At 47.6% G+C, this 239,312-nt stretch overlaps 8 protein-coding genes and 1 long non-coding RNA gene across 30 annotated transcripts; 4 read left to right on the forward strand and 5 right to left on the reverse strand.

Moving 5' to 3' along the window:
- Positions 1 to 1,704: 1,704 nt before the first annotated feature.
- On the forward strand, positions 1,705 to 136,879 carry LOC105185585 (dipeptidase 1). Of its 4 annotated transcripts, XM_025307329.1 has the most exons (9): positions 1,705 to 2,552; positions 109,239 to 109,352; positions 125,535 to 125,864; positions 127,470 to 127,602; positions 127,841 to 128,029; positions 129,830 to 130,032; positions 131,048 to 131,208; positions 131,789 to 131,918; positions 135,423 to 136,879. In XM_025307329.1, exons 1-9 carry the CDS (start codon positions 2,547 to 2,549, stop codon positions 135,552 to 135,554), a joined length of 1,398 nt encoding a protein of 465 aa, XP_025163114.1. In that variant the 5' UTR covers positions 1,705 to 2,546; the 3' UTR covers positions 135,555 to 136,879. The 4 variants fall into 4 exon arrangements, with proteins under 4 accessions (XP_025163114.1, XP_025163116.1, XP_025163117.1 ...); XM_025307331.1 differs by lacking the exon at positions 109,239 to 109,352 and having other exon boundaries at positions 135,423 to 135,554; XM_025307332.1 differs by lacking the exons at positions 1,705 to 2,552; positions 109,239 to 109,352 and adding an exon at positions 45,140 to 45,158 and having other exon boundaries at positions 135,423 to 135,554.
- A 2,089-nt stretch (positions 136,880 to 138,968) lies between these two features.
- On the reverse strand, positions 138,969 to 176,931 carry CalpC (calpain C). 4 transcript variants are annotated; one of them, XM_011145181.3, is made up of 16 exons: positions 176,007 to 176,931; positions 160,968 to 161,111; positions 158,506 to 158,575; positions 153,732 to 154,014; positions 143,284 to 143,470; positions 143,081 to 143,155; positions 142,718 to 142,887; positions 142,309 to 142,481; positions 142,034 to 142,128; positions 141,701 to 141,933; positions 140,664 to 140,833; positions 140,487 to 140,545; positions 140,066 to 140,213; positions 139,869 to 139,985; positions 139,533 to 139,591; positions 138,969 to 139,389 (listed from the first exon to the last, which is right to left on the reverse strand). In XM_011145181.3, the coding sequence occupies exons 1-16, from the start codon at positions 176,013 to 176,015 to the stop codon at positions 139,363 to 139,365; spliced, it is 2,019 nt and encodes a 672-aa protein (XP_011143483.1). In that variant the 5' UTR covers positions 176,016 to 176,931; the 3' UTR covers positions 138,969 to 139,362. The 4 variants fall into 4 exon arrangements, with proteins under 4 accessions (XP_011143483.1, XP_025163121.1, XP_025163120.1 ...); XM_025307336.1 differs by lacking the exon at positions 176,007 to 176,931 and adding an exon at positions 170,120 to 171,889; XM_025307335.1 differs by lacking the exon at positions 176,007 to 176,931 and adding an exon at positions 168,726 to 169,040.
- Positions 176,932 to 178,247: 1,316 nt separating this feature from the next.
- LOC105185573 (GTP-binding protein 2) lies at positions 178,248 to 183,867 on the reverse strand. 2 transcript variants are annotated; one of them, XM_011145183.3, is made up of 7 exons: positions 183,670 to 183,867; positions 182,224 to 182,508; positions 181,818 to 182,135; positions 181,393 to 181,653; positions 180,905 to 181,295; positions 180,448 to 180,733; positions 178,248 to 179,994 (listed from the first exon to the last, which is right to left on the reverse strand). In XM_011145183.3, exons 2-7 carry the CDS (start codon positions 182,504 to 182,506, stop codon positions 179,710 to 179,712), a joined length of 1,824 nt encoding a protein of 607 aa, XP_011143485.1. In that variant the 5' UTR covers positions 182,507 to 182,508; positions 183,670 to 183,867; the 3' UTR covers positions 178,248 to 179,709. The 2 variants fall into 2 exon arrangements, with proteins under 2 accessions (XP_011143485.1, XP_011143486.1); XM_011145184.3 differs by lacking the exon at positions 183,670 to 183,867 and adding an exon at positions 183,280 to 183,655.
- A 657-nt stretch (positions 183,868 to 184,524) lies between these two features.
- Pka-R2 (cAMP-dependent protein kinase type II regulatory subunit) lies at positions 184,525 to 199,006 on the forward strand. 5 transcript variants are annotated; one of them, XM_025307337.1, is made up of 9 exons: positions 186,917 to 187,251; positions 187,954 to 188,179; positions 189,135 to 189,226; positions 193,170 to 193,253; positions 193,990 to 194,096; positions 194,874 to 195,132; positions 195,429 to 195,587; positions 195,707 to 195,809; positions 196,353 to 199,006. In XM_025307337.1, the coding sequence occupies exons 2-9, from the start codon at positions 188,140 to 188,142 to the stop codon at positions 196,481 to 196,483; spliced, it is 975 nt and encodes a 324-aa protein (XP_025163122.1). In that variant the 5' UTR covers positions 186,917 to 187,251; positions 187,954 to 188,139; the 3' UTR covers positions 196,484 to 199,006. The 5 variants fall into 5 exon arrangements, with proteins under 5 accessions (XP_011143487.1, XP_025163122.1, XP_019698097.1 ...); XM_019842538.2 differs by having other exon boundaries at positions 187,976 to 188,179; XM_025307338.1 differs by having other exon boundaries at positions 188,038 to 188,179.
- A 6,033-nt stretch (positions 199,007 to 205,039) lies between these two features.
- LOC105185579 (transcription elongation factor, mitochondrial) lies at positions 205,040 to 207,941 on the reverse strand. Of its 2 annotated transcripts, XM_011145187.3 has the most exons (8): positions 207,669 to 207,941; positions 207,468 to 207,583; positions 207,056 to 207,198; positions 206,731 to 206,947; positions 206,332 to 206,478; positions 206,028 to 206,196; positions 205,425 to 205,741; positions 205,040 to 205,285 (listed from the first exon to the last, which is right to left on the reverse strand). In XM_011145187.3, exons 2-7 carry the CDS (start codon positions 207,519 to 207,521, stop codon positions 205,425 to 205,427), a joined length of 1,047 nt encoding a protein of 348 aa, XP_011143489.1. In that variant the 5' UTR covers positions 207,522 to 207,583; positions 207,669 to 207,941; the 3' UTR covers positions 205,040 to 205,285. The 2 variants fall into 2 exon arrangements, with proteins under 2 accessions (XP_011143489.1, XP_025163131.1); XM_025307346.1 differs by lacking the exon at positions 207,669 to 207,941 and having other exon boundaries at positions 207,468 to 207,618.
- A 426-nt stretch (positions 207,942 to 208,367) lies between these two features.
- Positions 208,368 to 215,420, forward strand: LOC105185577 (uncharacterized). Of its 9 annotated transcripts, none has more exons than XM_025307342.1 (7): positions 208,369 to 209,213; positions 212,025 to 212,405; positions 212,921 to 212,974; positions 213,162 to 213,227; positions 213,296 to 213,535; positions 213,601 to 213,689; positions 214,713 to 215,417. In XM_025307342.1, the coding sequence occupies exons 4-7, from the start codon at positions 213,224 to 213,226 to the stop codon at positions 215,337 to 215,339; spliced, it is 960 nt and encodes a 319-aa protein (XP_025163127.1). In that variant the 5' UTR covers positions 208,369 to 209,213; positions 212,025 to 212,405; positions 212,921 to 212,974; positions 213,162 to 213,223; the 3' UTR covers positions 215,340 to 215,417. The 9 variants fall into 9 exon arrangements, with proteins under 9 accessions (XP_025163124.1, XP_025163125.1, XP_025163126.1 ...); XM_019842533.2 differs by having other exon boundaries at positions 212,025 to 212,290; XM_025307339.1 differs by having other exon boundaries at positions 208,368 to 209,213; positions 212,921 to 213,227; positions 214,713 to 215,420.
- Positions 210,127 to 212,034, reverse strand: LOC112590519 (uncharacterized). The gene is made up of 3 exons (XR_003114284.1): positions 211,159 to 212,034; positions 210,929 to 211,079; positions 210,127 to 210,269 (listed from the first exon to the last, which is right to left on the reverse strand). It is a non-coding gene; the product is annotated as an uncharacterized LOC112590519 (long non-coding RNA).
- LOC109504046 (protein ANTAGONIST OF LIKE HETEROCHROMATIN PROTEIN 1-like) lies at positions 213,749 to 216,166 on the reverse strand. Its single transcript, XM_019842531.2, has 2 exons — positions 215,491 to 216,166; positions 213,749 to 214,587 (listed from the first exon to the last, which is right to left on the reverse strand). Exons 1-2 carry the CDS (start codon positions 215,941 to 215,943, stop codon positions 213,769 to 213,771), a joined length of 1,272 nt encoding a protein of 423 aa, XP_019698090.1. The 5' UTR covers positions 215,944 to 216,166; the 3' UTR covers positions 213,749 to 213,768.
- Positions 216,167 to 220,597: 4,431 nt separating this feature from the next.
- On the forward strand, positions 220,598 to 229,352 carry LOC105185580 (alpha-2-antiplasmin). Of its 2 annotated transcripts, XM_011145190.3 has the most exons (7): positions 220,599 to 221,026; positions 225,719 to 226,066; positions 226,373 to 226,711; positions 226,974 to 227,230; positions 227,339 to 227,471; positions 227,600 to 228,231; positions 228,304 to 229,352. In XM_011145190.3, the coding sequence occupies exons 2-7, from the start codon at positions 225,725 to 225,727 to the stop codon at positions 228,818 to 228,820; spliced, it is 2,220 nt and encodes a 739-aa protein (XP_011143492.1). In that variant the 5' UTR covers positions 220,599 to 221,026; positions 225,719 to 225,724; the 3' UTR covers positions 228,821 to 229,352. The 2 variants fall into 2 exon arrangements, with proteins under 2 accessions (XP_011143491.1, XP_011143492.1); XM_011145189.3 differs by having other exon boundaries at positions 220,598 to 221,026; positions 227,600 to 229,352.
- The last annotated feature ends 9,960 nt before the right edge of the window (positions 229,353 to 239,312 follow it).

Raw genomic sequence — 239,312 nt, forward strand, 5'->3', positions numbered from 1 at the left:
CGACGTAAGCAACACCGCAAACCCTGGAATCTCCTCAGACATTGAGAATCCGAAGCTTCCCACACACGTGTGAGAATGTAAACGAAAGACAAACTAATAGAAGTAATTTTCGCATTAAAGTGTACCGCGAAAACGCTCTCGCGAGCCGAGATTCTCGAGCGCGAACGAAACTGTAAAGCTGCGCATTACCGTCGTTATCGCCGCGTTCTCGTCGCGTTTAATCGCTGCTTGTTTATGGTAAAATCGTTATCGCGTCTGGAAAATCCGAATTCGAGGAATTTCATGGAAACGCTCCCAATGCCTGATATTAAAATGTTGCGACACGCATCAATGGCTTCCTCTCGAGTTTCCCGCGCGAGGAGAAGAGGTCGATTCACGGCCATCTTTAAATATAAGATGAGGTGTAACAAGTTAGAACGCGCCGACCCTTCTTAATCGCTTTAAGTCCGTAATACGCGCGTGCTCGTACCTGCCATTTAAACACCCCGTTTCCCCTTTCTTTCTGTGCGTTGAAACGCGAATGTTTGTGGAAACGCGAAATTGTTATTCGAACGAGAAGTTACTCCGCTAAAATGATTTATTTTAATTTCTCGTTATTGAAAGAAATGGTGCATAAAATCAACTAATACGCTCGCAGCCGGAAATGGCGCGGTAATTCATTATCGATTAATCATTGGAGCACCGACGAATGTAGCATTATATCCGCGCTGCCATTAATATCGATATCAGCTTTTGCGATTAACGCCGATTCGCGACGGATTAAATTCGATTCATCCTCGCGGAATCGCATCTCGTACGAAAGTAATTTACTTCGCTAACGCATCGCGAACGGCAGTTTAACTCAAAAATGCTTCCTCTCCTGTTTCCCGCCGAGCTTTCTCCTCGTTTGCTCGAGGTGATACTTTACGTCGCCTCCTCAGATTGCGGCAAACATTGTAATTCGTCTTGACACGTTCGCCGCCAAGCGTATCTTGCCTGACTTTCCGTTCACGCCAATTATTTCAACAAGATTCCTCGTGATATGCGCACGCAATTAGCTTGAAGATTTTCATCAACATAAGTATCAGTCTAGTTTATCAGTACGCTTCGCCCTTGGTTCCACCCCCTCTCCCCTTATGCTCTCCCATTATTACTAAACGCAATCGTAATCTCGAAATATCGTATGTTATTAAACGTAAGAATCTGAAAAACGTAAGTCGAGAGACCGCTGCGAAGAGTATATCGAAACTTCCCCCGCGAAAGAATCGTTTCACGATCTCGAGCGACTGCCATTCGCGCAGAATTCATCACCGCGCATTTGAAAATGACAAAAAAAGGAAGAAATCAGGACATCAGACCCCGAATTATCCCCGTTGTGTCAGGAGATAATCCTCGCGTGTGTCTCCGCGGCGTCTCGGCGAGATCCGCTTTCGACGAAGTAATAGCGATCCCAACGAGTCGCCGAAAACTCCTCCTCCACGTCACGTCATATACGTCAACCCCGCCGCAAACGGCAAACGGGATCGAACGCGGCCTCCGGCAGCTTTAAAATGCCGCAGGCTGCCAAATATCTGGCAGAGTTCGCCTCGGCGACACGAGTCGCCAGAAGAAACCCTCTCGGGGAGGGTGGGCGACGCGGCGGCGGTGTGTTCGCTTGGGTGTTTCGAGGCCGCGTAGCAGGGAGCTTGCGCCTAGCCAGGCCGACTGGCTCGAGCTTGCGAGCTTTCTAGCAGCAGCCAGTCGCCGGCTGCCGGGCCACGACCTCGCATCAACCCCCGGCTCGCTCTCGCTCACCCGTTCTCGTTCACGTTCGCTCGCTCGCTCGCTCGCTCGCGTTCGTTCATTCGTCCGTTTCGTTCCGACGCGCAACGCGCGCGCGAGACAGGGACAGAGCTTTCACGGCCACGTTTTCCGCATAACCCGACGAGTCTGCGTCCGAATTTCCGAAGCGCCGCCGCCGTCGCCAGTCTTCGGCTAGCCGCGAAGGCGTCACGACGAGAGGAGCGGACCGACCCTTGCCTCTCGAGGCTGAGAGGGATAAGGGGAGACGGAAACAGCTTTACGAGACTGTGTGGAGAGATTCTTACCCCCGTCCGTCCGCAAGATTCCTCACGTTAGAGCGGCTGATTCTTTCGATCAGCCTATCGCGCGAGATCGCGTTTCTCGCGTCGCTCTCGGGTTAACGGAAGTCCACTCGCCTTGTTTGCCGGGGGTTGTGCTCCAAGGAGCGTTTTCGCGACTCGCACGCGGAAATACCGAGCGGATATCACCGCGCTGTGCACGACGAGTGCACCCTCGGAGGATCGTCAGGCGCGCGAAATTTTCATACGTGTTCCGCGGCGCATTCGTGTGTCGAGGATTGTGGCATCGAGGAGTCGCGAAGGTCTCTCGGCCTCGGTGTGAGAGAATTGTCTCGTGCGGAGCAAGTGACGCCCGTTCTCTCGCTCTCGCGTCCTTTCATTCCCGCGGCACTCCGCGGAGTATGGCGGATGGGTGACAGACGACGCGGATCCGCTGCTGGCTGAAGGTGTTTTTCAGCGTCGTTGGGACCATGTGAGGTTTCGACCATGAGGGTGAGTGTCGTGCGCACGGTTACGAGCTTCTTATGTAGCTGACGATGTTTAGCGATTCTCTCTCTCTCTCTCTCTCTCTCTCCTCTCTCTCTCTCTCTCTCTCTGTCTCTGTCTGTCTCTCTCTCTCTCTCTCTGTCTCGCTCTCGCGATTGTTGTCTCTGCTACACTCGGCCCGCGGCATTCCGGAGACACACGCGGAGATCGTGAGATCGTGAGATCCTCTCGCCCGCCCCCTGAGAACGCGCAAATCGGATTTCGAGTTTCGTCGTGCGAATCGATCGCCATTGCGATTCGTACTACGTGAAAAATGTATCACACGCAGCGTCGCGGTTAGGAGAGCTTAACCCGGAATACGAATTCCGTGTTTACAGTTTCACAGCCATCTGTATCGTAAGTTGCGAGATGATATCATCGAATTGAAAAAAGTTCACGGTATGACCGCGTTGTTTTTCTATTTTCCGGTGTTGCGTGAGATCTCTCGTGTCACGTGTGAAAATCATGTGATACGGAAGATTGCATTGACTTTTTTTTTGGCGTACAGTTCGCAAGATGTGCATTAATCACTCGAGATTGATCGATATTGCGTCAACTATTCGTTCAAGGGAAACACCACCGCTACGTATTGTGATTTTTGCCAGCGAATTTTACAACATTGTCAGCCCATCGAGCGATATTGCCGATATCGATTGCAACTCTTTTAGCAATTGCTGTGCATCGCGTCTTGCATTCAATTTCAAATGTGGCTTCGTTTTCAGCTGCTTGAGAAAGAGAGAGAGAGAGAGAGAGAGAGAGAGAGAGAGAGAGAGGGAGAGAGAGATAGTCCATTTATAAACCGTATCTTCCATATTTCCGTCTGCGCGGACAAACATCGAGAGTTGGAGTAAAATATTCAGCACTGTGCGCGAAATATATATGTAACAACAAGTTCCTCCCCCTTTTAGAAATTGTCGACAAACGTTTTGTTCGCATCTGCTCATCAAACGGATTTTCGCGATCATGAGAGCGTGACGTTTGTGATATCGCCGTCTGTCTTACTTACTTGACGTTTAAAATGGAGCGCTTATTTTGACGGGATTCGCAAAGGGAGCCGTCAAAAGTTATAATTCCGATTTCCATTGAGCAAGCACGCGACACATTATAGTCTGCGAAACGGTTGCGATTGTTTCGTGCCAGCTAATCGCTGTAATTGATTAACTGAGAGCAATTTTCAGTAGCAATTGTTTCGGTTGAAAACTCATATATTAGCTCGTGTACATCGGCCGCGCTTTGATGTGCACCTGGTGCGTGTTTCCGCTTTACACGCTGCAAACAGTCTAAAGACGTAAACGCATGGAAGCTGCAAAATTCTTATTATATTTTAATATAAATAGAAAATTTCGAATCTTTTTTCTTTTCTCTCTTTTTTAAGCACTAGTCGCTATAAAACGTCCTTTGAATAGCTTCTTCCTTATAAGAGGCTTCTCTTAAAAGAGAAAACTGGCTGCTGCCAGTTTATGCCTCTTAAAAGCATATATTAAACTTTGGAATAAAGAGATGCGTAAAAGCCACGCGCGCGTATAATCTTCATTAATTTAACACATACATTCATTATGATGGAAATAAATTACAATATAACGCGCAAAGCGAAATTTGTGCAGCTCCTGTCTGTTCTGGTTTTCCTTTCCCTCTTTCTTCTTTTTCTCGTTAGATATTTTAATACATGCTTGAAACAGAGAGGTTTTTTTGAAGATTTTCCGCCTAAAGATTTCACACAGCAATCGTTTCTTTGAAAAAGGTGAATGAAAAAAGATCAGTGTGATCAATCTTAAGAATTACCTCCGCGGGATAATTCAGCGCGAAGATAGGATCTTCCGATGCAACAAAATTTCTAATAAGAAATGATTTAAGTAGCAACGGGTTAAAGTCATCCGGGAAATATTACAGTGGGTTAGCTCTCCGTTGCTGTCGACCCTCTGACACCAACGCCGTAATACCCTTGGGCGAATTTTCATCCATGGTAGTTGGTGCGCAGCGTAGCGTAACTTGTATTAACTTGGACGACTCAAATGAGAAAGTGTTCAAGACTGCGCTCGAAAATGACGTAATCGATCATGTCGGAAATTTCGATTACTCTAACTTCACAACTTAACAGCATTTCCGCGGTATGTTTCGATGTTCGATCGCCGCGGCGATGACGAAAGTCTGCAAGACATACATCCACTTCTTGCACCATATGTCAATTAAAAGTACGACTGAGATATATATACGCTCGTGTTTAAGTTATTATTAAAGGCTCCATTACTCGTTCTAATTTGCTGTCTGTGCACTTGACTTGAGATATCGTTGCGGAGGCAGTTTGAAGGAAGCAATATTCGCCGCACTACGAAGTTTCATTCGATAATCAGCCCTGTTTATAATTGTTTGGATGCGTTGTCATGGCAAGCGATAACACACAGGTCACTTTAAAATCCCGAAGAATCCCTAACTACGTTTCCACCGTAATGCCGTGAGCCACTACTCAAGCCTATTAAAAGATGCACACGATGATAAACTTGGAAACTCGCCGCCGCACTACGTAAGTTCGGTCGCAAACTTGGGTGGTAAATTTTATTTGCACGGCTAACACGTCGGTACTTGCCGAAGATTTCCTCCTTGATAGTTTCGGGCGTAGCTTAAAAAAGAAAAGAGAGGAAGAAAAAGAAAAATGCTTGAGAGACATCCGCCGGCGTACTTCACTTCAGGCTCGAGTTGGCGCGAGAAATTTCGAAAAGTTCTGGACAGGTGTCGACGAGAAAAACCGGAACGTTTCTCAGGATAAATTGCACATTTCGTTCGACCAAAAAGTCCGGTTTTAAAACTTCAAACGATGAATCCTGACGCGAGGATTTGGTTCCTCGCGACATGTAAAAATCGTCCGCGGGGTCATTTTCAGTCGATCGATCGATCGATCCCGATCGTGTTTCAATGATACGACGCGGCTCGCGCAGGCATCTAAAATTAATCTGTGGAAAAGAATTGCGATACTCTAGATAACGCGGAGATAGAAATCATGGCGATAAGAAGCTGTCAATTACGAACGTCATCAGCGACTGCTTTCACGCTTCGGGAACTATCGGGGGTCCGCAAGCTTCTTCTCTCGCGTGTTTCGAGCTTCATATTTATATTAGCAATGCAAATTCAGGAGAGAGAGAGAAGGAGAGGAGAAGAGAGATTATATAGGGATAGCGTTGCGACACACAACAACGATCGAGCGCTGCGTTAGCGTCCTCCTAGCGTTTACATAAAAGTAAAATCAGCAGACACGCGTAGATATTACGTTTACGTAAAAATGTTTCTTTCCCATTTCGCGCGTTATAAAACTGCATCGTGTTAGAAATGATCTTCATTTGAATCTACGAAGGACAGAGGGTAAGAGTAAGAGAAAGAGAGACGAGTGTGCGAGGCTTGAACTTTAATTATTCTTCTTTCGACGAGAGAGGGAGAGAGAGAGAGAGAGAGAGACGAAACGCAAACTCTAATCCCCGACGATGCTCTTTTTCGTCTCCGGCAAGTTACATAAAACTGCGCAGTAACATAAAACGCATTCCCGAAGGAGAGGAGGCGTTTCGGGCATTTCGAACCTCTGGAAAACGAGCTACTTGCGTTTTCGGCTCCCGCGGTGTTTACATCACCGGGAAACACTACTTCCACGGTCGGAATTTCGAAAACTTTCGGCAACAATCGCCTGTCTCGTATCGCGAGTTAACGTAGGTGAAAACGTCATTAAACTTATCTCGAAATAGTCAGCGACGACGACGTCAGCGATTTCGCGGCGACAAGCGACTGCGATGACGACGTGTTGTGTTGTGCTTGTCGTCCCGCCAGCAGCAGGCGAAGGATTTTAGCATTGGCCCTTCGTGCGAGTCACTTCGGACAAATTTCTTGCGCGGACGTAAATTTCATATGGATTGTAAACGAGCTGTAAATCTTCGACACATTGCGCGGAGCACGTCAGGCGGAACGCACTTCCCGTCGAGAGAGAGAGGTAATTCGCCGTTTTACGATCGCGATGCCGGACAGCGGCTTAGCTCATACGGTTTTGATTCAGAGCCATACGTTGCGGCCGGATCGATACGACAATCCACTTGAAAGGCGCGCGCGAGTTTGCATCAACGAAGAACCCGTTATTAAAGAGCGGAGATGCGCTGGTCGAGGATTTCCCCGTGTCGAATAGAGTCGACGAAATTCCGTCCGAATCGAGTTGAATCGTCGAAACTTAACTTTTAATTAACGACACAATTGGTCGGCAGGAGTCAGCCGCCGGGTATTATCGCGAGTAATTTTAAACTACGGGAGAACAATGCGTTTCAAACGCGTGATAACACACGCGAGTGTTTTTTTTCGGACTCGCAGCGTACGCGGCGAGTCAATCTTCCACGTCAACCTACCTTGAGTTATAATTATTATCAATATTAAAACTCCACTGCGCCTCCTTCCTGATTATTAAATTTTGCGTTGATCGATTCCTTTCAAAAGCTGGGGAAAATACTGTTTCAGCCAGGAATCCGAGCATCCCTATATTTATCGAGTCTTAAATACATTTAAATATCCGCGATTCGAAAATGGTTCGCACATTAATGAGTGGTACTTTCGACGACGATCGCTATTAATGAGTGGTACATTAATTTCGCGCAATCAGGACTCTCTTTAAAGCAACATCGCGAAATGCTCGAGTCTGGAGTTTTGCGATTTTTAAACGAGTACGCGCACGCACACACACACACACACACACAGACGTATCTCCTTTCTAATTAATTTCCTGTAATTAATTCCAATCAATCGCAGCAGATATAATATCAATAGCGTGAATATATATAATCGCTCGTGCAAAACCAAATTCATCAAAATTTTCATCTCGTGTAACAAAATTACAATAATATACACAGCTCGGCATGGCGCGGTCGAGTCGAGAGATCTGCCGATCTCGCGGCTCGGCGAATTTCGAGCCAGTCCCGTTTTTCCATCGCGAACACTTGACGGCCGCGTCGTTATAATGATATCGCTGCGTGTCCAGTGCAATTTTGCCCCGCGGCGAGAAGCGCGAGCGATATTTTTTTCGACGACGATAAACTAGGGCGAATAACGCGAGCGGGGATGTTGGATGCGTTCCCGGCGTAGGTCGGTTAATTATCGCGAGAGCCGTAATCGATCGACCGGACGAAAAAACGGCGCTGTACCGCGCGCGCAGCGAGCGTGCAGACGCGCACGAATACGGTAAATACATCGCCGTGTTATCGCGCACGCACGGACGTCAGCTCGAGGATGATGATTGTGACGAATGCGCGCACGGAAAATGCGTATTCGCCGCGCGTAATCCGGATTATCAATTGCGTTACTCGCGTTACTCGCGGCCGAGTAACCACCTAGCCGCTAATGGCAATCTCGTATTCATAAGTCTCGCTGTAAAAGTGCATTCTCCGCCGACATTGGAGATTTCACATGCCCCCCGCACCGCGGGGGTAATTCCGGCAGGCCTGAAAACGGCAGGTCGTTTCCGCGCAGCTCGCGTCTCGCAAAATTCGCCCGCCACCGTCGCGGCCGCAAGCCCGAGATTCAATCGCGCGCGTATCCGCGCGATATAACCGGACGCGAGGAGGTGATCTCTGTTTGCGCGCGATATCTGCGAATTACGCTTTTACGCTGCGGGCTGCTGCCGCTGCCGCTGCTGCTACTCACTCGCGCACTCCGCGCCCCATTATTTAGCGATCCAGCTCCTCATTTAATCATCGGCAAAAATTTCAACCGTAATAACCGGCATAAAATTATTCATGCTAATCATCGCGAAGCTGCTCGCGCTCTGCGGTAATTTTGAACGCGTATGAGTGATTAATCTCGATATCTCCGCGCTTTATTTTCGCGAGTGTATTCTCACGACGCGAAGCTGCGATTGCCGCGATCGGTAACCGAGTGACGTCACCGCGTCGAGATAAATTGATAAATCACTAACACACACGTGCCGAGCCAAAAAGCAGCGCAGGTCTTAGGTCTCGTCTTACTCGATTAAGGGAACGCATATCTGCGTTCTTGCGCGAATGTGTCCCGAGCGAGCGTTCTGTCTTCCTCCCCGCCGGAAATGCGACGGTTCTGAAACCTGATTCTCCCAGTACTTCCGGGAGTCGCTGCAAAAGCTCAGAAGACGGATCGAGAGAGAGAGAGAGAGAGAGAGAGAGAGAGACTTCAGTCCGCGATTGCAACGAGAGAGCGACGACGCGACGGCACGCGCGCGTATTCGTGAGTACACACAGAGCATGAGAGCGCGTCTCGTCGGTCGACAGGGTTCCTCTCTTCGATACGAGAGCAGTCTCAAACGAGCGAGAACGAACGCGCGGACGGTAAAGCCAACGAAAAACGAGTACAAGCACAAATACAGCGCCGCGGCGAGCGCGGCCGCTGCTGGTCGACAAGAGAGAGAGAGCGGATCATCGATATCCCGGATCGCCGTGAATACAGCCGGAGCGCGGCCGATTCGTACGGTGCCGGCCGCCTAATTATGTATTCCCTCGTTGATCGAAATCCCCGTTTTCCATCCGAGCGACCATACTCGCCGCCGAGCCAGCCGCCACACCGCCCTCCACCGCGCGTCCGTTCTCGTTCGTCCATCCGCCGAGACACACTTGGATGGTAGCGCGCGCCGATGTTCAAGCGGAACATCTTGTGTCGGCCGTCCATAAATCGCCGACCCGGCCCGGCGATATCGTTAGCATATGTATCGCGTATTCTCTCTGCGCAAACCGTCGCTATTACCGTCGCGGATTGTGCAGTTTTGCGTCGGACGAGGCGATGGAGGAGGCATTACCTGCGCCGTAAAGGAGCGGCGGCGGCAGCGCGCAGGATGCGCCCCGGAAAACCGCTGCGTAAGGACCTCGCCGGAAGGGTCGCTTTAAACTTACCGAGGTCGAGGCCGTCGCGAGTACACGTAATAAGAGGAGAGGTGTAACACACGCGGGGCGACACACACGGAGAGAGCGAGCGGTGTATCCGACCGCCAGGAAGGATCGCCGGTGATTTTCGTCTGTTTGTCTAGTATCCGGCCTAGTCCGGCTTTAGCCTTGATTCCTGGCGCGTCTTTGCCGGGATCGGCGCGTCATCCTCTTAGACCACGGTTACGGTATCGTGGCCGCGCGGTTATCAAACGAAAATTGCAATTTTCCCGTAATTTCGAGCTGCTCGCCGCTGAACACCGTCGCCGGACTCAATTTCCGTCCGCAATCTGCACGGGGGAATTATGTTACGGAAATTTCTTCGTCACTACTCGCGTGAAATTTTTACACCCCGTAGCCGACGGTAGGATAGCTCCGTCGGTGTGTTGAAGCGTGTACAAAGACTGAGACCGAGAAACAAGCGAATGACGAGAAACTAATGATTGATAAATGGCTGATAAATCCCCATCCCCGGACATTTCACCCTGCGACTGATTCGCACGAGGAATAAAACGTTGCTCGAGCGAGCGCGATGAAATGACGAGAGGGCGTCATTTCGGCCGAAGGAAGCCAGAATTCCTGAAACAAATTCGCAAAGTTGTAAAGTTGCGCGTTTGGTCGTTCGTCGCGTTCATTCCTTCACGGCGGACCTTTCTTTTTCCGTTTCAGACTGAAGCCGTGCTTTCCGAGGAGCTCGAATTTGCGACGGAGCGGATCGCGCGCGGGGAGAATCGTGTGACCGCCGTGTCGCGTAATTTACATTTCTGATCAGAGCGCCGTTGTCTAAGCGGAGAGCGACGCCTCCTCGGGGTCTAAGTAACGAGGGCGAATCCACGGCGTGTAGCACGCCATAATACTGTAATAACTCACAAATCCTACTTGCGACACAATCCAAGCCAGCATCCGATCGCGGCGCGGCGCTCCGGCTAGAACCGCAAGTAATTTATTTGGGTTCGCCGGCGCGAGCGCGAATAATCATTCAGACTCTCGCGAGCGCGGCGCGTTTTCATAATCCTCTTACATTTTCGGCGAATTAGGTCGCCGGAAATTATACGTTGTTATATTCGTGGTCGGCTATCTGCCGCGCCGCCGCCGTGAGAGAGCCCAAGCCAGGGCGCGCGAACCGGGGCTTGAAAGCAATACGCGACGGAGCTTTTTGTCCGAAATTCCGCTCGGACGCGTGTGAATTGTGTGTAGCACCGGCACCGATCGTTTTCTTCTTCGTCCTCGGGCGTCAAGGGGAGAGAATCGAGCAGGAGGGAGAAGCCGCCGCGGAGAGGAGGAAAAGAAGCGCTCCAGAGCGCTCAATCCGCTCACGAGCGGAAGGGTTGCTCGTTGCGCTTCTCGAGATTTCGTTCGACGAGCTTTGCCACGCTTTGAACGCTTTTCAAGCGTTTCCTCCTCGTATCCTTACGCGAGGCAAAAGCGCGCGACTGAGAAGGAAAGCCGCCGCCGCGTCTCTTAGTCGCCGCGGGAAATACGCAAACCGCGCATCGCTCGCGATGATACGTAAATGTCGTGTAATTAACACGTTCGATGGAGTAAAATATTGGCTAAATAAATACACGAAAATATATCTCGCTATAGTTGCTGCCGGTTTAGCGTGACTCGCGGGAATGCAATCGTTTCGATTCTACGCATAAGAGTGCTGTATCTTCAATTCGCGCTTGCTGACTAACATAGTTTCTCCCCCCGCACTGCAAAACCCGAGTGTGTTATTTTCACACGTATAAGCTGAAGCTTTCTTCACGCGTCCTTTCGTCGTCTGAAATCACGTCATTTGATGCATTTCGATATCACTTAGCGCGTTTAAACGCGTCAAACGACGTGATTTAAGACGACGCGTGAAACGCGTGAGAAGAAAGTTTCAGCTTACAAGTGTCGAAATAACACACTCGGGTTCGCGGTGCGGCCACTCGATTATTTGGCGTCTGCAAGAAGCCGCGGCGACAAGTTGGAGAGAAAAGAAGTCTCGTCCTCGTCGCCGAAGTTTCGATCGTCGCGGCAGATTTGCATGTTAAATGTAATCACGCTAATCGACGAGAAAGATTCGGACGCGACGTGCGAATCTTTCTCCGGGGGGGACTTCGAAGACAAGGCCGGGGCGGCATGGCAGCTGAATGGCAGGTGGAAAAGGATTAAGGGAATCCCGACCGCTTCCTGCGAAGTATCCATAAGCATGCTGTAACGAACTCGCGGAGCCGCGCCAGAAGTTTTCGCAGCCTTACGAGAACGCGTCTCTATGTCTCGGACGAAAGCTCCATTACCATTCAGGACGATCAGAGGACTTGATTGGAGAGTGTACTGTAAGCGCCGCGACCTCCGTCTTCCACCCACCCCTCCTCCTCCTCCTCCTCCTCCTGTGGTAGGTGGAGCGGAACATCGGGGAAACGTCGAGAAACGAGAAAACTTTGGATGATATAATACGCCCCGAGATCATTTTTATCTCTTGTGTAAAACGATCAAACACTCCGTGACTCCGTAACGAACGGGGCAGTATTATAATACCCAGCTCTCTTTCTCTTCGTCTCCTTTCCTCTGTCGTCTCTCTGTCCCCCTCGTTCTTTATATAATATAACGCTGAATAAACATGCCGTTCTATCGCGAAGCATGACGAGCACGTGTGACGTATAAAACTTTGATGAGAATGCGAACGTGAATATTATATATATATATATATATATATATATATGCGTATATAGCGCGGTGCAAAATCAGAAAAGTGCCAAGCCAGATCAGCCAAGTTCTCCTGCCGGCGTACTTACGATTGCGGCATTATAAATAATTTATTATTTGAGCAGCGAGAGAGAGAGAGAGAGAGAGAGAGAGAGACGCTGGTTAGGTGTGTTCACCGCGGCGTCGTCCTCGTGAAAAAGTAACGACACCATTTGTATCCGTGTATATCATAAATAGAAGGAAGTAAGCGGATGTGTGTATAACGAGAAACAGCGCGCCGTCGTGTTAGCGCCGGCTCTAAACTTAGATAGAATGTCGGATATAACCCAGTTTCCTTCCGTCCTGTATATATATCATATCATCCAGCCGTGTGGAATTTATACCTCGCCGGCGCGTTACGCTCTCGATGCAACAAGGCCGGCCGACGCATCGTTCGCGCGAACAATTAAATAAATAATTATGAGTTCAACGCACGCGCGCGCGTCCAGTGTCGAAAGAGAGGAATCTAAGTTTGTTTTAGGGCGGAATTCTTTTTATATTTGCCTTTTATTTAATACAGCTATGAGATCGTCTCCGGAGTTCATCACCGGACGCTCCGTAAGCAACGAAACGAACCGTGTAGCATCCGCAAGTTCGCTTAAAACGATCTTAAATTAATCAAAATATCAGATTACGAAAACTTTAGACTCGGTCGAGTCTCCGACAAGATTCGCTTAAACAATTGCAAGACCGGAAAAGTTCATCCGTCGCGCCTGCGGCCCCTCGCATGTATCTTCAACGACATTATTTAAATTTCCTCCTCTCGGCGTATGCGTCTCGTTTGGGACACGTAAAACGCGGGGAAACGCGAAAACATAAAAGTAGAGCCGCGCGTGTAATTCCGACGGAGATTCAGGAAATTCCGCGCGTATTTAAAATTTCTCGAAATAAAGTTCGTTCACAGCGCGCAGCGTTTTTTCTCCACAAAGATGTATCGTCGTAAAAAATAACCTCGCGCGGCGCTACAGGCTGCCCCGTTTTATCGCTGCCGGCGATTCAGTCCTGGCCTGAGAAGAAAAGCGTGTCGCTAACAAAGCAGCAGAGTCCGCCGCGCACCGCCCTCCCCTTGTCCGGCCTGTGTCGTCCTGTCCCGTCGGTTTCGAAACGGCTCGAAATGTTGCTCGAATCTTGCTCTCGATTTAACTCTCGATTTAAGAATCAAACTTGATTATCGCCGTCGTCTCGAAACATCTCGAAAGGGCAGGATTCAATTACACAGGGCATGCCCTGCTCCCGCAATGACGCGGACGCGATAGGGAGGGACGGGAGAGGACAGAGCCGAGAGGAGATCCGTTCCCGGATGAAATATAAATTTTGGATCGCCCGGATGAATTATGGACATGCTGGGAAAAACGGCTGACCGCTACTTTTTCCATTAAAATGTTTAAATGATTTAGCGGACGCGCTTACACAGACAGACGCGGCGAGATATACCCGCCGCGGTGGAGAAGGAGAGAGAAAAGGAAAGGAGATCTCGCGCGGACGCGCGGAGACGAAATTAATAACGGAGACGCGACGCTAAATGGAAAGTATAATATCCGGACGGAGGGGCGCGCCACCATTTTTAATTTTACGCTACGAGGAATTCGATCGGAGAGTACACACGAGTTGCGGCGCGGTGCGAGCCGCCGCAAAGCTCGGACGGAAAGAAGGAAAAGCGACGAGGAACAAAAGGGTCTCGCGCGCGGGCGCGGCGGGAAACGAGATAATAAATACGCGGAGGAGGACATTGCGAAGTGAATTATACTTGAATCTGCGGCCGAGCCTGAGAGATATCAGGCAAGACTACGGTCGGGACCGCTAACAAACCCGGATAAAGATTTAAATATGCCCGGAGTCCGTTTCCCCGCTTCCCCTTCCCGCTAACCTCCCTCTACCGTTCCCTAACTCGTGGAAATTGATTTCGTCGGGAGAAGGTGAGCGTACGACGCGACCGGTAACGCGACTTTATTGCGAGTAACGAGATTCCACGAGAGCGGAACGAGAGCGGCTCTCGGCGCCGAGCGCCGGAGGACACGCTCGAAAATATCGCTTCGAACCGGGTTAATCGCGTGAACGTTGTCCGCAGGATTGCCAGAAATGATCGTCTCTCGCCCCTCCCCCCCCCCTCTCTCTCTCTCTCTCTCTCTCTCTCTCAACTATTCTCGCGATAATAAAGGGACGTATGTCGCTTGATGTGAAACAAACTGCGCGAGTCGAATTCCGATCAGCTCGTCGATATCGCATTTTCCGGAAATTCCCCAGTGGGGAAAAAGAAGGCGGTAAATCCAAAACGCGGAGGGAATTGGAATAAAAATTGGCGTACAAGTAAAAAACATGTTGTACATTGGTCTGGTGAGGAGATACTCGCGCGGAGACACACTCGCGACGCTGACGAATTAATACGTCGCATTGCGCTCGTTTCATCTGTCACATTGTGCCGCCGACCCCCCGCCCCGCCGCGCGCGGGAGTCCTCCATTTTTAGGAGACGCGCGCAATCATGGTTTCACTTCAAAGCGCGACTGCGCCGCGAATTGCCACGCGTATTACAACGAAGCGCGATTTGGATCGCGGGGAAGGCACGAAGCGCGGTGCGGAACACGGAAGGAAACAGCGAGAATATAGACGCGCCGGATAAATAGGGTCGGTGAAAAAAGAAGCCCGTGTCAAAGAGAACGATGTTTGCATAATATATGAAAATTTCGAAGCCGTCCTCTCTCTCGGGGAATCATGGGCCGGGTGAGGCTAGCCAAGAGATGAGAGGAGGAGCCGGGCGGAAAGGTCAGAGTGGGTGCACTCCGGCGAAAGGAGGTCGGAAAATAAGAAGGGATCCGCAACTTGCAGGAAGCAAGGCGGCAACTGAAGCCTTTGGATTTCCGGGATCAGTCTGCACTCACTGCGGCAAGTCTTACTGCTGGTCGTCATCGTCTCTGTACGTCTTTCAGTGTCAGCTCGACTGAAGAAAAAAAGTTGTTTCTTATTTATTCATGAATTAGGCGACGACGCGCCCTGCCGCATCAAAGGCGGACGCGCGGCGCACGAAATGCACCGGGGAAACTTTCCATCCAGCCGCCGCGGAAATCCGACGTTATCCCGAAGCAGAAGCTCGGCAAGGAGAGGGATCGATCGAGTCTCGATCGAGTCGGCACACGCCCGAGACTCTCTCGACCGATGAGGAACTTTTAAGCGCGGTTGTAATTGCGCGAGAGACAGTCTCTCGCACCTGCCGCAGTGCAGATAATCGCGGTTAGGCGGAGAGGCGTCGCGAAGGCCGCGCATTCTCAGGATGTACAGGAGAGGATCCCTCTGCGAAATCTCGGCAAGAATGACGCGGGAAATGCAAGCGCCAAAGGATCGCGCATCGCATATCTCGTCGAAATTCCCGGAGGAGACCAATCAGCCGGTCAGTTTCCCAACGAGACAAATTATTTAGTCGCGCGACGTCAAAGCAGCGCAAAGGATGATTGATAATAACACGATATAGTAGATAATATCACAATAATAAATAGATGGACAAAAGAAAAATAAATAAGTGGTGATGATAAATTGTTAGATATGCGAGTAAGGATGAATGCACGAACGAACAAACGGACGGAAAGACATGAACGTAGGGGAGAGATTTAAAATATGTAAACCAAAAACATGAGACACGATCATTATATTTCCAACACTCCGCCCTAAAGTCGAATAATTTCATGTGCGGATTATTACGTCCGCCATATTTAAATTTTGGATTTGTATGCGGTCCGGTAATATAAATGCAAATTATATAATGTACAAATTCGCGAAATCTATATATCTTACACCTTGCGTTATCTCAGCTGGGCTTTGCCTAGCTCAATCCTCTCCTCTCCTCTTGTTCTCTTTCCCATATATCGCCGCATTCTCCGTCTCGCTCAGTCTCAGACTCACAAACGGACTCGCGCTCCGTGAACACGAGGACGCGGGGGGAGGGGGGGGGGGAGGTGAGGGCCGTTCCGATCCGTACGAACGACTTCGCGGCGAGCTCTCATTGCAGCTAATCGAACGGTGGAAATAAAACCCCGACTTCCGTCTTAAAGCCCTCCTCTCGGGAGGAGCGCCGTTCTCGCCGGCGAGAATCGAATCGCGCGGGGTAGTCCGGGCGCGATGCGAGCCCCGGGCGCCCTCGCCCTCGAGATTCACGGCACGTCGAAGGACTTAATTCGCGAAACGTCCAGAAAGGTGGTAAGCATGAATAATCGTTATGCCACGTCCCTCCGGCGCGCCTTAAGCGACTTTTGCTGGCGCGGGCGCCCTCGGAGCGGAGGGGGTGGAAACCATCTATTACGGATCATTATCGAGTCTCGATTTATAATCCCCGCGAGCGTGCAAGCGCTCCCCTGGACCACCTTCCGTGCTTTATTGAGCGACCGATCGGCTCTTCTCTCAGACTGTATCGTCGTTCCAGTGAGTCACTCGAAAGCTGATATTGCTGTAATCTCCGGCAAATACATAAGCTCTTTTTAATGACTCGGTAACTCGGACAGCCGCGCGAAATTCGTTATATTCCCGGGCTCGCGAACTGCAGAAGAGTAGATCCCGTAACGACGAAAGGCAGGAAATTACGCGAATATACACGTTGAGACGCATTTCCCTTTACAGTGCAGACATCTCGCTTCGGTCTGTTTGCAGAAATTACCGTGCGCGATTTCCGGGGCTCCCCGCGATCAGCGATCAACACGATGTTAATCGCCACGACAAGGCGTAAGGCGACCCGCAAAACTGAGAGAGGAGATTCCCGGTCCGGTCTATATTCGTGGCGAACGATTTATGGAGAATACGCGTGTTCGTATCTCTTTTTTCTTCTCTCTCTTTTTTTTCTTTTCTTCAGATGAAGACTCGCGAGCGAAAGATTTAGAGTGTTACATCTCGCACCCTCGCACAGCGATTCCCCCGGAGAGCCTCGAGTCCTCGACTGACAGATAGCGGGAACAAAACCCGGTTATTTACGACTATCGATTGCCGCTGGGTGCGTTGCCGCGCGTCAAAGTTTCAGCTAACCTAATTAAACTATAAGGTTCTCGTCGTGAAATCCTTCGTACAGTGTTATCGTCTAACCGCGATAACGAGCTCTCGACGCTCCTCGTCGTCGGAGCTCACGACGGAGGGAAGCTCTGGAAAATTTAATACCACTCCCGTCGATATGACGCGACGGCACCGACGGCAGTCGGATCGTTTATCAAACCGCAAATTAACGTACTCGTCCAGATACACGAGTATACCATGACGTTCCTAATGTTACTGAAGCATCCATTGTGTGATCTATCGCCTAAACTCGAGCGGCGAGCTCGGGCCGACGGCGACGGTCTGTAATGAAATCTCTCTCTCTAATATTTATTACAACCCAATTTGCGGCCGCGCCGCCGAGAGAGAATGAAGAGCTAAACCACCCCACGACGACCGTTGTCAATTTTGACACATTTACTCGCGCGCGCAGCTGCTTACGCGTCGACGTCGGCTAATTTCGGAATTTGCGCTGGAATCTCCAACATGCGCCTGCCTTGGCCTTGGCGATGAATAATTAGCCCCCGGAGATTTATGTGGACTCAAAGGACAATCAGATATCCGCCGCGAGCCGCCGCAAAAGTCGCAAGACGAAAGAAAGATGGTCAATTTTTCTGCAAAAGCGACGCGAAATTTGAATGCTTTTGCCGCAGGTCGGAGTCGCAATCGCTATCGAGTCGAATCGCCCAGGCCTGATGTCGCAATGCATTCAGTTTTCCGATATCGTAAATATTGTTCTAACGAATATCCATGTCGGAGCGAGAGACCTTTCTCGATTACATCTCGACGTGAAATACAACCCGGCGTCTTCTCGCCGAAGAATTAACCGTTCTCTGCGCTCGGCTGTTCTCAAGTGGCGTGTACGAGATGCATCTGGCGGAATCCGGCAAAACAGATCGATACGCTCCGCGATCGCTCATGGAATAATTTATGAATTCCCGATAGCGGCTTTAAATATTAATCGATAAGTGCACGTCGCGCCGGCCGGGTCGCGGCGTCGGCGTCGTCGCCGTCGCGGGAAAACTCGCGCACGCAACGCCACATCGCTGATTTACGATCTGTCGACAGCCGGCACGCGTTACTCCGCTATAACAGACATTTCGTCAACGTCGTCTGAGCCGACGCTCATAAATCGCTCTCTCTCTCTCTCTCGCTCTCTCTCTCTCTCTCTCTCTCTCTCTCTCTCTCTCACTCTCTCACTCTCACTCTCACTCTCTCGCTCGCTCGCCGCTCGTCCCCGAGAGTGCGATCTATCGCGATTTGCGCGACGCAATGAAATTCCGACGGACGGGAATATTTACCGAGCCGCCAAGATAACGGAGCTATGCGAAAGTAATAAATTCGCTACGACGGATAGGACAATTCGTCGGCGCCTTCGGAGAGAGCGAAGGAGCGAGGAGGAGGCGGCCTCGCGCGGACGTCTCTCGTCCCTTATAAATTTCCGATGCACTCGAAGCGTTTCAAAGCGCTTTTATATCGCACACGCCGCTTTCACGGGGGCGTCTTTCTATTCTCGAAATGCGCCGCGATGTACGCGCTCGCGGGATTTCACAATCTCTCGGCCCGATGCGCGAGTAAAGCGTGTCCGATTTCTTGCCCCGATGGGTAACGAAATGCGCTCCGCGTTTGCCGAACGGCACAACTCGTCGATTCAGCTGTGATCTCGTCGCGATCGTCGTTTATGGATTCCATATCCAAAGTCTGATGGATTCATCAGTGACCGCACGATCATCGGGTGTTTGGTTAACTGAACTGACTACACACATTGCTCTTCCGAAAACTGTTTTTTCTTTTGTTTTACAAGGGAAGCAATATACATTTCCCTCGCGCGTATAAAAAATCTACAATTTTTATAATCGTTACGTTAATCACAAATGAACGTGTCGCGGACCTCTCACTTGTGACGAGTGATACTTTGTCTACTACTTTTTTCCGTTTGCTTCCTCTTTTATCTCTCTCTCTCTCTATCTCTCTCTCTCTCTCTCTCTCTCTCTCTCTGCATTATTGTTTAAAATACGGTCTTTTAGATTTTCCATACGTGAACAAAATATACAATGAATGAATATCGACAAAATTCTTCATGTCTCCCTCTATTTATCTATCTCTCTTGCAGTCAGCTTCTGAATTAACAAAATTGATAATAATAAAAATTTCACGTACTTCCGCGAGCTCTTATTCTCGCTCCAGCTTATTTTAACCTGCCCTCCCCGCAATTGCTGCATCCAGATCTCTGAACGGTAATTTTTATGCGAATTCTGCATTTCGGCCCCTCTGTGCCGATTTTTCCGTATTTTCTTTCTACATTTTAATCTGCCATATTTACACTGCGACATTTATTTGTGCTTTACGTTTCGAACGTTCAACATATTGCGCGCTATTATGGTAAAATCATCGAATATTGAATTTCCTTTCGGCAAACAAGAATTACTCGCGCGCAACGGACGTCGCGTCGCGTCGCGTCTCGCGTCGCGTATTTTCGAAGATGTATTTCCCAAGATACCGGGATGAGGAAATCCAAGCGTTATCATTAATATCGCGTAACGATGCGACGTTAATGCACATGCTGGCAATGGCCCCGACAACGTATCTTAACCGCGCAAGCTGTCCAGCTTGCGGATATCTTCAGGAAACGCCTTAGGCATGCCATTGTGTACCTAAGTGTTCCAAACGTTTACAGAATGTCCCCGAGATGTGCCATTGTTCAAATATCTAGAATGTCCACGCGATGTTCCTCGGACACTATTATGCTAGTTAGCTGGCTACATTGTGTGTCTGTTTATTACGTAATCCGCTAGGCATGCCGGCTCATTTAAATACGCACTAACGTGCAGCTGCACGCATCGTATGCATGCATATGAAATGCAAATGACGCTGTGTGATTATATGTATTCGTTTATGTGCGTTTTTAAGACCCGACCGCGCGTGTAACAGCGTCGAATGGACGATAAACGGCGGACAGAGCCGCATTAGTGAATTTATTTCGAGGGGAAAATCTTCAATCACTCAGTGGAAATGTAAAGTGTGTCTCTCGGTCGTCCACACGGCAAATCTACGGTTGAGTTTTACTAATCAATGAAACGTCGGTTAATTTGGCAATAATTTCCAAGTTGAAAAATATTTCCCTGCTGAAATTGCAATCGACAAGTTGTCGTGAAGGAAATCGAATGAATCCGCACGCAGACAGCGCCATATTTCGAGCGACTGCTTTCCACAGATCTTTTTTTCCCTTCTAGTATCCATGCACGTTGAGGGAGGGAGGGGTAAAGGAGGGTACGTCTAGCGGTACATCCTGCGGATTGATCGTAACACGGCCGGCGTACGTGCGCGAACGCAGCAGCCGAGTTAGCGAAATATCTCGCGCAAGGAGAACGGTAGTAATCGGGAAAGAAGTACAGCATTCAATAAACCCGACACGTAGTTCTGTCGGCCGGCGGCGGGCAGCCCGTTCCTTCGCTTATCGATTTAACTCCCGCATTTTCATTTCACAAAATATTCACACGATATGAGATTTCCCCCCCCCCCCGTTGCCCCTCCTTCCCATATCCATCGCGAGCCGTTCGTCTGAATTCGCAGTCGGATTTCAAGCCGAGCGTAAAGCCGGCAAGCACATTCGTCGAGCATGTGATTTTTCTCTCTTTTTCCCGCCACTCGCCCCCGCCTGCGCTGCTCCCTCTCATTTTCTATAATATAAAACCGACAAGTGAGATCGTCGAGCACGTGATTCTTCTAGCTCTCATTCTCCACCCTCCTATCACTTTTACTCTTTCTCTCTTTCTCCTTTTCTGCGTTATGCATTCCACTTCTCGTCGCACCTCTTCGTCTTTCCCATTCTCTCTCTCTCTCTCTCTCTCTCTCTCTCCCTCCCTTCCACCCTCAACCTTTGTATTACTCGCCCCCGTCTTATCTGCTATTTCTTACACCAACCGACGCTGCGCTCTCTCGTTCGCATTCTTTTCTGATTTCCTCCTACCCCGCATCGCATCTCTCTACCTCTTACCAGAAATAAAACAACAAACAACCATCCTCGTCGAGCACGTAACTCCCCTTCATCTCGCCCCTCCCTCTCCTCCTTCTTCCACCTGCTCCCTCTTTTCTCTCCCGCGCGCTTTCTCTCCCTGCAAATTTCTAATCGTGCAGTCCCCTCCCTCTTGCTCCCTGCTTCTCCTTCGCCCGGCCCTGTGCACTCCCCGATTTCATCAGTTGTTTCTTACCTACAATTTTGCTTAATTTTTCGCCTTCCCTCCCAACCCCATTTCCATTTGATTTTTATTTTTGCTATTTATACATTTTTATTTCTCCATCTGTCTATCCGCCTCTCTTTCCATTTCCACGTTTTTTTTTTCTTTCGTTTCCCACCCATGTCCTCTTCATCTTCGTTTTGTATCACTTTCCTCGGCTTCATTCATCCGCTTCTAACTATACAATTTTTCGTTTCTATCATATGTTGTTTCTTTTCTTTGCGCCAGCGTGTTTTATTTTTCACTTTCTTTTTTCTCGCTTCCGCTCGCTCGCTTACCACGAGCGCTTTATACTCTTCTCTTCCGTCCTTTTCCACGATTCTTTCACACTCCATTCCAACTACTTCCCTCTCTCTCTCTCTCTCTCTCTCTCTCTGTCTCTCTTTCTCTATCTTTCCCTCTCTGTTTCTATACGATATCGCAATTTCACCGTGGGTATCCGAGTTTACACCGGCGAAGCTTTTGTTCGCGATTCGAAATGCCCCGCAATTACGAGGCTCGTGCAAAGTATCGCCTGTCGTGTGACGCAATATCTTCGCACAGCTCATTGTTATCGTCCGCTCTCTTAACGTCCGCGAGACGGTTAACAAGAGCTGGCCCTGTATCGATTTTACGTCAGATTTTGTCGCGTGCCTTTCCTCGTGGACAGATCCGTTGGACATGGGCGATACTGGCAAAAAGAGCGAGAGCCCCTGGACGGCGACGGCGACGGCGGCGGCGCGGCTACCGAGAGAGCCGAGTAAGTCCACTTTTTCGAGCGTAACGCGAAAGCCGAAAAACAGTTTGGCCGTATTTCACGGAAACGCTGAATAATGAACGCGCTGTACTTCCGTGACTAAACGCGCAATGCATTTCAATCGTTGTTAAAACCGGGGCGTGCTCGACGATTGGTTTTTGGGGAGATTAAGCGCGGATCCCGAATCAATCTGTTTTATTTTGTTCTATACGCGTGTTACCTCTAATATATGCGCCCTCCCTCTCTCTCTCTCTCTCTCCCTCTCTCTCTCTCCCTCGGGTACTTGTATCGATTAAGCGGCTTATTGTGGCGGAACCGTAAGTTCAGCCCCGAGACCTTATAAATTGCAGCGGGGACGTGAAACTGACGCGGTGTATCGATTTTAGCGGCAGTTTTAAGTCCGCACTTGTACAACACTTTGAAAATAAATGGCTCGATTAATGGACTTGACCCGACCTGACCTGGCCTGACCTGAGAGGTAATCCGCCCCGATGCGAAAGCGTACATAAATAATATAATATCCCTTTGATATTAAGTTATAAATAATTCATCGAATGGCGAGGGTAAAAATAGACTTGGGCGATGCGCACTTGAGGTCTTTAGTTATTCTCGCGTATTCTTGGTCGGATTAACCTTTCACTGCTCGACAGAGTGTCCGACAGCTCTGCTAGACCTCCAGATTTTTGCACTGCCTCTCTCACAAGAGATGATAACGTGGGGGGTGGCTTGAGAAATTGATCGAAAATCATCCGCGGACAATGCACGCTCCGAGTTTCTTACGGATGAGAATGTGAAAGAGCTCCCCCGCCCCTCCCCCCTCCCCCCCTCTTCCTTTCGAGCAGATTGTCCCGAGGTTTGGGAATGTTCGTTATTTAGCTCCGTTATTTAGCGCGTAATTGTGGCGTTTCGACGATTATTAGTGGTAATTATTGACTTCGTTTCAGCTGTACGATAACTACGCTGTTCGCCGGCGCGGAAAATTAAAGGAAATCTCATTACGTCAGCGGCACGCGAAAAATCGCTTTACCGAAGCGCAAACAATCGGCGAAATATTATCGCGGCGTGTCTGCGCGGCGGGCAAGCGCTAAGTACGCATTTGTTAATTAATAGATTCTACCCTATCCGCTCCAAAGCCGGCTACCCTCCTCCCCCTCCCCCTGCTACTCCTACTCCTCCTGCTCCCATTTCGCATCCGTCCATAGTGCGTATCGAACGCGATTACATAGCCGATGGAACTTGTAATATGTCGTAGTTACACGCGATATTTCGAACGATAATATCAGCGCAATTTGTCTTTGATGCACACGCAAATTTCGCTGATAACGTTACGGTTATTATTTTGCAACTTTATTACCGCGCGCGCTCGCTCCACCGCGAAATAATGCCGCGCTGTGTCCACGTAACGAATAACGGCTACCAACATTTTACCGTCAATGTTTTACGCTCGCCGAGTACAGCGCGGATTCGCGTCGTGTGTATTCATCGTGTCGCATTGTCTGTTTTAATACGCTTTTCGCCCTTCGGCGAAACAATACGGATAACGTAAGGCGGATACGTCTGCGAATGTTCAACGACTTGGCCCGCCTATTTTATGTAAAAATTTATGTAATTTATGTAAAAAGAGAAGAGCGAGGGGGACGCGCGATATATTGTCGATTCTTACACATATCCGTAATATATTTACAAATTGAGGCGCAGCATTTTGCTGTGTCGATTATCGCTAGTCGAGCATACTTACGAGCGATACTTATCGAGCCTACAACGGTTGGCTTGAACAACTCGCTGTCGTCATCAATTGTGCATAGCTCATACCTGGCGAGAAGAGTTGACAGCATTTTCGCAGCTCGGCAATTCGTATTGGAGATTTCACTCGCTAGAAACATGAAACGCGTTTCGTCTATTCGGCGTTCGGCCGGGTGCTCCGAGCGTACAAGCCATCAATCCGGGAGGGAGGAGAAGTTAAAGTAGATCATAAACGGATTCGCCAACTTTAAGTATATTATTTCCTTCCGCCGACGCGATAAAAATAAACCGCCCATGGTCAAGGAGCGGCAAGGAGAGTTTCGGAGTTTCTCGAAGGCGAGCGAGTACAGATCCGAAGAACGAGCTCGCGATGTTCGCGCGCCGAGATGCGCGCCTTGCGGGGGTTAATTTACAATCGCGGGCAGAACCCGAAATTCTGACGGCCGCAGCTTGGCGGCGGGGGGGGGAGAGAAGGAGGGGTGGGCGGTCGCGTTAAAAACAGCCGCGCGATGAGCAGGCACTCTAAATTCAAAGCGGTAACCAATGAAGGAAATCAGCGCCGTGGGATTTCAACGAGATTCCCAGATGGCAAGAACGACCCACATTACATCGGCTCCCACGCACTCAAATGCCGAAGAAATCGTCCATTGCACCATTGCTAATGCTCTCCCGGCCGTATGTTTCGCGTAATTGCGAGGAATTTCAATGACGTATGAGGCGAACGTTCTCTCCCTCGCGCACGCGCGCGCGTGTGTGTGTGTGTGTGTGTGTAGGTGTAGGTCTCACCGATCGTCTCGATCGAACGCGTTTTTCGGTGCTTCGATCGCTCTTCGTTCCCGGCGCTGAATAGTGAAAGACCTCTCTCGAGTCGAGTTTTTGATTCCGCATTAAACCCGCGAATTCCGTCCAACTCGAAGGACCGATGACGACTGTGTGATTGCTTATTGAAACCGAGAACAAATATTGCACGCTAGTGGGAATGTACTCTGCGAGCAAACGGTTATTAAATAATTCCAAAGTAATTCCGCCGTCTCTCGAGGACGATTCGATACGGACAATTGACACCGAGCGGAAGCACTCGCGGAGGATAATGCGGGGCCAAAAAATGTCGAGGCTCTCCCTCGTGATTTCAGAGAATTCCTCAGTCATTGTTGTCCCCAGCGAGGAAGAAAAGTGTGGTAAGTTTGATTAATAGTTTGCTAAAACGTCCTCCCCCTTCCTTCCCTTCTCCTTCCCTGTCTCCCCTTCTCTCGTCCTTATTCGAAAAGACGAGTAAAAGATTCGAGGGAACGTGTTCCTCGTTGCTAACTAGATTCCACAGCATGAGAAATAAAGGAGCTCGAGTTTGCGAATTCGAGGAGGAGAGAACGCTCCGAGAGGCAGATTTTTGCCGATCGCTTTGGTCGGCGAAACGCAACGGGAGGAGGAAAGCGTCCGCGCCTGGAAGATACATGGAACCGTTCGGCGCCAATTTCGTAGGATAAACCGATCGTCTTACGCTCACAGCTAGCGCAGATTAGTCGAACGTGCCTCCCTGCGAGCTTTCGCAATTAACGGCGCGAACTTACGAAATCGCGTACAGAGCGGGATGTCCGTCCCCCGCGCCCCGCGCGCGAGGCGTCCGTATCCTCTCGCGGCGTCGGGTAAAAAGCGAGCGCGCGAGAGCACGAAATTTGCCGAGGAGCGGCTGGTAATTAAAGGAACGAAGGTGAAATTTATGTCCGCGGCGAGCGAGTTGATAATAATCCCCTGATGAAAAAGCGGCGCTTTCACGAGCGGGCGGGCGAGTCTCCGTCGCGCGATATAATATTCCCTCTCACCGCGCGATACACACGGCGGTTAAACACGCCGAAAAAGCACACGGAGACTGCAAACGCGGAGACGGCGGCGCGAGCTCCACTTAATTGGAGACCATCTCAATGACGCGCGAGAACAGAGAACGTGCGCGTCCTCCGAGCGTCAATTCGACCACCCTTACACAACCGCAGCCGCGTCGATCAACTGGTCGGCCCTCGGCCGAAAAGGAAAAGGCCAGCGGTGGAGGAAAAACCACGAAAAAAAGAGAGAGAGAGAGAGAGAGAGAGAGAGAAAAGGGAAACCGCAGGACGAATTAATTACATCGCCGACGAGGGGGAAGAAATTGCACGTCTTCGCCGGTCACACGGATTTGTTGAGAGACTCGTTACATCGCCCTGGATACACCGCACGCGCGTTCGCCTTTTTAATTCCCGACGGCGCGAAATTTCACCGGGAAAGAACCCGCTCGGGCTTCGTCGCAGCGCGTATTTTCACAGCCACGCTGTGTAACGCTCGGAACTTCCCCCGGGTTTCTTTGTTGCGCGAAATCCGATATTGCGCTCCTCCGCTCTCGTTCGCGTGCGGCGCGAACGGGCCGCGTCGCACTTATCGATATTGTGAACTCTCCTTGTTGCCCGCGACGTCGCGAATGTTCAGTTCCTTAGCTGTTGACGCTGCGCCTTGTAGTGAAAACTCATCGGGAGCCCGCAGCCGCGTCGAAAGTTCCCGTCGAAGAAGTAACGGAAGCTCAATGGAGAACAACGACTATCAATCGTTGTTACTCCACGACGAGGAATCGCCGCGTCCGTTTCAATATTCGATGCGCTTCCCAACTCGCCGGCTATCGTCTACCTCGTGTGACAGCCCGAAGTATAATTACTTCGCAGATACATCCCCGAAACACATAAACAGCCGGCGCAATTTGTCTCGCTTCTTACGTCTTCCCGCGTCGTGTGCTACGTACACGAGATCGAAGCCGGTGAATTAAGCGGTCGGTCGAAGCGTAACCAGGTGTTAAGACACGCAAAACCCCCGCCGCAGCCCTCGCCGTCCGACTTTGCGCGGCGCGCTGGCGCGAGTCACGTCTTGTGCAAATTCCAAGCGGTAAATGCAGGAAAGAAATGGCATGGGACCGATATTAAAAGCGGCGGCGGCGGCGGTGTGCTTCTTAGCCGGGACCGAGGAGAGAAGTTCGCACGCGCGCGCGGAAGAACGAGAGTAATCCCGTGTAATTGCGGGGAATTTCAATGGCGGGCAAATACAGACGCCTGCCCTCGCCACTGTGTGTAAACTGAACCGCTTCCATTTAACATTTTTATGTTATTCAAGTCGTCGGCGAGAGCATCGCGCGCCGGCCGGCCGGTAACCCCGCCGCCGCCGCCGCCGCTCCCCCCTCCCCCCGCCGCTGTCGCACTCCCTCGGGCAACGACGGCGCTTGTTTGAGCGGGTGTTTAAACGCGCTCTCTCTTTCCTCCCCTCCGGCGCGCGCAGGCGGAGCGTCATCGCGCTGAGAACAAAGCGCGCACCGATCCTCAAGCACGGTTCTCTCTCTCTCTCTCTCTCTCTCTCTCTCTCTCTCCCCCTCTCCCAACGCACTTTTCAATCCGTCGCGGTACACACCGCGCGGCTGTTTCGCAACGTGCGTGCATTACGCGCGCTAAAGATTCGCTAATTAAATTATAAGCGCGACGGAACACGTCCGGCTCGAATGTGACTTTAAAATGAGAGACGTCGTGTATCGCTCGTGTGTTTTGTTATAAATTTTATCTGGAAAAACGTATTCGCTCTGCCGCGAAGAATTAGCTTCCGCGCGGGATGGAATTAAATGTGGATATTTATATAATTTTACATTTACTGCGCGCACTCTCGTGCGCCGCGCGTATCTCCCCTTTTGACACATTTCTGTCCGCGGGAGCGACAAAGTGGGATTCTCGAAAAAACAAGAGAGGAAACAAAGCGGGAGAGAGGGAAACGGAGGAGGAGGAGAAAGAGAAGGGGAAAGACCGCGCGAAAAGAGGTAGCGATGTCTAGTAATTTGTTCCGCAGAGGAACGATACTCCGCGACGTTTGAAGTTAAACGGTTATAACGTTGTACGAACGGCCGCCGTATATTTAAGCAGTTTGCGGCGGCACCGATTATTCCGAGTGTAATTGCGAGAAACTTCGTCGCCATAAACGCCTAACAAAGGATCGTCTGTGCAAACGCAGATACTCCCCCGTTTAATCCGTTGGAAGTACACTTCTTGTTTTTCATCGAAATTGCAGCGGAACAAGAAGCGGCGCGGCCGAGCGGCGCGCCGCTTCTTAATATCGTCGAGCGCAAAATTTCGTTCGTTTACCCGTGCGAGCACGTGCGCGAGCGAGAATCACCGCGGGAGAACGGGGATGAAAGGGGGAGCGGGAGGGAAAGGGAGAGGGAAAGAATTCACGCGAGGGGCCCGCCGCGGCTTTAAATACACGCCGGATAGAAATCTAAAAATGTTTCCCGCGTAGCGTAGAATGCATTTAATAACGGCGACGACGGGGATGAGCCGCAAAAATTACGGCGGCTGCCTCTGTGAACGCTCGCGGATTTTAAAGTTAGCGGCGCATCAAGCTAAAGTGATGCAAATTCTAATATAATGCATTTTAACGAAAACACACGACAGTCTCGCGAGACTGCGGGCCAAAGTGGCCAAAGGGCCACTTCGCATTTTTCCTCGTTCGTGGTGGCTTCGCCGCAATTAATGCTAATCTGCTCGCGGAGAAAGGAGGAAAGAAAATTGAGGGATGGAGCGAGAGCGAGAGAGAGAGAGAGAGAGAGAGGAAGCGCGCAAGAGAGAAGGCGGGGAAGGGGGGGAGGGGCATGACGTGGGTAACCGGCGCTTCGAAGCTGCATTCTGCACGGCTCTTAAATATTCGAGTGCATTTACTCTGCCGACCGTTGTTCATGCCCCTCTGGCCATCAACTAGCGCGGAAATGCCTTTCCTTCGCTTCCGCGTAATGTACCCAAATCCACCATCGATCGCGGTTTCTCGAAGACCGTCTTGAACTGCATATCGTAACTTGAAAAGATAGGGAGACAGAGAGAGAGAGAGAGAGAAAGAGGAGGAGTTCTTCAGCGGCGCCGAGCGATTGACTTTGCGGTTTCCCCGTTTGCGCGAAAGAGAGAAACGAAAAAAGTGAAAGGTAAGAAGCATGAAGCGTTCGTTGGGATCACTTCGTTCGTTCGGCATTCGGCAGCTTGAATGCCACGACTATATAACGCGATTTGACGAGATCGAGGAAATAATTTGATGAATTTAACATCGCACAGATGTACTTTAGCTGCGCGCATTCCGCGCGCGCCGATTGGATATATTTTATATCGACGCATCTTCGTCGCGTAAACGTAAGCGAGAAGAGTTCGGCGTCAATGTGTTGAATTGTGATTAGCTGCGCAATCCTGGAGGGTTGTTTGTAATTTTTTATGTAAACTTTCGCAACGTATCTGTCTTGCCCAACGGAGAGGGCAATTCTCATTTGATTTCACGGTAAATCGAAACGTCGATCGGCTCTCTCTCAATCTGAGGGTAAACATACGATTAATTTGCAATGAGGAGCACGATTTCGATTTTAATTCGAGCGAGTTGCATGGAGAATATAATTCTTTTCTGTTGTGCCGCGGCTTAAGGATGAATTAGAATCACGACTCGATTTTCATGAGCTTGTTCTCACTTTTACGTTCCCGCTCACGATGCTTCGACCGTGTGAGTTTATAAAGCGATGCAACTTTTGTTTGTTTACTTCATTGCACGGATGGGAACGCCCTATCTGTGCCTACTTTCGCGAGCTAATTTAATTTAATTTACCGTAGCAAATTTGTGTGACCAACGCGAGTCGTAAAGGAATTCTTTATTATTTATCCCTCATTTCTATTCATAACATGTAGAAGCAAACGTCTGGGTTGAATGCGGGTTCTACCAACGTGAGTCCTCCTACTTACAACGAATTATAATTAAGCAGAATGTTCCAATGTTTCAAGCTCGGCGGAATTACGAAAATTAGGATACGATGTAACTCTGTCGGATTCCTCCCCCTTTCTCTCTATCTCTCTCTCTCTCTCTCTCTCTCTCTCTCTCTCTCTCTCTCTCTCTCTCTCTCTCTCTCTCTCTCCCTCTCTCTCTTTCACTCTATACCCGTATCTCCATCTTTCGTTCCCCCTTTCTCCTTCCGAGTATTATGAGCAACGAGGGAAAGTACGTAGCCCGAGTAATTCCTCCAACTCCATCGTCGAACGCCGTCTATAAATTTAAACGTCGCGCGACCAATCAGAGGGCGAGCGAAACGAGAAACATAAAACCGGAAGGGAATTATCGCGAGACGAGAAAGAAGCAGACAAGACGGGGCGGAGTTACTTCTCAGTTTGTAAATTTTCGCAACGAGAGAAACGCGCGCGCAGAGCAGAGGGGAGGGACGAAGGGAGAGGAGGATATCGGCTTGAATTAATGAAATTACAAGCGAACGAGCAGTCGGGCCTTTGTTGTTCCGGCACTTATTTACCTGAACGAGCGTATCCGGCGCAGCGATTTTTACACTCCCTCATCACCGGGATTTATTTACTTAAGCGTGATTACCAGTCGCTTTATTAAATTCCTCTCTCGCTCCGCAACGGCTCGAGACGTCCACCGTAAAAATTGCTTCGTCCTCAGTGCTCACCATTGTTCTAGCTCGCGCCCCGAAGAAAGAAAGAGAAAAGAAAAGTGGAAGGGGAAGAGAAATAAACGCGAGAAAGAGAGAGAGAGAGAGGGAGAGAGAACAGAAGCAGGAAACAATATCATTGTATTCCGTGTTTAACTAGCGGAATTTGGTCGCCGAGCACTCGCCGCGCGAGCGAACATAATTCCGTTCCGAGCCTTCGACGATAATCCCGTATACATTTCCGTGCGCGCACGGCTACTTGAAATTACTCAAGCTCATTTCGCGAGCACGGTCGCGCATCTTCCGGGCAGAAAAATCGCAGTGCAATTATTTATGCGGAAACGTCGGGGAAATGATTCGCCGGAGCTAACGGAGCTTGCGGCAGAATCGATGCGAAATCGATCGAAGAAATTGTCGAGCCCCACCCCGCCCCCCCCCCGCCCCCGTTACACGCTCCGTCCGGCCGCTCGCTCCTACGTGTCACGCTAAATTGACTTTTTACACCGCGACTTATCGCGGCCGAGTGCCGTACGCAGCCGCGACAGTTTTTGGTGAGATTTTATGGAACGCGCCGGTGTACACGATCAATTTCGCCGTCCGGAAAAAAGATGTATTTTCTCAAACGAGACCGTTGCACCACGGCGAGTGGAAACTCCTTGACATAATGAAAAATAACAGCTGCGCGCGCACGTACGACAGAGAGAAAAAGAGAATGGAAGAGGGAGAGAGAGAGAGAGAGAGAGAGAGAGAGAGGCAGGGAAGAAGAGAGAGTGAGTGAGCGATACGAGGTTCGCGACGGATGCAAAAAGCGGGAAATTTTTTCCGGTCCCTTTTCCCGACAAGTACGAGAGAGGGAAACGAGCTCCGGGCGCAAACCGGAAACGAAAATGTTTCGCTTTTTGCTACGTCGATGAAACGGACGCGGCTACGCCGCGGTCCGGTCGGGGGATGTTTGACGATTATTTTAATATTTCCGCGGACTACGTTTCCGCAACTGATTAAAGCTTCTTTCGCTGTCGACGCGGTAATTACGCTACGTCGGGATGCTCAAAGACGCGATAGCGGGAGGAGGGTAGGCTTGAAAATTTTATACGCAATATTCCGGCACGGGTTGCGCCCTTTTTACTCCTCTGAGCTCGCGGCTTTGGAGTTTTAATACTTAATAATATTGACTTCGTGGGATTAATAGGGCGTGTAACTGCGAAACTTTAAAACTGGCTGGCCCGCCAGAACCATTTTTTATCGTATCAACGTAATCGCTAATTAACCTGTATTATTCGCGATCAATATTTCACGGGAAATTTGTATGGCGGTGGAGAGGAGGAGGAGGAGGAGGAGGAGGAGGAGGGAATTTCATTCCTTCGTTCTGCTCCGCTGTGCAAAGCGGCAATCGTGATTTAAGAGCAACAACGTGAAGCCGGTAGCATCTTGGAACGAAAGTCGAGACTGTGGCGCGCATATTGGAACTCCTCGGATTTCACGGAATGAGCGGCCTGACGTTGTGCGCGCCGTTGTTGACACGTCGCCGCGAACAGCGATGAGCAAATGAATGCGAAGTATTCTGCAGGCTGCACGAAAAATTTAATTAGCGAGAACTTTTCATGACAATCGCGAGGGCATCCGGGAGATCTGAAGATGCGACAGCACCTGGCTCCCCGTTAAATCTCGTATAATTAGAAAGTTCCCAAATTTTATTACCACGCGAAGAGCAAGATTGAAGTGAGGGAGAGTCAAGGAGGGAGGGGGTGTGGGAAAGCGCGGCTTAATTCGTCGATGAGCAGCCGGCCGGGCGACGAACACTTGCACGACTCTGCGCGAAAAGCCTCGCGAGAGTATTTGCATATGTCAACATTGAGCCACGGTCCGTACAAAGTGCGCAAAAATGATCGGATTTTCATTCCGAGCGGGATTTTGACCTATACGAATAACAGGCAAAATATCGAAGACAACGAGGGCATCCCGCGCGCTCCCGCGCGGGCGAATTTTTCGCTCGGCGTAACGGAGTTGTAAACAAATAACCTCTGTCCCAAGAATTGCATTTTACCCGGATTAGTCGGATTATACCCGCATGGTAATTATTAAACAACTGGGCGGTTAAATATCCATTTATTGTCGTTCCGAGAAGGGGTACGCGCCACTGTTTATTTAAATAATCATCCAAATGTTCAATTATACAACTAATACCCGAATATTTGCCTTGTTCAATAAACAATTGCCATCTAAATAAATTATTCACAAAGAGAGATAGCTCTTCGGCTGTGTTTAAATTAATATCGGTGAGAGTCTGTTAAATCATTCGTGCGCCACCCGATCTTGTAAAATTTATAACGACGTGAAGGTGCGCAGGTATCTTTAAAATATTATCTCGAAAAATTGCAGAAGATCGCAGGATAGGAAAAATTCAATTTCAAATGATGAGCTTTTCGTGTAACGAGCTCGTAAATAATCTCGAACAATGCTCGGGAGGAGAAGAGGCTGGATATAAATATTTGTTGGCGAAAAACACTGCGCGACATTCGCTCAAATTGCGCGTTGTAATGAACACAGGGACTATCAAGTTCTCGTCGATCCTCGCAAAATGAACGTCATTTCACTGTGCTACACGGCTTTTTTGACGCATCCGTGATATTTCGGCAAAATGGCGAAATGCTGATCGCGCGGTATAAACGGCCGCTTCGCTTGCGGGTTTTGTGAAGGGGAACGTTGTGGAAAAACTGTAGATAGCCGAGAGCCGTGCTATTCAAAGCTCGAGGAGGCGCGTTGCATCGATCCGTTGTTTATTCGAACGTGCGACGAGCGTGCCGACGTCTGAGTAAAATTTTCTGAAAAATTCTGCCGCCGAACGATCCTGCCGTGAAAAAAAAGTCTCTTTCCGATGTCCGATCGTAGTTCCCGACAGTCTGATATGCTTTCATTTCGCCCCGGAACAATTCTGACCGCTCATCAAAACACCCTCCGCCGTCTCGTAGTCCTTCCGGCCGGGAGAAGTCGATTTCTTTCCTCGGGATTGTGCTCGGAAAATTAATTTCTACGATCTCATGAAATCGAACATGCATCTCGCGAGACGTGAAATGGATCTGACGAAGCGGCAATGTTTGCTCCGTCAAACATGGCTTCGATGCTTCTCCGCGCTTTACCAATATATTTACTTACACAATAATACGCGCGATATGTATAAACAATATTTATACATTCTACAAACATGTGTCTGTGTTGAGCTATCAAGCTATCAAACAAACGGTACTGAACGAAAGCTGATGCAACTCATCTCTTTTACACGTATATAACTGTAGCATATTAGGATTGAACACGGAAAAAAATTACTCCCCTATAAATATCCGTTAGACATTTCAAATCAGTCTCGCTCAGCCTGCAGCTTCGCCTCTAATAAACGCGTTCATCCTTTGGTAATTTACCGTGCTACTTGAATCAAGTTGCGGAACTATTCGACGGAACTATTCGCTCAACGCAATCCCCTAATTGTTTCGCTCGGCGCATAATGCATTCTCCCTCGGCTCGCGGGCCGACGAGAAAGAAGCCGGTAAGCGCGGTACAATTGCAAGTATATCCCAAGTAGCCAATTACGAGAGGGAAGGTCGCCTAATATTTCTCTATATTAAGTCCCAGATTACGTTTCGATGCCCTAGATGCAAAGTTCCGCCCGGCGCAAGCCAGCCCCCACGTCCTGCGCATTTACTCGACGGCGGCGGCGGCGGCAGTATCTATCACGGCGAAAAATAGCCCTGCAACATATTTTCCTCCTGGATTACGGCAAATTATTTTGTCGAGCGCTTTGTTAACGGTAAATGATGATCCCGATGCACCGTATTTTATCCGCGTTCGTCGCTCACGGGCGACGTCGCGCAGCGAAGCAACACGCGCGCGCTTCCTCCGCGTTTCCGCCGAGCGTGCATGGCGCGGGGAAGCATGTTCAACACGTAGCACCGTGCACCGTGCACCGGGCGAGAAAACCCCCTGATGGGTATTAAGTCGTCTTAAATGGCGAGGGCGGCGCCCCCGGGCTAGCGCGAAAAGTAAGCTCGCGAAATGGGGACGCTCTCGCGCCCTCTCGACGAGAGCTGTAATTCCCCCGATATTCGCAACGATCCGCCCCGGAAGAGTCTCGCCTTGCCCGTTTCCGAGACGCGGGTCGCTGATTGTCCGGCTCTGGGAAACGTATGCGTCGGATTATCGAAAGTATAAATAAAAAAAGCGCGAAGGGATTATCGGGTGCATCGGCATCGTCTGACCGCGCACTGACCGCGGTCAGACTTCTCTGTATTATTGAAAAGGCATTAATAATATAATTCAATCGTTTTCTCAACTCAATCGTGGGGAAAAAGACTCTTTCGCTGTATCGCCTGTCACGATATTTTCCTACGAACGAATGGAAACGCCGGATAGCATCGTTGTATCCGATCGCTCGCACGTTTTCAATCGCGCCGATACGAAGTACTCGTGATTCAAATATGCCAGCAAGGCGCGCGATTTTGAATAAAATTATCTTTGTGTGTGTGTGTGTGTATGTATAATATTGGTAAATATATAGAAAAGGGTACACCTGACCGATTTTTTTCATTTTGAAATGTGTTATAAAGGATGAAATTCTGAGTGACTTTTCCTAATACAATTATATGAGGGTCGCTTATAGTTTCTGAGATATTTGACTTAAAAATTTTTTAATTGTACGTTGAGGTATATTTGAAGTAGACAAGCAGTTTTTATGCCGCACCCCCTCCCCGAATAAATCCTAACCTAACCTAACTTATTGCATCTTTATATACCATATTTTTGGACGTTGTTGAACAAGTTCTCTTAAGATCATCACCTAGCTCAACTTAACTTATTATAATATCTGCATATAATTAGTTGTGGCTTTTAAGGAGATCTTTTCAACATCGCCCAATAATGTATAAAGATGCAATAAGTTAGGTTAGGTTAGGATTTTTTGAGGAGGGGCAGAGCCCCTCTCCCGCTTATACGTACTGTTTTCTATATTTCTATGTGTACACTATGTTTGGACTGTACTACAAATAACGTCTAATAAATAAAGTTTATGATATCTGAAGTATAATTCCAGGATAATCAAAATTCCAAAACTTTAAAATCAAATATCTCGGAAACTATAAGCGACCCCCGTATAGTTGTATCGGGAAGTCATCCTCAGAATTTCATCCTTTGTAACATATTTCAAAATGAAAATACCGATGAGCTGTGTACCCCTTTCTATATATTTACCATAATATTATATACACGTAATAACAAGTGAGCATCTATCAATTGTTTATCCTTTGCAATCTCTATGCGCTTTTCCTACATCCTTCACAAAAGCTTCGCCAAATCCTTTATACCTGATCAATCACGATGGAAGAATAAGCAGAAGAAAGAGAAGAAAGAGAGAAAGGGGAAGAGAAGGAGTGAATACAGTCCGTTGACGAAGCACGGTAAACAAGTGCGAGAAAACGCAAGTGCGTCTGATAAAGACGAGTGGCTTTTAATGCGTGACTGTAATTGCCGGGCGAATTAAACGAGGGGAAAACACACAGCTGGAGACGTCGCGGCTCTAATCTGAGCGGAATTAGAAGACGCCCATGGCCAGACACTCTTGAAATTACACCGGCTGAAACAATCCCCTCAAATCACCGGGCAAACGAGGCATATCTCGCGCGCGCGTGCGCTCACCCTCCCTTATCTTATACGCGCGACGATAAACGAGTAATAACGGCGGTACTTGGACGTACCGTTGCCGGACTGTATATCGGCTGTGAGCATCTCGTGGCGCGCGCACCTGGGCGCACGTTTCCCGTGAGAAACGGAAACGGCCCTCTGTGTCATTACGGGGTATCTTCCTGTTTCTTTTGGAAATTACCGCTCTAAAGATCACAGAGGCCGCGCCGAAAAAGCTACCCTTCAAGTTTAGCGAGAAGCGCGCAACGCGTCCGTACAAAGCGTACAAAGCGATGTTAACGTTAACAATGCCGCTTTTGAAAAACGCTCGTCGCATCGCGCAAAAAACGCGCAACACCATGTTTGCTGAACTTTTACATTCGATATAGGTTGTTTCGGAATTTGAGAAAAATGTCGTCGTCTAACAGCGAGCGATCGAACATTAGCGGTTTGTAATTTTGAATAAAAATTACTTCCAATGTCTTTTTACGTAACAACGAATTTGTTCACTTGCAATAGGCTGTGAATAAAGCAGCAATTTAATAAGTAAAATAAGAATCTGGAGACTGGTTAAACGCTTTTCGCAAGTCGTCGGCAATTGATCGCACCGTGGAAAATCGCGCGCGAGAACATCGGCCGCGATAAAACACTCGAGTAATTGAGACGTAACGAGCGCGCGCTAATGTGCAGGTTTACGCGAAATTCAGGTTAAAAATAACCAGCAGGGGTCGGCGCGCGAGCGAATGACAAGCAGGATAGCGTGCTTTAATTTGATTCTTATCGCTCGGTGATACACCGCATAATATATCAGCGACAATTGGCCGACAATTCGCGCGGGACATTAGTAATTTTCGGTGCGGCCTTCTTTGTTTTAGTGTGCACGGCTCTCGCGTATAAATATAACCGCGCACAATTGCCAGCCGCCGCCGCCGCCGCTGCATGGGTCACGCGCCGTGCATTGCTCGCGCTTGCATCACTGCAGGAGCCCGGGGTGCACGCAGCCCCATATACAGCCGCAACGTTATCGCGTCTGGACCGTGGTGCATTCTCAGCCACAAATTAAGCTAATCAAACAAAATAATAACAGCCGCGCAAAACGGGCTGGTGGAATGTCCCGTTGGCCACGTATAGAGAATGTTTCGGCCGTACAAATACCTGCGGTGATTATACAAACGTTAAACATACACGCGCACCGTCGCAGAATGCAATATGTGTTCATTTTAATCGTCGATATGGAGAAAAAAGAAGAGAGAGAGAGAGAGAGAGAGAGAGAGGGAGAATAAGCGCGCTTCGGTCTCGACGATAAATACAATTAGAGGAGATCTAGAAATAGAAATGAAAATAGAATTGTGCGGTAAGCTTCGACGGTTGCTTTGTGCGCGCGACATGTGCAGCAACAAACGTCGAATTCGCGTGACACAAAGGCAGGAGAGCCTTCAGCGCGCGCGCGCGTTCATCTCCGCAGCCGTTTGTCAATTAATTTTAAGTTACGACAGCGTATCCTCTCGTGCGGAATTTCAGCGTAACACGCTCGATATTCCGCGCAGAATCGGAGGGTGCGATTATGTGTACGGGTTCTCTCTCTCTCTCTCTCTCTCTCTCTCTCTCTCCCCCTCTCTCCCCTTCTCTCTCTCTCTCTCTCTATGTACCGTGGAACAGCAAATTCGGCGGTCATTAATTTATTCCGTAACTAGGTACCCGCGAAAACCTACATCCGGGACCTGATGGATCGTGTATACCCAGCGGCGTGCGCCCTTCCTGGCGAACCGAGGGTTATCCCCTGTATGGTTATCCCTGTAGCGCGTGTAATCTTTGTTGGTAATAATAATTAACAGCGACGGAACATGACGTCGAAATTACGCGGCTACGCGACTCGATTTCCCCCGCGATCCACATTTCTTTCGTGCTCCCTCTGCTTCTCCCATTTCTTTTCTCTCTCCTTTGGCGGAGACGCAAACGAGGCGATCTTCAGCGGAGCGAATCGTCGTTACTGCGCGCAGAAATTGACATCGTTTCGTCGTACGAGTCGCATGAATCACCCGATGTTATTACGAATCGCTCGTGTGTGTGTGTGTGTGTGTGTGTGTGTGTGTGCGACGTCGCGGAAACAGGCAGGCGACAAAATCGACGCAGCCTACGCCGATGGTGTAAATGTAATTGCACGGCTATCGCGGTCGCCGGATAGGAAACCATAAACATCGCTCGCGCTTCCGCCGAGGCGTCGAGCGTTTTGGATAGTGCGGCGGGTGCGGTATAATTTCCCAGGAAACAAAGCGGCCGATGCGCGTTACGATCGAGGGTAAATACGAGCCGCACGTGTAATTCTGGCTTTTATTTCGCGATGGGCATAATTTCATAAATAATTCTTAATTTGCGCCGGACAGCGGCCGACGCGCGTCGCTTTCGCGTATCGCCTGACGTTTTCGATAAAATATCGACGGTGTGACACGTCGCGATATAAAATCAACATGCAAGTTAAACAACAGAGCCGAACAGAGATTCTGCCGGCAACGAGCGCCGAATGATATTATTTGAAATGCCCGCCGAATAAATTGATAAGTTACGTCCTGGCAATATTTGCACGCGCGAAATCGTCTACATTTCCCCCCGATATTATCATAATGAAGAATTGTATACTCGATGCGCCGTGCGACAAGATATACAGAATGTATCTTACAGCACGGGTACCATGTTGAAAAACAAGTAAAAAAAGTCTTAATAAATATATGTTGGCAACAGTTTGAGAAAACGTATCATTCGTATCATTGACGTTATGGATGCCTACACTTGCGGGCAGTTCGCAGATGTGGCAGAAATTTTGAACAATTTTTATAACAATATATATTTTTATAACAGTATCTCCATAACAACACTTATCGATAATTATTTACTTGAAAAACACGATTTAATGAATAAGATGTGTTTTTACAACTAAAATTGCGGCAGCTATATTTCAGTAACGAAGTGTTTGAAGACATACTATTTTATTTCCCGAGCAATATTCATGATACATTACATCCGAAAGCTCTCCCTTTCTCTCTCTCTCTCTCTCTCTCTCTCTCTCTCGCTCTCTCGCTCTCTCGCTCTCTCGCTCTCTCGAAATTTAACATTAATCTAACATTGCACCGTAAACTTTTGTCGCGAGCTTAGATCGCCGTGTAATTCTCCGCGGGCTTCCACTTCGTAAACAGCGCACGAAGGCTTTACGCCGCGATCTAATTACATTTTCACGAGCTTGCCGCGCGCGCTTGAGGCACCCAGCGCCGCCGACTTAATTCAACCGGACTGGCGGACACGGCTATCGGAGATCGTTATCGGTGAGATATCGCCACTGCGAGAAAGAAACTTCAGCGGGAAATACACTCGCGAGGTATCCACGGCTCTGCCGGGTCATCAACCGGAAGCGAACGGCCCCCACGAACGAGCAGCAAATCCTCCACGCGTAGCTCCGCGAGAGTGTTCCTCAAGATATCACAAGTCGTAGAGCCCTTCGCATTTACGATCTACCCCGCGAGGATCACCTCGCGGCGAGTTATCCCACGCAGGTACGCAAGGACGCGAGTCGCGTACGTGACTGAACATTAAAGGCAACTTTCCCGCGGACGGGAACGTTCCAGCGTAATTCACGATACTTCGCCGCCGTTAGATGCGCATTACCGCGGTTCGGCCGTTTATAACTCACGCACGCGTGATTTTACACATTTTATTGCTCTCGTGTTTACGTATGAGAAGCAACATTTTCTCTCTGGATGAACTTTCGAAAACCTATCCACCACGTCCTACTAACGAATTTTCACGAAAGTACTCCATGCGATCGCAAATGAATACCCCAAAATGAATTTAATGCTGAAAATGTTTAAATAGCGTTATATATCGCTGATAACATTACTCACTTTCACTACTTTCTCAGATTAGTCGTACATTTATCTACCTACTCATCTATTTCTTTTTATTTCAGATTAAAAAGAGACAACTAGTGGCTTAAGTTGGACATTAGGACAAATATTCATTTGTCATCGTATAAATACGCGATCATAGTACACATAAAAAAAATAATACTAATTGCAACTTGTGATACTATTTGAGATACGTTATTGGCATTAAATTTATGGTAATTAAGTGAGGGTGGTTTTCGAATGTTCTCTTTTTTTTCTTCTAAGATGCTGACTCTCTTCGGAGATTTTTCTTGTCAAAGTATATAATATGTACAGTGGCAGTCGCTCAAGTTGCGATCGAATTATCACTCGCGTTTGCCGCAATTTCTCTCTGATAAGGTTACGACACGCCTCCCTTTGACAAAGTTACGGTATAACGTAGTCTCGCGATGCAGCTACCGCACGGCACACCGTATTGTTACATTGACATTAAGCCCGACACCCTGTGTCAAGTACATCACACCCTCATCCGCGCGATAGACGGCCCCGACGACGGGGTCCCATATTTTCGCCGCGCGAAATCGAATTATACGCTGGAATTTTCATCGTAAGTACTCACGCACCTTCTCCCTCTTTCTCCCTCCGTCACACGCGCGCTCGCAGCGCGATTAACTTTATCCCCCTCTCGGTCCAGCGACTTGGCTCATACGCGCGCTCTTCCGCCGTCGAAAATATAAATCGCGAAGTTATCGAAGTTCCCGAGAGCGCGATTTCTTGTTTCATTTTTCACTCGACGCCGAAAGTTGCGGCGCGGCGCGGCGCGGCGGCGCGACGTCGGCGCCGCGCCGGGCGGGATACGAGCGCCGAGCTGCTGAGGCTCATTTTTAACTTTCGCGATAGCGCACGGGAATACAGTATATTTTCGGGGCGGTGAACTTTCGAGAATTTCCACCCGAGCAAACTCGATGGGCGCGAGTCGCGGGATTGAAGTTCGCGCTGCCTCCGCTAAATGCTTTCACGATCGCTGCACTTTCGAGATACGGCGCGCGCGCAGCGGGAATAAAAGCGGCCGGGGATCTGCCGATTGAGCTAAAAATTAAGCTTCCTCGAAAATACGCGTCTACGCTCGGCGTCCCGAGTCTCCAGTCCACTTGCGCGCGCGACGTGCGTTTCTCCTCCTCGTCACTTTGGGCCGTTTGTTATATTATCATCCGCTGAAATTTGCGTCGGTCAAATATCCAAATAAAACTCTCTCCTGAGAACCGCGCGCTAAGAGCGTCGTCCTTGCCGTTGGCAAGGAAGAAAGGCCAACGACCGTCTCACGTCCACGTGTGGACAAAAAAGTGTTGCCATACCTCTCGTCTCGCGCGGAATAAATTTGCACACAGAGAAAAATATTATTGCAAGGATGGGAGGGGCAGGGGGGGACTCTGTTCCCACTGGGGAGAGCTCAGCTTGTGCTAATACGTTGAACGACACGTTTCTCTCCGCCATCCGCGCGAAATTATCCCGAAACGAGCGCGGAGTGCGTTCAAGTACTCTTCCTGTCCACCGTAATACCTTACTTACCCCTCCCCCTTTGCCGCTCTTCTTCTCGCTCCTCCGGCTGCGAAATCGAAGTTTGCAAGAGTCGCTGGCGGCTAGCGAGCTGGCTCTCCGAAAATCGAGGCAGCCGGAGTATAGCGAGAAGGAGTAGCGATTTCGCTCGCGCAGCACTGGCAAAGATTCCGTGATATACAGGACGGCCCCCTCGTTCGTATGCATCGCACGTCTGCTCGTATTACATATGTATGATGCGCATTTTATCCCGCGCTGCAGGATACTATGTACACGAGAGAGAGAGAGCGTGTACACACGTACGTAATGGCGTTGTCACGCGATCGAATTTCCCACGGTATTCCCGACGGTGAGCGGGTCAAAATGAGGAAATACACGTGAAAACGAACGTTGATATTCGGCCGGATTATTTTCGCCGGCGCGCTCCGATCGGGAGAAGGCGCCCCGCGCCTTCGTTCTATCAATTCGCAACGACGACTCTGTCGCTCGCAGCGGACGGACTCGCTGCTGCACCAATTATCACGTTTCCAGCGGCGCGCGCGCGCGCGAATGGATTCATCTGTGCGCGAGAAGAAATCCCCGAATTTCCGTGGCGAAATGACACTCCGGCCGGCGCGGCGTATCTGTGCCGAGTCGAAATGATGAAATTTTTCACATTCCCAATTCGCAAGTCAACGCGACAGGAAGTAAATCAAGGGGGGGAAGCTCCGCGCGAGAGAGCGAGATAAGTGCTCTTCCGGACGCGCTAGAAATATGGCTTTCTGGTAGCGCGACGAGAACGGACGGCCAGCGTCCCGCGGGAACACGCGGCGGAAGGGATATTCTTTGCGGACACTCTCGATAGGAAACAAGTCGCAGGAACGCGCGTGAATTCCCACGCGTGACATTGGCCGTGTTACATATGTAGCTACGACTCTCGGCGTCGCCTCCCGCGAGACTGCACCCTTGTCCGGGATATTACCCGTGGAGAGAGGAAATTCACGCGCGGCCGCAGAGCTGTGGCGTAGCGCAAGTAATTTATTACCATTAAGCATTTACCGGCCAAGCTGTCGTGAAAAGTCGCGAAGCAAAAACACCGCCGATCCGCCGACATTTGTTAGTCTTCTACGGTCTTCCCTCGGAATGTTTGCGCCTCGCACGTCGGGAGAGATCCTCTCTCATTTTCCCTTGCAAAATACGCGCGCGCGCGCGCGCGCGCGCGACTGTGTTAGTTCTCGCGAATGAATTTGAGAGAATTTTCTGCGAACAACTGCGAAAGTAGCGCACCGTTTCGCTCATTCTTCGCTCGTCGAGGAATTCGCTCTCAAAATGTCTCTCCTCCGTAGGAGGAGATCTGCGATTCGCGCGGTATATTTTTTTGACGCTGTTCGACTGTCGGTATATGTATTAGCGTGTTTCGCGACGCGATTTTTCGAGAAGAAAGGGACGGAGAAGGTAAATACGAATTGCCGTGCACGCGCAGGCGGATTTTCAATGCGGTAGAAAATGTCGCGGGCGGGCAGCAATTTGGACGAAATAACAGTCACCTCGCATACGCTTACGCACGCGGCAGAATTGCAAAATGAATTCCCGGGAATATGAAGTTCTGATTAACCGACGTTCCGGAGATTGTGTCCGCCGTGAACGTGAATGTGTAAACTATCGCGGTGGCTTAGCCGGCGTGTGAAACCGCGCGGACGAGCGTTATGCTGCCGCAGTAATACGCGAAAATATTTTTATGACGCGTCGCGTAAACCGAAGGAATTGCGAGCACTTCTGATTATTAGACATTACGCTTTAACCGTGTTTTACTCGCGCCGCTGTTTGCGAAATCTCATATTAACATTAGCGACGAATAGAAATATCCCACACAGTTATAAAACGTGGAACAGGCGCGCGCATATCGTAAGGCCGTAAACACAGGACATGTTTCTGCGAAAAGTCCTGCTAAGGATGAAAACGTGCGACAAATATGAAAATCTGCAAAAACAGCTTTGGTTGTACGGTCAGCGGGAAACAAATTTTTTAAAATGTACCTCCAAAAGCTTACGTGTCGAAATATGTTGAAAGATATGTATGTGAGCAATATTTACGTAACATACACATGTTCTCTTTATCTTTAATTTTCATAAATAGCTTCATGCTATGTGCCTGTACATGTGCGTAAACATGTGTGTGTTTGCTATAAACACACATAAACTGTGAAAATGATGGCGCAATTTAAAATATGTAAATCAAAATTCTCCCAATATCGTGTATCAGCCCAATAATTCACACAGCGTAATCTCAACAATGTAACCGGATCGAAAAAGTAATCGCAATTCATAGATAACTTCATTATTGGAATATCCAATTATGTATTTACAGTCCTAAACGACAATGTGTATCTGGCTCTATTTTTCCTCCTTACAAATTGTTACGATTTACGATTATAATGCGCACAGCGCATTGTGTGGCATTCTGCGTTCACTATTTTACGTTACGTTGTCCAACAAAATCCATCGATAAAATCCTTTTGTTGCATTGTCCGGAACGCGTCTCTCCGTTCTGTTCAATGTATATTTAATAAATATACGTCGACGACAGTAGCAAAAAATGTTAATCTATCTCGAAGCTGAATATAGAAATTCGCGCGCGCATTTAACGAGAAAATATTACATTTCGCTTATCATAATATTATAATATTAAGGCGAATTATATAATTGTAACTGGATTTTTACGTTCATACAGTCGTTCGCTAAATTAAACTCGCAGTTGCGTTATAACGCTCGAAGCATCATTAAAACAACCAAATCGCGTAACCTTATAGCGGGGTAATCCTCACAAAAATATTGCCTCCCACGCTGTTTTGATATATATATAAATATTGCGCAGCATAGTCAAATCTTTGCAAAGATATCGTCGCAGCGCATCGACAAATTCCGCGGTTTGCGCAATCGGCCTCTAATTGATGCGATTTTCTGCGTGTACCTTCGCATCGCGATGATTAAACGCTTTTGCGTTACGAGGACTTTAATTCGCGGTGTGTACAATTATATTTCTTTTTTTCTGCGCGCGCGCGCTTTGCGACGTTGGTGTGTTTAGAGCGCCGCTGTACAGCGCATCGCAAATTCACGACGAACGGGAAATCCGGTTTTCGGCAGGCAAAAAGGGGATACCCCCCGTCCTTTTTGTTCGCGATTTCGCCGAAGGCCCCGCGGTCTTTCGTACGCGATTTTTTACACGCGATTCCTGACTCGCGATTGTGTTTCCCGAAGTGTCGGAATTTATCGTACCGCGTGCGTTGTGCGTGGTATATGTGTGTGTGTGTGTGTGTGTGTGTGTGTACGCGCGCTCAGCCCCGAAGTATATACTAAAATGTATCGTACCGCGATGGATATTTCCCAAACGAATTCGCGCATACTCGATCCAGTCCTTCATTTTACGTAAACGGACTCGTGGATTTCGTCTCGAGATAAACGGAAACGCGTCGCCGATGCCATGCTGGGATATTCATTAAACGCCGTTACGCATAATACAGATTGATATTATTCGCGCTGCGAAAGTGTGAGTGAAGCAAAGTGCAATCAACGTCGCAGCACGACGAAAGCTGCTGGACGCTACGCAGTGCCGGATGCGAAGCGATGCAGTTCGGGACGCAGCGACGGGTTTCGTCGGTGAACCTGGCCGGACGTCGGTGGATTTCAATGCTAAATGGTGAGCGCGCAATTTCAACGCCCACAATGTATCGCGTGATGCATTGCACGTGTAGCCGTAAATAGCACTGATTCGCGATGAAAAAGGACAGTTATATACTGCTGTTTAAGACCGTAAATACTCGGGCATAATTTCGTGTCGGAATTACACGCGAAATAATCATCTGATTACGGATTGTTCGCGAATACGCGAGTTTACCCAACCGAGTCAAACGTGATTTTAAAGGAATATTGAATCGTCGCGCATTACGTTGATTCGCATAATTAATTGACGCGTGTCATTATTGTACATTTTGCCCGCATTTTAGAGATACACAGTGAGAGGTCTTCTCCATGGAAATATAAGATATGAATATGAATATTGTTCCTCGCGAAATATCTCGCTTCTTTATAGATATTGTTTCTCAACGAGTCGCGCTGTCCTTTTGTCAGCTGCGTTTCTGTTCAGAAACGCAACTCTCGCAGATCCGCCGAGCGCGTTATTATTGCTGTAAACGCTCGAAATTATTCCAACCGCGAGGATTTAACCGCGACAATCGATGATGAAGGAGACGGTTCAAGGACGGTCATTCCGAAGGAGATTCAGGTGTATCGATCAAAACAGCTAAAGTGCTCCGCAAGGAACTGTAAATCTAGAGCGAGAGAGCTGCACGTCGATATCCGTAAACGACTTCTCTTCGACGAGGATTCTGCAATACACGCGGTAACTTGTCTCTATTGATCGATACTCGCGGCGATTAATCTACACGGCCAACGATAATCGATCACTATTCAACGCGGCGTAACGATTTATCGCGTGCGTTTTTCACACCGGGCGTTCATTTCAATGTCCAGTGTCCGCGTGCGTCCAATTCTCCCGCTGCGGCCGTCCTCGTCGTTGATCCGCCATTCTATCAGACGGTCGAAACGCGCAATTAAATCGCGCATTGAGTCGCTGGAATTAGCATATCGGGCCGTCTCATCGGCGACGAATGACGCTGGGCTAAGAAGTGTCCCAAACGAATGTCATTTAGTTGTTGCACAATGACACCTTCGCGTTTGACAAGCAGCGACGGTGTATATACGTGTGCGCAGCTGCAGTGTTATACTATAGAGCGATGCGTCACTCGCATTGCCGCAAAATTCATCGGGACTTGACCCCGACTACAAATTTATCCCATGATCAGGTTAACCTCATTTGGACATCAGGTCCCAATAAGGTCCCAGTACTATCGGGTCCTGGCAAGTCATGCAACGCAGCGTGGATATCGGGACCTTGGTAAGGATTCATAGTCAGGTCCTTATCGAGTTGCCTTATGGAATCCATATTATGTTTCTTTTTCAAATTATGGCTTCTGATTCGGCTCGCCACGGCTATATTGGATGATGACATTAGAAATAACAAATGACACGCTGAACATTCTTTCGTGTCATTTCCAAATAAAAAGATATTTGCATGAAATAATATTTTAGATCGCTTGAGCATACTTGTAAAAAGAAACGTAAAATGAATATCACAAGATCATAAAGTATCACAAGGTGACAAGACATAAAGTAGTGTTAAAGAGAAAATAAGTTGCGAGTCACGTTAATTTTACAACTATTTATTGACTGCTAAAAAAAGGATAGTTTCTATAGCATTTTGCAGATATATTCAAGTGATCCGAAGTGTTTTTTCAATGCAAACATCTTTATATTTGGAAATGACACCCAAAAATTTTTGTTCTGTTGAAACTTGATAATGCAAATCATATTAGGTACAATGAATAAGATCCCGACGAGGGATCTGATTAACTGAACCATATTCATATCATACACTAGGTTGATACATTAGGGGACCCAATCATTATAACCTTATAAAGGTCTTCCTTACTCGTTTGTCGTTAGGACATTATAAGGACTGACTTATTTAGGATTACCTTTCACTCATCCTTATCAATGTTAGGTGAACCTAATCAAAATTTCTAGTCAGGACGTTGAGCCGGTTGCGAGTTACCGAGAAGAGATCGTCGCGACGGCGACAGCGACGGCGACGGCGACGGCGACGAGAAAGCTTCGGCTCGTAAATACGCCGGATATGCCGTCAAATTTAACGATTCAACTCCCACGAGCTCCTCTCGACGTGCGAGCACAGGTACGTCTCCTCCTATTCGTCTTTTGGGACGTCGCATCGTGTCGGGAGGAGGAGAAGTCACGCCGCAGGTCGCAGGGTTAGGTATCGCAGGTGTCGAAAGTGGCGCACAAACCCGGATCCCTGACAATTCGAAGTGGCAGCCGATAAATCCGACTCTTGCGACGTCGGCGAAACGACGGGGCCGCATTTCGAGATTAATTTCACGCGGAGATTAAAGCCGCGCACGTTCTCCAGTCGCAATTCCCGAGTCGCGAGATGTGTTATACGCGTCGTCGTCGTCGTCGTCGTCGTCGGCGGAGCAGGGGGTGGTCTTCGGGCCTGGAGGAGGCGCGATCGAAAGTCGACGGGCGAATTTATTGCTACGTCCATTTTACGTGCAGCTGCGTGTCGTCGGGCGGCACGCTGCGATAGCGCTTGGAGATGGATAAGTTATTGAATTTTACGGCTTCCCCGGCGAAAAGTTTACACGACATAATCTTGCGCTGCACTTTACTCCGCCGAGTCTCCGGCACCCCGAACGAGAGCCGTGTAACAACTTCGGCAGCTCGTGTAATCCGTCAGTGGCGAATTTCGTCCGAATATCGCCCGAGCGCGGCGCGATGCAAACGTTATTTGTAGAGATTATGCCGAGGCACTTCGGCAAGCACGCGAGAATAATGGGCTCTACTACAATGGGGAATATTACATTGTAATAAACAAAGGTAAGTCGCGAGAGAGAGAGAGAGAGAGAGAGAGAGAGAGAGAGAGAGAGAGAGAGAGATGACGATGGCAAACGGAGTTGACGACGTAATACGAAGATGGCTGACGTTGAAGACTAAAGGCAGCTTAGCCTCGGGAGAGTCGATTGAACTCGTTGCCGTTCTGATAACGGCCGCGATAGAGGAAGCAACAGTTTGGTCGAGAAATTGAATTGTTGTTAACGTTAGAGAGGAAGGCCACGCTTTCTCGTCGAAAATACGAACAACGGACTCGGCGGTTTTCTCTGTTACCGAAGGGGAGGTGATTCCCGCAAATCGGGTCCCCAGACTTCGGCTGGGAAAAGCAGAGGCAGCATGCCGTGATCGACGGTAAAACTAGCGAAAACGATTTTTTTAGCAAGCACGTTTACCCTTGCGCGACGCGTGTTCTCAGAAAGCTGCCATTTTTCGAGCGCGCTCCGGTGGAAGCGGGTCGCGTTAATCGCCAGTAGCTCCAACGTAAACATCCAGAAAGACGAGAAGAGAGAGTATCAATTATGCGCGAGAACGAAGGATCATCTCGCGATTATCGCGTCGATCCACTTTCCTCCGCGAGAGAACGGCGGCGCTCTCGTGAAAAATTGACGAGCTTCACCTCCTGCTAAAATCACACGTTGGCTCGAGAGAAACTTTCAAGGGACAGGGCGGGAGGGATTATGCGAAGGGGGGCCGATACGCAGGGTCGAAGGCAGATGTTTTCGGAAAAGTCCAGACGACCCAATAATACCATCGCGGCTGCGATGAAGCTTCTAATACAGCCGAACCCCATGGTGCCGCTCGGCCAAGATCAATAAAGCATCTTGCCCCTCGAGATCGCGCGCGGTTTCGCAGGATACTACATACGCGCTGCGATCCTGCCGGCGAGATCACGCTGAGGACACTGCGCGCGAGCGATCCCCCTCGGGATTTAATATCCTTTGCCGGAGGATCGATAATCCGCGCGCTCGGCGCGTTAATTGGAATACTACTGTGATAAAAAGATATCCGAACTTTATTTTTAAAAATCAGGATCACTATTCAATCATGAAAATTCTTGTAGTCTCCTTCAAAGTGGTCCCCATTGCTTGCAACGCACGTATGTCAGCACGTTTGATCCTGGAAACTCATACGCGGCAGACGGTACGGCCTTGAATTCACGCAGCGATTTTTTTCTTTCATGTCCTCAATCGATTCGAAACACTGTCCGCGAAGTGGTTTTTTCAGCAGGTGGAACAGGAAAAAGTCACAGGGGGCCATGTCTGGTGGATACGGGGCTTGCGGTGGAGCGACATTCGTTGAGTTTTTGGAGAAAATTTGGGAGAAAATTCAGGTTTCTCGGAATCAAGCACGATGCGGCTCATTTGATGTCCAGTAAATTGGACAAAATCCAATTTGGCACGATCCAAATGATATTCCAACTTCATCTGCTATCTCTCGCACGGTCAATCGACGATTTTGGAGCACCAATTCTTTCACTTTCTCCATGTGAGCGTCATCCGTTGACGTTGATGGTCTCCCAGAGCGTAGGTTGTCTTCAACGGATTCTCGTCCTTCGTTGAAACTTCTTAAACCACTCAAACGTATTTGTTTTCGATAAACGAGTACAACGCCATAAGCTTCTTGCAACATTTTGAATGCGTTTGTGAACGAAATTTCGTTCGCAACACAAAATTTCAAACAAATTCTTTATTCCATATTTTTCGACATCGTCAAAATCGCCGCGCGCAACAATCTTTACTGACATAAACAACTGCCGCTTTCAAACGGCTCGAAGGAACGCCATGATTTTTTCACCAAATGTGAAGGACATGTGTACCAACTTGAAAGAGCAAACGGATTCGATTTATAGTTTACCCGCGACTTTTAAAAAATTAAGTTCGGATTAAATTTTTATAACACGATATAATTTTTACTTGTAAAAACTTATGTTATGTACATAATATATATCTTAAAAAAAAGAAGAAATTTGAATTTGAGATTTCTAAAAATATTAAGTATACAATAATCATATATATATATATGTTAGGTTTCTCAGTTGGCGCTGCTGTTTTAATACATCACTTCTTTTGTACAGCAAAATAGTGTTGCAGAGTTTTATTATAGTTACAAGTTTTACTTGTGAAAACTTATGTTATGTACACGTATATACCTTAAAAAAAAATAATTTAAACTTGAAATTTCTAAAAGTAACACAATACGTGTTGCGCTTGTACTCGGCGCCTTTCTTACCCTTTTGCTCAAAATTACAGTTTACCCGCGATTTTTAAAAAATAAAGTTCGGATACTTTTTGATCACAATAGTATTTCTCGCGCGACGCACACTTCGCGTCTTTGAGCAATTTTCCCACGCTCGCAAGCTCGTCGCGCTCTCGCCGCACGTTCACTCGGACCGCGCCTCGTCGCGGACGACGAGCGCGGTCGGCCCTGATTTTTGCCCCTCATCGAACACGGACGCACTAACGTCGGAGCGCGCTAATTAACATGGCGCTCGACGCGCGATCCCGCCATCGGGAATTCTTCGCCGGCGAGTGAAATCGGCGTTGCGCGTTGCGGGGCCGCGGTGTGTTGCGTCGTGCGGCCCAATTACGTCAACGCATTAATGACCCGCGAGTGATAATGACGCAAGCGCGAGGAAGATAAAATAACGATAATTAATATCGCGCGCGTTGACGCGCGCTTTAACGATCAAATAGCTCAAGCGGCATCGGCGATGAGGCGAAACTTCCATTTAGGCGCGATCGACAAGTCGCGGATATTTACGTTTGACGTATACACGCGCGCGCGCTCGCGCACCGATAACACCGCATTATCTTTCGATCCGCCTCGATAATCCAACGCGCATAACGCGCTCAAATTATTTAGGCTAAACTAATTGAGCCGACGCCGCTGTTAATATGCCGCCGCGGCGCCCGCGCTCGATTCGTAACTCCCCTGAGCGTTTCCGCGCGGGAAATCGATTACAACGCAGGAAGGGCGGCGGAGGAAGAAGAGGAGGGAGCAGGAAGCGCAGTTTCGCGGCGAAGAATCGAATAATACGCTTTTACATGCAAGCTCGTCGCTCCGCCAACGCGATTTCTTTCTCAATTGTCCGGCGAGAGTCGGGATGGGTCAACGCGGGGTCGATCGACGAGTATTCTCAAGCTCTCTCCCCCTTTTCTCTTTCCACAATATCACTTGCGACTGATTTACGCCGCGACCTCGAATCTCGCTCGAATCGGCGATGCAACCGCGTCGTCCTCGCCGCCGCTCCTTCGTCTTCTTCTCGCGAATGGAAGTCTTGTCTCTCTTGAAAAAGTGGCTCGGGAGCCACCGTCGTTAATTCACATTCACGTGGACAATAATCCCGGCGGGCAGTGGCGTCCACGCTCCATTGCGCCACATCTCTTAATCTTGTCTCCCGAGGGCTGCGCTCTTCATAAAGGAAATCCGTAGTCGCGGCTGCGATCCTCTCGCAACCGACCCGTATCCGCGCGCGCGTCCTTTAATCTCGCCCGGCGCGGAAGATCCTGCGAGTAAAACAAGGCTCCCGACAAAGACGCGTCTTATCTCTCCGCCTCTCTGCTTTCATCTGTAATATTTATGCTGCGCGGGGACGGAAGCGAGAGACCGACGTCGTCGGGGGCCAGGAGCGCGCATTCTGTAAATTCGACCGCAAATCATTGTCGCGAGAGTCCACTCATTATCCTTGGATTTGTCTCCTATTGCTGAATTCACTTTGCCCACCCATCTCCTCTTTTTTCCAACAAGTCTCTGTTATACACCTGTCCCTTTTTTCAAGTCCCTGAAGTGCGCGCTCGGAAATCGAAACCAAAGCTCATGTTTCGGCCGTTGTGGTTGTTTCCATTCGCCATAAATCACTCGAAACGGTTGATCTCACTCTGCAATTCTTCCCGTCTATTTATATGCTCAGAGTCGATCACAAGTATCTTTCCCCTGCGGTCATGCGGCGCATCTCCAAACGACGACAGATACTTCAACAAATAGGTTAGAAAGATTCAGGTCACCCTTTGGAAGAATCTCCAGCTTCGTATTTTACGTCCTACGTGTGTGTGTGTGTGTGTATGTATGTTTTTTTCTCACCAACGCATATTACAATATAAATACAAGGATGTGTATTCGTTTGTACGTCAAGTACTCTCTCGTACATCCTGAGAATTCATCGTACACGCAAAAAGCAGGTAACATCGCTCGTCGGCAAGATAGATCATCCGACCGGGACCATAAAGGAGGATCGACCCTCCCCCCGGTCGTTCGTCGGGGTCAGCGTTATTAAAATCGGGTCGCGGCTGGATCGAATTTAGAAAGCGTCGAACTCCGGCACACAACTCCACGGGGGCCGTTGAAAACACACGCTCAACCCCTTGCCCGCAACGCTTGCGGGCTCATCTTCGCCGCGACCGCGCGGTAAAGCCGCAACAGCGCGACCCGTCCCCCCTCTGCTCATCCCTCGCCGGCTCCTCTCCCGCCGACAAAACGGATGTTTCATTTGCGGACGCTATTATTGCAAGTGAATAAATGCCGCCGCTATACCGAGTCTCGTGTGCGCCCCGTTGGGGGGGTACCGGCCATTAATAACTCCCCGCAGGACGAATAACCGGGGACGCCCAAAGTGCAACGCCGACGGAAACACGCCGGTCGTTCTGTCGCGCGCGCGCGCGTACGACTCCACCGGAGGGAGAAAAACATGTCGCATTGTCACCGCGCTCTAATTAATTCCGCGCGATTATCGAAGGCCCCCTTCGGGCCCCTCGCAATTTAATACGTCGGGCGGGATTTCCTGCGGACGGAAGCGGGAGCGCTTGAAAACGCCGCTGGAGCAGCGGTGCTTTTAATTCCCCGATCAAGACTCGCGTCCACCAGGACTTCGGAGCGTCGAAAGCAGATGATGAAAAAGTACAAATCATTAAATATCTCTTGTGAAAAATGTGGATGATTAAATTATCAAAACATGCGGATCGTAAAATGTTTCTTATCCGTCGACACGTGTCCTTCGGAAAAATATATACTTTTGCGAGCTGCTTGCGAGTTACGCTTCTTTATCTGTCTTCTTCTTTCGCCCAACTTCGAGAGTCTGTCCAGCTCTCTTACTCTTCGAGCCAGACAGCTGCGTATCGTCACCCGTTCCGGGTTCCCTTTGTTCCCTCGCGACTGAGCAGCGGGCCGCGTTGAAACACGGCAAATCGCCACGGGCACGTTATCTCCGTCGCCACGGAGGATATTACAACCGCGGAGGATTTTCCGAATCGATATCGCGAATGCATTAATGCAACTCATTCGCGCGGCCGAGACGTCTCCGACGCGCGCGCGCGCGTGAATTATGCGCGCGTTGCGCCCGATTTATGTTTAATCCGACCGAATGCAATCCTAATTCGCACCGGACTAGCACCTGCACCGCACTTAATCCGACCGTTGGCGAGGCCCGACCGGCTCGCCATGCATCACCTGCATTTCGAGCGGGCGCGCGCGCAGATCAGGCTCTGAAATTGCGACGCGCGGATTTACACCGCCACGCGGCTGACTTAACCCGCGACCGCGCCGTAACTCGAGCCCGATTCATATTTGATCCGCGCAAATCCGCCGCGGTGATGCGTGCGGCGCAACACGCACGAGAACCCGCGGCGATCCGGGTTAATAACACAAAACGCGGCTGTAATCGGGGCTTCGTCGCGGAAATAAATCTCCCGCGCGGCTCGCTTACGCGCGGCCGCTACTACGTCATTGTTTCGAATTATTTATCGCGCAACGCGTCTGGGACGACGACGTCATCCTTGGATCGCCGACCGAACGGCGAATGACGACAATTAGCTTCCGCGGCCCGAAACCACCCCCCCTCAACAATGCCTTCCGAGGAAGCAGGCAGCTGATTGAACGTTCATTCGGGGCACATCGCGCTCTTCGCGAGTACACAGATCATGTATACACGACGCGTCGATGATATTTAAACAATTGACCGAGCCTGCAATTATTCAAGCAGAAGCGGCTTCGCATACGCTAACGCGCGAAAGCGCGCGCGGCTGCGTTACCAAAAACGCGCCCATGCACACGGGGTTAATAAATAATGAACGAGTAGCGAAACAACGCGGACGAAGACCACCGCGCGATTACGCGCATCCGAATTAGAATCCGGAACTCGTTTGCGTTATTCAAGCGCCTGATCGCGAGCGCCGGCGCGGACTGAACGCGTCGCGCTTTAATATTTCATCTCGCTAAAAATTCATGCCGTCATTAATGCGGCATAAAAAACGGATACCCGGCCGCCGCCGCCGCCGCCGCCGCCGCCGACACCGACGCCGACGCCGCCGCCGTCGTCGTCGTAAATCTGCCAGGCGTGCCTGCGCACGAACGTTACATCGCAGAGCTGATGATGTTTTCGGGTATGCCAACAATGAAACTTCGTAAAACACGGCGCGCGCGCGTCACGCGTCGCGACGCACCGACGAGCGCGCGATTTATGCGAGCGGCGCGCCGCGCGTACGCGTGTACGCACGGATAATGCGATTTCCCCGGGCGGCGCGCGTACACGCTGTCTAAATGCTGAACCGCATGTCGAATTGCATCGTCGAGCTCGATCAGCCTTTCGCCGAACCCTCCGCCTCGGAGCAAATATTTTCGGTGCGCGCGGCTCGCTGGATTTGTCGGACAAATGAGCGGGAACGACCGCGCGCAAATATAAAGCCTTCCGGATCCGGGCGGAGGAAATTTTATTGCGGCCATTTTATCGGCCGCGAAGACGCCACGGGCGTCATACGGCCATTGTTGTTTGCCCATAATAGGTAGTAAGATGAATGTCCGAGCGCGTTACTCCATCGCGCTTTCTCGTAGGAATTTTGTCCGCTGATATTTGGGCTTGATATTTACGCGTTTTCTTGCGTCTCGTCGCTTCGAGCGATTCTTCGCCTTGCGTGAAGTATCACCGCACACCGATTGAGAGCAGAAAATTTAATTGTAACTTTTCCGGGTAAAACTCCTGTTTAGGGGACCCACCTCCGATGACCACCTTGTTTGTTAGATATACATATTATCAAGGAGACCCTCCTGAGTCACAGTCAAAAGGTTTCGACCGTCGCTCATTGTTTATTAAAAAATAATTGACAAAAGAAATTTCATAAATAGAATGTAATTTTCCGACCCTGTGTACATACTTAAGGAACGAGCACATGTTACACGTGTTGCATACATGAATATATGCATCGTGTATTACTGACCTACAACTTCATCCGTTCTGTTTAGTCGCAAAAGATTTTTTTTGGTAATTATGCAGAAATAAGGACCACCTTCCGATGCCAATAATTTTCACATATGTTTGTTATCAAGGGCCTGCAATATTGTTCTGTAATGAGTAATGTTCTGAAAGTTTCAACCCGCGCTCATTGTTTATAACATAAAGTTACGAAGTTTCATAAATTTTTCCATACAGTTAATCCAAACACAGTGTATATATATAGAAATGTAGGAAACAGCACATATAAGCGGGCAAGGGGCTTCGCCCCTCCCGCTCGCACCCCCTCCCCGAATAAATCCTAACCTAACCTAACTTATTGCATCTTTATATATTTTTGGACGTAGTTGAACAAGTTCTCTTAAGATCTATCACCTAACCCAATTTAACTTATTATATCTGCATACAATTTGGTGTTGTGGGTTTCAAGAAAATCTTTTCATATAAAGATGCAATAAGTTTGGTTAGGTTAGGATTTATTCGGCTAGGGGGTACGGGGGAGGAGCGAAGCCCCTCTCCCGCTTATATGTACTGTTTCCTACATTTCTATATATATATATATATATACTTTCGAAAAATTACGTTACATTCGTACAACTTCTTTTGTTAATAACTTTTTAACAAACAACGAGCGACGGCTGAATTGGCTTTTGATTGTGACTCAGGAGGGTCTCCTTGATAATAGATCTGACAGATCTATAACAGGGATTATCGGAGGTGGGTCTCCTAAACAAGGAGTTTTACCCTTTTCCCATCATATTCAGCCATCTGACGGAGCAATCTGACGACAAAAATGAGAAAAGAGAATGCGTGTCCTCTCACGCGATACTATTTCCCCGCGAATGAATTGCGGAGACAACGTGCGAGTTGCGCGATTATTTCGTTCCGGGGCGGCAAATTAAGCGTACAAGTGCGCACAGCCGCGCGCACGCACGCACGGAAGAAGAGACTGCTTCTTTTGATATCGACACTGAAATACCACTCGGCGCGGCTGTTGCAGCTGTAATAGCGTGGTAACGACGAGACGAGTGCGAAACTTGGACAAGAGGGTAGACCGGCTTTCAATGACCCGTGGAAGCGCCGCCCGCTCCTCCCGCGTTGAACTCATACTTCTTTCCCTGACGGGAAGAAAAGTTTTTCGTTCCCGTTCCTCCGACTCTACCTCGTTTCAAGCCGGAGGCATGTATAATTATGCGCGCCCGGTAACTTGAAAACCTTGAAAGAACGAACCGCCGGTAGTTATCAACAATGAAGGTAATGAGAGGCGAGGATACTTTATCTCTGAGCGATGCAACCAACAGCAACACGCTGAATTACTTGGCGAATAAAGAGAGTTAAAACGCGAGCTCGAACGCTCCCCGCGATGATAATGGCTATAGAATTTCTTCATCTCAGTCATTTGAACGACCAACGTTCGTTCGGTGCAGTATTCCTGGAATGTTGGAATGTCGGAGGTCCGCCCGCGCCGGCGGGAAAGAAATATCCTTGTTCCAGAGATCGCCGAACGATCGCCTTCGTGTCCTTCCTTTTTCGCTTGGAAAATATTCGGGAGCCATTAAAGACTCGCACGGTACAGAAGTAACATTACTTTGTTGGCCGCAACAAATTCTTCTTTTCTGTCGTCAACTCCGCTGCGACGCTTTGGCACAGTTTTTCTACCGATGTTTGCCGCGATGGTGGCGCAAACGAGTGGCGATAAGTATTCCACAAATTTTTGCAAGAATACGATCACTCGCGTACGGCGATGCGAAACGGGGACGCCCATCGTTGGCTGACCAAATGTGGTCGCGTTGTCCAAAGTTCCGAGAAGCTAACGGAGAAGGCAGCTGGAATTATTTCCCGACACGTCCCACGGAGACCGACGCGACGAGAGCAGCGCGATTGAGAAATACCGGGAGGAATTTCGCTGATTCGTTCTAGTCGAACCGCGCTCGAACCGCGGCATCCATCTTGCTCGCTAGTGTAATGGCGTAATAACGACAAACGTGACTCCAAGAGTTGGGATAAGAGCTTCCAATGGTGTATGAACCCTCGTACTTTCCGCGCGTGTCTCTTGCTTCACTCAGCCAGAGAGAGAATGGGGGAGAGAGAGAGAGAGAGAGAGAGAGAGAGAGAGAGAGAGAGAGAGAGAGAAGTTGGGAGCTTCGTTCTCACCCGGCTCCATTTTACGGCCACCACTGTATATAATTATACGCGCGAGACAAAAAAGTGCCCGAAGCACTTCATCAGACGTCTCTGATGAGATTCCCCGTGCAAAGAGTTACGCGCCGTCGTTGCAATGACGAAGTTTCGCGAGAGAACGAGAGAAAGAGCAGGCAGGGTGGATGAAAGGATGGCGAGGGGGAAGGGAGACGAATCGCGGGCGGAGAATTACGATAGATTTGAAAAAACATCGTGGTAACTTTATAAGATCGCGTGCTTAATCTCCGCCGCTTATCCTGGCCGACGATTCCTCCCCCAAGAAATCCGGCGAGTTGCGCATACCCGAGTATCATCGCGGCGGAGCGCGTTCCGAGAAATGTCTCTGTATAATTGCATTTCCCGAGATTGGAAAGAAAGCGGAATTATATCCGCGGGAAAAAGTCAACCCGGCCACTGCCACTTTCCACCTGAAAGAGACTGCGTAATATCCCGAGATTTATCTATTATATATTCTTCGCCGGGGCGAAACCCCGCCACAAAGGGAGGGTATTGCAAAAGTTCCGCCAACTTATATATTAATTGAGGCGCATTATAAAGGGAAATGTAACGATCTCTGCTTTATCACTTGATAAAATGCAACCAAAACGAATTTAACGATCGGACACTGAGCGTTTAATGATAATTTCATACGCGTCGCCGACTTCGTTGGCAACTTTCGCCAGAATCGCCACGGAGACGCGAAGAGCCGGCGGCAGATTTCGACGACGAGCGTGTACTGTATCGCACAATTTCCAAGCGAAGAAGTCCGGTTATTCCTCGCGGAAGGCGATTACAGTGCACCGCGAAATAACGTAAAAGCGCCGACGATCACTGCGAATGCTGCGCTGGTTCCGAGAAATGATCGCAGCTATATTATTTACATTTCATGAACAAGAGCCAAGAATGAAAATCGTTTGCGTGACACGCGCTAGATCGAGAGACGGCTTACGGCCCCGGTAATTGCCAGTTTTGCAGCGAGTCGGACACGGCGAGTTTTCCAAACAGGTCGCGCTCGTCTCTCCCGTTGCGTCGTTAGAAACCGACAGCAAAACACTTCCGAATCGCTTTTAACCCTTCGATGCATTCGAGTGGTAAGTATACTTGCCACCTATTTATTCTCACATTTTCATGAAATATTTCATATTTGAGGGCTTTTTGCGTTTTTAGCTTCTTACATGATGATATAGAAATGAATACATGAAAGATTGAAAAGTGTTTTGCATAAGTTATCCGTTTATTACAATATAAATAAACAAACTGTGAAAAATACACATTTTTACGGAGAAAAATCATTTTCCACGAACTATGAGTGAATTTTTTGCTCAAAATCAAGATTCGGGAGTTTTTTGGGTCGCTGATTACGAATCCGCGGTCCGAAACTCATTGTTCAAGACTCAAGTTGGCGGATCATAGAATTCTAATATATTTATCTGACATCGTCTTCCGGTTAGTTAATTTTTCATATTTGTAGCCGCCATCTTGAATTTCGAAAATCTGACAACGGAATCGTCATCAGCGACCCTATAAACCCCCCCCCCCTCCCGTCGTATATAAATTTTCATGTGATTCGGATTTTCTGAGAAATACATGCCTCAAAGGGTTGAACGAGCCATCAGCAATGCTGGCGCGCCGTTATTTGACACTCCAGCCAGCGGCCGCGCGAACTCCATAATCCAAAGTTCATAATCCCGACGCCCGACGCGGCGGGGATTTCCCAAAACGTGCGATGTCGCCGAACAATAACATCGAGATGCCCACGAGAGATCTTGCGATTCGGCCGCACCGCGCCGCGCTCGCCCGCGTGTTTTTTTTTGCACGCGGCGCTTTTTATTTACATTGAGCTTATCACGTTTATGCTAGCGCGCGAAGCGCGACGGCCCGTCGCGATTTTTGCGAAAAATTCGCGAAAGAGCCAAGCGTCGACGCGGCGGCGGAGCCCGTCGACGCGGAGCTTTCGAGGAAAGCCCGGCCGGCCGGCCGGCCTCGCTCGCGTGCGTCCGCTCGCGCGTCAACGCAAAGCCGTATGCGCTCGCTCGCGCGGATATTTCCGCGGGAAAGCGCATTCAAAAGCGCGTCCCCCCGGCGCCGTTACATCGACGCGCTATTAGATTACACGCCGAGTCGTATGTGGATGGCCGACGTCGGCGTGTAACGATATCACACCGAGTTCGCGCGCACGCATCGAGCTTTCCGTCCTCTGCACCCTCTCTCCCTTTCTCTCTCTCTCTCTCTCTCTCTCTCTCTCTCTCTCTCTCTCTCTCTCTCTCTCTCTCTCTCTGTCTAACTCGAGTATATTAAACGCCGTATGTAAATGACGTAAGTATGTCCCGCGCGTCGCGACGTCGATGGTTACCGTGCGCGAAGGACGTCGTAATGCGCGAATTATCGTCGCGTGATAATAACGTCGCAGGGATTCCTCGCGGATGCTGCGCGAGAATGCTACGCGCTCTCGCGAGCTCTTATGTGTCGCGGGGGAGAGCGGGAGCGATAAAGTGTACCGTTCTCTAGCCCCATCATCTGGCCGACCAATATGTGAGGGATCTAAAAATCTGGAGATCTCCCGAGGAGTCCGAGAAGCCCAGAGGCGTCTAAGGATTTGAGGACTTTGGAGAACAGACTCTAAGTACTTTACAGATATAGGGATCTGTGAGTGTAAGTAGTTGAGAACCCGGGGATTTCTCAGGATTTAAAAGCTTCCGTATCTACAGATACAAGAGTTTAAAGAACCGAGAGCCCGATGTTGTCGCGAACAAGGCGATCCGGAAGACTATCCGGAAGGAGAGGACAAAGAGAATCCTCGTGTCCGAAAGTATATAATATATAATAATATAATAATACATGATATATAATAATAATATATAATAATACATGAGAGAGAGAGAGAGAGAGAGAGAGAGAGAGAGAGAGAGAGAGGGAAATAGAAGGGGGGACTGTGTGGATTTATGCATTAAAGAGAAATGAGAGCGACGACAATGTTTCTGCGGTGATCTATTTTGCGAATCGAGAATTCTGCCAATTGCAGTCGCTGGCGAAAAACGCGACGCACACGTTGATTGATACCGAACAGGGCGAAATTAATTTCGAAGGCACGAGACGTGATGGGCGGGACGACTGATTGCGGCTTGTAACTCGTTGCAATTTGGTAATCGTTAATATTGCAACAACGAGCGCGCATGTTGACGAGACGAAAACGCGGTGGAAGGAGAGAAAGCGCGGAAGCGACACTTTAACAAAGTACTCCGACTAAGCATCGTAATATTATCTCCGGTCTCAGCGTCACGAGATCTATTTATCTTTTAAAAGACGCTTCCCCTCTCACTAAGCAGCAGTTACTACACTCTATAAATATTAGTTCATAACAACGGATGCACCTGCATTTCCTCGTCCTCCCCTTACGTCTTTGCTGTGCATGAGCTGAATTGCGAGTCTGCTTGGCTCTCGGACAGAAGAAGCTAATCATTTAAACAACAAGTAGTTGACAAAAGATTTGTCGTGGATAAGCAAGTAATAACGACTGCTGCTCTGAATAGAATAAAAAAGAATAGTAACACCAAATTATACAGAAATATTTCACTTTCATTGTTCATATTTTCTGAGGGAAGAACGGCTTTCGTTAAAGATTCTTGCTGATCCCCGCTGAACAATAAATTATTCTTTAATATTATTTATCATTATTAAATACACGACTTTAGAAAAATTTTAATACTGAAGAAAGATGAAAAATCTGACACACTCTTGCTTGAATTGAGGGAGAAGAATATTTATGTGAATACCTACATAAATAATTACTTCATCTTGAACAACTACTTGAGAAGTGATGATCTTCTTTATTCACCGTAAAGTATTTACACAATAAAATATTAATGTCGCAGAAACAGATTGATGATGTTAAACTGTCTGAATTACGTCCAAGTAGATATGTAATGTACATCTAAAGCCCGCGCGCGCAGTAGTAAAACCACGCGCGTGATCAGCCAGGGAAAAACACGCGCGGAACTCTCGCGAACCCTTCGTCTCTCTTTCGCGATTTATCCATGTCTCTCTCTCTCTCTCTCTCTCTCTCTCTCTCTCTCTCTCTCTCTCTCTCTCTCTCTCTCTCCCTCTGTCTATCTATCTATCTATCTCCATCTAGCATTAATGGTCCTGTCTGCACTGTTTTTCCAACCCTCAGTATCTCCACGTTGAGCGTCGGCAAGGAGATTTTTGCGGTACGTAAAGTCCGGCTACGAGAACGTAACTAACTCGCTCGTTCTCGCCCCAGATATCAAGGTGCAAAGAAACAGAGTGAGAGACAGAACCGAGGGAGCGGATAAGAGGGCTTCCGGGATGAAGATGTAGTCACATAATCTGCATGAACGCCAGAGCCAATGGGGATCAGCGTCGCGGCGCGTCTCCCGGGCTCTTTGAATTTTAACGTTTCACCAGCGATGTTACTCGTTATCGGCGATGCTTCTCGAGATTCCCGATAGAGACACTGCCTCACATCCCGACGCTGTGTTCCCAGAATAATATCAATTTAATCGGGTAGCGGGAAACTTCAACGCTGCTTGTTGAAAAATTCAGAGCGTCACTAGGAGATACCGTCGTTATTTTCCCGTTCTTATTTCTTTTTTCCCTGAATCTCCGCTCCCTCCCGTCGCCGCTCCCTGCTTTTGCGCACGAAGCGACGGAGTGCTTCAACGTCGATCCGAAAGTGTCGATCTATTTCCCGCAAATTTTACATTCTACGAAAATCTCGCAGGAGAATCTGAAAAATATTGGCGGGGCAAAGGGGAGGAAATATATCGTAAAGTCAATTGTCCGACGTTTCTCTCGCGAAACGAATACGCGAAAAGCGTTCGTTTAAACCGCGGTAGATGTATTTCGGTTACCAGAGTACATTGCTCCCCTCAGTAAGAAGCGAACCGTTAATGAAGGATAAGATCGCGTGTTTCCTCTTGCGCTGGGACTGAGGGAGGGAAAGACAGAGAGAGAGAGAGAGAGAGAGAGAGAGAGAGAGAGGACATAAACTAAACTAAACTGCGCGGTAAGCACTGGTAAAGCCGGAAAAAATCTTGAGAGCGGTGCGCAAGAGGAGGTAAGTACACTCTCGTAGACATCATCAACGCGAAACGCGTCTAAAACAGCCCGCGGCGTCTTGCTCTGAGATTTAACGATATCCACGTAATTTCCCCTCGTGATGTATGCTCGAACTTGACTAGCGGCATGCCCCTCGTATCCGCGCGTGATAGCGTCTGCTCTTCCTTTTTGCGCATCGCTTATCAAGCCACCCGTTTCGCGCGCTTCCCGACGCGCTTCTCGCTCGTGATTTACCCCTCGCGGGTACAACTTACTCTCCGCGATGTTTCTCCGCGCAACTGTTTCGCTCCGAGTCGAGATCCGAGTGCGGCTTCGATAATCGCTCGGGGTGTAACGAAGAAAAAAGACCCCGCAATAAGAGATAATAAGAAATTATGTTCCCCCCTTCCTCCCTGTCTGTAAAAAATTAAATTATCGGAAAAGAATATTCTATTGTAGATAAAGTTGACGTGAGATTTCTGGAAGCTTCACGCGAGCAGTTTTCAATTCTTTTTAAACGAATACACATGAGAGACTCTCTCTCTCTCTCTCTCTCTCTCTCTCTCTCTCTCTCTCTCTCTCTCTTTCTTTTAAATAATAATTATTAAATTAACATGCACATATGTACGCGCCGTCACATATAAGAGAAATCGGTCGATTTCTTTCGTCGCATGTGCTCGTAACAACGTCGAGATAGACCAAGTCGAAACAGAGGAATAAAAATGTTTCTCTCGCTAGGTACAACTTTATTCACTTTATGATTCATTTTCCGGAAGTGCGAAGACATTCATACGTCGCGTTCTGAGAGCCGCTGGAATATGCGAGCCGGCGTTATTGCGCCACTGTCGCTTATCCCGTCATACGTAAAACTTACTTTTGATAGAATTTTGTACTTTAATATCCTGTTGCACGCTGTTTCTCGCTTTCAGGATCTCCGTCGGCGCAGCACACGTGGGCTCTCGTGGGAGATCTCTCTTGTCGGCCGTTTCGTTTGTTCGTTCGTTCGTTCGTTCGTTCGTTCGTTCGTTCGTCCGTTCATTCGTTCGTTCGTTCGTTCGTGCGTTGCCGTTACCGTGGGCAATTTATTTTCTCGATTCTGCTCATGATTTCTGCCGCGCACGCCAAGCCGTATCGTTCGTAACCGCGATATTTACCGTGTACCTTGTTTACAGTCCGCAACGATAGAAATTACTTCTTGCGTGACATTTACACTCTTGAGTGGCGAGCCATTCGCTCGCGGCGCGGGCTCGGCGACCGGTCTCGGTCGAGCATTGTCCTGGATAGAGGATTTATAATTTTCAAAGTAATTTCTGATAATATGTGCAATTTACGCCAATCCATAGCAATTTACATAGCGTGATTCGCGCGTCGGCTGTGCGCCGAGGGTACGTAATGTGATACGATGTACATACATAATCTCTTCGCCGTTATCTTCGCGTATCGGTGTTGTACCTTATCTCAAACATATCGCGTTTCAAGAGCGAGCTAAATATCAAGTGCGCCCCGCTGGAGCTTTCTAATTTATTTGCGCGACGTATAATAAGTGATGCAAATGCCTCTCATAAAGGATAATTGTCCTTGGCGCGTGCGCGCGTTTACGCGACAAGCTCCTCGTTTTATCTCGCGATAAAATACCGCTCGACTTGCTTTCTCCGCTCGGCGAAGAAACGCGCGATTAACGGGTCGAAGCGATTATCAGTCACCAGCAATGCGTACAAACTCTTGGATTTATTGCGAACGCGAGACATCCTCCAACGCGATAAATTATCTGCCCGAGAGAATGTTGTTTCCAACGAACAACACAGCGCCGCGCGAGCGCGCAATGAGACCGCAATTTATCGCAATTTGATAATCGCTCGTAATTTCACGAGTCACAGCGCACACCTTGTTGTATTCGGTACCTGAAGGCAGAAGTAACAGGCGCACGTGTATCACGTGATCCATACCGTCACGACGGTTCGAGATGAGACACGTATCTCGTATTTCGTGAATAATCAAGCGTTTCCCCCCTCCCACCTCCTCCCTGCCGCCCGCACAGCGACGCGATAAGACTAGCCGGTCAGACACGGACAAATTATTTTTATAAACGACGCGACACACTGAAAGGGGAGAGAAAGGAGGGTAACCCGCGACCTTTACCGAGAAACGGGATCTGCTACAATGGGGGAGGGGCGGGGGGGGACGGACGGGGCGCTGCTCGTTCGGGAGTACACGAGTCTCGTAATAAATGTGCAAGGGGTCGTCGTCGCGAGAGAGTCTCGAGGCCGCTAAAAAATTAACAAACCCGGCGAGGAGACGGCGTTGGGTTAATGGCCGCTGCAATATTCACCGGCCGAATGAAGTAGAATCTTTTCAGCGAGCTCGCCAGGCGTCTCCCGCGATCGCGAGAGCCTCTCTCTTCCATGGTAGTTGACTCTGAAGTCGTCCGCGTCGCATCCACGTCACTTTCAACGGATTCGAGGCGACTAGCTCCGTGAGAACGCTCGCTCTCATTTTTAGCGTGGCGGTCGAGAGTTTTGCGCGAGTCACTTCGTGCCTGCGAAAGACTCGGCAAGCGTAATTCTTATCGCGCGGAGATCGTCTGTCGTGAAAGAGTAACGGCTGGCGGACTTGAGTCGTTGATTGAGGCACGTTGTTGCTTCACCGATTGAAGTGTCCGAGAGACTTTTAGGCGTACTTCAGTATTTTCAAGAATACCGCGATACGCGCTAGGATGAAGCCTTAGAGAGTTCATTACAAGTTGAGAATTTGCCATAATTTTTCAAAGTAAGTTCCTTCAAGTTATGGCCTGATCGTGCTGAGGATGATGACTGTACATCTGGGTCGCAGAGAGTTGAAACTTTTCATCCCTCGCGGAGATATCGCATGCATGACGAAAATATTATATCTCTTTCTCCCTCTTTCTCTCTCATATATATACATACATATATATATATATATACACACATGCACCCTCACACACACACACACACACACAACCTGAGGACGAATATTCCACGGCAATATAAGTGAAATTGAAAGCTTCGCATAATTCAGAAGCACGTTCGTCGTTCATTCCTACAGCGGTGGAAAGAACAAGTTCTTGGTGAGCGAGATATTCTTTCAAGGAACGTCCTCGTAAGCGAGATGTACGGGATAAAAGTGTCAAGAGCGCTCTGTCACGAGACATCTCAGCGAGAGATGGAGAGAGAGAGAGAGAGAGAGAGAGAGAGAGAGAGAGAGAGAGAGAGAGAGAGAGAGAGAGAGAGAGTGAGTGAGTGAGACAGACAAAGGAAAAGAGGGGTCGAACAAGCAAACGAGCAGAGCCAAGTAGAGAAAGGCAGAAAGAGGGAGAAGAGATATGTGTGTGTGTGTGTGTGTCGCATCCGCTCTAATATAAACCTTATCTCTTGCATTTTCTTGCCCTCCATGCGAGAAGCAACGACTCGCCCTACGGGAGAATTACTCTTTATTTTTATGCGCCCGTCCAGTATCCACTAGGCGCGCGCACATCCCCGCACAACTCGTGCACACTTGCGAAACGCGCGTACCGGAGCGTGTTATTAAAATAAATTTTACAGTCCGGAAGTCTCATGGCAGATGAGATCAATTCCATCTTGGCGCGGACGGGCGCGCGCCAACACCCAATTTGTATTCACTTCGTCGACGCGCTTTGCATCCCTATGAAGAAACTCGTCTCGGCTACGTTCTTCGGGGGCAAGAAGGAAGAAAGAGAGAGCAAGAGTGGCAGAGATAGAGAGAGCTTCTCTCCGCGTTGACCGTAAAGACGAAATCGCGCGTAGGCCCTCCAATAAAACATCGCGCTATCTGCAGGAGTTCGTCCCCAGACGCGCTCTATTCGTCGTCGACTACCCGTTACACTACCGTATTATTCGTAGCCGTAGCTCGCCTGTCGATTATTCTTTTAGCGTGTTTCTTCGCGCTACGGCTACGTCGCCCGCGTCGCACGGGCGATCGTAAAGTACGAGGCAACTCTGGAAAATATTATCGGCCATTCGAGCCGGCGCGGAGTCGTAAACGCTGTTCAAAAAGAATCGTGAATCTCGCGTTCTGTTTCTGGTTCCGCGCGAGAGGAGGCGAGCGGAATCGAGACATCCTTTATCCCGCTCTCCCGTCCCCCTCCCGCGATTCTCTCCTCTCTTCTCGCTACGGTTATTTCTTTTTCACGATGCGCGCCGCGTCGAATATTCCGAGCGCACGCTGCTCTAAGAAGAAACATGCTCGTCGTCGGGATGGTTTTCCTCGCGTGACGTAGCCCGCGCCCCTCGTCGTATGTCGAAATAGATATTGCGATTATCGATACCGCATAATAAGATATTCCCACGAATATTCGACATCACAGATCTCACTCTCACTCTCTCTCTCTCTCTCTCTCTTGCTCTCTCTCTCTCTCTCTCTCTCTCTCTCTCTCTCTCTCTCTCTCTCTCGAACGTCGGAGCGTATTTTCAATATTTCCACGGATCGATCCGATCGCCATCCTATTATTCCCATTAGCTACATTCTTTATGCCGCGAAATTTATGTGACTACGGTCTCACAAACAACATAAATGTCACAATGTGAAAATGTTTGTTTGAGCCGTAAATAACCAGCGACAAAAATATCCATTTTCTGTCTTGCCGTGAGCTATTGTTAATAATGACGAATACGTTTTGAATTAGATTCTATGCTGCAAAATGCTTCAAACGTACGCAGAGAAAAATACAGCCGAAGGGAGAAGGTTAAATTATTTATCGACCCGCGTCGATGGATGCGCGCGAGTTATTCACGCGAGAAGAACGCGAGTCGAATTATTTTCATGTCAATAGGAGCGGTGAGCAAACCGACGTAAATATCAAAGCATCATCGATGTGCATATCCCATACTGCCTTATCTTCTCATAATTCAGATCAGACGTTGAATCATGACACGCGCTTATTTGCATTTTGCGCATCGCGCGAGCGTGATTTACGTAAGCTCGGATATTTTTCCCGACGTGATGCGCATGATTGATACTTCTTCATTACGACGTTACGTTTTCAGTTTATGTCCTCGACCAGCAAAGCAGAGAGAGCAAAGCAGAGCAAAGAGGGAGGGTGGGAGGGGAGCCTTTCGCGCATAAAGAGAACGCATTGTTGGTACGTTCGAAACGCATGATGGATAGTCAGATGTAATGAGGGAAACACGCCGGACGCGACGCGCGCGGCGCCGCGCCGAGAGAGAGAGAGAGAGAGAGAGAGAGAGAGAGAGCTCTGTGTGTTGCGAGTTCCACTAAAAACGAAATAAAAATGAAAGGCGCAAGCGACGAAAAAAGAACCGTCACGCGGGCGGGAACGCCCGGCCGGCATTGAAAAATCCGACGCGCTATTGTTACGTTAGGAGGAGCGCCACGGGAATCTCGATTGCGTGTAATGCACCCATCGAATCTCGAAATCCTTTTAGCGTCAGATCGCTCGCAAATACGTCATTGAGAGTCTCAACCGTGAGAGAACTCGGGGATTATAAATTACCAACGCCCGCCACTTTCTAATCCACAAATAGCGAACGGCGAACGGAGAAGTTCTTAAGAGAGAGAGAGAGGACGCAACGGGAATTTGTCGCAGCCTCCAGCAGAGAGAGAGAGAAGGCTGTGATATATCTGATCTGGAAATTTTTGCTGGCTCGCGGAAGAACTTGGACACTGCGCTACGAACTTTTTTCATATTACGAATCACTTGCGAGGAATTCAAATGTATTTATCATTCGATCGAGTATCTCTCAGCGAAACCTTTCCCGACCGAATAATTTTCCGGCGAAAGAATTTATCGCGATTAAATCCGGTTTAAATTAAGATATTGTTACTCCACGACGTGGCCGCCGTTCAATTCGGCAGCAGCGACGCGTCCCCAAGGAGTCTTTGTGGTAAAATTTTTCCATCTCTCCGTCCCATTTTCGAAGCATTCCCGAAAACATTTCGTATCGAAAGAGGTCGAATAAAGGAACAAAAGAACGTTGCGCGAGACACAACAAGGCCGAATAACACCACGAAGAACGGAGTCGGGAGAAAGGGGCGGATGGGGGGGGGGGGGCAGGGGGAAGCACCGATCGCAAATAGGACAGGATGCTGCTGGGCGCGCAGCTCGATCGCCTCTCGTCGCTTTTATTTTCCATATCGCGCCGAACTCCTCCCGCGACCCTTCCTACGACCTCGTGATTTCTTTGCGCTTTGACGATCGTATCAAAGCGCGCGAATGAAGAGAGAGTGAGAGGAGGGGGGGGGGGGGAAGAGAGAGGATGGAGGAAGAAAAAGAAAGAAAGGACAGAGAGAAGAACCGGAGCGAGCTAGCTGCCTCGTTCGCGAGCATTAAAAAGGGACAATGACTCCCTTCGCGTTAGCGACGCGACAACGCGCCCGTGAAAGCTCGGAGAGAGAAAGAGAGCAGAAGAGAGGAGAAGAGTGAGAGAGAGAGAGAGAGAGAGAGAGAGAGAGAGGGGGAGGGGGAGAGACGAGCGCGAGATACGTCCTCGTCGGCTGTGTTTTTCTCGTTTCTTGCCGGGCGACGCGTTGCATTCCGGATGCGTAAAGCGACGGCCGCGGGTTGTTTGCGACAAACCGGATGACGGGACGCGCGGCCGGCTTCGCGAACGAGCTTGCGAGCGCGCGCGCACGCGATGATTCTTCCGGTTAACGCGCCCGCGCCGAGCGGGAGCAGCGATCCGACCTGAGTCGGATCCGCGAAAGTAGAATCGGCTCGATGAATGGGGGCGGATTAACTCGAAGAGCCTAACTGCTATTTATGATCGCCGCTCTCCCGGCGAGAGGCTCAGCAGCGGGTGCAGTCTTGCAACGTGGATGCAGTTTAATAGGTGGATCTCGAGGATCAATGTGTGGCATTCGTCGTCATGCGTCGCTCGCGATTGCGACTCAGCCGAGGAATTCGAAGATGGGCGGCTAATCCTGAGTCGTGTTTCTCCCTTGGCATCCCCTAATGAAGTCGATTCTCAGCCGAGTCTCGTGGCGTGATTGACTGTTAAGTCGAAGCAGTAGATGAAATAATAATGCACGACGGGGCAAATGTTTTATATTGCGTGAAAGTCGAGATGAGCTTCGACACGCTGACATCGAGTTTAACTCACGAGCCGTTTTCCAGAGCAAGAGCGAACTCGTCTCTCGAAGAGCGATGCGTTAAGCAAATTTATGTAATTGAAGCTAGTTGGAGCGAACTCGGAAAAACAAAGCCAGCTCGACCCGGCTGGGTAATGCGACTCGACGGGGAAGCGAGAACGTTTGTTCATTAGTGGGTCGACGAGAGTCAACGTGTGAGAGACGGTCCGGCGAATCTCGTATTAGAATAGCAACGCGCGAGGGAGAACAGGTCGCGGAAAATTCGACAGTAAGAAAGTCTCTGTTGACTCTCCCCCCTCTCTCTCTCTGTTGGTTTGCTTCATGCCGCTCTCGGAACAGCGTAAAACGTACTCGACATTCTTTCCATTCTGCCATCGCGACGAGAGGAGATCCTCCAGCGAAATCAGACGCGTCAGACTTCCCACATGTTGCGTACGTTCCGCGCGTTGCGGAAAACGCATCGCGAGCGAGCGACGACGCGACGGAGAGAGGAGCGTTCATCGTTTTCTTAATTTAGCCACTGCGCAGTTTCAGCGTGAAAATAATAGGACTCCTTTCCGGCCGACTGTAACTAACTGCCGGGCGCAAATTTCGCCACAAGCTGGCTCACAATTTGCCGCACGTGGTCGCCGGCGAACACGTTCACCGAGTTCAGTCGCGTTCAGCGCCGTCGCACGCGCGCGCGCGCGTGACCGGATATTTATGGGAACGCAGTTTGTGCAGCCTGTGATTACGGCTGCAGAAGTGACCGGTACATGTGTGTACGCATGTGTATCTAACTTTGTCGTTCTTTGAGATATCTCGAAACGACCGACGACGGCGAGTAAAAGCGTCGTTTGTGACCGTTTGTGTGTCGGTAGCGCAGCGTTTTCAAAATCCGTCTCACAAAACAGTCTATCGGGCTCTCGCTGCATCGTCTTTCTTCTCGGTTTAAGGGGACTGCGGAGTCAGATTGCTGAAAAATGCTTGTTTTTGACAATATTTTGCGACGAGCTGTGCTAAATGTGCAAGAATGAAAATTTTACGTATATTTATACAACATGTGAAGAGCAGAAATATTTCGTTTATTAACAAATACTCACATAAATATACGATATATATAGCTGAAATATACTCTCCTTGTTTTTTCAAGTTGTCGTTTTTGCAGTAATATCTCGGTGGTCCGATCAGAGCGAATTTTAGCGAGAAATCTTCAGGAGTCTTATCATTATCATATAGTGAAGCACTATGAAAAAAAATCGAACAGATGCGCTCCAACGGTGGTGGAAACGATCGAAATAAACGAATGCACGTAATTAAATTGTGTAATCAACGTAGTTGTTATTTAATTAATTAACGTCAATACATAGACGATTCGCGTCGAGGGCTTCCTTGTGCAAAATGTCCTGGAAGTCCTGGAAGAACAAAATCACGTACAGATACGAATACCTCCCCAAGGCTGATAATCTTCACGGACAAAAAGTGGCTGAAACAATGAAGTCGTGCGATGCTAATAAAATGGCATGACAAATGCCAAGCCGACGACGACTTCTAGTATTCGTAGGAGCACTGCCTCCTGGGCCGTCCAGTAGGATAAAAAAAGCGCGTGTATTGACGTCAGTGGCGTAAACGTCAGCATACGCGAGGAGTGATAAATGCAGCGGCGATCGCGCATCTCCATTGGGATATGTGCATTCATCATTATTCTATTCGATGGTCCGTATTCATTTCGGACTTTTTTTACACCTTTTTCCGCCGGAAGCATTGCGCCGCCGGCCTATACAATGGTCTCGAAACGAACGGTCTGTAGAGAAGAGCGCGCAGGCGAAAATTCCGGAATATTTATGATTCGCTTAATAATATTACGTCGATCTTCTCGTGCGCGAGAACGCGTCATTTCTTGTTTCGTACGATTATCTTGCTGCTGATCGGAAATAAATGTCGATACAATAGCTGCGAGCTTCGAGCGCGAGTGTCCGCGGTGTATACCGCGCGACAAATCGCTTCTTCGTGTCTGGCAATTTTGGCAACAGGAGCTTTTCAAAAGCAAAAGCTGGGACAATTAAATTCCCGTTGCTCGGCGCATAATCAGATCAGACGCGCGACGAACGCGTCGCGGAGAGTGTCTCTGAAAAAGTATATTTCCCTTAATCGCCTCCGCCGCAGGCGATATTTCCGCTCGCGGAAAGCTATCGCCGCCACGATCGGACGAACTATTATTATCACGAGGGATCTGTGATGCCAGCAACACCCGTCGGCCGGATGATAAATGTTTGTCCGTATTTAGCCTCATTACCGGCGATTTGTTATGTCGCATATGGCCGCGTCGCTCCTCGTTGAAACGCACTCTTGCCTATCGAGTGCGCTACTTTCGCCCGGGAATCCATTTATGCTTATTGTCCCCGCGCCGGGTGAAATCCCACCGAACGGGGGAATTTATCGGGATTAAATTGTTTTAAGCACACAGAAGCTATAACGTATAAAATTATTAATAAAACGAGAATAGTAAAATGAGATGAAACCGCTTTAATTGCCAGCAGCAGCGGCAGCGGCAAAGCGCGCTGCGCGGCGGCCGGCGCAGTTTCAAAGTATCCGCCGCAATTTGTAATGACAGTAATACGAGAGAAACACACCGCGACTGTACGACGTCAGCGCAAAATATTCCACAATTATCATTAACGTCGCCCGATCCGCGCCGCCGCGCCGTGCGAAAATGTATATTAAAAATCGGGGGGACGAGAGCGGTCAAAGAGACGATCACGGTGGATCTCAGCGACGCGCGAGCCATACTAACGTAATCGCTTCGATATCACAATGTACACACTATCTCCGGACGCGCATCTCTTTTCTCTCGGCTGCGTTCACTCTTGGATATTAGCCGCCATACGAGATCAGCTCAATATCGAACATGACGGCCCGCGGGCACGTACGCGCATAGCCTGCCTAAATCACGAAGTCGGCAAATACAAGCCGTATTTAGGCTTGACCAGTTGATCCGAGATAATAATGTATGAATATGCGCCCTAATATCGGATTAAAATGTAATGTGTGCCCTCCCTCGCGTGTACGAGTTCATCGCAGCCGCCTTCCGCTCTGATGCGCGCGCGCGCGCGCGCGCACGTGTAGTCATTAGACCCCGATTATGCAATGGGTAATTACTTAATGGAAACGTATGCGATTCCCGTCCGAGATAGAGAGGGAGAGAGAGAGAGAGAGAGAAGGAGCAAACGGAAAAGGCTGGAGGAAGAGGGAGCGTCGAGCGTGACACGACGATTGGATTCGTATCTTAAAACGCGGAAATGCGCGCTCGAGAGCGCGATTTCAATGACGCGCAGCAGAGGGCACGACGCGGCCCGCGCTATATTGTTGCTTCATCATTTAGTTTGCTGCATTCACTGCGAGTCGCATGCGGAGGACAAGAGGCTCTTTTAATATCTGGACGTGGACTGCCGGTGGACGGGTTACGGAAGAAGGAGAACGAAAAGCGATTCAACGATCGCGTGGAATCCCGATTTCACGGCTGACGCGACTGCAAAAGGACTCTCTCTCTCTCTCTCTCTCTCTCTCTCTCTCTCGTTGATCCTTCGTCCATGCCCGCGAGTTGTCTATTTTCACGGGGCTATCTCGCGCTAGCCGACAATCACTCCGGGCACCCCTCGCTCTCTTCTCCAAGACAAATGCAGGCCTCGGAATTAACGATTCGACCGCGCGACGTATGTCCAAAAGAGATATATACGTACGGAGAGGAAAAAAGAAAAGGGAGAGAAGGAGAGACACGGAGAGCAGGGGAGACTCGCATGCCGCTGGATTCGCGCAAAAATGCCGGCGCGCGAGGAACGAAGGCTCAATTACGGCGCGTTCAACGATTTAAGCGGGCGCGGCATTAGCGCGACGTGATTATCGCGTCTCGACTCGGAGCGGCGGAACTGTCGCACGGATTCGCCCGCGTCATTCGGCCGTTTTACGACGCGGTGAAATCGTGCCAACCACGGCGAGCCATGAATATTTATCAGCCTCGAGGACGGCCCCCGACGGTGCTGGCCTCGCAAGAGTGCCGGCATTGATTCGACCGGCTCCGCGAGTTCGGTATTGTATGCGCTGTTATTACCGGCTCCCGCGTAATCAGCGTGACAATGTCGAGCTTATGTATATATTGTTTGGGCAGGGTAACAGGATAATAAACAGAGGACACGGATGCGTGTGTAGACAGTTAACTCTGGCATTGTGAATATTTAAACTTGTCTGAGCGCGGACCTCTCTTGCGGATATTTTCCCTCTTCGTCGCGCTCGCGCGCGCGCGCGCGCGCGCGCGGGAGACCAGAAGGAGCGGCGGGATATTTGTTTCGGATAAATATATCGCCGGTTACGAGTGCTTCCGTCGCAAGTATATCCGCAACGTTCGCAATTTGCCCGTAAATTCGGTGCGCACATTTCAATATTGCGCATTGCAGCCGTGATGAAGCACGGGAAGGCGAAAGAATAATGAAAATATGAATCGTGCGTGGGTAGACGCGAGTGGAAACTGCGGATCGCGGTAAGCGAATCGGAGAATCAACATGTATTGGGTTGGCAACTAAGTGATTGCGGATTTTAAATAAGAATGAAAATTCAAAATTTTTAATTTGCTTTCTTAAATTTTTTTCAACGCATGTATGCGATACATTGAGCTTCTCTGCAATGTCACGTGTTGTGCTGTGACGATCTGAATCGATAATGGCCTTGATATGGGTCTCATCGACTTCAACTGCCAGACGGCCAGATCGTTGAGCGTTTTTCAATGAAAAATCACCAGAACGAAATCTGGCAAACCAATCTTGACACTGCCTTTCTTTCAAGGCTTCATTCCTACATACGGCGCATAACTTCTTGTGTGCTTGCGATGCGTTCTTGCCTTTTCGGAAATAATACAATAAAATATGTCTCAAGTGCACGTCTTGCTCTTCCATTTTTAAATTGGGATAAAAACAAAACTAAACAACTAATCGATATAATTTTTGTATTTAAATGAAAGGTAGAAGTCCAAACAATAAGAAAAAAATATAGGTTAGGTACTTTGAACACGTTAACGAAACAAAAAAGAGTGTAAAATCCATCTGTCGACAAAATCCGCAATCACTTAGTTGCCAACCCAATAGCATCGAACACGACAACGAATTATCTCTCCCGGCCGCCGACACGGTGAACGATTATCAAGATGATACTTGCCCGATTGTTTGAGAATACTTCGCGACGCAGATGACGAATAGAATACTTGCGGAGATAGCAAAGGATCGGGAGGGAGTTATCTTGTAATCGCGAGCATGTCGCCTGCAAAATCGGGATTTAGTCGCGAGTAAAATCGGATGATCTCCTTCCCGCGCGTCTCCCTTTCCGCGCTCTCTCGTTCTCTCCTTCTGCTATCGCATTTCTCTCTCTCTCTCTCTCTCTCTCTCTTTCTCTCGCTCTCCCGCTCCGAACGACGAATTAATTAGTGAATTACAAAGTAGTAACTGATCCAACGTTTACAATTTACGGGATCCACTCGGCGGTGATGGATTCCGCGCCGCAGGATCTCTCCCTCCTGTAATGCGCGCGACGCGTTACACCCCGCCGCGTTATCAACTTTAATCGGACTTTCGACTTATTTACCGTTCGCGATACGTGAATAATTCATGATGCTATGGCGCCGACAGGCTCGTTAATTACCACTCGATAATCATATTTCAGTTCTTAACGGGGTAGTAACCCGAGGCTTTTAAGCAATTAATGGGCGCGGCATTAAAGGAGGGATATCGAAAGTGCCGGCGACGCGCAAATGCGATTCCCGCGACATGGAAAATTGAAGGGGCTCCATCGCCCTCCTTCATCCCTGCCTCGCCCCACGCTGGTCATCGCGCCGGGACGCGCGTATGTAAAAAAAAGAGAGAGAGAAACAAGGAGGAGCCCTCGCGGTTTCGTCCAACGGCTCGGCGGCCGGCGAGATGGATCGTAAAAGTTGCATTAACTTCTGAGTGCCTCCACCACCTCTCTCGCTCTGGGCGTTCTGCCCTTGCCCTCCCCCGTCTCTCTTCTCCCCTCTGCTCTCACCCGTGCATCCGCGTTAGACGAATCGAGTTAATACAAAACGGTTTCGTCGGCGAACCAGAAAAGAGAAAAACAGACGCATTTACGGACGCAATCGCGCGTCCTCGCCGCGCGAATCTCGCGAATTTTCTCCTCCCGGTCTCCGATTTCTCGCGACAAACCGACCGACCGACCGACCGACCGGCCGGCGCGGCGGCGCTTGGCCGCGAAATGCTGTCCCTCGTGCGCTTCGAACGTGAAGAACGAGAACTGTCCTTCATCCTGCGAAAGAAAGACCGCCTGAAACGGCGAACTCTGCGGGGAGGGCGGCAGCACTTCCGAATGTGCTCCGTCCTCTCGAGGAAGCTGACGTAATTCCCACGCTGAATCAGCAGTCGACGCGAACGGGGGGAGCGCCTCTAGGCGAAAAGTCCATTAAAAGTCCAACGAACGACGTCGCTTTCCCCTTTCTTTCCTCGCGTTACATCGACGACATCCACCGATCGACCGGCCGACCGACCGACCGACCGACCGACCGACCGACCGACCGACGGTTATGTCTCTCAATCTCTTTCTTCTTCTTCTTCTTCCTCCTCCCGAGCTCCCTGTGGCGCGGCTTCCGATCCCATCGCGCACCGATCGCGCAGCCATGGGAGTCCCGAGCCCTTTGTCGAAGGGTCCGGCCGCAGAACGAACAGAGCGTTACGCTTTTCCGCGTGATCGAGCGCTAATACGTAGACGTGATTGCCGTGCTCTCTCTCTCTCTCTCTCTCTCTCCCGGGCGTTTTTCCCCCGCGTTTTCGGAGAAACGTCCGCGCAATTTCGTCCCGCTCGTTCGCTCGCGCCGGCGCCGCGGCGAAGTGCTTCGGCGGAATCGCGCGATTTTGTTATGCGCGCGCGAATCGACGAGATTTCGAGTCGGAACTTCGGAAATTTCGTCGTGGCAGCCCGCTCGTCCGACGAGCGGAGAATGGACCTCGTCGGATTAATTAGTAATATAATTAGACTCGCGAAATTAATTTTGCCGAATTAATTAACCGCCGCGGTCTCGATGCGGTCGTCTGACTATATAACGGCCGGCTTTCGCGAATTCAAATTGCGAATCATCAAAATTTCATCGAAGGTGACCGACGCTTGTGAATTATTGCCGCGTCCGTGGCGAAATTCTAGCCGGCCTGGGAAATGTTTGCAGCTTTTTAAGTGTGAGTCGCGAGACAGCGATAATTAATTCGGCACGGTGCGCCCGCCGTCGGTTCGCGCACGATGTGCGTCCCTCGCGTCATTTTATATACGCAGTGTCAATCGCGTATTCGGCTTTTCCGAAATTCCTCCGCGAATTTCTATAAAATTCACGCTGCAGCTTTACACCGCTCTATATATATATTATACTTCACGGTGTGCTTGCAGTGTCGATTTTAATCGTCCTCCGTCGAAGGACAAACTACTGTCGCACACAATTTTCTAAGGAGACGCCTTGATCGTTGCTGCTCCAGCAACGGCACATCGGATCACCGTAGTTTCAAACTTGATCGAAGCGTTCGTTTTTCCGTCCTTCCTTTTCGGAGGGATCCTCGTTCTCCGCCTTTCACCTGAAACTGAGCAGCTGGGCGAGCAGTTCGTCCAGCTCGCGATCGATCCCGCTCGGCCCGGACAGGAGCTTCGATTTCCTCTTACGAGCCACGTAAGGCCCGTTCGACACCTCTTTGATATGGCAGCAGGTGAGATCCGGTACGTAGATCGATCTCGCGTATTCAGGCTCGTCCGGCAGTCTCTCGTTGATCCGCTGCCTCACGTTGGCATAAGATTTAACGGCACCCCGGTGATGCGCTGGATTCACCGGTGTCCACGGCGAGGGTAACTGCGTCGAGACACTCAGGTCGAATTCCGGACGTGCTTCGAAAAGAGCTCGTCGGAGTTTCAAAGTGCCAATTGTCTCGACCGCTTGGCGGCTCCTCGGACGCGCTGGTGAATTTCCGATAAATATTCGACCTCGTAAAGGACGACGGTCCGAGTCTCGCAAGTGACGAGGCCGATTAATCCGAAACTCAAGATCGATTGTGATGGAGTAAAATTTGTAATGATTACAAGTCGAAATTTCGACGAAACTTGCAGGGTTAATGGGCTCTTGGCTGCTCGCCGCGAGCTTCGCGTCGTCGATTCGACGTCGGCGGGCAGAAAATGCACGCTTGAAAATTTCGGCCAGCACGCGAGGAGATAATATATATACTCGTATATATATTAGAGATGTGCGAATCAAGAATTTTTATGTCGAATCGAATCGAATCGAATCTCATTTTTTTAATTCGAATTCGAATCGAATCGAATCTACGAAATTTCATTCGAATTCGAATCGAATCATTAAAAAATTTAACATGACTGTTAAACATGCACATAATGATGGAAGGTTTTAATATGAAAGGGGATATTGATATTGTAATATCATCTTAAAGTAAAATATATATTTAAATATTTAAAGCAATTTATAATTAGTTATTAATTATAAGTTATTAATTATAAGTTAAATTAATTGCAACAAGTTAAGGGTTCAAACATACATAGGCCCAGATGTCTCGTTTTGTATTGATCTTGATGCATGCAAATATAATACACGCTAATATATTTGATTCGTAATTGAATCTTCGATTCGAAATTTTCGAATTATTCAGATTCGAATCATAGGGATTCAGATTCGAATCGAATCTAATGTAATTCGATTCGATTCGATTCGATTCGAATTCGAATAGTTCGCACATCTCTAATATATATATACATATATATATATATATATTCTTTTGCTTGCGCGTATTTTCCGCGGGAATTTTTAGCCTGTACTTTCTCGCTACGCTCGATAAGCTGATGTCGTGAATCAAAATGGCCGCGGCGAACAGCCAGCGGCCTCGCGGTGTGGAGGCAAAATTTCGATTTGGAAGTCAACGAGGACTGGGAGAGAATGCTCTCGGAGCTTATATAATAATACACACCGGAAAATTCGACTCCCAATTCGACGAGCATGCTGCGTTCCCGCGTGTCCAGCGTGTTCAGATCTAAAATTCGCAGGTCGGCCAGCGCCCAGATAATAGCCGCATTGACAAAAGTGCGAACGTCAGTGGCCGTATTTGCGCCAGCCGCCGTCAGAGTCACCTGCTCGCACAACGCCTGGAGCAGCAGCGTGCAGATGATCGAATCGCGATCGACATCGCCGGTCGAAAGTTGCTTTACACTCTGCGAGATCCGAACTTTGGTTTCCCATAGGTACCTGCGCGCCCTCGCGACGCCACGTCGCTTTAATAACTCCGCCGTCCGCGGGCGCAGATCGAATCTTCCCGGCAGAATGTGTCTGTTCCGAAAAATCGGAAATTTCATCAGAACTCATAATTCACCTTGGCGAAGCTCGCGATGACGCGGATCGGCGCTCCCGGCTCGATATTAAATTTTGAAATTTCACTATTTCTCGATATTAAATATTCCAGTTATTATATCGCGCGATCCGAAATAATTGCGCGGCAGTAATTCATGGGATCCTGGCGATGTACGGAATGACTAGAATTATCAACATAATGGACATGCATGAACTCTTCTTCATCGTGCGCTTTCGCGTAATATCGTGAGACTCCGGACGCACGACGCGGAAAACTGGCAATACCGGCCGTACGAGCATCCAATCACTTTTTTTTTACCAAATACCAATATCGCATTTATTGTATCGACAATACCGCGTCAAATAAATCGATACGATCAGTGCGGTATTGGTGTTCGGTAAAAAAAAAGTGATCACACATATGCGGGAGATGCTACTGCTACTGCTATTGGGGATCGAGTCATAAATAACTTTCACGACGTAGATGGCAAATATTTATTTTCTCCGAACACTTGCGGGGGAAATCGATGAGCCACCTATGTTAGTCGAGCGCATTGGTCATTTATTATTAATGACGAGCATATAATGGATTAAACTGTGGGACCTCGTCGTGAATTATTTTGTACGAGGCAGCGCTGCTCTCTCTCCCTCCCTCTCTCTCTCTCTCTCTCTCTCTCTCTCTCTCTCTCTCTCTTAGAGGAAAAGAAAATGGAATTTTCGGACGGATAAAAGTTTACATACACATGTTTCTCACGCGTTTAATTTCACGTTCACACATCTATTCGAAATTATCTGGAGATTCTACTTATTTTGTACCTTGGAAATGGAAGTTGGTGTACAAAGTGCAAGCGATCGAAATGCGCGTAATCAGTAGACACGCCGAATTGAATCACGCCGATCGAAGCAACAATAACTCTACCGCACCTGACAGGCGATCGGGGTCTTCTGGGTAACGCGGTAATGGTGTATTCGGCATCCTCGCCAATCGCACGGGAGAGCCTCGGTCTCGGCATGCAGCTGTACGGTACGAGCCTAAGGAATTGAAATGGAAAGACCATGAGGACGAGAAAACACAGCCGCGATCGAGTCTCCGTGATTCTCCGGTCTTAGATTTAGATCCGGAAATGAATCGGCGGAAATCACGGGCGAAGAAATAAGAATCGCCCCGAAGAACAGCAGTATCTTCTCGAACTCGAGCTTTTTATCGCTGAAACAAGAGCACAGTGATGGTTCAGAATAAATGGACGTGTGTGTGTGTGTGCGTTCGCTGACGGTTGGACAGCGTTATATATAATGATATAGGTGTAATTCATTACTGTGCTGGTTTACAAGTGTATAATTTAAACACGGTGACATGAAACTTACTGTCCTTGAAGTGACTATTAGTCTCTGCGCAACGAATAATTAATAATTACAAAACTGCAGATGTAATTGACATACGTTTACGCTTAATCCCGCAACTTCGGCAGTTATTCGGCGTTACCACACGCGTTCGGGTATTCGCAAATGTTGCGAATCGCATTCGACGTGAGATAATTTGATTCGAGTAAGTAAAATCCCGAATCCGCCGAGATAAACTCGGACGCGCAGACCCTTGCGGCCGTCGATAGTCGATAGTTTGTCATTCGAATCGCGTTACGGCGAAACGGCGCAACATGTCGACGTAACATCTTGCACGTTTCGCCGTGGGGCATTAAATTCGCAACAAATGCGGCAACGGGAAGCGAGAGCGGAAGTTAGCAAGAAGTTGCCTCAATCGGTCCAATCGTTCGCGCCAGCCGTTCGCCGCGGCTTATGCGACCGCCTCTCGTAGTTTGTTGCTACTTTTTTTGGTAAGACGACGATTAGACGGAAATTGCGGGAAATGTTGCCTCAATCGGTTCGCTCAATTACGGCTCACGAAGGAGCAGCGCGAGGGGAACGTAGCGGGTTTACCTATTCTGCAGTTTCTTGGCAGTTCAGGTGAGGTGGCGATTGAGCGGAAATTGCCGGAAAAGTAACCGCGATTGCCCGCCAATAGGTGGAAGGGCCGACTTAGAGCGAAATTGCCTTTCCATTGAAAGTACATCGCGAGCGCACTTGCGCGAGTAAATAGCGCGGCTTGCGAGATTATTTGCGAGATTTGCGGATATGTAATCGGCGACGTGTCCCCCCCTCCCCCTCCATCGATCTCTCGACTGAATTATTGTCGATTGCCGGGGCTGCTTTTCCTTATTGTCTCAATCGCGTTTATCTTACGCTCGAGTAACGCCACGTCCGCGGACTTTTCTCGACAGATTTGCGCTCGCCCGGTTGGAGGGCGAATTGTAAAATATAAGTAAATAAATGGATAAAATCAGCTCACTGCGGCCTGGCACGAGCGAGAGCCGGGTGTTATCAGATTTCCGCGGTAGATAAATTCTGAGATTTTGAACGCGCTTAACGAACACGAAGTAAGATAAGCCAATAATGGGATAAAACTCCGCGCGCGCATAAAATAATTTACTAATAGTGTTAAGTGACTGTGAATTACGCAGGATCGATAGAATATTATTTCGACTCTACCGGGACAGCCGACAGCCTCCAACTCGTGAGAATTCACGGTCGATCTCGATAACGCGCTCTCTCTCTCTCTCTCTCTCTCTCTCTCTCTCTCTCTCTCTCTCTCTCTCTCTCTCTCTCTCTCTCTCTCTCTCTCTCTCTCTCTCTCTCTCTCTCTCTCTCTCTCTCTCTCTCTCTCTCATTTGCCTTCGAGATGTCGACGCGAGCGATACAATCCGGATCACGCAGCGATGAAAAAGTTTTAATGAAGCGGAAACGCCCTTTTAATCAAGCTCTCCGCTGATAATTCACCGCGTTTCCATTTCCAGCTTGAAAAGATCCGGCCGCGTGATTACGCGTCAAAATTCATCGTTATTTTCGTCTCACTGAGGAAGCGACGAATCTCCTTTATTTGTCCGCGCAACAGGCTAAGGAAAAACGTGTAAATGTAAAATAATACAATATAGAACGCACATTACGCGGACGCGCACGTAATAATAATGAGGCGCGTCGTAATAATGAAGGCTCGACTTAAATCTCAAACTCGCTCGAGTCGTGTGTATGTAAAAATTCACAAAAACTTCACTTCATTCTTAACTACTTCGAATGGGCGGTGCTATTCCGCTATCGCTGAATCCTCGCGCGTTTTGAGTAAAAAATTTCGCCCCGAGGAACTTGAAAAAAGTGCGCGTACTCGTTTGCTTCAAGTTCGCGACATTCTTCTGCTGACGAGTTTATGAACAGCGAAGTTAACGAGACTGCGAACCGCTCCGCGCAGAAACGTCAAGAAGAGTCTCGAGTACCAGCCGGATAGAATTTAAGGAGACACAATGCTGGAACCTCAGACTTAAATTCCAAACTATGCTAAATGGAAATTGCTGGTTAGTAGAGGTACGACCAGTTGCAACGGATTTCTCATTGAAAAAAAAAGAAAAAGAAGGAGAAGAGAGAAAAATGTGCCGGAAAGACCTGGCAAGACTTTACGCGATCGGCTGTACAGCTGATCGCGAACATTCGGGGATTGTCGTCGTGTTCGAAGCGACGCGAAGTCACCGCGAAACAAGCTACGAACGGAGGCTAACCCTCGGCTGCTTACAATTCATGAGCCAAAAGTGGATCGGTGGTGTCGGCGGCGCCTTGATCTTCGCGCTCGATCTCGTCGGACGACAAGGAACTCCCGCAGCGCGCCGACGCCCTTTCACCTCCTTCATCCTCCTCCGCGTCGTCTCGCTCTTGATAATCCGTCTCGTCCTCTTGAAAATCCTCGCTCCACTCGCGATCGTCCGAATCGCGCCGCTCGAGACAGTCGCGCCGTGTCCGCTCGTCTTGGCGAGGCACTCCGCAACCGGAAATGAAATCCGTGCGCGTACATACGCTGAATGGCGCGCCGCGAAGCCACCTTCTTGAGCAGCAGCAGCAGCAGCACTTCCAACCGGGGGAATAACCTAAGAATAACGGACAATTGAAACCGGGTCGCCGGTGAAGCGGCGGAGCTGACACTGTACCATTTTTATATCAGGAACAATATGGAGAGCTCTTCTGCTGTGGAAAAGGAAGGAATGTTTTATAATGACGGGGGGCAGATAATTTCTGAAGCTGTCATTGTCACACAGACGCAATAAAATTATCTTTCAATCGCACGGCACAGTTCTTAAATCGCAAAAATCCTCCAAGGACGGCCTTTCGACGATTCTTCGCGTTCGTTGACGGATACTTGAAACGAGAAAGCCAAAGAATTAATCGCGAGTTACTCCAAGGAGACACATCACGTCGTCCGCGAAATTTGACGAAAGAAGCTTTCCCGAAATCGACGGGCTTCCAGCGACACAAAATGCCGGTCTCAAGTTTCGAGGAGAGATCCCAAGCGACCACGACGGTGTTGGGCAGCTTCGGCGGCGGCGGAGCTAACGCGGATAAACGTTCGCGTTCGAACTGCGACTTTCCTCGGCACACAATGCCGTTTCCGGATGAAACAAGCGAGTCGTGCGCGGAGGAACGCGCGAGATTAGGTGGCTCGGGCGCGGCGCCGGCGCGGCCGCGGGAAGCGCGCGAGTTTATCCGCGAGTTTATCGCGACGAGAAATATCGCGCAAAACCTACACGCGAAACGTCACATCGACGGCGATTGATAGAGAGACCATTTACGGATGGATGCGCGCATCATGTACATCGCTGCAGCCACGCGTGCGAATAGAAGCTGCGCGCGCCGGATAGAAGCCGCGATGGATCCTCCCGGGGATCGCGTCAGCGCGCGCGCGTTCGAAAATCACGCGGCACGTAATCGACGTTACGTCTGCGTGGATGACGATTGATGACGCGCGACTTGTACGAAATAAATACCGCGGCGCGATATTTATACCGTCGACTCGCTGCGCTCGCAACGCGATCGCTTCCGGCTCGGGTCTTGCGCGCGCCGGCGCGCGAGAGCGCGCTGACAAACAACACATTCCAATTCGTTCTCGCTGCGCGATTGAATCGAAATTGAACGAATCCTCAGGCACCGCGATGACATTTTCACTCTCTCGGGCGCTGCACATTTCCTTCATCTCTCTTCACTTCGCCCTCTGCATTTGCTCTGCTCGATTGTGTCGATCCGAAGAGCCTGTTTATTTTATATCGTCTATTTCCGCTCTCGTTCTCTTCGACAAAAGCGGCAGGCGATGGAATATTCGATCTCGGGTAGAATCTTTCGCCAGGTTTGATCGATAGTTTGATCTCTCTGTAATCGACGCGTAATCGATGTTTCGGTCACGGAAGTAAGATCCGCGATTGGAATGCGGCATTGGCGCGTTCGTATAATCTCGGAAATCGCACTCGCGTGCATTTGTTCGTGCGCAGGCGTACCCTGTTTCATAATTAAAGGAATACTCCTCTCGTTTAAATTAACACGCCGACGCCCTTGTGTCCCGCATCCGTGCGCATTTGTGCATAAAACTTGATGCAGTTGCGTTTAACTTTCGCAGCAGCGCTTCCAGCGCGGGGCGAACATTTTACGAACTTTCCTCTGTCTCCCTCTCTCTCTCTCTCTCTCTCTCTCTCTCGAGAGAGAGAGAGAGAGAGAGAGAGAAAGAGAGAGAGAGAGCTCCTTCTCGCGATGGTAAAGCGAACTCACCACCCGCCGCCTCGCAACAGCGGTCCAATCCCTGCAAAGCCTCGCAGATTGCTTCGCTCGTTACTTTCGTATCTTTGCAGGAAACATCGGATTTGCCGGCAACTTTCTCCGATCGACTCGGCATCGAACTTTTTTCCTCCCCGTCCGTGGCGTCGTCGTCCTCCCTAAAACCCCAAGTGCCGGCGAGAAGCGCGGCACTTTCCGCGACAGGAGCAATCCCTTCCGGATATGCATGCCGAGTCACGTTGCGATCGGTAGTTTCTCTTGACACTCGCTGGCAACTCGCGCCGGCTGACGAAAATATCAGCCGCTCGATTTGCATAAACGGCGAAAGAAGCGGCACGAATTCCGATGGGACCGCGTAGGGCGACGTGCCCTTATTGTTCTCGGCGCTGCTGCCGTCAGCCCGCCGCGAGACGGAATTTTCCGCCTCCAATCGTGACACGTCCTCCTCCTCGTCACCGTAGTCGTCGTCGCGGGCGTATTCGGGCAGCCGAACGCGCCAAATCTCCATCGCCGGGGAATATTCAGAATTACGCGATAATTTGTTAGTTTGCGCCGGCAAACTTTCCTCCGTCGGAATATTTAGGTTAAATAGCAGATACGGTGGGAGCAGGGCGAAGGAACAATCGCGAATCAGCTTCGCTGCCGTTAACGACCCGGCGAACTTTCTGATCGTTAATATCGGCATCCGCGTTCACCAAAGCAAATGGCAATTTAATTTTTACTCAAACTGGCGCCGCTTTGTGCCCGCGAACTTTCAGTATTTCTTTTTTTCCGTACAGCTCTTCGGCAGATGAATTATGAATTCCGTGTTTTTTACGCGTTTAAACAGAGTGATATATCGAGTGAATGCAAAAGTGTGTTCGTGGCTTTCGCGGTGGAAAAATGAACCAAGCAATTTCGAATCGGATCGAAAACGGTTGTTTATCGAATAATCGCCATTATTTTCTATTGTCCTTGATATATTATGCATGCTTGTAAGCGCTGCCGTAAAACCCGGCATCAGCCGCGACATCTTTGGAAAACTCGTTAAAACTTTTGCACTCGCTCAATAAATTCGAAAGTCCGCTACTGAATTAAAAATAAAAGCGCGGTAATTGGGGAAAAAAGAGCCTTGGAAAAAAAACAGCTTTGTTACGTAATTTACGTCGGACAAAATCGCTAATCGCGCTCTCGAGTCTCTCCGATGAGAGAGAGAGAGAGAGACTGTTGCAACGATATTGTAACAACATTAGGTCTCAGAAACGCCGCGTATTCAGTGCAATTTTTTTCCACAATAATGCATGAAAATATCGAACCCCACTGTTAAAGAGTCGAGAATGCAATCGTCGAGGACGGATGAATGTGCAAACGAATGTTTGTTCGAAGCGACATCAGAGGAGTAACACACACACGGACAATATGTGCGATTGGTACGACACGGACACGAAGACTTCTAGGAGACGTCAAGTGCGAATAAGAGTATTTTAATCGCAGCTAATAACTCCGGAACAGCTGGCGTTCCATCGCCAGGATTCTAATGATTCTCCCTCTTTTCACGCCGCGGAGAGGCCGTGGAAGCAGAATCGTTACAAGTTTCGGCACAAGATGCGATCAAACGCTCCCTGGTGAAGGAACGCGCTCGCGTTGACTTTCTATCGTCGATCCGAAATTAATCGCGGCTGCCTCGGCGTGGCGATAAATTAATGATTATTAGACAAACACCGGTCAAATCGGACGAGTTTCGAGAGCGCGATTTCACGCGATAAACGAGTACACACCGGGGGCGCCGTCGTGTCGGGTCGTTTATTTCAGGATTATCGTAATTTACAGAGTTTATGTAATCGCTCAAGCGCCGCGAATAATTATCGACGCGGGACATTATCGGCGGGATATATCCGTTGCGTGACAATGCGAACCCGTATCGCCTAATTATGACGTCAACAAATCCGCTCGTTTGCCCCGACAATCTAGAGAAACACAGTGCAGCGGCTAATACTGAATTACTGTAGGACACAAAGTGTCCTTGCAGTTGACAATGTAATTAACATCGACAAAACGATATCGCCAATTGATCGAGAGACCGGTCCATTAGCTTTATTGTCTCGACGTCGAATCCTCGGCTCCGCCGAGCCGAGCCGAAAGGATGCGTCTCGATTTTGTCCGGATCGCATTCGTCGATTTGACGGGACGGCGCTCTCGTGCTTTCCGAACGAACATTACCGGATGTTTAATAACAAAGAGATGCACGAAGAAACGCACTCGTTGAGTAGGACTTGATGATTTTATATCTTTCATTACCAATCACCAAGAGTGAGATCTCACTGGGGAGAAATAACGTGTAAGACACGCAGGCAGTCTGAAAAGTTCTCCTGACCTGACACATACATGGCATTAGAAACTGTCAAACTATAATTGTAAGTCGGAAAGTGGCATCCCTGACACAAACCCATGTAAAATTTCATTCGATCTGTCGAGTCACTCGAGTAGTAGCACCAGTTGAAAAAGCTGCTTCGTGCGCAAGGTGGATACCGCATTTGCTAACAATTGACCGAAAACGCATTCGAATGCGTATTTCTCAAGCGTGTCTGGCGCATTTTCATCGTTTTAAGCAAAATAAAGTGGATTTCAAGCGTCGTTTCATAACCGTTGAAACGAAATCCACTTGAATCCACCGCTATACACCAGAGCGAAAAGAACCTTCCGGAATCACGCTTTAATGATGGTATTGAATTATCGGAAAGACGTCGGAATAAATGTATGGAAGTTTCAGCAGATTATATTGAAAAATAAAATACATATTTCACGGCAGAAAGATTTTCTTTCGTTGTTAGGCCGAGAACTTTTCAGACTGCCCCTCGTATATACTAACGGAAAAACGACCGGTGTGCGGTGACTTTGCGCTGACGGAACACACGTGAGCGCACACCGCGCGATTACCGTCAAGTCGGATTAGATAAACGTAACGGGAATAGACGTATCACCAACGGGTAAGGACGTAAATCGTGATCAATGGCGCCAATCAAGCCCGGGGCACGAGATCGGCGACAATGAGCACCGGTGCGCCAATACGAGCGTGTTTGTTCACACACACGTGCCCGTTTATGTGTATGTGTGTGTGTGTGTGTGAAGCAGGGAAGTTTCGTCAGAGAGTGACGGGCGAAACATTCGCCAACTATGCTCGCTTCTTCTCCCACTCGTTCGTTCCCCCGGGGGCGACTCTTCTCTTGGGCGGAATAGTATTAATTATAAGCTCTCGTTTGAAGTAATTACGTGTAGCCGGCTTAGCGTAGCGCCATTGTTGGGAATTTCATTTCCAATAACCGCGTGAAAAGGCACAGCTGCGGGAGAGCGCGCAGTGCCCCGAAGCGCGACGAAAGCTCGTTCCCCGCTGCGGAGAAACGTCTTTTCCTTTCGGGAAGGAATTACCCGCAGAATGACTCGGTGAATAATCATCGAAAGTCTCGGAGCAGCGTTGCATATCAAGCAACAGCACACATCCGATGGAAAGGCCGGCGGTGGGTGACGATCGCCTCGCGAATGGACGCAAGTTCGGAAAAAAACGTCTCTGCTCGCTTTCGTCCGACCGTTAACAATTGTTCTTGGTTTATTTCTTTTCTTTCTCAAACGACAATTTCTCGCAGTCTCTTCGCCCTCGTGCGAATGTGTGCATGTGCGGAGTTTCAGCGGAGGAAAAGCACCGATCGAATTAGCGTGAAACGCGCGTTCTAGTTTAACGCGGAGAGAATTACCAGAAATTCTCATTCGAAGTGAGCGAGCAAACTCGCTTCTGAAAAGCACAAATGCCGTTCCGTTCCCTTCAATCAAAACGCGCTCGCGGTTCGCATATTTTGTCGCGCTAATTCAGCCGATCTCTTTCGCTCTCGTGCGCGATTTGCAATCTTGCCGCTGAAAATAGCGCAATGTTCAGCCGCCGATGAAGATTCAAAACGGCGGAAAATTTCGAGAGACGAACACGCGCGCGCGCTGTACGCGCGGGAGACCCGCGTGAAAGGGGAAGCCGCCGACGGTAGGATGGAGGATCGATAAAGGGCGCATTGTGCAACAAAGTGCGTCACGTATCGGTTTACCGAATCATAATCGCGTTAAAGTCTGACTCATCTACCCGGAAAATATTTGCCGCAGCTGTGCTGCGCGTTGCAGGGAGAAAAGGGTTGCGAACTCGCGAGCGAGCGCGCCTCGCGCGCAAAATTGGAACACGTCACACGTGCGCCGAACGGTAATGCCGTTCTACGGTGTAGAATTTAATTCGATTGTTATCAACCCCGCGCACGATAATCACTTTTATTTTTCACGGGCCAATTTGGGAGCTACGATATCGACAGGCGATTCGCGCCGCCCGCGCCACGCCGCCGCGGGAATACGCCCCGCTACGTACGCGAAGTAGAAAGCTCAAAACGTCCCTTAATCCGTAACTTTTGTTGGCATTTGCTGCCGAACGACACGATGATTTGGCCGGATCGATGCGACAGAAGAAGAGAGAAAAAGAGAGACAAAGGAGAGAGGAATCCTGGGATATATATCCTTTTTTATCGATTGACTGTATAGACGCAGGCAGTCTGAAAAGTTCTCCTGACCTGACACATACATACATGGCATTAGAAACTGTCAAACCATAATTGTTAGTCGGAAAGTGGCATCCCTGATATAAACCCATGTAAAATTTCATTCGATCTGTCAAGTCATTCGAGCAGTAGCAGCAGTTGAAAAAGGTGCTTCGTGTGCAAGGTGGACGCGCCGCATTTGCTAACAATTGACCGAAAACGCATTCGAATGCGTATTTCTCAAGCGTGTCTGGCACATTTTTATCGTTTTAAGCAAAATAAAGTGGATTTCAAGCGTCGTTTCATAACTGTTGAAACGAAACTTGAATCCACCGCTATACACCAGAGCGAAAAGAATCTTCCGGAATCACGCTTTAATGACGGTATTGAATTATCGGAAAGACGTTGGAATAAATGTATGGAAGTTTCAGCAGATCATCTTGAAAAATAAAACATATTTCACGGCAAAAGAAATTCTCTTTCATTGTTAGGCCGAGAACTTTTCAGATTGCCCTCGTATATTAAATATAAGCTGCCGTGATGAACACAGACACGCGATTTATACGTTGCGCCGCGAGAAGGAACACGTTATTAAAGTTAAAGTTATTAAGGCAACTTCGCGTAACCTGATCTACCTGCAGGGCTCCTTAAGCACGCTCGCCAGTTATACCAGTCGGCGAAGCGTAAAAAGAAGCGCGAGTAACTGCGAATGACGTAATTCCGCCGCGGTGAAATTGCACATAATAACGCATGTGAGCTTGCATGCAAATCCCGTAACCGTGCCGACAGAGGAGAAGACGGCGGACGGCTATTATAAACTTATCAGGGGGTGCTCGTTAAAATATGGTTAATAAAAGTCGTCTACGCGCCGGCAAGGACGCTTTAACGCACAAAGCCTTTCTATCTAGCGCCCTATCTACTGCGCGATCGCGTATCGCACTCTTTTATACTAGCCCGCCGTTATTAAACCGTACAACACTTCGTCTGCGTGAAAATGAACCCTTCCTCGCTCCCTCTTCCGTCCTCTCCTACTCCTCTTCCACCTCCTCCTCTTTCTCCTCCTCCTCCTCCTCCTCCTCCTCATTCGCCTACTTCTGGTTCTGGCACTTCCGCCAAATGCTGGAAACGCGCGAAAACCAGCCGGATTTACGGCACGAGCCAACGCACGAGGGCCGAAGTAAATGGCCCTTTAAAAGTGCACGCGGCTCTGTATATACGTGAGATATTTATATATACGGGGAAGCTATAGCCCTGCGCGGGAAATATAAGGTGGGCGCACAGTTACGTCTATTAACAGGCGAGAAAGCCCGCGGCAAGTCCGCGAAGGGAGGCGGGAGACACAATTGTGACTTCTGGAACAATCCTCTCGCAAGCTATTCGAGCGATGGATGATGCGGCGACCACGAATCTTGTGGTGCAACCTGCTGAGAGATATCCAAGAACGCGTCTCTCTCTCTCTGTTATAAAAATAAAACATCACACGTATGACATATATCGTAACGATATAATAAAATATAAATTATACGACAAAGTACGGAAAGAAATTTTATTATTATCAACTGAAGCGTTAAGAGATCAAATGTGTTGAGAGATTAAAACTATTATTACCACCAGGGCGATATTAATATTACGATTATTAGAAAGAGCTGCTCGCACGAGAGACAATGGCGACGACACGTGCGCGACACGTTCTCCGAACGTGTGTTGAACGTTAATTGCCGAAGACACTCGCGCGGGAATGGAAGACACAATCGACGTACGGCGAGGACTTCATAATGACGCGTGAAATAAGAGAGCGGAATTCGACAATGGAACGCGAAGTACAAAAGGGCTTTTACGGCGGGCAATGTTGAAGCTTTTAATCGCGGCTCGTACCTACGCTGAAGAATTCAAGAGGATCGCGCGCTCGTGTAATCCTGCTTGAACCCCGCCGCGGGCTCGCACGAAAAATTCACCTATTATTTTAGCGTCCTCGCGGAACTCCCTCTCTCCGCGAAGGGCGACGACAAAAAGTCAACGAGAGATGGAAGAAATCTCGGCAAAGAAATGTTTTTCCCAAATGCGGGGCTCCAAACAGTGCGCCGTTGCCGCCGCCGCCGCCGCCTCGCCGGTGCCCGGCTTCCAAAACCCGCTTGAAATCCCGTAAAATCCTCCCCATCGGCCACGAGAACGTAATACACATTCTTTTCGCGTTTTATCGCACGCCGTATATTCTCGCCATAAGACAGTTGCTTGCGAAATTTATTCGTCCTAAATAAACTTCAAGGTACACCCTCGCGAGCGCTGGAATATCTTCTTTGTTGCTAAATGACGATCGTTTTTCTTCTTCTTTTCTCTCTCTTACACACACACACACACACACACATTCTCTCTCTCTCTCTCTCTCTCTCTCTCTCTCTCTCTCTTTCTGTCGCCCTATTTTTTAAACAAAAACTACAAAAGGAGGCGTGCGCCACGCGTTCTTCGAGTGACCGTATCGACAAGGGAGGAATCGCGCCGGCTATCTTTTTATGCTTTTCTCGCCACCCTTCTACGGTATTGCAGGCTGCCGAAGGGTCGATAATGGAAATATCCGAAGGGCGTGGATGAAATTCTCCGGGCTGAGTTCGATAGTGACGAATATTCCGTGTTTAAGATCGTCGAAAATGTAGTCGATTGGTATTTGATAAAGTTACTATTTAGGGCGGGGAGGGAGGGAGGGATGAGGGGCGAGGGATGCTTAGACGGATCGGAGCCCTATCTCGCCCTTGGCGGTCGATTAATGTCATTGGAACGCTATTAAATGTCGATCAGAGGCGCACTCGCGTTACAAAGCGACGGCGCGGCTCAACGTAATATTGCAATTTCCGTATTGCGTGATCTCTGAAACGGTATTATTGGCCAAATACAACTCGAAACGACGCAGCACGACGATTGCTGAACCTGCGCGACACCTGCGCGCGCGCGCGCGCGCGACGAAATTAAAGGGTAAGAATTAAAATTACCCTGTTACCCGCGCGATTGATTAATTATTCAGATTGACTCGGTCCGCTTCTGCAATCTGGAGGATGCTTTCGATTATATCGCGCGGTAAAATTCATCTCGACTGTCGCTCAATATCGAACGTCACTCACGATCATTCTTGGCAACGATGTGCATACGTGATTACCCAACGATGTTATATACCGCGTCAGAAGAAAACTGTACGACGGACACGCGAGAATATACCGGGTGGAAATATCGAAGGGGCGCGTCGGCGGGTCGATCGATTGTTATTTCGAAGCGATTATCCCAAAGCTAACTGTTCCTATCATGAGAGAAGCGCTTCGGGAGCAGCCTCACGACGTTGTTCGCCAGCGGGACGCAGATTGAATGTACAAATGTATCACACGTAGGTATGCCGAACGTAGAACGTAGAACACAGTCGAATCAAAGTCCTTTGTTAGGGACAAATCCATCGGTGTGTTGCGCAGTGGCCCATCTCGAGAACCGATTGAATCAGGGACCGTTTGTGATGAACGGAACGCGAGCGAGCGAGGAATTCCTCCTCGGGGGGGGGGAGGGGGGGCGAGGGGAGCCAAGTCGACTGAGAGAAGACGACCAACTTCCGAATTCTCCACTGCCGCGAATAATGTGCGTAAGAAATCGCGAATATACGGTCGCGGAGCTCGCGCGGAAAATTCGCGCGTCATTTAAAGCCCGAATTGAGCCCGTCTTACAAAGTCGATTTCACGGCGACTCGACTGCGACATTTTTGCCCGCGGCCTCTCTCGGCGCTCCTCTCTCGACCGCGACGTCCCTCCCGTAAGTTTCAGCGTCGGTTACACGCGTGTCATCAACATGTCCAGTGGCTAACTTTTTACTGATACATTCTTAAACTGCCACGTGCCACGGTTCGTACTATTTCTTCGCGAAACTCGTAAAAACGAAGCAGGATTGCCATTGATAAAGATTCGATCGATCGAAAGGTGCTTGTATAAATAATCCGCCAGCACAAAACACTTTTTCCTAACAAACATGTTGTTTTTGTAAGAAAACAAGAACGTAACGTAAAGAAGGCAAGAGCGAGCCACGGGAGAGCCACGAAAGATTCGAAAGCGGGACGAGAGAGAGAGAGAGAGAGAGAGAGAGAGAGAGGATCCGTCTTCAAGGACTACAAAACTCCCGGATGACGTTTCCGCTCGAAAGATCTCTCAAATTTATTCGCTCGTCCCGTTCTCGTGCACGCTCCGGCGAACGGTTCTCTCTTCTGCCGAGAGCCGCAGACATAAGCATAAGGCTACGGATTAATCGCAAACCTCATTCGGAGTTTGCGGCGTTCGCTCGTCGCGTTAAGATTCGCGCGACAAGCGTTGTGATGTGACGCGAGTCGCGCCGAGTTGGCGAAACAACGAACGCCGCGGCGCTCAAACTCGCGGGCGTGAAGGACGCACCGCGAGCCGCTTCGTGGGCGGTTGGTTGAACCGACGCCGCGGCAGCTGAAAGCAAACTAATCCAAGTTCTAACGTAGCGGTCATATACGAGAAACAGTAATCGCGCCTTGAAATTCACGGACGGAGCGCTTCGGCGCGACGCGACGCGACGCCGAGCGAAGCGAGGCGAGCCCTTCACGCCCGCAGTGGAGAGCGACAAATTGCATCCGGAGCAATTGACTGGGACGCCTAAGTCCTCCCAGGACGAGAGCCGAGACTCTTCAGGGTCGTCAAACGCGACGAGACCGATTATCGAGCGCACCTGCTACGCGGCGATCGATCTCTCGCGCTTCGCACGGGGAGAGTGAGCGCCAGTCGGGCTCTAAATTCTCTCGGGAAATATTTATTAGACCGCCCGGGGACGGCCGTCGAAGGTCCCTCCGCGGGGGAGAGCGGCAGAGAAGAGCACTTGAACCTGAGAATGACGTAGACTCGAATCCGGCTGTCTTCATAAAATTAATCAAAAAATGCCTGTCGCGCGGCGCGCCACCTGCTAACTGGAGTTACCGTCAAAGCGGTTCGGCGAAATTAAATTTTTCGCGGAAACTTACCGCCGTCCCCGGCGTATATTTCGCCGCGCGTGGAATCGAGATTATGCGTCCCCACGTGGCGAGGCGTTATGAGTCGCGCGACTCGCGACTGGCTCGCTACTTCCACTTTCCTCCCGTCTGGCGCGTTTGGCGTGTTTAGCACAAAGTGGCTCGTCGACGCGCTTCTGATGAAGTCTCGCTACGAGGCTGCCACGTGTAACGTGGCGAGAGCGCGCTCATGCTAAGCCGAGCCGTCATGTCGCGGTAATATCCGTCGGTAACTCGCGCGCGCGATGGGACGAAGTTGCGCCGGAGTTAATCGAAAAACAAGTTCCCTTATCCATTTATGTACTTGAAACTCGATTTTCGGCGAAAGTTTTGCGTGAAGGGGAGACCTTGTCCTACGGTTGCCTCGCGTGTCAACTTTAATCTGACAGAAATTACTTCTCAGGCTTACGGCAAGCTACGGAACATCGAAGTACGAGAGAAACGATCGAAGTCGCGACAAACGATTACCCACCTCGCGGCGGCGGCATCCTCGGCTGAAGGAAAAGTTAATTTATCCCTGCCCCTTACTCTCCCTCTCTCGAGCCAAATTCGCTCTCTCAAAAAATGATCTTTGCCGCGTGAACGAGTTATTTAATCCCTGATTACTTGCCTTATGCACGATGTCCCCATGGAAAATAAATGGGCCTCGGGGACTCGTGAAGGGTCGCGCGGAAGGGCGCGCATCTTGCTCGCTTCGCCGCGAAATTCGGGCACATCCGTCGGTTCTTCGACGTACTGCGTTAAGTAAAAGCGACACCGCCCGTCGCCCGTCGCCGGTGCTTCGTCGTCTCGACAGGATTTAATTATTCGACGGCAAATTACTACGTAATCGAATCGTCGCCGCCCCGGTGAGCAATTTATGAAAAAGCAATAATCAGTGCGCACGAAGTGCCGACGGCGCCAGCGGCGCGCCGCGTACGAACGAAAATTCGCGCCTCGCATTTATCTCGCCGGAGTGCGTCTGCTTTTTTTCTTACGCGCGAGCTACGAAACAATCAACGATAATGCCAGAGAAGAACTCTTCTTAAATATCTGCTGCAAATTGTTGTTTCGTTACAAATCATTGCGACATTAATCCCGCTCAATGTACATTATATCGTTTTATTATCGATGCAATTATTGTTATTGTGTATATTTTATAACATATTCAAGTACAGATCCATTTCCGGATAGATCAATTTTTTCAAATATATCACAACTCGTGTAAAAAGCTCTGCCCCTATTAATCGCTATTATTTTCTTCGAAATCGCGCTTGCCCGTCCGAAGCGTAAAACTGACGCATCGTATTGCAAATCCGAATTGCAAGCTTTCCCCTCGATTTTTCGCGTAGATTAATCCGTCCACGCGTGAACGCGAGCACGACAATCTGCCGCTTACCACGTGCTTACGTTAATGAATCCCCATTTCACGGAGGAACGACTTGACCCCGCAATCAGGTGCGCCGTAATTTCCCCTTTCCAACGGTCCTCGTTCCAAGTCGCTACGACGCCTGGAAGTGGAGTTATCGACGTCCGCATCGATCCGCGCTCTCGATCGCTCGACCGCCGGCCGCTGCGAGGTAGGTCACGTGCGAAGCGACGCGCGGTAGGCAACACGTGAGCGCGAAACAATAGCCCCCTTCCGCAGAGCCCTCTTCCCGCGCCGACCGCGGCCCCGCCACGCGTCGTACGTGACGGCGCGCGGCCTTGCCCCCACTCCGCGGCAACTCAGCTGCTCGCTCGCCGCTCGCATGGCGCGGTCCCCTTAGCCAGACGGAGACAGCATGAAAACAAGCAGTGCGCCGGCGCGGGGAGAGATGCCAGCGATGCCAGCGGCGGCCGAAAGCCGATATCGATGCCGCGCCCCGCGGCTTTAAACGAGCGTAACTCGCTAATGAGTCGATGTAACTAACGGCGCACGCCAGCAAAGAGCCTGATCTCTTTGACGCGTCCTCCCGCACGCGTTTGTGCCCGCCCTTTTGCCGTCCGATGTAAAAGTAATCAAGCAATGTAAAAGAATCAAGCGACGTGATCGGACAAAGCAAGTGAAGCACGACAAGCACGCCGAAACACGCGGCGGCGTTCCTCGCTCGCGACAGAGAATCGCTCAGGCTCGTTTCTTCGTCTCTTCGTCTCTGACAATGACGTAGCGATGACAGGACTAACGATAAGCGATAAGTGCTCAATATGCCTGTATTTTTTTTATTTGACGTCTTAGCAACTAGAGAGAGAGAGAGAGAGAGAGAGAGAGAGAGAGAGAGTCACACACGTGAGAAATGCTGCAGGACTTCTCCGTTTGGTGCGATATACTCGACCGTATCGTACTTGAATTCAGATTCCTTGTACGTGATGATACGAGAATATGTTATCGTACACGCTTAATATGATAATGATACCGTTCATCATATGCGTGCATGCTCCTTGCTCGACCTTCTTGCTCGGCCGCTGCGAGTGCGGTTCACGCGCAGTTTCGAATTTCGCTGAGCGATATTAGGTGCGTCGGGAGATCCGGTCGCCGCAAACAATCCGTGCGCAAGCCACAAATTTACGACTCGGTCCCTTAAATTCTCGTTAACATGATTAGGACTGTAATTATGCGAACGCGGCGTCCTCCACGGCAATCAGCACCGATGGGCAAACGATGATGTAACCGACGGGAGGCTTGAGGGTAATCAGACATGTAAATGACACGTTTGCCTCTGAGATTTGCATTAATTCCGCTAATCGTTTCTATCAACGTCGAGAGAGAGAGAGATAGAAACAGGTAGAGAGACAGAGAGAGAGAGAGAGAGAGAGAGGAGAGAGGACACAGCCTGCCGGAGGGAAGTTAAGCGCGAGAGAAAGAAGCGACGAATAACAAAGGAACCGAACGGCTTTGTTTCATTAGCATTCCATCGCCCATTATCCTCTCCCTCGTGGCCCATTTTTCTGTTATGAATATTTACGGGCGTGAGAGAGGACGCGGCATTAAATCGTAAAATTCGAATCCACGAGCCCGCCGGCTTAACGAGAGATTACGTCCGTAATCTCGCGACGGAGAGCACATCTTCATATTTAAGAACTCCGCAATGATTCGCGAGTAAATACCGCGCGCGCTTACACTCGACCATGAAACTCCCTTCGCGAAAAGGATCGAGAATTTCGACTTCGAGTTGCAACAATTAGCTGCTACGCGCTGCTGTGTGAAAATATCGCTCGTTATAATTTCATCCGAGAGACATCACGGAAAATATCCTCGCTCGGAAAATAAATTCTCCCTGTGCCGGCGCGAAGAATGTCTCGCGCGTAAATGTTGCGAAGCTCGTTGCGCGCGACGAGACAGCGAACGCAAAATCAGGAACTGCAGCGCCGACTTTAATTAGCGTAACAACGTTGCACAAAGAAGAACGCACCGGAGAAATGGCGCGGAGCGAGATATGAATCGACGTGAATTCTCCTGAACGAACGACCGTCACCGTCGGACAATCGAATTGAAAATCCGTCGTTAAATGTAGATGCACGTCAAACATCAAGAGGATATTGGAGACAAAAAAGAGAAACACACAGAGAGAGAGCGAGAGAGAGAGAGAGCGAGAGAGAGAGGGGGGGGGCAGGTGAGACGAAACAAACAGCGAACAAGTTCGCGACAAGTTCGAGAGCGGAAGCTTGGCGCCGTAGCGGATTTGCAGCGACTATCCATCGAGTACTTTCCGACCGTGCACGGCGATGGCGAGGTTTACGAGCAAACATACGGCGGCGACGTCGTCCAATGGTTTGCATACCGCCGTGCAGCGCAAACTGAGAGACCGCGCGAGCGGTAACAGGAAAGCGGGGACTTCCAACGACTTGGTCAAAGTTGCAAATTGCAGATTGCGCCGGCCGCCGCGGCGCGGCGGCGGTCGCATAACGTCTCCATCTAATTGCGAGTAATGTTTCGCTATCCCCCCGGTACACCGAGATTTAATACTTACTAATACTCGCGCTCGTAGTTATGCAAATGTTGTATCGCGCGCCGCCTGCACGCGACGGCGCAGGCCGTGCGTGGTCAAAACGGCCGGAAACCAACCGTGGCCAAAACCCATTTTTTTAACATTTTTTTTCAATCATTATTATATCATATTGTGTTAATTCTAAGTCTTTTCTGGACTTCTGTAAAGGTGTATTGCAACATAATTCCATTTATTGGGAGTTACGAGTACACGAGGTTCATGAAAACCGCAAGTCTCTTATACGATTATAGGAGCTATAATCAGTATGACAATTGTGACTCCATTCACAGGATTGCCACTACTTCAGAGTCATTAGACCTTTTCATCGATGTTTAGTTGCGATGATTTGTGCTTCTAATAACACTATTAATTATTGAATTTTCGTTGCAATTAATATAAATATACGCTTCCTGTGATGAAGCAAAATAATGCTGTTGTGTAAAGTGTAACTCTAATTAAGAATTGCGATTCAAAGTCCCCGTTATGAACCGGTGCTGTGACTCTTGCAGAACTTAAAATGTCATGATACATAGAGATAAATAAGAAGAAGTTTGTCTGCGCCAAACTGCGCCGGAATATTGTAATCGCAGCATGAAGTTGGCAGAAATTGAGTTTCGGCAATTTGCCGAAACTAAAAGCAAATATTCTTGCTGCGATCTTTTTTTAACCAATTGTTTCTCATCTGTATTTTTTATTCTCAGTCGAAGTTTAGAAATATTACCTCTACCATAATCTTCTGAATTATTTATTCATAAAAATTTCATAACATTGAACAACTTCTTTTTGTGGTTGAAAATATTCTCTGCATCTTATTTAGAGATATCCATAAGGTTAATTCAACAAAATTTTTGTTTGCGTTTAAGGTAATTAAATTTTTAATTGATCAGAAAACTTTTTGATTCGCGCAACAAAAGAATTCCGTTAGAACTGAGTTTCGGTTGAAACTTAATTAAAAAAAAAATGTTAAACAAATTGGTTTTGGCCAAGTTTTCGGCCATTTTGAGCACTCCGGCGGCGCCGGAGCGAACGCACCGCACAACGGCGATTTTGCGAACAACGCGTGCTGCACACACCGGTCGACGGGGCGGTCGACAGGTGAGGGTGCAGTGAGGAGCGGGGAGCAAGGGCGGAAGTGACGGAAGCGAGATCGCGCGAGGTCCTCGAGAGTCCGCGGCAACGAATCGGACGGGGCGAGCTCGCGAAAATAAATATCCGCGGCGCGGATCTGAATTCATATCTATCGAGCTGCGAGTTACAGCAAATTACAGCGCGATCCCTTCTCGCGATACATAACGTGTAGCAACGCTGCCGCCGCCACCGCCTGACGGCGTGACGTCGAAACGGAGGGAGGGAAAGGGAACGTAGAATTTTTGATGGATGGATTTCAAATAGTCCGGAATCGCTGCACACGGCGATGTTGCACGCGCTCTCTCCTCCCCAACTCCTCCCTCCGCTCTCTCCTCTTCCTTGCCTCCGTGGGAGAGAAACTGTGCTTTTTACAACGTCAATAATGCTCTTCGATATTATGCTCGCAGCGCGTGAGAGGAAGTTTCACCTCGTTGTGTGTGTTCGCGCGAGACTGAAAACCGTATTAATATTCGCCGCTTGAAACTTGTCTCAAGTGAGATACTCGGGTTTGAGATGGAAGTTACATGTGAATTTTCAGTGGAACATCGCGATCGCGAATTTTCAGTGGGATCGCGCGAACATAATGTCGCGTGTGACTCAACCGAAAAACTCACAGATCTGACTCGGCGGGTCCAGATCTGACGCGAGACCGGCTTTCGCAAGTAGCGGCAAGTAAAGACAATGCCGAGTCTACGATCTTCTTAACCGCTTGGCAGTCGGGCGAAAAATAACTTCTCGTGCCAAAAGTGTGTTGGATTTTTTTTCTTTTCAAAACTACACCCAAATTTCATTATAACGGTTTTTGGGGCTCGAATCCGAATGAATCCGAATGAAATCAGATTTCTGAAATTCAAAACGGCGGATCGAATATGGCGGAGCAAAACAAAAAGTTATTTTATTTGAATGATGTCCGACACTCGGGGGTTTTTGAAGTTGCCGAACCCGAATCTTATCAGATTTTTAAAATTCAAAACGACGAATCGGAAATGGCCGATGAATTTATATTCAGCGACTTCAATAAACCACAAGATACCAATTTTAGAAATTTATAGAAATTTATAGAAGTATTTTTCGAATTTTCAACCGCCATATTGAATCCGCCATTTTGAATTTTAAAATCTAATCTCAGATTCGAATTCAGCGATCCCATAAACATATAAATACCAAAGCCCAATCAAATCGCAATGGTATAAATATGTTTTCTTCAAGATGCTCATATATGTGTCATAAAGCAAAAGTGGCACGAGATTTATTTGCCCATATATGTGTCACTACTGGCAGCTAATGCTGAGCGGTTAATGCTGAGATAATTTAATTTTGCATACTTCATTTTGATTTAATAAATTAATTTACTCTTGCATCACGCTTCCGTCTCGCTACCGACTAGTGACTTGTTCTTAATGTTTCCTGTGCTCTTGCGACTGAAAGCTTGCGATCGACGCGTATTATATATCGCGCGTTCTAATTTTGACTTGGCTCCTCGTCGGCTTTGCTAATTGAATTTCACTATTAATACGGAGACTTGAGACGCGGGTACTCACGGACCCGAGGCGCCGGAGAACCTGAATCTCTCGAGTGACCTCGATAATTCCGCGTTCCGCGGCTCGTCCTGCAAAGGCGTTGTTCTGGCACGATCTTTCGATTCTTTGTCCTCCTCCTGTCGCTCCTGCGCATTACCACGGCAAGAAGGAAAGGAAGAGGAGAGAGAGGTGCGATACCGGTTTTCGAATACCCATCTCGAGACCGCCGATACACAGCAGCCATGCATTCCATTAGCCCGTAACAATTCGGCGGCGGTCCACCGTAAAGCCTCGCACAAATGGTAGGTCCATTTGTATCATTGTACACGCACACCCCCGGCATATCTAGTCCCGGAATGTAAACTAACAGCATAAAGCTGATTTCTACATTGGCCGTTCCCGGGGCGGCAGGCGGAATCGCGCCGAGCTGCGCCCCCCGAGTTGCTCCTAACTTGCCGGAACTGCCGGAGCTTCTCTACTTATGTATCGACAAGCATGATCTACAATGTCCCGTAGCTCGCGATATGCGCGACCCATCGGCGGCGAATTGCATATTTCTCCGGACACGGGAAATCCGGCCCTCGTCGCGGGAGGAAATTGATCTGTGGGAAGTGGTGATAACAATGGCAGTCGATGTAACAACGGTAATAACGGCAGCAATTACCGCGCGAACCATCGGGGCGAATCGCTGCATTTTTACGTTTCCCGACGCGAAGAGCGATACCTCGCTCTCTCTCTCTCTCTCTCTCTCTCTCTCTCTCTCTCTCTCTCTCTCTCTCTCTCTCTCTCTCTCTCTCTCTCTCTCTCTCTCTCTCGAACTGTTATTCGCACGTTATTTGCCGTTACATCGCCCGACCGTGCGTGATTTTTTCAAATTAACTCGCGAAATTATATTGATGAATTTGGATGAACTCTTTTTCCCCAGCGCGAAAATAACGCTCAGCTTATGATCCTCCGACTGATGTATCAGAGAGTAAATGTAAAAAGTTCGCTTCGACGCTTGATTAATGACTCGTCGGCGAAATTCAATCCCGCCGATTATCTTTATTTTTAATACGATCGATCATTTCGACGCGATGGATAATCCCGCGTGAAATTTCCCGAGAAGTCGACAGACGCTTTAAACGCCGCCGTCGATACGCACTTTAACCGGCGCGTTACTCCTTCGCGCGCGCTTTTCTACCCTCCTTTTTCTTCCCTCCTTTTCTTGTCCGCTCTACCTTCCCGGGGTTTGTGCGAGCGCACGCACAAGTGCACGTCGAGATTTATGGGAGCGGCGAATCTTTAAGAGAATTACCTTCCGCCACAGGTGATACAGCGGGGGAAAGAGAGTATTCCTCTTAAAGGACCTCGACACACACGAGAGCGCCCGACAAACACCTTAAAAAGGATTACCTTCCCCCTCCTACAGCTGATAGTGTGGTATACAGAAGTACGTCGCGCGTGTATCGACATACATCGCTTGATAAACGACGTTTCGCCTCATCCGAAAAATATTCACATCGCGCCGGAAATGATCGAGAAACGGGTGAGTCGCGACGCGAAGGATATGTTTACCAGAGATTCACCGCGACGCTATCAACGATCATTCGTTCCTCTAACTCAATTCGCGCGCTTGATAAACGGTCCAGTAACGTTCAAGCTCTCGTCGTGTTCTTAGCTTTCGGGCTCGGGTATCGCTGGATTATTATTAATTATACTACGCTCTAACAAATGTAATAACAATACATGTAAAAATGTGCCTTTTTTTATTTATATACATAAACATGTACTATCCACTTATTGATCGACTTTAAAAATAAAATTCAAGCAATCCCATACATATATACATATATATATATATATATACGAAGTGCATCCATCGGAATTCTCGCAAACTTATAATTACACCAATTCTCCGAATCGAGGCACACTCGCAATTAGTCCGACGAGAAAAATCTCGATATCTCCTCGATTCTTCCCCCGTGACCGCGAGTTTCATCCCGTCGGGAATTTCCGGAAAGCGTATCCTCCCGCTCGCCGCGAACATCGCGAAAAAGAGTGACGAGAACAGCCGGCGCGGTGCGAAACTCGCGTTCGATATTAATACATGTGCTCACCGCTTGCGTCAGCGGATTAAATTATAATCTCGTCCCGAACGTAGGTACGTTGATAACGGGAACACGCGCACGCTTTGTCGCTTTGTTACGAAGTTTCGTTCAAGTGTTGCGCTCGTACGCGCGCGCACACAGCCTAAGTACGCCGAAATACGTACTTTCACGATTACCCGGCGGCGACTTTTTCAATCTTTCCAATCCCAGATTTACAATTCTCTGCTTCTCGCCCGACGTCACGCCACGGTCATACATATTTAGTCGCCTGTGTGTGTGTGTGTGTGTGTGTGTGTGAGACTGGCCGCCGCGGACAAGATTGTTCTTTCCTATCTCCGGTGCGCTGAGCTTCGAGCTGAGGCGGGTTACAAGGGTGACAAAACCGTCAGACGTCCCTTTTACTTCAACCTCGCGACAACTGCGAGAGCGAGCGAGAGCACAGGCACGAGAATCGCGCGCGCACGAACGGTATACCTTCAATTCGTAATCAAGCCGAAGTTCAGCCCCTCGCCGTGCTTGAGCGCCGAGGCTTTCTTCGGGATGAAAAGCACCGTGTCTCTCTTGTGCGGGAGAAGTTCGGGACAGACGTCGTCTGTGGGCCAGAACATTCCCGTTCTATTTCCACGGTTATTGTAGAACCGACGACGGGGGTGCGAGTGAGAGAAAGGGAGAGAGGGAGAGAGGGAGAAAGGGAGAGAAGGAGAGATCACGGAGCAGTGGTTTAAGGTTTACGTGACACGACATTGTTATTTGATCCGAGTTTCCGTGAGCGGAATGGTTGGAACAGAGATCAGAGGACGCGCTTTCTAATATAATTGCTCGGTTATACGTATGCGGCGAACTACGTACGAAAGCGCAAGAGAGAGAGAGAGAGAGAGAGAGAGAGAGAGAGAGAGACGCATGCTCGTGTAACTTTTAAGAGGACGTAAGCATCAAGCTTAAGCTAATTCTATGTGTGATCTTAAGATGGATAACTTGAAACATTAGAATACACAACGAGAGACTTCGCCGGGAACTTCGACGCTCAATCTGCATAACACTTACATTTACGTCATTTATTTTTATCATTGTGTTACAATGATCATTAATTGTTGCACTTTTATTTCTGATTCCGTGTGTATCAAGTTAGCATCACGTTAGCACGCGTAAGAACCAAAGCGTCAGCTTAACGTAAGACGACCGTCACCTCCCTGCTCCGCGTGAAAGGATTCGCAGGCGCAGAATTATCCGCGCAAATCCGAGATAAAAGCTATTCGAGGTCTATCTGAGAATCCTAACCAAGCACGATCCTATCGTGTATCCATACATCTGATCCTGGAGGAACTTTCTAACGAGCGACGAACGAACACGATTCCACAGACACCTCGAATTTTCGAGTTACCTTGGCGCTTTGTTATAACAAGCTCCGTCAGAGAATCCGCAAGAGAGCTTAGTAATAGTACGTGGCCAATAATACCTTTAGCGACAAGAGAAAGAGAGCGAATGAGAGAGAGAGAGAGAGAGAGAGAGAGAGAGAGAGAGAGAGAGAATGAAAAAAGTGAAGATGCGATTATAACCATATTGAACGTATCGCCGAAAAAATACAACCATCTGAGAAAATATTAACAAATTTTATTAAATATACATAATACATATATATTGGTGTTGTGTTGCTCATTTAATGATGTCTTTCTGATTTTTGTAACAACCGTACGTCGAATCTGCAAAGAGTACTCCGCGGGTCGCAGAGCGTCGCTAACCTTTATTTAATAACCGTGGTCATTAAAATTTCACGCTATTCGAGAAAGTCGGACTTCTCCGTATTTTCGCTTCGTATACTCTTTCCAATGTCGCCGTAGAGTGCCTTCTGCCTTCCATTTACTAAATGGCAAGAGACTAAGATACATCAAAGGGCACGTCGAAAGCCCTTTTCTGACGAGTTAAAAAATTAAATTACCCCGGGGATGGAGAAAGTGTCCGCGGAGCACGATCACCTGACATGAACAGAGCCGCACAGCGGAAAGAGGAATCGCGGCGTCTCCGCTGCAATCTCGGCGTCAACGACGACGTGGAATTGGCGATCGATACCTGTCGCGCCGCGCCATCCGTCTAATCCGTAAACGTCGACGAGACGTAAAAAAGTTCGTGTTTGAGGATACACGAGGAGAGTGATACACTCGTCAAGCCGAGATGGCCATTCATGCGAGACGGTGTCTCAGGGCGGCGGGTACGTTGTTTAAATATTGGGACACGCCGGTGAGACGAGGGTTATTGAAGTTTCCGGGGCGGGGGGCGCTTCTTCATCGGGGCCGAAAAAAAGGAGCCCTCTTCCGCTAGCGGCGCTACCGTCGCGCGATATCGCGCTCGTCGTCGCTGGCGTAGCTTTCGCGAATGACTTTTTGAACAAGACCTCCTGACCCGTTTAAAACTTTCGCAGCCTCCCCGCTCTTCTCCCCCCCCCCCGCGGTCACCCCGCCGACCGACACTCATTCCATTTCTCCTTTTCGGCCCTTTTTTCGCATCCTTGTCACGAGTGTCTAACTTTGGCGGAACGTTTCTTCTTTTTGCTTCCTTCCTTTGCTCCCCCCCCTCTCCTACGCCCTTCTTTCCCTCGCCGCTTCACTCGTGCGCACAGCCCCCCCCCCGTGGAATTATTGTCGGGGCGGACGCTTTAAGGCGCCCCCGTTGCGCGCGGTCAACGCGTCTCTGGGCTCAATTTTGTCCCTCCTCAAATATTTATATTCCCCTTAAACTCGAGCGAATTCGAGGAAAAAAGGGTTCATCGATGAACCGGCAAGATCCGGGGACTCGAATTTTCCGAACGTCGTTACCGTTGTAAAACTTGCCGATCGTGAGACCGCGGAAGAGTCTAACTTCTTTGAACCCTCGAGACTTGGGTCTCGAGTTCCGTCGCAAAAAGAAAAGCTCCCCCGCCCTTCGCCGTCCCTCCGACCTCCAGCCTCTCACTCTCGCGCCAAATCGCTTCTTACGAACGTGCAAGAACTCGCGGATGCCATTATCACAGACACCCGGACCTCATTATCATAAGCGCTCGATTCGCGCAGGGCTTCGGCCCGACTCTACACGCCTGTTAATCGTCACGCTCCCGATTCGCCATTTCGCGATCGTCTCTTGCAATTAAATAATTAAGCGCCGCCGACGCTTCAGTTCGGCCCCGAGTCGCGAGAGCGCGGCAAGGAAATCGGTCTCTCGGCTCGTAACTGCGCTCGGCACTTTCCGCGAGCGGCGGCGCGGCGGACGTACTCGCGCGCTCGATAATGAGAGCTGCCCCGACGAGGAGCTGCGTATAATTAGAAACGACGACGACGGCGAATGGCCAAAAGTGAGCGGCCGACAGGCACATGGTGGAGCGTGGTGGTCGCGACGTACGTTTCTGCGACGGCGGCGAGGAAGAATGGTCGCGATAATGAGCGACACTTCGCTCACCGACAGTCGTCGGCTGCTGCGACGAGCGATCTCACGAACAATAAAGAAAGGGAGAGTATCGGCCGTTAATTTATCTCTGGGAAAATCGACGAGTCACTCGAGCTCGCGCTCGCGGAGGTCACTCGAGCCCTTTTCCCCGTGCGCGTCGGATTTCCCAATCAGCGGCGACCTTTGTCGGGCACGAAAGTGCGCGCTCGACGAGATTTCCCCGTCACCGCGTGGCGCTCTCGGCGAAATGATTTTTCCACGAGAGCAATCAGCAATTAATGGCGCTGGCGGCCGCGACGAGTCGTCGACGGTGTTGTTAATTCCTCGGTGACGGGCGAATTTCCTAAATCGCAATTTTTGTGCATATTTTTCAGAGCCACGCGAATATTCGGATCGTGCGAATCGCTGCCGGTGAAAGAAGTTGCGAAATTGGATCCTTCGGTCTCGCTTGAATTCTTTCTCGATATTATAACGCGGGCGTTCGATGCAAAGTTCAACGTACGAACTCGGCTCGGGGACAAAATTAATTGATTGACCCGGCTAGAAATTTTGATCAGGTTCACCTAACATTGACAAGGACCTGATAGAGTGAATGAAAGGTAATCCTAAGTAAGTCAGTCCTTATAATGTCCTAACGACAAATGAGTAAGGAAGACCTTTATAAGGTTATAATGATTGGGTCCTTAATGTACCAACCTAGTATATGATATAATATGGTTCAATTAATCAGATCCCTTGTCGGGATCTTATCCATTGCACCTAATATGATTTGCATTATCAAGTTTCAACGAAACAATTTTTGGGTGCCATTTCCAAATATAAAGATGTTTGCATTGAGAAAACACTTCAGATCACTTGAATATATTTGTAAAATGCTATAGAAACTATTCTTTTTTTAGCAGTCAATAAATAGTTGTAAAATTAACGTGACACGCAACTTATTTTCTCTTTAACACTACTTTATGTCTTGTCACCCCGTGATACTTTATGATCTTATGATATTCATTTTATGTTTTGTTTTCCGAAACATTTTACAAGTATGCTCAAGCGATCTAAAATATTATTTCATGCAAATATCGTTTTATTTGGAAATGACACGAAAGAATTCTCAGCGTGTCATTTCTTATTTCCAATGTCATCATCCAATATAGCCGTGGCGAGTAATCAGGAGCCATAATTTGAAAAAAAACGTGATAAGGATTCCATAAGGTAACTCAATAAGGGCCTGACCACGAATCCTTACTAAGGTCCTGATATCCACGTTACATGACTTACTAGGACCCGATAGTATTACCTTATTGGGACCTGATGTCCAAATGAGGTTAACCCGATCAGGACCGTGGGATAAATTTCTAGTCGGGGATATGAGTTGGATTCATCGAGACCTCCGTCCCCCGTGAAAGCTCGTAATGACACGATTAAACGTCTCCATTATCTCCGTGATCCTTGCTGATGCCGGAAAGAACGCATTATCGCGAAACGAGCGACAACTTGACGCTCTTTCACCGTCGTGCTCGCGTAATCCGCGGTAGCGAGGCGTTGAGAATTTTGCGGAGGCAGCGCGCGGCAGATATGCGTAAAATCGCGAAAAAGCGGGGCGCGCCGGTGGAGATTGCGTCGAATGCACTTGCCGCTGCAGCTGCATTGTGTTCGTAGCTCCGAGGATTGCAAGTTCGGTTCATTAAAAACGGTTGTTACGACGAACAACGGCCTTACAACGCGCGAAGCTGGCGGAGAAGAAAGGTACAGGAGAATGCCGAAACTTTCAATTCCACTACGTAAGAGCTTCCAATGAACGCGGACTCGTCGCGTGCAACCTCAACCAACTCCGTACGCTCCGTACACACTGATTTCCAATTAGCGACCGAATCGCGGGGCGTTTGTTCGCCGCTTAAAATGCGACGGGACTTACAACGCGAGCCCCTGACCTGGTCAGGTTTTTCTTCCATCCGCGTGGGAAATTTCTCGGGCTCTCATTGGGATCCAGTCCGATTTCCCGAAGTCTGCACGCAAGTTGGAAGTCTAACGTCCCGAATGCGCGACTCTAAGCGGGAAAAACTCATTCAGCTATCTCTCTCTCTCTCTCTCTCCCTCTCTCTCTCTCAATTATTCTTTTCTGCTCTTTTACGTTAGACTTTCGTTTCTCTTCCTCCTTTTGTTCAATAAGTGACATAAAAATGAGATTTTCCTCCCGTTTGCTAGCAGAAAAGCACACCGTGCGTGCCGACATTACCGATGGAAGAAAGCGCGACATTTTCATTGCTCTTCTATCTTGATTTTAAACAGAGACAAACTGTGTTTTTCATCAGTTTTGACGAGAAAATAATCCATCGGACTGAGATCATAGTTATTTTGTAGCCACTTTTATTGTTATTGTTGCTAACGCTCACTACAAAACTGGCCCTGCCGACTAGGATTTCAATATACACCACTGCAGCCAAGAGTAGCAAATACTTTTGTGGATGCCGGATCCGGGGTCTACGCCGCATCCGGGAAAATCCTGGCGAATCCTGGCGAATTTCTGCACGCGCACGCAGTCGAAGGGAGTAAAAAAGCGGGCGTTTTCGTGCGCGCGCAATACTGATCACACACGCGCATCGCGTGGATTTCAGCGAGCGGATGAATAGGCGGATTAAGAATTGGTTTTATTATCGCGAGCCGGACGCGATCGAATTTCGGCCGGCAGATAGATTCGCCGCGAACTCTCCGGACTAATAAACGCCGCATCGCGCTGAGTTACGATCGATCGATCGCCCGAACGGGACGGGTAATTTTTTACGTCGAATCCCCGTTCATCGTGCGTAATCGCGAGCATAACGTTCGCTCTTCGAAACGCGGACGCGAATCGAGCTGCTAATCCTTTTACCGCGGGATGTTTAATTTCACGCCAAGGAATTTACGTCGCTAGCGCGCCCGTGCTTTAACGCTCGTTTCGCGTGCGGTTACATCGCCGCAGGCTACCTCGCGCAGGAACGCGGTTGGGTCTCAAGTAAATTTTACGCGAACCCTTTACATTATTTGCACAGAGCGCGCTTCTTTCCCTGCGGGCGGGAAGGACGAGTCGTACACCTCTGGATAATTTGAAGGCGAAAATATCAACGTCGAAAGTGCCGAGGCTACATCGATCTTTTAGGCGAAAGGTAAGCGTACCTTCGCGCTCTTCAACGCCTTTGACAGAAAGGGATACAATATTACAGCGCTCGGTCACGTCTCCTGAGCGAAAGGAAACGAACCCTGTTAAATAAATGTTCTCTCTCAAGACATTAATTAAATTAAAACGAGAGAGGAAAAAAGACTTTATGCTTTACGTGAAATCTTTGATACTGCAAACTAGGACGCGTACACATGCGCGTGCGTCTCTTCAAGTTCATGAGAAAGGTGCTTCTCAAAGCGGGACATAAGAAACACGGAAAATCACCAGAGCGAAAAATTACTGGAACTTATGTAACGATGATGTATTTTATATTTTTTCAACGGACCTCGAATGAGACCTCGAGAGTAGCGAATAAAGCTGTTCGTCCTTGCATGTCCTCTCGGAAACCTAACCTCCCGGTCGCTCCGGCGGAAACAGGCCATGCTGATCGTCGAATAATTCCAAGTGCTAACGAAAGCAAGACGCCGCGCCGCGGTATCGCGAATCAATCGTTGGGTCTCTCGAGCGCCCGAGCGTCGCGAAAAATATGAAGTCAAGAATAAGCGCATCCTCTTCGAATGATTCCCTTTGACGGAAAAGAGCACAATAAAGAGCTCCGGCCGTTCGCGTCTTCTAGGCTGGGGGGGGGGGGGGGCAACGAACCTCGCCTGAGAACCAAAATACTAATTACTATAGTTGCACCGAAGGGGAAAGAAGACTTGGATGCTTCGGCGAAATTTTATGAAATCTTCGATGAAATCACGTTCGCGCGAATATTACGTGCCACGGCGTGCATTCGTCGCGCTCGTTTCCGACTCCCGGCGGATCGCCCGGCGCATTACCCCGTGCGCGCGCGCGCGCGAAGCGAGGAATAAACGTAATATTCGGGCGAGTCCTGGGTGCGAATGCGACGCGGCCTCTTCCCACGTCAGATCTATCCGGCGTGTCCTGAATCCGAAGACGCGCGGAGACCGGAGACTTCGGGTTTACGACGACGGTATGTATGGCTCGCCGTGTCTCCTCGGCCCCTCGATATATCATCGGCCCGGCACGAGAGCCGAGAGAGAGAGAGAGAGAGAGAGAGAGAGGAGCACGTCCGTCTCTCCACTCGCAGAAATATCGTCACCGGGAAGCGGAAAAGGGACGCGCTCCGCGTGCGTGCGCTTCCCCGGCTCGACGGTTCCTCGCCGGCTCGCTGCACTCTCGTGATTAACAAGAAGACCTGGGCGACGACGACGAGCAGGAGGGAGGGGGGACGGAGAATATATCGCAAGAATATATTATAAGAGGATCATGAGAGATTGGAAGGACACTGTGGGGGATAAGGAGATTACTCGGACACGCTGTAAGAATAGAATTAGAATAGAGATTTGATTGACCCGCGAGAGATGACGTACGAAGAAGAGACTCCGGAGGAGTGAAATTATTGATTGATAATAAATGGGGAGGGAACTGGGAATATATGGAGAGAACCGTGCGCGCACGCGATTAACGGTAGTTTTTATTTAATTACAAGAGCTCTCGGAGTGAGATAGACTGTAATAGCGCGAGGGGATCAGCTGCAGCATGATACGCATGCTCGCCGAGGACCTGAGGGGGAAACTTGAGGACCTCGTGCCCAGCGATACGCGATAATCGAATTATCCGGGGCCGCGACACGTCCGAACGACGCGTATTTCACAATTTTCTGCGAGGTGTGAACAAGAGGAGCGGAAAAAAGCTCGGCGGAGATGCGGGGAGGGATGCGACGAGGAGGAGGAGGAAGAGGAGGAGGAGGAAGTGCCGCTGGCGGAAGCGAGTGCTAACGGGCTTGGCTTAAATCGAATTCAGCATCCATCCCTGGCGCTTCCGAGTTGTAACGTGGGTGGTTTGTTATTCCAGCGCGGAAGGGACGCCTGGCGCTGTTCTCTGCCAACTTTGAGCGCAGAGTTATGTCCTCGCGGGCAAATGCTGCGCATAACTTCCCTATGAGTGTCTGGTCTTACCCGCGCCGCTCTACTGCTCGAATACCGCGGTGTATCCTGCGGTGCGGGTAATATGTAGTTATATATATATATATATATATATATATATATATATCCGAACCGGTGCGTAGGTTGCGCCTGCGATATCAATAAGCGCGGAAATTACTGCGCGTACGACACGCACGAGTGAGAACAACGAGCGCTTCCGGTGAGGGCGCTCCAGGAAAAAGGGAGAAATACGGGCGCTATTATTTCCGGAGCTACCCGCGGGAGGAGAAGTCGCGAATATAACCACCCCCCAGGCATCGTCAAATTGCAACTGCGCGGAGATTTTCTTCCCGGAGATGTCCGGAGGAACAACAATAATAATTATGATAATATTCGCACAGGCTGTGTCTTCAGGGTTCTTGCCTGGAGGAGCTCAGCAGCAATCAGTTTGTATGATTGGTAGATTTGTCGTGCGCGAGCACAAGGAAATATTAAAGCAAATACCGGTTGCTTGGAAATATATATTTTCTAAAGCTTTAAGCGCGTTTCCTGCGCTTCTGCCGTTCCCCTTTGTAATTCGTGCGAACGTTTGGTACACCAATCTTCCAAATCACATAGAAAAATAATGTGCAACCTAGGAGAGTGCGAGTGCGCAAAGTGGAGCGATTGGGCTTCAGGACGCCAACAGGGAACAGACTGACGCCTCTTTCGGGTGAGCTAATTTCCGCGAGCACGATAAACAGAAATATAAGTAACGTCCGTCGTGCGAGTACGGGCGAAGTTTGGTACAATGGGAAATTTCTATTTTCGGTATCGCGTGCCTCGATGTATAAAATGAAAATCACGTACATAAAGGTAATAATGCTGTTCTTTTCTCTGTAACTATGCCCGCGGTAGCACTAAAATTGGGTGCGCAAATGCGTGCCGATCGAATCCGTGCAACAATATTTCACGTTTGAAAGTACCGTATGCTTTTCCGATACTCGGCTGGTTTGTTTTCCTGTTTGCCTACACAAGGCTCAGCGCTATTTTCACATTTCAATCTATCCGCCTGCAGGAAGTCGTTACACGAGCGCGATCGACTGAGCAAAACATTCCTCTATTTTTTTTGCCTGCTTCCTACGATCGTCGAAGACGCGCGGAAGACGCAGGGTGTCTCCCGCATGCTGTCTTGCGTGCGCGCAACTCTACTCGCCTAGTTATATATAAACAATCTCTCTTAAAAATCAGTCATCTTAAAAAATTAATCCTAGAGTGATAATAAACGCACTTATTATCCATCTATCTATCTGTCTCACTCCCGGCTGGGAAAAAGCGCAAAATCTCTATTTGCATATCGGCGCGACGCGCGTTACTTTTTAATCGCGTTTGCTGCTCTTCAAACGAAATTTATATTAAACAGAGATTGAAGATAAACCGGACTTCAAATAACCGACGAGATTGTCGAAAAATACGGCAAACGCTATATTTAAATCTCGCCGAAATGCACGGAAAATGCTTCTCGTTCCCGGCCAATATTAATTATTATTTATTTCGTTAAATACTCCGCCGAGCAAAAATGCTTTGTACGCAATCTCCACGAGGTTTCAAAATGGTATTTCGCCGTGTTTCCCTCTTCCTTTTTTTGTATTTTGGTAACCTCATCAGTTATCTGGAGTTGGAGCATCGCAAAATAAAAAGAGTTGGCGATATTTTTGAAAACAAAAATAGCAATCGTTTCGAGCTGACGTTTTACTACGCTGCGCGCCGAGACCGCCAGCTTGATTATCGAGTAGAAATTTCCTGGTTGCATCTCGGCGTGCGATACGCGCGCGCATTTTCCGTGAATAATCAGCGCGATAAGCTGAAAAGAAAAGGAGGAAAAAATCCGGCGATCTCTCACGTTTTAATCAGCAAACAAACGCCACTTTCGCCTAATGCAAGTCGTTCGGGCGTTATCGGGCGGCGCGGAAAGGGCGGGGAGAGAGCCGGGAGAAAATGCGCGATCGATCGATACAGTTTTCCGTGGGAGGATCGTATCGCTCGTTTCGCCCCGGTCTCCGCTGTATGCCGTAAATTTATCGGAAATCAAGTTCCCTATAGCCCTCGAGCGTTCGGCGAACTTTGGATCGCGCGATTCGTGCGTCGAAGATGCGGTTTACCACCATCGATTCGAAACTCGCGCAACTCGATACCGTATCAAAGTGGTTCCCGAGCCCGTCAATCCGTTACCCTTCCTCCGACATAATGGTATTAAGTATCAAGCGAAGTGTTAACGCTCGATCGAACGCCGCGCTCGTGAGAGGATCCTCCTCGCGGTGCGCCCGTTCCCTCCTCTCTCATTCGTTCTCGTTTCTTCTCATTTTTCCCCCTTTTTCCTTTATTTTTCTTTTTTTTTCGGTTTCTGCTTCTCTCTCTCTCTCTCTCTCTCTCTCTCTCTCTCTCTCTCTCTCTCTGTCTCTCTCGCCGCGACAAAATATCAGCTGTACGCCGCGGTGATATTTTTTAGACGAAATTTTATCCCGCCCGTATGAATATTGACCGCGGGAGCGTGTCACGACACGCAAACTGAATTCGATCGGGTAGCAGATTTGAATTTTGACATTTTAACGAACAAGCGATCCGAAGGAACAAGCGTGCGTGCGTGCGTGCGTGCGTGCGTGCGTGCGTGCGTGCGTGCGTGCGTGCGTGCGCTCGGTCGGTCGCGCACGGTCGGAAGTCTCTCGCGCAAAAAGCACACAAAGGGATTTTATCCCGCCGCCGTGTGTTTTAAAAGAGCCAGCGGGTATACGAGTGTATTCCGCGTGTTCGACGTGCCAACATCGCGGGAAACAAATCGACTTCCCGTCAATGGACGAGCGCGCGCGGCCCACCGTTCTATCCTACTTCCGGCCGTTACCGGCGATGTACACACGGGCATAATGTTTGACCGGCGTCTCGTCCATTCGCAGCCAATTAGATCGGCGTACCTTTGCGTACCACGTGCGCGTCGCGCGTGTGCGAACGCTTAAAAATAAAATAAAGCGCTCGACGCAACAACTATACCGACGGTCTCGACGCGACCTATTTCCGCCGGAGCGCTCAAAAACGGTAGCTTTTTTTTCGAAAAAACAGGCTATGCGGAAATTAAACAAGTACATTGCGAGCAAAAATGTTTATTTACTTCTCTCTCTCTCTCTCTCTCTCTCTCTCTCTCTCTCGGTGTTGCGCTCAACGTCCGTGAGAAGTATAAAAATGCCGCGCTCTATGAAAATTCCGAGCAATTTTGCAAGGCATTTTTCTGAAATAATTGTTTTATCGCTCGGTGGTCCCCGATAGATTAACGCGCGCTGATAACGCACTCCCCATCACCACCGGCTCGGCACGCGAAGAGAGATACGCGAAAGACAGTGAAATATAAACGTCCGTGTGTTGCTCGGCCCGAGAGCACGGAGTGGAAATGATCGGCGATTCGCAACCGCGGATAAATCCACAGCCGCGAGTTCATAAGCGTTTGACTGGAAGGCGATTAAAGGCCGCGTTACGGGAGCTTTATAACGACAGTCCGATTAGCACGTGAACACGTGTGCGTGCGCGACCCGGTTTCTCCCGCGAGCGGTTGTGAAAACTTGTTAGTCAGCTAATTAGCGACGGCATACAAGCTCAGAGCGCTGAAAAGAGAAGAAGCTGTGCGGATGTAGAGAGCGCGAGTCGCGAAAGAAACGTCGCGACTGGGAGGAGAAAGGAGGACAATAAGAGAGAGAGAGAGAGAGAGAGAGAGAGAGAGATACGGGGATTGAAGGGGCCGGGGAAGAGCCGAGAGGGTAAAACAAAAATGCAGTTTACGGTCGTGCGTGGCATCGCGCGGATGGTAAAGCGCGGTGCGACTAGCTTAAAGCGGAGCTTACGGGCGGGTGGAGGCGAAAAAGAAAAACAGCTCGCTGCAAATCCACGTTAACCGCGACTTTATCGAGCCGTGAGGCGGTGTTGTTAACGTCCCGGGGCTGGTCGCCGCGCCGCGCCGCGCCGCGCCGCGCCGCGAGCTATCGTTAGTGATTAGAAGGGGAGTATCGCGAGAAATTGCGGAGCGGAATTGCCGTCGCCGCTCGAGCGAGACCGTATTCGCGAGCGTTTCCGGATAGCCGGGATAGCTCCGTTCGTTCACTTCATTTCCGTCCACGTAATGCATTCAGAGAGAAAGAGAGGGAGAGGGGGAGAGAGCTGTAGTACGTTTGTACAGCGGGACGTTAGCAACGCTCGCGTCGGCTGACGAAATGAAAGTTTCGAGTGTCGCGATCTCGCTGGCGACGTCGCTCCGACGATCATCGCGCGATTGCGTCTTTTGTGCCGCGTTATCAGAGCCGTCACTGTCAGAATTGCTTTCGACTGTAATCGCGATTAGTCGTACTAATGGGAGCTGTTGGAATTAATAGATAGCCGGTACCGCAATTTGAACGGACGCAATTGGCCCTCGATCAATCGAGCGCGTCGATAAAATTCTAGTCTCGTCGCGAGCGATCGAGAGTGTGTTATTAGGGGCGAGATAAAACAACAGTCTCGCTGTGCAAACACACGCACGCGCACGCACGCACACGCACCTGTCTACACGTCCGCCATAACACGCATGAATTACGCGGGCCGAGCCTGGCCCGATACTCAGCGGAAAAGTTTCGATCTGTTGATTTACGCGGATCCCCGCGAAGCGCAGCAAAGCGCGCGCGGCCGCGCGCCGAGAGGCGGCGGAGAGAGAAACAGCGACGCGAAATATTTCCAATCTCGAAGTTTCACGCCCAAACTTCTCACATTGAGCCATCTTGCCCCCGACGCCCGATCCTTCGCTGCGCCCGCCCCCGATACCCTCGCCCCGCCTGTCCTCGCCGCGCGTATGAATCCTCCGCCAGGAAAATAACAAAGTTCGCGGCCGGGCCCGAGTCTGAAAAGTTCCCGGCACTTTTATCATTCTTTTTTCCCCGTCCGCGCCCTGGTCCTTTGTTTCTCGGTCGCGTGTCACGCTCCGCTAACCAGCCCACCCTTTACTCGCACCCCCGCACCCCCGCACCGCGGAAGCAAGATCGCGCGGCTGCGACAGCTCTTTCGCGATACAAAATCACTCGGAGACACGCGAAGACGACGGAGGTGTTTAATGATCGCACGACGACGACGACGACGACGCAGCCGCGTCTCGTCGTTCAGCGAGCTTCGCGCTGTTCCGCGGCCGAGCTCTCGCAGATGTCCCCCCACGGGGAGAAATCGATCGCTCCGCGCACGAATCGATCGCTCATCCCTACCGGATTACTCCGACCGGACCTTTTCTGGTCAATTTGTAAACGCAGGAGCCACGCGAGGACGTCCCCGTCCCGGGAAGCGGAGAGGAGGAGGAGGAGGGGGGGGACAAGTTTGTGCAATTGACGGAATGAGCACGTATCGGAACTCTGAGATCAAAACACGTCGCCGCGGTGGAGGAAGAGGAGGAGGAGGAGGTGGTGAGGAGGAAGGGCGATCCCTCGATATCCCCTTGTCCCGTTGTTTCCTCGCAGGACTATCGCGCTACACAGGAGCCTCCGCGGCCGACGCTTTTCCGGATTCGGCGCCCGATCCCATCCATTTGCGCGCGGGGTCGCTCGTCGATTTTCCCGCCCGGCGGCGCGAAAATCGCATCCGCTCTTTCCCAGGCGGCTAAAGATCACCCTTGCGAGAGAAAAAGAGGCAAATAGGGTGAAGCAAACGGGCGAAAAAATACACACGGTTAGTCGCGCGTAAATCCACTCGCTCTGACTTCATCGCATTATCATGAGGCGGGCGCTGGGCGGGGTGGGGGGAGGGGCGGGGAGGACGTCGCAATTTACACTGCCTGGCCCGCGTTATTTGCGCGCGTCGGCATTTTTCCGTCGTATCGCAATCGTAAAACATCCGCGCGACAGATCAGCCTGACAACACGTCCAAGTGACAAGTGTCGCGATTTTGACGGGAATATTGCCGCCGACGCGCTTTGCTTACGCCGTGTAACACGACCGTCGCAAATCACGGCGCTCGCTCAAGGCGAAAAATTGCGCAGCCGTGACGCGAGAGAAACGCGTTTCTGAAATACACACCGATGACGTGTTTCGTGACGGAAAGCAAGTGGAGAGCAAATACAAAAGTTGTCGCGTGATATTCCGAAGCGCCGCTGTGGAACAACGGCCAGCTGTGAGCTGGCCGGCAGTCGGCATGGAGATCCATGCGACCAAAGCGAGGGAGACTGAAAGCGCGGAGGGGAGGAGGTGATGACGGTCAAATAGTTTCCACTGAGGTTGAATTCGACTCCGATATCGGACCGGGCAGACTTTGACTCGCAAAGCTGGTCGGAGCAAAGCGAAGGACAAGCGCGGAGGAGCGACTGCATAATTTTTGGATATTTCAGTCGCCGCTGGAGCGACGTTCGAAAGGGAGGAAACAATTGATGATGCAAGAGGATAATGACAAAGGGATCTCGTTCCCAGTGCAATGCAGAGTCAAGTCGGATTCGACTCGAAGATCGAGCCTTCCCTTCGCCTCATCGAGAGCCGATACGCAAACAGAATGAACACAAATGATATTCGCGAGCTCGCGACAAGCGTTCGAGCGCGGGGAAAGAGCCGCTTGGCAATTTGAAGAATTCCAAGAATTTTCCGCCACATACGTATTCATAGAGCCTAATCATTGCCACCGGCCGACGAGATTCAACGTCCCGAGAGCGTACGAATCATTTCCCTGACCACTGGTCGCCATCTTCGCCTTGCCTCCTATCCCTGGAGAAATTTCCATGAAATATCGCAGCCAGTCACGTAACATGAATTGCGACCCGTGGAATTTCCGATTCACTTGCCTTATGCTCGCGCATTTGCCCTCTCCCTCCCCCCACCCGAGTTTCCACTTACATGCATTCGCTCCCGTCTGAAAAGCCGTGATTGAAAAATCCAACGGGGAGAGAGACGAAAAAAAAAAAAGGAGAGAAGCGCCGTGGAATCTCCCGCGACGCGGGAAATTCTCGCGCGAGCGTTGCGGGGAATAGTGAAAAATAATAAATCAGGACGCGTGCGATATACATATGTATATCGCACTTCTTTTCTTGCACATCCGTTGAATCGAGCCTGATCTCGCGTACGTGGACAACATATAATCTCAAAGGGAGGGAGAGAGAGAGAGAGAGAGAGAGAGAGACATATGGCAAGAATTTCGCAAATTTCCGCCTCTCCCGTGCGAATATAAATTCTCGGCGTGTTAAAATGCATGCCGCCGTTCAGGCGGAACGACGTCTTTGGAAGAGAGAACATCTCGAAGTAATTTTTCTCTCCGCGAGCGAGGTCCCGACGAAATGGCTCCGGCGAGCCGGCTGCTCGGTATGGAAGATCGAGAGACCGAGAGAGGCAGGGAGAGAGAGAGAGAGAGTCTCCGATTGTTTTTTTTAGAATTTTTTAAGTTCCCCTGCGGTGGGGCGGCGGCTGCCGGTGCACGCCGCCGCCGCCGCCGCCGCCGCCACCGTGCAATTTCAAACGTTACAATGTCCCCGGGGGAGAACGGAGGTACAAAGTAATTTTTCCCTCGCTTCCTCGCTTCGCTCCCTCTCTCTCTCTCTCTCTCTCTCTCTCTCTCTCTCTCTCTCTCTCTCTCTCTCGCTCTTCCTCCCCGTCCCGCCCGCTCACCCTCGCTCTGTTTCTCTCTCTCTCCCTCTCTCCCTCTCTCTCTCTCTCTCTCTCTCTCTCTCTCTCTCTCTCTCCGCAGGATATTCCCGGTGAAACCTAAAAGTGCCGCGAAACCCAGTTTGCTTCGCATGACCCCTTTTGAAAGCTCGGCCATGTAGTTCAAGCACTTGAATAACGAATGCAACGACGTTCCACCCTTCCCCTCCCCCTCCCGCCGCCCCGCCGTCGCAGCCGACGTTCTACGACGTCGTGCGCGGATACTGGCTCGCATAAATTAGACCGAGCTCGCTATCTCGTGTGTGTGTGTGTGTGTGTGTGTGTGTGTGTTACTCGCATACTTGCGATTGTTGCGAAAAATTTACGCTCGTCATTAACGCGCCTCGGGAAGCTCGCTCGCGCACACCGCACCTGCCGCGTCGGCGTCCTCCCGAGGAGGAGGAGGAGGAGGGGAATGGTAAGGAGAGGAGAGGAGGCACGGGGAGTTTATTAATATTCGACTCGTCAACTTGAACCGCACGCCTTTTTATTTTTCGGCTCGGCCACCCGCTCGGCCGGCGCCGGTCGGCAAATCGACGCGTTAATTATGAAACGGGCAATATCGAGGCGCCGCGCGCGTACGAGCGCGGAATATCGAATCGCGGCCGACCGCTCAATTTCACCCTTTTGCGCAGCCTCTCTCATTCGGCAGGACAGAGATAGAATCGAATTATCCGTCCGTGCAGGAGGAGCACGAGACGCGCATACCGCGCGATGTGTGCATTAACGAACTTCCGTCCGGGGACGAACGAGAGCCGTTGATTAACCGAGGTATTAATCGGGCGAGCTCTCTAAAGTGCCATCGGCGCATTCTTCATTGACAGACCGTGCTCGCGACACGGTCGGAGCTGTACTCGGCTTTCGAAATCTCGCTGAAAGGATCGCTTAATAGCGCCGATTGTTGCCATTATCGATGCATTGTGTGCAAACACGGGCAGCGCGCGATCGCCGCGAACGCAGAAGATTGGATTCGCCACGCGGCGCGTGGCGAATTGCCGTTCACCGCAGACGCTGCACGTTGCGCTGCGCGTTTTACTTCCGTCGGTGAGAATCAGCGAGATGCAAGACGGCAAGAGGTGTAAGGTCGGTGAGTGTCCTCGGTGAAAATCAGTGCGAGTGCTCGCTCTGATCATCGGCGAGATATCTCTCTTATTGACTCGGCCAGTTTGTTTCCTGCTTCCCGTTCGGAGGGGAAACGCGATGAACGATAGGAATTATCGCGGATGCGCAATCGCGATAAGTTCGAGCGAGATTCGAAGAGAGACGTCGCTTTCTTGCCCGAAGCTTTCTCGTGGCTTCGTCGTGTGCCAACGCACACCATGACGAGAGCATGAGGAGCGCCGAGCCAGTAAACAATCGATAGATTAAATCTTCGATGGCATCGGTGCTGAACACCCTGCATCTTTCTCAGCGCATCCACCATGGTGGCTTGCTTGGATGGCGCTCTTTTAATACCGTCCTTTATTACAGCCGGCATTTGGATGCAAGCCAGTTCCAGACTTTCTCCACTCGCTGTTTCTCCCGCTCGCCGACTTCTCTCTCTCTCTCTCTCTCTCTCTCTCTCTCCCACAGCCACTCCTATACTCGAGGATATTAGCGGCGGACTATAAGTCTGTGCGAAATGTATTCTCTGCTCTTTTGCGCGGAAGCGCAATTGTGACCGGCAGGAAAAGCTTTCGGAATAGGCAACTTTGTGTCTGGGGACTCGTCGTTCTTTTCTTCGCGAGTCTCGAGCACGTCGATTTACATCGAACGCATTTTCGTTTATTTCTCTCACGTCGCACGTCGCGGGTTTGTACTTATGAAATATTTTACAAGGTTCATATTGCGAAAATACTTCCCCCATTATGTGATGGAAAATATGACAAATTATTTTACATTATTACAATGTACTATATTATATTCGCTTGTAAAATATATTATTATATAATTAATAAACAGTGCAAATATATATTTCTGTACGAGGAGAGCGAGCTTACACCATTTTCCCAAGAATATTCAAGTAATCCTAAAAATCTACAAATTGTCCTCTCTAAGAGTAGCTAAAAAACTAGAGCCAAGCGCGAGCGGCGATTCAGTGGCGAGGAATAAAATAAGAGACAAACGCGAATGTTTACGCGAGTAATTTCGCCGCGGAAGAAGATGGATCGCGCGACGCTCGCGCTTATGAAAATTCATTTCACAGGCGAGCGGGAAAGCAATACCGTCCGGTTAATGGCGGCAGCTAAAACGTGACACGCGCGCGACGACTGTAACGTCAGCATTCAGCAACGAACGGCTGAATAGATTCGGCCCGATATCAGCCGACTATAGAGACCCGAACGAGCTTCGTATAATCGTTCGAGCCGGCGCGGCGCGCCGCGTGGGCGTAGAGTTTCAACAATATCGTTCGCGTGGCACTAAATCACTTTCTATTCATTAATCATCGGCCGCGCGGTGGGTTACGTCACAGTAGATTTATACCTCATTTCGGCGTTTCGCCCGCTCCATTAAATTCCCGCCGGACGGGTAAAAAGTCCTTCGTCCCGATAATCGCGTTACATTACTCTGCTGTGTGCGCGCGCGTGCGAGCGGCTGATCGACGATCCGAGGCGAGAGCCGAGTTTTCGTGTCACGCGAAGGTGCAATTTTTCGAGACGGCCTCTCGCGCGCGCGCGCGGAGTAACCCGGACGAGGACTGTTCCGCCTCGCGAGCTTTTCACGGCTGTCGCGCCCGTATTTGCGAGAACGCGGGAACTGTTCCACGGTAAACCGCGCGCGCGCGCAGCGCGCGTAATTGCGAGAGCGCTTAACTTACTTAAGACGATCAGACGCTGTTTGCACAAAATTGACGATGAGTTACGCTCTAATAACGTTCCTCCCTCCCTTTCTCTCCTCGGTCTCTCGATTAAAACTGAGCCTTAACGATTAAACTTGCTTCTTCTCGCGCTTGACTGCAACTTTTAATAACGGAGCTCGCTGCCGCTCGGACGCGACGTCTTTAACGGGACACAAAGTGCGTGTTGAGTAACGTCGGGGACGGTCAAGGGGAGGGGGGGGGGGATACGCTATGAAAATTCAGACGCGATGAACCGCAAATTCCCAAATGATTATTACCAACGAAAGTTACCGTCGCGCAAATATTTTCGTAAGACCGTCGGAAGTTCAAATATCGCCCAAACACTCTCTTCTCCTCCCCCCCCTCTCTCTCTCTCTCTCTCTCTCTTTACTCTGACAAGCGGCGCGGAAAACGGCGTGCATGGCCGGTCGAGTATGAGCAGACCGCATTCCAGCGGTCGACGAGTAGTGCGGGTCGCCGTTTGGCCCGACAGTTTGCCGGTGGATACAGTTAAACGACATTGCTCAGCACTCAAGTAATTCCCGTTCTTTTGTACACGGCCGGCGCCGAGCTAATCCCTCTTGTACACGGATCCTCAGCCGGCTCTCTCGGCGACGGACATTTTCCGAGCCTCGATTGAACCTCGCTCGCTCGCTCGCTGTGCTCGCTATCGATTTCCCAGGTGATCCGGTCGCATCGCGTGAAACTCCAAGATACAAACGGAGATACGAGCACGGTAGGGGAAAGAAAAGAATAGCGGGAAGGAGAAGAGAGAGAGAGAGAGAGAGAGAAAAGTACTCGCCGGGTCTCGTTCGGTCGAGCGATTATTGCCACTTTTATTTCAGCGGCTCATTTCAATAATGAGGCACGAAGAACCGAAGACACGCTGGCTAAGAGCCCTGTTCCGGGCATTGGCACGATCCGTGAGCAATTTTCAGACATTTTTGGTAATAATAATAATAACGATAATAATAATAAATTTTATTCCTGGCACAGCCAGGTGGAATAATATTGAAAAATGCGCGAAGAAAGGAAGAAAGCAGCCAAAATAAACGAGGCTTCAGCATTGAAACTGAGCTTATTGCCTCACTCGAGTGATGAATTTGAACTCGAGAGAAACGAAGATATCAGGGAACATCAAGAAGAGATTTCTGTTCCAGAACTAAAAGATATTTATGAGACCCTTTTGTAATGATGACGCGAGGAACGTGTTATTCGCGACAGATAAAATTCAAACAATATGTAAGCTACTATCGGCCCACGTCGTGCATAAAATTTATTCAGCAGAGAACGTTGTCTCGGCGTTGCGGGTCAAAAAGTGGCGTATTTAGCGGTCGCTATCCAGAGTAGAATCTTCTAATCGGGAATGCGACCGCGTCTCTTCCATAGTCGGCGATCGTCCGGAGGAAATCATCAGTTACCTTTTCGGAGTATCAGCGTCGTCGTCATCGTCGTCGTCGTCATTCTCGTCGTCGTCGTCGGCAACGGTAGTTTCCTTCTGTTGATGAACAGCCTCGTAAACGGAATAATGTACGGTCGCAAGGGGCCACGGTTCATCTGGCCGGTTCTTTCGCGTAATCCCGTATAACGTATGAGAACGCGACGCAGTCCGTCCCGCGGATTACACCCGGCAGAGATTAAACCCCAGCCATCGCGCGCGCGATGGTTTTCCTGCCGGTATTTGCAAGCCACCCGGACAAGTGGCTCGAAGGAGAGAGAGAGAGAGAGAGAGAGAGAGAGAGAGAGAGAGAGAGAGAGAGCGAGGCAAGAGCCGCGGGAAGTGAACAGCGAGGGAGATACACCTTTGATATCTTGCTCTCGAGAAATAATTCACTGTTTCGTTCTCTGAATTGCAAATCCCGGCGACAGGCGAACATCCGACGGCATCGTGAGCGGGACTTAATAATTTATAATCCCTGCCAAAGAGAGCGGTGCGCCGCTCTTTCGCGAAAATATATTCCACTCGTCCCGGGGTCTTCGGTTTCAAAGGTCGCGCGAACGGCGGAGGTGCGGCCGCGCGACAAAAGGCGAATATTCCGCGCCTCGCTCTTGTCCTTTGCCCCTTTTGTCCGTTTCCTTCGCGGTCGCCTTCATTACGCCAAACAATCCGCGGGAATGACACGGTACTCTCCGTCTCCGTCTGCCCTTCCGCCGCTAAACTGAATTCATACGTCCGGACGAAGAAGAAGGAAAAGAAGTATCGCGTGTAGGAGTTTACTTTATTATCTCACTCTCGGCCGTCATTCGAGTCATTCGTTTTGCCCGCTGAGCAATTCACTCGACAAATTGCCGGGCAAAAGCCTCTTTGACGTGGGATCTCTGATAAGAGAGCTAGCTTTACACGATAGATATCCCGGGACTCGAGCGAAAACTCATTTTCACACCGACGCGACGCCCGGAGCACTTGCCGCGCGATATTTCAGAAAAATATTGAAAAATATCCCGGGCGTCTGCTACTTGCTGCTTGCGGCAAGAGTAAAGCAGAGTCGCCTTTATCGCGGATAATCAACGCACGCGCGTATCGCGTCGCGCTCGCCGGCGCTCGCGTGCAATTGTATATCCGACTAATTGCTCCCCCTTCTCCGCCCTCCTGTCGTCCCGCTCGATCTCAGAAGATTCTGTGCGTACACTTTGCTCATTAAGGAGGGAAACCGTCTTTCGTATCCAGCGAATCTTCGTCCGCGAGGAAGCATTGCGATCTGCGATAGCAACCTGTTATGCATGTTACACTCACACAAAGAGAAAAAAAAATATATATATATATACAGGTTGTCCCATTTTAATCCGGTCGGCTGAATAAAATTCGAGGATGATATTTTCCAGAAAAAAATGTCAGACAAATGTTGCTCAGTTCTAAGTGGGACATTCGATGCCATCAACAATTTTGACCTCGGGTGAAGGGTTCAAGGTCATTCAAGGTCAACTTTTTTTTCTTAAACGGGAACCCCTATTTTTCACATCGGCAATCGATTCTACGTAAAAGAAAATGAAACTTTTGTCTGAAGCATTTTTTTTTATAACTCAAACTAATTCCACTTATTCAACCTCCAAAATTGAAATTTTCAAACTTTTTTTTACTCGAGAATGGTGGGGCTTGGGGGGAAATTGCAGAGAACAAAAAGTTCTTGGAATGCTGCAAGGAATTCACTCGAATTTTCGCATAGTTGATCGTGCACTTTTTTCCGCCAATGTTCTACCTGTCAGGAGGTACCTCGAAATGTGAAAAATAGGGGTTCCCGTTTAAGAAAAAAAAGTTGACCTTGAATGACCTTGAACCCTTCACCCGAGGTCAAAATTGTTGATGGCATCGAATGTCCCCCTTAGAACTGAGCAACATTTGTCTGACATTTTTTTCTGGAAAATATCATCCTCGAATTTTATTCAGCCGGCCGGATTAAAATGGGACACCCTGTATATATACATAATACACGTCTGATATAATTATCGCGAAAGCAAAACAATCCGTCGCGCGCGCGCACGTCGATATATTATCGCGCACGACACGCGATACATGATGCATGACGCACGACACATGACGTATGATGTACGACACATTAATGTTGATGCATTATATCTGTATACTTGCGTGTACGCGGCATTGACATATTCCGCCGGCATATTTCGACTTGTTTCATTGGCGCGGACGTTTCATTCGCGGGGCGGCTCGATTGTAACTCGTACTTAAATAATAGCCGCCCCGTCCGCATTCCGTGGCAGGCAACGCTTTACGATTAATCGAGCACCATTACCTCTTGTGCGGGCAGAGTGGCGGCCAGAGCGGTGTGTGGACAGCAAGCGTGATCATACTCTCGATCGGCACCTGGGTGGGCAAGGTCGGCCCGCGCCCGGCGGATGGGGAGCTCGCGCTCCTGACGTCGCCGCGTGAGCGATTGGAAACTGTCCGGCAGGTTCTTTCCGAGGTGCCTTTGATCGACGGCCACAATGACCTGCCGTGGAACATCAGGAACTTCGTCCACAACCAGCTGGCGGACTTTGATTTCGACAAGGACCTGCGCCAAGTCGCGCCCTGGAGCAAGAGCGCCTGGAGTCAGACCGACCTGGTCCGGCTGCGGCAAGGCATGGTCGGCGGTCAGGTAATCGCGCGCGAGGCCCGAGCGGAGGTTCCGAGCGTTTCGCGCGCACGTTCGCCGAGAGCAACTTTTCACGGGAATAACGACTATCGACTATCTCCTCCCGGCGAGCGCTCGCGAGCCCGGCTCGATAAACCGGCGGCTGCTAGTCGGGGAAATGTGAGTTGTTATCACTCGCGCCCACCGGATGTGCACGTCGCAGATTAGCGAAATATTTTATACGCGGAAGTAAATTGCAGATACACGGGAGAGCGCGAAAGTGATTTATGACTCGCGAGAGCTGGTCAAATGACGCAATATATCCTCTTCAGGTAACCGATCATGGGATCGGTTAGCTGAAGGCAATTTTCTCTGGCAATTCAACTCAATATTTCGCCCGGTGTTTCGTGAGAAAATCCCGCGACTTCAGTCCCATCGAATCTGCGTATGCGTCATTTCCCAACTCGTCGGCCGACACCCCTCCCCGATTTCCCCTGCAGGGAGCTCCTGGGAAAAAAGTCTACGGGCTTATCCTTTTCAGCTGAATCGCTGCTGCTGCTGCTGCTGCTGCTGCTGCACTGAAACTTTGTTGCTTTCCCCTCCAACGACAATTTATGTATATACTTATTCCAAGACGGCAAAAGGCGCGCTGGTTCAGAGTAGACAGAGAGACAGAGCGATGGATACGTCGCGCTCGAAATTTCCCGGTGACGAGAACACGCGGCCGAATTTCCGGATTCAAATCTCGATCTCTCCGACGGGAGAGTCAATCATCGAATTTTTCGATGCTCTCAACGAAAGCGAAAGACACTTATTCGCGCGTTCATCCGCGCGACTCGCAGAGCGGGTTACGTTACTACGCCGTAGCAATCTGGACTGCCCGGAAGAGCCGTGCTAGACGACGAGGCCGGTTTCGGGTGTTGGCGATATTATGAGCGTGACGGATTGAATGCATCGATTATCGTCGCATGCGAGCACTCAAGAGCTCGTTAGGTCTGAATGATGCGAACATTAAGCGCGTGTCACGCTCGCGCGCACAGATGACGGCGATCTCAAAGGCGACATCTCTCTCTCTCTCTCTCTCTCTCTCGCGCGCGCGCGCGCGTCGACAATTGCAGAAGAGAAAATAAAATACGCGACTGCCGCGTCGCGCGTTTCGTTGCGATGAGGTCGCTCGCGCTAATGAGCTTTCGAGGTAACATCAGCCAGTTACCCTTCCCCTCCCGCTGACGCTGACCGGGGATAACGAAGAAAAAGCGTGCGTCCCGCTGGAAAATGAAAAAGAATTACACGCGAAGCTGCGCGCGCGCGCGCGCGCGTAGATTGGAAATTTGGAGGACAAAGCAATTTTTTCACGCGCAAACGCGCAGACACGCGCGGACGTGTTCGCGTCAAATCAAATCGCGCGAGTCCCAACGAATTCGTTGCGTCCCTTTGTCGCGAGGTCAAGATCCCACGTTGTTACGTCCTCAAATTGGATTCCCATCCGGCGTGTCCGCCGTTGTATTCCCGGGTGGGATGAGTGGTCCTTTCGAAAACGTCTCTCGCCAAACTCCTGCGCCACCTCCTCGAACGTCGCTCGCGTAGTCTCGAGTATGCGCTGTGTAAGAGCGTCTCTTTCCTCCGTAGTTTTGGGCCGCTTACGTGCCGTGCGCGTCCCAGCATCTCAACGCGGTCCAGCTGACTCTGGAGCAGGTGGACCTCATTAAGAGGCTCATAGAAAAGTACTCGCAGCACATGCAGTTCGCCGCGTCGTCGAGGGGTGAGTGAAGCCCGACGACTTTGCAATGCGAGACCGCGCGTTTAGCGTTAAACGGATCCTCCTGTGTGAACTTGAAGGACGAAGTGAAGCTTCGAGCCGGACGGTCGGATTTAGGGCTGAACGCGCGGTCGGCATACGCGCGTTGGATGAGGAACGGCGTGCCCGGCGAAGATTCCCGGATACAATTCGGCGCAATCGAGACACGGCGATTTTGTTGAAGCGCATTTCTCCGTTCCAGAGATCCTGGAGGCCCACGGCAGGGGCAGAATAGCCTCCCTGATTGGAGTGGAGGGTGGGCACAGTCTAGGAAGTAGCTTAGCCGTTTTAAGAACGCTCTACCAGCTGGGTGTGCGATACCTCACGCTGACACACACTTGTAACACGCCGTGGGCGAAGAGCTCGTCGGTGGAGGACGACGACGAGGACGGTAATCGTCGACGTGAATTTAGAATAGGCATTTTCCCGGCTCCCGCGAGGAAAACGCGGACTGTCACGCGTCGTGATTCGAGGATTTTGAGTTGGGTTGTGTTGTCCTTGTTGGGTCAATGGATTTAACCCAATTTACCCTGATGGGATGGACAAGTCTGTGTGAAAATAGTTGATGAATGTACGTTTAAATGTGGGAATATTATTGGAGATTTGATTTAGGAGACTGGAAATTTAAGAGGTTGAAAATTAAATAAATATCTTTAATGAAAACAAACCTTCGAGCAAACTTCTCCAAGAATGTTGCAACAATCACTAATGAGTTACAGAATGTGTCTACTTAAGGGGACTGAAGGGTCAGATTGCTGAAAAATCGTGCTTGTTTTTGATAACATTCCGTGACGAACTGAATAAATGTGTAAGAATGAAAATTTTAGGTTTATATTTATACAAGATATGAAGAGTAGACAAATTTTGTTCATTAACAAATACTCGTATAAACATAATACGATATATATAGCTGAAATATACTTTTCTATTTTTTTTCAAGTTATCGTTTTTACAGTAATATCTCGGCTCTCAGTGGTCCGATCAGAGCGAATTTTAGCTAGAAATCTTGAGGAGGCTTATCATTATCCGGTGAAACACTAGAAAAAAAAGATCGAACAAAATTAACAAAAAATCGGAAAAAATTAACAAGCAGCTTTATTATTAGGAAAAAAAATCAAATTTTTCAGTTCTTTTACAATAAAAAAATTAATATCCCGAAATGAAATATTTTGACGGAATTGTCCATGGTTCATCTGAGAGCCACATGAACAAATGGTATTGCTTTAAAATTTCAAATCGATACGAAGCTCAGTTTTGGAGAAATCACTGCAAAAAGTTGAACAATAAAAATTTCGAGGAAAACGCGTTTAAAATTTAAATGGACGTATATTTATGTGAGTATTTGTTTAAGAACAAAATTTTTCTACTCTTCATATGTTACATACAATATATGTAAAATTTTCATTCTTGCACATTTATTCAGTTCGTCACAAAATCATTATCAAAAACAAGCACGATTTTTCACTAATCTGACCCTCCGGTCCCTTTTAAGAGCTACGCCCTAGCTTGCGCATCGCCCTTTGTAATCAGGTGGTCAGGTACTCCCGCGCGAGTTCTTACCGCCTCATCAAGAAATAGAGAAAAGATGCTTCTCACGACACAAGTATCATAATCAATAGTCAATAATCAATACTCCATTGTCAATTGTCTTTAACAATTTTTCATCTCCCGATCTTATTCCGAGCCGTTCGAATCGATATCTTATTTCGAGTCGTCATCATGTTCTTTAAAAGTTAAAAGTCACGTAGACGTAACACGACATCTCCGACAGTTTAGCGTCATATAAATGTAATCCGTAACGTTCAAGGAATTCGAGCATGAAGAATAATATATATATATATACATATAATACACGATTTATACATGATAATATATAACGATTTTTTCTCAGGATTCAGCAAGTTCGTAAAGTTTGAGATACGTATGTTACACGACACTCAAAGTCCCTCTCTGCAATATTTTCTTCTCGACCGCGGATTATTATTCGCGTTAGATTTCGTCCGCGTTAGAATTCATCGCGACACTTTGCTCCGTAAGACGAGGATGATACGATACGACGAATTAATGATCAACGATAACGGGGCGGTCGTCTCCCTCATTAATATGGTTGAACTGATTTATGAGATTTACGTGACGCGAGCCTCTTAACGCGGGACTCCATTAAAAGAATAAAAGCTGAAATATCTTCCAGGCGGGGGCCTGACGGTATTCGGTAAGGCGGTAGTCCAAGAAATGAATAGGCTCGGGATGCTGATAGACCTCAGCCACACCGCGAGGGCGACCATGAGGGATGCTCTGAGGGTCAGCAGAGCGCCGCTCATTTTTTCACACTCCTCAGCGTTCGCCATTTGTAACTCCTCCAGAAATGTGCCCGACGACATTCTCAAGCAACTGGTAGGTACACAGAGACTCCTGCCAACCGTTAATTCCTGGTCCCGCATCGCCCCGAGCGGCGTAAGCCCCGAGAAAATATTTTTATGCATACAAGTGCACGTGACCGTATCTTCGGTAAGAGAAGCAAGGAACAGATTCGTCGGTCGAAGCGCGCTTCTTCAGAAATCCCGGCGAGAAGAAATACATGTGAAAAAAAAAAAAAAACAAACATGCCTCCCCGTTTGCACGCAAGACCAAGTACTCCGTCGGTAATTGCGTCAGGATCGACGCGAGAATCTGCGGCTTCTCGGCGGCGGGATTCGCGCTTGTAGAACGCGCGACTGGACTATCGGCGAGAGACAAAAAACGTGACACAACGTGACAAAGATAAAAAGCTCATTCCGTATCCTCCGTCTCTCCGCCGCTCCTTCTCCCTCTTTCTCTCGCCCGCGCTCGACCGGATCTCCCCTTTCTGCGGGTAGATAATTATCCCGCTGCGGCAGCTGGAGTTCCGATAGCTCGAAACATTTACCGACGGCGATTCCTTTCCATTGTCGAGTCTTGTGCTCCATTAAGGTACGCTGGCCGGCTCGCTGCAGCTCGTTAAGAGCTGCGAATTATCAAGGTCGAAAATTAACGGCACCGAGTCGACAATGAACGCGGTGCCGCCGATAACGACGAGGTCTCCTTGCCGCCGCTCGTCGTCGATTCTATCGATCCCTCTGTCGCACTTCTCCCTCTCTCCTCCCCCTCTCCCCCCCTCCCTCCCCCGCGGGGCGAGAGATGTACGAGCATTTCGTTTTCGCGAGGCAAAGGCGCGATGGTCAGGTTTCGATGGTTTTCGACCGGCGGAAAATTACGTGTTACGCCTTCCGCCGAGCGACGGCGCGGCGCGGCGCGGCGCGAAGAGCGATTCGCAATCGTCGCAAAACGCGAGATTACTCCCGCCCCGTCCGTTTCTTCTCTATTTGTTTCTTTCTCTCCAGTCCTCCTGCTTTTCCCCCCGACACGTAATCGCGCGCTCTTCGTTTTCCAGGCTGACAACGGCGGGCTGGTGATGGTCACGTTTTACAATTACTTCGTGAAATGCGGGCCCCAAGCGACCGTCTCGGACGTGGCCGAGCACATATACTACATTAGGAACCTAATTGGCGTGGACCATATCGGAGTCGGCGGGGACTTCGACGGCATCAACAAGTACGTCCAAGAATAAGACGGATTGACGTGGTGGAATTAATCGGCGATTAATATCCCCGAGTGCAAGCGGAGGAGAAAGATTAATGGTCGAGTTCGTGCGACAGCGCGAACGAGCGAAATGATCATCTCGACCGAGGGAGACAGAGAGATTCCGGTTCTCGGAATTTGATTCTTCATAAGAACCAGAAGTACCGTCTCCCTCGAGCAAAGCGCACTTTGGTCCGGCCATTTTTCAGCGCAACCGCGCGACCGATCTTTCTCCTCCGCGCGAGTAGTCGTCCGGCAAAATACATATATCCTTCAATCCCGCTGTGGAACTTTCGAATAATTCGCGCTTCGCGACGACGACAGTTTATCAGGCGGGGCTCGCGGAGGCTCGTCCGAGGGCTGAGTCGATCGTCTCGCGCGCACCGAGATGAATTCTGCGGCTCTCGCGTTATTCTCTTTCCAGCTGCGGAAAGACCGCCGAACGAAATGTCTGATATCAGTTATTCGCGAAACGTCTCGCCGTCGTCTCCTCTCTCTCTTTCTCTCTCTTTCTCTCTCTCTCTCTCTCTCTCTCTCCTTCTCTCGTTCGCAGAACTCCCCGCGGTCTCGAAGACGTCTCCAAGTATCCCGAACTATTCGCCGAACTTCTCCGCAGTGGCAAGTGGAACGTGCTCGACTTGAAGAAAGTCGCCGGCTTGAATTTACTGCGGGTCCTCACACAGGTTAGGGCTCCATTAAGATCTCCAGACGCACTTGTATATACACGCTCCGACCGTGCCTTATAATACTCCGTCATAACTCCGTCGCGGCGATGCATGCTACTTCGCGCCGCCCGCCGCTGCGCACTCGATAACACACACACGCACACACACACACACACACATACAGGCACGCACGCACGCACGCACACCTTGCCGTCTAACGTTCCTCACTAGCGCTCATAAATAGCGGCTCTTAAATACTTGACGAGCATGAAAGGCGAAACTGACGATAACAAATTTCTGTCGCCGCGTGAGCGAGCGGACGAGCGACCACGACGATTATTGCTCTCGAGAGCCTGGTCGTCGAGCTGGTAACCCGCAAATAAAGCTGAGGCAACAAAGCCGAGGGGCTCGGTATACGCGAGAAAATGAATAAAGCATTCGCGGTGTTAACACCTTGTCGACGGATGACGGACGCGGCCGGGTAAATATTGTCGTAATTTGCGTCGGCCCAACGCGCCGCGGACGACGAACGGACGTCGGCCGATGCGATATTGGTCGTATCGCGTGCGAGGGTTTTTTCTTTTTTCTTTTTTATTTCATCCTTTTGCATGTGCGAATTTTTACATTACGGCCCGATATCGGCCCGATGCGTTGCCTCATATTTATCGCATGCTGCTGCTTTTACCACTTATCGCGAATGACGCGACAGCTCGCACAGTTGCCGCTCGCCCTGCTGATTATGCTCGACTCAGCTTTTGAATCGCGCCAAAGATACGGTGAATAAACGCGACTCGCGATGCATGTCCATTGACTCGTTTCATTAGCCCTCTGTCAGCCACGTATTTGACTTGTCGTTGCCCCGCTCAAGTCCCGCAGGGCAAGTTAATGAGACGCGGGAATATCAGGAGACGCCGATCGCCGCTGACCATCATGGCGACGGACGTGCTGAACGAGTACGAGGTTTGATCAAAAAGTAAGGAGAATTTTTATTTTTCTCGGAAAGTATTTATTTAATCTTCAATGTTTATCCCCGTCTCCTTCAAAGTAGTCCCCATGTGATATTGTACATTTATATGCCAGGGTAGTTTCCAGTTTGAGAAACACCGGTGGAACGCCTCGCTTTAGGTGGATCGTCGTCAGCTGGATCTGTGATTTCGCCTTGATCTCACCTATTGTTGAAAAACGTTGTCCTTTGAGTGTCCTTTTGAGTTTGGGAAATTGGAAAAAGTCACATGGGGCCATGTCTGGAGAATAAGGTGCTCTTGCGATGATTACGCGATGCTGTTTTTCTGGAAAATTCTGCAGCTTCGGAGCAGATTCTGCTGCCACTCGTTTCGTGTTCAAGACATTAGTAAAAATCGCTTCGCATGAGCCGTATGAGATTCCTATTTCTTCAGCAACCTCTCTAATGGTGATTTTTCTATTAGCAAGCACAATCTCTTAAACTTTTTCCACGTTTGCATCACTTGCTGTGGACTTGCTAGGACGTCCAGACCTCGCGTCATCTTCCATGTCTTCTCGGCCTTTCTGAAAGCGTTTGCGCCATTTATAAACTTGTGGTTGCGACATAGTATCGTCTTTAACATTTTGAACGCTTCGCTGCACTTAATTCCGTTTTTAACACAAAATTTCAGACAAATTCTCTGATCCGACTGATTCCGCCACGCAAAAAATCGCCCTGAAAGAACACCCTGAAGTACGTGTCTTGCTCATTCGCTCGCCAAACACGAGTTAGGAATGCCGATTTTAAATCGATTTTCTGGAACTGAATCGGTTCAAGGATCGATCTGTAAATTCTGACAATCGCCAACACGATTTTCTCAGTTTCTACTAGTAATAGTTTTTTTTTCTTTAATTCTTTTTAGTTGTAATATTTTAATGGCTGCACGATGCACATTACGTTGCCTTTCGACCAATGTCCCACGGACGAAAATTTTCACCGGAACGGAACGCGCGAACCAATCACAGCCACTCCATATAATAGTATATATTATTGGGTTGGCAACTAAGTGATTGCGGATTTTAAATAAGAATGAAAATTCAGAATTTTTAATTTGCTTTTTTAAATTTTTTTCAACGCATGTATGCGATACATTGAGCTTCTCTGCAATATCACGTGTTGTGCTATGACGATCTGAATCGATAATGGCCTTGATATGAGTCTCATCGACTTCAACTGGACGGCCAGATCGTTGAGCATTTTTCAATGAAAAATCACCAGAACGAAATCTGGCAAACCAATCTTGACACTGCCTTTCTTTCAAGGCTTCATTCCCATATACGGCACATAACTTCTTGTGTGCTTGCGATGCGTTCTTGCCTTTACGGAAATAATACAATAAAATATATCTGAAGTGCACGTCTTGCTCTTCCATTTTTAAATTGGGATAAAAACAAAACTAAACAACTAATCGATATAATTTTTGTACTAAATGAAAGGTAGAAGTCCAAACAATAAGAAAAAAATATAGGTTAGGTACTTTGAACACGTTAACGAAACAAAAGAAAGTGTAAAATCCATCTGTCGACAAAATTCGCAATCACTTAGTTGCCAACTCAATATATACATATATATATATATGCATATAACAGTAAACATGATTTCTTATTTAATAACGTTTAAAAACAAACCCTTGATTGATGTTTAATCAAACCAATTAAATCCTTGGCACAAAGATCTAAAGATCTTTTTCCATCTTGTTGTGGTTCTATCTGTTTAATTTCTTTAATTCATATTAAACTTTATATGAATTACACGAGGTCCACTTTAGAGTGTAGAAATTTGACAGATTGTATACTTTAATGAGCGGTTCACTTTACACGCATACCGATTCAAATCGATTTTCTGAAATCGATTCTTTACAAACCGATTCTTTTAAGATCGATCTTTTCCTTCGTGATTCGAATCGATCTTTAAATCGATCCGTTTGGACAAACAATCGGCATCCCTGACACAAACTAAGCGTCGCAAGCAACTTGCATGAAACCGCCTTTTACATCGACAATATACCCTATATTTGCAGAGATAGCTAGATTTCTCAAAGTCACCAGCCAAGTTATATAAAGCCCGTATATCGAACCGATCTGGAGAATGGCGTGTGGACGTACCCCAATTTGTCCGGAGCCATATATTGAACTGAACCGAACTGAAACTAAGCGTCGCAGCTGCCTGAAAATTGACACACACGTCACTGTGGTAGTGCTACCAACGCACCAAAAAAGAACCACCTGAACAGACAAGATACAACGCGCGCAATTTCAAAAGTTCTCCTTACTTTTTGATCAAACCTCGTATGTACATAAGACTCGTTACACATGAATGTCCAAGTTTCCGGCGATCGTTAATGCGTAGAAGAGAACAACAAGCCGGCGATGATCGGTACGCGAGCGAGTGAGCGCAGCGTTGTCCCTTGTTGTCTCGTTTGCTCCGCAACGACCGAGCGAAAGCGATTCTTCTCGGTCGTGATCTTTCGCGACCGCTGCCCCGAGCACGATAATTTAACGTTAATACTGTTGCACCAGGTAGAGCGCGTGCGGGACGACATGAGGACAGCGGGAATTACGCCGTCCGAGGAGTACCTTCCAGACTCGCCGGACACGGTCGGCAACTGCGCCCTGGATATTAATTCCGTTCAAAGGGTCACGGAAGTCTGATCGATCGGACTGTACGCACTGCGCCCGGCGACATGCAAATTAATCTTACACCCGCACGGCATTACGTTCCGCGGGCGCAACGGCCACGGCCGGGAGACAAGCCGGATACCCGCCGCCGTCGCCGTCGCCGTCGCCGTCGCCGTCGCCGGCGACTCGAGGCGACTCGAGGCGACTCGGGGCGAAAATTCAATTATCTCAATTACCGCGGCCTGCACGCTCGCGAAAGCTCAATTAAACGTCGACGTTTGCGAAGGCTCAAAATAAACCTACCTCCCGATAGCCCGTTTCACGTAGGCGACGAGCGACATTCTATCGATTTGCGTTTCACCTCTCCCGCGGGAGCGTTTGCATGCAACGTTATACCGAGATGCGTCGTCGACGGAATAATTAGGACACCGTCAGCAGAGGCTCGAGATGCGAAATCTTTCAGTATCTCGTTCTCGGTGAACGATATCGAGTGGCGGCGACCGTCGCGTCCGTGCTGCAATTTCTCCACTCGGCGGCGGATCTGTAGCCGATCGCATCCGCAGCAGGATCGTCCCGCGATTTTGTCGCGTGAATCTCAGAAAGCACCGAAATCTTGCTCGCTCGGAGGATCGAAGCTCGGTAGAGAAGCGATTGGAGTACGTTCCGAGAAGAAGAAAAGTCGCGGAAGAGAATTGCAGACGCACGAGCGCCGATCGTCCGCGAGTGTGCAACGCGAGTGTTGCGTTAAGCCCGTTCTACATTAGTCACGCAAGACGCACAGAACGCAAGTCGCAAGTCGAATTGGAATTCCACCAATCACAGTCGAATATTCTCTTAACATTCGACCGTGATCGGCGGTGAATTTCTACGACTTGCGACTTGCGTGCGTTCTGTGTCTTGCGTGACTAATGTAGAACGGGCTTTACACTTACATCGCCGAGTGGCGGAATTTCAACGTCGACGTGAGACGTTGCTGCTGCTTGATGCTCACCGGCTTCCGGTATCCGCTGATGAGCGTGAGTAAAACAGCCGGAGAATCACTTCCTCTTGGCGCGACAACACACCGAGCTTATTGCGAAGCACGAGCCGGAGTCTGGCCCGGCGGGTAGAATTCTTCGAGTTCACAAGCAATTTACGCTCACGAGTCACGCGGAATAATCCGCTCGTCGCCGCGATATTTACCCGCGTTAATACGCAGACAGACTTTTTCTACTCGATAAGATCCCGGCGGGTGCATTGCCGCGGGAGGCTGACTGTGTGCGGTTGTCTGCCTCTCTCGGGCACCGCCGCCTCTGCTATCACGCCGCAAGCGTGATCTTTCGCCAGCATGTAAATATCTAAGCGATAAAAAAAAAAAACAGCGAAGCGCGCCATCCGATATCCGCGCGACGAAAGGAAGAGACTGTTTCGAAACTTGGACGTCTTCCTCTCTTGGAAACGATCGTAATATGTGTGTGAAACTATGAACCCCGGCTGTATACCTTTGAACGTCTTCCTTCCCTTCATTGCACCGACGAAAGCACGTTTCCTATAAAAAAAAGAGCAAAAAAATGAGTGTCTCAAAATGAATGTAGAAGCGATACAACATCGACGCTCGTGTTTCTACGAGCAGCGTACGCGAAAATTACCCGAAACAAAGAAAACTCATCAGATCCTGAAGTTTCTCTCTCTCTCTCTCTCTCTCTCTCTCTCTCTCTCTCTCTCTCTCTCTCTCTCTCTCTCTCTCTCTCTCTCTCTCTCTTCCTCTCTCTCTCACTCTTGGAACGTAATTTCCGCGAATGAATAATTGATTACGTAGGCGCACGGTTGAAACGAGACTGTCATTCAGCGACGATCGAGGCACATCGATGTATTAGCGTTATATAATTTCCCCGACAGTTTTCTGAAAAGCGTAGAGGTGCCAAAAGAATCCATGAAAACGCAATCATCCCGAGCGATCGAGGTCGCCGGTGGACGGACGCGCCGGATTGTTAAACCCAAACTCGCACATATCAAAGCCGCAAAATGACGAGGAACTGCGCGCGTATTTTGTACAACAGAAGCCGGTCTAGTTTTGCACGAGTTTTTCTCTTTCACTCACTCACTCATTCTCTCTCTCTCTCTCTCTCTCTCTCTCTCTCTCTCTCTCTCTCTCTCTCTCTCTCTCTCTCTCTCCCTCTCTCTCTCTCTCTCTCTCTCTCTCTCCCTGCCTCTCTCCATTTCGCGAAGAGAGACTACGCTCGGGGTCAAGTCCGTCAAACGTTGCTCGCAGCGACACAGGTGTCGACGCAAGAGGACTTAACGCGATCGGCTACGTGTTTTCCGACGCATTATACCGGGTGCGATCTATCGCCTGATATCGTCTCCTTGATCAAAGCATCATCATCTAAAGTCTTCGACGGGACATTTGAGATTGCCTGGAACGACCGAGACCCGGCGGGGTACGGACGTGGTATTTTCGCGTCGCGACTTGCTCCTGGTAATTTTCACATATCGCCGTCCACCTATCTGTGTCTCGTGTGCACTTATTACGTAATCCGCGCCGGATGAAAGCCACGATCCGAGCGAGGTCCGGGCTGCCGAGCGGTCGGCCGCTGCGGAGCGAGAAATCAATCAGTCTGCGCGGATTACGCCTCACTCCGACGAGTCGGGAGTAGGCGGTAAATTATAGGATATCAAAAAAGTTCCGTTGTATCTCTCGAACGAATTCTATGAATAAATGTTTCTATTGTACAACCCTCTCGCCGCTGCGTTCCATCCCCCTTCCGATACGCAAGTGAATACGCTGACTTTCAAAACGGCTGGAACACTTTTCTTTTTCGAACGCAGCTCGGAACGCGACTGACGATCCAATGAGAGGATCGGTTTCTGAAAAATTCCCCAAAATGAAGTTCCCACGTTGAACATCTGCTGCGTTCCGCATCGCATCGGAAAGAAAAAAGTATTCCGGTCGTTTCAAAAGGAGTCCGATATCGCCTTTGACTTCCGGTTAAACTATTTCGGCTCGGACGTATTTCCTCATCATGACTGTTAGTTTTCGGAAAAATCAGCGACTCAATAATATACACGGTGAAGTGCACTTATGCGCTATTACCGTTGCGTTCGACGTTTTCAGGAGGAACGCTGAGTTCCTCCTGAAAAGCAACAATCACGAGACAAAAGTATGCGGCCGCGCTTGAGCCGAAGTGTCTAGCCTAGTCCGAAGTGGAAGACTTATGTCTTAATTAGCGTTACAAGTCTTATGTGTTAATTAGTCTTAATTAGCGTTACAAGTATTGTCACAATTTGCGGAGCTCTGCGTAGACGGACGTAGCCACGACGCGACGACGGCTACAATATACCGTCCGTCTGCCTGCTTTCGATAACGCCAATTTACAATTCTGGGCAGCGAGCAGACTGGGTCTTACGTACCGCCTGGATACAGGTGCGCGTTCCCGTGTTGTTCCTAATTTAATTATACGTTGGGAATACAGTTGACATCTTTATTGAATCTGCACGAGTTACATGTGTGCGCGTCAAGAGCGTATCCGATGGAAGGTATATATTCAGGAACTATACAAAATAAACTTAATTTTATTGTCCAGTGCGATATGCTTACACAAACAACGTATCGTACATAGCTCCTTAGTCGTAATTTTACACAAGGGCGAACGATGATCCGACGACGGGTAAAAGAGCGCGGTAATGTAAAAAACAATGACATTATTTTACACAGTGCGAGAACGATGGACGGGGTCGCGCGCTAGTATCGTTAATATGGCTAAAACTTACAGCTAGAGAGTCGAGATAGAAAAACGAGATGTTGTATTTACAGAGACGATTCAAGGTACACGTATGGGTTTCGCGTTTGACTGACGCTCTCTCAGCACATCAGGGATGATCTCAACCACTGCAAAGAAAATCCGCGATTACAGAGCAATCCCTCTCGACGCACGCGTGCCATTTTGCGATCGCGGCAGCGAGCACATCAGTGTTGCCGATGCCAAAATAACTTATTTCAATAGCCAAAATAATAACTTAAAACTCACGCACCTCCGACAAGCTCAACTTTATGGTCCCGTTCTGCAGAGGATCCTTGCTCTCGAATATACCTGAGCACATCGGAAAGATGATTAACGACTGACTATTTTTCAAGTGATTCAATTGCGTAATTAATCGTTTAAATTATCTTCGCAAGATTACATAAATGTGTCTATTTCGGCGACCGATAGTAATATGTGCATTTTTAATTTCCTACGACGTTTGACTTTTCCTCTTTCGCTTAGAGACGGTTATTTGCAATTTTTCCCAACGAACGACAATTCCCGCAATCATCGTTCGTCGCGTGGAAACGAATCGAGAGATTGAGATCTCGCGCGACAAGCTTACCGAATGCGTCGCTCAGGTGCAATATCGCCGAGACAAAGTCGCCGAATCGGAGAGTCCCGTCTTTCCTCATGTATCGCAGAATCAAGATCGACAGTACGTCTGTGTTTAATTGGAAACCTGTGACAAAAGTTTCGGTCAGACGACAGAACGGGACGTCCGCTTCGCTCCGTCGCTGTACTGCGGTTTCTTCTACGTACCAACTTCCAGCAAGGCGTCCCGCAGTCTCTCCGCCTTGAGTATACCTGTCTTCTCCTTCGTGTGGTTCTTAAAAGCGGCTTGCCAGTACTTTAAACTGCACATAAGATCCTTGAAGTCGTTGAACTTCAGACGACCGCTCCCGGAGCTCTGTTTATCGATGCGACCCCGATGTAAGGAAAATATCGCTCATCGCGCGCGCGTGCTCGCTCGCTCTCTCAACGCATCGACGAAGAAATCGAAGAAACACTTTGCGATTGGGAAACTTCAGATAAATACTCGGCGGGTGAAAACAGACGGAGGTAGGAGGTAGGTAAGTAGCGAGGCGAAATCTAAATACATATACGAAGAAAGCGTAGGCGGATGTAATGAAGCGAGATCGATGTCTTATATCGGGAAATGAAAGTTTCATTCGAAGGATACGTCCATGGTGAGCACTACTTGCCGGCAGACCTCCATGCAGGCGCAGCTTTTGATGTAATCTGCAAATTGAAGAGAAAAGCGAGCGGTTAGATCGAGCCGACGTTTCTCGAGTCCCGCGCTCGACTCGATGAGACCGTCTACGTATTTTACGACGGAGAAGCGTCTCGCGTCTCGTACCATTCGGTAAACAAGCCTCCAAGAGCTCCTGCAACTCGAAGGCGTTTACGGTCCTGTGCTCGTCGGCGAGCTGTAGAAACACCGCTTCGTATTGGGAGAAACCTTTTCCTTCCAGAGGAGGCGCCTTCACGATTGCCGATTTCATTAACGACGGCGGAGTGTCCAGCAGCCTGAAACGTTAACGTTGACGTGCACTTTCTCGCTCGTCTCGCAAAGATTCGATAACGGAGAACCGCGGGAACATAATGTGATGACGACACTTCGGATACCGCAGGATACTTCGCACAATTATCATCGCCCCGTCCCAAAAATAAGTCGTGTTTATTATTTTGTCCCACGTCTTGTCAAGAAAAAAAAAGAAAAAGAAAAAGACAAAATAGTTTCCTTACCTATTTTTATCATTTCCAGAGATATAATCTATCAAAACTCTCTCTCTCACGTAATACGCCGAGACTTTGTAATGCATGTCCTTTACACGTTGAAAAGAGCGTATATCTTTCCTTCAATCGCTCGAATCTCTCTCGTCTTTTCGTGAGGTAATAAATTTGCCACACAACAAATAAAAAAGTGTCAAGGGGATTCAAAGTATACTTTATAAAAGTATCGATGCGTGTTACGACTGCTGATGTCACGAAGGTCATATGAGATAACACGTGATTTCGTACATTTCGCGCACATGACGAAGGAAACCCTCAATAACGGAGGGACAAAGCGGCGATACGTATCGATCACGAGCGCGCGCGCGTGCGTTTGAACAAAGGCAGCACAAATCATGTCGCGATAAAACTTTCAATATACCGTGCCGCGCCGACGACGAAAGGGCGTATGCTTTGGGCCGCGGTTGCTGGATGCGTCCCGTGAAATACGGCCGGGGGAAGACGTTAAAAGTGCGGCTGAAGGCGGATGAGTCGTATAATCCTACCCTCGCGTGAGCTAATGTATGCCCCATGCATTAAACGCAGCACCGCGCGGAGGCGGCCATGCGATCCTTTGTGCCGTTCGTATTATGACACCGGTAAATGCGCGCGTATACCTACTTGAGTTTTAGAGGCTTACTGCTGTAGACCCGTAACGTGAAACTCGTTTCTTGAGTCGGCTCGAAGGTCGTAGGTACCAACAGGTAACCACCCTGCTCGAGCTGACACCTGTGGCTCACCTGCCGACTGTTCGTGTATTGCGAGTTAACTAAGGACTTGTTTTTCTTGAAGAACTGCTTATTTATCGACTCGGTGCTGTTCTTCGGCAGGGTGTACGCCGTGAAACCGATCACCTGAGGGCAAAAGGAAAACGACGAAAGTGCGACGAGTCAATTCGACGGGAGGCACACGTCGTGCGTGCTAGAGCGACTTGGCTGAACAAACGATCCTCACTTTCGGCTCCATGATGGAATGCTGATTCAACGACACGATCACCTCTTCCATCTCGCTGAGAATCAGATGCAGCTGCGGGTTTATGTGGAAGGTTTCTAGGAAAAGAACAGAAACAACAGAGCACGCTCGTTATCGTTCATCCCAGGCAACTCGTTTGATTTAGGTGATACTCAAGATCGAACTTCTGTCTGCGATAACGAACTTTCGGTACTTGAGGTCGTTCCTTCAAGTGCGGCACAAAATGTGCCGCTACGAGAGTAACGCAATAATCGAACCTTGATTATTCCGACATCCTCCCGCGGTGACGCCTCTTCTCCAACTTCCCTGATACAATTTCATCTGCCAAGTGTGTTTACTGTGCAACGACGGCTCGTCTCTCGAAGTTTCGGCGTCTAGGTGCACAACTTCCAGGTGAGTAAACGTCTTAACGAAATCGGAGTACGATATCCTGTGGGAACCGCAACAACAGAGCGTGCAATCAAAACGTTTCGCGATGTCCGCGATCTCGCGGCGACGCGAATTAACGCGTATTGCATATTCATCGTTAAGTTTGTTCAACGACATCCGGAGATCTTCCGATCTTTCTTCTTCGACCGATCAACACGCGCCGCATATGTATAATACCCCCGAGGGAAACTTCTCGAAAATTATACACCAACACCTCTCTCTCTCACCGAAGCTTACCAAAATTCGCCCTCGGCCATGTTCCTCACGGCTAACCGCTCCCTCTCCATCGCCGGCACTTCGTCCCACTCGAGGCCGCCTCTCGCCCAAGCGCCCACATATTCTCCACCGGGTCCGAGAGGGTTCCTCAGTTTCACCAATTGCACCGCCTCCCCGCCAAAAGTTTCCACCTGCGGTCAAGCCGAATGTCACCCTTCCGTTGCGTCATTCCCGTTGCTCTTGCGACTGGCATGACGCATGCATGCGTAAGACGCCATTAGCATCTTCCAGTTGCGGTTTAGGTCTTTTCAAGCGAAGCTCGAGGACAGTTGAACCGCAACTGGCCGACTGCAGACGCGTGCAACAAGCTATCGATATACTGACCCTCTCGATCGCGTACAGCCTGTAATTGATTCCCATTTGTATGCCATTGGCGAGCTTCTCTGTGCTGGCACGTATCTAGGAGAGAGAGAGAGGGAGAGAGAGAGAGAGAGAGAGAGAGAGAAAGAAAAACACGCGGGTAAATGTGAGACAGCCGAAAGAAACGGTGAAATTTCATATCCGCGAGGTCGCCGGTGATGGTCTACCTGTTGCTGCTGATTGTTGTTTACTGTACAAGTGATGAGGGACGTCATGTCCAAAAGTTTCGCAAGCGCGCGTCCGCACGCCGTGGGGTCCTGGCGAATCGCGATGCTCTCGGTGATGCCGCCCGTGAGATCGGACAAACCGTCCAACAGTGTGCCGTACTTGAGCGCCTCGTAAGAGCCGTGAAGTCTAAACACAATTGATCACAGCGAGATTATTAGTTTCTCCTCGCATCGACAGGCGCCTCTCGAACGGTCGCCGAAGTGGTCGTCACAAGAGCACAATATATTCCGACGAGCTGAAGAATAAATACAAGCGAGCGTTTTCAACCGGCCGGCTTCTGATCCCCTCGAAAACTTGCAGAGACGCATGACCGTGAATTTTGCATTTTCGTTGAACGAAACCAAGAGAAATCATCATTTTCTCGCTTGCATTATTCATGCGCTTCAAAAAGCCGCCGTTCCAAGCGCGCTCCGATAGAAATAGGTCGTAAATCGTCGGCAGTTCCGTAGCGTTAACACGTTCGCTACCGGCGTCACACGTGTGTGACGCGCAGGAGAAAGGTGGCGTAAGAAGAGCGGCGAAGTGGCTTTGAAGAAACTTGCGACTTATTTGATCAAAACTGCGGATACGCGTACTTCGCTAATTTACTTTCCGACATCGCGCGCGCGCGCGCAAACAGTGAATCAGTCTGATTCGGAAGATCTCCCGGGGGCGTTCGCACGCTTTTATAATTTTCCCATTAGAGGAGATGAGGTGCTTGGCGACGATCGTTTGTCGCTTGGACGCCGCGCGGACTCCATCGTCGGCGAAGCGAAATGCGGCGCTTTCCCGCGTCGCTCGCGCCTTCCGATGCGCGGCTAAACGCTCCATGATACTTTTTTTATACATGAAGATTATATTTTATTACACTCATCGCGGCCATTACACTCTCGCTTCAAGCTCATCTTTATCCGATCCCCCTGAATTTCACTTGACGCGTTCACGTGATCAACGTTACGCATGCGAACGGCAACGATAATTGCTCTCTCTCTCTCTCTCTCTCTCTCTCTCTCTCTCTCTCTCTCTCTCTCTCTCTCTCTCTCTCTCTCTCTCTCTCTCTCTCTACGTCCATCTAGAGCAACTGAAACTGTGTTTCCCACGGTTACGTAAAAAAAATGACACAACGTGGAAGAGTGCTCGAGTCAATCGCGTGATAGCGTTAACAGGGACCACCCAGGATGCGCTAACAAATAATCAGGCAAATAAACAGGCTAAACGCGCGGCGATCTCGTGTAATGAACGTCGCGACTTAATCATAATGAAATTGCCATCGTTCATCAGCCGCGGGCTCATCGCGAGACGGCGAGATCAATCGACGTTTTCTCATCAGCGGCGCGCATTAGCGGGGGCACCGGAGAAAACGCGGCGTGGACTTTCTTAATCGCGCTCGCCCAGAGACGAGGGAAAGCGGACGGCTCGGATTTTTTTCACCTACGACCTCTCGACGCTACGACACACCGGTGCGCTATGCGCTATTGCGAACTGCACAGACAGCGCTTTCATCAAATCAATCTCCGATGAGGCCACGTCTAAATATGGTGGCACGGCTCGCAGGCAGCGGCCGCAATATTCGGTCTCGCCTCGTGGGAATTCTTCACTTCAAAACTCGCGACACACACAACGCGCGCCGCCAAACCGATGCCGGCAATTGCCGCGACGTTCGTGCCCGAGAAATGCAATCATCTCATCGCGCGTTCTCCCTAGAATTTTCCAGGCACACGCATTATCGATTTGTTACCTGTAACGGAACTCTGCTCAGACTCTTCAGACACTCGATTGCCTCGATTGCTGTCAAAACTTTCGCCGAAATTTAAAAAGTGAGGCAGCTTTCTGAAAAGTCACCGTGTCAAGACACGAGATTGTTTCATTTATTTATTTATTAAGGAATAACGCCGTCTCTCTCTTTCTCTCTCTCTCTCTCTCTCTCTCTCTCTCTCTCTCTCTCTCTTGGAAAAGAAGATACGAATAAAAAAAACAAAATCAAATCAAATTCTTATCGACAGCGTTTCTACTCACCACTGAGATCACTTTGACAAAAACGCATGGAAACCGGTTCGAACATTTTCACAAGAAATCTCCGGCTAATTTCGTTCTCAGCGAAGCTTTACACAAAGCAACTCACCGGCGCACCGCGCAGTTAGAGAGCTCTCGTACCTTTTTCCATCGTTCCGCATACTCGGGCGATAATCGAGAAGTCTCACACGGAGGTATCCGCGAATGAACACACGCGAGTGCTCCGCGAGCAAAACGCATGCGAGAAGACACGAAGAATGAGGAACATAATTTCACTTTACGGTATTGCACAGAGCGAACCTCTCCCGCCCAACGATAACGAAACCCTTCGTTGTCGCGGCCGAGGCATCGTCTGGCAGTCGAGTGGAAAACGCGAGGAATATCGCGATATCGCCGTTTTACGGCGGCGAAGACGTTCCTGACCTATGGCGACGCAAAGGCGGGCGAAGGGAAGAACGACGACGAGAGAGAGAGAGAGAGAGAGAGAGAGAGAGAGAGAGAGAGAGAGAGAGAGAGAGAGAGAGAGAGAGACGGCAGAGAAGAAGGTCACAAAGTGCCACGGCTCGACGAACCTGTCGGAACTCACGTGCAGGATCAAGGGAGTAGGACTCGATATTATCTCTACCGTGCATGTGCCGTTCCTGCGGGAATCAGCATTCCGAAGATAACGGGGCCTCGCGCAGCGCTCAGGCCCATCGCCCGTCCCGGGCGACTGTCGACGCCTTTTCTTTATTGTCGCGCGCGTGCGGTTCACGCCAATCCGAAGACCGTAATCGTCCTCGCACGAACGCACGGAGAGACGCGAGTGTGTACCCGGCGTGTATTTTCTCAAGAAAGACGCGCGTAACGCCCAAGCAGCAGGAAGCAGAAGAGAAGAAGACGAAGAAGAAGAAGAAGAAGAAGAAGATGATGATGAAGATCCCGAGCGTATAATTGGATCGGTGTCCTCGTCGACCGGCTCTCCGTCGCTTCCTCCTCGCCTTCCCGTGCTTTTCCGGGTGTAATATCGGCGCGCGGACCTCGCACTATCTGCGTGATTAATCGCTCGCTGATAATAAGCAGGAGGAACAACAAGGCGGGAGCGGCCACGTCGAAATAAAATCTCAAACGCGCGTCCGAGAGATCGCAGCGCACCTGGCTGAGAACCACTGATCCAAAATGCAAAAACGCGAGAACCCGAGAGCTTCCCGCTTGATGGAAATCTTAAATGCATATCGTCGCGATGTTAGCGCCGCTAATTGCTGCTCGACGACTGCAACAGCCGGCCCAAAGTAGCGTCCGCCTTTCGCGCTCAATGCCGCCGCGCGGAGTTCTCTCTCCTGCGCGAGGATCTCCCCCGGAGGAGCCCCGGAGGTCACCGCACCTTCGACCGAAGCTGCGGGACACCGCGGTGCCGCGGTAACTCGCCCGTTGTCACTTTGTGACTCGACGGTTGCCGTTGATGCACTTCCGTTCCGCGTTCGTCTAACGGAGCGCGAGTGAGCGAGCGGGCGAGCGAGCGAGCGAGCGAGCGAGCATGTATGTGCAACATCATTGTCGCGTTACCTCGCTCCATTACCAATCATCCCACGTCATCGTCGTCGATCGTCTTCCGCGCGTATTACCGCGCACTTGTTACGTCGTACCCGCCGCGACGTCCTCGAGGACGATTGCGTCGCGTGAGCGGATCGCGCGAAATCCTCCTGCCTTCGTCGCGAAAGTCGCTCTTGCTGGGCCGCACGAAAGTTGTATCCTCGGGCTCGATCGCTCGAACTCTGGTCAATTGCGCGATGTCGGGCGCGAATGTAACGATCGAAAGCAAAGCTTTTGCTGTGATTTTGCACAGCGAACGGCAGACGAGAGGAAATTTCTTCAAAATCGTCTCTTTGGAAGTTATTTTTTTCTTTTCTCTCGACCTGACATGAATGAGACCTCCGAATGAGACAACGAGTGTTTCATTACCATATCCCTCACGCCGCGAATGCGCAAAATTTAACAGCCTTTACATTTCGTAATTCAGAGCTAAATAATATTCTTATCGTCATTTTCCGTCTCTCTGCACGTAAACGTCGAGAAAATTCAAAGGAGACGCCATTATTATGCGAGATTTGTTGACCAACCAGTGTTAGGTCGAGCAGAACAACCGTGGTTCATTTAGCGAGATCATTTAGCTCAACATTCACATTTCCTTCGGTATAATAATAATAATAATAATAATATTTTCTCCCCAGCGTACATTGCACAGAAAAAGTCTCGCACAAAGGCTCCACATGAAAGCTGCATGAGAATTCTCTGATGCTGCATGAAAAATGTAAAAGATCACTGGATCTACGGTGAGTAGAGCACGTGTAAAGAGAAAAAGAGAGAGAGAGAGAGAGCGAGAGTGAGTGGAATATTAAAAACTGAAATATTAGAACCGGCCGACGCCCACGGGTGACGCGAATAAACGAACCGACGGCGGCTAGAAACCGAAAGGGGCGATATACTTATTAAAAATAACAGCCCTGAGGGGAGGGGAGGGGGGAGAACGTTCCGGCGACCAGTTACGTGACTATCGGCCATGTCGGTATCTCCGCCGGGTATCGCTAACCGGACGAGTTCCATTGCGCATTTCACGATATCGTCAGCCTTTTTGTTCCCTCCGCATCCTGCTTCCTTCTCTTTTTCTCTCTTACTTTCCTTCGCCCGCGATTACGGCCTCTTGTTTTTTCCCTTCCTCCCTTTTTTCGAGCGACGACCTTTCGGACTGACGCGCGCGTCACGCTATCGGTTCTGCCGCTCTATTTTTCCCCTTACGTAACGACGTCTCTCCCCCTTCCCTCCCTCCCTCTCTCTCTCTCTCTCTTCCTCCGTCGCGTAGAAAGCGGCGAGATCGAGAAAAGTGATTCTCCGGCGTCTCTCTGTCGCTCTACCGAGCCTACCCACCTACCTATTCTACCTGTCTGCATCTACCTGGCGAGCGCGGTGACTCGCAGAACTTTGCGAACATGCGGACAGCGAGATAGCCGCGGCGATCGGCGATATCGAGTCGAACGGGCAAAATCGGCCGGCCGGCCGACTGCATGCCGCATGCCGCGTTCGCCGCGGCGCGCATGGTGCATCCCGCCTCCTCAGGATTATCGACGCGCTGCTTTTGCGGCCGTTTCGCGCTCGCGGATACGAGCATGAAACGACGAGAGCGTGGTCAGAGCGGTGCACTGACCTCCGATCCATTGCCGCGCGGCGAGCAGCGCGATGCCGCGACTACTTGCCGAGTGAAAGTATCGGAGCCTGTGCTGGCAGCGCGTTCGTTCGCTCGCTCGCTCGCTCGCTCGCTCGCTCGCTCGCGCACGAACGTTGCGTGAGTGCGTGCGTATGGAAGCACGCACGTCCGGCGCGAGCGCGGCCAGGCCGACCGACCGAATATCTCTCGGCGAGCTGGCGGATTTCTTTTCGGGTCGAGCCCCGAGTGTCGTCGAGCCAAGCCGCTCGAGCGGCCGAACGAACACCTGTTGAGAACCTCCGCGCGCGCGCGGAATCCGCGTGTCCGTCAATTTCGCGCTTTTCCTCGTAATGCTACGTTGAGGCTCGTTAATGGAAACGAAATGTCGGAGGGAAGCCTGTAATAACCGCACGAGCCACGGCACAGGCACGGGTGTCGGTCTGCGCGCACGGTGTGCGCAAAAATTATTAATTATACTGGATATAACGTTATATCCCGGCAGCACGAAATCTCAGTAGCCGACTCGGACTAGCTTGACTGACCGTTTCGCTGCCGAGTCTGCCTGAGAGTTGGCTGTTACAAGTTGCCACGAATTCGAACGTGTCTCAACTTCGAGATGTGAAAATGTACGCCATGTGTAAAATAGCTCGCCGCGCTGCCCTCGAATGTCTAGAATAATAGGAATGATTTATATACGTGTAATTGGATGATATGAGTATATCCTGGCACGACACGTGCACTCAGTGCACGAACGTTAACGCATCTTCCGGGAAAAACCTCCCCGCGCGCGTCGCCTCGCGACTTCGTTTCCGCTCGCATCGGTCATCCCGTCCCCTCTCTCTCTCTCTCTCTCTCTCTCTCTCTCTCTCTCTCTCTCGCTTCGTTATTACAGAAACTGTTAAATTTCGATACACAGCCCCGAGCAATTTTCCATTCGCGCGAGCGCGTTCGCCCGATCAACGGTGTTTTTTTCTTTTTTTCCGTTCGACATGCGACACTTTCTACAAAACACGAGGAAAACACGCGGGTGAACAAAGTGAAACACGAGTCTGCGTCGGCCGGGCGGAATTCGCGGGCCGCACGGGCGATGTTTTCTAATGGAAATCGACGAGAGGCACGTTGCGCACACTCTTCTTGCGTATGCTGGCACGCGAACGAGCGAGCGAGCGAGCTTTCTAACCGATTCTTCATGCCGCTACTGGTTTACTAAAGCTGGGCCGATCGTTCCGGATCGGTCGGCTTTTACAGCGGGGTCGTCGTGAAAGAGGAAAGGTCGACTGACGAACCTCATCTCTCTCTCTCTCTCTCTCTCTCTTTCCCTCGCATACACCGCATGTTCCGCGATCTTTGCGATCTCTAAATGTGTGCCATCGTTGAGGTTGGGGTTATTTACCGGTTCGCGCATGACATTAATATGCGATTAATTCGTCGCTATATCGATCGCGACTTCACGACAGAGAGAGAGAAAGAGAGAGAAGGGGGGAGAAATATAGAGTCGATTGCGAAAGTGTGTCGACTGCGTGTTTATAAATCAAACTAGTCGTCCCGATACGTTCGGTGTTACAATATTAATGAAGCGATCCATATTTGCCTCGCGCAAAGAATTTACAATCTCGCGCGCTAATCGCCTACAAAGGCCAATAAATTCGCGGCTTGGCAAATGTGGTGAGACTTTATCGAAGCTCAGAGAAGTGCCAGAATGGATAGCAAATTTCGACTAGTAGTAGAGGCTATCGTCAGAACGTCAAGCAAACGTGTTTCTGTGCGTGTAAATGTATGCTTTGTTTAACGAAAGTTTCACGGAGGAACTTGGCCGGATGAGAGAAACGATTCTCAGCGGAAAGCCTGCAAACGCAAATGCACGCAGCTCGCGCAGCGATCGCTCGAAAAACAACGCAACGTAACTCTCGGGCGTTACGCGCTGTCGACGAGCGCGTTTGGCAATTTATGCAATCAAGCCCGATGACTTAACGCGCGGTTACAAGGGACGTTCAAACGAGGATTACATTGTGACTGAATTATTCAGATAATCGCGATGCGCCTCGCGATTATCCCCGTGCCGCAATTACCGACATTACGTTGCATAACTTCTTTTCACTGCGAAAAACACGCGCTGCGTACGCGACTCGCGTGTTTCCCTCGAAGCTCAGAAAACCATAAACGTGTTATCGCGCCGGACTTATCGCGAGCGTGCGTGCACGCGCAACTCACACACACACACACACAGAGGCCACGAAGAGAACGTGCACACGCGCGTAAAAACGCACAGGTGAGACCACTTATAATATTCCATCAGCCGGCAATCATTCTCGTAATCGCAATTACGATCGGCGTTCGCGATAGGGGAACGCATTATCGCGGGCGAAGTCGTTCGCTTCGGACCGAAGAGGCAGCATCAGTTAGCGACTAAACATTCCGACACCGACGAGTCGGAAGTCGCCGAGAGTCTGCGGCGCGCCATCAATTATTAATGAGCCGCGACCTCGATGTATCCGTCGCTTCTCGATATCGCATATCGCCAAATGTCAATCGCTTGATTCATCTCACGCGCTCCGCCGCGCGCCGCAGGAGCCGAGCGCGAATCTCGCGCGCGCGAGATTGCAACGACGACGCGGACGCTTTGGCGGAGCGCTGGCTGTTGTCTCGCGAGAAAAAAGAAAAACTCGCGCGCGCTCGTCCTGTTCTGCTTTCACCGAACACGGCGCGGACACGACGCGGCGAGCTCCGTTGTTGCGTTCGCGCGTGTGTCTGTGTGTGTGTGTGTGTTGTGTGTGTGTGTGTGTGACGCAAAAGTGGCGCGCGTTTTGCGACGAAAGTGCGGCAAAGCGCGTTCACAGCGGCTGGCTGCGTATATATCGCGCTCCGGCTGATACGCTGTTTTGCCGAACACCGCGAATCACTTGTTTGGAGATCCGTCGCTCGAACGGACAGCATATTGTCGGGCTGTTCCTCTCACCGCAAGAGCCGCAGCAAGAACTCCTGCGTTCTTCAGGTCTCTACGCGCGCGCGCGATTTTCCTCGAGCGTAGCGGATCTACATATTCATGCTCATTATTATTTAAATATGTCTAGTCCGAGTAATACGGCTGATGAAAATAAATTACTCGCGAGTTGCCTCGTTAGGAACTTGTTAACGTCGTGTCCTTTTGATAATTACACCACCTGCAAGCACGACAGACATCCTTGCAGCTGCGAGCGCATTCTGAAATTTCTTACCCGTCGAATCGAAGGAAATGATGAAGAGCAATGTTTAGAAGATTATATAATGAGCGTGGGTGTGTTTGCACCGTTAAACGAAAGTCAATCGTAACGCGAGCGAGGCAACATCCGCGCAATCTTCCGCGATTGTATACGCCTGATAGCGCAACGCGATGTGCACTTGCGCATAAAATAACGCGTTACTTTCAGAAATGTTCTCTCTCTCTCTCTCTCTCTCTCCCCCATCCCGAGAGAACTTCGTCGCTCCGCCCGAAGATAGCGAAGATAGCGAAGATTCCCATCCGCTGCCGCGAGTAACGAGCAAAATCAACAAGGACACGCGTGAGAGGTGCGATATCGAGGCGCGTACGAGCGCAAGATTTTCACGCGAGCCTCGCGTGAAAATCGCAACACGATCGCCTCTCGGTCGCCTTTCGTCGTCTCTCTTTTCGACGTCGTCACCTCGCCGAGCAGTTTCGAGAGCAACGCCCAGACGGAGTTTACGCTCGCGCGACGGGGCAAGAAACCGAAGGAGAGGAGAGAAAAAGACGGAGAGAAAGAGATAGAACAAGGAGAACACGAGCAAAACGGCGTGGGTAACGAGGGAAAAGAGGCGGTGGAGTGTAGGGAGGGAGGTGGGTAGGTACGGTCATCAGAGGAAGATTAAGAAGAGGAGCAAGGACCTCCGGCAAAACCGGTCATCGTCGTCCGTTCGTCCGTCCGTCCATCCGTCCGCGTAAACTCCGCTTCTATCTCGCGGAGCGACAGAGAGACAGAGAGAGAGAGACAGAGAGAGAGAGAGAGATTTCGCGCCTCGATTACTCGCGCCACGGATCCCGACGTCGCGGAGATGAAGTCGCGAGATGAAGCTCCTGCCCGCCCAGGCGAGGGCAACTTCAACGTCGCTCTCTACGCTCCGCTTGTCAACCTGCATGACGAGTGAGGCGCGACCTGAGTGCACACATCCATGCGAGAGTGTGTGCGTGTGCGCGACGCACGCAATACGCTCCGCATTAATATGTGGATTTCATCCGGGCGAAATGTCGCCTCTCACGCGGTAAGTCACTTCGGTAAGATCGCTTCGGTCGGAAACGCGCGGACGAAGCTCCGAATCATCGCCGACATCGAATCGTGGATAATTCCCGACCGGGAACACGGCGGAAAACGTGTGTATTTTCACCGAACGCTCGACGAGTGACTTGTCAGTTCGAAGCACCAGTCATTATCAACGACGACGAGGATGTGTCTCATCCAGCTGCTTCGTCGAATACTTTATGTGAAAATTCATCTACGGAGGACAGAAAACGGTAAACATTCTCACGATGTGCCGCGCGTGTCTCTCCCGCGAGAGACTTAATTTTTTTTCCCAAACATTCGTCGATCATTCGCCCCGCCGAATATTATTGACGATAATTTGCGTATACGTTAGCATATCAATGTCGCTTTAAATACTTAAAAAAGAGAGGTATCTTCTTCTTCTTCCTCTTCTTTTTTCGGGACGGTATTACCAAATAATCTTCCTACGACGATGGATCATCATTTCCTTAACGATCGTTAACGCAAACGATCGGAGTTTCTGCTCGGAGCGCGCTCAAGGCTCGACCAAATTTAGAATAACGTCTTCGAGAGAAGGTCGACGCGCCGGCGAGTTATTCACATTTACGTGAAACACGCAGACGCGGCAACGACCGCGGTTCATCGGTCGAACGCGGTGAGGTCGATCTTCGCGCCTTCGTGAGCTCACCTTGAACGGCCACCTGGTGGACGCCCACGCCGCCCACGGCGGCTCGCCGTCCGTCTCAAACTGGCTCGGAAAGCACCTCGCCGTCGCTCGTAATAATAATGCGCTGTATCTTCGCCCTGCGCGGATTACCGACGATCTCTCGTCGAAAGGCGGGAGATCGCTGTGTAACCGCCTTGCAAAACGCTTCTCTACGGCCTCAATTTGTTGCGAGCGAGCGAGCGAGCGAGCGAGAAGCGCGATGATCAGCGCGGGACGGGACAGAACAGAACTCACTTGGCATACGCTTTCTCCAGCAGTGCCGGCCAAAACTGATCGCTGTGGCGGCTTTGGACGAAGGCCAGTCTGCCGTGGACCGCCGGTAGTCGGTCGTCGACGAGAACCTCCACCCACGCGCCGCACCACCATAGTCGAAACCTGAAGACCCCGGCGTACTCGGCGGTTGGCGAGCCCGGCGGCTCTCCGCCGCTTCCGAAGCCTTGGTCGGCCGGTACCACCCTGTAGAACAGACCCTTGCTGAGGTGCAGCACACCCAGGCATGACACCAGCCACTTGTCACCTGTTGACGAAGGATATAACATGCTCAACTTTAATGATGCATCAGCGTGTTAAAGAGCGAAATCATCCATCGCGTGAGAATCGGAAGCAGGAAGTCTCGTTTTGACGAGGCCTTCGCGAAGAAGAGCGATCCTAATTACTCGGATACGCTTTGTTTTCAGGAGATCAACGGCTCTGTGATATATTTGTGGAACATGTCGTAATGTCGTGAGAAAATTCTCCAGGATCCAGGAGCGACACCGACGCTCTATCGCGCCGCTCGCGCGCGCAGTCGCTCACTTCACTTTCGTTTCCGAAGGTCTAATCGCCGATCGTGCGGCTCGCGTTTACCGGCTTTTTGTCACTCGACGCGAGAAAAGAGAGGAAAACGGGAACGGAGTCCTGCGTCGGACGCGAATTTACATTGCTCACTTTCGATAATAGCTCCCGCGTTCCGTTTGGATCAGCCAGTGGAGAAGCAATTAGATAAACATAAGTTACGGCAGCTTAACTCTCGGTCATTACGTGCTTCCATTCCGCAATAACTTCAAATGGTTTCGTTGGTCGCTTTCATTGAGTGCGCAATTTGAGTCGTCGAGCGAAACTTTACAGTCAACGAGATCAATCGACAAGATCGTAAAAAAATAAATACTAATATATATATATATATATATAAAATTACTAATAATTATATCATTATACAGCTGGTGCTTTCTGAAATTTTAATAATAATTATTGATATAATGATAATTATTATCAAATATAAAATTTAATATATTTAATTTGCACAGGGACTCGAATATAACTTCTCATGTGTAAAAATTGACCTGTCTCTCGTAAATCCTGTTACATTCGTCCCGGTCACTTTAGTTCTCTTTATTTCATTTCAATTCGACAAAGTTTTACAAGCACGAATCTATTTTACGTTCCTATCACTCTGTCCAGAAGCCAGTTCTCCTCGCTGTAGCACGCAGCGACAGTTTTGCTACATAATTCCAACGTCGCGGTTACGTCACGTTTCGCCCGAGACATGTGTTGGTCTCCTATATGATCGGCACAGGTGTTATGAGACTATTTCGAAAGATTTCCAAGAGTCAGAGAATGTAATTCCATTTCCTTTCTTCCAGATAAGACGATCGAAATTTAGGGAATAACGGAACGGAACGCGATTCCATCCCGAACAGCCTCATCATCTCTCTTCCCGGCAGACCCATTCTGCAACTTTTAACGACGGTGTCGTTATCGTCGACGGTGCGTCGCTGCGCAGCTTCCCCGCCATACGTCATACCTGCGCAACGACAATGTAACGATAACGACACGCCTGTTAAAAGTTACAGAGGTAATAAATAAAGTTCCTGGGGAAGTGAGGTCCGCAGCTGTGCACGCGATAGGGACCAATCTGGAAACACACACGTGTCACGTGGCAAGGCCACTTTGGTAGGTAGGTAGGCGGATCGGCGGGCGCCGAATTTGCGATGTCGCAATGTAGGTCGGTGTAAATCATTACGTGTCGTCATCCCGCGACCGGCTGTGCGTGCTGTTGCTTGCGTACACGTTAACGGGACACGTCTCGTACGAGCGCGAGTGCGCGCGCGCTATAGCAAGCGCAGTTATATCTTGAGGAATGCGCGCCTGCATGGTTTTACTGGAGGGCGCTCGACTTCCGGCGGCGCGAGGACTCAACTCGTAAATTACACGCGAGTCGCGGAAGGGATTACCGTCGCAGGGAACGTTCCACGGTGCATTAGTTCGCGTCCGACGTGGAGACGCGTTTCGTTTAAATTTTCCGAGCCGGTCGCGGCCACCCGAAGAGAGCGAGAGAGAGAGAGAGAGAGAGAAAGAGAGAGAGCAAAGCCCGAAGAAAGCGAGATCATTACAGCGACTCGTTAGGATGAGCGCCGAGCGCATCTGACTGTTGACGAGGAGATTAAAAGGAAAAGGAAAATATCACGAACAAAACCTGCTGTTTTTAACTAAGGAGTTCGTGTCGACGATTGTTGACGCGTAGAACAAACGAAGCAAACGAATACGTTGAAAGCGCCGGGACGTAGTTTCGCGCGCAATTTCGTAGTCCCACTGCAAGTCGCACTGCAAGAGTGGAATGAGAAGAGCGGCTCTCATAATTGCGATAACGTACGCGACGGTACGCGCTCGGGTAGACCCGATTTGCGCAACGCGATCGCTCGTTCCGCGCGCGCGCGCGCGCGAAAAGACGAGAGATTAGGAAAAGATTTCTCTTGGCGGGAATGTGAAACTTCGTTATGATAATTGCATTGTATAAAAAAGAGAAAAAAAAAAGAAACGACAGCCGCAGCTTGGACGTGTTTCGCGCGGTGCGTCAACCCGACGTGTGTTGCCATCGAGAGAGCCGAGAACTAGTTTGATTTCCTGTCCTCGCGTTTCCCGATAGCGATCAGGAATCTGAAGCGAAACGCCGGAGAGAGACTTCGCGGTTGATACGAGCCGCGCCGAGTGCCGAGCCGAGAGAGACGAGAGCCATTATATTATCTTATTCGCCGCGTTTCGTCCGCGCCGATCCTATCTCGCTCGCGATCGCGAGAAAATAATTCCGACGTTTGATACGACACGTAACATTTAGCAAGTGTTACTATTTTCACGATCCGTCGCAATTAGCGCTGCGGTCTCTCGAGTGAATTACGGGGCGTTTACGTATCTGGCGCGACTTTCTAATTTAATTTAATACGCATAATTAATAAGTCTCGCGAACGCGCGCACTTATCAAATATTACGTCTGTCAGAGTCCAATCGCGAGCGTCGCACTTTCGACCGCGATTATATACGTCATCCTCATTAGCCTACTACTTGCGAGCGAGTAACAACCGCATCGCTCATCATTGTGATATAACACTTGGTTGTTTGAAAAATCGCGACTGCACATAGGGCCGTCTTGGTTGTTCAATCGCGGTATCACCTACTGCAATTGCAACTCGCGAACGTACATTTTATAGACACGGCGAAGAAATATCGAAACTTTTGCCTGGTCGCAATTTCATTTCATCTTGCTCTTCTCCCGATTGAAAGGTTGCACTCGAATGCTCTGATTCGAGTATCGCGGAGAAACGTCTCTCAGCCTTTCCCGCTTTCGTTGCACACGTTCCACGTTTTTCTTTCTCTCTCTCTCTCTCTCTCTTCTCGGGCGAAGTTTCTTCCAGATATTTCTGGCAATATCGTTTCCACTTGGTTATTGTCTCAAGCAAGCAAATTATGAATGTCTTTAGAAACTTTCTGCACTTTCTTTCTTGCATATTATTATTCTTTTATTATATGCCATTATACTCTATAGGTAACCAGAGCAGTCTATTCGCCGATATTTCTGCTGGCTTTTGCTGGCAATAAAATTAAATAAATAAATATATGTATCGGATCATATATCCCGGGCGATAAAAGTTGTCGAATGTTTTCCAAGCGGAACAGAATATTCTGCGGTTTCATGCCGTTGTTTACGAGTGAATAAAACACAGAAACTGCGACGGGAATAGATTATCTCTCCATCCCTCTCTCGCAGACGTGAAAAAAATGAGGGTAACAACTTCGACCCGTGACACGACTAGCGACTAGCCACGTGTTATCTCTCACGTTCGTCAAAGGTTACCGAGGTAATTTCAAGGTCCGTGTGGTTTCGCGCTCTTTCGGCTGTGAAGATAGCGGATGAGATTCTTCAGCTCTTCTCAAGACGGTTTTAGATAATTGCGTCATTAGAAGTTTGTTGTATACTAACTTTGGATACTTAGGGTCGTTCTCTCTCTCTCTCTCTCTCTCTCTCTCTCTCTCTCTCTCTCTCTCTCTCTCTCTCTCTCTCGCTCGAGTGACGCCCGCGACGTCTGATCATACTCGGCAAGCGCGAATATCAAAGTCGAAGTACCAAGGTGTAAAATGGAACTCTTGTTAGTCAGCAGGCGTTCATACGGCGGATAATGTACATTCGATCAACGTCCAGCTATCCAGTTAATAGCAAAATTAACGAGAATATTAAATATTCCAATTTTCAAACCTAACAAACTATGCTTCGTACATAAAAAATAAAATCCATGTCTCGCAGCGGATATTCTCGAGAATAATCGTACTACTTAGTCTTTAATGTTTTTCGAGTAGCTCGCATGTGGAGTGCGATCGGTGTTGTTAAATAATCGTTCGTCGAACAATCCGTCAACAAAGTCAAAGTCCAAATAACGCGCGTGCATGGTACACGTGAGCTTTTAATATTCGATTACTAAGCCCGTGGTAGTGAACTCGCGTAACCTTTCCCGCTCCTCGCAAGGAGGAGCTAGGAGGAAGCCAAGGTTTTCAGACACGCGCAAGAGCACAACGTATCATTACGTCTATCGAGGGAATTCCTCCGGGGCAAGGAGGATATGCAAATGCGGAACGACCAGTTCCATTATTTCTGGATGCCTTTCGTGCGGCGTTTATTTACGCGCGCTTTGCCCTCGCGCGTTTCCTTTTTAGAATACGTTGCTCTCATCATTTGCGTGTTCCGATTCGCGACACTCACCCATCTTCCCGGGAATGACGTCGAACTGAGCCGGCGCATCGCTGACGAAGATGGGTCGATTGCACAATTCCTGAAACAAAAAGGAGACATCTTTAATTTCTTCGCAGATTTCGCGACAGTCTTCAAAAGTCGCTGGCGAAGAGAATCCCGTCGAAATCGGCATTGATTCGAAAAGAGACAAAGAGAAAGGGGAAAGAAGTATGCTTGCTCAAAGCGTGATATAAAATAGTCCTCAAAGAAGTTTCCAAGATCTGACGAGTTTGAGCTCCTGATCGGCCAACCCGCGATTGGCAAATCCCTCGACTAATGAGACACGCGCGCAGTCGCGATTCTCGGCTGTAATTTTTGTAATTCCCAATAATTGATCGACAATTAATTCTCAATGGCGTAGCTTTGCGAAATACGCGCCCATCTGTGCCGGGACATAATCGCGACACAATTATGCGACGGGAAGGGGGGAAGAAGAGGGCGAGATAATTATTCGACAGAACAGTCGCTCACACGTGAATGCGTTGTCTTGTGCCAAGTGGAAAAATGACAGACATTAACGGCACGAAGCGGCGCGTCGTGTCGCAATAATCGGTACCACTGTGTATTAAATAACTGTTCTCCGCACTGTGTGCGCGCATCCCGTGCGCCACGTCGGAATAATACCTGCCCCTTTCGGCGCGTATTTCCGGCCGGCGCGCGCGATCGTGACTCGGTTCAGCAAACGAGAGAACGATCTTCGGTGACGGTGTTAAGAGAACGCGCGACACCAACACGCACGCTCGCACGCGCTCTACGCAATCGCCGCGACCTTGTCGTAGGAATATGTGCGTATGCGCTCTCGGTGACTTTTATCGCAATTATTATACGTGGCGGCGCGCCGCGGCCGCGCAATATCTCGTTCGGTAAGCAGAAAAGACTCCGGTTACGCGTCGCCGACTTCACCTGTCGCTCGCTCGCTCGTTTCTCGTCTCATCGTACGGGTTGCGTAATCCCGACGTCGCAGGATCGTTGATCCCGCCGCCGCTGGCCGACTCCCGTCGCGATATTTTCATATCCTGCAAGGATCTCGGCCGTCTCCCTATTCGGGAGGAGTGATATTCCGCGGAGGACATTGATTCGATATTTGCAAGTGATGTTTGGTGTCTTGATCTTTCTTGTTTACAAAGGAAAAGGTCGGTGGAAGAAAGATTACTACGCTTCTCTGTTGCAATAAATTTCGCAATTAAAAAGAGCGAATACATTTTTTCGTGATTTTCAGGAGATAAATTTTCTTACTTAATACTCGGTGCGTTTATCGAAGCTCATCTGGGTAAAAGTATAGCAAACTCTCTCTGTCTCTTTCTCCCACTGGGCGAATACGTTTGCATTACAGGTTTGTACAAAAGTGCATTTCGATTAAATAAAACAGATTTTGTGATCGCCGATAATCGCGAAAGGATTGGACATTATAGGAGCGGGGGTGTATCTCGAATGATTGAAATATCTGCGAAGTGATGCGAGAATAATTGCGGAGTAAGCAAAAACACAAATATGAGTAAAGTAATTAGCCGGTGACGGCAGAGAGATCGCTCGACGCTTGATGAGAGGTTCCGTTAAGTCTCGTCCTGACCAGAAAACGCGTTGTTCCACAATTATAAGCACGCAGGAGACAGAGAGAAGCTGCGTGTCAAGGTTGCGAACTGTTTTCGTTACGGTTCCTAAGTCCCACGTCCTGCGCACGTCTTTCCGCTTCTTAGGAACTGGAGCGAGCCGAGCAAGTCAATTTAGTTCCAGGTAGTTCCCGGAGGAACAACCGGATCGCTTATCAAACAGCCGGCCGAATAGTGAGCCAACTTTTAACTGTTTTGTCCTTGTTTGCGAGAGAAAAAACAAGCGTCATATTGTGCTACTTTGAGCCGAGCAAGAATGGTATCTCTGGGGGGAGGGGAACAAGGATCATAAAGATGCTTATCTAAATTAATTTCTGCGAACCGAGTAATCAAGCGCGCCAAAGTAAAGTACGTGTTTAAACGGAAAGGATACGTTATGTGCATAACGAGATCATCACAAATTTAATTACTTATTTAATTATTTTTACACACTTGAGCAATTTCTGATGATTATTAACAATGAAGAACCGAGAATAAATTTATGTCAACGGAATCGCTTGCTACACTCAATTCCAAAACCTGTTGCTTTGCTGCACAAACCTTCTTTCTCGTATTTTACTGAGATGTAATATTAAAAAAAATATATATATATATATAATAGATATAATATTAAAAAAAATCTTAATCGCGCTACAGATCGCAGCTTCTCGAGTAATTTTCACGCAGCATGGTGTGTATGTAATTGATAATTGTGCAGAGAAAATGTAATGAGAACGATCCCATTTATCAGTCGCATGTGAGGATCAGCATGATCCGTCACGAGAATCTAACGCAGCGTATACTTAGCGAGAGCGCTTTAAGAAAAAGAAATTGCCACTTTACCTTCGGCCTTTTCCATTGAAACTGGAACGGAGGTGTCTGGTGATAAAAGACCGACGCTTGCGTCGCTGGAAATTCTGGATCCTCCCAGAGCTCACCTCGTTTCAAGCACGAACGCTTGATTCGTTCGTACTCGCTCATCACGTCCTGGAAAGCAACCGAACGGTCTTCGATTAATTCAAGCGGGTCAGAAATCGGCGGACACACGACTCAGATCCTCGTCGCTGATATCGCTTTTATTAAAATTACGTCCTCATCGATGACATCCGGGTAAAGAAAAAGTAGACTCTGCGAGTCGAGCCTACGTACGTAGGCGAGATCATAATTATGACGCGATTTGTACTCCGTCCCCGTTTCATCTCGATCGGAACAAAGCGTCGTGATAGTTACTTCTTCATTATAACCTGATAGGATTTCGCAGAAGGAGCTATTAGGCGTGTGCATGACAACAAAGACTCGATATCCTCTTAACGAGCAACTTCCTAACCAAGCCGAGTTCAGAGATTACGCTACTTAATTAATATTAATAGTTCGTTACTAATAGAGGGTGAGAATTTAACAGTACCTCTGGTCCGCGTATCGTCTTTTCATTCTTCTCTCCATCTGCTCTCGTAATTAAGACGCAATCTCGAGTAAAAGACGAGTATGAAAACCCTCTCCCGAAGCTCACCCGCAGAGCGTTTCTCGCGACGATTAATAATGCGCATTAACAAACGTCGGCGTTTGAATTGCGGGATTTGCGGGGGGGGGGGAGGGACCGCTCCTCGCGTGTTCTCACGCGCGGAATATCCACGACGATACATCGCGGGAAAACTCGACAGAAAATTCCGCGAAGTGTGAATCCGCGAGGATTTTCGGAGGAATTCGGTATCTCGCGATCGCCTCGTCGCGCTGAGCTTTTGGCGAGAAAACGCAGCGGGCCGCTTTCTCACGCACTCCTACGCGAGAGAGGGGGAGAGACGGGAGAAAGGGAGAAAGAGATACAATTCTGCCGCGAGACTCGTCCGAAATAACTCGAAACAAATCCACGCGACAAGATCGTCGAGGTGCTTCCACTTTCGGCAACATTCCCGCATTATTTGGAATCCTCTCGCCGGCCCTTTCTCACGCCGCGAGTTGCAGCTTGTTAACCCCCCTCGACGAATCTCCTCCCGATGAGACTCTCGGACGACGAGAGCAGCTCGCGAAATTCCGCTTGGCAGACGTTATGCATCGTTGCTGTGAAAAGTCTCGTAATGACGAGACTGCTGTCAGCCGAGCGAGGAGCAACAAATCACTTTCCCAATCTCCCAAGTGTCTATTCGCGCACTCGCTAATCGCCGCGCCGCGCCGGCGCGCGTTCGCGACCTCGATAATGCGCGCGCGCGTCGATAATGCGTCTTGTCGAACTCATTGTATCCAGGTCGACACTCTCTCCGCTCGTCGCGACCGCGCTTTTCACCGATCGCGCGGCTAACGACGCGGCTCTTTTGTTCGGCATTCGGCGCCACTCGACTCCTCGGAGTCATCGACACCTTTTCCTCCTCCGCAACGAAGAGAGCGGAGGAAGTATATCGAAAACACGTCGGAATGAATTATGACGATTAGCCTCGCCGGCCGTATCTGCTGCGCGTAATTTTATGCACAACAGTTTCTTCTTTCTACCAGACCGGTTCATATCGAGTAGGTAGGTTTACACCAGCGTTAGCGAGAGTGCCGCGCGACCCTGCTGGGCTCGCTCGTCTAATGGTGCCTAATGATACGGCGCTAACACGCCGAAGCGAAATTAAGAAATATCCTCCAGCGGACGCGAACATCGCGCCGGATATTCGCTCGTAAAACACGCGCGCTACACATCGACCGCGCGAGCGCGCCAGCGTGATTCATTAATATTAATGACCTCGTGATTATTAACACGTTCGATACTTATCCCGCCTGCGTGCTGCCCCCGTACTCACGTGAGCATAAATCAGTATCAAGCGGGAATAGGACACGACAAGAACGGATGCTCCGTGCGCGAATTTAGCGACGGTTATGATACAAACGTTACGACTAAATTGCCGCACACGGCTGTATCGATTACGCGCGCAGCGTAAAATCTGCTGCTGTTGTACGGGGCAATCCGACGCGCAAAGTAGTACGATAGTAGGAGTTATGGTATGTAGACATGCCGATGACAGCTATTAAGACGTAAAAAGAAACGAACGTCCCATCGTCTTGCAATCGTCGCGGAATGATACTGGCAATTCGTGCTCATTCCTGAGTATTATCGCGTGAATGACGTATTTTAGCATTTATGAAGCGTATTTTACAAGCAACCTCGAAATATCAGGCAGCTCGTCCTCGTTTAACGAGGATAGCCCGCGTGGAAGAGAGAGAAAGAGGAATATTCCGCCCTCGACTCTTCACGCCGCCGGACAAATGTCGCCATCACGCCGTGATGGGCCATTGAGCGTTGCCGCGACGGAGGGAGAGAGACAGAGAGATGTCCTCCACGCGTCAGTGAGCCGAAACGCCGTCATTAGATTTTGCAACGGCAACGCTGATAACATATTTTCACCGCGCAGGCGATAATGCGGGAGAGGCGAGAGAGGCGCGAGCGCGTCCGCGTCCGCGAGGTCGTGAAAGCGTCACAATTGCGAAATACTCAATTACATTCGTTGCCGGGGCTCGGCGCGTTCCGGTCCCGCGCATTGTTCCGAAGCCGACTAATCCCGCCGATGGTGGCGCACCAATTAAGATCGTAATAAAACAGCACAGCGGATAATTACCGCGGCGGCCAGAGAGGTCCTGCCTCATTTCGCGCCGCGACTCGTCGCTGTGTTTCTTCTTTCTGGCGCGTCGCGTGCCCTCCTCTCTTCCCTACGCGCGAACAATTCTGTTTCGTTGCGTGAAAGCACCTTGGCATACCAGGCTGAGGCGTGTCTTTTTGCATTGTCGTCGCTCGACAAAAGAGTCGTACGCGGCTCTCTTGTCTCTATTGTGCGCGAATCCCACCCGCTTGTTTTCCGCTAATACCCAGGTAAAACGAATAGGAGAATCACGATGACGTGTCGAGAAGACGAGAGAGAGAGAGAGACGATTTTTTTATCACGATTCCATCATTTTCTCGTCATTTCGACGTCATTGCATGCCCGCACGTCGCGGATTTAGTATCGTCTCGTCTGTCGACTGGAGCCGCTTCACACCCTTTTCTCCAAACCGATTACTTCACGGCTAACTATTCTCCCACGAGGTGCGCGAGATGTCTTTCCGGCGGCTGAAACATGAGGAACAGCGAAAGCCAATAGCCTTGGGCGAAGCTGGTATTTTCGCATAAATCTCGCACAGGCGAAACGCCGCGAAGCGGGTGCGCGATTACGCATCTCCGCCGCCGCCGCCGCCGCCGCGGCCGCTTTGTAAATCGCGAAAATAGCCCTTAATCTACATGTCCGAGCTCAAAGCCACTTTATCTATCCAAGAGCAATGCGAGAGTACGGTTATAACGACTAAAATTGCGGAAGGCCAACGTGGAGCGCGGTATCGCGCGGATCCGCGCGGTCCACCTCGGCTGAGGCGAGCTATAAAGGCTTTCTCGACAACCATCGGCGCAGACATCGTAGTACATACATACATACACATACACACACGCGGGCACGCACGCACGCACACAGCATACCGCGTGTGCCTCAAGGCCGCGGGAGAACCAAGCATGAAACTAGTTCGACCGGTACGAGAGTATGGTAGCTATTATATGCCTAACGTGTATAGTAGATCGCTCAAGCGCTCGCTTTAGCGGAAGGCGATGCTGGAGAATTCACCGCGTGTATAATGCATCGGCATCGGCACCGACGAGTCCTCGAGAGACACCCTCGGGAAATAAAACCGTGGATACACACCGACATCGATCTCTCGCTCATGTCTGTCGAGCGTTGCCCGTCCGAACGCACAAGCGGGCACGACGGGCCGAGATTCCTCGTGACTTTTTCCGCGGAACGCACGCTTCGCTAAACGCGAGAGTCGTTTCGAACGCGGTGACGGCGACCGTCGCGATTCGACACACCGGACGTGAAATCATTCGAGAAATAATGCAGAGGAGGCTCGCGGGGGAGTCGCGTCCCTCTTCTTCGTGCGTCGGATCGTGTGCGACGCGAGAATGGTTCTCAATGTGGCGTGTCTGCGACGTGTTCGTACAGAGTCGCGGTTCTTGAAGAGAAACGCATACGTACGATCGGTGGGAGGCGGCAGTCTCTCTCCATCGAGTGTGCAAAATCGTTTGCACAACGGCAGCCTTGAAAAATCCGAGCCCGGAAGTGTGAAAAGTGCGAGCCTCTCTCCGGCTCCCTCCTGTTCTTTGTTGTGAGCCAGCGCGACACGTCGATGTGGAAACTCGCGGGTAAAAATGATTTCAAGTAAAAACAGGTTGAGGTAGCCGCATGAGCGAGCGAAGGAGCTAGCGGGCGAGCGGACGGGCGCGATCGTTGATGACTAATCGTATACTTTCTACCGGTCGGAGAATTTTTACGCTCAGCTTACACGTGCGGCCTTGAGACTGCGGGCGCATCCGAGCGAGGTGGTGAGCTCGCAGGGCGAGAAGCAGCGTGCTTCTTCGTGACTCGGCGAGATGGCCGAATGATCGTGCGGAAACGGGCGCGCGAGGAGCCCTTTTCTGCTTCTTCTTCTTCTTCTACTTCTTCTTATTTTTCTTCTTCTTTTTCTTCTTCTTCTTCTTCTTGTCGCGCGATTCTTCCTGCCGCGATTCTCGACACGTCACTCTCCGTAAAGAACGTTCCAGATGCGCGAGAGCCGTCCGGGCGGAAAGACTTTACGTCGGTCACGTGTCTCAACGGCGTGTTATTACGTTCACTTTGTTCCACAAAACGAGCAAGGCCGGCCCCGTGTGATTGACGCGCGTCGACAACGGCCGAGCGCCGTTCGGTCGAGCGTGCAAAAGTCGTCTTTTTACTTGACGCGATTTGCAGGAAGCTCAAGTTCAATGATCGGGACCAACTACTGCTACGGCAATTCTACGTGAAGACCCTCCTTCGCAGAGAGGACGAAGTGTCGCTGGAAGATGTTCCGTCTTTGTGGATATATTCCGCGTCTCGCGTCTCGCGTAACCGAGATTTATATCGCGCACGCACGTGCGTTTGACGCTTAAAAGCGCGAGCGTTTCTTTTCTTACGTCAAATTAGCCCGAAGCTACACGTTGAGCAAACACCATCGGGAATCGATCGATTTCACTTAGAAGGCGAGGTCTGAGCAAAGTCCCTCACCGATTCTGACGAGCCTTCGATGTATCGTAAACGAGCCAAAAATAAGAGACGCGTAGATTTTTTACAAGCACTTTCTCTCGCACGTTTAGAGGTCGGGACAACACTTCGACGTTAATTCCACACACGTACCTTCTACTTAAAACCGTGAAATATACGAGAAAATATTTTTCACCGGAATTTCATTTAATGCACTATATAATTGCGCACTCAAATTTCTGTAAGTCGAAGGCCGCGATCCAAGAAATACAGACGAGAAGATCGCACGGTGTAAAAAGTGACACGCACTCGTAGTAAATCAACGATAATGACTATTTATTCAGTTACAAAAATCGTGACCAATCCGAAAACGTGTCTTAGTCGTAAAGAAAGAAACGCGTAAGGAAACCGAGGCCGAGAAGAAAGAGAATCCCCTTTTCCTGTTCGTCGCTTCTAAATATTGCTGTCGAATCGTCCAGGAAATTTCTTATTGGTTCACGTTGATGCGCCAGCGGGCAAAGCCAACGAGTCGTAGTATCATTCAGAACATGTTTATCGATGTGATATATTGTTCAATACATACTGATCGGAGATTCACAAATAATAGCTAACAACCAGAACAACAGTTTCGCTCACCGAATCTATTCGATTGAGATCTGCTTATTTTCCTCATTTAATTCGTCCTCGAATATAATCTAATGGTTCTAACGTCAAATATTCTACGGTCTCGACGGAGTTTGTGTCCGCTGGACTGTTCGCATTTCGATATTTTCCAACAGTTCAATATTTTTCTATCCTTTATCCTCATCATCTTTACGAATTTTTTACGAACTGCAGAGTCCTCGCAGAGATGAGTTTTGCGAAACCTTCGCGGAGAGAAAATTAAGTAGAATTATACGGCAAATTCAAGCGTGCGCCGTGCATAACAAAATTATTACCTGATGTCGCAGTTTTGAGTCGCGTATGTAAGTAAATGCGGAGACGCAACGCGAGACTAGCGGCGGCGCGTAAGTAGATGCAGACACGCCGCGTCGTACGAGCCGCGTGCGACACGGCGAAGGAGACGCGCAACGCGCGTCTACGACTACTGGCAGCGTCTAAGTGGATACAGACGCGCACCGCTTCGTACGCGCCGAGCGCGAAGAGTTACGCCGACAGCGAGGTAGACGCAATGCGTGTGCGACTACTGGCAGCGCTTAAGTAGATGCAGACGCAGCGTGTCTGTCGTACGCGGCGCCTCGCGTAGACGCGTCCGCGCGACTACTTGCACATGTTTTTGGCTTCCCTTACAATATATCCCAAGGCTCGTTGAAAATTGGCGAAGGACACTTCCAGACGCTTCCTTTGTCAGCGTTAAACGCACGATGAGAGAACACGCTTTAAATTCCCCCCCCCCTCCAGCGTATAGGGGGAAACGACTTTACCTCCCTCGGCAATATTTCCCGATGAAAATTCTTAGCTTTCTAAGCATTATTCCGGCGCCGCGTTGTAGCGACTAAGCGGAGATGCATGTTCACTTAACGGTGCTCGGCAGCGAGCGAGCGCTCTTCGTAACCTCGTGAACTGTGACCCTAATTTCCTCCTCTCTATTATAACTCGCTCCATTTTTCTCCCCGCGATTATGCCGCCCCCGTGAATTCCGTTGCCTAGCTCGTCAAAATATCGCAGGCAAGCTCCTTTGATATTATGCGCTACAATCACGAGGCGATAATGGCTCTTTCCTGCTTACCATGAAGTGTAAAATCCGATCGTTGACGTCCAACGTCTATGTTACCGATATAGCTTTCCAGCTTTCTTTAATTTAATTAATTTTAACGGTAAAAAAAGATAGCTCGTTTACTTGTCTCCGATTAACCGTCTCGATCTAAGTATTCCCAAAATAACGACAAGCATTAAACGAGACAATTTACACCGTAAGAAAATTGTCACTTGTATCATTTTTATGTTTTGTTTATTTATCTTATCTTTTATTTCACCTTGCTATTGCTTATTTTTACTTCACTTCGTTTTGTCCATGAAATTTAAAATATTCACGCGTTCATTCAGGCTTTTGTCACAGCACACTCGCCTTTGTGTCAACTTTTATTCTAAGCGAGGGAATTTTGCTGCCCCTTGGCGCATCTCAAGTTAAATATAACATAAATATAGATTCGCGTCCCTAGCGAGAGAGAGAGATGAAATAGTCGGATTCTCCGCTGGTAACTTTCGTTTTATTGAAGCTCGCGCGGCAGTATTTCAAGCGGCGGTTTACGATCGGGAATAAAACTGAAGTCCGCGTGGCGGACGCTGGTTCCGCGCCAATGGCACAAAGCCGGACAGTAAAGCGGGAAAATGACAGTAATTTCGATTATGCATAATTCGCCGGGTCCTACCGATCTCTCTCCCTCTGTTTCTCAGCAAGAACACTTTCTCCAGTCGACACAGTCGTTCTCAGCTCTTACGAGATCCGCGAACTCGACGTAGTCAGCCTTACGGCACGTCTGCCCGATGCAATTCAAACCGCCACGGAGCCTCGCGGCTCACAGGTGAGCTTTTGAATGTCTCGACTTACCTGGAAGTCGTGCGTAATCATCGTCGATCGGTTTTCCGTCGAGTTCGCGCGCGCGTTTGCGTAATCGACAATTCACGCACGATTTCCTTGCCGGAAGTCCGGAGCACGACACTTCCGCACCCGGCGCCCGGTCCAACATTTTCACTCGACGCGAAACTAGAAACTTAGAAAGTTGCGCCGTCTGTGGGACGCATTCAAATGCTCGGCTCTGCGGAAAATTGGGCGAGCGCGGGAGCGTCGTTAATCTTCGCGAAACGAAGCAACTTTGCAAACACAATGTCGTACCGGCCGTTTCAACCAGAAACTTCACCCGGCAAGTCTGACGAAACAAAGAGAAAGAGAGAGAGAGAGAGAGAGAGAGAGAGGAAGGCAGAGAAAGAGAGAGGCAGAACCGCGTTCTTTCTTACACTCATTGTGACGCCAAGATGGATACACATCGATGAATAAATCGAGATATATCCGCGCAGATAATTTCTCAGGTGAAATTACATTTCTCCTGCGTGAGTTTCAGACGTTTTACTGATCGGATGAAAACTCGACTCCATTATTCTTAAAATTAATCTCCGAACAAGGACAACGAAACAGGTATCAATAGCAACAAGATACCAGAGATGCCGCGGAATAATTATTATCTCCGTTGATGAAACGATCTTTGGTCGCTACGCGATAACAAAATAATCCCTGATACTTTAATCCGCGATTCTACAGCGACGAAAAACTGGTACGCAAGTACCGTGGACAATCTGTTCATCTGCCACTGCAGCTTTCGACGCTTTTCACCGGCCGCGTCCTTGCGGCTCTGTTCCGTTACAAGCTACATCGACATGTTTACATAATACTTCACCTACACGATGCATCAACGCGCGTCTGGCGGTGGAGTTACACATCGACGTCGAAAGTGGATTCGCGTGTAAACACTTCGGGCAAACTTATCGCGTAAGTAGGAGCGATAGCGGAGCACGTGTTGTACAACACGCCTGGGATCTCGCTTCTTCTCATCGCTTCTCGCTGATCAGTCCTTTAATTAACTGGCTGCTCCTTTACGCAAGAGTCCCATCGGTTTTTCATAAATGTCGTTTTACGCGCACGGAGGAAGGAAGAGGCTGCTTGAATTAACCACGTGACAATGTGAATGAACCAAGCGGCGTTCTCCTTTCGGAAGAAACAGAAGTCCCAGCAACTGCACTTTTGCTCGACCGAATTTCTCATTCTTCGAATCGAACTCGGTTCTTAAGAATCGAAAATTCCGTTTCCTTTCCGAAACAAGTTTCACTCGATCATCGTCGCGTCAATCCGATCGGTCCTTTTTCTCCGCATACCGAGTGAAGATGAAAAGATGCCTGTGTGGGGATTTAAAAAAAAAAATATATATATATATATCGATCGGTACGCACTTCCTACAGCGCGTCACACGCAATATCGGAAGGAACGGACCGGAGTCCGTTCAGGCTCTCCTGCCCGAAATAGTTCATCCCGTATTCTTCGCATGAGGTCCTTCGTACGCGATCCCTTCGTACGATAATCGGACGAGCCGTAAGCAGCCGCTCGTGCTCCCACTCCCTTGGCAAATACCGGAAATTTGTGCAAGAGCCTTAACGTTATCGTCCGGCCGATCGAAGGAACGCGACTCTTGATCTTCCACGCGCGTCCGCTCTATCTCGGTTCCACCGCCGGCTCTTCGCTTCGCTCTATGTCCGAGTCTTGTGTGCGTCCAACGACCAGGTTTCCTCGGACTTATCTCGATGGTGAAGAGCTCCATGTACATCAACTTAGCCTTCGATGGGTTCAAGATTTTCCCCGTTGCAGGAAATATTCGATTGGACGAGCTCCGTGCGTGAGCCGCGCTTCTCTCGACGATAGAGATTGAATGTTTCTTTCAATCCCGAAACGTGATTTCGACTCAAGTGGTAAATCTACTCAAACATAAACGCTCACAAAGTCAGTCACGACTCGACGTACAGTTTATATAACGTGCAGACCTGATTCTGGCGATAAGAAATTGTCCAGCCCCGGTCACATTCTCCTCGATTAGTCCTCCTCCGTTTTATCGAAACAAAGTTATCTCCAGCTCTTATCGGTACGCTCGATTGTAAATTAAGGACTAATCAACGCGGAATAACTTCGCGCTCAGTCAGTCGTTATTTTGTACGTTCAAACGTGAACGGCACTTCCGCAAGTCGACTTGAGAGCTGAGCCAGCTTTGCATACTGGTTTCCCTTTTTTAGCGCATTCTTCCGCTCGGCTCAATCAAATATACGAGTGACAAGGCGGTTATTTACGAGAGGCAAATTGCGCCGGTAATGTAAACGCCGTCGTCTTTCGCTCGCTCATTCGCTCGCTCGCCAGGAGAGAAGAAGAGTGAAATCATAAATCGTCGTGTTCTTCGAAACGCGCGCTGCTTAATTCCACCTCGCGCTCGCCTCGGCTCGCGAAGCACCGAGCGAGAACGACTTCGCGTACCGAGACGCATCATAGTATCCTCCAGCTGACACTAATTTCATCCCGAACGGATACTGATTTACGGGGACTCGCCCAACGAGTCGAGTTTCCTCGGCGAGAGGGATCACTTAGCCGTTTTTCTGGAGCCGATCCTCCGCTCGGGGTTGCCGCTTTCTTCTCGCTCGCGGATCGCGATCCGACTCCCTCGCCGACTTGAGCCTGCAATTGACTTCTTCGACCCTGAACGATCCCCTCGAATGTTCCGAGAAACACTTTCGTCGGATGATCTAAGTCCGATGACTAATAATTTCTGCTAGTCCGACGGATACTCCATCGGCGCAAATTGATTCGCCCGTTAATTCGAGAAATCGTCGACATCGGTGAAAGTCTCGCGGCCGGGATATTTCCATAAATCGCGGCCTTAAGTCGCGCGCGTGTGTGTGTGTTTTTCCGCATTTTTATACGTAATAACCGATTGAATCGCGTTACATTCTCACGATGACGGGACGCGAATGCTCTCTCGCTTCGACGTCGTCAATCATGTGCGTGATTTCCATTAGAGGAATTCCATTCGGAGAATCTTGTTGATATCAAACGGACACTCGCGGATCGAGAGATTAAGATCGACCTTGCGTTTGCATTCTCGACATCTTAATCACACCGCGCACAATGCTCCGACGCGTGTATTAATTGCCGCGAATATTTAACACGCAAATCTCTCTTTCTCTCGCTGTCTCCTTTACACACTCTCTCTCTCTCTCTCTCTCTCTCTCGTCTCGAGGACTTGCCTTGTACTTTTTCGGTCTTTTCCACACGGATCGATGAAACGAGCCGGGTTCCTTCAGTGTCCTTGAGTTCCTCTCGAGAGTTCATCGTATCCCTCTCTCTGCTTTATTCTTCGCTTCGGGTTGCAATCCTTTCTTCGTCTTCTTCTTCTTCCTCCTCCTCCTCTGTTCTTCGCATCAAGCGATGCTCACACCGAGTCACTTTCGACCGGGAATTCTCGGAACACAAATTTGAGGTATCTAGCAAAACTTTAGGTATAAAGAGCCAGAGTAGCTCTTCTCTCTCTCTCTCTCTCTCTCTCTCTCTCTCTCTCATCCCCTCTCCGCCCCCTCCCCCTCTTTCTCTCTTCGTCGAGCGCAGGAGTGGAATCTAATCATCCGCGGTAAACGCGGATGGGGCCAACTTTGAAACTCAATGTCGGGGCAAATCCTACGAAGCCGACGTGCGCTTGCGAGAGAGTGTAAATGCATAAAACAACTTTCCACGACACGGAGGAGAATAAATACCGCGGGCGAGAGCACTATTACGGCACGACCGAGCGACCGGGCGAGGAAACCGCAACACCTACGCGAGAATGTAAAAGTCGTAGTCGCGTAACGACGCGGCCGGCCGGCCGGTCGGTCCGCGTAAGGGCCCGGTGCGTTCCACGCGCGGCGATACGTTCTGTGCCTTTAACGCGCAGCGGATTAATAAATCACGAGGCTGCGCACCCTCCCGGAGGAGAGACGTTCTCCTTCTCTCCCTCTCCCTCTCGGCGGCCGGCGAATTTTTCCAGCCGGGGTTTCGCTCGCGGCAGAGAGAACGAGGAGAAGAGCTGCGTCTGACGGCGGTAAATTCCAAGCGGCGACGAGAACGCGCCTCCACCTTTATCCGAGGATGCCTACAACTTTCTACGATCTGTTCCACGACAATTCGTAGCCACACTGCCTGCTACGAGTGTGCCTCGTGTGTGTGTGTGTGTGTGTGTGTGTTTCTGCATATGTGATGATGTTGTTGGACACCGGCCTCTCCCCTATCGATGCTTCTCTACCGTATTCGACGTATTCGCGTCTTCGTAATTTGTGTGTTTCGAGGTCGTGGAGAGAAGAAGACCCGGTTTTGCGAAGGCAGGGTATCTCGCGCCGGTCGACTTCGAGGTTCCTCGAGCATGTCGGGCGTACGCGAAGAGTAACAGGTGTCTCGTCTTCTTTCTCCCTCTCTTTCTCTCTCTCTCTCTCTCTCTCTCTCTCTCTCTCTCTCTCTCTCTCTCTCTCTTTCTCTCTCTCTCTCTCTCTCTCTCTCTCTCTCTCTCCCTCTCTCTCCCTATCGTGTCTTTTCTCTTAGCTTTTTTTCATTTGACGGCCGGATTATCTTCTGGCGCGGATTTTGTTACGCCGTGAAAGTGCAACGAGCGACCCGTGGCAAATTCAAAACGCCGAACGCGCTAATTACCGCGAGGTGGCGCATAATGAATTCACCCTGATATGATAATTACACGCCAAGCAGAACGCGAAAACACTGCGATCCTCAAATTTCGGAGACGCGAGTCAACCATGCGGACGTTCAAAGTTTCAGTTCCGTTTTTCGTAATACATCGTGCTACCACTTTAAAAATTGTAATGTGAATATTTTACGTAAAACAGGCCGTAAACATTGGAAATAACAATTCAAATATACTACTTATTTTTGTTTTAAATAATAAAAATTTTATACAATAATAAAATATTTTCGCCTGAAAAGGAAAAAGTGAAAGATACATGTGAAAGTACCTTTCTCGTGCATAATATTACGATAATAATAATAATTATATCGTATAATTATAATTGTAATAATAATAATCGTGATAATTATAATTGTAATAATAATAATCACTTAATATCACAATTAATCTCGTAAATGTCTACGGCTTTTTACGATCATATTATACCGCCTCAGCCTAAACGCAGGTTTCCTCGGCGTAAAAGTAGTTTGGGAAATTCTACCGTATCACTGCTCACATATGATTTATGATCGGAAGTAAAAATAACGACGTCAGGAGTTATGAAAGCGATGGATGTCATAAAAGCCTGTCTTCTTCTTTGAAAGTGTATCATTTTGAGAATGGGAGAAGGTGTTACACGGATTATGATCGCTTATAATGTCCGGATGACTGACCTAAGCTAATGGACGTGTTTGGAGATATAGACGAAGATTCGTGCCGGTGGGCGACGTGTTCGAAAGTAAAAATGCTTCAGGGTCACATGGATAACCATTCTTTCATAAGAACGCTATCCTACGCTGTCCTACGCTGACGATATTACAGTAATCTTAGTTAAGTGCTTAACAAAATTACCGTTGCCGATGCGCGATTGCAGGGACGTGAAAGAGCTCGGAAGTATCATTCACGACAGTTTGCCTTTCTGACGCAGTAATAGCTACTTACTACATATATTTTCATATGCAAATATATTATTTTGATAAAGATCATCGTGGAAGGCAATTTGGGACAAGGAAAAATTTAATGTAGACAGAAAACGAATAGTATGTTTAACATAATAAGTTATCTCGAGACTATATTATCATATCGTATTTATTACACGACAACTAAATTGTTTTAATATGCAATTTAGAATATCATCGTGAATGAATATATAATTTTTGGAATAAATAAATAAAATATCGGAATAAAGTTTGAAGCGAACTTTTGGAATATCGAGATATATATATATATATAAAAGATCAAAAGTAAAGTACAATGTTGAACATTGCTATCAATTACTAATTATAGAAATGTTTCTCGAAAGACTTGAATAATATATCACACGATAGCCGTTACTTGATACAGACACAGCTGCACGTAACATCGAGAGCCGCTGGATTTCTAAAGCGGAAATCGGGCACCTTTCAAATATATAGGGGAGAAATTACGATCGACGGAGCAGACGGTGTACGTGTTTGGAGTGTTAAAAAAATGCGAGCCGCCGCGAAGCGTAACAAATCCATGAAAGCATTCCAGTAGAAAATATCCTGTTACTCCTGGAGCTTAGGCGCGTGGAAAAGCACACATATATATATATCGTAACCTTTCTCCCATTAGCATCGCAGCTAATTTGCACACGAAATGAAATATCATTTCAAATCGCGGCACCGATCCATTCTTATGAAAGCGATATTGTACTGATCTGATTTCAGAATCACCCAACCAGTGAATGATGAATCTATTTCGGTCGGTTGTACGATATTTGCAATTCCCGCAGAAAACGGCTCTTTTTGTCACAAAGGAGATAACCACGTATGCTAATGAAATTATTACGTGCTAATAAAATTATAATTAAGATAAAATATAATTACTAATTAAGATAAAACTGTGAAAATATTAACAAAATTTTAGAAAAATTGAAAAAAATATTTTAAATATTGGGTATTAAATATTAATGAAAATTAATGAAAATATACTACAACGGAAGAAATACTCCGAGGACGTATCTTTCTGTTGGCCAAACGACGAGATTTCGCGATCTCGAAAGCGACGCGGGGAACTGCGCTACTGTGCATCGCTCCGTTACCTCGCGTCTACCTCGCATTCAAATTACCAATCTGCGTTCGCATGCCGTGCACGAGGGGGGTCCAATAGTTTCCATTTCATTAAGCAGATTCGATGGCACCGCAGGAGCAGAATGACTTTCACGCAAAGAAATCACTCTGCACACATATACACGCAGAGCGTGCGGCGCGCCTTGCTAGAAATTCCTATGTAGTAAACGTGAAGAGGGATGTAGGCAGCGTGAAGAGGCCTCTCGTGACTCGAAACCGTCTCTTACGCTCGAGTAAAGAGAAAGAAGTGGGCCATCGTTTTCGACACGACGCTCAGATAGATCGACTCGCCGAATTTGCACTCCTCGAGTCCGCAAAACCGGACTGCGGAGATCTAATCGCGACGAACGCTTCGAGGAATGCGAATCCGCGGAATCGATTTGCACGTGATGACACAGCGATCAGCGACCACATGTCATCTTGAATTCTCATTGAATCAAACGTCACGGAGCGCGGCGACATGTGCACGTAGACAGCTCGTAATATCAGCAATAAGATACTCACGTTAACCATCCGTAGGTCAGATTTCCGCAGCTTCTTCTGAGATACCGCCTCGTGCTTCGAGCACCTCTTCTCCTCCTCCTCCTCCTCCTCGCGTGTGTGGGCGCTCACTCGATCATTTATATACAACGGACAAATGAGTCTTCATTCAACACTTGATATCAGAACACTCCGCGCACCTGACGCGCTAAGCTTGACGTGCGCTCGCGGGCACGCTACCAGCTTCACTCCAGGAGCAGATCCTTCAGGTCGCGCGATCGCGTATCTCTCTCGTCCTGGAGCTTAGAGACAGGCAAGGAGGCAGGTAGATGAAAACGAGCCGGAGCCGAAAGCAGTGGGTGAACCGAGGCGCACTATCGCGGCCCCGCGGACGCAGCTGCTCTTCAGGTACCGACTGACTACAACCGACTGGCCGAGGTGGTGGCTGACTGTGCGCCGACTACCCGCCATGGACTGCCACTCGTGGATCCGGAGCCGATCACCACCATCCCGGTTGGCCTTCCTCCTACTTCTCCAGCCGTCGAGCTACTGCCGGCGATCCTCTCTCTTTTTCTCTCCCTCTCTCCGCGAGCGACCGCGTCGCTCTCTCTTTCCTCATGGAAGCGAGGAAAGAGGCTGATTATTGCTCAACTCGCTTAAGACGCGATACACTTGTAGAGCGGCTAATTGTTATTTTGTCTGTACTATCAGCTGACGAAGACTTACGCGGCGCATTACGCAACGTTGCGCAAGACTCGTGTATTTTCCGTCTCTTTTCCTTTTCTCCTCGGGAGAACAGCTGTGCGAGCATGTGTATTTCGGAGTGAATGTCCTTAGGAAAATGTAGAGGACTGGCGAACCGTGCGCGAACGCTCCGTTATTGTCCGTGTCCGCTCGAAAGATTTGGATTTTTGCGGACGGCCGGACTCAACATGTTCTGAAAACAAAATAAGGTTACCCGTGATATGGTCTCTTTTACAGAACTGCTCTTCTTCTTCTTCTTCTTCTTCTTCTTCTTCTTCTTCGAACGTTAGTTACTTGTTAAAAGATCCAAAGTAGATCAGAGATGTCCTCAATATCTGTACGGTAATTTCAAAACGCTCGCCGCTATGAATGTTCGATTCCACTCCCGCCAATGTCTTATTCCTCGTTTTAGAAACGTATGATTTCAAATGCTTCACGCGGATCTGCATAAGGGAAGGTCAAGGCGTAGACGAACGCGCAGGCCGTAATTACGGGACCAAATGACAGGATTCACGAAGAAACGCTACGTGATCTAGGGAACAATGGACCGGGCGATCGATGACGATATCAAATCATCTACGACGACAACATGATTTCTATCTATCGACGGCATGGAAGCGGGTCGGTTTCGTCTCGGTCGCGGGTGGAAAGTCGCGCGCGTGCGAAAGAGAGAGAGAGAGAGAAGCGGAGCGAAGCGGTTACCAAAGTGGGAGGTGAACGTGCGAGGTGCAGAACCGATCTCGAGGAGAGCGACAAAGAGGCCCAATTGTGTAGCCCGGAGCTGTGGCTCGTTCTGGTGAAAGCTTGTGCATGTTGACTCCGCTCGAAAGGTTCGCTCCGGCATCACGCCAGAAACTGTTCCCCCCTCTCTCTCTCTCTCTCTCTCTCTCTCTCTCTTTTGCTTTCTCGTGGTCGGCAGCAGCTGATTCATTTAGAATTCTCCTTACAATCCGTCGTCATCGAATATCTCTGAGTTTTCATTACGATAATACGTGACTAATTGCATACCTTGACTTGGTCAGCAAAGTCAACTGCTACCTGCATTTCTTCGACATTGAGGTCCATCGCGATCGGTCACCGTGACGGTTAAAGCGCGCAATTATGATCCGCCGAAAAGACAAGTGCGCGCGCAAGCGCTCTATCAATGGAGCGAAGGTTGCAACGCTTTTGTAACTCGGCTAACTTCAGACGCGTACACGCACACACACATACGCCATACGCGTGCGCGCGCGCGCACACACACACACACATAAGGTGTTCAAGAAAAAAATTGATCTTGCTACTAGAAACTAGTCTGGAACTTGCGTAAAAACGAATTCATATATTAGTTGCGAATGCGTTACGAAAAACGTATTGAAAAAGGTGTTGCAAACCTTTGTAACAGTGATTATATATACCACTGTGTAAAATAATACTTTATTGGAATGAAGTGGAAAAAAATGATTAAGGAGCCGTCGTGATAAACGGTAAATTATGTCACACTTAAGAGTGTTGTTTTAAATAAAATAATATGCAGCAATGTATCTTTCATCATCAGGGACGATTGCCTATTTTTATTCAAGAATATACACATCGACACTTTCCTTTGTACATAGTGAACAAGCAAATACGCATCATTAAAGTATTATCGAATTTTATTTTCAAGCAGTAATTAGCATACAGAACGAAGATTATCCTCACATTCGCTTTTTTCCCTTTCACATTCTTTTTCTTCATTCTCTCGAAATTTCTAAATGTACATGTAACGGGTAACTTCGTTACTGAGATTGGAATCTTTGCGAATGTAATCTTACAAAAGATATTACACATAGAACTGTACAGGGAATATAAAATAAAACAAGTTGTGCTTTACAAGTTGTATGTCCGATAGCGTATCATCATTAAATAAGAAAATAGCGTAACCGAAGTAAGGGAAACGACGTTTCCGATCTCAACAAATATGAGAAGTAAAATAATTTATAACTGATACCTTCTCATGTGAATCTCACAAAAGCCAATATTCGGAAATTAAATAACTCACACAATATAAGAGAAATCTTTAAGTACGCATAACACTTTTGCATATAATACGCCAGTAAAAAAAAAAAAAATAATTCTGCAGATAATTATTTTTCTACATACGAGGTCACTTTGTTTTCGAAATAGAAAGAATTTCTAATATATTGCACTCTATACATAAATTCAAAAATATAAATTATCCATTAAATTATATACTAACTCAAAAACCTATTGTCCTGTTTTTAGAGATATCCTAATAAAATCTCTAAGCATATCTGTGACACATGAAAATAAATTCTCTTTCGACAATGTTAACACACTACTCGACACAGAAACGAGGTCATATTTTTGAACAATCGTACAGATCGAGCCAAATCTTAGTTATAAATCAAAGCTCATTGCCTTTAACGCGTCTACCAAAATATCGTTGTAACACGTACAAACTCGTGTTGCAGAAACAAAACCCAGAAACGAAATCCTAGGTTTCGATCAATCAACAAAACTTTATATTCTACGAAGCAAAAAAAATATACACCTCGGTGCCGATATTTAACGAACCGAGTGCGATGTATTTTCTACTTGCCTTTCTGAAGGCGACAGAAGTCTAAAATTATCTGTGAGCTTTCCTGCTGCTTCGTTTGCACATTTTTACTACCTAGTGTAGATTATGTTATCGCATAAGGAAGATATACTAGGAAATCTATCCTAGAACTCCGCCCAGAATCTCGACGTCGAGGTGGACGACTCCATATTGAAGAAAAATATACAGAATAAACATACCAATAACAATTCTCGTTATTTCGAGCAGCTTGACGATGAAATCCAACCGTTTAATTGCGCTAATAATAACGTCAGTAGCGGTACGACCCTACTTTTATAAAACATTTATGGTATTTCTTTCCTCTTTTTTTCTTTCGCGTTACGTGTACATAAATACTATAGAAAACGTTATGTCAGATAGTATATTACATTGTGCTAATTTCTCTCATTTCATCGAATTCCGCGATCCGATCAGCGGAAAGATTTGCGTTATTTTACCGATCCCCTTAGTACGTCCCTCCCTGAACAACAAACGCATTCCAACATGGAGATACTCTGGGTGGCTGACGAACCTAAACAACACGGAGGCGGTGTCATTTGTCTGCAAGCCCCGCTCAGTCATATCCATTATACCCTCGATGACGCAAGTTTGTCTCACGTTACCCACATGCACTGTCGTTTGAAAGCCCGAAAATATCGCTGTCGCATGATACACTATTAGCACCGTCGCCTAGAAGACAGCGCAGTTTTATTTACACTCTCATGGCGCTTTGTGAATAAAAATACACAAGATAAAACTCGACCACCTTGAATGTTGCTTTATTGAACCAACTGGTACAATTTTATTTATTTTATAGTATAGTCAACAAACCGATTGCAATATTTTTTGCACCAACAATTGTTTTCTCTTCACATTTTCGATCTCGACAAAGCGGTTGACTCGACCAAATACATATGCATGTGTGTGTGTGTGTGTATGTGTGAATGAAAGGGAGTATATTACTTTTAAATTAATTTTATTTGCTGTGATATTCAGCAACATATGTGCAAAAAGTAAAAATATTCAAATGTGGTCATGGTAAATCAATTAATTTTACATTAGGTCATCTCACATTGAATGAAAGATTCGAGGCAGTCGAGTTACACGTCATATGATAAACGACAAAAGCAGTCTTACACACACCTGAAAGAAAAGTGTAGCATGTGGTTGATCGCACGGAGAAACTAGAACCATTCCAGGTCGAAGAGGCGGCAAAGGAGGGCTACGATTTGTCGGCGGTGCCAATGTCAGACTAGCGCTCTGCGACGCTCTGACTAAACAGCACGGAGCCTTATTGCGATGTAGACTAACCACTTTGACCGGGCTAAATTCTCCGTCTGGCAAGGGCCCTACTAGCAAACGTTTTCCCGGTGCTATCGCTCCTTTAACGAGTAATCCTCCTAAAACTGGTTGCGTCAAACCAGCTACCCTGGATGAAGTAAAACGAAAGAATTACCGTCATATAATCTTTCTTCCCTATACTAACGATCTATAAAAACTGCCATTCGTGAAACATCAAGGATTTTTTTTAAAGTCGCAGTCAATAAAATTTTGGTCGATTTGTCGATTAGTTACCGTAATGAAGATAACTCAAGCATACCTAAAGGTTTCATCGATTTGAAATAGACAGGATTCCGGGTCTGAGTCTATCGAGATGGTCTCGTAAGGAGCCAAATTTTTAATAAAAGTAGTCAGCTCCTCGAGACCCTCGCCAGTAACGCAACTAACATTAAATACTGGTATCACGTCAGATGTGTAGTCCCACGGTATCTCATTATTACTAAATGGTACTAATTGCTTGGGATAACCCTGTGCCCTCATGACATTCTCAAGTTGAACCAGTGTCTCGGACGTGTCGCAGAATCCTAAATCGATTTTATTCAGAACGATAAAGAAAGGAAGCTTTAAAGCTAAACAGAGAGCCATATGTTCTTGCGACGCCTCGTTCAGAGGTGGTGCTATCACCAGCATGACATGATGTGGTGAATATCCTAAAAAGATTTTTAAGTTTGATTCATATTTTGATGCGTATAAATTTAAATTATTCACATCGTATCCTGTAATTATTGGGATCTAAAAGTTACATACCTGTCAGTCCAAGAACCGTAGTCCGCATATATTTCCGATGTCCAGCTAAGTCGATGAAAGTGACGACTTTCGAGGCGTGTTCGCATATCTCTTCGGCCGTGGCCATTTCGGCATAATTCAACACATGACCAGCGCTATCGAACCCGATGATCTCATGTGATATCGAGGACGTGCGACCCGTCTTTATCTCGTGCAGGTGACGCAACATGTTAAGTCTCGCTCTACCTCTACCGTTGTCTAGTTCACCCTGAGTCAGCACACCTACGTACAAATTACGTCTCAATTGCAATCTTTGTAATCACTCTCATTGCCGACATTCTACAAGTTGAAAGGCGGGGTAGGGCCGGATGGAGCAATGGAAAGACAGAGCGTAGACCGTCAGCGTATGTTTCTATACCTTAAATATCCTCTGCTAATCCTCTCACCTAAGAGAGTCGACTTTCCAGCATCCTGCGCACCGGTAACCGCCAGCCTCAAATCTATGATACTATCCTGATCCTCTCTGTCGTCCTTTCGTAATTTTTTTACCAGTACTTCAGCAACTTTTTTTTCCTCTTTATTATTGTTATTATTATTAGTATTGCTTTGCGACACCATGGTCTTACTTGTGGAACTTGCGGCTACTCGCTCGCGTAATACCCTTATGGTAGCGCCCAGTCTGGAGGCCATATCCTTCAGCGTCTTTAAAGATGCCTTCATTTCCTCTTTTGACAGACCTGCCAATCTTCCATTATCCTCTACTCCTGTATGGAACAATATATAATCCAACGGTAAGCAACAAGAGAGGAACAACACAAAACCACTGTGTTATGCCACTGGAATTATTCGTACCAATTTGATAAATTGCCACTCCTTGTCCCTCTTTTAGCCTCCATTTCATCTGTGTAACAAGATGTTCGAAACGTTGACTAGACGGATTTATCAATTTTAATTTGTACTCTATGTTTCCCTGTTCAGGCTCTGGTGGCAAAGAGATCTCCTGATCTTCCTCGACACTGGAGGTCTCACAGTCCGATAAGCCATTTCCCTCATTTTCCAAATCATTCCATTGTCTTTTCCTTGTCCTCATATTGTTGTCATCTTGCGAGTTAAAAAGTTGTAAAAACGATTCCATATCTGTAACAGAATATTTTAATGTGATTGTTAGCACTTTAAATCTGAAATTGTAACTATAAATTCTACTTAGTAAAATAAGAAATCAAGTGATGAAATTCATATTTAAAAATGTGAACATTATTGTAAAAATTTAATGCCCTCAGAATTTGTGATAGGAAAAATATATAAAGATACTATACAATATCAGAAAATTTATTTTTAAAATAAAATTACTAAAATTTAGTACCGACTATATAATAATTTTTGCCAAGTCAAAATGAAAAAATATCACCAATCTTAAGAAAAAGTTTCTTATATTCTAAAAATTTCAGGAAGGACACAAAAAAAAACTAAAATTTAAGCTTTATTGAGAATATTATATAATTTTGATTACAGTATAATTATTTTCATGTATTTTTATTTAATATTATTTTATATATAAAGATCTTTGTATATTATAACTAAGGAATTATAAATTATATATTAAAGAAATATCCTATATAAAATTTGATTCTGTAACATGATGTAATATAGTAATTCTACAATTGTTATTGTATATCACAGTTATTATATGTAAGACTTTCAAATAAACACTGGAAAATTAACTTGGTGCTTGCCACTTATTCGTCCTATGTAATATATAAACTCGATTCTGAAATTCTATTTTGAAGAAATGATGCAATCCTTTTCACAAAGAGAATCTCTGTTACGGCGTGTTGCTCGACCATTCTCCCTGACAAGAAAAACTATATGATATTTATATAGTATTTTACGATACAGTATTTTACATACCCGTCGATACCGTAGGTAACAATCGAAATACCCTCGATTAAACAAAATTTATTTACGTTTACACGTTTCCTCCCGCCGAGCGATTACCCGCGTATGTATAAGCGTCCTCGTCTCATTCGTTACTGACAGTTGCAGAGGACGTGTTATGTTATGACACATCGCGTGTTATAACACAAACAGTACCGACGCTGATAAAGATCAGACGTGATATTCCGCCAAAACGGGCTTATCGATATCGCGAGAGGAGATCGATCCGCGCGACGGGACTGATCGGCTATCCCGATCAACAGCTGTTTCGAAAGTAAAAGTGACAGCAACGAGAAGGAGAAAATCGGGAAATATTTTTAGCGCTCGAGCGAGAGAGCTTCGGCCGCGACAGACATTACGTACTGCATCTTCCGGATTGCGTGTCCTTTTTCAAAAATTCAAATCCCCCTGTCGCGATCGTGCGTTCAAATCGAGATTCTCATGGAAATTGCACATGATAAACGATCCTTCACCGCCACTTTCTTCTTTTTCTTCTCGCACAATTAGGTCACAAACTGTCTGTCATTTTGCCACCGACCACGGACGACGGAACGTAGAACGAAAACTCAGCGCGCGCGCGCGCGACGATAGCGGATAATTCACTAAATAAATTACTAGAGAAACAACCCAACCGCTGCTAGTAATATCTGTTCTTCCCTTGTGCACTTTTTGCACTGATCTTTTTTTCTTTCTTCCCGAGTCTCAAGCCTGCTTCTTTCCAAAATGTACACCGGAGTTGAGCGAAAGAGAAACAGTCTTAGAATTCCAATGACAATTGCGATCAATGATAAATATTGATCATTATAATTATTGATAATAAATTTACGGCAGGCTCCCGCGAATGCGCCTCACGCGAGCAACAGGGAACTTTTTAGCGAGACGAGAGTGCCGTTGAAGCTAGGAAGATTCTAGAGACAAACTCATCCCATTGGAGGCCGAAAATACGCTTCGAAATTCAGCCGAAAAGCGCCAAAATCAGCTGCGGTATGAATAGAGCATCTCCCTCGCGAGGGTCCCTCGCCCTCTAGAACACGACGCTCTCTCGCTGTGCGTGATAACGTAATTCGCGGCGTTGGTGCGGGTGCGGGCGCTATCAGTCGCCATCTTAGCGAGCGCGGTCGGCTCCTTCTCGTGCCTCGCTCCCGTCGTATGTTCTGCGCGACTGTGCGCAGCGTCGTCTCGGTAGGCAGCAGCAACCCGTCGACGAGGGTCATCGCGGCACCGCGTGCGGACGACGGAGAAGCTTGTCAGCGGCGGTGGCTGCGACGACGACGACGACGGCGACGGCGACGGTGGCGGCGGTGGCGGTGGTTGTTGCCGGTGCACAAGCGACGGTAGACGACGAGTGCGACCGGCGGCGCGGCACGACGACAACGGGAGAACAGGTCAACAGCGGCGGCAGCGGCGGCGGCGGCGGCGGCGGCGGCGATCAACGCGAAGGTGGGCGGTACGTGCTGAGCGCTCTCGTTCTTCGTCCGACCCTGGCCTCGGCCCCGGCTCTCAGCTCCGACCTCTGGCTGTTCTCGCTTCGGCCTGTCGGGACCTTCGAGTGACACGTAACGCACAGACTACGTGTGACAAGTCTTGGACGAACGTACAAGGTAACGCGAGAGATAAGGAGAAAGAGAGAGAGAGAGAGAGAGAGAGGGAGAAGAAAATCGAGGAGGCTCGAAGACTCGAGTGTTAACGGAGCGCGTCGCGAAGGTCGCATAGTGAAAAGGGGGAAATAGGGGAATATTTTGCGTGCACGCCGGGTGTCTACGACTGTTCTCGCTGACCGAGGAAGATCGAAGATGAGCTGTCAACGCAACGCCGGCAAAATCACGGTGCCGGACGACCTGCGCGACGTCTTGCTGGAATTCACCATCAGCTACCTACTGGAGCAACCCGGCGACATCATCGACTATGCCGTGGACTTCTTCACGCGCCTGCGAGACGCCCGACAGACGCAGCTGATCCGACCGGACACGCAAACCTGCACGTCCACGCCGGACGAGTCCGTCGACGAGGGTGAGTCTCACCTTTGACCTGACGATCTGGCTCTCCCTCTTCTCTCTTTCTCTCTGTCACTCCCTCTCTCTCTTTCTCTCTCTCTCTCTCTCTCTCTCTCTCTCTCTCTCTCTCTCTCTCTCTCTCTCTCTCTCTCTCTCTCTCTCTCTCTCTCTCTCTCTCTCTCTCTCTCTCTCTCACTTTCTCTCTCACTGTCTCTCTGTCTTTCCTTGCAACGTTTCAGGGACGATTCTGCAGACGTCGGTCAACGTTTGTCGTATTTAAACGAATTGCTCATTGATGCATGTACAGAGTGTCCCGAAATCACCGAGAGGAAGAATCGCTAAATCGTCCATGACACGATCGATCGGGAATCGCGACGTTCCCCTGTGCACGAAAATATCGAAAGGTTATGTCCTTTCGCGTAATTAACGGTCGGACGTTTCATCGTCATTTGCGCGATCGCCCGTTTTGTCGACGATGGATTGGCTTTGAAATTGTCCTCGCATACATTCGCTCGTCCTCTTCGAAGAATTTTCGCTGGAAGACGAGACATCTCGTTTCCCGGGGCGAATGCGTCGATAAAGAGGATCTTTCATCGCGAGAGAATCGCGTCGAAAATAATGAAATGTTCCTCTCTCATTTGAGCGCGTAAACCGGACGAGCCTCGTTCGGGATGCCGATTTCTGTGACATCGGGTGTGTTCTAAGTAGCAAATTGTCGAGTCGGGTTTAGAGTTACCAGCATGATTAGTCATACAGTCGCATTCACACTGTAGTCCCAGGAAGCTGTCGAGGAAGCCTGGGACGCAGCTGTGGAATCGACGACAGGAACAATGAACGATCACAGGGTACACGTTATTGCGACTGAGGGACGTTTGTTTCCTCGAAAACGGAACTTACGACCGAGCTATTATCGCGATCGCCCACGTTCCACCCGTTTCCATCGTTATCTCTATCGCGCAAGATTCGCGATTCGCGACAATCCACGCTCTCTCGCGACTCCAATGAACGGTTGTGCGATAATCCTCGATCCGACACCGTCCGTTCTCTCTCTTTCTCTCTTTCTCTCTCTCTCTCTCTCTCTCTCTCTCTCTCTCTCTCCCTCCCCCTCCCTCTTTCGTTCGCCAAGAAAAAGAGAGAGAATTCATCTCACGTCTGTGCAAAGTCCCTTTTTTTGCGCACCAACTTTGTAGAGGACATACAACGTCGAATTAAGGGTTAAAGAGGGCTGCGCCGTGACACACGTCAGTCACGCGCTTGCTCCGGGATTAAGGTGCATCCAGAGCGGTAACGTTATCGCGCGTCGCGTCGCGCCGTAACGTTGGAGATAATACGGTCGCTACCGGCGCTCATCGTGCGCCACGGGGCCGAAGGCGCCGGTTTTTCGGCCGAATCGCCGAAAGCCGAAAGAGTGGAGCGATTTAGCGAGGTAACGCGCCGGAACGCGCGGCGATGTCGCCGTTGAAAGATCGAGAACGAAGGAACGATGGACGGTGCCGGCCGGAGACTTTCCGAGAGCTGCGCGCGATTTCGGAGCAGACGCCGTCGTCGTCGTCGTCGTCGTCGTCGTCGTCGTCGTCGTCGTCGTCGTCGTTGTCATCAGCGTCGCCGTCGTCTTCGTCGCTGTCGCTCTACTTGGTCAGTCGCGCCAACGGTCCGGTCCGGTCAGGCGCTGTCGCGACGCTACGTTCTCGGATACGCGATCGCGCTTTCCACGCTTTCGTCCGCGAGATTCGGCTTTTGCCATTCGCGAGATAAGCCAGCTCGTAATCTCATCTCACCGCGAGTCGCGTCCCGCGTCGTTTCGCTGGCACAATTAGAGATCAGATCTCCGTTTTGTCCTTCCCGACTACGTTCCTCGACGCTCTCCTTATCTTTCTCTCCTATCGCTCCTCCCGTTATCTCTCACCTCCTTTCGCTGTGCGAGCGGAAATCGGTATAAATGTGATATCCCGTGAGCATCTTTAGATACTTTCTTCCTTTTCCTCCTTTTCCTTCCGGCCGGAGAGATAACGCATCTCTCTCCTTCTCTCTCGGAGACGTAAAGGTATGATCGAGCAGGTGCAAAGCAGGCAGAGTTGAGGGCCCGAATCGTAGAATGCCGGCGAACTCGCGCGGAACTCGCACAGCCGACTGCCTGCTTCGCACTTGTCCGATTTTCACCCTCATCGTCCAGCCATTCGCGATCATATTCGATTTTCATTCGCTCATCGCGGAGATCGGGCGAGACCGACGAGCTTCGGACACTTTTCTCGCAGACCGATGGTTCGACGAGAGGAGTTGTCTCCGTGAAATTCGCTTCCCTCGTCGGAGGTCCGCTGCGCGGACCGGGAATTTGCGCCCGCAAGGAAAGTGCTCCGAAAACGCTCCGTTAGAAAATGTCGCTCGATCGTGCGTGAAAGACCGAAGAGGAAGGTCTCGGATACCTTCCGAATTCTTATCGTCCTTAATCTTTCAGTCGCGAGCGTTGCATAAGATTCGGACAATTCCAGCTTGAAATACCATGCTGTCCGTGTTGTCATTGTAATCATCTGCGGCATTCCGCGCTCGTTTTACACCGCTCGGTCTCGCTCCGCTATTAGCGCGCATCGGTTTCTCCTTGTCCTCCTCCTCCTCCTCCGTCTCGTCAGCAGCCACAAATTCATATGCAAATAAGTCATTTGCGAGCGAAACCGCAGGCATACACACGAGGTACAGCACCCCCTACGACCGCGCGTCATCGTCTTTGTTTCGCAAAAAGTGTGCACGAGCGTACAGCAGCGAAAAGCAGGACGGGAACTCGCTCGCTCGTTTCGCGAGCTTCTTCTGCGTTGTCGCCATCGTCTTCCCTCCCGCGGCCCGAATGTCGCTCATCTCCGTCATCGAGCCGGTGGATGACAAAGGTGCGAAAGCGACGCGAGCACGAGCTTAATTAATTCTGAACCCAGCGCCGAGAGTTCTTCCCCCTTGAATGGTAGCGAGACACCTGGATGCGCTTCCGCCGAAGAAAGAATCATTCGCGGCGGAGCTCGTCGATGAGCTTTCCGTGAAATCGCAATTTTTCTGCCTCCCTCCCTCCCTCTTCTTCCCCGTCTTTCTCACTCTCTCTCTCTCTCTCTCTCTCTCTCTCTTAATTACGACTTCGCCGGCGGTTGACGAACGAACGAACGAGCGGCCGCGCGCTCGCCGATGCAGGTCTTCGCGTTTGCATAATTGAACGACTGATTGAAGTTTTTGCTGCGCGACGGCTCGCGAGTTCTCGCGAAGTTGTCTTTCATGAGGCAAAATTGCCCGGTTACGTAAAACGTATATCGGGCAGGTCATTTCGGCAGATGGCTAATCGGCGTGGACGCGCGTCGCCGGTTAGTCAGCTGCGACGAAATGCCACGCTCTCGGCGCTCAACGTCGTCATCCTCGCGGCAGTTGTGCGCCTCCGCCCCTCGTAACCATCCCCCGTGTAAGCGTCCGCACGTTGCTTTGAATTGCACGTCGCAACGCATATTCGCCGCAATTACTTCGCTCGCGGATACCAATTGCGATTGCGATTTTTTAGGCGTTTTTCCCGTTACATCCGCCTTCCCTTACCACCGCTTGTCCTGTTTTTTTTCTATTCTTTATTTTTTATTTTTTGTTAATAAATTTTACATTAACAAGCACGTTCTCGGGATATGTGAGTTGGAATATGACGTTGGACCGTTGGACGACGGTCTCCGCGTCTCACTTCATCATACTTCACTCGACCATTCGAGTTTCGTCGCAACTTTGCGCGATTTAATCCGATTCCTTCGCGTCTCATTTCTGGTTTTGATTGCAATTACGTCGGGCCTTGGATTGAAGTGTGCCTGTTTCGCGTTTCAGAGCCACCAGTTGGCCGGTTCGCCACCAGAAGGAAGAGCGTCTTCGCCGAGACTTACAATCCCGAGGAGGATGAGGAGGATGACGGCTTCAAGGTGTGTCTTTTGCGCTGTTTTACCGCCGCGAATTACCACACGGGCGACTTTCCGCGATAAAGCCAGATGAGTGCGTGAAGTGTCGTCGCCGCAAAGATATTGCCAAGGTCTCGTGTTTATATTTAGAGAAAAAAAGCGGCTCGGCTGTGTGAACAGGACTGAAGAAACTGCAAGTTGATCGAACAGAGATCGTGCCTCAACGCCGATCAACGTCGCAACAAATTCCGCCCGATATACGCACGCTTGCGCGCGCGCGCGCGATAACGAGCGATAGCAAGGGATAATCGTTAATATTTAATTAACTGATAATTCATCGCATTAATTACGCGTTATTTGTTCAGTTAACTCGATAATCGCTCGAGGGTGGGTTCGACCGCGCTGCTTTCGCTCACTCGTGACGGTTCTTTTCTTTCACCCCTCTTTCCCTCTTTCCCCCCCGCTGATGGACTACAAAAAAAGAATCCGAGGCCTATTCTGATGACGTTCGCGACAATCGCGCATTCCCGGATTATTCTCTCTATCTCTGCTTATCCGTATCGAGAAAAACTATTGATTCGCGAAAGACAATCGCACGCGATACGCTGCGCCTCTTTGTCGATTAAGAGATTTCCTATTATCGTGTATCGCAACGTAACGGTAAAGCCAAATCGGGCTTTTCCGCCAGGCGATAAAATCGGCAGGAGCCGCGCATTTTTTCGCGCCTGTCGACACCTGCGACTCGCCGAATCGGCGAAAACTGATACGTCATGCATCAGCCGCGAAAATAATCGGCCAAGTATAAGAAGCGCGTTTCAATCGGATACATCGTCATAATGTGCAGCGCAGCTCCTCTCTCTCTCTCTCTCTCTCTCCCCCCCTCTCCCTCTCCCTCTCCTTCTCTGCCCCCCCGTGCGCGCACGTTATCTTAAAAATTATCTTAAAATTAAAATACCTCGAGTGAATTTTCAGGTCGACCTCATCGTCTGCGCGTGCGTATCGGATGGCACTTCCGCTCATATTTTCGTATCGAGTATGGCGCGACGATGAATACATATTCAGCAGAAGCAATTTACTGTTTTCTCCCTTTTTTCCTCTCTCTCTCTCTCTCTCGCTCTCGCTCTCGCTCTCTCTCAGGGCCGAGAGAGCAGAAACAGTAGAGAGAGAGAGAGAGACAGACAGAAAACGGGACGCACAATGATCTCGTTACGAAACGTCATATGTATGTCGCTTATAAATTCTAGCCGTCTAGCACGAGAGATCGCCTCGTCCGTGCGACAATAATTTCACGACGCAGCGGAGGAAGCTCAGAAGAGAGGAGGACCACTTGATGTCCGAGAAAAGGATCGATAGACCTTTTCCTATTTTCAATGTTCACGAGCGAGTCGCTTTATGCACATAGCCTATCGATTGTGTTCTTACGGGGGTAGATCCTAGCGTGTCCTTTTTCAGGACGTTCGCGTCGCGATTAACTCCATTCGCGTTTCTCTGTGTGACACTGTTGAGACGACGAGACAACGTGAATGTTTTGAGAGATTTCAGGGGGAGGGAGAGAAATCAGTTGAGACTCGGCCTATTGATTGCTTCCCGCGAGACGCCGAGGAAGACTCGTCGAACAGATCGAGCGAGATTCGCGAATTTTTAATTCGCGGTGCGCGCGCGCGCGAAGTATATAAAAACCGGTTTTATAATAAATTCCGCCATATTCTGCGCGCGAAGGATATCGGCGACGAGCGCGCCTTCGCGCAAGAGGCGATTGGCTTTTTTTCGGTAGTAGCAGAAAATAGTCTCGTTACGAAACGTTGTTATACACCGCACACGTTATATGCACACGGGGTATATAATATATCATAGTCTATAAAACGTCTCTCCCTCTTCCCTGCCCTCTCTCTCTCTCTCTCTCTCTCTCTCTCTCTCTCTCTCTCTCTCTCTCTCTCTCTCTCTCTCTCTCTCTCTCTTTCTCCGGAGCTGCCGCGCGAGTGACGAAACGCGACGAAGAGTTGCTTTGCTCAGCGATGCGAGGCGATGTACCTTTGTGACGTCAGGCCGCGTGTTCGATAACCTGGCACGGACGTGATTTACATGCATGTACTTATACCATCGTGCGCGTGTATATATACGGTGTACATACGTGCACGTGAGCGAGCGAGTGCGCTCGTGAATGAGGGTGAAAGAGGGTTGTGTGTAGAGAGAGAGAGAGAGAGGAGAGAGAGAGAGAGAGAGAGAGAGAGAGAGAGAGAGAGAGTAAGGTTTGCGCGAGAGGGATCGCCGCGCGCGCAACATCGTCGTCGCTCGGTTCGAGAGCATTTCACAAAGACCATCCGGTGAATCCGATTATCGATGCCGTGGTTACACGACGAGAAGGCAGAGAATCGGCAGTGCTTGCCTCCCTTAGACCGCCGCAGCCGCCGCCGTCGCCGGGGCGGTGTATCATATTTTACATGCTACTGGCTGTACTGGACAGTAGGCAGAAAAAACTGGGACACTCGCGATTTTTCAAAGAGGCGACGAAGAAAGTGGAACGTACTTGCGGCGATCTTCTCGCTGTTTACGACGAAAGCCGCGCTACCTCGCAAATAATCCGTCGCTCCCGTGACGGATAAGACGCGTAGGCTCGACGTATTTGTTTGTCGAAGAGTAACAATGCTCGCAGGATCTCGATGCTAGACTGCTGGTTCTGCGCTGCCGACAGCAGCCTCCCCAATCTGAGTCTTAATCCTTGCCTCAGAAAACAAGTTGGACCGTATATTTCCCAACGTGATTGTAATCTCTTCTCATCGGAACACACTACAACATCATCGGCTTTAAATATCAATTTCAATATATCGTACTTCCAAGAGGGAGAGGGGGGGGCAAGAGCGAGGCGAGTGCCGCGCTGGAAATAAATATTGAAAATTACCGCTGACAGTCCAGGATCAATTAACGCCGCGGACATATTGAATGATTCGTCGATGAGCGACGATGAGAAGAAAGTAAAGGGAAGACCACAGTGAGTTTCGAACGCGAGCAGAGACGCTGAGGCTCGGTAATACGAAACTCGACTCAGTACGAGTCGGAAGTCGGTTCTATTAACGTGTGCCGGGCTCATGCCGCGCGCATGCGGCAACGGGCGGCATTAAATAGTATAATGCTGCGCGATGCGAAATCAACAGTTTTACAGGTGGTGAGCCGACAAACGGCTGAGCGGCTGACCCGACCCGACGAGGTTCTAATCGTCGTACGATGCACACACGGCTCGGCGGCGGCCGCACAATAGCGGCGTTCGCCCGCACGCGCGCGGAATGGAGCACGGCTGGTAATGGGGACGGTAAAGTGACGGCCTCCTGCAAAATTGATCGCTTTTGTGTATAACAATCGCGACGATAACGAGACAAAGAACTCGTCGCTCGTGGAAACTGATTATCCCCGCAAGTATCTGTAATTGGGAGGGGGCGGCAAAGTCGAGCGCGATAACGGCGCAAATCGGGGAAAACGATCTATCTCAAGGATTCAAGGACTCTGCGAAGCTTCACGGCGAAATTTTCGACGGAGAAGCGGCCGTAAAAGCCGTGGCTTTACTCTCTTACTCCCCTCTTCCCCACCCCGCTCTCTCTCTCTCTCTCTCTCTCTCTCTCTTGTCAGGCTGCAAGGTACACGGCTGGGCAGTCCTTAAAACTGGGAAACGACGCGCCTTGCTCCCGAAATGATGGTGAGCTAAACACGTCAGAGGTCAAAGTTCACCGCCGTAAAGGGCGATATATCTCAAGCCGGTAAAGATATCAAATTTGCTGTTGCAATCTCTTCGAGAGAATTGCACCGTTACGGAGAATAAGACAGAGTCTCGTATAAAATATATTTGTGCGAGAATCCGTGGCGAAGCAGAGAGAGAGAGAGAGAGAGAGAGAGAGAGAGAGAGAGAGAGGGAGAGAGAGGGAGAGACTCATCGGAGCTTTACTATGTCTTTACGCTAATTGTCCCTTCATTTCAGATGGTCCATCCAAAGAGCGACGAGCAGCGGCAGAGGCTCAGCGAAAGCGTCAAGAACATACTCCTGTTTCGCGCCCTAGACGAGGTAGGTTAAACATAGTGCGTTCATCAGCCGCGATTAGCGCAACAGGAATATAACGCGCGCGCTGCTGTGCGCGCCAGCTCGGCGAAATACCAAGAAATCCACGAATAATCTCTTATTAGGGACGATCGGTTTTGCCTGCGACAAAGCTCATCCGCACGATCGATATAATAATAATAATGATGATGCGATGCCGCGATAATAATAATAATATAATATTATAACATAATGCGATAAGATGATAGATAATATAACAATGGCATGGAAAATCGCGTGAAAATAATCATCAATTCATCCGTGAAAGATTGATTTGGATTGAATTGAAGACAAAAGTCGTGAGATTTCACGCCTTGCTGCCACACTTTCGTGATAGGTTTTTAATTATTCGAGTTTCTTAAGGTCTGATAATATAAAGAGTCTCGAGAGTGGGCGATTTTTCTGAAAATTCTCGCTCAGGTGAAAGGTTCACTTCGCGTCGATTAAAAATTCGCGAGCGAGAGGAACGCGTAATAGCGAAACTCTTCATATATTCACACACATACACATATGCGCACGCGCGCACATATACACACACACAAATATATTTATAAACGTATAAACACGTACATTGATTGTCGCCGCCATATTAAGGTAATTCCGTGCTCGTGTTACGCTTTTAAAGCCGGTCTTTCTAAATATCGGACGACAGCGTCTTACTACGAGACACGCTTGCACGCGAGTAATAAAATTACTTTTGCAGGAACAAATGGCGGATGTATTGGACGCGATGTTCGAAAAAACCATTCAACCGGGAGAATTTATTATCCGACAGGGCGACGATGGTGATAACTTTTATGTGATCGAGAGGTAATACTTTTTCTTTATATTACCGTTAACGTATCGATGGGCTTCTCCCTTCAGCGGGAAGTTCCAATGAACCAAGAAGGCGATGCACAGACTCTCTCGGCCGGTTTAGCTTCTGGCTGAAAATAATTCGAACGGCCGCGCGCGTTACTCGAGCACAATTTGATTGGATTCGAATATATAGGACTGTCTGCTCGAAGCCTTTCGATTATTGGATTACTCGGTGCAATCGAATGTCTATAGGAACGTACCCGAATATACCCGGACGTGAAAAGTTTCCACGCGATATCAACATCCGAGCAATTTTAATTAAGATAATAATTAAGTATTGTTATCGAGAAACGAATGCCAGAGTCACCTCGATCCGCTTCGGTGCTTCTTCACTGTGTGCTTGTTTTAATGTCGTCACTGTCAATGTTCAGTTGGACGAGCGTCCGTCGCGATCACCCTACATTTTCAGTTTCCCCTCCTCTCCTCCGTGTGATAGTGTAACGGACTTTATCTGTTTATGTGAACACCTGAGCGGAAAATTATCGCTGTCACGCATACGTGACGTCGATCTCGACGGGAACCGCTGCGTCACACCGCTGTGTGTGACGTATAGCAACGAACGTGATAAAAAAAGAAAACTGCAGCTGTACTCGTGATTCGTTTCTCCGTTTTCGTATCAGAGGCGGTCTCTCTTCCCGTTTTCGAAACCACGTGTAAATCCTGAGTACAGATTCGCACGTTTTCCTATTACCGACCATTCTCATATTCGTCATACATCTCGCATTTCAGAGGAAAATTCGAAGTTTACGTGAAGGATCCCACGGGGGTGGACACTCTCATTCACACTTACGATAATCGCGGTGCTTTCGGAGAACTGGCCCTTCTCTACAACATGCCCAGAGCAGCCACTGTCAAAGCCATCACGCCCGGCACCCTCTGGGCCATGGACAGACAAACCTTCCGACGTATTCTTCTCAAATCCGCGTACAAGAAACGTAAAATGTACGAAGACCTCATTAACAAAGTGCCGATGCTGAAATCCCTCGAGGCAAGTAATCGCGCATGCCCGTCTTTTAATAGTCATCGTGCCCATATCTTCGTGAAATGGAAAAAATTGATGATAATTAATATTTTATTATCGTACAAATAATATCGTGTATATTTATTCCGTACACTAATATCTCATGTTTTATTTATTATTTGGAAAATAGGCTTCTGTACGCATACAAAGATATTTATGTATTTATTTATTTATTTATTCATTCCTGGGTCTTCAAAACGTCGACGCTACCGCGAAATTCGGACGGTAAGTCCGCGCGTGTAACCGTAAAAATTCCCTTTCAGTCTTACGAGCGCATGAATTTGGCGGACGCCCTCGTACCTAAACAGTATTCCGACGGTGATCAAATAATCAGGCAGGGCGACACGGCGGACGGAATGTACTTCGTCGAGGACGGCATCGTCAGGATCACTATACTCGGCGAGAACGGCCGTGAAATCGAGGTGCATTTATACGTATATATGTTAATTTAACTGCGCGAAATGCCAAACGTTCGTTTCCACGATGACGAGCGCCAAGAAGAGCCTCGTTCCTTACTCACCCATTGCCTTTAATATCGCAGATTAATCGTGTTCCGGCCGGCGGTTATTTAGGCGAACTGGCACTCGTAACGCATAAACCACGTGCTGCTTCGGCCTACGCTGTGGGGGACGTCAAACTGGCATGTAAGTTTGTTACGTTAGCGCGATTTTCATTATGTTTACAAATTGTGACAGCTTGACCAATAACACGACGGGTGTATATCGGATTAACGCGATAATTGCAAGTATTAGTGCTGTTACCGTAATAATCAGACGATATATCGCGGTATTTGCTGCGCGTTTAATTCGTTTCTTATTTACAGACACGCGCGTGTACCTTTCGTAAATATCTTTGACCAGGAGCGACAAATTGTATTTAATCTGCTCTCCTTACTCGTTTTCATTATTTTCATTCGTTTCTTCGCGAGTAAGCTTAAATTTCAAACCAGAGAATATATAAAAAATAAATGCGTATATTGAGAGAACCGTGTATGTACGAAACGCGCGAGCAAAAAAAAAGGTATGAAATTCCTACTGCTACGTATGTATGGATGATTAACGGGAGAATTAATTTGCTCGCGTTTAAGCAAATTCGGCAAAGTACAAACGCAGACGCGCGAGGGAATAATTATTTTGCGCAATCGTGACTGTCCCACTCACTCAGAAACGACTGTTCCTCGCTTGCAGTTTTGGACGTTGAAGCATTCGAGCGTCTGCTCGGCCCGTGTATGGAACTTATGAAACGTAATATTGACGATTACGAGGATCAACTAGTCAAAATTTTCGGCAGCAAAACCAACATCTCGGACATCCGATGAATTGTCCCCGGGCAGCTCATCGTCGCCGCGCTGCTGTACTAAAGACACGACTCGCCTTTCGTACAGCGATAATAACGTAATAAGGAGCACAAAAGAACTTGTACCACCTACTTCTGAATCTCATCCGCGTGTTTTCGAACATCATCTCTCAGAGTCGACTTTCGTATTGACTATTCACCTAGACGTATACCGATGTAAGACTCGTCGATGATAGTTACCAAGTTTATACCTGTGACACACACACACATTGAACGAAAGAAGGAAAAACAAAAGCTGTAGTAGGCTGCTCTCCGACGACCGTGTGTGTATGCAACACGACTGCACGGCGAAACGCGGTATTATATAACGTATTCTCCAAGACTGTATGTGCTAGAATGAATGAGAGAGCGTTTAGCGCATTCTGCCGCCCGCTCGGTCGTTCGCGAAAGTCGTTCGCGAGTATTTTCCGATGTTCTCTCAACAGATCTTTTGCGTTCGCACCGTCCTTGTTGTCGTCGATCCCGGAGACGTCGAGATTTGAGATCCACAGCGGCGTTCTGTTATCCGAATTATTATCCCCGGGACGATTCGATGTCACAAACGTGTCCTCGATGTATATCTCTCAACCTATGCACACGACCATACACCCGCGCGTTGTCCATTTTTAATCGGCAGTTTTTTTTTTGTCACACGACATCTCCAAAGACCCGGTATATTCGAAATCGCATGCTTTTCTCCTCGACCTTCTCCCCTCTTGAATTAGATTTGCAAGAGAAACGATTGCTTAACAATTACGCGTTGAGGCGAATCTCACGGGAATATTAGAGAAAATACCTATAATATGCATATCACTCTCCCAGAGATAATGAAAGTAACATATTGCCGTCGTTGAACCAAAAAAAAAAAAAGAGTAAAAGAGACGGGGAACTGTACAACTCTTTGATACCTCCACATTCAGCACACACAAGAAATGATATCTTGATAAAATATCAGATTCGACAATCAACGTTTTCTCAATGATTCGTTATAATTTATTTATTAGACGCGCAAACCGCACTTTACGAGTGAATATACGCACATAAGCCTACATCAACACACGTCACACACGCGGCGCACACGTTCGCGATAAAATAATTTCTAAGCACAATAATATATTTAATATTCTCCACCTGTAATAGTATTTTCATTCCATTTTTTTTTTGTTACAATTACTACTTCTCTGTGTGGAGTATTTTATTAACAATCGTTGCTTATGTTTACGATGGCTTTTAATCGGGCATAATTAGATGAATCTCTCCGTGGCGTCATCGATGATTTCATCGTAATCCGCATGTCTCACGTGTTTTGACTCAACTTTTACGCTTCGCACAAGACACAAGATATGTGAGTTTCAGCCAAATCGGCGAGGACGCTTCAGAGGGATTACTTATAATTAATTATGATCGAAGTAAATTAGGACGCACACAGTATTTCGTACTATAGTATTTCGTACTACTATAGCTTCCTATTTAAGAGAAAATATCAATCATATTCTAAAATCGCACAGATTTACTCCCAAGTCTCAGAAGGTAGGCACATACTTTATTTCGTTGATTTACAACACCGTTGAAGCGCGCCGCGCAGTTTTTCTCGCATACTTTCGTCACGCTAAGATGTCACCTCAAGTAGAATCAGCGATCTACAAGACTCGTTTGTTTACCGTCGAAAGATCGATAACGCGATTGCCAGACTTGTACAAACGCATTCTATTTCGGATTTAGAACGACGTTCTACTACACGCGTAGAGAATCCAAGATTAGCGAGTCTTAAGTTTGGCTTAGGCGCGCGGACGCGTAGCGATGCGTAGCAATGCGTTGCGAGGCGAGCAAGCATTCGTCGTGTGCAACGGGCTTCGCATGCCTGCGTGTATATACATGTGTATACGCGCAAAAATGATGTTGAAAGAGAAATGCACACTTACAACGACTCGCTGCACATGTGCAAATACGATCGCTACGAACAATGCAAGAAAGACACGTTTTACGTAATTGCTCGGCGATAATGCGAGGTAGTGCTCGTTGATAGCCGGATAACACGAATGTCTCAAATACGTTTTACAGACGTCTGAAAGATATCTGGAATGAGTGAGACATCTTTTAGACATTTATGCTGTCTAGATGTCGTCGTTCGCGTGGAAATGAAAAGAACAAAACGTGAATTTCAGCGTGGTGATCCGTGACGCGTGTCAAGCAAACGTCACATTCAAGTGTGTCTCGCCGATAAATCGTGGTAACGAAATCGATCAATGAAAATCCGTCAACTTATTTTTATTACGTGTACGTACGATATACACGTTATACATATATATACACACACACACACACACATATATGTGTGTGTGTGTGTGTGTATATACATGTAAACGATATACGTCTGTCGTCGTGATAGGAAAGTTCACTCTGGAACTCGATTCGATTGTTATACGAACAAGTGCGAATGCTAGTCACTTTTTACGACCGTGTGCCATCGTCGCGATCTCCTCCTAACGGTCACGCTCGGTCAAAGTAATCAAGCAACACTTTTTATTGCGTGAATCGTGCGTAATTTATTGTGCGACCGAAACTACGAAACATCGCGATGCGCGACACACGGGGCTTTCTTTTTAATAATATCATAATCGTGCGAGGGAGAAAGAGGAGACTAGTATGGAAAATGAGATTAAATGAGGAGGCTTGTTGGTGACAATTAGAATTGTTAGTCGTAATAGCGCTATTAGTGATTCTTCGTGCGACATCTCGCGTTGCGTTAATTTGTTCGTTTTGCCTTTTATTTTCTCTCTTTCTCTCTCTCTCTCTCTTCATTTAACGCGCGACTCGGTCCGTCGCGCGTGCCAATTCGAGCCGAATCTCGCGCGCAGTTGCGTTCAAGCGAGTAAATCAACGTTTAACAGAAGAAAAATATCAGACCAGCCAGATCTGGAGAAGATTCACACTTTTAACGTTCACGGTTGAAAACTATTGTCTATTTTGCGTGTAATATCAGACGTCTTTAGTCTTCCACTGTGTCTCCAGGCTGTGATATTATTTTCGACTGAATATTTCATTCCTCTCTCGTAGATCGTTACGAGAAGAAAAAAAGATCAAGGAGAAGAAAAAACGAAGGATATATATCGTGATCGTTCACGAATTGAGTGAGACATTAAATTGGTGGGATTGCACTTTTAATTGACTCGGCCCGACGTTATTTTGCATATACATTCAGTTAATACGACGGAAATTCCCAGAGACAACAATAAAGCGACGCGACCATTGTTGGACACACAAGAAAACACGCCGAAGCGTTTGCAAAGAAAGAAAAGCAAAAAAAAAGAACAAAAACGCATAGAAGTAAAAAGAAACGAAAAAAAAAAGTTATTCGCACATTGACTAAAATCGATACGCATATAAGTACTTATTACTTGTGTTAGGTTACATTCGGTGAAATTAAGTATAAAGTATTGAAGCTAGGAGTCTATCCAATTCGCATTACTGTATGTATGTACTATATGATTCGTCTTACATGTGTTGCGTGTCTCCCTTTGTATGCGTATGTGTGTGTGTGTGCGTGTGTGTGTGTGGTGTGTGTGTGTGTGTGCGCGCGTCGTATGCGCGTGTGTATTGTATCATGTTAGTGTGCATGCGTGAGTACGTCGTATACGCGCGCGCGCGCGCGTGTGTGTGTGTGTGTGTGGTGTGTGTGTGTGTGTGTGTGTGTGTGTGTGCGTGCGCGCGCGCGCGTGTGTGTGTGTGTATGAACGTGCTCGTGTGCGTGTATATGCGTTATGACGATCGAGTCGACAATTTGTTAATTTATGTTGCATCGTCGATAGTTTATACTCCTTTGCCGCCGATAGTTGTATTATTCATGTTATATCGTCTCTGAAGGTAATGCAATACACACCGAAATATATCCTATGGATGAATATTGTAATAGTGGTAGTAATAGTAGAATGTAGTAGAGAAGAGGAGAGTACGCCTTACTGTGCCACTGGGAGGGATATATCTTCGCCTTTCTACTTCCAAAATGAAAAAGAAAGAAAAGGATGAAAAAAGGGAGGGAAGATCCATGCCGGGTGATCGAAGGGAGACGCTGTAGAGTTCGTTGAAGTCTCTGAACTTGTGTATTCGCGCGCTTTACGTTCAGCGACGGGATTTGAGTTCGCGGGGAGGAATTCATTCTTCCTTCCTCAGCTACCGTAGAGTCTCAAGCCTCGAGTTGTGGAAGCGACGATCTGCGGAAGGCCTTGAATATCTCTCGAAGGACTCTCGACAGTTTTAACGAATCTAAAACTCGTGCAACCTTTGAGAATCCTCGATAATCTCTCGAGCATCAAAGATTTCGACGAAACGACGGAGACAGATTCATATTCGCACGAGTAAGGTACTATTTATTGTAAATATCACGTGGCGTTTCATTGAAATACGCGGGAAATCATTTTTATCTCGAGTGCGAGACGTTTTCAGCTTCTTCGAAGCTTCCAATGAACGTTAACGCGTTGTCCACAACGGATGTAGCGGCTCTTTTGCTCCAAGTCTGAAACTGTAACGTAATTTCCGGCAGAAGGCGTCTCCTGCGCCGCCGGAAGTTACAGCAACGCTCGGTAAAGGCATCCTGTCAGAAATTACATAACAGTTTCGAACTTTGAAATTTCGGCAAAAAGCTAAAAGCTTCCTACAGCCGTTGTACGTCGAATTTAATGCTTCTCGAGACTCCTAAGCTCAGAAGGAAGTTCTTCTTCAGGGGAAATTTCGATTCTCCCTCTTTATCCATCGGTCGAGTCTTTCGAGATGTTCAGGCGTTTCCGGTCACGGATAATTGAGACAACCCGGAGCGCTCGTCTCGACGTTAACTATCTCGCGATTCTAGTCCAATGCGACACGTGGCGTAGAGGAATGTCTCCGACCAAATGTAGCGTGTATCGAGCGAAAAAAATGTCAGCGAATTGACCGCGCGTTCACTGTATCCACGATACATACGCCAGTAACACTTACCGTTTATCTCCCACGCATAATTTATGTTTCAGTCCAACGCGACGACGTTCAACGACGTGTCCGGCCGTGTCGGAATGTACGCACACGTCGTTACGCGTTAGCAATATCATCGTGCGTGTGACAATGCACACCCCCGCCATCGAACCAATTTCACACACTGAGCGATTGAGCTTGCGGCTGATTTTCTCCTCGTATACTTTCTCTCTCGTGTATGGCTCTCCGCCGGGCCCCGGCGGAGTTTCTCCTCGCCGACGTGTACATCTTCACCGCGAAATGGGAAAAAAGAACGCGAAGTATCGCGATCAACGATGACGAATGACTCCGCTGTTTCTGATCGGTGTTCATGCGATTTCAAGTGTCATCATTCACATATTCGCCGCAGACGAACTTTGTGCGAGTGCTTGTCCTACGCGTGAGAGAGGCTTTCCTCAAAGTGCGATCTCTCGATTCTCGGAGCGTGCTTTTGTAACGCGGAGGATAACAATTCGGGTTCCAAACTCGATCGCACGCCGACAACTTGTCCGGTGAATGCGAACGAGGCTCGTATTGCAAAAATGAGAATTGACGTTTTCACATTTCGCTCTTTGTTCCTTAGAATCGTTCGAACTTGTTGTTCAACAACAAGAGTCCTTCGGCCTCGACCGAATCTTATCGTTCGTTCCCCTTCATTTTCGGACGTCAATGATACCAAAGTGTTTTCTTACGAGAGGGGATTATACGTTGAAATTTCGTTCTTTTACCATCAAAGCCGACAATGACGGCAGGACACTTAACGCGTCGCAGACGTCGCACGAATATAGGACGAAAGACGAGGAAGGAGAAAAACGAATATGCGGACACGAGAAATTAGGATGTTCCAAAGTACCACTGTCTCTTTCTCTTTCTCTCTTTGCGTGTACTCCCGTCGCTTTCCATTACGTCTTTGAACCAAAGTATGATAAAGAGAAGGCACTCTCCTTCTCTTTCTCTCTCTCTCTCTCTCTCTCTTTCACTCTTTCTAATTGTGTAATAAATGTTTAATAAATTTAGAGTATACATTAGCCTCTCGAAATGTGTCTGTGTACACGTTGCTTGAAGCGTGACGTATATTATATACATGCGGATAACACAAATCGCAGAACGGTCTTTTGTGTTCCAAGTTAGCGACGTTTAAGAAGTCGATCCTATAGCGAGTTCTCGGATGAGTTATCAAGCACGCGCTGCTTGAAAAGCGGCAAATCATGTTGAAACGCACTGCGAAGTATCCTCTAAGCTCGTGTAACTCGTTCGACGACGTGTGTCCGCCTGATGTGTCGATATTACCCGTTACTTTGTGACTTCATAAGAAGAAGAGAAGAAAGGGAGACCCCCCCTCCCCGTAGGGGACACGCACAGTCCTCGTTGTGCGAAGTAATCGATATAGCTTGTTTCGAGCAGATTTTACATTGATTTATTAGATGATAATATTTATTGTAGACGATGTGATATATAGATATGTTGATCTATTTGATTTCTAACGAAACCCGTTGTTTCGATAAAAAACGAAGAGTCCATTATAATATGATCAGTATTGGATTAAGTAGTATTGATTACGGATGAGATCGTTCAACTTTTACGTCGACGTGCCTCTGAAGAAAAAAAAAACAAAAAACGACTGTTCCGTTATAGTCACGACTCTTATGTTCTACGTATGAGCGCATCGAGGGTTTTCACGTCTCTATATATTGCTCGACGCGACCCGCTCAAATCGCATCGTTTTGCACATCCGATAATATCGCTTGTGGAGCGCGACGCCCGTCCCGCCCGCCTCCCTGCTGGAATTGTATATTTAAGCTGAATAGATTTTATACATATATGCGCATGCGTAGGAGCGTTTCTATTTACGACAAACCGTGTTGTAAATTATGAGATAGTATGATGTACGTACTTAATGCCCCTTTTCGTTTCGCGATGTGTGCAATATGTGTGTGTATATATATACACGCACACACACATATGTGCATACATACATTTAGATATATATATATACATATATAGTATATATTATGTACACAGTTGTTAGGTATATATATATTATGCATATATACATATATTAAAAGAAAAAAAAAGATATCAGTATATATGTCGACACTCGTTTCCAGCTGGTCTGATCGGGTATCATTCGTAATAATTATAATGTGTTGAACAGTCTCTGGCAGCGATGCGATCCAAAAGTTAATCGAGAGATCCGCATGCAAACGCACGATTTATTGTACGATATATGACGCAGATGTATATGTCCATATATAATTTGTTAATATATCGAGAGAAGTAAAGAGATTTTACTAAAGATTTCTGTACGCTCAGCAGCAGATGCTTTGTTTCCTTGATATTTCTAAGCGGCGATTTCATTGTGTTGTTCGCTGATATATATATATATATATATATATATTTTATCTCGTGTTCGTTCGAACGTGCGTGTAACTGTGTAGACTAGATTAGATAATAAAAAGAAAGCGGCACGCCGCGTGTGAAATCCTGAATCTAACTTTGGTGACGAACGTCGCTTCTTCAAGGAGAGAAAGTGGTGATTCTTCTTTTTCCTTGTTAGAAACGCTAGAAACTACCGGCGATTAAAGCGACTTGTTTCCACCGGTCAAGCGATCGAAATGGCTGATTTAAAAAAAAGAAAATACATTACGCAAGGGCGAATGAATATTATTTATTTCTTTTCATTGTATTTAACGTCCATTGAAAAGTGTAAAATGTATTGTTATGTAAACTTGAGTAAATTGTACAAGAATTCAGAAACCCGTCATTTTCGATCGCTCTCGGTAGTCCTAGCGTTAACGTTGCCAAAGTTGAATTTCGTTCCGCACGCGGTGTGTCACTTCGGGTTTTATGATCGCGACGTCATCTCGCAAACGGCTTCCATCCTTTCTCCGTGACATTCCACTACGTGGACGCACGTCTCTCATCATGAGTAAAGTTTGATCTTGACGTAACATCAGTCTGCGTATTTCCGATGGAGCCTAAGACGCGGTCGTAAAGCAAAGTCTCTCGCCGAAAAGTCACTCTCATATATCAATGTGCTTCTCTTGTGCTTGATTAGTTGACGTTAAACGCCCACGCAGGATAATACGCTTGTCGCACTGCATCACTGCCGGATTGTCGAGTTACGGCGTTCAATGTAGCTCCGTGTAGCCGTATTATATTTGACAAAGTCATGCTTCGAGTATCGGAGTGTATCGAGCACATTTCGACAATGGCGATGAAGAATTCCGGCGAAGAATTCTGCGCATTCGGTTCATCGGGGAACTCTTCTCGGTATCGCATCCGCGAAGACAGCCACACATGCACACACACGCACACAGACACCGAGCTCCACGTCTCACTCTCTTTTTCTCTCCCTCTCTCGTACGCTCACTCGGCCGTTCGCGAAAGCGCCGAGCGATCCTCTATTTTTGCGGTAAACACCGAACGGCTTGATCTGAATCGACAACTCGACGCGAGAGTTTGTATCCGAGCAGCGAGCAACAATATACACTTGATATACTACAAACAGATAGTACGTAACGAGACATGAGGATATAATAAATGAATGAATCTGTACAGGAGTTTACCGTATTTATTATTGCCATCGGTGATTTTCGCCACGTTCACACACCCTCGCTTCATTTTGTAAATAAATTCTCTTCTTTTTATGAGACAAAATAACCAAATGCATACAACTACTAAATCAATGTTCTTCTTGTAATTTAGAAACAAAAAATATTAAACTTCCATCGCTCAGTGACTGAAGCTCGTTTTATTTGTCACGATTTCCTCCTCTTGATCACTTATTGTATTCTAATTTCTGAAATGAAAGTTATTTTTCAAGTTACAGCCAACTCGCAAAATGTATTTATTATAAATGTGTTGATATCATCGTGTTTATGATCATGGTGGCTTCTGATAAAAATTATCAGATAACAATACACAACACATTTTATTACCTAAAAAGAATTACGAATTTTCATATCAGTTCTCTCATGCACAATTAATTCTGCGAAAGCCAATGCTATCAATAATGACCAACTGATTTGCTCTTTATTGATGGGACTTAGCGCCTTGTACATATCTTGAAATTCCGGCTTTATGTGCACTGAAGGTAAGCATTCCTTGTTTTGCAGCAGTCTCTCATTTTCCTCCAATAATCTTTGAATCATATATTGAGTAGATACACATTCGTTTCCAACCACGAGTCCATAAACCTTTTGCAAGATATTCTGACGAAGTATAAAAATATTGTTCGTTACAAAGTCATCAATGTCTGAAAATTTTATAACGTAATTTTATTAGAAAGACATTCTCTCTTTTTCGTCTCGTAATAAACACGAGTCACTAGTGTTGGAACAACTGGTTAGATAAGATTTAATTGCGACTGCAAAACAGATGTTATGTTGATTATGTAATATCTTTCCACCGACACAGCAGATTTAACCGGATTTATTTTCGACAAACATAATATTTATCGTTTCAGAGACGAACGAATTATTATTCCACCTTGGTTCTAACATCAATATAATTGCTCGAGTACGTAATCATTTCCTCTCTACCTCTTTTAGAATTCAGTGTTGCGAGGTGCGTCAGGATAATGGCATTTATCACAGATTGCTCAATGCAGGCTTGATAAAGCCTTTTTCCGTTTTTCCGAAACCTATTACCGCCAGACTCCTGCATTACATATCGATCGGCTTTCGGAAGTTTTGCGGCGATCGGTAATGTCTGAATGAAAAAAGGATGAATAGTTACAATTATATTATATAACAAACACACTTTGAAATTGATGTTAAATAATCTGAGATGGTTTAATAAACTTTATGATTTTATAAAATTTAATTTTGTTATCTTAATGTTTACCGCTTGAAGTAAGGAATGAAGATTCTCCTTTGTGCCACTGCGTGTAAAAGATTTATAGCACCATTGCAATACTTCGCAATCACGATTTAATAATGACCAGCTTATTATGTCCTGTCCCACATGTATGCCTAATATTGTATTGACATCCTGCAATATCTCATATTTAGATAAAGTGTTAAATATAGAAAAAACATGTAACGACAACACTATCAATATCATCAGACATCATGCAAAAAAAATAATAACTTTATTTTGATACATGTATTTAAAAAATAAAGATAAAACTTCTACTTTCTCTTTCAAACTATGTACTTTGTTTTTTGATCTTTTCTTATATACATAATGCACATATACTTTGCTTTTTAATGAAAAAATTAAAATAAAATTTAGCCTTCTTACCTTTTGGTTGCCATTAGCAACTTTTGGTGTTATGACCAAACCTGAAGTAATTTTTTTGGAAGCTTTCTTATCACCATTTATAATTGATTTCAAAAATTTATGTAAACTTTTCTCACTTATACTTTTTACTTTTAATAAATCTTCCAGTGACTTATATGGTCCATTATTCGTACGATAAATTTCTAAACTCTGCGCACGTTGTTTAGTAATAGAATACCTTTGTGTACATAATTATAAAATATATAATCAAAAGTTGATAAGAAGTATGTTTACAATATATTACAACAATAAGATAAAGAAATCTTTCCACAAAAACATAACTTACTGCAATAAATCTTCTATATTTTGATAATTAATTATGTCAAGAATTTTGTTTTTTTCCTCTGAAGATAAGTTTATGTCAATAGCGTCTGCATCTGTACTATTCATCTTGAAAATTATTGCGCTTGGTCCCCAATGTTTACTAACCTACGAATAAAAAAATAAAACATTGGAGGGCAAGAAAGCAGAAGAGGTTATATTAATATATAAAAGTAGATATTATTAACATATATAAAAACAATATTAATTAATGTCAATATTTATGTATAAAACAGAATGAGAGAATTGTATATAAAACAGCTTTATTTAATTTATATCTAATTGTAACACAATATTCTAAATACTTTCTCAAGATTTTTAAAAATTTCTGTGTTAGTAAATTTTTCATCATATTTTACAAATATATAAATATATACCTGCGCTTTCTGATGTTTAATAAAATTATTAAATAATCTTGTTATGTTCCACATTCTATTTCCCAATACTTTACATAAACCACGTTAATTAAGTCATTAAAGACATATCATATGTTCTATTAACAAATTCAAATAATTTTTATGCTGAATATAATGTAATATTCATTTTGTTAATATAAAAATATTTATATAGCAATTCACATAACACAAACGTATTCTTCTTCTTCTTCAGATGTGACCCGGGTAAAATTTACCATTAGCCAGTCTAGTTAAACCATAAGCCGTAATCACATTAGCGATTGCCGATTGGATTACAATTGCGGTTGACGATTGGCGATTACTTTTCAACCAATCAGGGCAAAACAGGTATCGATTGAAATTGATGATATTTAGATAATGCTCTATTTTAATCGCCAATCGCAATCGTAATTCAATCGGCAATTGCTAGTGTGATTTAGATTTCTCTCTGCACATAATTTTATTTACAATACAGTCGGATGTAATAGGATGTAATAAAGCGGTCCGGTTATTGCATCAGATTGTACCATCACTGTCTTAAGCCAGCGGCACACGGTGCTTGTTTTCGTGCTGGATTGCTTGCTAAATGAAAATACTGCGTTCTGATTGGTACATTTCCGAAGATGGATGGAAATGCACCAATCAGAACGCAGTATTTTCATCCAGCAAGCAATCCAGCACGAAAACAAGCACCGTGTGCCGCTGGCTTTAAATCGATCATCGACTGCTTTCACCCGCACCTCGTACACTTTGTGCAGATAAATAGTTCCACTACGGAAAGAAATGAATCACCGCGATTGGTCGACTCAGCTTCCCGAGTATCCCGCTTGTGGCGCTGTCCGCAGTTGCCTCGTATTTATTTATGGCGCAGGGTCCGGTTTGTTTTGTGTGCGCGAAACCGCCGCTCGTAATTTCTCGTGATTTTGACTCGCCGTAGCTGAGTCTCATGCCTTAAATCGTAACGGGGAGTACCGAAAGTAAGTTTCGCGCGTGTGTTATGGCGGAAAGATGTTCATTCCGCCGCGCGAAGTGAAGTGAGATGAATCGTCGGAATACCAAGGAAAGTTCAGAGCGCCAGCTGTGTAAGGGCAGCTCGGTTTTCGCGTCGCGGAGTTTCGTTTTTGACTCATCAGGCGAGTCTCGGCCGCGAATTATCGTTAAACATCGAGATATGGCACAGCTTTCGTTAAATATTCGCTGAAAATGTGCATTGTTCGTCGGGAGGGTCGAGTAAAGTTTCGGGAAATTTTTCTGTCATGGCTGACTTCTTTTATATATTTCAAACGCAACGAACGGTTTCGAACAGAATATTTTGATTGGCTAGTACGCTAGTGATACGTATTCACCGCATACACACACATTGAAAATCGCGACTGTGCATTGCAATGCTTAGTGAATTTCAAAAGCCGACCGTGCGTATTTTCCGCGATTTTGAATTACCAAATATCGCGAATATCAGCGTGTATTGTTTCGTCGAGAGTGCCGAAAGCACATTTCTTGCATTTGTCATGGCGAAATATCGTCAAGTAGTCGAAAATAATTAACGAAACCGGATCGTCGGTAGTGCCGAGTGAAATTACGCGCGTTTGTTGCTCAAGATTTGTGTTGCGACCACGTATTGTGAAAAATAATGACCTGTTATTATGCAAAATTAATGTTTGTGTTGTGAAAAATATTGAGTGCCCGAGGATATATTTTGCAAGGAGAGACATCAGGAACCATCGAGGGGTAAGTTAATTTTATGTACATTACACTATAACAATTCGGGGTAATTATATATATATATATATATATATATATATATATAGAATACCCTCCTCACTTCCAATATCGACGAAAAAATACTTAATCGACGCATTTTTGCAAAACAAACAACTTTTCTATTTGAAAAAATCGTCGCTCTGCCTTGTGGAGCGAGATATTAATTGTTAAAGTTGATGGCAATTTGGTTTAAGAAATCTGTCACGGAGGTGACAGATAATAAAAAACAAATCTTCGCCTTACTAAAAAGATGAGTGTACAATATATTAAAAATGGATGCAGAAAAAATTAGCAAGGCCCCTACACAATATATCATGAATCAGAAGCAGAAGAATGTAGCATGTGCTATCTTATTATGTAGAACTGATCTTATTCCTCTTGTTATGTGATAAAATAGCATATGCTATAATTCTTTCGCTTTTGATATATCCTCCATTTTGTAGGAGCCTTGCTAATCTTCTGTATCCATTTTTACTATATTGTAGATTCATCTTTTTAGTAAGGCGAAAGACTTAAAAAAAAATAAAAGAAGTGACAGATATAACTGAATATATATTTTATATTTATATATTTATACACTTATATTTTTATTGATATTTGAAATATATTTTATATATTTATTTTCATTTCTATGTCTTTTTACACATTATCTCATTTACATTTACTATTTCAGCTATGTCTGCTACTTCTCTTATTTTCTTTTAAATCTTTTGCTTCACTAAAAAGATAATTACACTACAATACTACAATATACTAAAAATGAATTCAGAAAAGATTAGCAAAGCCCCTACGAAAGGGAGGATATATTGTGAATCAAAAGTGGAAGAATCATAGCATATACTATTTTATTATATAACAAGAAGAACAAGATCAGTTCTACATAATAAGATAACACATGCTATCATTCTTCTATTTCTGATTTATGATACATGCTCCCTAGAGTTACCAGATGGCCTTGATTTCTGGGGTTGTCCTGGAATTTTTTGAAGTTTGTCCTGTGTCCTGAAATTTAAGTCTTTTATCCTGGAAAATCAGAATTTCAAGAAAATTATAATCATAATATTTATGTTTTTAACTGGTATTAGAGAGAAATATAAGAGCAATCATTGAGATTTATAAGGTCGAAAAATTTGACGTGAGAAACCATTCTAGTAATTAGAAAATGTATAATAAAAAAAGGGTCAATCCTATGATTTATGTCCAAATTTCTCTCTACCAGTATCTAATTCACACATTAATTCATTGCAGATAAGCAACGATATCTCTTAACCGTCTTCTATCTGTCCAATTTAACTAAAACTATTCTCTAACAATCTATTTTTCAACCTAAAAAATGTTCCGGAAATAGTCATTTTGCATATCTTCCTTTCCTTTCCCTAATCTTCCTTTCTATAGGAGCCTTGCTAATCTTTTCTGTATCTATTTCTATTATACTATAGACTCATCTTTTTAGTAAGGCTAAAGATTTAAAAGAAAATAAAAGAAGAGGTAGACATAGCTGAAATAGTAAGTATAAATGAGATAATGTATAAAAATGACAGAAATAAAAATAAATATATAAAATATATCTCAAATATCAATAAAAATATAAATATAAAATATATAAATATAAATCATTTTAATTGATTTTTTAATTGTATCTAATTATATTTAATTGCATATAATTGTATTTGATTTTATACCTTCTTAGTATATTGTAGGCCCATCTTTTTAATAAGGCAAAAATTCATTTTTTATTATCTGTCACTTTCGTAATAGATTTCCTAAACCAAATTGCCGTCAACTTTAACAATTAATATCTCGCTCCACAAGGCAGAGCGACGATTTTATCAACTAGAAAAGTTGTTTGTCTTATAAAAACTCGTCGGTTAAATATTTTTTCGTCGACATTGAAGGAATTCTGTATAATTACCTAAATTAAAACCTTATCACCCATATTTCGATAATTAATATTTCATCACAGTTTATTTCCGAGCCACTTTTCCATCTTCTGTGGCCTCTAACTCCGAAACACGTGATGGCAGCTCGACGCGGATCAATCTTAGTTCAAACCTAGATTAATGTCTTATAGCAAATAATTTTATAGCAAATAAGCTTATAACTGGTGACTCGTGATTTTCGCATCGGTCAATCTTGACCTATCGGCTTTAATTCAATTTCTCGATAACGCGTAGGCGCACGTCGTTGCAATTTATGAGAATCTTAGTTATTTTGGGTCTAGATTAATACCTTATCACTCATATTTCGTTAATTAACATTTAATGACTCGTCATTTTTGGGTCTGTCACTTTTCAAATTTTCGTGTCTTCTAATTTTTCGCCCTTCTAACTTCGAAACGTGCTATCACAACTCGATGCGATTTGCTCGAATCATCCTTATTTTGAATCTAGATTAACGTCTTGTCACAAATAATTATCTTATGATCCTCGGTGACCCTTCATTTTCGCATTGATCTCGGAAAGACGATGAAAAAATTGAATAAAAAAAATGAAAAAATTCAATATAAAAATCACAGAAATGGCCATCACTATTGGCGTCATTTTGTGTCATTTGCTGGAAGTTTTCCGCGCGGTTTCGAAATATTTTTTCCCGAATTGCGGGCAGTGCGTTGCGTGAAAACGAGAGTTGAAGGGTCAAGGCGGAGGGAGAAATGAGATTTTGACTTAGCGATAAGATCTACCGCTGACTTGCCTCGTGCCTCCTTCTGCCGCGCGTTCTCTCGTCGGTGGTGCGACAAAGACGGAGAGCGATTGATCGTCTGTGCTTGTCTGACTATAGCCGGGTATAGACGGGTATAAAGCTGGGTATAGACTTGAGCACGAACGCGCATGCCGAGGCAAGCCGAGGCCGCATGAGCATGCAAGTATGGACGTTCGAGGTGCGGCAGATTGCCTCGGATGATTCGCCGCACGGGCTCGGACCGAGCCGAGCGCTGTCGGTCCATCAAAGATAATTCGTGCTCAGTTTGGACGCATTCGAGCACGCGTACAGAGGATAGCCGCGCACAACGCGAAAAATTAGGAAAATTTAATAAATTATTTGCAGTAAGTGTAATAAATGCAGAAAATATATACAGAGTGTCCGATAACTCGCGAAGCAGCGTGTACGGACAGATTAGATCAAACTGAACAAAAAATTCCTCTATTATTTTACGAATAGGTACGTGAAATTTTGAGTTAATAATAAAAATATGTGTTAATGGTCACACGCCATATAGTAGAAGAGCTGTGATAGAGACGTTCACTGCTGTGTATTTGTGTATCAGACTAAATTGAACAAAAAGGTCCTATTACTTTGCAAATAATCACGTAAATTTGTAGTTATTAATTAAAAAAGGTTAGTGTATGACTGTGCGCAATAATACATCAATCTTCTTTAATTAATCTTTTTTTAATTAATATCTTAATAATTATCACGAATATCGTAAAATGTGAGATTTTTATGTTCTGCTTAACCCTTTGTCCTACCCGCTAACTCCCGATTGCTCGGGCCACAATAAACAAGAAGATCGGTCACGCGTCGAGCCATTTAGCTGTTTAGCCGTGTGCTCGAACTTGCGCAAAATATATGCGTCTTATGACACGTGTATTTCGGCGCAACGAAAGGAATTATCATCGATATTAGATTTTCTTTTTACTGACATGATAGGTATAAGGGTTGTTTAATTCTTTTAGGGAATTATAACCTAAACGTGACGTGAACGTAACGAAGAATTACACGTAACTGAAGTAAGAAAATATCGAGAACAACTGAACCACGAGTCTGACTCGTGTTGTTTATGTTTGTCCCGAATGAAGTACCACGAGCCAGGCCTCGTGTTGTTTACGTTTGGTCCGAACAAAGTACCACGAGTCAGGCTCGTGCTCATTGTTTTTGGCCCAAATTTCTTACCACGAGTCTCACTCGTTGTTGTAGGACAAGGGGTTAATCCGCTCTACGCCTTCACGAGCGTTGTCAAGAGTTCTGAGACACCCTATATGTGTATGTATACATACACACACATATATACACACAATACATATATTGTTTTAAATGAATGTATTTTGTAGTAATGGAATGGGACCAAGAAATATGCATGCAATTAATAAACGAATATAGAAATAGAGAAGTTTTATGGAATCCGCGGGATTCTGCATATTATAACAAAGTGAAGAAAGAAGATGCTTGGAAGGAACTCTCTGAAAAAATTGGAAAGAACAGTGAAGAAGTAAAAAAAAAAATTGAAAGTTTAAAAGGTTCATATAGACGGGAAAAGGCGCGAGTGAAAACAAGTATAGGAACAGGAAAAGGTAAGTAAAGAGAGACATTGGAAGATAATAAAAAGTAATTTTCTAAAGAATACATATATTTGCAGGACGACGTGAGATTTATAAATCAAAATGGTTCGCTTATGAAACTCTACAATTTTTGGAAGATAAAGATGAGCCTCGGAAGACTCTAAGTGTAAGTACTTTAATTGAAAGAAATAGAAAGTTGGGATAAGATATTTTATTGACAAGGTATTTTCATATAAGAAATTTATTCAAGCATATTGGTTTTGCCAAGGTACTCTGCCAGTGGTACAGAAATAGTCAGTAAATTCCTCTCTTATTTCTTGAGCAATTAATTTTGTCTTACAAGGTACATTTTTCAAAGGCAAAAGAGACTCCATTCCCTGTTGATCATTTCGCCAACTTCCAAGTATCGTATGTCCATTAAGATCTGTGTCTAAAAAACCTGGTGGTGTATATATATTTGTGGAGGATTTACTTCTCCGTAAAAAATTATGAAGGTATATGACAGCCATCACAATCAATTCTGCTTTGTGTGGCTCTAAAAGCATTGGCTTTTGTAAAACTCTAAAGACACTAGATGCAATTCCGAAGGCATTTTCTACAACACTGCGTGCTCTAGATAAACGATAATTAAATATACGTTTTGGAGATCCGCTTGGGTGAATATCATTATAGGGTTTCATTATATGATCACTCAAAGGAAAGGCTGCGTCTCCTAATAATACATAAGGAACTTCCATTTCTCTTCCAATGAGAGCTGAAGGCTCAGGTGCATTTAAATTTCTATTCTCTATTTTTTTATACAGTTCACAATTTTTGAATACATCTCCATCTGAAATACGTCCTTGGCAGCCAATATCAACGAATATGAAATTATAATCAGCATCTACTACAGCCATCAGAACAATACTGAATTGGGATTTATAGTTATAAAAGTCACTTCCGCTATTTATCGGAGCTTGTAAAGTAATATGTTTTCCGTCGATAGCTCCTATACATTGCGGAAAATTCCATGTTTCTTCGAATTTTTTAGTAATTTTCTTCCATTCGTCTGGAGTTGACGGCATCTGAAAAAATTGAAGAAATAAAAGTTTCTCGAATTTAGTCTATAAAATTTATAGTCTACACAAATGTGCAGCAAATTTAAAGAATTTCAAAATGCATTGATTTATATATTTATTTATTCTTATAGAATTTGCAGACTGTATCCGACGACGAAGAAACTAATAATGAAACATTGCATGAGAACTTGGACGAAAAAAAAGAAAACAGTCAGATCAACGTAGAATCGAATAATTCGCAAACATTAGCTGTGAAGCAAGTAACAGATGAAACTCAGAATAAGAAGTTTAAGTCTCCGAAGAAACGTCCCACGAAGCAAAGAAGGACTGACGAGGATCCAACAATTGTGGAAGCTTTAGGATATCTGCGACAAACAGCAGCAGTTTCACAGCAACGAAAAGACCAATGTAGCCTTTTCGGTGATTACATTGCGGATAAACTACGTACATTTGATAATCGTGTCCGTGCTATTGCACAAAATAGAATTTGCAACGTCTTATTTGTATTAGAAATGAATTTATATCAAAATCCTAGCATTTATACAAATATACATTCCACATCTTTCTCAGATTCAAATAATTTTCAACAAACAAACCGTTCATCTACTCCGCAAAACTCTAACAATCAACCATCTACGTCATCCACTCCTGTCAGTCATATCAGCTCGCCTTATGCATCTCCTCAAGAAAACGAATCACCTTTATCCAACTATTTTCAAGACGTTTCTGATTCTACCAATGATTCTCAGCATACATAATAAAATTATATTATGTGTTACATAATAAAACTATATTCTACAAATTTGCGTTATTAAATTCATATTTTTCAAATGTGTCACTAATAAAATACATTTCAAATAAGTGTCACTAATAAAATATATAACCAGTATTTGTTATATTTTTACTTACCTTCATATAACTGATGAGACAATCAATTATTGCACGGCACACTTCCGGAACTATTTCCGATATCAATTGTTTAGATATTTTAAATAAATATTGCAAACTGGTGAAGGACTCGCCAGTTGCAAGAAATCGCAAAGTCACGGCTAATCTTTCTTTAGCTGGAACTGCTTTTCGAAAAGTTGTATCATTTTTCGATATTTTGTCTTTGATGGCATTCAAAAGAAAAATGAAATCATCTTCTGCCATTCTAACAAAGTTTCTGAATCGATCATTTTCTTTGTCAGCCAGCAAGTCATTTGATAAACCAATGCTGTTTACATTATTCAATCGTCTTCTGTTTAAATATAACTGTGTTGACCACCAGCGTCTTCGTTTTCTCGTTTTCTTCTTTTTTTTTAATAAATTATATAAAACAATAAAACTGGCACATGCCACTGCAACATTTTTGTCTTCCATGTTTACACCAGTTCTGTTGACTCCGAACGACCGGAGCAACGTCGACCAGTTTCCTCGACTTGCCTAATGCGTTTTCACGCGGAGACTTCAATTTTGCAATCCGAGGCATTCGGTGTGGCCTCAGCTTGCCTCATGCGCGCGTTCGTGCTGTACCCAGCTTCACATACCATCTCTTGTAAAGGGAAATAGAGTGAGCAAGAACCGTGCACGCTTTGCCGTTACCGTCAGGACGGATGTAGTGTGCACACATTTTTCCAGGGGGCGCGTCGGAATTCGGCAGAAAAAGCGTTCCGGTATAATCAGCCCGTAATTGGCCGCTCTCAGGTTTCTCTCTGCTTGGAGGTTTTATTTCCTAGAGATCTGGGATCTCTAGGAAGCATGTTCTTCTATTGAACATTGAACGTTACTCTCTTTTGATGAGTTTCGGAACACAGCTCTAAACGCGTCTCGCAGTTGTTCAAACGTTAAAAAATTTGAACATTTGTCCAATACTTTGTGGTCTTTTACACTTTTTGAAGCGAGGTTACTACATACATACATATCGAGGTATGTGCATATTTTACTAATTAAATCGAAAGCTATTAAGCGAGATATGCAACTAAACTTTTTGATCTTCAATCCATCCATAAAATCGGGGTTAAATAATCGGAAAAGCGAAATTTCTCAAGTCTGAAAGCAGACATTAAAATTCTTGTGTTTATTCGTACACCCAGTTTGCGAAAAGTCCTTTATATTTCATTATTCATATGTTTGCTTTTAGTCATTAGGGGGAAACTGTCGCTAATCTCGGAATGAGTCTTGTGGAATAATCCGTTATTCAAGCGAGATTTAAAAGTGACAGCGAGGAAGTTCGTGACTCGTAAAATTTATTTAACAAACATGATTTCATGCATGATACGAAAACTCTTCAAACATCGATTCGTTAACGCCGGCAAGCGTTAATTAGCAGTAACATTATTTCAATATAATTTCTCACTCTGAGAGATCGATATAAGCGTAGTACAACCCACGGATATAACATTTGCATTATTGAGCGAAAAGTTGTAACATTGATTAATCATCTCGATTCATTGATTCTTACCGTCTACCGTTACGAAGCGGAAAAATCTTAAGAGGATATTGGAATCTATTTATACAATATTGGAAATTTAGTCACGGAAATTTTGCGAATTCCTTCTCGAATTCTTCGATTCCTTCCTATCCCTTTTCATTACCAATGATGACGTTACTCATGGGTTAATCCCAAAAGCCACAATGGATTCCAACGAATGCGTCGGCTTTAATCGGCTGTCTCCATTCAAGCGTCTTATCTTGCTTGCTCACTCGCCTGGGAGATGTTCTTCGAGAGTTCTTCCAAATAAAACTGACGCATTATCAAGTTTCTTCACAATTTAAAAATTATCGACACTTTTCGCACGAAAAGTAGAATTTCAAGAAAGGGTGATATCGAAAAAATATGAGAGGAAACCCTTTGCATTCGTTCGCATGTCCTTTATTTTTCGACGAATTCCGTCACACCCGCGTGTCGTACGAGCATTCATTCTTGAATGCTGATTGTTAGGTCCCCCCTCTTTTATCGCAATGCATTCCTTGCTTGAATATTACTCGAGAACCCAGAGGTTTGAGGCATATCCGCGTATACCGAGCGAACCTGCGAAATCCAAACGATCGTTACGCGAACAAAGCCCGAACAAAGCCCGTACTATCTCAAGTAATACGAGCCGTACGAATTGTTCAACCAGCGAAAAGTTCCGAACGCTGGTTCTTCCTACAAAAGCGTGCTTTCTCGCGATATGTCCGGCAGCATTAACGAGCGGAAACAGATTACAATGGCGACTGGCTGACAAAATCTCCCGTATCGTGCAAACTTCCCGTATCGCACGGGAATTACGCTTCGACACATAACACACATCGCGCAGCGCACATCGCTGTCGCGATACACATATTAAACGCGAGAGCAGCGTAAGTTCGTGCGAAGTGTCAACCGGTCAAAAATGACTCACAACGGCAACATCTGTCGCGGTTCCGGCGAATAACAGCAACCGCCAACCACGACATTATTTTGCGATAATTTCTCGTCAGAATCACATGCGTATGACTGCGCTGCGGATGTTTATGTAAATACATATGTCTCCGCAGGGAACAGACGGAGAATCGAGAATTCGGCAAATTGCACCGACGCAGAAGTTGCGCGAAAATTGTCTCTCGATATAAAGACCGATAAAAGAATAAAACGGAATGTATATTTGACTGCGTCCGAAATTGAGCCCTTTAAATATTTTCGACCTTTATATCGCGTCAGCAGTTGGATGGACACGAGATTAAAGTTCCGTCGAATTAAAAACGTGAAGTTTTCAAGCGAGACCTTGCTATTGACTTTTCTGACGTTAGAGCTCGCGAGTGGAGACGCGCGCTCGTTTCTCGGTTTATTCCTCTCCTGTATCGCTCGTATAATTCAGAACGTATTGATACTTCGATAACTCGCGTTAGTTAGCAGGTCGATTTCGAGCTGCTCGAAGGCAGCCAGCCGTGTGGCAGGTAAACTTTATCGCGTCGTAACGCTCCATATTTCACGCGACGTCGCGACGTTTTATATCGTTGTGTGTACAAATACTGCTTACAGGAGAGCTAGTTGCAACGTGAAGCAACCGCTCGGTGATAAGTCGTTTTCTTCCTCGGGTGCCCAGCACCAGGGCACCTGCATGAATCCTAAGTAGATCGATCCCTGTACGATTATCGTGCCAAGGTATACCGCGACGATCAGTAGCGGCTCAATTTGTCACGATAATTTGAAACAGAACGGCACAATTCTGGCTACACTATGCAGGTTCATTCCAGATATTCCAGAAGGAAATACTTGGTCCCAACCCGACGAATACAATGAAATATAATAAATATAAATGAAAATAAATGAAATGAATATAAATATAAATTGTAAATAAGTATATCGTCGTGCATTCGCATTTACTCGTAGGTGAGATCCTACAGATAAGTCATTGATGAATTATTATAATGAGCTACCAATTATCCACCTGTTAGTGTTATCTGTGGAAACTACTGATCATCTAAAATGAACGTACATCAAAGCATCACACAGAGTGTTGACGTTGTGGCTAACATTTAAGTATGGTTTACTAGATCGTGTAATTGAGAATAGCAAGCGTTCTGTAATTGCTTCACACGCAATCGCAATTCAATTTGTCTATTTGAATATCGTCTAAAAAGGTATTATTTTACGCACGTGTTATTTTCATGTCATGTACGTAATTGTTATAACTTGTAAATTGTGTTATAATTCTTATTTTATATCATTATATAAAAATTACTATATAAATAGCCATTAACCAATAATAATATTATGTCATAATGTAATATTATTCTAATGATGCAGGTATTACATCTCTGGAATATCCACGAGACGTTTCAAGGAAATTGTTGGAAAGGATGTTGAGGTATTATGTTTATACGCACTTGAGTCCTAATCTATACGTACTCGACCGTCGCTCGTCCGGAAATTCCATTTGCAATGCGTTAATTCTCTCTGCGTATCGTCAAAACTCCCTTACACAGATCTCGCACACTTGACACACCCAAATTCTTTTTTCTTTTCCAGGACGCACATCGTCCGGCACATCGTTTATTCAAGACTATGCGTAGGCGAAGAACTGTTCCGGCCATAAATTCGCGCGCGAGCGAGCGTCGCAGATTTTAAGCCGACTACTGTGATTGGCACAAACAACTATATAACGCACACTTATCGCAGGGTCGAGACGTGCAAGTACGTTTATCTGAATATTCGATGAAGTTTCACAGCTCGCAATGACAAAATATTAGTGCGATAAGATGCACTTCCTTGCGAAAGGCCGAATGAATTGCGCTTATAGAATCGATTGTAGAGGAAGAGAGAGAGAGAGAGAGAGAGAGAGAGAGAGAGAGAGAGAGAGAGAGAGAGAGAGAGAGAGAGAATTTGCATGAAATTGAATATTTAATTTCCTAAGATTAAACGGTGACCTCACGATACCCTCAATTTTTTATCTTTATTTTATTTCCATTATTTTTTCCCATTATTTTTGAAGCAGATTGCTGCAGACGCGATATCCAGAGAGATCCAGATCTTTCAATTTACCTTACGACCGCTCGCTGACAATAAATAAATCAATTCGCCCGATTCCAATCAAGACAATGATGTCCTTTAAATTCACGCGAAATTGAACGGGCGAACAGATTCGTCCATCTCTCTCGAGGAAAGTTCCGGCGAAGACCATAAGTTTCCAAATGAAGCATTGCTTTATCTTCGTCTCGCCGTTTTGTTTGTTATCTTTTTTAATTAAATGATAAAATGACACAGCGATAACGCGTCAATTACGACTTTCCAGAAATCGTGCGTAACTGTATTTTTGGCGCTTCGTGCAGGATGACGAGCGCAGCAGCAGGGAGCATAAAAAGCGCGAGCAAAATGGGAATCACTGCGTCGCTGAGCCTCTCTCCCAGTCCACTTACGCATATCGTCGTTGGAACCACGTTGACGTCTCTCTGGCATCATCATCATCATTGGCAGCCTCCGCCGCCGCCTCCGCCCCCGCCCCCGCTGCCGCCGCCGCCGCCGCCGCTGCCGCCGTCGCCGCCGCCGACTCTACCGCCTCTGGCGATAGCAATAAAAGAGATCGCCGACCGGTACTCTAGTAGTACTCCTCGCGTATTCCTCGGGATACGTGGTCGTGAAAGCGTTTCGTCAACGAACCGAAGCGTGAAGATAAGGCGTTTCGCCTCCAAGCCCACTTGGCGAAGCAACCTTGTAAGCAGTCCACTCACGCGGCACTCGGCGGCCGGCTGTAAGGAAGCACGTAAGGACCTCTCTCGCAGAACCGGTGTGCGCACATTGTGTGTGCACAAGGCGACCCAAGGACTCCCACGACCTACGACCTGCGAGGGCAATCTGAACGCGACACACGTAAAGGAGAGCGAACTTGACCCACATCTAGGAGATACGTCGAAGAACACGCGATTCAACTGTGACAAGAGCTGTGACGGAGAACTGCGAAGGATTCGACGAGGATCGTAATCACAAGGTCCGCTCACACAGGTCAGTGTTGATCGTCGAGCTAGAGCGAATCACTCTCTGTTTCTTTTACTCTTCTCTTCCTCTTCCTCTCCCTAGATTTTAAAGAGTTCCTATTAGAAAGAAACAGCGAGTAAAACCTCCTTCGCTGGAGTTTGTGTACCGTGCAGGTAGCCAGTGGTTGGTATGGAGACGCTAATGGTATCAAACCATTAAGTGTGCTGATGTTATCGCGCGTTTCCTGCAGAACCGAAGGTCTCGCGTCTCATTATTTTTTGTCGTCAATATTCAGGACACAATTACTGATGGATGATGGCGATAGAATAGAATGATTTGTTATATCGATATCTGAATGCCGAGTGTCTCTCGCGGAGAAGAACTGCCATTTCCTTCCTAAAGTAAACGTGTTTAAGTCGTTGGTACAAAAAACAAGAAGAAAATGAGAAGAATGATTTAAGTTTCGTGTTTGTGCAGCAACTTGTGTTTATATTACGTCTCATGCTTCATGTATAGTGTGCCTTTTATGGTTTTGATATAACCGTCGTCCGGGATAATTACGCTCCTGTCATCGGTAGAAGTGGTGGAAGTAAAATTGTATAATAGAATGTGATTGTAGTAGTAGCGAGTCCTGTCGATACGTTGCTGAACGCGCTTTCCGCGAAACGGAGTAACGTCCTCCTTTGCGGAATAACGCTTTAGATTATTATCCTTCCTTGTTCACTCAATTTAATTATAGCTGTCGCTATAATTACAAGCTAGATCTATCCTTAATACATAATCCTTTGTGCACGAGAATCTCTCGTTATTATTCGGGCGTGTTATTGTTGAGAAGCGAAACAGCTACGTGTGGTACGACATTTTTCAATGCAGCGCAAAGCGGAGAATATGCAACATGTAATATAAATTAGCCGCGCCGCCTCTTCACTTTCACCGATGACGACCTTCGAGATAAAATCGAGTCCTGTTTAGAGGCGATATTTTTGATAACTGCGAGAACGTCTTTTTTTCTTTCCGCAAAATTATAGATGAAATAAAAATAGCGTGTAAAAAGAACAAAATAAAATTGACAAACAAAAGACGAATATAGCGGCTCTGTGGAAAATAACCGAATAAAGTATCATGAATAATCGATCATATAATACTGAATAATAAATAATCGCTCATAAAATCACGGGGAGAGGAAGTTTTAAGGATTTTCAAAGCTGTTAATCAATTTCGAGAATCGCGAGTTGTCCGACATCGTTGAATCCCTTCCGATTCGTTTTCATTCATTTGTTGAGTCCTCAAGGAAAACTTAGACGGCAGTCAGTTGGAAATTGCAATGAGAGCTGAGATTATTTAGATTCTAGAGTACAGAATGTTGTAAGAGTTCGCCAAACACGTGTCTCTCGTCACGCACGAGGAAACGTATATGGACATTGACACACAACCGACTTCCGTCGGGGATAAGAATACGAACTAGAACGAATAAATGAAGGAAAAAAAAAGTAAAATCAATAGATCGAACACAATTCTGAACGGAATAGAACACTTCGCATCGTTAGTTAACTTTCAGGTGGGAATTCCAACTGTTGAAGACGTCACTACTCGATATAAATGCATTGCGTCATCTTGTAACGCCCGACACGCGACACATCGCGGCGAGATGCGTAGCAAAAATTGATTTTGTTTATTTTAAACGCGTGCACGCCCACACACACACACACACACACACACACAAGCGGAATATCCCCGAGATGATTGAGTGTCAGCCACGGGACTTTTCGCTCGAGTTCCGCGCGGTTGGTCGTTACACTCGGCGAAAAGCGCTTCGGAAATCACCTTCCGCGGAAATCTTTCCGTGACATTGAGCACGTCCATGTGATTAACATTCGTAATTGAATAATTGAATAATAAATAATTGAATGCCATTACTTCGTCTCGGGAATAGTCTGACGGGTGCGTTGTGCTCATCTGCAGCTTAACCCTAATCAATGTGTGTTCACTCGCCACTCCTCTGGGAATTCCCAACGGCATTATATGCGACTTGAGACCGCCTCTTTGAGAGTGAGAGACAAAGAACCGTGTCTTAAAGATCTGCGCCTCTTTAAGATCATACCCTTACACGCAGGTATTATATCCGACACGCCCAGAGATGTCGGGTTATTCCTGGCATAAATTTCCGAACACCGTCTAAAGTTAATTACTAACCACAAAGGAAGCATTCTCGGCTTCGTTGCCGTGTTCATTGTAGAATCTAGAGTAACAGCGACCCTTTGTCCAGGTCCTCAATAGAGACTGACGAATATTAACGCGACAAGAACGCACTTTTCTTCGAACGTAGAATCAGTTTATTTGCGTATCATGCATGTAGTAAAAATCTTACCAACCGCGCGTTATACTAAAGTAATTAAGGAATTTACTTTATTTTAATAATCAGACGAAATATTTAATCCTGGGAAAGTCGACTGACTTTTTAAATTTTTCATTCTCATTGGTAGAATTAAAATCTGAAATAAATGTAGCAATTGATTTTCAACGTTGTTCCTTCAGGGAACAAAAAAAACACACAGTTTGTATTTTGAGTCTGACAAAACCATTTCTCGCCTAAATATTGATGTAACGTTACTGTTAATTGATACTCTCAACTAAGCGATTTCTTCTCTTCTGAATTCTTTTTATTTTCTAGACTCACGTTGTCTTATGTCGAACGAAACATCTCACAAGTGAATTGCGTAAAACGCTAATATAAACGTAATGTATTTTCGACGGTGTTTTCTCTTTTCCTTCTTCGCGCGTAACGCAATCGATATTAAGATATGCGCGTTATTTCTGAATAATAGTGAATACAGGATGCAGAAAACACTGGATGACTCCATGTTGAGCGCTAGATAAATGATCGTGAGACTATTAGCTTTAATGGACGCTGGAGGAACAAGACGTTAACTTAGTGACGCGCCTGCACACGATGCGTCAGGATTATGCGGCTCATTGATTATACTAGGATATCCTAAATTTTACGTGATTTTTCTCGGAAGTATCAATGTTGATCAAGATAATTATACGCTTCTGTTTAGTTGTTAGTCCGATACTTCCCAATACAACTTGAAGCGGCGCACGCAGATTATTAACATTTCGAGATTGTCAGCGCGATTTAAACAACGTTTAAAAACTCACAAATAAACCCGATAGAATCCGGCCAGTAACTTTAAGAATTTAATTTAAACCAGTACGCGTATGGAAATAATGCGGATGATGATGCTATAAATTAATCAATGAAGATTCAGTTGTCATTTTTAATTGCGACGTATCAAATGCGATCTTTCGCGTTTCGCGCATATTTCCTGGGTGTAGATATATTTATCGAACTACATTTCCGTACAGTGGTCTCATTAGTCCTGCCTATCTCTACATAATGAGAGATACGTCTGGCACGATTAATTATGTTATTCCAAATCAATGGCACCGTGAGTATCGCTTGGGAAGTGATGCGAGAGCCGAAGTGTCCTAGAACTCCCGGATGTTCTTTCAGTCGGAGTTTTGGCCAATTTTAGAATGCCACGCTTGCCTCGGCGAAAAGAGATACCATGAGATTACACTTCCGGGGGATTTGAAATCAAATCAGTTCGACGCGATTCGAGGCAGAACGCGTTGAACATTCTTCTCTTTCACGCTAAAGGCTCACCAAGCGGTAAAAAAAATAATCGGTTTGTAATTTCTCATCAAAATCACCCAAATTTACGCGATTACATTTTGTATCTTTAATGGACATTGAGTACAGTATTGAGAGAAATCGATAAATAAATATTCTTGTTTCTGCACGACGTGTAGTTTCAAAGGTCCGCTCCGACAGGGTCACATTAATCGTCGTTAATTTTGGTATTAACAAAATCACAATTCCGCCGTCTGACTGATATTTTACGAGTACGATACGCAAAGTGAGCAAAAGACACTCGACGCGTTCTCGCATCTTCCCTCATGCGTGATTTAGGCCACTCGTCACCGTCATTATCATCTCGCTATTTACTCTCGATGATACATTAATATTGATAATAACGGTGCATGTACACCACGATGTACGATGCCGTGTATCTTGCGTTTACGGATAGAACGATATATATTTCTTAGAATATGCTTGTTGGCGTTCGTCGATCGTTCATGTAATACGTATGTACATACATGTATGAACGAGTGACGAGCAACGAGTAATTATATGAAACTTGTGCCAATAGGTGTGATTACGGTTACGATACTCGGCCGCTAATCGTCCGCGATGGATGCGGAATTTACGATCGCCGTGCATATCGGAGACTCCGTTTCCACGTACTTTCGTTAGTTGAATTCCTTGAAAAGCTGACACTCATCGAGCACGCCTCTGACATGCAACGTATCTGAATGCTATCTTGTTCTCACACCTGATAGTTAAAAGTGACGGAATGTTTCTACGTAGTCCTCTGTCATCGATCGGCCTTACCATGCATCTGGCATCATCCGGATACACCCAGCGAGAACTGAAACACGTTTGATGTATTTTAAAATAGTACCTAAAATTATCATACTTGTACTACACTGAAACTTCAAACCATCCCACTTTATTTGCGGTAATTTTCAAAGCGCTTCTTCGTCCGCAAGAAATTCATGATCCCACAAGACGATTCTTTCCCGTCGACCACCACCTTGATTTTACCCCGGTTTCAAGATCTCACAAATCATCCCCGATCTTTTGCCGCTTTGCAGGAAAGGATGACGCGAGCGTGGCTGTTGTTGTTCGGCCTTCTGGCGTTGGGTCACTGTCAGATAATTTACCCGGATCAATATGAGATAATGAAGGCGGCGTCGAATTCACCTTACCCGTACCCGAGCGACGAGCGTATCTTGGGTACCAGCAACAGAGAGCCGGTACAGGATGTTCAGCAATATGCAGCCGCAGCTCAGGCAGCATCAGGACGTCCATTATTTGCCGCATCCCAAGCACCATCACAGCAACCATTATCTGCCCCGTCTCAGGCAGCGTACTACCCCCCGGCGACGATCACAACGCCGGTACCCAGCCCGCAATCTTTGCCGCAAGATTGGGGCACTCATGTAAGTCGTCAGCAGCTTGTTTGCACGCTGCGGCTACAGGACAAACCGTGAAAATAATGAAAAAAGCAGAGGAGACAACAACCGGCAGTAAGCCCGCGAGAATATCCGATCGCGAGTACTATGCGGTTGTTTTTTTTCGTTTTTCTACAAAGAGAAGACCTCGAAGTTGTTGCTCTTCCACTTTTCATTTACCAATCGGCAGCGCCACTCCGCAACCTTGAATTTCAAATCTAAGATATCAGAACAGTTCCAACATCTCAACTCGAATTTCCATATGTGACTAAAATAGTGGCGGATCGGTTTCAGGTGAACAACATTATAGCCAAGGGCATCACGAAGTTTACCTTGGACTTGGACAAGGCGATTTACAACTCCAAAGAGACTTCGGCGGCCAGCCGAAATCGTCAAAACTCGATCTTCTCGCCGCTCAACATAGGCGCTGCCTTATCGGTGGTGCTATTGGGATCCGCTGGACGCACCTTCGATGAGGTGTCGCGGGTGCTCGGCTTGGAGACCGGCGTCGACATATCCCAACACTCGGAAATCGTCCATCAGATGTTCGGCTTGCTGCTAAACACCGTGAATTATAGAGTCGCGGAAGGCAACGGGCCGCGCGTCTCTACCGCCAGCGGTATCTTCGTTCAGGTATTTCATTTACAGAGTCATTTACATTTTACGATTATTCGCGATCGCGAAATGTGTCAGCACCGAAATCTCCAGGTGGAAGGAAGAGTCTTCCGTGTTTGCAGAGAAGAGCTGATTTAATGCGACACGAGAAGCTATACGAACGAATGTTGAAGCGTTGATAGCCTCTCAGCTCGCGGATGAGCGGGAACAATTTATACGTGAACTGAATTTCAAGCATGCGGCGGTCTTCGATCGTTCATCTTTTACTCGATGTTTCCAGGAAGGATTCCCCATTCGCCCCCAATTCCAAGCGATCAGCCAGAACGCGTACAAGAGCGAAGTCATAAACCTGGACTTCCGCAACAGAGGTGAGGAAGCGGTGAAGACGATCAACAATTGGGTGAAGCAACGAACGATGGAGAAGATCTCCGGCATAATATCGCAGGCACCAGATCCCCAGACTAACGTGATACTCGCGTCGGCGCTTTACTTCAACGGCGAGTGGAATCAGCACTTTATAAACTCCGCTACGAGAAGGTATAAATTCCTGCAGTTTACGCGGACTAATCGCGATAAGATGCAAACCTGTTTTTGCCAGATCATTATTATACGTTTCGCGGCAACAACTGTGACGTCTTGTTACAGGAGGCCATTTTCCGTCGAGCCGAATGAGTCGGCGATTGAGATAGATATGATGTACAACGGTGGTTCGTTCCCCTTTTACGAGGACAAGTCACTCGGTGTTAAAGTAGTGCAGCTGCCCTACAAAGGATTGGAGGTAAGAGATTGCGTATTAACATGGCAATCAATGTGTAAACGCGATGTTGAAGCGCGATATCGAACTTATTCATAAAATAATGAGGTTGTTTACAAAAGAACTGATCAGTCTATTCGATGTATCTGCAGATGTCCATGTACGTGCTCCTGCCGAAAGCCGAAGGCGCCACCGCCCTGAGGAGCTTCAGCAACCAACTGACGACGGAAATGATCGAACACTTGATGAACAACCTTAAGAATCAGACTTGCGTTATCGGTCTGCCGCGCATGAAGCTCTCGAGTTCGTTGAGCTTGAAGAAAGCACTTACCAGTCTAGGTCTACGCTCGTTGTTCAATCCCCATAGCGCGGACCTGAGTATCCTGTCGAGCGGCTACGGCGCTCAACCGGTGGCTGCTGCCACGGGACGTCCTTATGATCCACTAGCAGTGCTGCCACTCGTAAATACACAAACGATACGGCCGCTCGCGAGTCCTCAAGCAGCATATCGTCCTCAAACAATCACATCGAACATAACGCCGCGGCCATATACGATACCGCAAACGCTGCCGCAGGCAATATCGCAAAACATGTCGCGAACATTACCGCAAAACCAACAGCAGGCATTGTCGAATGTGCTGTCGCAAGCTATACCGCAAGCCTTGCCGCAAGTGTCGAGCCAAGCTATGGACAACGACAACAACAACAACATCTTGATCTTCTCGCGATTCGATCCAGGTGAAAACGACGCTGTGACCGGCGGTGTGAGGAGAAATTATTTCAGGTACGAGGATAAGCCACGCAGAGTTGCCGTGGAGCAATGGGGCACGGGTTTTCACATTCGAAAAATTCGCAGAACACGCCGCGACACCGATGACGGACGTGACGATGACGCGTCTCGACTGACGTACGTTGCCAAGGAGGACCATGGGGACCTCCGTCGCGACAATCCGAACACAAAGTACGTTAGCCTGGAGGAGAACAAGTACCGCTTCCGGGAGGCTTCCGGCGAGGAGAAGCGCACGGGCCGGAAGAGACGTCAGGTCGCTCGACCCATGGACCAGAGTTTCCTCAAGTTCATCCAGAGCCAGAATTTCCCATACTACGGCCTGGATGACTTGCGGAACAAAGGGCAACTGACGAATCCGGGTCTGTTCGCCGATGATGTACTGCACAAGGTAGAGATGGAAGTGTCGGAACGCGGTACTGAAGCCGCGGCGTCGACTTCCGTAATCCTCGAGCGCGATGGTAATCAGAAGCGACTGATCGCCAATCGGCCTTTCCTCTTCTTCATCCGGCATGACCCGACCGGGCTGATCCTCTTCTGGGGGACGGTAAACACGCCAACTCCGAATTACTCCGCCGTAAGATGAGACCAACTGCGGCGAATGTTCTCGGGGATTTACAGAGTTCCTCTTCGATAATTCGCGCTCTCGAGCGAGTACTAGTGAGTGCGCACGCACGCATACATACACACATACACAACACACACACACACACATACACAACATACACATTCGCACATTCGATTATTTTCTACGTATTTATATATTCGTCTCTTTCGACTCGAGCAAATGTAATTATCTTCGTACCTCTACATTTTCCTCGTCTTTTTTTTGTATTTTGTGCTGCCGCACACATCGCTTCTGCCTTGAGCTTATCGTGCTGTCACGTCGAGCATCGTTTTGCTTCTACTTCTCACTGTATTCTATTTTATTATTTATCATACGTTCGTGTCTCATGCTTCTGGCAGTATTATCGTATAGTACGTCGATAAATTCGAGTCAGAACGCGTTCTTCCCCGGTGTAGCTTGAATATGTATGAATGAGCGACGTTCGGATTTTAACAATTTTAAACATTCGGATTTTGATGGTTTTGAGGCGATCGAGACGTTAGTTTACGAACAACATCGAGAATGTCAATTTCAAATGCAGAAATGCGCGAAATTATGTCATCTCCATCTTCCGATCAGGAAACAACGAGACATGTTTATGAAACACTTGGCAAAAGTTACGTAAGGACTTTTGTTCCGTTTTTTCTCTTCTACTTCATTTTTTGCTTTTGATTCAGATGACAAAAGGGGATTATAAATATATCAAGGAAATTTATATATTTATGCGTATTTGTACGTTTACGTTTTATACTCAAATGTTGCAGATAAATTCTGCATACGACTAGGTGTTAAATATGTTCCTTTCAACCACAATCTTCAGCAATGTCTGCATTTGAAATTACAAAAACACAAACGCGGAAAAAGAGACAAATATATATCATAATATTTTGTTTTATAATATTGAAAAAGTAATAAATATTATATAAATATGAAAATATGTAACCAATACCTTCTTTCTTGACTTTCTCTCTACCGGAAGAGTCCGACGAAAAATTATTTTTCATTTCCAGATCGTTATATCACCGACGAGTAGTGGTGACTTGTTCTTCTTCTTGCACGTTGGCAACTGTCGTCATCAGATCGTTCGTTGCTTTTTCGATATCATCTCGGCGCGTGCTTATTCGTTACATATCTGTAATAAATAGTTCGGTTGTTGCGAACATCGCAAAATGGTATGGGAATTTTATATTTATCTTAATCCGTTCTATATCTTCGTGAATTCCTAGGAGCGAGGAATTTGTGAAACACTCTGTACATATATTTCTGATTGCAATTTTAGTATTATCTCAACTTCGAATTATTAACTTAAGGTATGTCAACGTGTGTACATATTTAAAATAAAAATTATTCTAAATTTTCTCACGTCTTGCAATCCCAAAACACATACACACATACATATTCGGCCTGTTTTCTGCATTAAGGGGATCCTGGAGCGGCGACCGAACTCCAGTAGGATTGCGCCCTCACCTGAGCGGAACTAATAATGTTGGTAATACCAACACTTACAGTTTCGTTATCGACATTTATCGATATGTACACAACACATACATATTCATAGACACGTATTCACGTATATTGCGAAAATATACATTGGGTGCGTTCACACACTCAACAGTTGCGCAACTGTAGAGTAATTCGTCAATGTTATTGGTCTGAATGTAAAGACTCATCTACATTAGCCTTACAGCTAATGTAGATGAGTCTTAAGCTGATAAAAGCTGTAAAAGTAAGGCTGTAAGGCTGTAACGTAAGCTGTCAGCGAATGAAAATATTTCATTTCGTGTCTTGCAACCTTACAGCCTTATTCTTACAGCTAATGTAGACGAGCCTTAAGGACCAATAGTCATTAATCGTTCACTGAGCGGTTTTCTCCGCTGAAAGCACCCATTATGAAAACATATAATATATAGGGTGTTTGATAGCTGATCATGCAGACGAAAGTTGGAGATAGATTGGGTGTAGCCGAGAAGAAAAGTCATGTACCATAATGTCAAATTGCCAATAGTTATCGAGTTATTAATTAAAATATGTGAGCCAACGAGCGCGTAGAGAGCGGGGGGCGGCCGCAGTAAGCACGTAGACATTTGATACAGGCAGAGTTAGTGAGTGACGGTAGGCAAGAGCGCGCGGCGAGCGGCAACGTAAGCGACAAGAGGCGATCGCGCGCGACGAGGAACGAGCGAGCATTTTCTTTATAGCTTTTTCCTTATAGCGGAGATATCAACGGCAAAGTTGGAAAAATTTAACTTTCGATATCTCATAAACGACTACAGATACAGGCCTGTTTCTTGCAACAAAATAAAGTCCTCTCAAAACCCTATATTTTCCCGTAAATGACGACTCTCTGCTCCCAGTAGAAGCGGAGATATCAACGCAGAAAGGTTGGAAAACTTTAAACTTCGATATCTCCTAAACGGTTAGAGATACAGGCCTGGTTCTGGCACCAAATTAAAGTCCTCTCAAAACCCTACATTTTGCCGTAAGTGACGACTCTCTACTCCCAGTAGAAGCGGAGATATCAACGGAGAAAGCTTGGAAAACTTTAACCTTCGATATATCCTAAACGGTTAGAGATACAGGCTTCGGACAGGTACCAAATTAAAGCCCTTTCAAAACCCTACATTTTGGACTACATGGACGACCCTCTACTCCCAATAGAAGCGGAGATATCAACGGATGAAGGCTGGATATCGACGGAGAAAGGTTGGAAAACTTTAACCTTCGATATCTCCTAAACAGTTAGAGATACAGGCTTCGGACAGGTACCAAATTAAAGCCCTTTCAAAACCCTACATTTTGGACTACATGGACGACTCTCTACTCCCAGTAGAAGCGGAGATATCGACGGAGAAAGGTTGGAAATCTTTATCCTTCGATATCTCCTAAACGGTTAGAGATACAGGCTTCGGACAGGTACCAAATTAAAGCCCTTTCAAAACCCTACATTTTGGACTACATGGACGACCCTCTACTCCCAATAGAAGCGGAGATATCGACGGATGAAGGCTGGATATCGACGGAGAAAGGTTGGAAAACTTTAAACTTCGATATCTCCTAAACGGTTAGAGATACAGGCTTCGGACTGGTACCAAATTAAAGCCCTTTCAAAATCCTACATTTTGGACTACATGGACGACTCTCTACTCCCAGTAGAAGCGGAGATATCGACGGAGAAAGGTTGGAAATCTTTAACCTTCGATATCTCCTAAACGGTTAGAGATACAGGCTTCGGACAGGTACCAAATTAAAGCCCTTTCAAAACCCTACATTTTGGACTACATGGACGACCCTCTACTCCCAACAGAAGCGGAGATATCGACGGATGAAGGCTGGATATCGACGGAGAAAGGTTGGAAAACTTTAAACTTCGATATCTCCTAAACGGTTAGAGATACAGGCTTCGGACAGGTACCAAATTAAAGCCCTTTCAAAACCCTACATTTTGGACTACACGGACGACTCTCTACTCCCAGTGGAAGCGGAGATATCGACGGAGAAAGGTTGGAAAACTTTAACCTTCGATATCTCCTAAACGGTTAGAGATACAGGCTTCGGACAGATACCAAATTAAAGCCCTTTCAAAACCCTACATTTTGGACTACAATGGCGACCCTCTACTCCCAATAGAAGCGGAGATATCGACGAATGAAGGCTGGATATCGACGGAGAAAGGTTAGAAAACTTTAACCTTCGATATCTCCTAAACGGTTAGAGATACAGGCTTCGGACAGGTACCAAATTAAAGCCCTTTCAAAACCCTACATTTTGGACTACAATGACGACCCTCTACTCCCAATAGAAGCGGAGATATCGACGGATGAAGGCTGGATATCGACGGAGAAAGGTTAGAAAACTTTAACCTTCGATATCTCCTAAACGGTTAGAGATACAGGCTTCGGACAGGTACCAAATTAAAGCCCTTTCAAAACCCTACATTTTGGACTACAATGACGACCCTCTACTCCCAATAGAAGCGGAGATATCGACGGATGAAGGCTGGATATCGACGGAGAAAGGTTAGAAAACTTTAACCTTCGATATCTCCTAAACGGTTAGAGATACAGGCTTCGGACAGGTACCAAATTAAAGCCCTTTCAAAACCCTACATTTTGGACTACAATGACGACCCTCTACTCCCAATAGAAGCGGAGATATCGACGGATGAAGGCTGGATATCGACGGAGAAAGGTTAGAAAACTTTAACCTTCGATATCTCCTAAACGGTTAGAGATACAGGCTTCGGACAGGTACCAAATTAAAGCCCTTTCAAAACCCTACATTTTGGACTACAATGACGACCCTCTACTCCCAATAGAAGCGGAGATATCGACGAATGAAGGCTGGATATCGACGGAGAAAGGTTCGAAAACTTTAACCTTCGATATCTCCTAAACGGTTAGAGATACAGGCTTCGGACAGGTACCAAATTAAAGCCCTTTCAAAACCCTACATTTTGGACTACAATGACGACCCTCTACTCCCAATAGAAGCGGAGATATCGACGGATGAAGGCTGGATATCGACGGAGAAAGGTTAGAAAACTTTAACCTTCGATATCTCCTAAACGGTTAGAGATACAGGCTTCGGACAGGTACCAAATTAAAGCCCTTTCAAAACCCTACATTTTGGACTACAATGGCGACCCTCTACTCCCAATAGAAGCGGAGATATCGACGAATGAAGGCTGGATATCGACGGAGAAAGGTTAGAAACTTTAACCTTCGATATCTCCTAAACGGTTAGAGATACAGGCTTCGGACAGGTACCAAATTAAAGCCCTTTCAAAACCCTACATTTTGGACTACAATGACGACCCTCTACTCCCAATAGAAGCGGAGATATCGACGGATGAAGGCTGGATATCGACGGAGAAAGGTTAGAAAACTTTAACCTTCGATATCTCCTAAACGGTTAGAGATACAGGCTTCGGACAGGTACCAAATTAAAGCCCTTTCAAAACCCTACATTTTGGACTACAATGACGACCCTCTACTCCCAATAGAAGCGGAGATATCGACGGATGAAGGCTGGATATCGACGGAGAAAGGTTAGAAAACTTTAACCTTCGATATCTCCTAAACGGTTAGAGATACAGGCTTCGGACAGGTACCAAATTAAAGCCCTTTCAAAACCCTACATTTTGGACTACAATGACGACCCTCTACTCCCAATAGAAGCGGAGATATCGACGGATGAAGGCTGGATATCGACGGAGAAAGGTTAGAAAACTTTAACCTTCGATATCTCCTAAACGGTTAGAGATACAGGCTTCGGACAGGTACCAAATTAAAGCCCTTTCAAAACCCTACATTTTGGACTACAATGACGACCCTCTACTCCCAATAGAAGCGGAGATATCGACGGATGAAGGCTGGATATCGACGGAGAAAGGTTAGAAAACTTTAACCTTCGATATCTCCTAAACGGTTAGAGATACAGGCTTCGGACAGGTACCAAATTAAAGCCCTTTCAAAACCCTACATTTTGGACTACAATGACGACCCTCTACTCCCAATAGAAGCGGAGATATCGACGGATGAAGGCTGGATATCGACGGAGAAAGGTTAGAAACTTTAACCTTCGATATCTCCTAAACGGTTAGAGATACAGGCTTCGGACAGGTACCAAATTAAAGCCCTTTCAAAACCCTACATTTTGGACTACAATGACGACCCTCTACTCCCAATAGAAGCGGAGATATCGACGGATGAAGGCTGGATATCGACGGAGAAAGGTTAGAAAACTTTAACCTTCGATATCTCCTAAACGGTTAGAGATACAGGCTTCGGACAGGTACCAAATTAAAGCCCTTTCAAAACCCTACATTTTGGACTACAATGGCGACCCTCTACTCCCAATAGAAGCGGAGATATCGACGAATGAAGGCTGGATATCGACGGAGAAAGGTTAGAAAACTTTAACCTTCGATATCTCCTAAACGGTTAGAGATACAGGCTTCGGACAGGTACCAAATTAAAGCCCTTTCAAAACCCTACATTTTGGACTACAATGACGACCCTCTACTCCCAATAGAAGCGGAGATATCGACGGATGAAGGCTGGATATCGACGGAGAAAGGTTAGAAAACTTTAACCTTCGATATCTCCTAAACGGTTAGAGATACAGGCTTCGGACAGGTACCAAATTAAAGCCCTTTCAAAACCCTACATTTTGGACTACAATGACGACCCTCTACTCCCAATAGAAGCGGAGATATCGACGGATGAAGGCTGGATATCGACGGAGAAAGGTTAGAAAACTTTAACCTTCGATATCTCCTAAACGGTTAGAGATACAGGCTTCGGACAGGTACCAAATTAAAGCCCTTTCAAAACCCTACATTTTGGACTACAATGACGACCCTCTACTCCCAATAGAAGCGGAGATATCGACGGATGAAGGCTGGATATCGACGGAGAAAGGTTAGAAAACTTTAACCTTCGATATCTCCTAAACGGTTAGAGATACAGGCTTCGGACAGGTACCAAATTAAAGCCCTTTCAAAACCCTACATTTTGGACTACAATGACGACCCTCTACTCCCAATAGAAGCGGAGATATCGACGGATGAAGGCTGGATATCGACGGAGAAAGGTTAGAAAACTTTAACCTTCGATATCTCCTAAACGGTTAGAGATACAGGCTTCGGACAGGTACCAAATTAAAGCCCTTTCAAAAACCCTACATTTTGGACTACAATGACGACCCTCTACTCCCAATAGAAGCGGAGATATCGACGGATGAAGGCTGGATATCGACGGAGAAAGGTTAGAAAACTTTAACCTTCGATATCTCCTAAACGGTTAGAGATACAGGCTTCGGACAGGTACCAAATTAAAGCCCTTTCAAAACCCTACATTTTGGACTACAATAACGACCCTCTACTCCCAATAGAAGCGGAGATATCGACGGATGAAAGGCTGGATATCGACGGAGAAAGGTTAGAAAACTTTAACCTTCGATATCTCCTAAACGGTTAGAGATACAGGCTTCGGACAGGTACCAAATTAAAGCCCTTTCAAAACCCTACATTTTGGACTACAATGACGACCCTCTACTCCCAATAGAAGCGGAGATATCGACGGATGAAGGCTGGATATCGACGGAGAAAGGTTAGAAAACTTTAACCTTCGATATCTCCTAAACGGTTAGAGATACAGGCTTCGGACAGGTACCAAATTAAAGCCCTTTCAAAACCCTACATTTTGGACTACAATGGCGACCCTCTACTCCAAAAAAAAGCGGAGATATCGACGAATGAAGGCTGGATATCGACGGAGAAAGGTTAGAAATCTTTAACCTTCGATATCTCCTAAACGGTTAGAGATACAGGCTTCGGACAGGTACCAAATTAAAGCCCTTTCAAAACCCTACATTTTGGACTACAATGACGACCCTCTACTCCCAATAGAAGCGGAGATATCGACGGATGAAGGCTGGATATCGACGGAGAAAGGTTAGAAAACTTTAACCTTCGATATCTCCTAAACGGTTAGAGATACAGGCTTCGGACAGGTACCAAATTAAAGCCCTTTCAAAACCCTACATTTTGGACTACAATGACGACCCTCTACTCCCAATAGAAGCGGAGATATCGACGGATGAAGGCTGGATATCGACGGAGAAAGGTTAGAAAACTTTAACCTTCGATATCTCCTAAACGGTTAGAGATACAGGCTTCGGACAGGTACCAAATTAAAGCCCTTTTCAAAACCCTACATTTTGGACTACAATGACGACCCTCTACTCCCAATAGAAGCGGAGATATCGACGGATGAAGGCTGGATATCGACGGAGAAAGGTTAGAAAACTTTAACCTTCGATATCTCCTAAACGGTTAGAGATACAGGCTTCGGACAGGTACCAAATTAAAGCCCTTTTCAAAACCCTACATTTTGGACTACAATGACGACCCTCTACTCCCAATAGAAGCGGAGATATCGACGGATGAAGGCTGGATATCGACGGAGAAAGGTTAGAAAACTTTAACCTTCGATATCTCCTAAACGGTTAGAGATACAGGCTTCGGACAGGTACCAAATTAAAGCCCTTTCAAAACCCTACATTTTGGACTACAATGACGACCCTCTACTCCCAATAGAAGCGGAGATATCGACGGATGAAGGCTGGATTATCGACGGAGAAAGGTTAGAAAACTTTAACCTTCGATATCTCCTAAACGGTTAGAGATACAGGCTTCGACAGGTACCAAATTAAAGCCCTTTCAAAACCCTACATTTGGACTACAATGACGACCCTCTACTCCCAATAGAAGCGGAGATATCGACGGATGAAGGCTGGATATCGACGGAGAAAGGTTAGAAAACTTTAACCTTCGATATCTCCTAAACGGTTAGAGATACAGGCTTCGGACAGGTACCAAATTAAAGCCCTTTCAAAACCCTACATTTTGGACTACAATGACGACCCTCTACTCCCAATAGAAGCGGAGATATCGACGGATGAAGGCTGGATATCGACGGAGAAAGGTTAGAAAACTTTAACCTTCGATATCTCCTAAACGGTTAGAGATACAGGCTTCGGACAGGTACCAAATTAAAGCCCTTTCAAAACCCTACATTTTGGACTACAATGACGACCCTCTACTCCCAATAGAAGCGGAGATATCGACGATGAAGGCTGGATATCGACGGAGAAAGGTTAGAAAACTTTAACCTTCGATATCTCCTAAACGGTTAGAGATACAGGCTTCGGACAGGTACCAAATTAAAGCCCTTTCAAAACCCTACATTTTGGACTACAATGACGACCCTCTACTCCCAATAGAAGCGGAGATATCGACGGATGAAGGCTGGATATCGACGGAGAAAGGTTAGAAAACTTTAACCTTCGATATCTCCTAAACGGTTAGAGATACAGGCTTCGGACAGGTACCAAATTAAAGCCCTTTCAAAACCCTACATTTTGGACTACAATGACGACCCTCTACTCCCAATAGAAGCGGAGATATCGACGGATGAAGGCTGGATATCGACGGAGAAAGGTTAGAAAACTTTAACCTTCGATATCTCCTAAACGGTTAGAGATACAGGCTTCGGACAGGTACCAAATTAAAGCCCTTTCAAAACCCTACATTTTGGACTACAATGACGACCCTCTACTCCCAATAGAAGCGGAGATATCGACGGATGAAGGCTGGATATCGACGGAGAAAGGTTAGAAAACTTTAACCTTCGATATCTCCTAAACGGTTAGAGATACAGGCTTCGGACAGGTACCAAATTAAAGCCCTTTCAAAACCCTACATTTTGGACTACAATGACGACCCTCTACTCCCAATAGAAGCGGAGATATCGACGGATGAAGGCTGGATATCGACGGAGAAAGGTTAGAAAACTTTAACCTTCGATATCTCCTAAACGGTTAGAGATACAGGCTTCGGACAGGTACCAAATTAAAGCCCTTTCAAAACCCTACATTTTGGACTACAATGACGACCCTCTACTCCCAATAGAAGCGGAGATATCGACGGATGAAGGCTGGATATCGACGGAGAAAGGTTAGAAAACTTTAACCTTCGATATCTCCTAAACGGTTAGAGATACAGGCTTCGGACAGGTACCAAATTAAAGCCCTTTCAAACCCTACATTTTGGACTAAATGACGACCCTCTACTCCCAATAGAAGCGGAGATATCGACGGATGAAGGCTGGATATCGACGGAGAAAGGTTAGAAAACTTTAACCTTCGATATCTCCTAAACGGTTAGAGATACAGGCTTCGGACAGGTACCAAATTAAAGCCCTTTCAAAACCCTACATTTTGGACTACATGACGACTCTCTACTCCCAATAGAAGCGGAGATATCGACGATGAAGGCTGGATATCGACGGAGAAAGGTTAGAAAACTTTAACCTTCGATATCTCCTAAACGGTTAGAGATACAGGCTTCGGACAGGTACCAAATTAAAGCCCTTTCAAAACCCTACATTTTGGACTACAATGACGACCCTCTACTCCCAATAGAAGCGGAGATATCGACGGATGAAGGCTGGATATCGACGGAGAAAGGTTAAAAAAACTTTAACCTTCGATATCTCCTAAACGGTTAGAGATACAGGCTTCGGACAGGTACCAAATTAAAGCCCTTTCAAAACCCTACATTTTGGACTACAATGACGACCCTCTACTCCCAATAGAAGCGGAGATATCGACGGATGAAGGCTGGATATCGACGGAGAAAGGTTAGAAAACTTTAACCTTCGATATCTCCTAAACGGTTAGAGATACAGGGCTTCGGACAGGTACCAAATTAAAGCCTTTCAAAACCCTACATTTTGGACTACAATGACGACCCTCTACTCCCAATAGAAGCGGAGATATCGACGGATGAAGGCTGGATATCGACGGAGAAAGGTTAGAAAAACTTTAACCTTCGATATCTCCTAAACGGTTAGAGATACAGGCTTCGGGACAGGTTACCAAATTAAAGCCCTTTCCAAAAAACCCT

The sequence above is a fragment of the Harpegnathos saltator genome, unplaced genomic scaffold, assembly GCF_003227715.2.
Source record: "Harpegnathos saltator strain DR-91 unplaced genomic scaffold, Hsal_v8.6 scaffold845, whole genome shotgun sequence".
In the NCBI taxonomy this organism is placed as follows: domain Eukaryota; kingdom Metazoa; phylum Arthropoda; class Insecta; order Hymenoptera; family Formicidae; genus Harpegnathos; species Harpegnathos saltator.

Excerpts from the sequence above, each read along its gene's own strand:
- LOC105185585 (XM_025307329.1), top strand. Across the intron at positions 125,865-127,469 it reads AAGGCATGGTCGGCGGTCAG|TTTTGGGCCGCTTACGTGCC; the intron begins GTAATCGCGCGC and ends TTTCCTCCGTAG. Across the intron at positions 131,209-131,788 it reads GACTTCGACGGCATCAACAA|AACTCCCCGCGGTCTCGAAG; the intron begins GTACGTCCAAGA and ends TCTCGTTCGCAG.
- LOC105185579 (XM_011145187.3), bottom strand. The coding sequence starts at position 207,521 with ATGTGGAACATAACAAGATTATTTAATAATTTTATTAAACATCAGAAA. Across the intron at positions 206,948-207,055 it reads AATATAGAAGATTTATTGCA|GTATTCTATTACTAAACAAC; the intron begins GTAAGTTATGTT and ends ATGTACACAAAG. Across the intron at positions 206,479-206,730 it reads TTGCTAATGGCAACCAAAAG|GATGTCAATACAATATTAGG; the intron begins GTAAGAAGGCTA and ends GAGATATTGCAG.
- LOC105185573 (XM_011145183.3), bottom strand. The coding sequence starts at position 182,506 with ATGGAATCGTTTTTACAACTTTTTAACTCGCAAGATGACAACAATATG. Across the intron at positions 182,136-182,223 it reads AGTGGCAATTTATCAAATTG|GAGTAGAGGATAATGGAAGA; the intron begins GTACGAATAATT and ends TGTTCCATACAG. Across the intron at positions 181,654-181,817 it reads TGGAAAGTCGACTCTCTTAG|GTGTGCTGACTCAGGGTGAA; the intron begins GTGAGAGGATTA and ends ATTTGTACGTAG.
- LOC105185577 (XM_025307339.1), top strand. The coding sequence starts at position 213,038 with ATGAAGTACCACGAGCCAGGCCTCGTGTTGTTTACGTTTGGTCCGAAC. Across the intron at positions 213,536-213,600 it reads AAGTATAGGAACAGGAAAAG|GACGACGTGAGATTTATAAA; the intron begins GTAAGTAAAGAG and ends ATATATTTGCAG. Across the intron at positions 213,690-214,712 it reads AGCCTCGGAAGACTCTAAGT|AATTTGCAGACTGTATCCGA; the intron begins GTAAGTACTTTA and ends TTATTCTTATAG.
- LOC109504046 (XM_019842531.2), bottom strand. The coding sequence starts at position 215,943 with ATGGAAGACAAAAATGTTGCAGTGGCATGTGCCAGTTTTATTGTTTTA. Across the intron at positions 214,588-215,490 it reads GTCTCATCAGTTATATGAAG|ATGCCGTCAACTCCAGACGA; the intron begins GTAAGTAAAAAT and ends CAATTTTTTCAG.
- CalpC (XM_025307335.1), bottom strand. The coding sequence starts at position 168,746 with ATGATTACGCACGACTTCCAG. Across the intron at positions 140,834-141,700 it reads AGTAAGCCTCTAAAACTCAA|GCTGCTGGACACTCCGCCGT; the intron begins GTAGGTATACGC and ends TTAACGTTTCAG. Across the intron at positions 139,592-139,868 it reads GCACCTGAGCGACGCATTCG|GTATATTCGAGAGCAAGGAT; the intron begins GTAAGCTTGTCG and ends CGATGTGCTCAG.
- Pka-R2 (XM_011145185.3), top strand. The coding sequence starts at position 185,100 with ATGAGCTGTCAACGCAACGCCGGCAAAATCACGGTGCCGGACGACCTG. Across the intron at positions 189,227-193,169 it reads AGGAGGATGACGGCTTCAAG|ATGGTCCATCCAAAGAGCGA; the intron begins GTGTGTCTTTTG and ends CCTTCATTTCAG. Across the intron at positions 195,133-195,428 it reads CGATGCTGAAATCCCTCGAG|TCTTACGAGCGCATGAATTT; the intron begins GCAAGTAATCGC and ends ATTCCCTTTCAG.
- LOC105185580 (XM_011145189.3), top strand. The coding sequence starts at position 225,725 with ATGACGCGAGCGTGGCTGTTGTTGTTCGGCCTTCTGGCGTTGGGTCAC. Across the intron at positions 226,067-226,372 it reads CGCAAGATTGGGGCACTCAT|GTGAACAACATTATAGCCAA; the intron begins GTAAGTCGTCAG and ends GATCGGTTTCAG. Across the intron at positions 227,231-227,338 it reads ATAAACTCCGCTACGAGAAG|GAGGCCATTTTCCGTCGAGC; the intron begins GTATAAATTCCT and ends GTCTTGTTACAG.